Source organism: Mesoplodon mirus (genome assembly GCF_964341445.2).
Source record: "Mesoplodon mirus genome assembly, chromosome: X".
Lineage (NCBI taxonomy): Eukaryota > Metazoa > Chordata > Mammalia > Artiodactyla > Ziphiidae > Mesoplodon > Mesoplodon mirus.
Genome location: NC_138981.1, coordinates 47,693,660 through 47,968,069, shown reverse-complemented (window position 1 = coordinate 47,968,069; position 274,410 = coordinate 47,693,660). Strand labels below are relative to the sequence as shown.

The window sequence follows — 274,410 nt, the reverse complement described above, 5'->3', positions numbered from 1 at the left end:
AGCCTGGGCTCTGGGGACAGTTCTAGTCCCATTTTTTTATCGCTTACTAGTTTGACACTGGGCAAGTCATTTGACCTTTCTGTGCCTGTTTCCTCAACTGTAAAATGGGGCTAACAGTATTTACCTACCTCATAGGATTTAATGGTGTCAAACTCCTCACTGGAGGCCTTATCCCTGCTTGGAGCCCACTAGGTGCCAACCCCTCAGAATACAAGCCTTCTCATGCCTTACCCCTGAGGGCTTCTGACCCCAGTTGTTAGGGACAGAAGGAGCCTCCAAATCTGGGAGATGCTGAATGCTCTGGTTATTGGGAAAGTTCCAGGGCATTGATGGGGTTTACCTGGTAAGTGGAGGACCTAAGGAACCCTATCGCTTCAATCATGTATGATAACTGGGTGCCTAAGCCCCAACCTGGGTTGTGAGGAAGTAGCGGGGAGGTAGCCTGGGCCGCATCCTGGCTGAGTGCGTGTAATGTTCCTTCTGGGAACTAACCGCATTAGTTGCAGGCACTGTGCAGAGGCAGTGCAGCCTGCTGCCGTGAGGTCGGTCTTTGCTTGTTCATGTGTACTGTCAGACCATCACCTTGTCCGATCTGTATACTACATTTTTTCTTTTTAAAAGTTAAATCAGTTCTAATTACCCAAGTAATGCATGAATCCATTTTCTTTTTAAGAAATTAGATTGTTGCAAATAAAGCTAGCTTCATTCGACTACCGTTCCCCCTCCCCCTCTCAATTGCTATAATGTCTGTTGTACATCCATCTTGACTTTGTTTTAAGACTTTTACATATGAGTTCATTGAAAATACTGTGTTTCATGCAGATGGTATATTGAATCATTCCGCAGTTTTCTTTCTTAGCAATGTTTTTGAGATCTATGCATGTTGCTAAATCTAGATGCAGTTCATCCTTAGTAATTGTTATGTAGATTGCCATGATGTGACTCTGCCACATTTTATTTACCCATTTCTCATGTGATAGACAGTAAGACTCTTCTGTTTTTGCTGTTATAAGGATACTACGCAGGAGCATCATGTGTGCGTGTGTGAAAATGTACCTAGGGTTGATTCCTACAAGTTGAATTACAGAATCGTAGGTTATTTATATTTTTGTTTTTAATAGATACTTCCAAATTGCCTTTCTATACTGTTTACTCAGTATTTTTCTTGAGGTTGTCTTAGGTCTAATATCGTTCTCTACTTCATTTCATCCTGAGTAGTGATAACCGTGAAACCATGGGTTTGATGTGCTAATAAGTATGTATTTTCTAATGCATATTAAAAGGGATAGCTATCAAAACAAAATAAATGTGTGTTCAGCCACAGAAGTCACATACCGCTAGTGGTATGTGTGCTGTAATTTGGGAAATGCTGGCATATGTGGAAGAGCACAACTGGGGAGTCACCCTGGTTCAAATACTAGCTGTAGAAACTTGAACCTGTTAGTTCACCTCCTTGAGCCTCAGTTTCCTCATGTAGGAAAGGAGATAATATACACCTACCTTGCAGCAGTGTAAGGAAGATGAAATATATCTGAAGCAATTTGGCTGGCATGTAGATTATCACAGGACTTTAAAGGTAGCGATTGCTGGGCTTCCCTGGTGGCGCAGTGGTTGAGAGTCTGCCTGCCAATGCAGGGGACACGGGTTTGAGCCCTGGTCTGGGAAGATCCCACATGCCGCGGAGCAACTGGCCCTGTGAGCCACAACTACTGAGCCTGCGCGTCTGGAGCCTGTGCACCGCAACAAGAGAGGCCGCGATAGTGAGAGGCCCGCGCACTGCGATGAAGAGTGGCCCCCGCTCGCTGCAACTAGAGAAAGCCCTCGCACAGACACGAGGACCCGACACAGCCAAAAATAAATAAATTAATGAATTAATTTTTTAAAAAGGTAGCGATTGCTATTCTTCCCACTTTGCAGATGAGGAGACTGAGGCCCAGCAAGGTTAAATCACCCAGCTACCAGATAACAGTGAGGGTTTGAACCCACACCCTCCAATTCAGTCTTGAGCTTTCTCCCCTCTAAGGGTGGTTATCAACCTTACCTGCGAAGCTTTTTCCTTTTCTTTTTTTTTTTGGTTGCACCACGCAGCTAGCAGGATCTCAGTTCCCCGACCAGAGATTGAACCCAGGCCATGGTAGTGAAAGCCCGGAATCCTAACCACTAGGCCACCAGGGAACTCCCTCTTTTTCCTTTTTAAAAATCAAAGCAATATATACACCAGTTAGAAAATAAAATAGTACAGAAGGGCTTATAATGAAAAGCAGCAGTTCCCTGCTGCACCCCCATGTCCAAAGGATGTGGAGCTCCTTGCTCTGGTCCCACCCCTGGAAATCTTATTCAGTAGGTGTGGATGATAATCTGGGTAACTAATCCCTACCTCACGAGGTAGAAAGCATTACAGGAGATGCCTTAGGATAAGACCCTGACACATAGGAATACAAGTGCTACAAAAGGTTTAAATCCTGAGGATCAGAGAGGTGAGATGACTTGTCTGAGATTCCACTGGTTCACTGCCAGAGCCTAGACTTCCACTGGGATCTCCTCTGTGCTTGCCCAGTGCCTTCCCTTGTGCCACACCACCTCCTATCATCACAAGGCAACACGTGCTCGGTGCAGGCTGTGCCCAGATAAGAGCAGACGCCATGGTGTGTTTCCAAGAGCCAGCTGGATCTGAGTAGAATCCCTAGTGCTAGTTGGAGGACACTAGATGGACTCCCTTATGTTCTGGACCTGGTAGCCTCAGTCTCGGGACACAAACGTGAGTCAAATCTTTCTCTTTTGAGGAACTCACTGTCTAGTTGGGGAGGCAATTCATAAAGCAGTGTGATCAGTGCTCTGACAGGAGCATGGATAAAGGAGGGGCATCTAGCTTAGGTAGAGGTTCAGGGAAGACGTCCTCTAGTCTAGGAAGTGACACCTGAGCTGACTCTTGGGGGACTGGCAGGAATTAGCCAGTTGAGGAGGAAGTGGAAGGAGTTTCCAGGTAGTGGGAACAGTATGCACAAAGACCTGAAGGCAAGAAACATCCTAGCAATTCAGAAATACTGAAGCATAAGGTTTCCTGGGCTGGGGAAAAGCAGCAGGAAATGAAGCTAGAGAGGTAGTCAGGAACCAGATTTGAAGAGGGTCGTAAGAACCTGGCTACAGAGCAGATTTACCTTGTAGGACAGTGTGGTTCCCAAACTGTCTGCACCAGAAACACTTGGGGCATCCTGGGCCCCAACCTCTAAAAATTCAATTTCCATAACTAAAGTGGGGGCCTTAGGATCTGGAGTGCTTATAAAGGTCTGCACACTACTCGGGGGTGCAGCCAGGTTTGGGAATTGTGGGTTGGAGAAAGCAGGGGAGCCGTGGAATAGTTCTAAGCAGAGGAGACTCCAGATAAGATGTGATTTTAACAAACTCCTTTCTGGCCAGCCAGTGTGGAAATAGATTAGGTTAGATGCTCAAGCTGTATGCTCCCATGCCTGTAGTTTCCTTGTTGTTCAGTTCTCAGACTGTTTTATATTTGCTTGTTTTGTCTCTGAATAAGCTGTAAGCACTACAAGGATCAGCCTGGGGTTATCCTGCTACTGGTATACCCCCAGCAAAAAGCACAGTGCGTGACCCCAAACAGGCACCTAATAAACAGTTTTTGAATGAATGAATGCATGAATGAATGCATTTGTGAGGGAGAGAGGGGAGACAGATTAGTTAGGGAACAGTTGAAAATACTAGGCCCACTCAAGGGCAAGGGCAGTGGGAATGGATTGGAGATGCGCTGTTAAAGGAAGATGATGAAGCAGACTTGGTGACTGATTATTGGATGTGGAGGGTGACTGAGGGTAGCATGAATACTCGTTAACAGCCAAGATTCCTACCCTATCTCAGTCATTCTCCTTCCTTATCCATCTGACTCAGAATCTCCTTCCAGCCTCCTCAGCAACTGGAATTCCTCAAGTTAGGTAAACATTCTCTGTGTGCTGTGTGGTCTCCCCCTCCCCCCGGCCATTGATTCATTCATCAAGTTCAATAAATCTTGGCTAAGCACCTCCTGTGCTTTTCCAAGCCAGGACTCTGACTCCCTCTTTCCTACCTCAGGTGTTTTTGTGGGCTTCCCCAGATAAGACTTATATCCCTTATACAGTAACCTAAAGGGAGATACCCAGATGTCAGACCTGTAAGGGAACTTACGGATTTTGTCTAACCCCTTCCTGAGGCTCTCAGAGGGGAGGGAACTTGCCCAAGGCCCCTCTGCTAGGAAGCGTTGGAGCCAGAACTGGAACCTAAGTTCCCTTTCCACATTGCCCCTCGAGCCTTGATTTCTCCCATTGCAGATCAGGACAGGGAGAGGAGGCCATGGAGAAGGTGGGACTTAGGTTGGCCATGAAGGTCGATGTACTGGACAGCCCAAGAAGCAGCTTGCCAATTACACTGCCCCCTTCTGGAAGCCCTCAGCAGACCTGCCATGCCCACAGTCCCTTCTAAGGGGTTTCTTAAGCATGAGTTGCCATGTTCTGTACCATGTGACCTCACAGTCCTGACCACAGATGGTTAAGTTGGGGTAGTATCTTACTCAAGGACAGCCAGTCTCTAAGCTGGCCAGTGGCCTACTAGATGGACTGATGTAAGAACTTTGCCTCCTAGTGATGGGCTGTATCGGATGGCAAATATATGAAACAATCAGATGCTTTTTCAGGGAGGTTGAATGTGAGGCATTCAGAAGAAGTGAACAGTTCATTAGAATTTATCAAGGCAGGAGTGGTGGTGGATGAAGGGTGTCAGAAACCGAACAGTGAAAGCAAGGAGAAAGCTGCAGAAATAATGAGACGTGTCATTAGAATGTGGGGCCACAGGTAGCAGAAGCCATGAAGCAGCAAGACAATGGGTCAAAAGGACACAAGCCATGAAGCAATGGGAGCCACGATGTAACAGTAGCCATGAGGAACAGAAATCATGAGACAAAACCCTGAATCTGTGAGATTCACGAAGCAGCATACGGCTTGAACAGACAAGATCCATGAGGCAGCAGAAGCGATGAGACTGCAAGAGCCACAAGGTAGCTGCAACCGCGTGGCAGCAAGGCAACAGGAATCAAAGAGGCAGCGGGATAGACAAGGCAAGCATAAAGTACAGCACATAGAAGCCCTGGATTAATTGGAACTGAAGCCCCAGAAGCCAGGAGGCCCAGAAGCTCTGAGGCCCTGAAGGCCATGGGCTAGGGAGGAGGGGAGCGGAGAAAAGGTAGTCAGTAGCAGTAGGAGAAGTATAAATACTGCCAGAAAGAAGTTGAGTCACCATTTTGGGAAGCACTAGAGAAGGGAGCAACAGATGCCTGCAGCTGAGGGGGTGACAAGATAAGCCAGGCACTAGAGCTGCTTTGGATCATGAACCATTTTCAAGTTTCTGTTCTGTGAGGCTGCCTGTGTAGCTGTTTTTGTCTTCCTTATTTCCCTGTGAATGCTTCAATAAATCTCCATCACTAACCTGAGTGTGTCTGTTCCTTGTAATCTAAAAGAGGTTAACACCGTGGCGTGCACTTTAGATGGGTGAAGAGCAGGGCAGAAGGTCTTCCAGGTGGGTTTGAACCGAGACACAGAGGTGGGAATTTATTCATTCTTCTCTCATACCCTCACTGGCACAGGCACTTTTCAGTCATTTACTCATTGGCTTCTTTTTCTCATTCATTCGTCTGGTCATCATTCATTTATTCACTTATTCATGTATAACTCATTCATTCACTTATTAACTTATTCATTCATGCATTAATATAAGCTCACTTGTTCTTTCCAGTATTCACTCGGTCATAACTTTTCCATCCATTTGTTCAGCAAGCATACATTGAGTTCCTGCTGCATGTCAGGCCCTGTGTTTGGTTCTGGAGATGAGATATACTCCCTGAACTCCAGGAAGTCACAGTTTACCTGGAGACTCAGATAAGTAAGCAGATAAGTGCACCAACTGTGAGAAATGATCTAACAGAAGTCTAGATGAGGCAGAGTAGAGAATATAAGACCATCGGATTGTTCTTCCTGGGGTGGGGTGGGATGGAGGGAGTAATCAGGAAAGCCCTTATGGAGAAGGGGGTACTTGAACTGAGTCTTGAAGGAAGAGCTGCTGTTGACCATGTAGAAATGGGGGAAAGAACATTCCAAGCAGAAGAGCTGCCTGAGCAAAATTACATAGAGTGTGAAAGCACATGGATTTAGGGGGGAGCAGTGGAAGAAATGGTGGAAGCCAGGGAGTCAAGCTTAGCTTTGATTCTATGGGCAATGGGAAGCCATAGAAGGGTTTGAAGCAGGGAAGTGAGGGTCAGATTGGTATTTTAGGAAGATCACTCTGATAGCTGCTCTGAAGGATGGTGGGGGCATGAAACATTGACCAGAATAACGTACTTGAAGAAACAACATGTAAGTGTCATAACTAGAGGCATGAATGAAGACTCGGGAGTCACCGAGGAGGAAGGAAGTTCTGCCAAGGGACTAAGGAAGACTTTTTGGAGGAGGTGGAATTTGAGCTGAGCCTTGAAGAATAAGGAAGATTCCAACTAGTGGAGATAAGGAGTAAATTTTTTTCCAAGCAAGGAGATGAGCATAAGCATGGCAAGCTTGGGCTAACGAATATTCCAGTTTGACTGCAGTAGAGCTGCATTTAAGGGAGAGGCAGGAAGGGAGGCTGCAAGGTTTCTCAAAGATTTGTATATTCTGATGCCATTAGGTCTGCAGGGACAAGGGAATTTGTGGGGAGGGAGTAAGTGGTGGGGAGGAGTGTCCTTTTTCTGTTTTTAAAAATTAATTTTAAATAAACGTTCATTTTAAAATAGAAGTAATGCATGCACGTTGTTCAGAAAACAAATCAATAAACTCAAATTAGTACAAAAGGAAATGAAAAGGGTCTACTGACCCACACATCCCCACCACCGTTCTACCACCTTTAGTTATTAGCAGCCACTTTTAGTTATTTCTTCTGATTGTTATCTCCATATCTAAATACTATGCCATGTGATTTGTCTTTTATCAGTTTCAGGCATTACCCATTGATGTCCTGCTATGACAGATGAGGATTTAGATAATTTACACCAAGTTCAACTCTTGTCCTTCCTGCTCCTAATATAATTTAGTTTCTCTATTAGATACTTTTCTGAATTTAAGCAACATTGTGATTCCTTGTTCCATGAGACAATTTTTCTTGACCAGAATTTTGTTAGCTGAGAATATCTTTTTGCTTTCTTCCCCACAGTTCAACCTCTCAACTTCTGTCATCTGGTCTTTTATGTGTCAAAGTTGGTAACATTGAATTCTGTTCTGTAAACATGATAAAGGCTTTTTCTGTGCGTTTTGTCTACAGTTTAATAGTTTGATTCTAAAAGTTTAAAAGCAATATGCAGTTATTATATTAATATGACTAATTGTTCATTGCAGAGCCAATTATGTACTTTTTTAAAAATAAATCTATATTTTTTATTTTTGGTTGCACTGGGTCTTCGTTGCTGTGCACGGGCTTTCTCTAGCTGTGGCGAGCGGGGGCTACTCTTTGTCGTGGTGCGCGGGCTTCTCATTGCGGTGGCTTCTCTTATTGAGGAGCACGGGCTTTAGGTGCACAGGCTTCAGTAGTTGTGGCTTGCAGGCTCTAGAGCGCAGGCTCAGTAGTTGTGGTGCGTGGGCTTAGTTGCTCCGCGGCATGTGGGATCTTCCCGGACCAGGGCTCAAACACGTGTCCCCTGCATTGGCAGGTGGATTCTTAACCACTGCGCCACCAGGGAAGTCCCAATTATGTACTTTTATAATTTTTTCCTTGTAGCAGTTTTTCATTTTTCCTGAAGTTTCTAATTCTTTGTTTCTCTTTCACTATTTTACTTTTTCATATATTCCATTTTTTTCTTTCCCAAAATCTCTATCACATTAAGTACATCAAGTCCACCCTCCCACCAAAAAAGAAAAAGACCTTCTTCTTGGAACCCTCCATCTCCTTTCTCAAATCTGTACTAGTTGCTCTCTAGGCCTGATGCATGGCTGTCATTTTGAGACTTTCCTTCACAGCTTTCCTTGGTTATATCTACTATTTACTGGTTCTCAGGGTTTTTGTTTTGTTTATTTTTTCCATTGTTTTGATAGTATACATCCTCAAGTAACTTTCTCAAAAAGGTTGTGTAGGGGGTAGACTTCCTGGGTCTTTGCATATCTGAAAATATCCATATTCCATTCTTATACTTGGCAGAAGTTTGATTTGTTTTGGGTTTTTTTGTTTGGTTGGGTTTTTTTGGGGGTTTTTGGCCATGCAGCATGCAGGATCATAGTTCCCTGACCAGAGATCGAGCCCATGCCCCCTGCAGTGGAAGCGCAGAGTCTTAACCACTGGACCACCAGGGATGTCCCCTAAAGTTTGAGGTTCAACATCATTTTCCCATAGAACTTTGAAGGCGTTGCTCCACTTTCCTCTAACATCCAATTTTGAGGATAAGAAGCCTAATATTAGTGTGAGTCTAATTGCTTTTACATAAATCTACCCATCTCTATTTCTTCTCTCCTGGGATCTCAGTGACATGAATGTTATATTTTTTCTTATAGTGTCGCAGGCCCCTGAGTCTCTGTTCACTTTTTGCCCAGTCTGTTTTCTCTCTGTTTTCTAGATTGGGTAATTTCTATTGTTCTATATTCAAGTTAACTGATTCTTTCCTCTGTCCCCTACATTTTGCTGTTAGCCCATCCATTGAGGTTTTTGTTTGGGTTATTGTATTTTTCAGTTCTAAAATTTCCATTTGATTCTTCTTTATATCTTCTATTTTTTTTATTGACAGTTTCTGTTTTTCCACTTGTTTTAAGCATATTCCTAATTGTACATTGAGGCATTTTTATGATGGCTCCTTAAAAACCCTTGTCAGGTGATTTTTAACATCTCTGTCATCTTGGTGTTGGAGTCTATTGAGTGTCTTTTCTCATTCAAGTTGAGATTTTCTTGGTTCTTGGTAACATAAGTGATTTTCTATTGAAACCTGGGCACTTTGGGTATGGTGTTAAATACGAGGATTTTTTTTAAAAATTTATTTATTTATTTATTTATTTATTTATTTTTGGCTGCATTGGGTCTTCGTTGCTGCACTCAGGCTTTCTCTAGTTGTGGCGATCGGGGGCTACTCTTCATAGCGGGGCACAGGCTTCTCATTGCGGTGGCTTCTCTTGTTGCGGAGCACGGACTCTAGGCACACAGGCTTCAGTAGTTGCGGCGCGCGGGCTCAGTAGTTGTGGCTCGCGGGCTCTAGAGCCCAGGCTTAGTAGTTTGTGGCGCATGGGCTTAGTTGCTCCGCGGCATGTGGAATCTTCCTGGACCAGGGATCGAACCCATGTCCCCTGCATTGGCAGGCAGATTCTCAACCATTGTGCCACCAGGGAAGTCTAATACGAGGATTATTTAATTGTTTTAGCTTGTCTCCTTAGACACTGTTCCAGCAGTGAAAGAGGGGACGCTGCCTTGTTACTACCAGATGGGCATGGAAGTCCAGGATCCTCACTCAATCTCTGTTCACACCCCAGAAGGAGGGTTTCCTCATGATTCTTGGGTGAGGGTGGTAGTTCTGGCTCCCCACACAGCCTTCTCTGACAACACCCCAGTGAGAAGGGGGAGGAGCTACTCTTTATAGCCAGCAAAGGTAGAAGTCTACGCTCCCCACTTGGCCTTTGCTGGTGGGGCCACAGTTTTTTCTGTGGTGTTTGGCTGGAGTAGAGTGGTTATTATCTAATTGCCATCTTCTCCAGCACCAAGTCTTGGCTGTGTGAGGCAAAAAGCAAACCAAGGGAACTCACTGCCATGTCACTCCTCTGCTACTGAGGTCCCCGGGAGGTTTGCCTTCTCTCCACCTCTCAGTCTTCTTATGTTTATATGTAATATCCCAGGATTTTAGCTGTACTTGGGGAGAAGAATAGGGAAAAGTACTTTTACTCCATCCCCCCCCACACACCTTTAAATAGTTATTTTTTTTAAACTGTATTCTTGGTGTTCTAAAATTTCCTAATTATGTGTTTAAGTTTGGGAATTTGTCATTCATTCTGATGGTCATTGGTTAGGTCCCTTCATTTTGAAGTTCTTTAACTCTGGGAATTCTCTTATATTATTTCTTTGATACATTCCTCTTTTCTGTTTTTGTTTTTGTTATTGTTGTTCTCTCCTGGAACTCCTTAAAGTTGGATGTTAGACCTTCTGAATTGATCTTTTGTATTTTTATCTGTTCTCTCAACTGCTGCCACACTTCCCCTCTCCCTCCCTCTCCCTTCCATTCCTAGTTCTCTCCCTCTCTCTTTTGTTTACTTTTTGGAAGAAGATTTAACTTTATTTTCCAACTCTTCTATTAACATTCCTTTTCATTTTGCCAATCACATTTTAAAATTGCCAAATATCCATTCGTGTTATCTTTTCCTTTCTTATAGCATCCTGTTCTTGTTTAATGGATGCACTAATATCTTGAATCTTTCTGAGAATAATAGAGGTATTTTTAAATTTCATTGTGTTCTTCGAAATATTTATTTCCTTTGGGATTTGTTTTCCCCCATTTGCATATTTTGATCTTTTTCAATGTGTAGTCTTTTCTCAAATACCCGGTGATCTATAGTTGTTTACTCATATTTAAGAATGTAGCAATAAAATTTGATTGGAAGCTCTGTATATGGGGTACAGAGCTAGGTGACTGGTGGCTTACCTTTAGGATGATTAGAGAATAGCTGACTACTATGCTGCACCAAAATGCAAAGATCTTTTCTCCAAGGTTGTTCAGTTTCCTTAGATAAGAAACTTCTGGTTTTGCCTAATGGGTAGACACCTGGCTGCTGTGAATTGTACACAGGGTGGTGGGTTAACAGTTTGATATATACAGCCTTCCAATTAATCTCCCTGTTTTCAGCCCCACATCTCACTCCCACTCTATACCATACCTGGCATTGTTAAGACCCAAGACACTCCAGGCTTCTGCAGAGAAAGATCAACTCCTTCCTCGGTGGCATCACCTCCATGCATACTCCAGGCTGTGGCTTCCTCCACCATGCTTCATCAGTCACCATTTCTCCATTTACTTCCTATCTTCCAGACATTTGTTGGAATCTCTCTTTTGCTGATGGACCTGCTCCTGATGGACATTCTCTTCATCATTGTGTTTTTATACTTTGTTAAAATTCCTTTACTCTCATTTTAGCAAGGTTTCAGGTGGGAGTGGAGATAAACATGTGGTAAGTCTACTATCCTGTCCTGGAAATCGACTAGTCTACTTATAACTGCTTATTTTTTACTTTTCTGATAATAATCTTCATATCTCTAAATAATATACAATTTTTTCTATTGATCAACTTATCACTTTCAGACATTATCTGTTGACTTCCTGCTATTAATACCACCCAACTGCCTTCCTCCAATGCCCCAATATAAACATATCACTAGTTATATATCCTCTATTTCTTACCTTTGTACCTTTAAGTAATAGACTTATATTCCCTCTTTCAATCTCTCAACTTCTGTCATTTATACTTTTACCTTTATACTAACAAGATTAATAATATTTACATTCTGTTCTATAACCAAAATTAAGGCATCCATACTTTGCTGACAGGTCATTCTAAAAGCTTAAAGTCAATAAAGTGTTTATGTTATTACGATTATGTAAATGTTGTTCCTAATGCTCCAATCAGTGTACAAGGATTACATTTCTTTTCTTATACAATTTTTTTCCTGGAGTTTCTAATTGCCTTTCTCTTTTCCTTGCGTTGTCTGACTTTATCTCCTTCTTAAGTTGTTCCAAATTCTTAAGGAAAGTATAAAATCGTTTGAATCCCCTTTTTTCCCAGATACCTCCCTCCTGGAGCCCTCCGTCTTCCTGCTCCAATTTGGACTGATTGCTCTATAGGCCTGCAGCACAACTGTCATCCTGGGACGTCCCTTCATTACTCTTCTGGGTTGGACCCAATCTTTCCTGGACCCCATATCTTCCTCTTTCTTAGTTTACTCCTTTGTAGTGGACTTTGTAGTTGTTCTCCAACATCCATTCTTCTCCTCCCCCATTGTACAACAACTATGCAATTTGAGTGGGACTGACCCCATTGCCAGCTCTAGGTATAGAACTTTATGGATAATCTCTCTCTCCCCTTTGCCACAGTGATGATTGGTTCAGAGATGATCCAGTCACACTGAAGCTTTTGTTCAGTTTTTGAGGGGAGAGGTAGCCTGTCTTCCCTTGGACATGAACAAAGAAGCATGTAGCCTGGTCGCTGCTGTTAACCATCTTGTGAACATGTGGAAGGCCTACCTGAGGATGGAGCTGACAAATGGAGAAGGCACAGCCAAGAGAATTACAGGGAAATGGAACCATATTCCTGATCATACCAGGCCTGAAGTCTTCCCTGCCTATGGACTTGTCGGTTAAGCGAGCCAATAAATTGCTTGTGTTATTTAAACCAGTTTGAGTTGGGTTTTATATCACCTGCACCAGAAAGCATTATAACTTACACTTGTTGGTCTCAGCCTTCAGAGAAGGAATGAGTGCATTTTTTGGTTATATGAGGCACTACATTGTGAAAGCATTTTTTTAGAGTAAGTCTGGTAAGAAGGGTATATGTGGATGTTGGACAACCAAAGGAGTGAACTCTGTTGGCTTCCTAGTATCTAATCTCCACGATGGGGGGATTCCCCATCGTGTGAGTCTCGGTGGAAGGCAGGCCCCCACTTCCTCTATGGAAACTGAAGGTGGTCAGATTTCCTTTCCCTGCCCACCAGGCAGCAAGGGCTGAATACTCTGTTCATGGCTTTGAATCCAGAGTAAGCAACGCTAAGGAGACAGAAATATACAAGATTAACAGGTGGATGATAGATTAGGAGAATATATTTGCAATGAGCAAAACTGACAAAAGATTAATAACTAGAGAAAGAAGATAGTAAACTCAATAGGAAAATAGGCAAAGGATATGAAGAGTAACAGAAGGAGAAACTTGAATTTACACAAGAGGAAACTTGAATATATTACAAGATTTTCAACTCTGTGAATAATGAAAGAAATGAAAACTAAAATAACATTGAGAAATCAATAAAAGGATGGCAACATGTAGGAAGTCAGGTATTATCAAGTCCTGATGAGGATGTGAGGAAAAGGAAACGTGTGGGTGGGAGTGTAAACTGGTACAGGTATTCCAGAGACTAAGCTGGCAGTACCTCCTGAAATTCAGTAGGTGTATACCCTACGACCCAGCAGTGGCCCTCCTGGGTATATATTCCAGAGAATTCTTACACAGGTCATTAAGGAAATATAGTTGAGGTGGTTTGTTGCAGCACTGTTTGTGATAGTGAAGAATTGGAAGCAGCCCAGGTGACCATCACGTGGGACTGGATAAGCAAACTGATATATTCATAAGATGGAACATATAAAACAATAAAAAGAAAACAGCTAAATTTACATATGGTCACATAGGTAGGTCTCCAAAACCTAGTGTTGAATGGAAAAGGTGAAAAAGAGAATGAGATTTACAGCATAATACCATCTGTGTAAATGTAAAACAACACTGTATAATGTGATGGCTGTGCATACACCTAAGGAGATCTGTGGAAGATGGATTGGAAGTGTATATACATGTCATACACTGGAGTTGTTCACTGAGGTGGGCAGGAGAGTGGGAGTTGGGGTGGGGTGGGGACTGACAGGGAAAAATAATACTACAATGAAATCAAGCAAAAAGGGGCCTTGAATGGACTGATGAAAATAATGTGCCATGGACTGAAGAGCATGATTAACACAGTGCTGAAGGTGACCACAAATAAATGAGAACAGACAGAAAGAGGATTAGAGTTCATCTTCAGTGGCCTGTGATGCTGGGGTCGTGTCCAGGGGTCACAGCAGTGGGGCTAGCAGTGCCAGTAGCAGCATTCAAACCCAGCTGCCCCCCCAGCGTGGCCTTAGTTGTGGCTTCTCCTGCCCGATTCTCCAGACTTCTGTGAGCTACAATAATGACCTTGCAATAAATCCCTTCTCTGCTCTAGCTAACTGGAGTCAGCTTCTCTTACTTGCATCCAACAATCCTGACTGATACGTCACATATTTTGTTGGAGAACATCCTCAAGTAACTTCCTAAGAAGGTAAGTTTTAGGGTCTTTGCATGTCTGAAAATGTAGCATTATTTTACCTTTATATTTGAATGATAGTTTGTCTTTACAGTTCTACGTTAAAAATAATTTTCCTCTGAATGTTGCACATACTGCTTTTAGCATGTAGTGTTGCTGATTAGAAGTCGGGTTCTAATTTTTTGTTGGTGACCTGTTTTCCCTACCTCTGGAAGCTTACATTTTTTTTCCCTTCATACTTAAGTGTTTTGAAATATCACAATGATGAGCCCCAAAGTGTGTTTGTTCCCCATCTGTTTTACTGGGCACCTGGTGGTTGGGCCTTTTCAATCTGAAGACTCAGGTCCGCCTCCTCTAAGAAATCACTCTTTTATTTCTTTGAAAATTTTCTCTCCTCTATTTTCTCTGTTCCCTTTCTAGACCTCTTGTTAGTTGGATTTTGACCTCCTGGGTGATGGTCTTTTTATTTTCTCTCATATTTTCCATATCTTTGCTTTTTTGTTCTGCATTCTGGGACATTTTCTTGACTTTATCTTCTACTGAAGATTTTTATTTTTGGCAGTCATTTAAAATTTCTAAGCACTCTTTCTTATTCTCCAAAGATGCCTTTTTCATAGCATCGTTTTGTTTTGTTTTGTTTTGTTTTTTAATGGATGCAATATCTTCTCTGTATGTGTGCTTAATAGAACTTTACTGGAGTCTTGGGGATAACAGATGATAATTACCAGGCCAGAAAGGAAAACTGTAAATGGATACCAGATATTACCTCTCCACAAGAATGTCACCCACGCTCCTCTGAAAGGGACTGCTTATTGGCTGTCCCTCTCTTTAGACCCCTAGCCTGATATCATGTGTGGGAAAGATTATTATCCACCAACTGGATGGTTTTTAGCCATATGCTCCCTACCTGGAGGCCAGAACTCCAGCTCCCACCTTGACATCAGAGAGAGGAGGTCACTGTTCTGTTCCCCACTCCCAGGGCAACTGTATTTCCTGTGCCAGCACGATACTGCCCATATCCATTTTCTTTCTGGGATATTCTCACACTTACTTCCCACAGTGGTGACCTGGTCCCTGTGTCCTACACAAGGCCATCACAGTAGTCATCAGCACATTTCATAGGGTGGATTGTCTTTAATGTTAAATCGCAATATATGTTGTGGAAACAGTAATCCAGACTAGTTCCTTTTTACAGTCCGTCCTCCAATAGGAGCCGACAGCAATCCAAGCCTGCACATTTTTTGATGGTCCAAACTGCGTATCTTCTATGAGCAAAAGCCTGGGCAAAAATATGCACGCACATCTCTCAGGAACAAAAAATAATTTTCAGGGACAGTTCAGTCCAAGCCCATGAATAGGACAAAAAAAAAAAAAAAGAAAAGCAAAGAAAAACGACCTCAGTAGAAGCATAATACTGTTGTAGTACACCCAAATTATGTCACTGCTCAGAACGTTTAACATTTGTATCACAGTAGGTAACATTTGCTGAGTGCTTACTCTGAACCAGGCACTTGGATTACCTTCATTTCCTAAAGAAGGAAAGTGAGGCTCCCAGGTGTCAATTGCCCAGGGTCACAAGGCCAATAAAACGGCAGACAGGAAATTGCACCAGGACTAACCCCAGTCAACCCATGTAACTGCTACACAGTGCTGTACTGGTTTCCAGCAGCCACATTCAGGTTAATAGTGATGGCACAATTTTCTGTAAGATCAGTGGGTGGATACCTGAGATTCCTTAGTCCAATAAAGACCCAATTCTGGTTAGTTTGCTTCTAAGGTGAATGGATGTCCTTTTCTCTGGAAACAGAAAACTGCCACCAGTTTTTATTTTTAAAATGTTTTCCTTTCATAGAAACCATAGCACTTTATTTCTAAGTTTTTACTTTTCATCAAAGTAAGACTTGCACATAGTTGAAAAATAAAAAAGTTCTAAAGAGCTCATAATAAACCCCAGCAATATCCTGTCCCGCTCCTTCCCACTGCAAGTCCTGCTCCCTAGAGGCAAGAGCTTTATTTTGCGTCTTTGGCTTTTTCTTCCGTCACTTACTACTCCAAAACCCCCTTCTCCCTTGCCATCTCCCACTCAGAGGCTGAAGAGCCAGATACTTTCTTAGCCCCCCTTGCAGCTAGAGATGGCTATGGGTTCCAGTTATGGCCCTGAGATGTTTGCTGGGGCCCTCTGAAAGGCTTTTGTTTTCCTGAGACACACATATCTGACAACGTCCCCTTCCTTCTTCTTTCTGCCTTGAATATAGCTGTGCTGCCTGGAGCTGTGACAGAAATCTTGTGATCATGAGGGGATGAACATGAGGATGTAGACTCCACACATTAAGGAAGAAAAAGTTAGAAAGAGCCTGGATCCTTGATGGCATCATTGAGCAGCTGAACACACGCCACACTTTTGTAAATAATAAGTTAACTTCCTGAAAAATAAATAAATAAACTAATGAATAAATAATGCTATATGTGTTGAAGCCACTGTCGGTTGGGTTTTTTGTTACTTGTAGCTGAAAGGATTTTTCACTGAAGGACCACCATGTTTCTCTATTATGTGCTTATGCTACTATTTCTTAACTTAGCAATTGGAGACATTATCTCTTGACAGCTCTTATGGTAGAAGAAGACTTTATCCCCCTCCACACACACATTCCTCTTTTCCCTCCCTTCACTCTTCCAACATGTTTATATCCCAATTCCTAGCAAATCAGTAGTTGCAACCGAGCCAAGAAAGGTACTATAATTACCTGGATTTTGGGGGGGGGGGCGTTGGCCTTTTTTGAGGTGTGTTCCTGAATTTAATAATTGCTTGGGTTTTTTTTTTCCACTTGAAACGTGCCCAGCCTTAGCTTTTACCGTTTGTTTCATCAGTTCGTTCATAAACCTATCAGCATATTTCCCCACAAGTGTTCAAACCTCTCAGCCCATTGATTTAAGACGAAATCAATAAAAAGTTGATTGGTTGGGAGCCTGTGGAAGGCGTAGGGGTTTGTCAAGTCTGCTATTAAATTTCCCCTTAAGGTGACTGGGTGGGGACCATCTTCTGGAGGATCTCTATGTCCAGAAAGTGGAGGCTTTGCTCTGGGACTGTTTGATTTCTTTGGGGGAACTCTCTGTATTCTGCTTGAGTATAGATGTTTGGCTCTTGTGGTTTCTACCCACGAGCACAGGGAAGGTTAGAGGGAGGGTGGGGGAGTCAACTCTTCCAACACGTACTTTCAATTCTCCCCCTGCCTGGGGCTCTACACTTCACTCCCACTGTCGGATACCTTTTCTGCACCAGAGCCGCCTCGCCAGAATTTTGCAGGATAGACCAGTGCTCTTCTCATGGATCCCCTCCCATGTGTGGACTGTGCCTCACCTTCCCCTGCTGTGCTTTCTCAGTACCACCCCTCCAGTCCCTTTCTGCTTGCCAGAAACTTGCTAAAATCTCTCCCTGATTGATGGAAACTTCTCCAGTTTTCTTTGGAGATGTGGGTTTATACACGTGATTCCTTTACTCTTATTTTATGACGTCTCAGGAGTTAGAGGAGACAGACGTGTTCCACCTTCTTGAATGGAAGTTAGAATCTGAATTTTTAACTGCCCCAGATTGTCTGAATATGCCCCAAGTGTGTAGACCAACATTTGTGAACCACAGTGAAAAGAGCCTGGGTTTGGGAATCTGGTGGATTTGAGTTTGAATTCTGACTCTCTGATCTCCTTACTCAAGTCACATCCGTGAGCCTCAACTTTCTCCTCTACAAAATGGGAAGAATAATGTTTATCTGATAGAATTCTGGGAAGGTTTTCTTAGCTACAGTATGTAAAGCATCCAACACAGGGCTTGGCAGACAGTAGGTGCTCAAAAATGGGAGTGACTACTTTTTAATGGGAGCCAGTGGGAAATGTAATTGGAAGGATTTGAATCAGGTTCCAGGAGGGCCTCAGACACCAGAACTTAATCTTGTGACACCGAGGAGCCCTGGCAGGCTTGTGAGCAGGTGAGTGATTTGATCCCAAAGAACTCGTCAGATTGTTCCCTCAGTCTGATGTGGGGAGGGAGGAAGAAGCCATTGGCCCAGCAGCTCTTGGGTTAAAATCTTTGTCTGCATCTGAGTTATTTGTAACCCGTTGTCATAGCAACAAGTTTGGCAAGTGAGCTGGTGCTGCAAGCTCCTGACAGTAGGGAGAAGACGGAAGGTTTGGAAGGAGGGGGTCGTCTGTGACCAGCGCCTCGCTTTCCTCTGATTTGTCTGAAGCTTTCAGCTGGAGAAGAGGGTGAGCATCCTCCAGGGAGAATCACTGGATGTTGGAGACTCTCTTGCCCAATCTCCTGATATTCCAGATGTGAAAATAGGCCCAGAGAGGTCCAGCAGCTGGCTCAAGGCCACACAGTAAGTCAGGGACGGAGACAGGACTAGACTTTTTAAAAAAGGACTCAGGGTCATAGAACTGAAGCATAACAAACCTGGTGGGGACCTCTGAAAACATTTCATCCACCTCTCCACAAACACACATATGTTTTTATCGTCGTTGTTGTTCATATGGAAAACCTGGGACCCAATGGGTTAGAACTGACCCAGGCTCACACGGCAACTCGGGTGACGACTTGAGATCAGAACCCAGAGGCTTTGGTCTAGGTATTTCCTGAGGAAGTAGCAGTCTGGGGTTCACCGTTCAGAGAAGTCCCTTGCTCCTGACTGTCAAGATACGGCCTCCCAGGGTAAGAGTGATTTGACTGCCTTGGCCTTTGACGCTCTCAAATCCAACACACATGTCTTCAGGTCACATATCCCCTCCCCACACACCTCCTTCTTCTGTAAGTAGGTGCCTCCCACCACCAATGGCAATGCTGTCGCACAAATGGCAGCCCAGACCCACCTCACCGTGGATCAAACACACCTGCCCCACATCTCCCCCTCCAAATCACCCACAGGGCTCGGCACCTCCTGGACATTCTTTTATGTGATTCACTCCTCACAGTGATCATTCTCTGTCTCTCAATTTAGCAGGTGGGACCCTAAAGGAGCAGAGGAAGATAAAGCGACTGGCTCAAGGACACACGGTGAGCCTTAGTCTGAATCCTTCCTCCTCCAGAAAGGTGTTTCTGCCCCTGCTATCCCACGCTGAATTCTCAGCCCTCAGAGTTCCTCCCACCATGATCTCAATCACTCCCTGGCACATGTGCTATATGTTTCCTCTGTATTCTCTGCTTTACGTGCAGCCCAAACTCCCCTTCTCTCCTCAAAGCCAATCCCTCACCAAGTCCTGCTGATTCTCCTTTCTGTCTCCCAAATACTCCACCCTCTTTCCTCATCCTCTGCCACTGCCCTGCTCCAGACTCAGCACTTCTCACCTGAATGACCCCAAGTCTACTCCCCGGCCCCCTGCTTCCAGACTGGCTGCCTTTAACCTACTATTCTGGGCACCAGCAGAGAGACCACATTGGTTTAGAAGTCAACACGTCACTTCCTTCTGTGACACCCCAACCCCCCACAAGGATAAAATTCTAGATCCTTGTTGGGCAGTTAAGGCCACCCACAGTTCTGGCCCCTGCCAAGCCTCTCAAGCCTCATCTCTTGCCACCCTGGCCTCACACACTGTGCTCTGGCCACTGAACTGACTACATGTGGGCCCTTCAATGCACCAGGCTCTCCCTTCGGTGTCTGTGCAATGTCTCCCGCATGGAAGGCCCTTCACAATGACTCCCCAAACCTAATGAACTCACCTCAAGTGTCACTTCATCCAAGCCGCCTTCCTTGATTCCCAAGCAGGACTGGATCCTGTTCTCTGGGCTCCCACAGCCCCCAGAGCTCCACTCTGCCCTGCCCTTTGTGGAATTGATGTCTGGGGTTCTCTCTCCTACATATGGGAAGCTCCGAGAGGGCAGCTGACTCTGTCTCCAGCAAAGCCCAGCACCTGTCTGGTCCTAGAGGAAGGGTCAGTGAATATTCATCGCATGCATTCAGGTGCGTGAATGGTTGACTGACGAATGAAATTTGGGTTCAGCTCCGTGGTTGTGCACTCCTGCCCAAAAGTTTTGGGCTTGCATGAAGTCCCTCTTTTCTGGCAGGTTCCTCTCAGCTCCAGGGCGTGGTTGCTCCGGGAGGGGGCGTGGCTTGGTTCACCAGCTGACGCAGGGTGAGGCAAACCAGCCAAGTGAGCAGGGAGGTGAGGTGTAGTGGGAGAGAGGGGGTGCGGTGCGGATAGAAGGTGAGGGCGCCCACCGAGGTAGGCGCTATTATTTCCCCTCCCCATTATAGGTAAATAAAGTGAGGCACAGGGAGACTTCGATGACTTGCCAAAACCACACAGCTAAGTACAGCAATGGTGAGACTCCAATTCTGATCAACTCCAAGTCACTTCCACATTGTCCCCAACATCCCCTTTAGACAACAGATTTGCAGTAGTTAATGGTGGAGTCATGCCTCGAACCGGCGTCTTAGAGAAGCAATTGTCAAGGCAGGAGAGAGAGAAGAAATCATATCCTGAACACCTGCTTGTGACCTTGTGCTGCGGTGACAAGAAGATGTATCGAGGCAGGGTCGGGGGGTGGGTGTTGGAACGTGAACGTTTATTGAGCTTCTATTACTTGCTGGGTCTCGCTATACATAACCTCTTAACAGTCACAGCAGCCCCTTTATGTGAAAACTTAATATCCTGGTTCATCTCTGAAGAACTTGAGGCTCCTGGACAGGAAGTGACTTACAGAAGTTTAGACACCTAATCAGCAGCAAGGGCAGGACTTGCATAGGAGTGTCAGGCTTCACAATGAAAGGGGATGAGGAAAGTTCAGAAGCGAAGTGGATCATGGCTTCAGCAAGGGTCTGGGAAGAAGAGTGGCTGGGTTGAGAGAGGCCTGGCCGATAGGAGGGACTGGTGGGGGCTGTGCTTTGAAAGAAAGGGTGGAGTGTGGCCTTGGAGGGTCCGGAGCTAGAATGCCGGACCCAGACTGGGCACTTTCCATTAAAAAATATATATTTTTTATGCTTCTATTAAAAAAAAAAAAAAATATATATATATATATATATATATATATATGTATACATTCTCTCTCTTTCTCTCTCACCCTCTGCTCAGAAGTCCGCAAATAACAGAATAAACGCCCCTCCCTCCAACAGTAATACATGTTCATTGATGAAAATTTGGGGAAAAAAACACATCCTACTGCCCAAAGAAAACCAATGTTAGCATCTTGGTGCATTTAGGCTGTATTCTAGGCCTAAAAAACATATTTGAGATCAGGCTGTATAGTCAATTATATATTGCCATTTTTACATAAGCATTTCCCCATTAAAAGTCTTTATAAACATCATTCAAATGGCCGCAGGATATTCCATTGAGTGGGTATACTTATGGAACTCCTTTCTGCATGGCTTTTGGCATTCCTTTTATTACTTTTCTTTCCTCCTTTAGAACTGTTTAGCCAGGTTTTAGGTTTGATTTTCTGTGTCTTATTTTGAGAGATAGCATAAGAGAGATCGTTGTCTTGTTTTGTTTTGTTAACATGTTTATTGGAGTATAATTGCTTTACAATGGTGTGTTAATTTCTGCTTTATAACAAAGTGAATCAGCTATACATGTACATATATCCCCATATCCCCTCCCTCTTTCGTCTCCCTCCCACCCTCCCTAGCCCACCCCTCTAGGTGGTCACAAAGGACCGAGCTGAGAGAGATCGTTGTTTGAATGCAGTTAGGAAAAGCAAGGTAGGCTTGTTGGAAACAGTATTTGAGGGGAAGTTAGGATTATGTTAAACACGCACAGGATAAAACCTTCAAATGACACATGAAGGTACACGGTGAAAAATAAGTCTCTTTCTCACCCCACCCTCAGTTCCCCAGTTCTCTACTGAGGATCTCCACTGTTAGCACTTCCCTGTGTGTCCTTTGTGTGCATAGCCTTGTTTCTATTTTTTAACAGCTTTATTGAGATATCATTTACACACTAGACAATTCATCCATTTAGAGTGTATAATTCAATGACTTTTTTTTTTTTTTTTAATTATTTATTTATTTATTTATTTATTTTTGGCTGTGTTGGGTCTTTGTTGCTGTCCATGGGCTTCTCATTGCAGTGGCTTCTCTTGTTGCAGAGCATGGGCTCTAGGCACGCGGGCTTCAGTAGCTATGGCTCGAAGGCTCTAGAGCACAAGCTCAGTAGTTGTGGTGCACGGGCTTAGTTGCCCCGCAGCATGTGGGATCTTTCCCGACCAGGGCTTGAACCCGTGTCTCCTGCATTAGCAGGCGGATTCTTAACCACTGCGCCACTAGGGAAGCCCCCTTCAATGACTTTTAGTATATCCAGAGTTGTATAACCATCACCACAATCAATTTTAGAATATTTTCCTTACTCCCCCCAAAAAACCTGTACCCATTTGCTGTCACCCCCAAAGCCCCCATCTCCCCTTCCCTAGGAAACCACTGTCTGTCTCTGTAGACTTTCCTATTCTGAACGTTTCCTATAGATGGGATCATACAGTATATGACCTTCTGCAACTAACGTCTTTCACTTAGCATAATGTTTACCAGGTTCATCCGTGTTGTAGTATGTATCAATACTTCATTCCTTCTTTTATATATAGACTTTATTTTTTTGAACAGTTTTAGGTTTACACAAAAACTGGATGGAAAGTGCAGAGAGTTTCCATATACCTCCCTCACCCAACTCAGTCTCCCTTATTATTAACATCTTGCATTAGTGTGGTACATTTGTTACGACTGATGAACCAATAATGATACGTTGTTATTTTTTCTCTTTTTTCAGCTTTATTGAGATATAATTGACTGATACATTATTATTAACTAAGGTCCATAGTTTACATTAAGGCTCACCATTTGTGGGTTCTGACAAATACATAATGACATGTATCCACCACTACAGTGTCATACGGAGTAGTTTCCCTAAAAATCCCCTGTTCCACCCATTCACCCCTTCCTTCCTCTCCCTGAAGCCCTGGAAACCACTGATCTCTTTACTGTCTCCATCCTTTCGCCTCTTCCAGAGTGTCATATAGTTGGAACCATACAATGTGTAATCTTTTCACATTGGCTTTTTTCCCTCAGTAATATGTGTTTGAGGTTCCTCTGTGTCTATTCATGGCTTGATAGCCCACTTCTTTAGATCGCAGAATAATATTTCATTGTCTGGATGTACCACAATTTATTTATTCACTCACATACTAAAGGATATTTTGCTTGCTTCCAAGTTTTGGCAAATATGAATGAAGTTGCTATAAACATTCGTGTGCAAGTTTCTGTGTGGACATGTTTTCAACTCATTTGGGTAAATACCAAGAAGCATGATTGCTGGCTTGTACGGCAAGAGTATGTTTAGTTTTGTAAGAAACTGCCCAACTATCTTGCAAAGTGGCTGTACTGTATTGCATTCCCACCTGCAACGAATGAGAGTTCCTGTCGCTCCACCTCCTCACCAGCATTTGGTGGTGTCAGTGTTCTGGATTCTGGCCATTCTCATAGGTCTGTGGTGGTATCTTATTGTTGTTTTCATTTGCATTTCCCTAATGACATAGATGTTGAACATCTTCTCATGTGCTTATTTGCCATCTGTATATCTTCTTTGGTGAGGTGTCCGTTGAGACCTTGTACCCATTTTTAAATTGGATTTTTTTGGGGGGTGGTTTAAGAGTCTTTTATATATTCTGATTACCAGCCTTTCACCAGATATGTGTTTTGCAAATATTTTCACCTATTCTCTGGCTTTTCTTTTCATTCTTTTTAAGTGTCTTCCACTGATAATGAAGCCCAGTTTATCGATTTTTTCTTCCATGGGTTGTGCTTTGGGTATTGTTTTTAGTCATTGCCAAACTCAAGGTTACATAGATTTTCCCTCTATGTTCTCTTCTAGGAATTTTATAGTTTTGCATCTTACACATAGGCCTATGATCCATTTTGAGTTAATTTTTGTGAGGGGTGTAAGGTCTTTGTCTAGATTAATGTTTTTGCATGTGGATGTCCAGTTGTTTCAGCACCATTTGTTGAAAAGACTATCCTTTCTCCGTTGAATTGCCTTTACTCCTTGTCAAAGACTAGTTGACTATGTTTGTGTGGAACTATTTCTGAGGTCTCTATTCTGTTCCATTTATCTATTTGTCTATTATTTCAGCAATACCACATTTGTCTCGATTACTGGAGCTTTATAGTAAGTCTCAAAGTCAGGTAGTGTCAGTCCTCAGACTTTCTTTTTCTCCTTCAATATTGTGTTGGTTATTCTGGGTCTCTTGCACTTACAGATAAACTTTAGAATTAGTTTGTCGATATCCACAAAATAAGTTGGTGGGATTTTGCTTGGTATTGCACTGAATCTATAGATCCAGTCAGGAAGAACGGACATCTTGGCAATATGTCTTCCTATCCATGTACATGGAATATGTCTCCATTTATCTTCTTTGATTTCTTTTATCAGAGTTTTATAGTTTTCCTTATATAGATCTTGTACGTATTTTGTTAAATTTATACCTAAGTATTTAGCTTTTTGGTGCTAATATAACTGGTATTGGGTTTTTTATTTAAGATTCCAATTGTTCATTGCTGGTATATAGGAAAACAATTGACTTTTGTATATTAATCTTGTATCCTGCAACCTTGCTGTAATTGTTTATTAGTTCCAGCCATCTTTTTGTTGATTCTTTGTGATTTTCTACATAGACAATTATGTCATCTGTGAACAAAGACAGTTTTATTTCTTCCTTCCTAATCTGTATACCTTTTAATTTCTTGTCTTGCCTATTGCATTAGCAAGGACTTCCAGTGTGAGGTTGAAAAGGAGTAATGAGAGCAGACATCCTTGCCTTGTTCCTGATCTTAGTGGGAAAATATCTAGTTTCTCACCACTAAGTATGATACTAGCTCTAGGTTTTTTGTAAATGTTTTTTAACTGTGTTTTTTAAATTAGGATTTTTTCTACTAAATTTTTATTTAGATAATTTCAGACTTACAGAAGAGTTCCAAGAATAGTACAGAGAACTGCTGTATACTCTTAATCCAGATTCCTCAAATCGGGACTTCCTTGGTGGCTCAGTGGTTAAGAATCTGCTTGCCAATGCACGGGACAGGGGTTTGAACCCTGGTCCAGGAAGATCCCACATGCCACAGAGCAACTAAGCCCGTGCACAACTACTGAGCCTGCGCTCTAGAGCCCACAAGCCACAACTGCTGAGCCCATGTGCCACAGCTACTGAAGCCCTCGTGCCTAGACCCCATGCTCTGCAAAAAGAGAAGCCACTGCAGTGAGAAGCCCACGCACCTCAACGAAGAGCAGCCCCCGTTTGCCACAACTACAAAAAGCCCGCGCACAGCAACAAGGACCCAATGTAGCCATAAATAAATAAATTTATTTTTTAAAAAAAACAGATTCCTCAAGTGTTAACATTTTACTACACTTATCTTACTCTATTTCTCCCTCTGTCTCATATATATATATTTTTTCCTGTGAACTAATTCATAGTCAGTTGCAGACGTAATGCCCCTTTACTCCTAAATACTTCAATGTGTTTTTCCTAAAACAAGAAATTATCTTACATAAACACAGAGCAATCATCAAAATCAGGAAATTCACATTGATACAATACTATTATAATTATACTCTACACAACTTATTTGGAGCTCACCAGTTTCCTCAACAGTGTCCTTTATAGCAAAAAGAAAACCATGTGCATTCAGTTGTCATATCTCTTTAGTTCCCTTCGGTAGGGAAGAGTTCTTCAGTCTTTGTGTCTTCTGACACTGACATTTTTGAAGAGTGCAGGCTAGTTATTTTTAGACTATCCCTCAATTTGGTTTTTTCTGATGTTCCCTCATGATTAGATTTTACTTTGGTAGGAATATCACAGAAAGGATGCTGTGTCCTTTTCAGTGCATCATATCAGGAGGCACATGATGACTATTTGTGTTTTTCCACTGTAAAGCTACTGTTTTCCCCTTTGTTATTGGTGAATATTTTGTGGAGAGATACATTGAGATTATATATGTGTGTGTGTGTGTGTGTATATATATATATATATATATATACATATATATATATATATATATATATATATATATATATATATATATATATCTCCTCATCTCCTCAAACTTTCACCCACCAGTTTTAGCATTCACTGATGATTCCTGAGGTAGCCAAATGGTGACTGTCCAATGCCATCCTTCTTTGGACTTGTATTAGTTGGCTCTCGAGTGTAAGGGAGAGCTTTCCCTTCTCCTACATTTATTTATTTATATCCTCATGGACCTATGGTTGTCTATCATATTCAGTGGGTTATAATGCATTAAGATCATTCTTTATTTCGATGTTCAAAATGTCCCATATTTAGCCAGCAGAAAGATGACTCCTTGTCCTTTTGGCAGGTCTCCATCCTTCCTTGAGCATTTCCTTGTTTTCTGGCACCACAAGGTGCTCCAGGCTCATCTTGCTCTCTCCCTGCCCCAGCCCCAGAATCAACCATTTTTCCCTAGGAGACCTGGTCCTTTTCAGTTGAGAATGGCAGTTAGGAACCAAGATTTGGGCATTAGGTGTTATACCTATATTTTAAGAGTTTGGTTTTTTACTTAGGGGGAAAGAAAGCTGAAGCCACACCACTGACAACCAAATACTCCTTGTTGGAAGTGTTGGTAGATGGACAATGACTGCCTGTAAAAGTTGTTGACTATTAGTCAAAGAGCATACACTTGTGCATTCTGTCTCTGTGTCTCTTTGTCTCTGTCTCTCTCTGTCTCTGTCTCTGTCTCTCTCTCTCTGTCTCTCTCTCTCTCTCTCTCTCTCTCTCTCACACACACACACACACACACACCCTTATGGAAATATTAGATCAGAAAAAATATTTTTTAAAAAGCTATTGGGTATTGATGTCTTTTGAAAGCAAGTTTTACCTTGGGATATGGTACTACAGAGATTCATGTGAAGGAGCAGAACTGAAGGTGAGTGGCAATGAGGCTGGCCTGGAAGAGTTGAAAAAATAATAGCAGATAATAGCTTCCATTTAGTGAGAACTTACCGTGTGCCAGGCAGTGGGCTGGGAACTATACAACGTTACCTCTGATCCCCACAGTAATTCTGGAAGGTGCAGCAAGCTTGACAGACTGGCTAATAATAACTGAGCCACAATAAGAACCCAGAGAGGGAGGAAGATGATAGGAGAAGCCTTTGAAGAGGAAAAACAGCATACCTTTGTGTTTTTGGAGAAGACACTCTGGTGTAACAGGCTAGGAATTTGAAGACTGGGGCGCTAGTCTCAGCTCCGCCACCCATTGATTGTGAGATCTGAGGTGGCCATGTGGCCTCTTTGAACCTGGCTACCTCATAGGGTTGTTATGAGAATCAAGTTAAATAATGGCTCCAAAAGCAGACATGTAAACCGTGAAGTGCTACAAAAATGGAAATGGTTATTACCCAGCTGGCCTAATGCACCTGGAGTCTCCTCTTCCACCAGAGATCGCAATTCTCTTGGAAATGCAATTGATCTAGATTATAGGAGAACCCTGAAGACCCGTGTCCCTCTTTATCCCCATGTATCAGGGGGCTTCTAGGACATTCCTTTCACAAGTTTTGTTAGCTAATGCTACCAAACCTACCATACCTTACATTTCTTAGTAACTGTGGCAGGTAGCCTCTGAGATGACCTCCCAGTGATCCTTGACTCTTTGTATTCACACCCTGTGTAAAAATCTCCTCCCCTTAGGTTAGTGTGAGCTGACCTAAGGACTTACTTCTGAGCAATCAAATGTGACAACGGAGATAGGATGTCACTTAGGGATTGCTTACATAAGAATGTGACTTCCATCTTACTAGCAGACCCTCTCCCTTGCTGGCTTTGATGAAGCAAGTTGCCATACTGGGGAGGCTCATCTGCCTAGGAAGTGAAGGCCAACATCCAGCCAGGAACTGAGTCTCTCAGTCCGACAGTCCTTGAGGAACTGAAAATCTGCCAACAAACAGGTGATCTTGGAGGTGGATCCTTTCTCCATCAAGCCTTCAGATGAGAGAGACCCCAGCCCTGGCCAACTTGATTGCAGTCTTGTGAGAGACCCTGAAACAGAGGATCCAACAGAGGGCCTGGACCCAGCTAAGACCACAGAAACTATGAGATGAATAAAGGCTGCTGTGATTCCTTGTTACTCAACAATAGATAACTAATACAGTAGCCATCTTTTATAGATGCTCCTTAAATCATATATTCTCTCCTGTATACAACTCTGTGCTTTCCCTCCCTTGAATCAAACTTGAACTGCCTCTCTTCCTCTAAAACCTTTCTACCGTACCCTCTGGGAATCTCATCATATGGCTAACAAGCTCCACTGGAGGATATAAAATATTTGAACAGAGGGACATACCTAGTACCTGGATGGACAGACCATGTGAATTTTCCCCAAATTAATTTATAAATTTAATTCAATCCAAACAATTTTAATTGACGTTAAAGTTCTGAAGTGTATCTCTTTAGACATATAAACGTTTAGAAATAACTAGGGAAATTCTGAAAAAAAATTGAGTACCAACCAGTCTTATGAATTATTGAAACACATTATAAGGGCACAGGAATTAAAATTCGGTGGTGTTGGTTCAGAACTGACAGCTAGATTAATGGAATACAATAGGAAGTTAAGAAAAAAATAGTCTATGGAGAATTTAGTATGTTGAAAGATGATATTTTAAATCATCCGTGAAAAGCTGGATTATGCAATAAATGGTATTGGGATAATTGGCTTGTGATTTGGCAAAAACAGAGCTGGACCTCTATCTCATTCCTTACACTAAAATAAATTCCAGATGTATCAAAAATATAAATGTTCAAAAACTACCCATACTTTATTCATAATCAAAAAAAAAAAAACCTGGACCAAAGCCCATCTACAGGTGAATAGATAAACAAAATGCGGTACAGCCCAAGAATGGAGTATTACTCAGTATTAAAAAGGAATGAACTAAAAAGATCCTTGACATGGAGAGATGATCCTGGATTATTTAGATGGGATCAGTGTAATCACAAGGGAGGAAGGAGAGTCAGAGTCAGAGAAGGACATGTGACAATAGATGCAGAGATGAGAGAGAGAAGGAGGGAGATTTGAAGATGTTATAGTACTGGGTTTGAAGATGAAGGGGCCATGAGCCAAGGAATGCAGGTGGCCTTAAAAACTAGAAAAGTCAAGGAAATGATTTTCCCCTAGTCTCCAGAAGGATTGCAGTCTTTGATTTTAGCCTTGAAAGACTCATTTCAGACTTCTGACCTTCAGAACTGTAAGATAATAAATTTGTGTTATTTTAAGCCACTCAGTTTGTAGTAATTTGTTACAGCAGCAATAGGAAGTCTAATGCATATAGTTAAAAAAATAAAAACTGTATAAATAAGTGTACACTGGTATGCATTGCTTGCACCCTGTCCCCATTCACCTTTTCCCCCTTGAACCCTATAGGTAACCATTTCTCTTAACTTCTTGCTCATTCATTCAATCAATGTTTCTTTATGTCAGTATGAGCAAAGATGAATATTTGTTCCTATTCCCTCCTTTCTGACACAAATGGTAATATACTATATGTACTTTTCTGCCTCTCACTATTTTCCCAGATAACAATGTAAGGATAGATAAACTTAACCATAGAAAAATGTAAGCTTTAGTGAATGACATTATAAGTAAAGTTGAAGGATAAACTTGGAAAAATATTTGCATGTAACCCACAGTAAAAAGGAAAAGCTGATTGTCCACTGAAAGGGAATTGCAGAATTATGTTGCACTCATATAATGGAATACTATGCAGTCATTCAAACACTTGTAAAGGCAGGGAAGAAATTAGAATTGGGTGGTGGTCATAAAGAACTTTTGTTTCACCTTAAAGCTTTAAAAAATTTAAAAGGATAACCTACTCCCATATTATCAATACTTGTATAATTAAAATTTTTTAAAATTTAAACGGGGAGGAAGAACAAGAAAAGTTTAGATCTGTATGCCTTGGAACAAGGTCAAATATATAGAGTTAAGTGAAGAAGGCGCTTGCAAATAGTAACTATAGTACGATCTTAGTTTTGATATAACATTACTCTTAGCATAGAAAAATATATAGAGAAAGACTATATAACAAACTATTAATAACATTCATCTTGGGGATGTGAGATTATGAGGGACTTTTTACTTTTTACATTAAATGTTTATGTAATGTTCAAATTTTTAAAACATGTATGTATCACTTTTATAATCAGGAAAAATGAATATATATATATATATTTTAAATGCTCTAACCACCTATATCCTTTACTAGGCATGGGTATTTATTGCAAACAATATTAGTAATAACTTTGGTTAACTGTAGCAGAATATGAAACTACTGGAAGATGCGGTAGAGTCATTTACTGTTTGCTGAATATCCACAAGCTCCCCCATAATTCCAGTCCTTTTAGAGTTGGATGGGGCCATGTGACTAGTTCTGGCCAATGGGCTGTGCATTTAAGAACTGGTGCTCAGTCCTCCTGCTCCCTCTTCTTCTGCTATGGCAACCAGGGGGGCCTCAGGTGCTAGACGAGGCAGCCACAAGATGTCAGCCTGTATCCCTGAGTTACCGCTTGGAAAGGAGCTGTTTTGAAAAGCCACTAGACTTGCAATAGATTTTGCATGAGCAAGAAATAAACTCATATGTATTTAGTCATTGAGATTTGGGGTTTATTTATTATCAAAGCATAAGCTACCCTATCATGACTAACGGGAAAGGGAATCAAGTAATCCACAGGTTCCATGAGAGGCCTGGAGAACCAGGCAGGGTCAGGAACCAAGAGTGGCATGACATGACACAGCAAAGATTTCGCTGCAGGAATGGTTTGATAGGATGACACTCTTGCCCCTGTTGCCAACTAACACTTTTCACTACAGCTGGACCTTGCTATCCCTTGATACTATTGCTATACTATCAGATTTTTAACTCTCTAGCAGCTGGTTGAAAATATCATTAATTGACCCAGCATACCTTTATATGGCTCCTTCAACACTGAAAGTTCCAGGCAGGATCATGTAATTTGCCATGCTGAGGTCATGTGCCCATTCACTAGCCACCAGGGGATGGGGAGAAGAAATATGTGCCGCCTTCCCTGGTTTCAGTAGTGCATGGTAGGGCCCTGCCTCCAAACCTATCTTGGGTTTCCTCCCAAATAGGAAGAGTGTTTGAATGCTGAGCAGCCAAAATACAAATGTTCACTCCAGTCTTCAGATCCTTCACTGACCAACTTTCACCTCCTGACTTAACTGAAACTTACCTCTCTCCCCTGAAAAGTGGAAATCTACCCAAACTGCCATTCTCTAGCCAATAATGCCCTCAATTACATGCCTTGTTGTTTTTCCAGCACATCCTCACCCCCAGATCAATAAAAATTTCCTCCTTCTCTCTGTCAATCCTAGGCTCATACAATTGCTCAGATGGGAGCCACTTAAAAGTCATGGTCCCCAACTTCTACTGGGCCCTGGAAATCTTGTTTCCCTGATCTGCTCTCCAAGCCTCCACGGCAGATTTGCTAAATCCTCATTTCCTCAGCCTTCCTACATGTTCCGCTCTCTTCCTCCCTCACTTCACCTCCTACTGCACTTAAAATAGAAACCCCCAAACAGCAATGTTCTCAACTTCTTGCCACAAACTACCTGCAAACTCATAAGCATCCCCAACTGACCTATCCTTGCTCTTTCCCCCCTGTCACAGTGGAAGAGGTGCCCTTTCTCTTGATGACTAATCCTTCCATTGGTGCTCTGTGCCCCATTCCCCACTCAGGAAAACCTTGATATATCAGTTTCCCCTCTCCCTCCTGTATCTTCAGTATCTCCCTCTCTACTGACTCAGCCTTTAAACATGTTCATGTCTCTTGTATCATAAAAAATCCATTGACCTATTTATAATAGCATCAAAAAGAGTAAAAGACAGAGGAATAAACTTAACCAAGGAGATGCAAGACTTGCATGCTGAAAACTACAAAACATTACAGAAGGAAATTAAAGAAGACTTAAATAAATGGAAAGATATCCCATGTTCATGGATTGAAAGATTTAACGTTGTTAAGATGGCAATACTACCCAGAGCCATCTACAGATTGAATGCAATTCCTATCAGAATCCCATTGACATTTCTTTTCAGAAAAGGAAAAGTTGAACCTGATATTCATATGGAATTGCAAGGGACCTCACATAACCAAAACAGTCTTGAAAGAGGAAAGCAAAGTTGGAGGACTCACACTTCCCCGTTTCAAAACTTACTACAAAGATACAGTAATCAAAACAGTGTGGTGCTGGCATAAGGATAGACATATAGATCAATTGAATAGAACTTGGAGTCCAAAATAAACCCAAACATCTATAGTCAATTGATTTTCAACATGGATGCCAACACCATTCAATGGGGGAAAGAACAGCCTCACCACAATGGTTCTGGGTAACTGGTTAGCCACGTGCAAAATAAATGAAGTTGAACCCTTTACCTTACACCATATACAAAAATTAACTCAAATCAAATCAAATACCTAAATGTAAGCACAAAGACAATAAAACTTTTAGATGAAAACATGTGTATATCTTTGTGACCTTGGAGTTGGCCATGGATTCTTATATATGACTTCAAAAGCACAAGCAACAACAACAAAAAAGAAAAATTGGACTTTATAAAAAAAACTCTTGGGGCTTCCCTGGTGGCGCAGTGGTTGAGAGTCCGCCTGCCGATGCAGGGGACACGGGTTCGTGCCCCGGTCTGGGAAGATCCCACATGCCGCAGAGCAGCTGGGCCCGTGAGCCATGGCTGCTGAGCCTGCGCGTCCGGAGCCTGTGCTCCTCAATGGGAGAGGCCACAACAGTGAGAGGCCCGCGTACCGCAAAAAAAAAAAAAAAAAAAGAATCTGCCTGCCAATGCAGGGGACACGGGTTTCGAACCCTGGTCCAGGAGGATCCCACATGCTGCAGGATCCCGTGCGCCACAACTACTGAGCCTGCGTTCTAGAGCCCGCGAGCCACAGCTACTGAGCTCACGTGCCACAACTACTGAAGCCCGTGCGCCTAGAGCCCCTGCCCCGCAACAAGAGAAGTCACCGCTATGAGAAGCCCACGCACCCCAATGAAGAGTAGCCCCCTCTCGCCACAACTAGAGAAAGCCCGTGCACAGCAAAGAAGACCCAATGCAGCCAAAAATAAATAAAATAAATATTTTTAAAAATCTTTAAAAAAAAGTGAAAAGATAACCTACAGAATAGGAGAAAATATTTTCAAATCATACATCTGATAAGGGACTTGTATCTAGAATATATAAAGAATTTCTACAACTCAACAACAAAAAGATAAACAACACAATTGAAAAATGGGCAAAGGACTTGAGTAGAAATTTCTCCAAAGAAGATATACAAATGACCATGAAGCTCATGGGAAAAATTCACAATATCAATCATCAGTGAAATGCAAATCAAAACCACAATGAGATACCACTTCACACCCACTAGGATGGCTCTAATAAAATAAAGGAAAATAAGTGCTGGCAAGGATTTAGAGAAATTGGAACTTTTGTACATTGCTGATGGTAATGTAAAATGGTGTAGCCACTGTGGAAATCAGTTTGGCACTTTTTCTAAAAGATAAACATAGAATTTCCACATGACCCAGCATTTCCACTCTTAGGTATATACCCAGAAAAATTGAAAAAAGGTATTCAAACAAATATTTGTACATGAATGTTCATAACAGTACTATTCACAATAGCTGAAAGGTGGAAACAACCCAGATGTTCATCAACTGATGAATGGATAAACAAAATGGTGATATACCCATATGATGGAATACTATTTAGCCATAACAAGGAATGAAGTACTGATACATGCTACAATGTGGATGAACCTTGAAAAATTGTGCTAAGTGAAAGAAGCTAAACACAATAGACCACATATTGTATGATTCCACTTACATGAAATGTCCAGAAAAGGTAAATTCTTATAGACAGTGGGTTGTTTGTTTCCAGGGGCTGGGCACAAAGAGGGAATGGGGAGTGACTGGCTAATGGGTACACGGTTTCCATTTGGGGGTGATGAAAATATTGTGTAACTAGATAAAAGTGATAGTTGCACAACACTATCTATGTATTTTCACTGAACTGTACACTTTAAAATGGTTACTTTTCTGTTTGGTGCATTTTACCTTTATTCATTTATTTTATTATTATTGTTTTTAAAATAAATTTATTTATTTATTTGGCTATGTTGGGTCTTTGTTGCTGTACGTGGGCTTTCTCTAGTTGTGGTGAGCGTGGGCTACTCTTCGTTGCGGTGCATGGGTCTCTCGTTGTGGTGGCCTCTCCTGTTGCAGAGCACAGGCTCTAGGTGCGCAGACTTCAGTAGTTGTGACTCGTGGGCTCTAGAGTGCAGGCTCAGTAGTTGTGGTGCCTGGGCCCAGTTGCTCCGCTGCATGTGGAATCTTCCTGGACCAGGCCTCTAACATCTGTCCCCTGCATTGGCAGGCAGATTCCCAACAACTGCACCACCAGGGAAGTCCTTTACCTCTATTTAAAAAATACTTGCCTCCATTTCTTAAAAAGTTAAACATAAATTTACCATGTGACCCAGAAACTCTACTCCTAGGTATCTACCTAAGATAAATGAAAACATATATCTGCATTAAAAACTGTACTTGGATGTTCATAGCATTATTTATAATAACCAAAATGTGTAAACAACCCAAATGTTTACCAACTGGTGAATGCATGAATAAAATGTAATATATCCATACCATTTGGCAATAAAAAGCAATAGAGTATTGATACATGCTACTCCAGGTATGAATTTTAAAAACATTTTGCTTAATGAAAGAAGCCAGACACACCCCAAACCACACATATTATGAGTCAATTTATATGAAATTTCCAAAAGTTGCAAATCTATAGAGACAGAAAGTAGATTAGTGGTTGCCTGGGTCTGGGGGTGGGGATGGGGAGTGACTATAAAGGAGCACAAGGGATCTTTCTGGGGAGATAGAAATGTTCGAAAAGTGGACTGTGGTGATAGTAGTACAATTCTGTAAATATGCTAAAATTAATTGAATTGTATAATTAAAGCAGGTGAATTTTATGCTATGTAACTATACCCCAATAAAGCTGTTTTTTTTTTAAGAAGAAGAACAACAACACAGGAACATTCTATCCAACAGAATTGGAATACACATTCTTCTCAAGTGCACATAGAACATTTTCCAGGATAGGTCATATGTTAGGCCACAGAAAAGTCTTAATAAACTTAAGATGACTGAAATCATATCAAGCATCTTTTCCAACCACAAGAGTATGAAACTAGAAATCAATTACAGGAAGAAAACTGGAAAATTCACAAATATATGGAGATTAAACAACATGCTACTGAACAACCGATGACTCAAAGAAATAATTAAAAGAGAAATAAGACAAATTGAGACAAATAAAATGGAAATACAGCATACTATAACTTAAGGGATGCAGCCGTTCTAAGAAGGAAGTTCATAATTATAAACATTTACATTAAGAAAGAAGATCTTAGGGCCTCCCTGGTGGCGCAGTGGTTGAGAGTCCGCCTGCCGATGCAGGGGATACGGGTTCGTGCCCCGGTCTGGGAGGATCCCATATGCCGCGGAGCGGCTGGGCCCGTGAGCCATGGCCGCTGGGCCTGCGCATCCGGAGCCTGTGCTCTGCAACGGGAGAGGCCACAACAGTGAGAGGCCCGCATACCGCAAAAAGAAAAAACAAACAAAAAAAAAAAAAAAAAAAAAGAAAGAAGATCTTAAATTACATTACATTAAGAAGACCTTAAATTAAAAAGTCTAACTTTACACCTCAAGGAACTAGAAAAAGAAGAACAAACTAAGTCCGAAGTTAGTAGAAGGAAGGAAATAAAGATCAGAGTGGAAATAAATGAAATAGAAACAAAAAAAGAAAATAGAAAAGATCAATGAAACTAAGAGCCGTGTTTTAAAAGATAAACAAAATAGACAAAACTTTAGCTAGACTTACCAAGAAAAAGAGAGAGAAGACCCAAGTAAATAAAATTAGAAATGAAAGAGGAGTTATTACTACTAATACCACAGACACGCATAGGATCATAATAGACTACTATGAACAATTACATTCCAACAAGTTGGGCAACCTAGAAGAAATGGATAAATTCCTAGAAACATACAACTTACCAAGACTGAATCATGAAGAAATAGAAAAAATTACCAATAAGGGGGTTGAATCAGTAATCAAAAACCTTCCAACAAAGAAAAGCCCCAGGCCAGATGGCTTCACTGGTGAATTCTACCAAACATTTAAAGAAGAATAAATGCCAATCCTTCTCAAACTCTTCCAAAAAATAGGAGGAAACACTTCCAATCTCGTTTTATGAGGCCAGCATTACCCTGATACCAAAACCAGATAAAGGCACTAGAAGAAAAGAAAATTATAGGTCAATATCCTGAATTCAACACCACATTAAAAGGATAATCCAACATGATTGAGTGGGATTTATTCCAGGAATGCAAGCATGGTTAAACATCTAGAAACGAATCAATGTGATATACCACATTAACAAAATGAAGGATATAAATCATGTGATCATCCTAATAGATGCAGAAAAAGCATTTGACAAAATTCAACATCATTCATAAATAAAAACTTTCAACAAACTGGGTGTAGTGAGAATGTACTCAACATAATCAAGGTCATATATGGCAAGCTCACAGATAACATTATACTCAATGGTGAAAAGCTGAAAGCTTTTCCTCTAGGATCAGGAACAAGACAAGGATGCCCACTTTCACCACTTTTATTCAACATAGTACTAGAAGTTGTAGCCAGAGAAATTAGGCAGGAAAAAGAAATAAAAGGCATCTATATTGGAAAGGAAGAAGTAAAACTGCCTCTATTTGCAGATGAGAAGATATCATGTATAGAAAACCCTAAAGACTCCACAAAAACAAACAAACAAACAAACAAACTGTTAGAACTAGTCAACAAATTCAGTAAAGTCTCAGGATACAAAATCAATACACAAAAGTCGGCTGCATTTCTATACACCAACAACGAAGTATCAGAAAGAGAAATTAAGAAAACAATTCCATTTGCAATTGCATCAAAAAGAATAAAATACCTAGGAATAAATTTAACCAAGGAAATGAAAGACCTGTACCTTGAAAACTATAAGACATTGATGAAAGAAATAGAAGACACATAAAAAATGGAAAGATCCTCCATGCTCATAGATTGGAAGAATTAATATTATTAAAAAGGTCATACTACCCAAAGCAATGTACAGATTCAATGCAATCCTCATCAAAATTCCAATAAATCTTTTTTTCACAGAAACAAAACAAACCATCCTAAAGTTTGTTGGAACCACAAAAGACCCCAACTAGCGAAAGCAATCTTGAGAAAGAAGGACAAAGCTGGAAGCATCACACTTTCTAATTGCAAACTATATTACAAAGCTATAGTAATCAAAACAGCATGCTATTAGATCCTAAAAGTTCAGTCATTATGTTGTACACCTTTAACTTATACAGTGCTGTATGTCAATTATATCTCAATTAAACTGGAAGAAAAACAGTATGTTATTGGCATGAAAACAGAAACATTGATCAATGGAAGAGAACAGAGAACACAGAAATAAACCCATGCATATATTGGTCAAGTAATTTGTGACAAAGGAGCCAAGACTACACAATGGGGAAAGGGTAGTCTCTTCAGTATATGGTGCTGACAAAACAGGATAGACACATGCAAAAGAATGAAATTGGACCCCTGTCTTACAACATACACAAGAATCAACTAAAAATGGATTAACAACTTGAATATTAGACCTGAAACCATAAAACTCCTAGCAGAAAACATAGGGGGTAAGCTCCTTGATGTTGGTCTTGGCAATGATTTTTTTGGATTTGATACCAAAAGCAAAGGCAACAAAAGCAAAAATAAACAAGTGGAACTAAAAACTTCTGCACATCAAAGGAAACCATCAACAGAGTGAAAAGGCAACCTACAGAATGGGAGAAAATATTTGCAAATCATATATCTGATAAGGGTTAATATTTAAAATACATAAAGAACTCATGCAACTCAGTAGCAAAAAACCCAAGCAAAATGAGCAGAGGAACTGAATAGACATTTTCCCAAAGAAGACATACAAATGGTCCACTGGTACATGAAAGGTGCTCAACATCACTAATCATCAGGAAAAGCACATCAAAACCACAGTGAGATATAACTTCACACCTGTTAGAATGGCTCTCATCAAAAAGACAAGTGATAACAAATGTCAGCGAAGATATGGAGAAAAGGGAACCCTTTTGCACTGTTGGTGGGACTGTAAATTGGGCAGCCACTATGGAAAACAGTGTGTAGCTTCCTCAAAAAATTAAAACTAGAACTACTCTATGATTCAGCAATTCCACATCTGGGTATATATCCAAAGGAAATGAGAACAGGATCTCAAAGAGATATCCGCACTCCCATTTCACTGCAGCATTATTCATAATAGCCAGGATATGGAGACAACCTAAGTGTCCATCAATGAATGAAAAAAAATGTGATACACACACACACACACACACACACTGGAATATTATTCAGCCATGAGAAAGAAGGAAATCCTGGCATTTGCGACAACATGGATGGAACTTGAGGGCATTATGTTAAGTGAAATAAGCCATACAGAGAAAGACAAATATTGCTTGGTATCACTTACGTGTGGAATCTTAAAAAAAAAAAAGTTAAACTCATAGAAACAGACAGTAGAAAAGTGGTTGCCAAAGGCTGGGGGGTGGGGGGTGAATGGGGAGAGGTTGGTAAAAGGGTAGAAACTTTCAGCGATATGATGAAGGTCTGAGTATCTAATGTATAACATGATGACTAGAGTTGATAACACTGTATTTTATAATTGAAATTGGCTAAGAGAGTAGAACTTAAATGTTCTCACCACACACACACAAAATGATAACAACAACACTGCCTCAGCGCACCTCATCATTCTCTAGCTTCTGCAGTGTATCTCTATCATTGTCACAGGTGAACAGCTTGAGAACATTATTTGCACTCCTGTCCATACTTCCTGTTCACTGTTTTCATTTTTATCTTTTTTTCCTCTGATCACCTTTTAACCCATTGCATTTTGCCTTCCACTCCTTCCTTCTTAGCCTGTTGTAATTTTCCATCCACCCCCACCATTCCATGTTCTCTACAAGACTCCCAGTGATCTTGTTGCTAAATTAGTGGTTGGTTTTCAGACTTTGTTTTGTGTACTATTTGGCATGTTAACCATTCCTTCCATTTTGGAAGATGATTTGCCCTTGGTTTCTGTGACACCACACTCTCCTGGTTCTATTCTCTACTCTGTGTCAGTGAATTGCTCCATCATCCAGCCAGCCACCTCAGTCATAAATCCAGACTTCCTCTCTGACTCACTCTGTTAACTACCACATGAAATCCATTCACTAATCATGCTGATTTTTACCTCCTAAATATTCTATTGTTCAGAATTCTATCAAGGGTTCATGGACCCTGGAAGGTTTCAGAGGATCCACGAACATGCTGAATTGCAAGCAAATTTTGGTATGACTGTGTGTATTAGCATTTTTCTAGGGAGAGTGTACAAGCCATAGCTTTCATTATATTCTTACACAGGCCTGCGACTCAACAAAAAAGTTAAACACCATTGCTCTAAATCCTTCCATTTATTTTCATCCCCCCCCACCCCGCCCACTCTGACCACATGCAGACACTACAAAGACCTACTTCTCCATATAACAGTCTCTCTGCTCTCTTAGGGCCACAAATAAGAAGGGGCTATTGCGGAGGACATGGACTGAGGCTAGCAGGGCTGGGTGCATTCTGCCTCAGGGGCCTCCTGTGTGCCATAATGGCCTGCTCCTCTCTCCCCTTTCTGCCAACAGACCATTTATTCTTTCTCTTTTCCTTTCCCTCCAAACTCTTCTTCAACTTCTCCTTTTCTCTTTTCCTCATTCTCCTTTTCTTCCTCTTTCTCTTCCCCACCTTCTCCCTCATGCTTCGTTAACACATTAATTATAGGGTAATCGGACTTTGACCACAGAGCTTGAAGCCTCTTAGAATCAAGCCTAGATGCAGGACTTCCCTGGTGGCGCAGTGGTTAAGAATCCGCCTGCCAATGCAGGAGACATGGGTTCGAGCCCTGGTCCGGGAAGATCCCACATGCCACGGAGCAACTAAGCCTGTGCGCCACAACTACTGAGCCTGCGCTCTAGAGACCGTGAGCCACAACTACTGAAGCCTGCGTGCCTAAAACCCGTGCTCTGCAACAAAAGAAGCCACCGCAATGAAAAGCCCACCACCGCAACAAAGAGTAGCCCCCCCTCACCGCAACTAGAGAAAGCCCACACGTAGCAACAAGGCCCAATGCAGCCAAAAATAAATAAATAAATAAAAAGACTAGTTGCAGCATTCACTTTGCTCATTGGCTCTTACTTGCATAGTCCCCAGCATACCCTCCACAGAAGAGGAAAGGGGAGTGGGGGGAGGAGCTGAGCTTGGAGGTATGGGGTCAATAACTAGGGAGACCCCAGCCCCAAGTATAACTGTAGTGGGTTAGGAGAAATACGTGGGTCAGGTCAAGGAATCATAGACCTTACAGCTTTTTATTAAAACAAAGTTTGGAAGACATTTTTAAAGATATCTAACCCAATCTTCCTCCCATCTTGTCCTTCTTGATTCCTTTCTTTTCTTCACCCCATACCTCCATCAACAAGTTTTTTAGCTCTACCTTAAAATTTACTCCATTCCACTGTCTTGTGTACTGTAGCTTCTGGCACTGTAGCTATCTTGAAATTGGGTAGTGTCAATCCTCCAACTTTGTTCTTCTTCAGTATTGTTTTGGTTGCACTAGGTCTTTTGCTTTTCCATATGAACTTTAGAATCACTTTGTCTATATCTATGAAATAGTTTAGCAGGGTTTTGACCAAAATTATGTTGAATCTATAGATCAAGTTGGGAAGAACTGATATTTTAAAAATATTGAGACTTCTTATCCATGAACATGGAATATCTCTCCATTTATTTAGATCTTCTTTGATTCCTTTCATTAGTGTTTTGTAGTTTTCCACATTCAGATACTATACATATTTTATTATATTTATACCTATTTCATTGTTTTGCAGCTATTGTAAGTAGTACCGTTTTCTTAAAATTTCAAATTCTAATTTTTACTACTGACATATAGGAAAGAAATTAATGTTTGTGTATTGACCTTGTATTCTGTACCCTTGCTATCTATATACACCCTCATTAGCTCCAGAAGGGTTTTGTGTTTTTTTTTTGGTAGATTGTTTGGGATTTTCCACAATCCCCCAAATTTTCATAAATTGTATTTTTCATTTTCATTTAACTCAAAATATTTAAAAATTTCTCTTGAGACTTCTTCTTTGACTTATATGTTATTTGGAAATATATTGTTTAATTTCTAAACATTTGGGGATTTCCTGGAAATTTTCCTGTTACTGATTTCTAGTTTAATTCCATTGTGGTCTGAGAGCATACTTTGTATGATTTCTATTCTTTTAAATTTGTTAAGATGTGTTTTATGGCCCAGAATATGGACTATCTTGGTCAGCATTCATTGCAAGCTTGAGAAGAATGTATATTCTGCTGTTGTTGGAAAGAGTAGTCTATAAGTGCCCGTGAGATCCAGTTGATTGATAGTGCTGTTAAAAACAGATCCAAAATCTTTCCACTTATCTTTCTCCATCATCACTATCCTAGCCCAAGCTATCATGGTCTCTTGCTTAGACCTCCTAACTGGTCTCATCGTTAGCCTCCTAACTGGTCTACTTGTTTCCAGTTTTGCCCCCACTATAATCCATTCTCCACACATCAGACAGAATGATCATAGACATGTCAATCCCAGCCCAAAACCGTCTAATGGCTTGTCATGGTACTTGGAATAAACACCTTCCCATGGCTGACATGGTCCTACACAGGCTTGCTCCAGAATTTCTCTCCTGCCTCATTTAGTACCAGTCTCCCCTTTTGCTCTCTTTAGTCGGACTTCTTCCTGAAATCCCTTGAATCCACCAAGCTCATTCCCACTCTAGGGCTTTTGCCCTTGTGTTTCACCCTGTCTGGGATGTCATGCCTCTGGATCTTCCTGAAATGATTGCCTTCTTGTCATTCAATCTCACTTCAACTGTCACCTCCTCGGAGAGACCTCCCCTGACTACTCTATTTAATCTTGTAGTCTGTAAGTGACAATGTGATCAAGTTGATTGATAGTGCTGTTCAGGTAAAAATATATCCCACATCTGCCCAGAGACCTTTCCTGACTATTCTGTTTAATCTTGTTCTGCAGCCCTACCCAGTCACACTACCTTTGCACATTATTTTCATTTGTTTTCAAAGCACTTTTACTTTCTAAAATGATCCTGTTCCTGTATTTGCTGGTTGTTTGTATCTGTCATCCTTTCTCTAAAATGTAACCACCAGGAGAGCAGGGACCCTCTTCATCACCGAACTGTCAGCATCTAGAACAGAGTCTGGCACCTAAATATTTATTGAATGGCTGCACTTCTGTGTGAACATTTCCAGTGACTTGGAGCTGACTACTTTGATCCATAAGGCAGCTGATGGCTCTTTGGATGGTTTTCTGTGTTAGAAATTTCATCTTTCTCTTGAGCTAAGCACTGCATTCTTGACCATATAAACAGATTAGAAGAGAAAAAAAACCATATGATCATTATGAAAGATGCTGAGAAGGCTTTGATAAAATTTAACACCTGTTAGTGACAAAAAAAGTTCTAAGCATATTAGGTGTAAGAGGGAACTTCCTTAAACCGAAAAAAAGTATCCTCCAAAATCCTACAGCAAACATATATAATGGTTAAACATTGAAACTTTGCCCTTTAAGATAAGTAACAAGACAGGGACGCCCATTGTCACCCCTTTTGTTCAGCATTGAATTGGAGATCCTGCACAGTAAGGGAAGGAAATGAAATAACAGGAATAGGGATTTGGAAGGAAGAAACAAAACTGTCATTTAAACCTACGTGCTCATATCTTTCACCCACTGGTTCTCCTTCGGTTTCCTGGAGGCCCACAGACCAAAGTTGTCCCTTCTTCTTCATGACAGTTCAGGTCTTCTTCCATCTCTGGGCCTCAGTGACCTCACCTAGAAAATGAAGGGTCGGACAAGGTTATCCAAAAAGCTCCTTGTGGTTCCATCTTTCCAGAATTCTTTGAGCCCATATCACCTCTCCTGCAGGCTAAGCATCTTTGTTTCCCACAATAGTTCCTAATAGTGATGATTTCCAGAGCTCTCCTTTCCTATCGGCACATTCCATTTTTTAAAAATATATGGTTCCCAGAACTGAGGCAGAAGGTGAAGAAAGGGTGGGACATGAAAAGATTGGAGTAGAGGGAGTTGGTTAGACTGCAGACAGAGTGTAGAAATGAAATGGTAGAGAGAGGCAGAAGGAGGAACGGGTTGGCGGGGGGCAGGGGACAGCATCTGTGGAAAAAGTTGCCTAGTGAGGGAGAGCTCCTTGACTTCTTTCCCTGGGATGAGAAGAGGGTCCCCTGCATGGTTTGGGAGAACAGTGATGGGAACTGAGTTTGTAGTTGGCCACAAGCATTTGGTGGCTCTGTCAGTCCTTCCTTCCAGCTCTTCTACGCTGGGCTCCAAGACCCTCTCTCCCCATAGCTGGGGCGGAGGGAGGGGGATTGACAAAAGCCAGCTCAGGGTGGGAAGGGAGACTGCACAGAGCCAGGTCCCTGTCCAGGAGGCAGGAGCAGCCGCCACAGTGGGAGGGAGCAGCAAGCCAACAGCTGAGTGAGACAAGGCCTGGGTTATTTTTTTTCCAGTTTGTTGGCATGTGGGTGGATTTTTCTCCTTTTTTCTTCTCTCCTGCTCTCTGCCGTTTCCACAGAGATGTGGGAGTTTGCAAATTTGTCTCAGTGGAGGGGAGAGGCAAGAGCCGATTTGGGGGGTCCTTGTCAGGGACCAGGGGAACAGAGAAGGACACTGCAGTTCTGGTAACAAGAAAACTAGGGCCCATTCCCTGATAGTATCTCTAGGGCGAGGAAGGCTCTCACTTCTTTCCTCTTGAGGCTGCAGGGATGCCTTCTCACCTCTGTTCAACTCTTGGCTCTCAAATCCATCCCACCTGGTGACTGCAAAAGGTTTTCTCTGCCTCTTTCCTTGCTCTGCAATGCCAAATGCCCTTTCCGCAGGGCCCTGGACAAACTATGGGCACCCGTGAGACTCTTCTACCCAGAGGCTGCTCTCCTCTCCAGTATGGCCGGGGGTTGGGGGTGGGGAGCTGAGAAGCTTTCCTTTTTTCTAGTTATACATTTAAAGGATTCAAAAAAAAAGTACTTATAGCACATGCTAAGTGCCAAATGAGTGTTTCAGGCTTTCAGAGGGGGAAGCTTTCTGAAAGAATTAAGGGGTGAGTAATTTACAGAAGTCTTCCTGGAGGATGTGGGACAGAGACAAACTGATAAAGTAGGTGAGGGCATGCCAGGCAGAGGCCAAGAGCACGGAGTGGTGGGTCTGGACACCTAGATGCTGATCCCGGTTCTGCCATTTTGTAACGTGAGGTTGAAAAAGGAAGTGACTTCCTTTCTCTTGGGCTGTCTTTCCTCATCTGGAAAATAAGCAGAATCTCTAAAGCTCTACAGATTTGTGTGAGCCTGAATCCTGATTCCTGGCCTTGGGCGGCGGTTGGTGGGGGCGGTTATGAGCCATCTAATGAGATCATGTGTATCCAGAGTGTGTTGAACACCATCAAGGGATTAGATGACCAACTGTACCATTTTGCCTGGGACTCAGAGGTTCCCTGGGAAGCAGAACTTCGGCGCTGAAACGATCCTGGGCTAACTGGTATAGTTGGTCACCCTAGCAAGGCCCACATCCCCTACTTGTTATCATTACCATTATTATTACCACTAGAGGGCAACACTCTCTTATACCTGAGAGTAGGTCTAACCCCCCCCCCCAAAAAAAAGGTACGGAAGTGTCCCCTCATTCCAGAACCAACCAATCCTCTCAGTCTTTCTCTTGTAGAGAACACTGAGGAACAGAAAGATCTGTGGACCTTGAATTCCAGGAGCTTCCTTTTGGCCTTGCCAGCCCCACGTGGTCTGACTTTGCCAATTGTACCCAAACCCCAACCAGCAGTCATTTGCCTAGTCTGTCTCACTGTGGCAGAACTACCCTGCTTCTCAGGGGACTGGGGACATAGGAGATGCTGGCACATAGTGTTGGCTTGTCTGAACACAACAGGAACATTCACAAGGCTTTGCTGCTTGCATGCTTTTAAAAATATATATATCTTTATTGGAGTATAATTGCTTTACATTGTGTTAGTTTCTGCTGTACAACAAAGTGAATCAGCTATACGTATACATATATCACCATATCCCCTCCCTCTTGAGCCTCCCTATCCCACCCCTCTAGGTCTTCACAAAGCACTGAGCTGATCTCCCTGTGCTATGCTTGCATGCTTTGACTTCCTGGCAGTATATACATTCCACAAGGCCAGCTCCATTGATACAGGAGCTGGCTTTCTCCTTCCTAAAGAATTGATTTGTGGGACCTCCCTGGTGGTCCAGTGGTTAAGACTCTGTGCTCCCAATGCAGGGGGCCCAGGTTTGATCTCTGGTCAAGGAACTAGATCCCGCATGCTGCAACTAAAAATCCACATGCTGCAACTAAGACCCGGTGCAGCCAAATAATAAATATTTTAAAAATAAATAAATAAATAATTGATTACTGTATTACCTTATAGCTGTCATCACATCAAATTGTAGTTGTAATTTATCTATCTATATACCCCATTAGATTGTTGATTCATGCATTCAACAAACATGGATTGCTTACTGCTTACCTACCATGTCCCAGGCTTTTTGCCAGACTCGTGGTACAGTGGGGGGCAAAACAGACGGAATATCTGCCCTTGTAGAGCTAATAGTCTAGTGAGGGAGGTAGGAGGGAAGCAAACAAAGAACCACACAAATCAATGTGTAATTACACACTTGCTAAGTTCAAGGAAGGAGGACTCACCAAAAGCGTATATCAGAGGGATCTGCCTCATCTGGGAGTGAGAGAAGGCGCTGCTGATGAACTGACATTTGAACTGAGATCTGAAGAATGAATAAGCGGTAAGTAGGCAAAGGCAGCAGAAAAGAGCTTTCTATGCCAAAAGAACAGCAGGTGTGCAGGGCCTGAGAGGGGAAGAGCCCAGCTTCCAGGAGGAGCCGTTTGCTTCTTGAGGGCACAACCTGCCTCTTGTTCATCTTTTGCTATAGCTCCAGGCCTGGCATACAGAGATGCCAAATAAATGCCCGGGGAATTGAATTGGATGAAATTTGGTCATGGAAATCATCATAGGTTGGAGGCCAAAAGACCTAACTTCTGGTTCCAGCCCTTCTGGGTAATTCGATTTTCCAACTGCTTACTGTGCACACATCATGTGCAAGGACCTGGGGCCAGGCTGGGCTGGGGGATTGAAAGGTAAACAAAGCGGTCTCTGCCCTTCAGCAGCACAGGGTCGGATGAAGTGGCTGACAGGTAGACAGGCTCCTTCCACTCTCTGGCCCTCTTTCTCTTTGGTTCTAAAATGAAAGATTGGGGTTACAAAATCCCTAAGGCCCCTTCTAGCTCTAACTGTCTTGACCCGCTCTTCCTTGAATACCAGCTGGTTAGATGGCAGTGGGAACAGTGGAGCGATGCTTCCATTTCTCCTGCCTTATAGGCGTCACATAGAATAGGACTGGGGAAATGCAGACTTGAGTTCTGTTTATGGACCAATGGGGGGCATAAACAAGCGTCTCAGGAGCAGTTAGGGTTCACTGCTTTTGGGGAGAATGTTTCAGAATTCCATGAACCTTTGTTTCTTTCTTTCCTCTCTCCTCTCCCCACCTGCCCCCTCCCCCCAGTCTTCTTGTCTACATCTAGAACTGTGTTCATATATCAGGGCTGCAAAGGGCCTTTAACATCATCTTATCTAACCCCTCCATCCAGTGTTTACATTCCCTAGGCAATAGACCCTCCAAGTGAGCCGTCTGGCCACTATTTGAAGACCTCCTTTGATGGTGAACTCACCCTCTTCACTAGGCTTCGCCTATGAGGTGTTTCTTCCCTCTGGGTGTCTCCCTGTAATTTGCACCCATTGCTTCTGGCTATGCCCTTTGGAACTAAGCAGAATAATTCCACTGCATTGCTCCTACGGACAGCCTATTGGATATTCGGAGCCAGGAATCATGTCTTCATAAGCGTGCTCTCCTCTAGGCCTAATATCACCTGTTCCTTCAAATGTTCTTCACTGGTTCAAATCCCCTTAGCATCTGTAATAGCGTTTAGTTTATGTAAGATTTATATCCCACCTATTTTAAAGAGGATATTAGGCAACTCATCAGTTACAACATGAAAGAAAGACAATTAGGGATAAAAATGTGGAAGAAAACAGACCAGAGACCATGTAAAGGAAGCACAAATAGATGTTGCCAGGTACCTAAAATGAACTGGATTATAATTGGACTCTGAATTTGGCTCCAAGTTTTATGGCAGCTAGGACAAAATTGGAAATGCATTGGGTTATGTGGTTTTATGTTCTGACAGACTCGAGCTTACAAATCATCTTCAGAGAGAAAATTTTTCCTTAAACGAAACCCAGACTGGCCTATTAGTATTGCTTTCTGTGAGACTGTTCAAAGGCTGACAGGTACTTCACATACATCTTGCCCCTTCCCCCACTAGGGGGAAAGGGGCTGGAAGGATAATTAATTAATTAGCAAAATGCTGTCTCAGTTTTAAGCACCGCTATCTCTTTAGGGATCCCCACAGGGATAAGCCTTCCTTTTCCGTTCCATTTTCCTTCTATGTGCCGTACAGATGGTCACTTTCTTACAGTTCTTCTCTTTACAGTCTTCGATCTTAAGACTCTCTGGAATACCAGACCTCAGGAAACAGCCCAAGTAAGGAGTTATAGCCTAGTGGTCACACAGCAATTGTGTGCAAATCATTTCTCTCTGGTCCTCAGTGTTCTCGTCTGAAAAATGAGTTCATCTCTAAGCACTCTAAGCTACAGTTTGGATATTCTGGACTGTAAACTCTTTGAGGGAAAAGACTGATGATTTAAAAAAAAAATTTTTATTTTCCCGTCTTGCGTCTGGCAGCTAACAGCATAGGAGAAGATCTGCTTGTGGCAGAGCTGTGAGAATCCAATAGGAAAAACCAATTTGAACAGATGCCGCCTTCAAATCTGAGGAAAATATTTCATGGCTCTCATCATCATGATGAGTTCTTGTTGACTGGATACTGGCAGCAGTGAGATGTGGTTTTCAGGGTTCTTTCCTGCTTTAGCTCTGCATTCCTTGGCAAAGCTGGCCCTGGGGTAAGGGGAATTGCAGCAATCACACCAGGGACCGAGGCTTCTGGGAAACGACTCTGGGAGGCGGCAGGCAGGAAAAGAAGGTAGTGCCACAGTCTCTGGTGAACGACAACAATGAACCAATAAAAACCCACTTTGTAGTGTGTAATACTCAGTACACTTAATGTCCACGTCCAGGAACCCCTCCCCTCCTAGCATGTTCCTCTCCTGCTCAAAACACTTCCATGACTTTTCATTGCCTATAACAGAAGGTCCAGATGCTCTAGTTTGGCTTTGGAGCCTTCTCCAAGCGGAATCAAGCCATATCCTCCCATCTCCTTCTATCTCTTACAACTGCACGCACGCACGCGTGCACTTCTCCTTCTCTCTTCAAACTACGTGTGGTTCCCTAAACACACAGTTTTCCCGACTCTGTTTCTTTCCTGCCATGGCATGTGGCTCCCTTCAACAGGTGTTTCTCAGCTCTACCACTTCCACTTGTTGAAATCCTCAGCTCAGCTCAAATACCTTCATATCCATAAAGACCTCTCAGCACCCTAGTCCTGGCGCCTCCACTCTTGTTCTTTGCACATTCCATTTTGTTAGTCCTGTTTGTGACTTAGGATTGTAGTCTGACTAGACTGGGAGCCCCCTTAGGGCACAGGCCATGTCTGATTCACCCAGAGCTCTCCATCATCCTTTGCTGCTTTGTTTTTCTCCAGAACGTCTAGCACCATCTGGGTTCATTTCCTAGGGCTGCCGTAACAAAGTACCACAAACCGGGTGGCTTGAAACAGCAGACACTTATTCTCTCACAGTTCTGGGGGCTAGAAGTCCGAAATTGGGCCATGCTCTCTATGAAGGCTAGAAGGAAGAATCCTTCCTTGCCTTTTCCTAGCTTCTGGTGGTTGCCAGCAATCCTTTGTGTTCCCTAGCTTGGAGACTCCAAACTCTGCCTCCATTTCACATTGTATTCTCCCTCTCTCTCTCTCCCTGTGTGTGTGTGTGTGTGTGTGTGTGTGTGTCTATGTCCAAAATTAAGGACACCAGTCATTAGATTGGGACCCATGCCAATAGCATATGACTTCAACTTAACTTGAGTACATCTGCAAAGACCCTAATTTCCAAAAAAGATCACATTCACAGGGTGGACATCAAGTCTGGGGGGATACTATTCAACCCAGTACTCCATCCAACATGTTCTACCTATTCTATTTCTTTATTGTCTCTCTCCCCCAGTAGAATGTCAGCTCTATGAGGTTAGGAACTGTTGTCTATTTTGTTCGTTGGTATATCTTCGGTGTCTAGAATACTGCTGGACACATAGTAAACACTCAATAAATATTTTGTGACTGAAACTTTATACCCATCTGCCTCCTACCTCGCAGAGAATCTGAATGAGAGAAGCAGGGACAGGGATGGGAATGCAGGTTTGCCTAGAACATAATAAAAGTTTGCTGGATGAATAGAAGTATTTGATGGATATATTAATTTAACACTTATGGAGCACCTATTTTGTACAGAGTATAAGGAAAGATACAGAGAAATGAGGAGGAAACATCTGAGCATCCTGGCTATGCCTCTGTGTGACCCTGGGCAAGTCATTCAACCTCTGGGTTTCACTTTCCTCATCCGTAAGGTGGAGGTAATAACACTATCTACCTCATAGGATTGTCATGCAAAGTGAGTTTGTGCATGTAAAGTACTTAGCACCGTGCCTGACACATGGTAAGCACCCTAGCTGTGTTATTATTACTTTAGTTGCTGTTACATGCTAGACTCTGTGCAAAGTGTTTTTAAAAAGCAGCCTTGGGCTTCCCCGGTGGCGCAGTGGTTGAGAGTCCGCCTGCCGATGCAGGGGACACGGGTTCGTGCCCCGGTCCGGGAGGATCCCACGTGCCACGGAGCGGCTGGGCCCGTGAGCCATGGCCTCTGAGCCTGCGCGTCCGGAGCCTGTGCTCCGCAACGGGAGAAGCCACAGCAGTGAGAGGCCCGCGTACCGCAAAAAAAAAAAAAAAAAAAAAAAAAAAAGAAAAAGCAGCCTTATCGAGATACAATTCACATACCATGAAATTCTCCATTTTAAAATGTACGATTCAGTGGGTTTTAATTAACAGGGTTGTGCAACCATCACCAGCATCTAATTTTAGAAAATTTTCATTCTCCCTCCCCAAGACCCCATAGCAGTCACTCTTCTTTCCCCAACCCATGCCCTCGCCCCTGACAACCACTACGCTACTTTTTGTCTCTAGGGATTTGCCTATTCTGGAATTTTATATAAATGGAATCATGCAATATGTGGACTTTTGTGTCTCCTTTAGCATAATTTAGCATAATGTTCTCAAGGTTCATCCATGTTTTAGCATGTATCAGTACTTCACCCCTTTCTTAAGAATTGAGGTATAGTTGATTTACAATATTGTATGTTTCAGGTGTACAATACAGTGATTCACAATTTTTAAAGGTTATATTCCATTTATAGTTACTATAAAAATTGGCTATATTCCCTGTGCTGTACAATGTATCCTGTAGCTTATTTATTTTATAGATAGTAGTTTGTACCTCTTAATCCTCCACCCCTCCTTTGCCCCTCCCCGCTTCCCTCTCTTCACTGGTAACCACTAATTTGTTCTCTATAACTGTAAGTCTGTTTCTGTTTTGTTGTATTCATTACCTTGTTTTATTTTTTAGATTCCACATATAAATGATATCATCAGTATTTGTCTTTCACTGTCTGACTTATTTCACTAAGCATGATACCCTCCAAGTCCCTCCATATTGCTGCAAATGGCAAGATTTCACTCTTTTTTATGGCTGAGTAGTATTCCATCTTGTACATATACCACATCTTCTTTATCCATTCATCTGTTGAAGGACACTTAGGTTGCTTCCATATCTTAGCTATTGTAAGTAATACTGCTATGAACAATGGGGTGCATATATCTTTTCAAAATAATGCTTTCCTTTTCTTTGGATATATACCCAGGAGTTGAATTGCTGGATCATATGGCAGTTCTATTTTTAGTTTTTTGAGGAACCTCCATACTGTTTTCCACACTGGCTGCACCAATTTACATTCCCACCAACATTGTACTAGGGTTCCCTTTTCTTCACACCCTCATCAACACTTGTTATTTGTGGTCTTTTTGATGATAGCCATTCTGACAGGTGTGAGGTGACATCTCATTGGGGTTTTGATTTGCATTTCTCTGATGATTAGGGACGTTGAGCATCTTTTCATGTGCCTGTTGGACATCTGTACATCTTCTTTGGGAAAATGTCTATTCGGGTCTTCTGCCCATTAAAAATTTTTTTTTGCTTTTTTGACATTGAGTTGGATGGGCTGTTTATATGTTTTGGAACTTCATTCCTTTTTATGGCTGAACAATATTCCACTGTGTAGATATGCCACATTTTGTTTACCCATTCATCAACAGATGAACATTTAATTGTTTCCACTTTTTGGCTATTATGAATAATGCTGCTATGAACATTCATGTATAAGTTTTCGTGTAAACATTTTTCATTTCCCTTGGGTATATTCCTAGGAGTGGATTCCTGGGTCATATGGTAACCCTATGTTTAACATTTTGAGAAACTTCCAAACTGTTTTCCAAAGCAACTGAACCATTTTACATTCCCAACAGCAATCGCCCCACAGGTTCACCAATACTTCTCCTTGTCTGTCCTTTTTGTTCTAGCTATCATAGTGGGTGTGAAGTGGCATCTGTATGTGTGTGTTTTAAGAAACTGATGTTTATTTTTCAACAACTTTATCTCCATTTTCTGTTTAAGAGCCTATGGAAGAACAGCTTCAAACTACCCAGTGGTCGTTTCTACCCATTCAGTGGCCTGAGCATCGGGAGCAGTCTTCAGTGGTGGGCTGAGTGCTCCAATCTTCAGCAGAGAACTGCTGGATAGTCACAGAGGGCACCAACATACTATCAGACCAGCCTGTGACCTCAGGTTGAGTAGCAGTAAACTCAGGAGCTGGAGCGGTCCATTCACTCTGAAATTCTTCCGCGGTCACACCTTTCCAGCAGTGGCCTGTTTGTCCTTTTCGATCTCTTTAGGGTCTCTGTAGAAGCAGAGATCAGGCATGACCTCCAGTGGATGCTCATGGGAGATGGTGTCACATATGCATGGTACTTCCCAGGCCAGCATCCACATCAGACCCACTGAGTGGGCTCCTTTGTTGTTGCATGGGGTAGCAGTGTCCATGTGGCACAGAGGAGAATCTGTGTCACACAGAGCAATGGTGGGCAGGTTAACATAAGACACCTCTGTGAGAGGCTGGTGGTCAGCGGTGGGATCAGTGACCACTGGAAGTTGTGGCTCACGGAAGGCTGCCTGGATCTTGTTAACGAAGATTCCAGGAGCGAAGTGGCCAGCAATAGGAGTGGCCCTGGTGGCAGCAGCGAGCTTCAGCACAGCTAGCTGGCCAGTATTCCTGGAAGATATGACACTGACATCAGCTGGGTTTTCAGTGGCACGAGTCACCAGCAGAAGCTTCTCTTTAGATTTATGATGTAGATACCATCACTGTGCCTTTTGTAGACATACTGTTCCATTTGAAGTCAAGGTTGGTGCCACCTAAGTGGGTTCCTGCTGCAAGGAATTTAAGGACATCCTCCTCCTTCATCTCAGGATATCAAGGGCTCTGGACATTGTGAAAGTTTCCCTTTAAGTTACGATGGAAAGCTCATTGTGGTTTTGATCTGCATTCCCCTGATGGCTAATGATGTTGAGCATCTTTTCGTGTGGTTAATGGTCATTTGTATATCTTTGGAGAAATATCTATTCAAGTCCTTTGGCCATTAAAAAATGGGTTGTTTTTTTGATGTTGAGCTTTAAGAGTTCTTTACATATTCAGATATATCATTTGCAAATATTTTCTTCCATTTTCTATGTTGTCTTTTCTGTGACAAATGTTTTTGCGTGCTGTTTCCCAAGACCACTCCTGTGAGGTAGGTGTTATTGATAGGGAAATGGAAGCTCAGAGAGAAGATGAAATTTAAATCTAGTTCTGTCTGACTGTAAAACTCAAGCTTTCTCTTCTACCCCAACCTGCTCACAAAGATGAATGAAGACATGTTTCTGGCTCTAAGGAGCTTGGTCTGGCAGAGGACATGACACAAGAACAAAAACGAATGCGCTATAAAGCAGAGTTCCACTTGTCCCACAAGTGCCACAAAAGACGTGTGGAGGAAGCGAGCGATTCTGGCTGGGGAGGTCAGGGCTGGCTTCAGTAAGGTGGCATGTAAGTCTTGAAAGATGGGTACAGTTTCATTGGATGGAGGTGATGGAGTAAATGGAGGTGAGCATTTCCAAAGGAGAGCAGAAAATGGGGGTTGAATGAATGAATGGGGCTTTGATCCTAAAACTGGCTGTGATGGGGTGTCCCAGGGCTTGTTGGGGTGGGAGATCCTGGGACTGCCCACGCCGTGGGCTAAAGAGAGGTCACCTGAGGTAGGAGGTCCAGGGGTTGGATGGGATGGGGAATCTGACACTTGGGATTGGCAGACCCAGGGGATGGGGAGTCTGTGGGATGCCTAGACCTGGGAGCTGCCTGGGATGGAGTTTTCTGGGAGGTCTTAGACGAGGATCTTGGGCCTGGTGGACCCAAGGGACATTGGAACGGACGGGGATGGAGGGCTTCTTTAGGCTGCATTAAGTGAAGACTCTGGGACCGGTGGAATGTGATGGGGCTGGCCCGGGTGCCTTGGGGCGGGTCCGGCTTCGGGTGCGGGCGGCGGTGGCAGGTGGGACGCTCGGGGGCGGGCCGGGCGCGCGGGGTGGGGGCAGGGGCGGGGGGCGGGCCGGCGGCCGGGGCGGTCCCGCGCGGCCGCGCTGCGCAGTGACTCCGCAGCGGGCGGAGCGCCGTGGGCCGCGTCCTCGAGAGCCGTGGCGGTGGCGGCGGCAGCGGCAGCGGCAGCCTCAGCTCCTGCTCCCCGTGCCGCCTGCCCCAGCGCTGTCTCCCGGGCCCCCCCGGGCCCCCGGGCCCTCGAGCCCGGTGCGCGCCCTCGCGTCCCGCCGGCCCCCTCCCCCGGCTGGGCCCGGGGGAGGGTGGCGCCGTGAGCGAGCGGGGACCGGGCTCTCCTGCCCCTTCCCCTGCCCCTGGGCCGCCAGGATGGAGGCGGGGTCGGGTCCCCCGGGCGGCCCGGGATCCGAGAGCCCCAACCGGGCGGTGGAGTACCTGCTGGAGCTGAACAACATCATAGAGAGCCAGCAGCAGCTGCTGGAGACCCAGCGGCGGCGCATCGAAGAGCTGGAGGGCCAGCTGGACCAGCTCACCCAGGAGAACCGCGACCTGAGAGAGGAGAGCCAGCTGCACCGCGGGGAGCTGCACCGGGACCCCCACGGCGCGCGGGATAGCCCGAGCCGCGAGAGCCAGTACCAGAACCTGCGCGAGACCCAGTTCCACCACCGCGAGCTGCGGGAGAGCCAGTTCCACCAGGCGGCCCGGGACGTGGGCTACCCGAACCGGGACGGCGCCTATCAGAACCGGGAGGCTGTGTATCGGGACAAGGAGCGGGACGCCTCCTACCCACTCCAGGACACTGCTGGTTACTCTGCCCGCGAGCGCGACGTGGCCCAGTGCCACCTGCACCACGAGAACCCAGCCCTGGGTCGCGAGCGTAGCGGGCGGGAGGCCGGGCCAGCGCACCCGGGCCGCGAGAAGGAATCCGGCTATTCGGCGGCGGTGGGCGTGGGGCCCCGTCCACCGCGAGAGCGGGGCCAGCTGAGCCGTGGCGCATCCAGGAGCTCCAGCCCCGGGGCCGGCGGCGGCCACAGTACCAGTACCAGCACCAGCCCGGCCACAACCCTCCAGAGAAAGTAAGGAACGCGTGTTTGTCTTTCCTGGCTCTTCCCCGCTAGTTCCCTCTCCAACTTGTACGGCTGGTAAAGTAAGAAGCCAGTGCCTGATTCCATGTCCTTCTCTCCAGTCCCAACCTGCCGGGCGAAGCCGGGTCCCCCTCGCGCAGCCGACACCCCTTCTCTAGCTACCCCAGAGTGGGTTGGCCCGATGAGTGCAGGCGTCTCTTCCTTCTCAAAACCGTGGCCAGTGAGGGCCTGGAGCAGTCATCACCCCCTCCACTTCTTCACCCCCTCGCTATATCCTTGCCAGAGGATGGCTTTTCGTTTATTTATTTTATTTGGATGTGCCGGTTGGGATTTTTATTGTCTCCGACGGTGTCAGATCAGAGCCCCAAGGGAAAGAAAGCCCCCCCCCACCCCACCTCGGGTCTCCTCTGCGGGTCCTGAGCACAGGCCTGATCTGATCTCCTCTGGCGGCCTCAGCTCCATCCTTTCGCAGAGAGGCAGGTGGGGACCAGAATGGCTGCTGGAGGCTGATATCCCTCTGAGGGGAACTGCAGCACATCCTGGTCGGGGGAGCAAAGATGGAGGCCCGGCCCTTGGCTAGTTCCTCAAAGACCACCCCCTCTCCACCCTCAAGGAAAAACCACCCAATTAAAGAGCGTACCAGCAAGGGAAGTCTACAGATCTTCCCTCTTGTTGGATCAGTGCCAGTTTCTGTGCTGGGGTCTGTGTGTCTGCCTATTTGGGACACCTTGGCAACATCTATTGGGTTGGTGGGGCATGGGCTGGGTCCACTTCTTCCATGCAGATACCACGGTGAGCTGGTCGGGATAAATGTCAGGCCAAGAGTCAAGGGCGTGCAGGCTCACAGGGCTGCCCTAAAGGCTCCCCGATTTCTCTCCTGCTGGATTGGAAAGAATACTGACCTGGGAGTTAGGAAACCCAGGTTCCCCTTCCAGCTCTGCTGCAGATTGGCTTTGTGACCTTGACTGAGTCCCTTCCTCTCTCAGGCCATCAGTTCCCCCATATCTTTTTAAAAGGCAAGGTCTGCCTTGGATGCTCTTTAAGGGCCCCTCCAGCTTAGATTTGATGGTTCTGTGACTAATCCAGCCACCACTACAGAGCAAGTCTGAAGTCCTCTAGCGAATGGACAGCTTTCCCCCTCCTCTCACTGCTCAGCTGGTCCTACCATGTGCCACAACCAGTGGAGTGTCTCTTGGAGGCTGGGCTGGGGGTTGGGAAGCCTTCCGCCTCAGGAAATCTGCCGGGAGACAGCTCTCTGCAACTCCCCCGTGGTGAGGCAGCAAGCTGGGGTGCTGGGTTGAGATGGCTGGGCCCCAGGAGCAGCAGCTGCAGCTCAAGGGCTCGGCTGGGCTTCACTGCAGTGCACCCTCAGCTGAGGTTTGGTGTGGGCTGCCCCGGAGGGAGATGGGCTCTTCTGCCCAGCCAGGGCTGCTGGGAGCCCGTTCCAGGAGGACTGACTGTGTGCAGCTTGGGGCCCCACACTGGAGGGAGGGGCCAGGTCGACTGACCAAGCAAGGCCTTTTCAGGAGAGGGCCATGATGGGGTGGGGACAGAGGGAGACTGTATGGGCATTGTGGTCCTTTAGCCTGGCTGCGGAAGACTTTTCCAGACTGGTCAAACCTGTGACAGAGGAAGCAGCCTCATTATGTGTGGCTCCAGGGAGCAGAACCAGGAGCAATGGGAAATTTGGGGATAAATCAGGAAGAACTTTCCCACCTGGCTGTCTGGTGATGCAGTGGACTGCCTCAAGGGGGTCGGGGAGGGCTGGAGAAAGCATAATTCCTGAACTGGTGGAAAGCCCTATGAAATGACCTGGGTCTCCCCCAATTCTAGGGTTCCGTTCTTCTCAGATTCTCCATCCTGCAGATGTGGGTCTGAATCTCTTGGCTGGCTGGAAGCCTGTTTGCTCTTGAGCTCTGTGCTTCTGCCATCTGGACAGGCCTGCCTCTCGGTCTTTCCCTCTTTTTGTGCACCCTCCAGGCTGTTTGTTGGATTCCCTTGCTTCACATTTCCTACTGGATTAATACGGGGATTTAGACGGTACTTTGATTGCACACCCGTTAGTACCTCTTTTGGTCCTCACAGCAGGGCCTGTGCAGTGAGCACTAGCAACTCCATTTTAGAGATGGGGAAACTGAGGCTCCAAAAAAATGAAGGGAACGTGCTCAAGATTACACTGCCAGTTCCTAATAGATCTGGGGCTAGAACCCAAGTCCACCTGTCTCCGAGGCCTGTTATTTTTCCACTGGGGCTTTCCAGCCTGAAGGAGTCTCTTGGCCTCAGGACCTGGCCAGGTCACCAACTGGGAGAGGCCAGGAGAGCCTGAGGTATCTGGAGGATTTGAGCAGGGGGAGCTGGCTCTGGGATGAGTGATGAGAGGGGGAGTCGATGGGGGAGGGCAGAAGGCCTTGTCTCCCTTCTCTCCACTCTCCCTCCCTCTCTCTCGACCAGGCGTCAGGAGGGCGTATTGATGCACTAGCCATTGTTATTGCCACAGCTGCTGCAAGCTACTCCCCTGCCAGGCCTGTTCTGGGTTTGTAAGGAGTGGGTGAGAGGCTGCCGCTGGAAGCCAGGGCAGGCAGGGTGGGTGTTGAGCAGCAGAGGCTGCAGCATTGGGGGAGGCTAGGTAGAGCTGGTACATGCTGGGCGCTCCTGGTCCCCAGGCTCCCCCTGGTGGAGGAACAGGGGACAGAGGGGCCTGGGCCCAGCTGCTGCTTGTTGAAGGGCCCCTCTGCCCAGCGACCCTGTCCGTCTGTCACCACAACCCACGTTTTACAGCTGAAGAAACCGAGGGCTCAGAGAAGTGAAGTAACACACCAGAGGTCACACTATCTGTGAGACAGACTCCCGAGCCTGTGAACTTGCCCTCTACCGCAGTTGATAGCAGCTGTCATGTCCACCCCCACCTATGTCATCCCCCCAGGATTCCCACATCCACCCGCACTGTCTCTTCTGGACAGGTTCCCGGATGCCAGTCTGCCTTCTGCTGTGCTCTGGGTGTGGCCTTTCTAGTGCAGCATAGCGCACGATGAGGCCCGACCTCCTTCTGGCCACTGGGCCTCTGTACATGAGGTCTTTGCTTGCTTGTTTGTTTTTTTAGCAGCTGCTGGTCTCTGCAATGCTCAGGTCTTTTTCCCTGGAATTGTCACCCCCACTCGCCATGGTTAGAGAAGAGCTCTGTTTTCGTTGTTGATCTTGGCCTGCCCCCCCCCCTTGCAGTTCTGGCGCCTGGAATGATTTACAGGCGTGCGGGGGGCCACTGCTGAGTCCTCCACGCTGAAGAGAGCTGCATTTCCCACGATTTTTGCCTGGGCCCAGCTCCGGCTCTGCCGTAGGCGGTGGTGGGCTGAAACTGGTTTGGTGGTAACTCTTCATCCTCTGCACGCACCACCCCCCAGCAGGCTGGCTTGCGTTGGGGGACAGCAACCAGCAGGACCGGCCTGGTGTTCTCAGCAGCCAGGGCAGTGCGTGGTCTAGGCTCTAGGCACAGTTGCCGGGTTGTCTTGTGTGTGCGCTGGAGTGTCAATGCGCTCCCCACAGGGGCTGAGGGCACTGGGAGGGAGGGAGGGAGCCCAGGGAGGGGCCCTGGGGAAGTCTGTCTCCTTTGGGGTATTGGGCACTTTTCCTGGGCGGAGGGTGGGGGTCTTTCCTTCTTCCCAGGATGGAATACCATTTCTCTCCCTCCCCCCACTGTGTTGGGAGCATTATACTCATGTGGGAGGCAATGATAATGTCGAATTGAATGAGAATTAGAGGAATCTTGCTTCTCAGTCTAGATCTGGGGCGAGAATGGGGCTGTTGTCATCCACAAACATTTCTTGGCTGTGTGCACAGAGCAGGAGGGGCCCCCAGGCTGAGCAAACACCAGACTCTCTGCGCTTGAGAGCCCTCCCACCCCCTTCCCTGACCAAAGACACAGGGGACCAAGCCTGACCCACTGTAGGACAAAATGAGTAGGAGGGGCAGTGAGGAGTGGAGGCCAGGCCACTGGTCAAAGACCTGGGCAGGGGGCTTTGAAGAGAGTGGGTGTCGGACGGAGGGGGAGGTGGGAGGAAGACCGGACCCAGGCTTGCCCTCTGCTACTCTTTCATCTGTCTCACCTCTGCCTCCTGTGGCCTCTGAATTTGCCGGGAGCACAGGGGAGGCCTGGGGCATGGAGAAGGGGCCGCACATGTGCTGAGTGAGCCTCAGCCTTCTATGTGCCAGGCACCACCCTATGTGGCTTTATGTAACAATAGCTAACGTCTTTTTTTAACCTGCATTTACTGTGTGCCAAGCACTATTTGTTCTAAGTGCCTTCTGTGTATTAATTCATTCAATCGCCATATGAATCCTTTGATGTAAATACTGTTATTAAGTCCATTGCACAGATGAGGAAACCGAGGCCCAGAAAGGTTGGGTAGCTTCCCCAAGGTCACTCAGTGAATAAGTAGCAGAACTGAGAAGGAGTTAGAAGGAGCCCAGGTGGCCAGGCTCCAGAGTCCATCCACAACGTTCTCACCCACCATTCCATGCTGCTTCTTATCTCATTTGCACAGAGTCCATGCCAGGTGGATATTGGTATTATCCTCTTTTTTCAGACGGGGAAACGAGAGGTCAGAGAGGTGCGATGACCTGCCCAAGGTTACACAACTGCATGAGGCCCAGAACTATCTGGCTCCTGAGCCTTTGGTCCACCAATGCCTCCTGCAGGCGGGTGTGAAGACGGTAAAGATGCTCTGGGTGTGGCTCTGGGCTTCCCCCGGCAGAGCTCCTGGGACCACTGCTTGAGTCAAGCTCCCTCTCCTGATAGCCTCTTGTATTTTGACCACAGTCTCCTAATCGATGCCCTCCTGCTCTTGTTCCCTCAGGCCCCTGATGAGGTTCAGCTAGACCAAGCTTTCTGTGGGGCTCCAGCAGTTTCCCGCTGTCTCTGCCTGCAGGAGAAGGTTCAGACTGCTTTGCCTGCCATGCATGGGCCCTTTAGGATCTCACCTTTCTCCTCTCATCTTTTTACAGTCCCCCTCACACAGACCGAGTTCCAGCCAGACTGGCCTGTGTGCCCCATTGTCAGCCCACTCAGCCTCCTGAGAGCCTCTGGGTCTTTGCTCATGTTGTTCGCTTCTCCCGGGCTGTTCCATCCAGTGCCCAGGCTGCATTCCGCTGTTGTTGCCTCTCCCGTGTTTGTGCACAGGTCTATCCCTGACCCTTGAGCTGAGCACTTTGCCCCCTTTTATACCTTTATTTGTTTACATCTTGTGTCATCTCTTCTAGCTTGAGGGCTCCGTCAGATGAAGATTTCATACACATACATCGTGTGCACGTTGTGCCAGTCCCTCTGCTAGGTGCTGTGGGTGTAACTGAAGGAGCTAGAAGCTTGGAAAAACATAGCACGGCACATAGTAGCTGCTCAGTAAATGTTGAGTAGACAAATGATTGTCAGATTAAGTCCCGGTGCACTAATGGCCAGGGGTGCCTAAGGTGTTCTTCCTTTCAGGACTCCTGTAGAGAGAGATGACTCAACTTCAGGGTTCTCTTGGCTTCTCTGTGGCTTTTTCCTCATGCTCCCTGGAGCTGTTTGGCCTCTGCCCTCTGTGTTCCTCCCACTCACCAGTCTCCCAGTTCATAGGATGTCAGGGTAGCAGAGTCAGATGAGACTTCAGAGACATTTAGGCCAATCTGCTCATCATTACCTGTCCCTCCCATGCCATGGCCACGTCATACCATGTTCTTCTCCCTTAATGCGGGATCTTCTGTCCTGAAAGGAGCAAAGAGGCCTGCATAGGACCTGTGTGCCCTCTGCCTCATCCGGTGAGAAATTACTTATTTACCCATCAAATCTTTATTGGGCTCTGACCCTGGGCTAGGCACGGTGTCTTGGAGTCAGAATAAGACACAGCCCCTCTAGCTCGTTCTCTGCTATGTTCCCTGGCAGAAGAATCAACACTTGTCATGGGGAAGAATGATGCGTAAATGACTTATTCCTCTGTTGTGGTAAGTCATTTAGGGCAAGATCATTTGCTAGTTACCTTCACTTCCTTGTGGTGTCAGGTCTCTCTCCAGGCGTCCATGTTGAAAAGCACTCACGCAAGGATGCCTGTTTTTTGTTTTGGCTGCACAGTGTGGCATGCGGGATGTTAGTTCCCCGACCAGGGATTGAACCCACGCCCCCCTGCATTGGGAGTGTAGAGTCTTAACCACTGGGCCGCTGGGGAAGTCCTGGGACGCCTGTTCTTAAGCACTTAGGAGCTGAAGCTCTCTGGGACCTTCGCATTTGGAGAAAAATGGGGTGCCGTGGGAAGGAGGAATTTCTGTGACTCTAGGCAAATCACTTAACTTTCAGAACCTCCGTTTTCTCAAGTAGTCAATGGGGATAAAACTGTATTTTCTGATGGGTGCGATTCCTGTTGCCCACCTCCCCCCAGCCCCACAAAAATATATCAGAAAGTTTCCTGGCTGCCTAGCACACCCAGCAAGGTCCTGATCAGGATGAAAAAACCGAGGGAGAAGGATGGAAAACAATATGTGAGGCTGCCCTGCCCTCTAGAGGTGGAATGTAGCAGACAAAGCAACCCAGCCAAGATTGTCGCATCACATCCTTTTTAAAACAAACATGACAAGCCAGGGCTACACGACAGATCACGATGATTCCTCTAACATTTTAGAGGGAAATTTATCACAATTATCACCTGATATGTACCATTTCACTAATATCAAATGCATTTCTTTGTAGCTATGTGATATATATATATATATATATATATGTATATATATATATATATTTTTTTTTTTTAAGGGATAATAAGATTGCATATCTGGCTGGGCCTTTTGATTTCCTACTGGATTCCAGATGCAATATACTGCATTCACCTGAATAGAAGCAATATTTTCCTCTATAGAACCACTTTCGAATTATTGTCATTATATCTGTGATAAAAAGTACCTAATTTCTTCCTTCCCCCGAATTTCCTTACAAAACTGGGAGGCATGCCTCACAACTGTACATCTGATATGCTAGATAATTCATAAATGACCCATCTTGTCATGATTGTTGTGAGAATTCAGGGAGATGACAGAGAAGTGTTCAGCAGAGAGTGTGTGTTTACTTGGTGATAGGCATTTTTATTATCAATAATAATAATTTTGCAAACTTCCGTGCCATGGAAGGGCAGGAGCGAGAGGTCATGTGGGAGCTCATCACATTTCTGAGAGAGAGAGGGCCATCCAGTGAGTACTGTGCACCTGGGATGTGCCACAGCTTGTGGTATTGCAGGCGGGGAGTTCCATGATTAATAGTATACGCTTCTTGGCTTCAGGGAGCTCCCAGTTGGGTGGAGAAGACAAATGTAACGTGGTGTCTTGTGTGCTATGCCAGAGGGGAGCACGGGAGGCCACGGGTGCCCAAAGGAGGGACATCTACCCAGACTGACGTGATGCCTGATCTGAGGCTTGGAGGATGAGTAGGGGCTGGCTAGGTGAAGAAGGACGGCGTGTGGGTCGGTGGGAATTGGGAACCAAAGGGAGGTTAAGACGGAGGGGACAGCACAGGCAAATGTACAGAGGTATGAGACCAGCAGGGTATGTGGAGGTGGGGAGGGGCACACTTTTACCACGTCAGTACAAACTAGAGCACAAACAGGGAGGCAGGGAGGATCCAGAGAAGAGTCTGACGACTTGGCTGGGGCAGATCATGAGGACACTTGAGTAGCGGGATAAGGAGCTTTATTCTGTTGCAAATTGGGAACCAACATAGAGTTCCAAGCTGAGGGAAGAGGTGTGTATTGTAGAGTATGGGGTGACTGTTGAGAGCAGTGTATTGGAGAGATCCTATTACAGGGCAATTTGGAAGATAGACTGGAGGGCATTCAGTGATGAGACTGTGCGACAGTCTAGATGAGAGGTGATAAGGCCTGAACTTGGCTGGTGGGAGTAGAGATAATCTAGTGGGGGAGAAAGACAGTGACAACACACTGATAAGTGCTGTGACAGAAGGGAGTGCAGCCACTCATGACCAGTAGGGTTTTAATAATATCAGCATAAACGTGAAGAACCTTCCAGCCGGAGGGACCCTTAAAAATCAGGCTGTTCATTTTACAGATGAGAAGACTGAAGCCTAGAGAAAGGACTTGCAGGAGGCCACTCACGTGTGAGCAGAAGAGCTCTGATTAGAAAAGTCACTCTAGTGTTAATGCCAGTCTTTAAAGCATCATTCCTTAAATGTGCTATTTTATGCCTTGAAATCCTGTGAAGGTTGTAGGGATCATTATCTTTGTCCTACAGATGAGAAAACCAGGCCTCCAGGAGGCTGGCTGATTTGCTGGGGAGGAAGTGGTAAAGAGTAGGCATCACCTAAGTAAAGGATCTCTTGCTTCAGTGGCAGACAGACCCTCTGCTCTGGTTCAGCCCCTCAGAAATCAGATCGGTTAGATTCATAGCTGGGGTCTGTGGTTTCCTTTTCTCCACCCAGACCCAGCTTTCTTTCTGCTGCTTTCTGCCTTGCAGGTCCTCATTTAATGTAACTGAGGCAGCTCAGAGGCAGTTTCTGGCTTGACAGCAAGGCCTGTCATCCCCCTTTTTCTGTTTTCATGGAAGAGGGAGGGCCTGTGTCATCACTGTGTCCCCATTGCCTTAGGCAGGGTGTCTCTAACCTGGGTGGCTTTGTTTTGAGGCCCCCAGTATGATACCTAAAGAATGAGCTTTGGACACCGACAGACCTAAGTTTGAATCTCAGCTCTGCCCCAACCAACTGGATGACCTCAGCTAGGTCATTTTACCTTCTCTGAGCTTTAGTTTCCTCATCTGTAGAATGGGATGACAATGCCCATCTCTCAGGATTGACCAAGATCATTTGAATGGCATTCCCTGATATTTGTAGGTGCTCAATAAATAGTCATTTCCGGGGGAAGAAAAGCAATGACATAATTCATGATTGTGCCAAAACATATGCTCTTATACCTCATTTCATAATCATGATATTACCTAGGATTCTTCAGTTTTTATAGGAGATAAGTCATCCAGATCTGGATAGCACATCATTACAATAGGACAACTTGAAGTTTAACAAAACAGAAACAAAACAAATCAAAAACAGTCATTTCCTTCTCCTTCATGAAATCTCCCATGGACAATGGACAACGGACAACGACTTGAAGAATTCAGTGCTCGGCAAAGGTTTGCTTCCCCTGAGAACTGGTGTATTTCCTCCTTCCTAATATGAGGCTGTCATGGCTCATTGTATCTTGCTTTCTGCCTCAGCTACCAGTTAATTTGAAGTACAGCTCTAGCATCTTTGTTGATCTCTTTTTCTGAGCTCTTATTTTCTAGTTCAATTTTTATTCTTTCCTTATCTGTGTTATTAGAGTAAGCCACCTCAAATCCTTTGTGACTCAGGCAGGTATCAATAACTAATGGGTGTAAATAGTTGAATGAATGGAAGACTGGTGAGGCTGGACTGGGGATGGTGGGCTTTGAAGACGACCAGAGGGTGGTGCAGGCTGGGGCACCTGAGAAGGCATCTGTAACGGATGATTATGATACTGTGAGGAGTCGAGGGGTTAGTTAGGAAAGACTCGGTCCTTCACTGGCCTGTCTTGCTTCTGCTCTAGAAAGAAGCATGGATTTTGGAGAACAAGACTTCGCATCACCTAGAGTCATCAACCTCCCCATTTTATATGGACCGTGTGGGAGACTGAGGTCCAAAGAAAGAGGAGGGACTTGTTTTGAAAAATTAAATCAAAGCAGTACATATACATAATTTATTTATTTTCTAAAAAAAATACTTATTTATATAGGCTGCACCAGGTCTTAGTTGCACCACTCGGGATCTTAGTTGCGGCATGTGGACTTCTTAGTTGCGGCATGCGAACTCTTAGTTGTGGCACGCATGTGGGATCTAGTTCCCCGACCAGGGATCAAACCTGGGCCCCCTGCATTGGGAGCGCACAGAGTCTTACCCACCGGACCACCAGGGAAGTCCCCATATACATAATTTTAAAAGGGCAAATAGTACACAAGGACATACATAGTAATAAGCCAATGTCTCCCTGCCCCCCACTTCCCAGCCCCCAGAGGTGACCACTTTTACCATTGAGGCTTTCTGGTGGTGACTTCATATCTCCACATAAACATCCTTAGTTGGTTATTTCTTCATTTATCAACTTTAAACATCATCTATTGACTTCTTTCTACTATGACAAGTGAGAATTCAGCTTATTTACAACACTTGACTCTTTTTTCCCCCTTCCAAACTTTAATAATTGTATTACTATTTTGGTTTCTCTATTAGTTACCCTTGTAACTTTGCTAGATACTTCTTAGACTGTAATTTCTTATTCCATCAATTTTCCACAGTATCTCTTGACCACTCAGTTTGGAAGACATAGTTATTAGTGCCCCATCCTTCCCTCCATCTCTCCTCCACCTCTCCACCTCCCACTTTCTGTGTTCTGTACTTTTGCATCCAGCAAGGTTGACTACATTTGCATTCTGTTACGTAACAATAATTAGGTCTTCAGTGCTTTTCTGGACAGATTGACTTTAAAAGTTGACCGCCAATACACGGTGTTTATGTGATTATGACTATGTCATATTATTCATTGCAGGGCCAAACAGTGTACTATAATTACACCTCACTTCCCACAGGTCCACTGTCCCAACCTCTGTACTCCCAGGGAAATTTTCCTAGCATCAAGATCAAATGAATTTTCGTTTCTTATGCTCTATGAATTGCTCAAAGTCATGCCGCTTTTTACTTTGTTTCATATTTGGATCAGGACTTTCCACCTTATCGATCTATTTAGACTTTCCACCTTATCAATCTATTTATTTATTTATTTATTTATGTACTTACTTAAACTTACTGTTGTGTAGTTTTCCTTGAAACCACAGGATAATCATAGCACATCTTCTGGGGACATTTTATTTGAAGATTTTTTAGGAGGGGGATTTTTTAAAAAAAAACTTCACACTGAAATATGTATACAGAAAAGTGCTCATATCACATGGTCAAGTTTCTACAAGCCAAACATACCTATAAAACCAACACTCAGCTCAAGGTCTGTTTTTCATTCACCCTATCTGGTACTCAGTGAGCCCTTTCAACTTGATGCACCTTGTCTTTTCTTACATAATTTCTTTGGTAGTTTCCTGCCCTTCATTTTCTCTGTTTTCTCTTTCTGGAATGTCTGTTAGTTGGATCTTGAACTTCCTGGATTGATCCTTTAGGCTGCTCACCTTTTCTCTCATATTTTCTATTTTATAGTTTGTGAATGAGTTGATACAAAGTGAGATGTCTGTATATCCAGCTGACTTGTCCACTCACTGGCTTTATTTTAGGTGAGCCGCCGGGGAGCTGGCAGTGGTAGTGGGTGCCCCCCAAGTGCCAGAATGAAAAGCACTTTCTTCTGGGAGCACCAACATGCCACTAGGTGCCCTGAGTAATCCCAGATAGTTTAACTCCTTTGATATTTTGCCTAGGGATGAAAGCCAGGCAGCTTGTGTTTTGGATCTGGGAGTTGTCAGTGGGGCACAGGGAAGGATTTCATGTACTTACCTTCAGTTTATCCCCCCGTTTTCAGCCCCTGATTGCTCCTACCCTCCCCTGTACCTACCATCTTCAAGTCTGGACTCTTTCTGGGCCTCTGCTGGCCTGACTGGCTCCCTCTCCAGCTGCAACCCCCTGAGTGGCATTGCTGGCTCTCCGTCAACTGTGAACATTCTTCTCTTTGTTTTTTGCTCCGAGAAATTTGTTGAAATCTCTCACCCATTGATATCACCCTCTCCCATCCTCTTCACTGTTATGAGTTCTTACCTTATTTTATTCCTTCACATTCTTTTCGGCAGGGTCTTGACAGAAGAGAGAGGTAAAGATTTATGCTCTTGAGGTCCAAACTAAGGCTAAAGCTACTTTTAAAAAATGGTTGTTTTGCTTTCTCAATCCAGATTGAGAATGGAAATTATTAGTCAACCCCCAAAATACCCAACCCTGTATGGCCTCATTTTGGCATGTGTTGCCTCTGGCTCCAGCCCCGTCATGAGCCTTCCTGTGGCAGCCTCCTGAGCACCCCTTTTCCTCAACCTCTGCCATCTAGACCACGCAATCAAGAGAGCCCTCAGCTGAGGGACTGGAGACCTGGGTTCTGACCCCCACCCTGCCACTGCCTTCCTCTGAACCCCCGGGCTAGTCCCTCCACCTCTCAGGGTGCCCTCACTGTGACTTGAGAGGGTCTGGGTCTGCTGTGAGCTGTGCTTTGGCAGGATTGGGTGGGTGCTTGGAGAACAGCCTGGCCTCCTTTGCTTAGGCAGTGGGAGCAGGTGGGCCAGAGATGGGCCCCAAGCACACAGGAGGGGGCTTTGAGGCTGAGCTGAGGCTTCTGCAGTAGCAGCCTGCTCTTGCTGCTTCCCCTTCCGCCCACTCTCTCTGCCATCATGGCTGAACCTCCATCCTTCTGCCGCCAGCGGAGGGAAGCAAGAAGGGAGGGCTGGAGAGCCAGTTCCATTTTCCTTCTCTCTCTCTCTCTCTTTTTGTGATAATGCTGAGCTGCTTTGGGCTGCAGTACCTGTGCCTAACCCCACCTTCCCTTTTTGGTGCCCCGCCTTCCATCCTTGAATGATTGTCTCTTCCAGAAGCACCCCCTGAATGCTCATGGTGTGGAGGGGAGATTGGAGCCAGGTGAGGGAGAGAGGCCAAGCTGTGGGAGATGAAGTGCTGCCTAGCTCTGGCATGACAGAAGGCAGCCACAGCTGTAGCAGTGAAAAGCATTGGCTTTGGAATCATACAAACCTAGACTTGAGTCTCGGCTCCGCTACTTATTAGCCGTGTGACTCTAGGTAAATCACGTTGCTACTCTGAGCCCCGGTTCTCACATCTATACAATGAGAAGAGTAATAATGACCTTGCACAGCTGTTATGAAGATAACACAAGTCCTGGACCATTGTAGGTGCTTAATAATCACTTTATTCTTTTTGAATTATTAGAAGGCAGAAATGCTAAGGACCAAATAAAGCCCGCTTTAGTGATTGAAAGGGGCGGGAGGTTAGGAAGGCAGCATTTGACCTTGTCACTGCTTGGTTCGAGACCCCCGGGGGCTTCCTGGCAATTACACAGTGAGGTTCACACTCTTGCCTGGTGTGCAATGCTGTTTTTGTTGTAGTCTCTGCCTGTCTTTCTTTTCTTTAAAATAAAAATGTGAAGTGATACTTGCCTCTTTATTTTCTGAAAAAGAAATTTGAAACGTGATAGACAGATATTTCCTTTGATGCAGCAATCTCTATCATCATCATCATCATCATTGTCATCCCAGGACTTTTCAACGAGTAGTGGTAACAAAGGACTAGAGGAAGAGTAATCATCAACAGAAAGATAACTAGCAACTAAAACCACCATGGGCTTTCATTTTGTTTCCCCACCACGATCTTGGCCTGTGGATCATGTGGATCCATTCAATGTCATGTGAAAAATGCTGAAAATGGTTACATTATCCAACAAGGTTTCTGATTTGTCCTGTGGTTCATCTAGTTTTTCTTCTCTTTAATTAACCTTATAAGATTTTCTTGCATGTCACTATTACCTCATCCATATGACTTCTATACTTGCCTATTTGTCATTTCTAGGTCTGATTCTTGGCTCAGATGGCCCCTTAGAAAGGAGTCTTCCCTCCGCCTGAATTATCTTTCAAAAGGTTTTAACTTTGGCCTTTCACATCATCATGATTTAGGTGGCAGTTGAACTTGGCAGGCATCTTTGCCTCTCCCCTAGTGCTTTTCCACTTCCTGGCTGTCACAAGTTGGTTTTGACACCACCTGTGGTCTAGGGAAGCTCTCACATGCTCCTTTGGGTCAGGCCACAGCCCCACTCACCTTTCAATTAAATTTAGTTTTTATTTATTTGTTTATTTATTTATTTATTATTGGGGTATAGTTGTTTTACAATGTGTTAATTTCTACTGTACAGCGAAGTGGAGTTCCCTGTGCTATACAGCAGGTTCTTATTAGTTATGTATTTTATACATATTATTCATATTAGTCAATCCCAATCTCCCAATTCATCCCCCTGCTCCCCCGCCCTCCCCCCTCCCGCTTTCCCCACTCATCTTTCTAGCCACTCTGTTCCCTTCCTGACCTGCATTCAAGTTGTACTGAAGTATCTAGGATACCCTCAGCAAAGTGGACTTCTTTATGGGTCCATGCCTATATTCTGGCTGTTCTCTTGGCCAAGAATACCTTTTACCCCTGTCTACGTGGCAGATATCTACTCGACTGTTGAGGAACGTCTTCAGTCTCTCACTGATCCAGGCACTTGATAACAGTGAACAAAACAGACCTCTCTCCTGCTGAGCTGACATTCTAGTGTGTGAATGTAGGGGGTGGGGAAAGAAAAGAAACAAATAAGCAAGAAGATACAAAAATATGTCAAATAGTGGTGAGTGCTATGGAGAAAAATAAAGCTGGGCAGGAGGATGGGAGTGCAGAAGGCTGGTCAACCCTACCATAGCCAATATTTGCACGCCCATTAATAAGAGCAGCCTTTTCTCATTTAAGCATTTTCTAATGTTATTACATACTCATTACAACCATAATCCTTCCAACAAGTTTATCAGGTTAGTGCTATTATTTTCTTTATCATATTGGTGAGCAAACTGTGCCTTAGAGATGTAAATCACATAGTTAGGAGGGGGAGAGCTGGGATTCAAACCTCGGCCTGTCTGACCCAAAGCCTGTGCTCATAACCTCTAAGCCATTGTGCCCCCAGCAAGCCTCACAACAACTCTCTGAGATTGGAATTATTATACCTATTTTATAGTTGGGGAAGCTGAGGTTCAGAGAGGGGAATGGACTCATCCATGGTTGCACAGCAAATAAATGGATTTGAACCTAGATCTGTCTAATACTCAAGGTAGGCCCTTCTACCAACCTTGAGGCCTAGGGACCTATGGACCTGCCTGCCTCTATGTTTGTGCAGCCCATGCAAGGTACCAGTTGAGGCCATTGGCCCTTCCCCCTTCTCTTCCCACCTGTAGTTCATATGGAGCCTTGGGATGTGTATGGATACCCCAGCCCACATCCAAACCCTGTCTATTTTCCCTTCCCATTGACCACCCACTGGGCCTAGCAGATGGACCTGGATAATAAGACCACACAATTCCTGCAAGTAAGCTCAAGAAATATGGACAGGGAATTCTGGGTTCCAGGTACCTGAGTGCAGTCTAGAAGGGAGAGGGCCAGAGATCCTGATGGGCATATTCTCTTGGCCCCACAGACCCTTTACCTCACAGAGAGAGGTCTCTGAAGTGTGAGGTCCAGTGTAGGACCTTCTGTTTCCCAGTACAGCCTATGATATTGCAATTTGTAAAAAGCTGGGCTCCGTGATCCTCCTCCTTTGGCTTCCTGAACTAGGTCCTGCTTTGCAGTGGGGGTGGGGGCTGCAGTGGGGCTGGTGTTCCATGGGCCTGGGCCTTCCGGGTCTCTGGCCAGTGAAGAACGGAGCCTTCCCAGCAAATGCTGCTAGAAGTGTACACAGACCCTTGGGTCCCCTTCACAATATTTTGTTCATAAGTATCTCAGGATACTTCATTTCTTAGGAAATTTGGAAAAAGTATACACTTAATGCATTCTTCCATTCGAAAATTTATAAAAACGTAGAAAAGTAGAAGAGAAAAACATTACCCATAATTACAACACACAGAGGCAGCTACTCTGAACATTTGATGTATTTCCCTGTTCTCTGCATTCTTTTCATCTGATTGAAATAATACAGCCCATACAATTTTTTCTTGCTTTGTTCGTTTGAACATTTCCCCATGTAATTGCATATTCTTCAGAAGCATCATTTTTAATGGCAACTGATATACCATAACGTACTTAACCATCCTCTCAACACGCTGGGCCTATTTTTTTCACTGGTTTTTATTATTTGTTTGTTTGTTTGTTTGTTTGTTTATGGCTGCTCTGGGTCTTTGCTGCTGCGTGCGGGCTTTCTCTAGTTGCAGCGAGCGGGGCCACTGTTCGTTGCGGTGCACAGGCTTCTCACTGTGGCGGCTTCTCCTGTTGCTGAGCATGGGCTCTAGGTGCACGGGCTTCAGTAGTTGTGGCACGCGGGCTCAGTAGTTGTGGCTCGCGGGCTGTAGAGCGCAGGCTCAGTAGTTGTGGCGCACGGGCTTAGTTGCTCCACAGCATGTGGAATCTTCCCGGACCAGGGCTCAAACCTGTGTCCCCTGCATTGGCAGGTGGATTCTTAACCACTGTGCCACCAGGGAAGTCCTTCACAGGTTTAAATCATGCTGCAGTAGGCATCTTTGCACATACAGCTTTTAGGGAACTTAGAGCTTTTAGGGAACTGGCCTTGTATAAGAACAATTGTATTCAGCTTATTTCCCTTTCTAGATGGTCCCTCTGGCTGGGTCTGATTCATACGTATAGTCATTCATTTATTCATTCAATCCATCATCACTTTTTTTTTTTTTTTTTGCGGTACGCAGGCCTCTCACTGTTGCGGCCTCTCCCGTTGCGGAGCACAGGCTCCGGACGCGCAGGCTCAGCGGCCATGGCTCACGGGCCCAGCCGCTCCGCGGCATGTGGGATCTTCCCGGACCGGGGCACGAACCCGTGTCCCCTGCATCGGCAGGCGGACTCTCAACCACTGCGCCACCAGGGAAGCCCATCATCACATATTTACTCTGTACCCCTGTGGACCAGACCCTGGGAACTGGGGGCACAGGCATGACTAAGACATGGCCCCAGACTGCCAGGAGGCCTCAGTCTGCGGGGAGAATCAGGCATGGAAATGGACACTTGCAAAACAGTTTGATCAGAGCTGTGATGGAGGCAAGAAAAGGATCCTGTGGGAGAACAGAGGAGGGGCTCCTCATCCAACTTAGGGACATTAAGATAAGCTTCCTGGAGGAGGTCTTGCCTAAATGAGTCACGGAGGATGGAATAAGAGTTGGCTGGAATACGAAGGGGAACTTCCTGTTAAACGCAACTAATTGAGTAAGCTTATTTTTCTCTGCTGCTTCCCCAAATCCCGCTGAAATATGAGTAAAGGAATAAAAAAGGTAGAAACTCAAGGTCTGGGATGCTGACTAGAAGTAAACTATTCCACCCAGCAAGCCCCAGAAATGCTCAGGAATCAGAGGTACCGTGAAGCACAGAAGGCAGGATGAGGCATGGAACCGAAAGCAAGGAGAATATTGAAAGTCTGTGAACAGACAGACCCTCTTGGCCCCTCCCCGACCCCTTTCAGTCGGGACACCCCTCCCCAGCTCCATCTCTATAGATGGAGGGTGATTCTTTGGAGAAATTGAAGTTAGGAGCCTCCAGGCTTGGGGACACCAGGCACAGTGGAGGATGGGGGTGAAACAGGGCTGCAAGCAAAGGGATCTGTACCCTAAAGTAGTGGACCCCCAGCCTCCTTCCACTTGCCTACTTCCAGAACACCAAAGTCAGGAGCACATGAGACAGAAAAAGATTCTTCTCTGGGGAAACTGAAAGGCCCCAGACAGAGGCCTCCAAAAGATGACATGTGGGAGTCCTCCAACAAAAGAACAGGCTCTCAGCCCATAAACTCTGTAGTGAAGCCCATCACCTGGCCAGCTCCATCTACACGCAGAGCTTCCCGTCATGGGAACTGATCGCCAGGGCTCACCAGCCAAGGACCCTTAAGGTAGGTATATTTCATTTTATGTAAATCAAACCTCAATGTAACTGGCATTAAAAACAAAACAAGCCTTAGGTAGCCAGAGATGATCAGATAGTACAAGGCTATTTGAGGAAGCCCATCAACCTGCAAGAATGACCCAAAAAGCAAGCAAACAAACAAACCAAAAAACTTGGAAGGAACAGAGGGAATGAAGGGAGGGGAAGAAACCTGGGAAATTTAAGATAGTGAGAGCCAACATAAAGATTTCAGGAGAAGGATTAGAAAATAAAAGTTGAGGAAATATCCTAGGAAGCAGAATAACAAGGCAAAGAGATGGACAACAGTAGAGAAAAGATGAGAACACGGGAGGATCAGTTGAGGAACTGCAACATCCAACAATAGGAGTTCCAGAAATAGAGAATGGAGGAAACGGCAGAAAGGAAAGGATCAAAGACATGATACAAGAACAAGTCCCAGAGCTAAAGGAATGAATATCCCACCGAGTAACCAGCAACATAAATGATTAAAAAAAAACCCACCAAGGTATGCCACAGCGCAATTTCAGAATACCAGGGATAAAGAGAGGATCCTAAAAGCTTCCAGAAGAAAAACATATCATGTACAAAGGATCAGGAAAAAGAATGGCATTGGACTGCTCAACAGCAGCACTGGAAGCAAGGAGGCAATGGAGCAGTGTTCTCAAAATTCTGACAGACCATAATTTCCAACCTGGAAGCCTATACTCAGTTGAATTATCAATCAAGGGTGAGGGTGCAATAGAGACATCTTCAGACAAAGGAGAGCTAAAGATTTTATGTCCTAGGCCTCCTTTCTCAGGAAGCACTGGAGAATGTGCTCCAGCAAAATGCAGGCATAAACTCAGAAAAAAAGGCCAAGGAATCCAGGAAACAGGAAATTAACACGGAAGAGAGGTGGAGGGAATCCCAGAGTGATGGAGAAGGGAGCAGATCTACGGGCAACCTTGTGCAGGCCTGGAGAGCAACCAGTCTGGATTGCAGCGAGAATGATGTCTCAAAGGAAAAAAAAAGTCTGATGGATTACCTGATGTGTCAGAACACATTGAGAAGAGAAATGCACTACTTACAGAGTTTGGGGAGAATCGATCATATACGTGAAGAAAACTAAGCAAGCAAAAAAAAAAAAAAAAAAAGAATAGTCATCAACACCAGGGAAAAGAAAAAGTTGTATGGGAAGGAAAATGTAATTATAGCAAATGATGTGATTTACTCATTATTAGTATCAATGCAGTCATAATAACGTAAGCCACCAATATGGATTTAACCAAAACTTTGTGCTATAACTACAGTGGTAGAACGGGAAGGAATGACAGTGCACCCGCATAAGAACTGGGGGCTAGAGGCGGTTGTGTGTGTTAGGGAGCCCTACCCTCTCCCTGCACGGTGGGAATTCAGTACATGATATACAAAACTGAAAAAAAAATAAATCAACAAATAGAAGTACGCATGTGTTCCTTAGAAATGAGGAGGTAAATACCCGAAAAAGTAGTTAAAAGACTTGAAAACGGTTTGTCTCTGAGAGTGGGAGTTGGGGGTGAGGAGGGGTAGAGTGGGGAATTCGTGTGTTTTGTTTTGTTTTACTCCTTGCAGTACTGCGTGACTTGAAAATCTATATGCGTGTAGTACTTCGGTTAAAAAAATGTTTAAAGGGCACACACACACAAAAATGCCAAAAATGGATTAGCAATATAAGCGTATACTTTAGAAATATGAAAGTCAACTCAGAAAAAGGTAACTAAGAGAGTTAAAAAGGAAACTTTAATTTTTAAGATCCTTTCAGAATTTGACTTTTTAAACTAGTTTACATATCACTTTAATAAAATTTAAAATAATTTTTAAAAACATAAAGAGGAGCAAGAGTGTTCCAGGGAACAAATACCAGATGTTCTAAGAAAGTAGATGGGAGGGCGGAGTAAGATTTAGAGCTTTGGAGAGTTTGGGCTTGACTGGCACGGAAGTCTGTGGGAAAATCGTCTGTGGGAAAATTATCGGTGAGAAAATTATTGAATGTTTGAAGCAGCAGAACCACATCAACTGATTTGTGCTTGAGAGATGTTCCTTTAGCAGCCAGTGAGAGAAGGTGGTTGCCCATTGAAGAGACTTGCAGTTACACAAGTTGATGTTTGGGAGATCAGTTGCCTGGCTGCCCCGGGGATGATTCTCAGCTTTTAGAGAGACTTGTATGATCCCTGGGCCAGGGTACCCACCTCTTTCTCCTCAGGACACTTCTAGGAGGAGCCCTGTACACAGTAGCTCTTCAAGTGTCCTTTCAAAAATGTACTTCTGTTCGTGTCCAATCTCCTTTCTGTTGGACACCTGATTTTGTAGACATGTTGCTCAAATGCTGGCTTGAGAAACAGTCTCTCTTTCTCAGGTAACTTTGCATATCTCGTTTCTGATGCGTTTTTTGTTTATTAGTTTAGGTCTCAGAGGACAACCTTATTTATCTAATTCCAGGTTCTTGGGAGAGAGGCACCTTATTGTGTTCCCAGGTACTGTTTATAGATAGCTTGGAGGGTCAAAATGAGAGGCAGGGAATCCAGTCAGGAGGTGAGAGCAGAAACCCCAGTGTGGCAACTCAAAGGCTTATATTCTTTTGAGTTATTCTTCCCTGTTGTCCCCATAAGTCCCCCAAAGTTTCAAGAACTGTCGATATTTTACCATTTATTCTCCCATCTGCCAGATTGCCCCTTGTACCTGGAAGCAGCAACGTCAGAATCCTTGGTCTCATTACGTGCCTGAGTTTTTGGTTCAGAAAATATGGTCACTATACTCATAGGCTTCAATCAGTTACTGTTTATTGAGCATTACTCTTGAGGATGGGAATTGGCATAGACAAGCCTTTTGAGAACCCTGGGGTCTGAAGTGGCCTTCCATTGGGAGAAAGCCATAGGAGTAGCAGGAGAAATCCATCTCCTTTCCTGACATGGATTGATAAAGGGAGGTCTGGTACCCTGGGTCTTTGTTTCTACCCATAGGTAGCTGAACCCAATTGATAAAAGAGAGAAACTTTGGGATTCTGAAGAAACGAAGTATCTTAGGGCCTGAAGATTGGAACTCAACTAACACAGCCCCCTTGTTTTATAGATGACGAACCAAGGTCCAGAGAGCAGTGATCTCTCCAATTCTATGCTGCCAGTTAGGGAATGAGCCATAATAGAGCCGAGCATTCTTTCTACGTCTGTGCTACCTCGCAAAAGAATGGCGGTCCAACTTCATGGAGTAAGGGGTGGATTGACCATCGGGCTGGGCATTAGTCCTGAAGAGGTGTAGGACAGCACAGTGTTAATGATGATGGTTCTCTAGATGTAACTAACTATTTGTATACTAAATGCGTAAGAGCCTGTAAACCCCTGAGGTGGCATGCACCCCCGCATTGAGGGTCATAAGATGCCGTATACCCTCGAACTAGTAAGAATCAGTCCACAGTGAGGAGAGCTGGCTAATTCACTCTGCCTCATGCCGTGGAGCTCTTTTGCTCCCCGTAGCTGCCATCTTGAGGACTGTAACATCATACAGAAGTGCTTTGGGACCAGAGGTACATATCTGGTAATCTCTCCTAAGAAAGAGCCTGTCAGGAAGTGCCTGTCCTGACTTTGGGGGATGAGGATAAGGGAGCTCACCTTAACGATGCGTAAGTGCCCAGCACTGAGCTGCTGGTGCAGTGGAGCGTGGTGGTAAGAGCACGAGTTGTGGGGCCCAGGCCAAGCTCCCCTACTTGTGTGCCGTGGGGCAAATCATTTCAACTTCTCTGAGTCTCCGTTTCATCATCTTAAAATTGCATGAGTAATTCCCACTTTGCAGGATCAAAGGAGGTCATGTACCAAAAGAGCCTGCCACCCTGCCTGGTACATAGTAGGTGCCCGGTGATTGTTCACATGCCAGTGGAGACGATTATATATGGGGCTTATGCTCTGAAGTATAATAGATTGAGGCAAGGGGCCAGTCTGTGAGCAACTTGAGGGTTTATATTCCTGAGTCGGGGCCTGGTATATAGTAGATTGAATACGTGTGTGCTGGGGGTTTTGGGGTGGGGTGGCGAGGAGACCAGCCTGCCTGGAGCAGAGGGTTCGTGTTAGGGAGAAAGGCTGAGGGGCTTAACCTCCATTCTGTTGACAGTTGGGGAGTCATTGAATTAGGCCCATCTGATCTGGTACCTGCGAATAATTGAGCCAGGCCTGAGAAGAAATCTTGTTGCTGCAGAGTGAGATGGAAAGTTTTAATAAACGTGAAAAGGTGCTCTGTGGCCCTGGTCCTCTTCCTTTAGGGGGCTGCAAAGGCTAAGGATTGGACCCACTGCTGTCCACTGTGCCAGGCTGAACCTGACGGCCACCCCACCCTCCTGCCCCCCTCCCCTCCCCTGTCATGTCTGTTTACAAGTGAGAAAGCTGAGGCTGGACATCGGGGAGTGCCTTCCCTAGGAGTATATGGCTAGTAAGTAGCAGAACTGGAAGCACCGGCCTCACCGGCTGCCTGCGCTCCTGCACCCAGATGCTTGCCTGCCCCACCTGGCCGGTGGGCGCTCCATTCACTCTTCCAACAAATACTCACTCTCGCCTCCCCGCGTGTCCCTCTCACTTTGCACTCAGCATAGACGACTCTCCCCCCACTCAGGTCCCCTCACTAAGGTCGCTTCTTGGTTCTCTCACCTGAGGACAGAGCCTGTAATGTGTTCATCTCTGTCTCCTCCGAAGTCTGCAGTGGGAGTGGGGGTGGGGGAGGGAGGGGAGAAAAGGAGGAGGAAGAGGACAGAGGGGACAGGGAAGCCACTGTCCCTCCACACACACACACACACACACACACACACACACACACACACTCTTTTAGGGAGGAACAGCGGAGGGGGTGTGGGTCCGGTTTCACTCATTCTCTCGGTCCCCTCAAAGCTGTCCCCAGTGCCACCCTCTTCTCTTGCCCTTCCTTTGCCTCTGAGGGGGCCTCCCAATGAAGAAGGCAGACCAGTGCAGTAGAAAGGAGCCCAGCAGCCGACTCACTCACCCCTCTCAGCCTCATTCTTGTCATCCACAAAATAAGCAGGTTGGACCAGGCAATTGGCAAAGCCTTTTCTATGTTGTTAATAATACCTGGCATTTGTCTGCTGGGCTGCAAAGGGCTTAATCATCCCAACAGCCCTGCAAGGATTGGCCTCGTGTTACAAGTGAGGAGACTGAGGCTCAGATGCCAAGCAGGGAGGTGATGTGCCCAGGTCACAGGGCTGGTAGGTGGCAGAGCCGGTATCTGAGGCTTGGTCTCTCTGTGTTTAAACCTCGGGCTCTGACCCCCTGGCCACAGCTGCAGGCTGCCTCTCAGCCACTCCGAGGAAGGCTCCTCACCATGACCCACTAGGCTAGAACATGGTTGGTTCCTGGCACCTCCTTGCCCTCACCTCCAACCACTCTTGCCCTCACTCGTTCCACCCCGGCCACGCTGTCCTCCTCCGTGTCCCAACAACTGGCCAGGCCCTCCGCCACCTCATGGCCTATGCACTGGCCATTCTCTCTGCACGAAATGCCCTACCCTTCATTTTCATGATGCGTGCTAGGTGTCAGGGCCGCTGCATAGGGCAGAGGGAGGAGAGTAGAGGGCATGTGCTGACTGTCCGTTTTTTTCTCTGTTTCTCTTTCAGATCTGATGGTGAGAATTCCAGAACAGTCAGGTCAGTACCTCCTTTCTTTAGTAGTGCTTGGGAGTTGGGGCAGGGACTGGGGTGGGGGCCTCTGGCTTGTCACTTGGGGATCCATGGGAGGGGCGGGGGCCAACTCCAGGGGTTTTGTCCCACTGGTATTAGGGGTGGGGAGGGGGCAGGCGTAGGGAGGGGGTTGAAAACTCTTCCTTAGTCTTTCTGACCCTAGCTGATTTGGGGGCTCGGCTGAACACTGGAGGGGCTCATGGCAGCTACCTAGATGGGAAAGCTGACCTGCAGAGAGGTCAGCTCTGGACCCGGGACCTTCTCCCCCTCCCCTCCCGGGAGAAGGGGACACGATAGAAACGGGGCTTCCCTGGTCTGGCGTTTGTGCTCCACCCTGACCTGCACTAGCCCTGAATAGTGTGGTTTGGATGGACTTTTGATGTGACACATTCCAGTCATTAGAAATATACCTTATATTTAAGGTAATGTTACACTTAAATATACCCTATATTTAAGTGTAACAAGCGCCCTTTTTTTTTTTTTTTTTTTTTGCATGCTTGGTGAAAAAGGTTTACAAGCATCAATCAGTAAGTTTTCAGGGTGTGATCAATCTGCCATTTGGGGGCAAAACTGGGGTAGGGACAAGGACTATTAGTGCATTTCCCAGGCCTTAACCCATCAGAAGCTTCGTGAAAACACAAGTGTCAAGGATAGGGACTATGTGGGAATGATGGGGGGCTCAGCGTAGGACCCAGTCAGAGAGCATCCAGGCCAGGGGTGATGCAGTGGGCCTTTGAAATGAGATGGGTCCAGGCAGCAGAGGCATGAGATGGGCTCACTCAGTTCCAGCCAGGGCTGCAACTAACATATATAGCGCCTATGTGAAGAGTAGAACCCACTGCGTGGATCAGTTGGAGGAATGTTCCCTTTCCACAGGGCTCCTGCAGCCCCTCACCAGGGTTCCCGGCTCAGTGAGTAGAGCACAGGTTGAATTTCAGCCGCGACTCATGCCCTCTTGGCTGTGAACCCTTGTGCAAGGCACTGCTTGTCCAACCATATGCAGCAGCCCAGGTCCTGGCATCCAGGCAGTGGATATGGGAGGCGGGGCAGAGGATCCCAGCATCCAGACGGAGGTGCGTAATGAGACACGCTGTGTCCTAGCATCCCAGGCAGGGGGGATGGGATGAGCACACTGGTGCCCTGGGCCAAGGTAGGGGCTGTGGCATGGGAGCACACTTCGGCCAGCAGGAAAGCAGGGGAAGTGTGATAGATACAGTCAGGCCTAGTGTCCAGGCAAGGGGTATATGACGAGATGCAATTAGTCCTGGCATGCAGCCAAGGAGTATGGCCCGGGCACAGCCTGTCCTAGCATTTAGGAAGGCACTGGTCTAGCAAAGGACACTGATCCCAGTGCCCCGCTGTGGGTTTGGAGAAAGACAGCTTGGGCTGACTCCGAGCACAGGCCCCCAGGCATCCCTGTTGATATGCCCGCGACTTGTCAAGGAACGCGACTGAAGGCGTCTCTAGCTCTTCCCGGCAGGGGAGTTCCTAGGACCTATAGCTCAGGGTGTTTAGTAGTTATCATAATCATAAATCATATGATGATGTACGTTGGGCCTTTACAACTTACAGAAGTTGTCAGGGACTTGCTTTTGTTTGATCCTCCCAGTGACACTGTAGGTGGAACCTGGGCTGCCCTTATCATCATTATTTTACAGTTGAGGAAACTGAGGCTCAGGCTGGTTATGGGTTTTGCCCACAGCCATGCAACTTATTTATGGCTGAGCCAGGATTCAAACCCAGGTCTGCCTGGCACCAAGCCCAGAGCCCTGCCCATGCCATCCCTGCAGGAGCTCTTGACAGCCTTGCAGATAATAATAATCATCCTCATCCTCATCCTAATATTAGTAATCATAACAGTTACCATTTGCTCCTCACATACTAAGAACTCTGAATGTGATCTTATTTTTAACGCTCACAACAGCCCTATTAGGCATGGATTGGGATCCCTGATTTACACATGAGGAAAATGAGGTTCCACAGAGGGTCAGTGCCTTGCCCAAGGAAATAAGAGCAATGGGGCAGGGTGGCATCACTCTGACTCATACCCTGGGCTGTCTGCTTCCAAAGCTGGTATTTGTTTTACTGAGATGTACTTCCCGACATCCACCCTGGACCTACAGTCAAGGAGGCTACAGGGACCTCGAAGACTCAGCAACTGTGGAAGCAAGGGTCAAACTTGGACTGTGGAAGGGGCCTAAAATAGCACTTGTGGGGCAAAATCTTGCAAATATGGTGGGAAGATCCTTTAACTTGGAACCAGAGCTGGGTGGGGCCATCTGAGGATGCTCTCAGGACCCGCATGTAAATTCTTGAGCTCACTTCAGTTAGGGGTCAGGGAGAGCTTCCTGGAGAAGGTGGTGTCTGAGCTGGGTCCTGGAGGACTGACACGCAGACTTTGTGTAAGGAGAGCATCCCTGAAAATGAAACCAGCAGGCATCGGAGGTGAGGGGGGCTGGGTGGGGGCAGTCAGTCGGGCTAAAACAGATCTGGGCAGGAAAGGAGCAAGTGTTAAGGTTCAGAACTGGTCTGGTCGGGACTGGGTCACAGACACCTTCTGTCACCAGTGGGAGCCAGGGGAGGCTGGAGGAGAGAGAGAGGCAGGGCTCTGCAGCACAGAAAGGGCAGCAACTGGATCTGGGCAGAGGGTTCCATTTATGGCCAGGTCGCTTTCTAGTTATGTGACTTTGAACAGATCTGTCTCCCCCCTGGAGCCCCAGGGTTGTCATCTAATAAACATTGTGTGTGTGGAGGGGAAAGTTTAGGAGGGTAGAAGAAACACGAAGCAAAGGAGCTAGACTTCGGCTGTTGTGGAAGTGGAATGGGAAGGAATGAGCAGGGTCGGTGGATTGAAAACCCCCCGTGGGAGGGCCCAGGCACGAGGGCTTCCAGGTATGGGGTGCCAGAGGAAGTGTGGAGTCTAATTAGAGCTGAACAGCTGGTGTTGCTAAAGGGCTGTGGGCAGAGGAAGGTGCCTGGACTTCCTATAGATCCATGAGAAGTTGTCAGACCTACAGGCGCCTTAAATCCAGGTCCAGAAAGGGACTGGCGATGGCTCAAGGTCACAAACTAGCTCTCAGCCGAGCCTGCTTCCTAGCTGTGTGTTGTTTGCAAAGTCACTTGGCTTCTCTGATCCTTACTTTCCCATCTGTAAAATGAGGTCAGTAATTCTGACTTCTTTGGGCTGATGAGAGAACTTAAAGCAATGCTCAGCATAAAATGGTGGCTCAACATATTGTAGTGCCCTCCGCCATCCCCTAACCCGGTGCATTGTCACTTATGGGGTAGTCAAGCTTGAGATATGTGGAGAGGTGCAGAACTTGAAAACAGAGGGGCAGGAGGGGCTGATACCTCCGCCACCAGAAGAGGAGGGAGCCCAGGCCTAGAGGTGCTGCCGCTGCAGTGGGGGTCTGGCTGGAACTCGGGGGCCCTGGGGACCAGGCCGGGGTTGACAGGCACGCAAGGATGAGAGCCAGAGGAGGTGGCCTGTTGCTAGGGAAGGAGGGAGGAGGTGGGGGAGCTGCTGACACCCGCAGAGCCTGGGACGTCCCCATGGCAACAGGAGCCGCTGCTGTCGGGAGGAGAAGTGGGAGGAGGAGCCAACGCTGGCTCTGTTCCCAGAGGAGGCCTCCCACTCTGGGCCTCAGTGCCCCCATCTGTCCAACGGGAGTTTGGATTAGGTAATCTCTAAGATTCTTTCTTGTTTTGACCTCCTGGCAATCTGGGGTAGCTGAGACCTAACAGACCTTCCGTGGCTCCCCCATCCACATGTCCAAGACACCGCCAGTCCCCAGAGCTGCCCCAGCTGCTTCCAAATCTTCCCTCCCGTGCTGCCTCCTGTTCAGCGCAGCCTGGTTGCCTGCCCTGCCCAGCTCTCTGTTCCCACCACTTCCTTTCCCTGGAACCTTGTCACTTACCGCCTGCTGAATGCTCTCTGGCTCTGGTGGGTCCAACTCCAGCCCTGCGCACTCTAGGGTGCCTTCCCTGGCTGCCCGAGTCCACCCTGACCGCTTCCTCGCTCCTGGGCTTCTTTGGCCCCACAGGTCTGCGCTCCTCCTGCTATCCTTAGTAATCGCTGCTGCAATGCACGGAGCTGCTTCTGAGAGCTGGGATCCCCTTGACAGGCTCAAATCATTACAGTAAATTTATGGTGTCATATTGTGAATCCCCATTTTACATATGAGCCAGTGCTCTGAGAGCTTATGTGGCTTGTCTGAGCTCCCCCGGGTCCTATGTGGTGGAGCCAGGCTTGGAACTCAGCTCTGTATAATTGCTGCTACCCCAGGCCTGAGGCAGGGCATAGTTTATCAGCAGCAGCGGCACTTACTGTGTGATAGCTAAAGCCCATATATGCGGGCCACCATGCTGGGGACTTTACCTGTGTTTTCTCACTTCATCTTCACAATAATCCTATAGAGTATATATTCTAGTCACTTTACAGGTGAGGAAACTGAAGCTTTCAGAGTTAAAATAATTTACCCCCTCCCCCCCCCGCCATAGAACTCAGATCGGAATGCAGACCATCAGAGTTGCGGTCACCATGCTATACCGGGGTTAACCCAGTTATATTCCAGAAGCACGAACAGAGCATTCCCTATGTACCAGGCCTGTGTTGGGTGATCCACGGGGGAGATGGAAGCAGGCTACAGACACAGATGAGCCAACTCTGGCAAGCCCAAATGGGAGTGTGTTGACAAGGAGAAGCCAGTTGTAAGGACAAGAGGCTAGAGGGGGTAGAACTTGAATCTGACTGTGGGATGGAGGAGGAGGGAGGTGGGGGTGGGGGGAGATGGGTAATTTTCCCAAAGGAGGTACCTTTTTCCAGGAAGCTCATGAGGGGCAAGAAGGGGTAAGGGGGGTCCTCCTTCCCCTTCCTGTTAGTGTTCCCCTGCCCCCACCTGGCCCAGCCCCAGGAAGTGGGTGACCCCTAAGCTGGCTGCATGCCTGGTTGGCACCAAAATAAACTTGCCTTCTCTCTCTTTCCCTCCCCTCCTCTCTGTCCCCTCTGTCCTGGCTTTAATTAGCAGCCCTGGGGATGAGTCACTTGGCAGCTGGGGAGGGAGGCTGCTCAGAGCCCAGTCGAGCCTCGGTTCCTGGCCCGAGCCTCCCGGGCAGCGCCACTGTGTTCTTGGTGTGGCTCCGCATCTGTGCGGGTGTGAGGAACGCAGGGGCAACGCTGCGTTCTGGTGGGTGTCCATGCACGGCAGGGTGTCTGCATAGAAGCAGATCTGGTTGTTGCTGCATTTGTCTCGGTGTCCACTGAATGTCAGCGTATGTGAGTGTGCGACTGTAGCATGTATCTGTGGTCGCAACTGTCAGGAAATGAGGGAGCATTTGGGTGAACAAACACAAACGCTTTATAACTGCATTCACCCCTCCCTACCTAAGTGTTCTTTATACGTTTTTGCTTATGCAAGCCCTGCACTTACATCCCCAATTTTCCCTCGTCTTAGACTGGGTACACTTTGTTGCAGGGAACTGAAACCCACTCAAATGCGCTCAAGAATAAAGGATGGGTGGGGGGGAGACTATTGTGAGGCTACATCTCACAGAATCTAAGAGCAGTAAATGACGTATAGCCAGGCCTCACGCCAACTGGAAGTGGGACCAAGAAGTCAAGGAGGAAGATTGCTCTCTCTCTCTTTCTCTCTCTCTCTCTCTCTCTCTCTCTCTCTCTCTGCATCTCTGCATCTCCCTGGCTCATGCCTCTCTCCATCTTTCATGACTTGCCTGGTCCCTGTCATCTCTTTGTCCCTGACTCCTCTCTCTGGACTGGCTTCCTCTGCTCTCAGGTGGCCTGATGTGGCCTTCCAGCTTCAGGGCCCGCCCCCATGGGACAGCACCGTTTCTGTCCACCCTGTGGTAAACGAGGCGGCAAGGGGCTGTAGGTGGGAGTGGATTCTCCTAGAAGTGGGTGAGGGTAGAGGTCAAATACTCGGGACTTGGTGTTTCTTCTACAGTGCCCACAGCTTTTATGTGTTCACAAGCGATGTCAGAGCCTGGGGAGTAGTCTGCTCAGAGGCCCACGATTATAAGCTTGCTCGTCCATCAGGGTTTTGGTTCCTACTCTAATGCAAGTCGACCTTTGCTCACTATGCTTTCAAGTTCCATGCTCTTGCATCAGAATGCCCTGTTTTATCTAAAAATTTCCCCTTATTTTGTGCCCAAACAGCCTTTAAGTGCACAGTGAATATTACCATCGCCACCAGCGTGCGGTGATTTTCATAGCCTCAGAACAACTGGCATAATGCTACTCATGGTACAGCTGCTACCAAGTTCCTGGTTGTTTCAGGAATTTTCACATTTTATTAGTGCAGTGACTGAATTTATAGTTATCTGCAGTATAGAATTACAAGCACACATTATCAATATTATCAACTTGACGCTTGAGCTTACTTTTCCATTAATACAAACCCTGCAGTTTTTACATTAATTACAGAGGGGATTAATGACCCCTTAGACAGGTTTTTACCTATGAGTAAAGAGTTTGGAACCAGCTGTGCACGTAATGACTGCTCTCCAGATGCAGGGGCAATGCCCATGGCTCTGACCTCGGCCCGGGCCTTGCATCCTCTGGCTGAGACTGGAGACTGCCCACCTCCTTAGGGAGCTCCTACTTCTGGCCTGGCACATAGCAGGTGCTGTTGTTATTTTTTAATAAAAATGATAGTTTTCTTATTATTGTTAAGTCCATCTTCCACATATAGGTGGTAAGCCTGAGTGGGAGAGATCATCTCAGGCTCAGGGCAAAGCCTCCTTCAACTTAATACATGCTTTGATTCAGAAAATGTGTACTATGTATCAGGTACTGTTAAGGAGCATTCCATACACCTTATCTTTAATCCTCCTGGCAGCTCTGCCAAGTAAGGGTGATTGGATCCACTTTACAGAGGGGGAAACTGAAACCTTGAGAGGCAGAGTGACTTGCCCGAGGTCATCCATCCGTCTGTCCATCCATCCATCCACTTAGTCATGGGACAATTTCTTGAGTACCTACAACGTGCCAGGCACTGTGCTAAACTAAATGCGGTTGATACAATGATGAATAATAGAATCCTGCTCTGAGGAAGCTCACCGTCTGGTAGGAAAACAGATAAGGAAACAGACAATTACAGGCGAAGTGTAGGGTGCTGTGGGAGAACCTCAGAAGTGTACCCAACCCAGCCTGAGGGTCAGGGAGGCTTCTCCAAGCTGACATCTAAACTTCGACTTGGTGGATGAGTAGAAGTTAGCCTGGTGAGGGGTGGGGGTGGGGGTGGGGTGAGGTGAAGTGGAGAGTGTTGCAGGCAGAGCAAAAAAGTGTGCCAGGGCTGTGGAGCAGTGTTTGGTACTTGCATTCGTGAAGAACTGTAACTGTATCTGCAGTGGGATGGGGGCTGTCATGAGAGATAATCTGGAAAGGGGGCAGAAGGTAAATTGGGAAGCTGGGACTGGGACCCCGGTCAGTTAGACCCAGAGCCAAGGAGCTGCAGGACCCAGGAGCAGAGTTTCCACGCTTCCCCGCCTGCCTGGTCCCAGGGGCCAGCCTGGGTCAGCCTGGCTAGTGCCAGCGGCAGGCCAGGATTCCAGTGGCCACAGTGCCCTCTAGCGTCCAGCAGCCCATCTTGCAGCCTCCACCTCAGTGTGGATTGTCTGTCTCTCAATACCTGCTGACCTGTTTGACTAGGTGCCCTGTGCCGGATGCTGGGGACACTGGAATGAATAAGACATGGTCCCTGTCCCCACCGAGCTCCTGGACCAGAAGGGGCAACAGCATGTGAATAGACAGCGCTGGAGAAACACAGGGTGGGAAGAACACAGGGGAGGGATCCCAGAGTCAGGGTCCCAGAGGGCACCACCTCTGAGCACACTTGTGAGGAGCAAGGGGGAGGTAACGAGGTGGGGAGGTGGCACTGGGGGCAGGGTGGCGGGGAAGGGTCTTTTGAGCAGAGGCAAAGGTGAGGGCGGACAGCAGAGTGTGGCAGAGAATTGTAGGCACTTCTGTTTGGGTGGAGCACAGGTTGAAGATGGGGGGAGGCTGAGACCACCTGGAAGTGGGGGGGAGGGGCAGCTCACAGAAGGTCCTGGGATGCCTGACACTAGCTCATAGTCAGCACTTAGTGAATGGAATCATATAAGGAGTTTCCCTGCCCTTTTGGGATCACAAACCCATCTGAGGGTCTAATGAAAGCAATGTTCTCCCCGGAAATGCACTCATACTCACTCATATTTTTCATACAACTTTAGGGGTTTCAGAGACGCTCCCCGCCCCAGGCCTATCCATGAACCACAGCCTTCCAAATTCCTCTTAGCATAAATACTGAAACCTTATCAGGACCTCCAGGCTCTGCATGATTGGGCCCCCGCCTACATCTCCAGTCTCGCTCATCTCCCCTTTGCTTTTTCCACTCAGCCACGTTGGCCTCCTTGTAGTTCCTGGAAATACCACCTCAGGTCCTTTGCCCAAGTTGTTTCCTCTGCCTGGAACACTCTCCCCCACTACCTCCACTTTTTGCCCAGCTTAATTCCATTAGTGGTTGAATAATGTCTGTCTGCTCTCACTTGGATATGAGCCCCATGAGATCAGGACACTGACTGCCCTTAGTCACTGCTGTATCTGTCCCCCAGCTCAGTGCCTGGCTCACAGGATCTGTAGCGTAAGTGAACGAAGGCCCTGCCAGTGCCCTGCGGCTGGGTCAGGCTCCTCACCCTTAGCTCCTTCTTCCCTTCAGCCCCTAGAGGGTTATCACATGGATCGCCCCAACAGGCTCAGATACGCCTGAATTCCAAGAGTGGCCCAGATGAAGAGGTGTCTTCCTAGAAATCTTCCCCTGCCCGAAACAAACAGGTTTCCCAAGAGTCTCCCCTACCTCCCTGGGAGAAGGATCATACTCTCTCAGGCTCAGACTGAGACTTTTCAGCATGTGCATGTTTGTCTCACTGAAACCTCACAAGAACCTGTGAGATAGGAGTTGCCACTCACCTTTTACAGATGAACAAACCGTGCCTCAGAGGGGTTACCCAGCTGAAAAGTTGTAGAGCTGGGACTTGTACCCAGCTCTGCCAGGCACCAAAATGTAAGCTCTTTGCCTCACCAGAGAGGGGAAGGGGCTTGCCCAAGGTCACACAGCATCAGCCTTAGGGCCAGGACTAGAATTTCTGTCTCTCAACTTCTGCCAGGCCAAGATGAAGGTTTGGGCCACAGGTGCCACCCTTAGGACAATAACTGCAAATGGGCACAAGGTGCGGCTGCCACAAGAGCCAAGAGAGTTGCTGAGGGAGAGAGAAAGAAAAGCAGGGGCTGAGACCAGAGCCTTGAAGACCACGGGCCTTTAGGGGGTGGGCAGAGGGAGAAGAGGCCATGAAGGGCCCATAGATGCCAACTTTGCGGTGGTCCGTAGGGCCTATCTCTCTCAGCAGCTTTGGCTTTCTTGAGAGGAACCAGCTGCCCCGGCAGGGAGGCAGGAAGGCAGGAAGGCAGGAAGGCTGGCCTGTTGCCTGTCAGCTCCTATTCCTTCTAGATCACTGGCCCCCTGGCCCCTCCCAGGGCTGCCTTCTGCTCAGAACAGCCAGGGGCCTGGGCTCTGGGGCTGTGAAAGGACAGGAGCCCTCTGAGCTGGATCTGGGGTACTCTTCAGGAATCCCACACCCTTCAAATCCTCCAAATTGTCTCTTTTCTCCAGCCCCCCACATAAGGAGGAGAGAGAGATTACTGTGGTAGGTCGGTGGGGATTCTAGTTTGACTGGCTGTATGAACTTTAGTAAGACTCTTCCCCTCTCCAGGCCTCAATTTCCCCCCTCTGTAAAATCAGGTGGGGGCAATTTCCTTGGAAGAACAGCCTCTAGACTGTGAATGGCGTGTCTTCTGATTTTTGCTTTTCTCTTCAGGGAGCATTTCTCTTAGCCAGTTCAGAAAACAACGCAGAAGAAAGTGAGAGCTTATTGCAATGGTCAAGAATATCGGCTGGGCCCTCATCTTGATTTCCCCAGATGGGTGATTTGAATTTTACTTGAACTGGAGCATCCCAGCATAACCACCACACAGAGTCTCTTTAACTCTGTGGAAGATGAGAATGTTTGTGAAAAGCTTCTATGGAAGGGTTTCTGTATTCACAGGGCAGCAATATGGCCAAGGGGACGGAGTCCTGATCTTGGGGTTCTGCTACTTACTAGCTCTATTACCTGTGCCGAGTTACTTAATGTTTCTACATCTCAATTTTCTCTTCGGGAGAATAGGGCTAGTGACATGCACTTGACAGGGTACTTGGGGAGATTCCAACAGAGGTGCATATAGTGAGCCCAGCCTGAGGTTTGGCCCAGAGGAGTCACTTCAAGCTCTCAAAGCTGCTTCCTCGTACTAGGAGTTCCCAGCCCTCCTGGGGGAGCAGGGGAAGGAGCAAAGTTTCCAGTTGCAGTCTGGCCTATAGCCCAGCAGGCCTGGCCCCGCCTCCTGGGTTCCTCCTTCTAGGGAAGGGCTGGGGAGGAGGGGGTGGCGACGCGGTGGAGGCACCGCCCTGGCCAGGGGGCCTGCCCTCGGGACAGGTCCAGACCCATGGAGCCCCCCGGGAGGAGTAGCAGGTAGGAACCTGGCCCCCACCCCCAACCCTGCAGCCCGACCCCCCTCCCTTCCTGCCCAGGCCTGGACCTGGTCCCTGGGCTGCTGATTCAGCAGCCTCCTGGCTTCCTGGTTCCTGGCTCCCCTCTTGGACTCTTGGAGGCCTTTGGCTTGGGGGAGGGAGCCAGCTCAATTGGTTGAGCCCAGGGACATCTGGGTGCCCAGCTCTGTAAGGACCCTGGAGCCCTGAGCAGCGCAGTCGGTGGCATGTGAGGGGTGTGATTGGTGGCTGCCCTGGCACCTAGCCTGGCGCTGCAGGGCTGTCCACAACAGCTGAGACTCTCTGATACCAACATTCCAGCAGCCTAAGGGTCTCTGAGTCTCAGGTTTAATGAGTCAAGGACTTGGGCCAGTGACTGGCACTTAGATGGCACTGAGAAACAGTCGTTCTGCTGATGACAATTATTCCAGAGGCTCTGATAAGAAGAGTATCAGATTCCAGGATTCTCTGTTAAGGTTCTAAGATTTAGGCATCTTCTCCAATTCGCAGCAAGCGACATAGTGGGCAGCTGGCCTGGCCTGCAGCCGCATCTCCAGGCCTTTACTTCGGCTCTTGAAGGGCCAGGCCCTGACCACAGCCTGCCTTCAGGGGCTCGTTGGGGGCAGGGGCTGGCTGACCTGGCACTCACTCTCAGCATCTGCCCTGTGCTGGGTAGGGCAGGGACAGGGCCCTCGGCCTCACTACCCTGCTGTCTCTCCTCCCCCTTCCCCTTCTCTGGACTTTAATCGTGGGAAGCAGGAGGCAGAGGGGCCTTTGGACCCCACGCTAAGGGTGGGAGCACAGCGCTGGGGGGCGGAGCTTGGGCCCTGCCCCAGGCTGGGGGCGCAGCACGGGCCTTGGAAGCAAAGAACCACCCTGTCCTCTGGCTCGCTGGGCCCCACTCGCCCACTCAGCCCGAGTCCCATCCTGTCACCAAGACCACTGAGACCTTGTCAGCTCTCCTCCGCCCTCGCCTCTCCTGTCCTTTGCTCTGGCACTCTCTGCCTCTCCCCGTCTTCTCTCTGTGTCTTTTGTCTCGCCCTTTCACTGTCTTCCTCCTTCTCTGTCTTTCTCCTTTTCTGTCTTGTCTCTTTCGGTTTCTCTCTGTCTCTTTCCCTCTCCTCCTCCAGTGTCTCCTGCACCACCCCCACCCCCACCCCCACCCCCGCCCTGGCCTGGGTTCCTCCCCCTCTTTGGACCCAGAGCCTCTTTTCTCCCCATCCCTCCCTCCTTTCTTGTGAGGGGTCTTCTCTAAGGGGGACCCCCCCTCATACACCTTTTCCCTTTCTCTTTCATCCACCCTTCCCTCTCCCCTCTTCCCTACCCGTGTGGCGTCTGGTGTGAGGAGGGCTCCCTTCCCCCTTCCCTACTGTGGTGTCCCAGTGTCTCTGAGGCCGAGGTCCCCACGGAGTCACCTGGAACACAGGAGGCCCAGCCCAGCTCTTTCGTCTCTGCTGCCCCCTGTTGTCGTTGTGTTCTGTTTGTGGTTCGAGTGCCGTCCTCTCTTTCTTGACTTTGTGGTTTTTTTCTTTTTTTCTTCCTTCCTTCCTTCCTTCCTTCCTTCCTTCCTTCCTTCCTACCTTCCCCCTCTCCCTCCCTCCCCCCCACCCCTCCTCTCCCATTCCCTATCCTCCACCACCCATTCCTCCCAGTCTTCCCCTTTCCCCTACCCCACTCACTTTCGCCTCCTTGTCCCCATTCCCCACCCTACCTCTCCCCTCCCTCCCTGTCTCTCTCTCTGTCTCTCTTTCTCTCTCTGTCTCTTGCTGTCTCTCAGGTCCACAGCGTCTCATACTCTACACCAGTATTGCTGTCCTACTCAGGTCCTTGACTCCATGAAGCTTACCCCCTCAGGCAGGCTGGCAGAGAGCAGGTAAGAGCTAGACCCACCCCTCCCCCAATCCCTCACCCCTCCAGACAAATATCAATATCATTGCCAGCCCCTCCCGCATCTTCCTCTAGCCTCTGGAGTGACTGTGGAATGGGTGTCTGAGCGTGTGAGGAGAGTGACTGGGGGACCAGGCCAGGAGACCAAAGAGGACGTTCACAGCCTGTTTGTAGCTTGTCCTTCCTTAAAAATCCTTCTCTAGATACCTTCCCCCCGAAGTGGGAGTGGTTGGTCCTAGAATATGTAACATTTGAGCTGTTTTGTAGGATGAGTAAGAGTTTGTCAGTTGGATAGGATGGGGAAGGGTGTTTAGACAGAGAGAACAATCTGCTTATACTTTTGGGGAAGGAGATTATTTCCAAGTTAATTTGAAAACACATTTTATACTTTCTGATTATAATGCAATGAAATAAAATATTAATAGCAATGGCAAAAAGGCTAGGTCCATTTGAAAGTTTTAAAATACTTGTGTTAAAGAGGAAATAAGAATGGAATTTATGGACTATTTAGAATAAATGTCAATTGAGAATATCATAGATCAAAACCTATGGGATATGACCATGGGGTTTCCCAGAAGAAAGTTTGTAGTCTTAAATGCTTTTATTAGAGAACAAGACAGTTTAAATGAACGAATTATTCTGATCAAGAGTCTAGAAAATTCTAGAAAAAGAACAACCAAAAGAAAGCAGGATCAAGTAATTATTACATATAAAACCAGAAATTAATGAAATAGAAAACAAAAGGTTTGATAAGCTAAGAAGTTGTTTTTTGAAAAGACCAACAAACTAGACAGACCCTCCTCTGGCAGTTATGATTGAGAAAAAGGCAAGAAAACATAAATAAAATAAGGTATGACGAAGGAGATTTAACCACAGATTCAGAGGATGTGAAAAAGTCATAAGAAAATGCTTTGTGTAATTTTATACCAATAAATGTGAAAATCTAGATGAGATGGGTGGTTTTCTAGGAAAATATAAATTACCAAAATCACTTAAGGAGTGGCAGAGAACCTGAATAGAATGGAACAGTATAGAAGAAGTTTAAAAGATGGTCAAAGTTTTCTCCTCAGAAATGGTACCAGGCCCAGCTGGTATTATGGAAGTTCAGGTATCATGGAAGTTCTATCCAGTCTTGAAAGATCAGCTAATAGGAAAAGATGGACAGCTTCCTAGTTCATTCTAGAAGGCTGGTATCACTGGACAGGTTTAGACAAAAACAAGGAAAACTATAGCCTAACCTCACATATTAATAGAGCAACACATGTTTTAAATTACAGATTCTCCAACTGAATCCATCAGTGTATTAAAAGAAGACTGTATCGTGACAAGTGAAGGTTTGTCCCAGGAGTTCAGGGATTGTTCAACATTAGGAAAGCTGTTATTGTAATTGATTATACTAATAGTTATACAGTCTTTTTACTCCATCTCCATAAATGCTGAAAAAATAATCTGACAAAATCACACATCCATTCTTGATTTAAAAACCCTTAGTGCCTTAGTTATCTCTTGCTGCATTGGGGTAATTTGTTAAACAGCAATAGATAACTAGTACAGTAAGCTAGGAATGAATGAAAACCTCCTTAACTTGGAAAGAATTTTTATCAGAAACCAAAAACAATCATCAAATGTAACAGTGAAGTGCTAGATAAATTTCCATTCAGTTTGGGAACAAAATAAGGATGACTACTATCACTGTCACTAACCAGTGTTTTTTCTGGAAGTTTTAATCATTGGGATTAAAAAAAGAAATAAGTGGTATAAATATCAGAAATAAAGAGTCAGAATTAGCATTATTTGAAGATGATATGGTTATCTACTTAGATAATCAACGAGAATAAAAAGAAAAATTATTAGAACTAATAAGAAAATTCAGTGAGATGGGTAGGTACAAGATAAATATACATCCAAACCATCAGCTTCTCTGAATACCATCAATAACTAATTAGAAGACATAATAGAAAAAGATTCCCATTCACAATAGCAAAAAAAAAAAAGATAAAATTCCTACGAATTTATAAGAAATTTAAAATACTTCTCTGTAGAAAACTAAAATTTCATCAAAGACTATAAGACTTGAATAAGTCAAGAGTCATATCCTATTCTTGGATGGGAAGAATTCAATATGGTTTAAAATGACATTTTCCCCCCAATTTGATCAAAAGATTCAATGTATTTCTCATTAAAATTTCAGTGGTATTTTCTTTGGGAATTGTGCAATTGGATTTTAAAGTTCATTTGGAAGAGTAAATGCCCGTGAATTACTAAGAAAATTTTGAAAAAGAAGAACAATGAGGGGGGACTTGGCCCTGTTAGATATAAAAACTTACCATAAATCTACAGAAATTACAAATATTATATCATCACAGAAATAGAGGAATACATAAATGGAACAAAATAGAGGATTTAGAAACAAACCCATATATTCATTTGGGAGTGTAATTTGTGACAAAGAATGCATTTCAAATCAGTGGGAAGTCAGTAAATAGGATGGGACTATTAGCTACCATTTGGAAAAAATTTAAGCCAAATCCCTACCTTGTACAAAAACAAATGCAAAAAATAAAGCAATAAAAGTACCAGAGGAAAATCCAGAATATTTTTATAACAGGGTGGAGAAGCCTTTTTGATCAGGGTTTAAGAACTCAGGAGCCATAAAGTAAAGAGCAATAATTTCAACTACGTTAAAGTTAAGAACTTCTGTGTGGAGAAAGATACTATACACAAAGTTAAAACAGAAACAACAGGCTAGAAGAAAGCATTTGCTACATAGACATCAGGCAAAGGTTAATATCTCTGTCTATATCGTCTCCTGGAAATCAATAAGAAAAAGGTGCCCAACCCATTTAAAGTGGAGAAATAACGTGATTTGACAATTCAGAGAAGAAGTAGACAGCTAATGAATGAGAAAGGATGTTCAACCTTACAAATAGCTAAAGAAATGTAACTAAAACAACAGCGAAGTACTAATTTTAAAGTGCCAAAATTTAAGAGATTGAAAGGGTTGTGAGGAAACAGAATCTCTCATATTCCTTGATAAGAGTACGAATTGGTTTCATTTTATAATGGGACCAGTTTGTTAGCTGCCCCCAGAAACTTAAATGTGCATATACTTCCAAGCTGAGAACTATGTCTTAGAGTTAGGTTTCTCTAGAGTTTTACTACTAGGTAGACCCTAATTTGGCCAGCCAGAGGCCTTTTCTAAAATACCCCAACCCCAGCTGCAAACGTAAGCCATACTGTGCAACTCTATCACACGCCCTTTTGTAGGGTAGCATTCTCAACCAACTCTTAATGAAAAGGTTGCATGATATATGCTTCTTAAATAAAGACAGGATTATATGAGTAGGAATAATCTTTATTTTTAGCCAGTTTATAAAAATGTTAAAGCCACGGAAATACCTTTTATCTACATTTTAAACAAAATGTTCATTCCTTTGCCCAGCAATTCAACTTTTAGGAATCCTTCAAAACTACTTTCAGACATATGCAAAGATGTTCATTGCAGCATTGTTTATAATAGCAAGCAATTAAGACAACCTACATGTCCATCAGTAGGAAACAGCTTTTCCTTCATGATCCATCCATACTCTGTAGCAGATCAAAAGAAAAAGATATATCTCTAGATACTCACCTGGAAAGACCTCTGAGACTTACTGGTATATGAAAAAAGCAAATTGCAGAACAGGGCTTATAGTATGATCCCATTTTTGTAAGGAAAAGAAAACCCCCATAGTAACAATGAAAAAAATGTTATACATACCCTGTCACAATTTTAAAATTACTGGCCTTTTTTCTTGGTCCCATTTCCTTGCCTTTACTAACTTGTTTCCTTCCTCCTCTATACCTTTTTCCTGTATCCACCTGTTGTTTTTCCTTTTAATAACTTGCTCAAATACCACCTGATTCATTCAGCAAGCATTTGTTCTGCCTGCTCTCAGTTAGGCCTTGTGTTGAACCTTGGTGGTATATGGGAATGAGCTGTATCTGGTCCTACAGTCAGGGAGCTCAAGTCTAGAAGGGAGAGAGAGACACATAGACAATGACTGCATAGTGTGGTTTGGGATAGAACAGAAGTAGGCCCAGAGGGCTGCCAGAGGAGGGGCACCTAACCCCACCTGTCCCCTACAGGAGGGGACATGTGTACTAAGTCTTGAAAGAGTAATAGCTTTCCTTTATCCCCCAATCCTGCCGGAAATGGTTGCCTACTTTTTGGCTCTTCCAAGCAGGATGACCTAATGGGGGAAAACTGTTGGGTCAGTGTCTTTATTCAAGTCCAAATTCGGCTACTTACAAGCTTGACTTTCGGCAAGCCTCTGAGCTTCTATTTCCTCATCTGTGCAATGAGGACAATGCCTATTTACCTCTCAGGGCTGATTTTAGGATTGGAGAAGTTACATGTAAAACTCCTGGATGACTGTCAACTCTGGAAGGGCAGGGACTACCCATGTCTTGTTTTCCTCATAGCTAATATGTAGCCTTGGATTGGATTGGATCTAAAAGCTGTACGTGTCTAGGGATGGTTCTGGAGCGAAGGATGCACCTGACCATAGTGGGGCTTTGGGATGAGGAGGCTGAGAGTAGTACGTGGGATGGAGGGGATCGCACCATAAGAAGAGAGAGCCAGGGAATTTGCTGGCAGTCCAGTGTTTAGGACTCGGTGCTTTCACTGCTGGGGCCCGGGTTCAGTCCCTGGTCAGGGAACTAAGATCCCGCAAGCCTCACAGCATGGCCAAAAGAAAAAGAGAGAGCGAGAGAGAGAGAGAGAGAGAGAGAGAGAGAGAGAGCGCGCGAGAGAGAGCGAGCCAGGCCCATGGTGTTGACATGAGGGTGACACAGGAGGGAAAATAAGAGTAGGCGGCCCTGGGAAATGGAGCCCAGAGGGCATTCTGGCCCTGGTTCTTGGTCCTATTCTGCTACTGATACCATCTCCTAATCTCACAGTGCAGGGCAGGGAAGCATGGTGGACCAATACTTGCATTGGTGTCAACATGTCTCAGTTCAATCCCACCTCTGTCACTCACTAACTGGGTGACCTTAAACAACTCACTTCACATCTCTGAGCCTAGTTCCTTACCTGTTAAAAAGAACACCAACATCATGGGGTTTATTTATTGAGGAGTAGAAGAGATCATAAATAGTATTCACGTTGTTGAGTGCCTGGCACATAATGAGTACTCAAAACAGGGTAGCTGTTATTAGTGTTCGTTTCAGTAGACACTTAGGGAGTTCTGCTATGGCAGAGCCTATGCTGGGTAATGGTTCTTGCCTTCCACAAATTCCCAGTCAGCCGGGGAGACTGAGGAGGGCTATGACAGAGGAGAGCACGGGGTGGGGGGGCTGCTGTGGAAGTCCAGTGGAAGAGATCTGGCCCCACCTAGGGCTGGTGCAGGTCAACTCAGCCTAAGAGCTGAGTCTTAGAAGATGAGTCAGAGGCAGTCAGGGGCAGAAGGGTGAAGTGTGGCAGAATGTTCCAGGCAGAAGGAACAGCATATGCAAAAGAACCTGGATGTTGTTGGGAAGAGCTAGAGGTTTGTTATGAACCTGGGTTGCATGGGTCCCAAATGGCTTCAGGTGGCCCATGAACCTCCTGAAATTGAATGCAAAATGTTGTGTGTGTCTAGTTGTGTGCATTTTCTGTTGGGGAGGTGGTTTGTGGCTTTCATTAAATGTCTAAAGGGTTTTGGGTTCCTCCAAAACAGGTTAAGAACCAACGTTGCTGGTGATGAAGTATCATGTGAATGGATTCTAAATAGGAGAGAAATTTGGTAAAATTTGTGTTTTAGACATATCACATTAGCAGTCGGTATGAAAAATGGATCGTATGCATGGAGGCCAGCTGGAAGGCCTACACTGGGATATTGGCATAGAAGAAGTGGCTTGGAGCGGGGCTACTACGTTGCACTGCTCCCGTGGGCACCATTCGCAGAGAACCATTTTAATTTCAAATTATGGAATCTAAATTCTTTGAGAGATAGACCCAACAGTAGGTGAGAGAAAGGGAGGAGGCCAGGATGAGCCAGTGTTAGCAGAGGGCCAGAGGGACATGAGTCCAGGGTAATAGTGCAGGAGGAGAAGGGAACCTCTATTAATGCTCGCCCAGCACCCAAAGTCCGTGGTCTCAGATATAATTACTAACTTCCATCCTACTCCTTGTTCTTGGAGATTCTGAGTGACACTGGAGACACTTATTTCTCTATGTATTTTGGGGAGGAATTACTTCTGGTTTGTGAGTCAGGTATTTTCCTGAAGAAAGTCGTGTCTGAGCCGGTCATCCAAGGTCTGTAAAGATTTTGAGTGGTAGAGATGGGAGAGGATGCTCTGAGAGTGAACACAGAGGCCTGGAGGTGAGAAATGGTAAGGCTGAACACTGATGCGGAGGTCAGACACACCCCAAACAGCTGTCTGGGGAGCCCAGGGTCCTTTCTCGTGGTAGGCAGCTGGAGAGCCGTGAGCAGTTCTTGAGGAGGGAAAGTAACATGATCAAATTAGCATTTTAGAAGGAAGGGAGACTAGGGAGGAGGCTTTTGCAGTAATCCAAGAGAGGTAAGCTGAGGTAGTGGCTGTGGGGATGGAGCAGGGGAGGTGGATTTGAGAGGTGATGGGGGTAGAAGAGAGAACTGGAGTCAGAGAGACTGAATAGATAATGGGGGTGGGAGTGGGGGGTGGAGATGACTGAGGGTGGTCATGGTGAGTTGCCCGTGTTCAGGCCTGGCAATGGATTCATTCATTCAACAAATATTTATCGAGTGCTAGACACTGTGCTGGGCATTAGGGATATAGCACTGAGCAAAACAGATGCCTGTCCTGTTGGATCTTACGGTGGGTGAGACAGATACTAACTAAATAAGCAACTAAATATATAGAATGTGTCTGGTGCCACACCTATCTGGGGGATGATGTTCCAGCGAGTGCAAAGGCCCTGAGGCAAGAGTGTGCTTGTTATGTCTGAGGGACGGCAGGGAGACCAGTACGATTGGAGAAAGAGTGAGCGAGGGGCAAGGGGAGCAGATCATGTGTAGTCTTTTAGAGCTATTTAGGGGGTAGAATCAGCAGGATTCGGTGGCTGACTTGGTAAGGGAACAGGAAGAACCTAGGGTGACTTCCAGGTGTGTTTTGGGCTTGGGCCGCTGGATGGTGGTGCCTTTCACGAAGGTGGGAAATGCAGGAGGACAGGTTTGCAGCGGTAAGATGCTGTATTAGAGGTCCCTGGGAACTCTGAAGGCCCTAAGGGCCATCTTGGTGGAGCTTCCAGCAAGCATTAGGCTTGATGGGTCTGGGACCCAGGAGAGAGATCCATGCTAGAGAGAGAGATGTGGGGTTCTCAGCCATACCTGAAGTTATGGAATGGAATGAGATCACTGACAGAGAGTGTGGAATGAAAGAGAAGAGGACCAGAGCAGAACTGGGGAAGAGGTACTAACACATAAGGAATGGAGAGAGGAAGAGGAGCTGGGGGTGGTCCGAGAAGTAGGAGGGAAACCAGCAGGGAGTGGGCTCACGGAAGCAGAGGAAGGAAAGAGCCGTCTGCGCACGGGGGGGGGCTTGTTAAGAGTGGCAAATGTTACAGCTGGGGGAAGTAAGATGAGGGTGGGAGAGAGTCTATTGGCTTTAACCAGTGGGAGGTCCTGGGCGACCTTACTAGGAAGAGTTTCTGTGGCTTGGTGGGCGCACGAGGCAGATTGCAGTGGGTTGAAGAGCCCGTGGGAGGTACTGAAGTGGAGATGGCCAGTGTAGACGGATTTCTCAAGAAGCTTAGCTGTGAAGAGGAGAGAGGGACACTGATTGCTAGAGGGAGATGTGGGGGCAGATCGAGGGTTTTTATTCCCAGATGGGAGAGACTTGAGCTTCTATAAATGTTGGTAGGAAGGAGGCAACAGAGAGGGAGAGGTTGAAATACTGGAGGGAGAGGGGATGATTGTTATGGAGGTGGTAGCAGGGGTGGGCTCCAGAGCCTGGGTGTAGGGACTGGCCTTAAATAGTATAGGGGCCCTCTTTTTCTCACAGGGAAGGAAAGCAGAGATAGTGGTGGTTGGGGGAATACAAGGGCGTTGAGGGGATTAGTGAAAGAAATGCTTCAGAAAAGTTCAAAGCAACACATGGAGATCCCTGACAAAGAGCACGGATGTTGGAGCTAGGAGGAAGCAAAGAATACTTCTGGTTGGAAGTCAGGGAGGACTTCCTGCAGGAAGCAGCATTTGAGCTGGGTTGTGAAATTCAGACAGGATTTCAACAGGCAAAGCTCTGTGCAGAAGGAAGAAACAGAGTCAGCAAAGGCATAGAGGCGTGAAAAGGCTGGACGTGCTGATGTAATAACGAACAAGCTAGTTTGATGAAGGCTGGGCGGTATAACATTGATGCCACTGATGCTGACAGTAACAGTAATAGTTACCATGTATGAGGCACCAAACCTACCCTGTGGCAGGTGCCTTACATACTTGAATTCATTTAATCCCCACCACATCCTGCAGAATAGGTATTTCCTCATTTTGCAGATAAGGAAAATAAGTCCTAGAGAGGTGAAGAAATGGACTCAAGGTCATCCAGCTAGTAGGTGGTGGGGCTGTTATTTAAACCCAGGTCTGTCTGACTCTAAAGCCTGGGCTTCTTCCACCTGACAGGAAAGGCCAGGTGAGGCCATATGGTGGGGGAGCCTTGAATGCCAAGTAGAGGAATCGGAACTTTATCCAGGAAGCTAAGGGGAGCCTAGGTGGGTGTCTGAGCAGAAGAGATTCACACTCAAAGGTGGGCTTTAGGAAGGCTAATGTGGTCCAAGAGAGTAGGGAGAAGAAATCAGGAGGTGACTGCAGTGTCAGGGTGAAGGGGGTAGCAGGGGCCTGGCCTGGATAGGAGGGGAGTGAGCAGGGGGACTGGAAGATCATTTGTTCCTCATGACAGCCTTGAGAGGTGTGGAGTTTCCTTCTCCTTTTATAGATGAGGAATGGGCGACTCTGAAAGGAGGAGTTGCTTGCCCAGGACTTGAGCACTGGTTCATGTGGTTTTGCTGACTCAGTGACTCTGTGGAACAATGTGTCAGAGGGAGCTCTGAGTATGAGGAGGGTGTGTGTGTGTGTGTGTGTGTGTGTGTGTGTGTGTGTGTGTGTCCGCGCGTGCGCACCCCTGCACGCGCTTGTCTGTCAGATGGACAGCAGTGCCTTCCCTTGCCTTCTCTTTCCTTCCCATGTCTTCCCAATCCTCCAGTATCCTGGATTCCATATTTCCTGTATCTCCTGAGCCAAGGGGGTCTGGGAGTGGGCTGAGACTGTTTCTTTGGAAACCCCTAGAAGATCAGCCTTTTCACTCCCAAGACACCTGGTCCCGCCCCAGCCCTCCTGCCTGTCCATCCACCCCATGAAAATGTAGTCCAGCTCCAGTGACTGCCACATGCAGACTGGCCCCTGGTACTGCTCCGCAGGACCCGAGGAACAGGTGCTTGTTCCTGCAATGTTTCCTCCCCGCCGCTGTGGCGCTTCTGTGTGGGTGCAAACGGCCACCTTGGTAATTAGGTTCAGTTCATGAACAGTTAACAATAACCACCACCATGTTCCCATCACTCTTGTTTGCCAGGCACTTGACATGTATTCCAGTCCTTTCAACAACCCTGTGGGGTTGGCATCATAAGCCTCAGTTTTACAGATGAGGAAACTGAAGCTCCAAGAGGGGCATTAACATGCCTGGAGCCGCAGCCTAGAAGCACTTGTAGAGCTGGCCTTGGAACCCAGGTCTGTTTGCTTCCAAAGCTGTGGACTTTCCACGCTCCATTTCTAAGCATCTCCTACATTCCCGACCCTGAAGCCTTCAGGAAATACAAATCTTTGTCCTTCAAGGGCACAGTGGATTTCTAGAAATAGTACCAAGTTCACCCAAAGGACCTGCTGGGAAGAGTCTGAGACTTGGAGCTCCAAGAACTTCCAGGTTTAAATCCTGACTACCGCTCACCCAGCTGTGTGACCTTGGGCAGATATCTAACCTCTCTGAGCTTCAATTCCCTCATCTTTAAAATGTTGCACAGTTGTTGCAGGGGTTAACTGAGATGACGCATGCAAAATGCCAGCAGAAAGCTGGTTGCTACTATTTATGTTAAAATTAAGGTTGGGCACCTGTCAGGTCAGAAAGGGAGTTTACATACTCTGGGTGTAACCTTAAGCCTGAGCCCAGCCTGAGCGTGGGGGAGGGCCATTCCAGGAGGGGGACCAGCAACAGGCTCCTTGGAGACTGAGATGGATATGGCCCCATTGGTCACACTGACCTCCCCATTCCAACCCCCATCCGAGCCCCACCTCCCTGGTTCCAGCCCTTCTTGTGTCTCCCCTGCTCTGCAAACTAATGCCTCTGCCTCTCTCTGTCACCCGCCGCCTGTGGCCTCTACCCTGCCCTTCCTGGCCCCAGGGAAGAGGAGGAGGAGGAGGAGACTGAGGAAGAGGAAGAGGAAGACGCTCATCAGTTCTGCTGTCCGGCCTCCGAGTGCAGTAGTCCCTCCTCTCGGTAACTGAGAGGACAAGGGTCATTTTCTATGCAGAAGCAAAAGCCTTAACCAGCCCCCTGCGCCCTGCCCCCTCGATCCCCCATGGGACCCCGTCCCTGCTTCAGGAACCAGATGGGCAGGCATCGTGCCCCGTCCTCACCCACCCCCTTCTTGGAATTCCCACCCTCACTGCTGTCTCCCCTGGACTCCAGCCCCCAAATTATAAAGGCTGGAGCCCTAGGTCTGACTAAAATGTGGGAGCAGCAGAGCTTGGAGCTTGGAGCTTGAAACCTGGACCCTCCCATACCCGCACCCCACTTCCCAGGCACCCTGGAGCCTGCCACTCCTGGAGAGGTCTCCAAATGACATCCCAAGGACCTACCTCTGTTCTCTGTGAGCACAAACAGAGATGCAGGGTGCCTAGGGCTTAGAGGACCAGACGGGGTCGGGACCCAGCCTGCTCATTCCCTCGCTGTGGCCATTGCTGCCATCTCTTCTACTGCTTGGAGGCCTTGTCCCGTGCCCCCTGCCACTCCCATAGCGCTCTGTAAATACGATCAGGAGGAAAAGGCCTTTCAGAGTGCGTGTCGCTGTGTACAAAAGAATTTCCATCAATAAAAGCTGATCTCTTCTCTCTGTCTGATGTATGTTCCACCCCACCCCACTTCCCTCTCCCCATCCCCACCAGGGTCTTACCTTCTTTCCTATCCAGGGCTGGGAACGGGCTGGGAGAGAGAGTAGGGTTGGATTTTATTGTCAACACCCGGAAGGCACTCAATAAATGAATGAACGATGTGGCGCTCTCACCATGGGCAAGCCTAGCGCCTTCTTCCGCCTGAGGTGGTGCGAGCTGGCCAACTTGGACACGTTGCTTGGCCTCCCTGCTACCCAGTTTCCCCGTGTGTAAAAGGAGGAGGGAGGTTGGACCAGAGGATCTCCAAGGGCTCCTCCAGCTCTGACATTCTGTGAATCTGAGATGGTACAATTTTAAGAAACTATGATTACATGACTTTAAGAGAGGATAATTCAGTGACACATTCCATCCAATTCTGTGGCTTCTCTTTCTATGATGCTGTGATTTGGGGATTCTACAATACTGTGGTTTTAAGATTTCATGATTCTGCCATTTAGAAAAAATTCTGATGGTGTGATTTTAACATTCTGTGATGTTAATAGTCCTTGATTCTGTACTTTCAAGGTTCTGATTCTACAGCTTTAGGGATCTCTGAGTCTGAGGGAAAGCCACTGCCCCCAGATGCAATAACCCTATATTTCCTGCACCTGCCAAAAGCTAGTTCTAAGAATCCCCAGAGGCTGTTGGCAGGAAAGCAGAAGGTGTCCTCTATGCGCTGTAGAACCCACACCTTCCATGATGAGTCTGTGTTAGGAGCAAAGCCAGGAGACTCCCAGGTGGGCTCATACCCCTGCTTTCCCTTTCTGAGCCTTTTTTTTTTTTTTTTTTTTTTGGCATTAGACAAATCTGAGTTTACCTTATGGTCCTGCCACTTACTCTCTGTATAACCTTGAACAAGTATTTTCTTCTCCTTGAGCTTCATTTTCTTCCCGAGTACAGTGAGAATAGATCTACCTCTCTGCGTTGTCATGAAGATTAGCAAGAAAAAGCACAAAGAGCTCAGCATAGGGTCTAGTGCACAGTTGCCAAGTGTGCACTGATTGGCGGCTCTTGTTTTGATTAAGGCCCAGGTGAGAGTCCCTCCTCTCCTTTGTTTCCCCCCTCCCTTCAGCATCCCCATCACATGCCCTGGTAGTTTTCCAGAGGCTCGCCTCACTCTTCACTCGTTGCTTGACTCACTTAGGCACTCAACTCAGCTACTCACTCACTCATTCAAATTCTCATTTATTTCTCCCCTCCCTTCTTCCCTCCCTCTCTCTTCCTCTCTCCTTTATTTACTCTTCCAGAAGGCATTGCTCAAACACCTACTGTGTACAAGGTTTCAAGCTAAATACGGTGAGGGACCGAAAGTAAGACAGTGGCTATGTTCTCCATAAGTTCTCCGTCTCTCAGGGGAGATGAGAATTCCTTTGGGCAAGTAGGCAGGGTGTGAAAGGCAGAAGTGATTGAGCAGATATGGCTTCAGGAATGAGCAAAATATGTTCCTGGCCCAAAGAGTAGGGAGATGTCAAGATGGGCTGGGGGTGGAGGTGTCCAAGGATTGCTGGAGGAAGAGGGGCAAGAGTAGACGGCTGGGAAGCGTTTGAATAGATGGTTTGAGAGGTGAGGCATTAAGGAGTCAGAGATAGCATGGACCAAAACCTGGTGGAGAGCCCCAGGGGTTGTGTTGGGGAATGATACCTACATTGCTCTGTTCAAGCTGGGCGTGTGAGTCTAGGTGACCTGTGGCTGTGGAGGGGGAGACCATTCTACCCTTCATTTGATTGGAGATAGAAGGAAGTTAGGGGGCACAGGGGCTCAACTAAAGGTCAGATAGCCATTGCGGGAGCCATGGGGGTGTAGACTCCTGTGTAGGCAACTGAATTGGCTGAGGGCCTGTGCTATGGGAAAGGGGAAGGTTTCTATCTGTTGTGAGGGAAACGTGTGTGCCTGTGCACAGGTGTGCGTGAGGCTGGCAGGTGAGAGAAGAGTGAGAGGCTGTGCACTGTTGTGTATCTGAGGGAATGTGATTGTGTGAGGCTGGGCGTGAGGGATTCTGAGTGTGTGAGGTGGCAACTTTCTGTGCCTGGCAGTCTCTCTGCATGTGCCCCGGTGGAGATAATCACAAGAATGTGTGTCAGTGGCTTTTGAGCATGTGGTGCTGTGGCTTTTAGGGTGACAGTTGTCAGACAGGATGGTCACACAGACACACATGACTGCCACCTGTGGTCTTAGGGGACCAAGGTGGCTGCTGGGCCCTGGCCTGGGCATAGGGAGGGTCCACAGAGGTGAATTATACCAGGCCACTGTCCATGGGAAACGGGAGTAGTGTAGGGAATGGACACTTCAAGAGAGAATCTCAAGTTAGCCGGTGATAAGGACGGCCTGTGACATGAGTGTGCACAAAACATAGAGGGGGGATAACTGACCCTGTCAGGTTCTGTGGGGGGTGGGAGTGAGCCAGAACCAACTTCCCAGGAGGGCTGGCTGGCTCAGGGCGCCACAAGATTCAGAAAAGCTCAGCCAGACCGACAAAGGCTGCAGGTAGAGGAGAGAGGGAGGACATCCTGGGGAGAAGAAAGTAAGAGCCTGGGCACAGGCGTGGTGCTGTGGATCAGCTTGCCTTGCCTACAAAGTGCAAGGAGCCTGCTGCTACCAACATCTAGGAGCTTAAAGGTGCCGGGGGGCGGGGGTGGGGACTGGACGGATTCAGCTAAAAAGTTACGCTGGCCTGGAAGATAGAGGATTGGGGTTCTCGTCCTGTGTGACCCTGAGCAAGCAAGTCACTGAGACTTTTTGAGCCTTAATTTGAATCTGTGGAATTAGATGGTTCGAAAAGTCCATCCCAGTTCTGTGGACCGTCTACTCTTGGCCAGCCAAACCAGTGAGTCATTGCTGTCAAAGTCAGGCACTTCTTCCATCTAACCTCAGTCTTTCCTGCTTCCTCCTGGATCGCTTCCTCACTCACACACGCCACAAATATTTACTCAGCTTCTGGCCCTCTGTGTGCCACTGTGGGAAGGCACAGGGAGCTGGAGAATGCAAGGACTCGGCCTCAGAGGGGCTGCTCAGTGCTGGGCTGGTGGGTACAGGCATGAGCGATGATTCGACTCCTGGCACCACCACTGCTGAGCATTGAGACTTTGGGCAAATTACTTCATCTCTCTGTACCTCAGTTTCTTCATCTGTGTTATCCCCTTCAAGGGAAACAACCCAGACCTTGCGGAGTTGCTGAGCCTAGCTAAAAGTAGGTCCTCAGTAAATGACAACTATTATATTTAGGGCTGCAAAGGAAGCAGAGCCAGGATTCAAACCCTGACCTGTGTGCTCCCAAGCCTATGTTTGCCCGCTGGGTACCCAATCAGCCCCTCCGATGGCTTCCTCTTCCCCTGCCAGTCCCTGTGCCAAGCCGGGCTGGCCTCAGGTTTGGAGTCTCTGTGGCGCTGGGATTGGGCAGCAGAAACAGCTTGTTGAAAAGCTGTCGGGGGAGAGGGAGGTGACTGGAGCCCCTCTGCCCCTCTGCCCCCACCCCCCGCTGGGTCTGGTCTCCTTGCCCAGTCTTCCTCCAGAGCCCAATGCCCCTGGCCTCATCTAGGTGTGCTGACCTCCTTGTCTTGTTTTCTTATCTCTCACTTCCGGTCCCCCCCCCACCCCGGCCCCGCTTTCAGCCCAAGTTGTCATGGGGATAGTCCTCAGCATCCCTAGCTTCCTCTTGCCCTCATCTTATGGTATCCATAGCAACAGCCCCCATTCATTTCCATGGCAACTGCATCCTGATCCCATCCCCTGCTGGCTGCCTGGCTCCGGTCAGTGCCAATAAAGGGAAGGAGAGAGAGAGACCTCCCATTAATAGCAGCAGCCGGAGTGGGTCAGTGCCCCGGCCATGGGCAGGCCACCCCAAATCCCTACTGCCCGTTCTGCCCCGCTTCTTCCTGTCGTAATGCCTTGGCTCACAAGGTCCCTCACTCCTTCTCTCTACCAACTCCTCCTAGGCAAGGCCCTATTCAATAGCTCCCCCACACCCGCCCCCACTGCCCCATGAAGCCTTCGAGGCAGCAGGGGAACTAGCACAGGCTCTGGGCTTTGAATCCCTGTTCTGCCACTTGCTAGTCCTGAGGCCTTTGGCATCACTTTCCCCCTCAGAGCCTTCTCCTCACCTGCAGAATCGGAATCCTAATTCTTCTTCACCTTTGCCATGCAGCTAAAATAATGTGCAGAAAATGCCTGACACAGGGAAGGTGCGCTGTTAAGTGCGAGTTTATTTTTATTCCGCTCAGCACCCCTGCCCCCACCTCAGCAGGAGGAATCTCTCCTGAGCTCTCCTAGCACTTCCTCCGTTCCTCAGCCCTGAGAACTTTCAGCTTTATACTGTGGTTAGTTGTGTAACGTGATTTATTCCCCCCGCTGCAGAGGATGCTCCCCAGTTTCCCTCACAGAATAGCCCAGCAGACAGCACACGTGGGTGCACGTGTGCGCACGTGTGTGTTTTCTTTGCTCCTGCCCCCAGCTGGGAGGAGTCCCGGAGAGGTCGATCTCCCAGGACCTTTCTGAAATGCAGGAATCCAAAGAGGGAATTGCATTTTGAGCTCCACGAGGATGAGAAACTGAGGTGCATAGAGGTAAAGGGACACACCCAGGCTCACACAGCGGATAAATGGCTGTCAGGACCTGAACCTAGGTCTGCCCAGCTTCTTATTGCACAACATGTTCTGTGTGTGTGTGTGTGTGTGTGTGTGTGTGTGTGAGAGAGAGAGAGAGAGAGAGACAGAGAGACAGAGAGACAGAGAGAGACAGAGAGAGAATGAATATGAGTCTACGTGAGATGTAAGAAAGAGAAGAGAGATTTTTCCATGTGATCAGCATTTGCCACGCAGTTAAAATAATGTGCAGAAAAGCGCCTGATGCAGGGAAGGTGCACTGTAAGTGTGCTGAGGGTTTGGGAGCTCTGAGTTAAGGGATCCCACGTCCCCAGGTCCCATTTCTTTAGCAGTATGTATGACGCCCTCAAGCTCTGTCCTTTCTGGGGGGCTGTGTTGACAGCCTGACCTCCCTGCCACTATTACCTTTGCAACCAAAACAGAAGGGAGAGGAGAACTGCCAAAGGGTAGAGAGCCAGGGGCAGCATGGGGCTAGAAGTGGGGATAGGCAACAATATGTCATGAGAAGACAGCCTAGGCCCTGGGTTTGCATCCTGACACTCTCACTTAATAGCTGTGTGACCTTGAGCAAGTTTACATCACCTCTTGCCTCAGTGTCCTCATCTGTAAAATGGGGCTAATGGTGCCTGCCTCAGTAAATTGTAAGGCTTCAATGAGCCAACTAATGCCCTTGCCCTAGGGATAGAGGTGACTCTAGGGCCCTATGGCAGCACAGAGGAGGGGCCTGTAAGCAATCCTGTGTGAAGGGCTCAGGCAGGCATGGAAGGGAACACCCGAGCTAAACGTTGAAGGGTGAGCAGGAGGCAGCCAGGTTGGGGTAAAGGGGCAGAGGGTATATGAGGCAGAGGTCCGGTCAGGAGAACCATCCACAACTATGGTAAGGAAGCTGGAGGTTATCCTATGGATGATGATTCCTGTAAAACCTAAGTAGATCACGCCCCTCCTCTGCTCATCTCAATGAGAGCAAAAGCCAAAGTCTTTCTCGTGGGCTCAGTGCCCTTCACAATTTGGCCCCAATTACCTTTCTGATCTTATCTTCTATCACTCTCCCCTCGTTTACTCTGCTCCAGCTTCACTGGCCTCCTGGCTGTTCCTCAAACATGCCAAGCACAGTTCTATCTCAGGGCCTTTGCACTGGCTCTACCCTCTGTCTGGACTGCTCTTGTGTCAGATAACCACACAGCTCACTCCCTCACTTCCATCAGGGCTCTGATTATATGCCATTTATTCAAAAAGCCCTTCCCTGACCACCGCATCTAAAACAGCACCTTTAATCACCCTGCTGTATTTTCCTTCCTAGCACTTCTCTCTACCTAAAATGATAGTATATATTTATAGTCGTCTTCTCCCACTAGAATGTCACTTCCATGAGGGAACAAATCTTACACGTCTTGCTCACGATTGTATTTCCAGCACCTAGCACTGTGCCTGGCATGTAGAAAGGGCTCAGTTGTTTGTTGAATGAGTTATGAGAAGCCATGGAAGGGTTTTAGTGGGGGAGCAAAACGGTCAGATATCTACTTTGGAAAGCTCTCTCTGGCCACAGGATGGAGAACGGATTGGGAAGAGGAGACTGGAGGCTGAGGTCAAAGTTCAGGCGCAGCCGCCAGAGCTCATTCACTGACTTCCTCCCTCCAGAAGCTTTCATTGAGCACCTACTCTGTTCCAGGCCTTGTGCTCTGTGCTAGCGGAGAGATTACCAAATTCTCTTCCTGTGCTGGGATTCTGGGAGTCAGGAACACAAATAGCTGTCACGCTTTGCCAAAGCTAACCTGCTCCATAAAAAGAAGGACAGACATGTGCTGTGTGTGGGAGCCCTGAACAGGATCAGCAATCATTTCTGGCTAGAGGTGGGCTTCAGGAGGGCTTCTTAGTGGTGTCATATGACCTGAATCTTGATGGCAGTAGGGTGTGGGGGGTGGTTCTCAGATTGAAGATGGCAGAAGGTGATAGGTATGGCATTCCAGGTAGAAGGTACTGTATGAGCAGTTTGGGAGGTGGAAAGGAGAGGAGTATTGGGGAGAAACAGGATTTGGGCTGGCTGGAGGGAAGGGTTCACGGGGTGGGGGGCTGGCAGCCAACCCTGCTGTATGGCTTAATGTTTAAGACTGTGAGCTCTGGAGTCAGACTGCCTGGATTTGAATCCTGGCTCTATCATTAATAGCTGTGTGACCACAGATACGTTACTAACCTCTCTGGGCCTCAGTTTCTTTATGTGTAAAATGAAGACGAATAACAATACCTACCTCGTAGGGTTGTTTCGAAGAGTAAACAAGTTATTAAATGTGAAGTGGTAAGAACAGTGCCTTACTAAACATTAGCTACTGTATCTTGGAGAAGCCTCAAATGCCACAATAAGGAACTTGGGCTATCTCTTGTGGGCAGTGGGAACCATGGATGGTTCGTGAACAAAGGAGACAGTTGATCAAAGCTGGGAGCCATGTGCTGGGAGGGGAGAGGTTTGAGAGGTTGGTGGGCAGGATCCTGCAGTCCTGAAGGGGCGAAGAGGAGCATCTTAGATGCCTGGGGGGCGCTGGGCTGGGTCTGACCCCTGAAGGGGGACTTCACAGGCCCCAGAGGACCAGAAGGAGAGAGCATCTGGGCAGGGCAGCCTCTCAGTCTGTTTCCAACCTGCTCCTGACAGTGTAGCAGATTAACACTTGGGAGGGTAGAGGGTGAGCGGTGGGCGGGAGCCCCCACCAGGACAGAGCCAGCGCCAACGCTGTAACCCACCGCACCCAGCCCCCAGACCAAAATGCTCTTCTCTGCCAGGCTGGCAGGCCCGTTGTAGCTCAAGCTCCTGAAACGGTAGGGAACCCCCCTCCACCCACCACAGCTTGGCCCCGTTCTGGTTCTGCGCCCCGGGACTCCGCAAGTAGGGACTGGGGAATGGCCCCTTAACCCTTTCGCCAGCCAAGAGCCCCCTCACCCCCGTGCCTGCCGGCCTCAGCCACATCCATTCTCCCCACAACCCCCTCCACGCCTCCCCCCCCAACCGCCTGTCGCCCCCTCCCAACCCCCCTCCAGTGTTCCTGTCTCTGCGGCTGCTCACCGTGCCTGCCGGGCTCAGGGCGCCTGGGCTCTGTCGCCACCTGAGTTCCCTGGCAGCCTGGTTGCCATGGCACCGTGGGAGCAGGTGTGGCAGAACAACAGCTCCGGGTAACCAGGGCGGGCAAGACCCAGTGCCCAACTCCTACCATTCTTCAGCCTTGAGACCCTTGTCCCCCTCCCCCAGCTGAACAGAGGAGGCCATGAGGAGAACAAGGAAGTTGCCCCGCAGGGCAGCTCTTTACCTGTGAGGATGCTGGATGGGAGGTGCCTCCCACTGTCACTGAGCCCGTGTCCTGGCGGCCAGGGAACCCTGGGAACTGGCCAAGCCCGGAGTCCAGGCCTCTGAGGGCAGAGGCAGGGCTGTAGGGGGCAGGGCTGGGCGAGCAGGGGAGAGCCTAGATGTGCAGGATGTGGGAGTGGGCCTCAGGCTTGGGGACAGGGCTGGTCTGGGATGGTGCTGGGGATAGGGCTGGGAGGGATGCATGTCTCGTCTTGTCTCATCTCCTCTTGGGGACAAAGCTGTGAGGGGAAGAGGTCTGGGGGTGTGGAGATACAAGGGAATTGGTCCCTCGGGGGAGGAAGGGTTTGGGGATGGAGCTCTTAGGGGCTGAGATGATTAGAAAAAGGAACTTGAGGGGACAGGAGTGGGAGGAAACTGGTCTGAGGATAAGTCTGTGAGGGGACATGGCCACGAGGGGACCAGGCTGTGAGAGTAGAGTAGGACTGGGGCCAAGACTGTGAGAAGACCTGGCTGGAAGGAAAGGAGTCTAAGAGGATGGAGCTGTGAGGGGACAGGGCTGAAGGGGCGAGGACAGGACTGTGAGGGCAGTGAGGAGACAACTTGGGGGGTAGGACTCCCCTCTGGCCTTTAAGTATCGGGGTCCTTGTATCTGTGAGGACGCTGGGGAGGATGGGGTTGTGGGAAGGGATCTGGTCCACCCACTCTCAGTCTGGCCCAGCAGGCCTGTCTCCTGTTCCCACATCCTGGCTCATCTTATCTCATCCCCACAGTGTGGAGGGTGATGCCCCAGGCAGTGACCTGAGCACAGCGGTTGATAGTCCCGGGAGCCAACCCCCCTACCGGCTGAGCCAGCTGCCCCCCACCAGCAGCCACATGGGGGGCCCCCCTGCTGGGGTGGGCCTTCCCTGGGCTCAGCGGGCTCGCCTCCAGCCAGCCAGTGTTGCCCTGAGGAAGCAGGAAGAAGAGGAGATAAAGCGCTCCAAGGCCCTGTCCGACAGCTATGAACTCTCCACGGACCTGCAGGACAAGAAGGTGCCGACGAGATGGCTCTGGCCGGGAGTGGGAGTGGGAGTGGGGGTGGGGGTGGGGGTGTGAGAGGACCAAGGGAGGGATTGGAATGTGGCACTCGAAGGTGGTGTCCAGGGAGGGATAGTGAGACTAGAACAGGAGAAGACTGGCTCCAGAACCCTTCACCCTACTAGGGCCTCACTGACCCATTCACCATCCATCCACTGAGTCTTGTATTCACTCAGAAAACATTGAGTGAGCTCCATGCTGGGCACTGGAGATGTAAAGATGAAACACCTGGACGTAGTCCTCAGAAATCTCAGTGTAAGGGGAGAAGCACACACATAAGTTGACAAGTTCAGAACAGTGTGTTACAAAATATCACATGTATCACACAAGGTATTGTTTAGCTTAAAAGGGGACACAAAATACTATGTACAAAAGAAAAAAACTGGAAGGACATATCCCAAAATGTAATTGTGGTTATGCTCTGGTGTTGGGATTTAGGTGAACCAAACTTCCTCCCTCCCTTCCTTCCTCCCTTCCTTCCTCCCTCCCTCCCTTCCTCCCTCCCTCCCTTCCTCCCTCCCTCCCTCCCTCCCTTCCTCCCTCCCTTCCTTCCTCCCTCCCTTCCTCCCCTCCTCCCTCCCCTCCTCCCTCCCTTCCTCCCTCCCTTCCTTCCTCCCTTCCTCCCTTCATCCCTCCCTTCCTCCCTTCCTCCCTCCCTTCCTTCCTCCCTTCCTTCCTTCCTCGCTCCCTCCCTCTCCCCCTGTCCTCCCCCCTTTCTTCCTCTCTCTTTCAATTTTCCTTCCTTCCTTCCTCCTTTCCTTTTTTCCTTCCTTTCTTCCCTCCCTCTCTTCCTCTCTCTTTCTCCTTCTTGCTTTCAATTTATGTCTTCCTTTCTTTCCTTTTTTGGCTTCTCTGTGTTTTTTTTTCTTTTCTTATTTTAAAATGCTGAACATCTACTTCTTGTAAATAAAAAAAGAGGGGCTTCCCTGGTGGCGCAGTGGTTGAGGCCGCCTGCCGATGTAGGGGACACGGGTTCGTGCCCCGGTCCGGGAGGATCCCACATGCCGCGGAGCAGCTGGGCCCGTGAGCCATGGCCCCTGGGCCTGCGTGTCCGGAGCCTGTGCTCCGCAGCAGGAGAGGCCGCAGCAGTGAGAGGCCCGCGTACCGCAAAAAAAAAAAAAAAAAAAAAAAAAAAAAACACAGTTCAGTCCCGTGTGACATGTGCTATCTGAGATTAAAGTGAGAACACGACACTGAGAGCCCAGCCTGGCGCATCCAGGCAGCTGTAAGCAGTTAGCTGTGACTCGGGCGGTGGTGTGGTTGAGGCCCAGGGAGATGAGGAGGCTGTAGTGAGTTTCTGACCTTGTTCCCCTCCACCCTCCCCTGCCAGGTGGAAATGCTGGAGAGGAAGTATGGGGGCTCCTTCCTGAGCCGCAGGGCTGCCAGGACCATCCAGACGGCCTTCCGCCAGTACCGCATGAACAAGAACTTTGAGCGGCTCCGCAGCTCAGCTTCAGAGAGCCGCATGTCCCGCCGCATCATCCTTTCCAACATGCGGATGCAGTTCTCCTTTGAGGAATATGAGAAGGCACAGAACCCCGCGTACTTCGAGGGCAAGCCTGCCTCGCTGGACGAGGGTGCCATGGCTGGTGCCCGGAGCCACCGGCTTGAACGGGGGCTCCCATATGGAGGCTCCTGTGGAGGGGGCATCGATGGTGGGGGAAGCTCCGTCACCACATCTGGAGAGTTTTCTAATGACATCACAGAGCTTGAGGACTCCTTCTCCAAACAGGTCAGCATCCCTGAAAAGGGCCTTTCCTCCCCATCCCTGTGCTCTGGCTACTCCTACGACTTTTTACCTGTACTTCAAACCGAAAGAAGTTGCCCAACAAGCTTTTGATAACAACAAATAGCTACCATCTACGTAGGGACTGTGAGAATAATGAGAAAGGATTGGCAAGAGAAAAATTATATCGTTTAAACAAGCAAGTTAAAAATCTGGGTGTCTAGAACACGTAAGAAAATTAAAGTTCTCCCTCTTTGGAACGTGAGCCACTATCAGATAAAGGCCTAACAGGTGATGAGCTCCTACTCTTTACCAGGTGCTGTATATGCCTCATAATGACCTTCCAGACCGGTGTTGTTATCCTGGTTTTACACGGGAGGACACTGAGGCTCTGTGGCCCTGAGAGGTGAAGTGACTTCCAAACTGGATTGGAACTCAGCTCTGACTGGTTCCAAAGGTTTCCCTTATACCATGATCCCATGGACCAGGCTCTGTGCTGGGTGCCATGTGGGAGACAGATGAACCGGCCAGGGTTCTTTTTCTCAAGGATCTCCCCAAGCCAGTAGGAAATAGCAGACACATGTGCACAGGACTGTCTCCTGAAAGAATGTGCTCAGAGCCATGAGAAGGGATCACATATAGTACCATGGGAACCCAGAGAAGGGAGAGGAAACTTTCTTCTGGGAGAACCAGGCAGGCTTCTTTGAGGAAACAGCACTGGACCTGGGCCTTAGCAGACAGTTAAGAGTTAGCAAGTTAGAGATAGTCGGGAGGGTGTTGCTTGCATAGGCATTGCATCAGCAAAAGCAGGAAAGGGTGGGTATGTAACCGGCAGTGATAGTGGTAGGAGATCACTCTAGGCTTGTGGTGTGTCAGCATAACTGATCAGCTGCAAATCCCAGTTTTGCTATTTCCGAGCTATGTGACCTTGGGCAAACTCTTTAACCCCACTGAAACATGATCAATAAAATGGAGATAAGACCTTCTTTTTAGAGCTGTTTGGAAGGTTCAGTTCAGCTAGGTAGTATATCTGAAAGCACGTAGTACATGGCAGCTGCTAAGTACATGTTAGTTTCCTTCCTAAAACCAAAGAGGTATTTGGCAGAAATTGTTGAATGAATGAATGAATGAAAGAAAGCTTATAAGAGAAGAAATCGTTCTGCTCTAACCTCTGTGATCTGGCCCTGCCATAAACCTGGGCATGCTTCCCTGGAGGTGTGTTGGGGGCGGGGGGAGGGGGGCAGGGGCGGGTAGAGGGAAGGAAAGAAGTATTAGAGGGAAGATCTAAATCAGTCATTAATTCATTCATACAACACATTTAATTGAACATCTCTTCTGTGTCAAGCAATGTGTGTTGAGCTGAGCTAAAAAGAGAGAAACCTGGCCTGGACCCATCCCTCAAGGGGGTAATGGAGCATTGGGCTCACAGTCTGGCCTGGGCCCAACTCTCAGTGCTATTCAAGTCTGATGGGGAAGTGTATTCATTATCTATTGCTGCATAACAAATGAGCCCAAAATTTAGTAGCTTAAAACTGAATGTAAAGACAGCTTAAACAACAAATAGTTTTTGAGGGCCAGGAATCTCAGAGTGGCTTGACTGGTGGTTCTGGTTCAGGGTCTCTCATGAAGCTGTGATCAAGCTGTAGGGCAGGACTGTAGTCTCTGAAGACTTGACTGGGGCTGATGGGTCTGCTTCCAAGCTCACTTTCTTGGCTGTTGGCAGGAGGATTCAGGGCCTTACCACGTGGGCCTCTCTATAGGACTGCTCACGGTGTGGCTTTCCGCAGAGTGAGGGGTCTAAGAGAGGGAGCACAAGTGAGCGAGAGTGCTCAGGATGGAAGCTGCAGTCTTTCATAACCTAATCTCAGAAGTGACATCCCATCACTTCTGCCGGATGCTGTCAGTCCCATAGACCAACCCTGGGACACTATGGTACACGAGGGTGTGAATACCAGGAGGCAGGGATCATTGGGGGCCAGTTTGGAGGCTGAAAACCATAGTGAGGCAGAGTTACCAGCCATGGTCCAGATTCTCGAGGCTAAATATATGGATTTCCTAAGAAAGAACCAGACAGAGGGCTCTGGGAGCCCAGAGGCAGCTGGGATTTTGGTTTACCCTAAGGGAAGGCAGAGGCAGGAATGTGGCTTGCATCAGGGAGGAGGTGGCATTTGGCTTGGGTCTACATGGACATGAAGGAGGTATTGGGATATCTGAGAAGGGAACTTGTGGGCATTAGCTCCTGTGAGCTCACAGTGGCTCCCTGGGGGTTATTTTATATGCTGCAGAGAATCTGTGGAGGTCAGGGAGGGGAAGCCCTTTTTTTGGCTGCCCCACCAGGAAGATTCCCCCCTTTTTCTTTCCCTCCCTCCCTCATTCCCACCCTCCCACCATCCCACCATCCTTCATCTTTCCTCCCTTTCCCTCCTCCCCGTTTCTCCCATACAGGTAAAGTCTCTGGCTGAATCCATTGACGAGGCCTTGAACTGCCACCCATCGGGGCCCATGTCTGAGGAGCCAGGGTCAGCCCAGCTGGAGAAGCGAGAGTCGAAGGAACAGCAAGAGGACAGCTCGGCCACATCCTTCAGTGACCTTCCCCTCTACTTGGATGACCCAGTTCCCCCACCATCCCCTGAGCGACTGCCCAGCACAGAGCCCCCACCCCAGGGCCGGCCTGAGTTCTGGGCACCCGCCCCTCTCCCACCAGTTCCTCCACCAGTGCCACCAGGGACCCGGGAAGATGGTAGCCGTGAGGAAGGCACTCGCAGGGGTCCTGGGTGCTTGGAATGCCGGGATTTCCGGCTGCGAGCTGCCCACCTTCCCCTGCTTACTATTGAGCCTCCTAGTGACAGCTCCGTGGACCTGAGTGACCGCTCAGATCGCGGCTCTGTCCACCGTCAGCTCGTGTATGAGGCTGATGGCTGCAGCCCCCATGGGACCCTGAAGCACAAGGGGCCACCAGGCAGGGCCCCGATCCCACACCGCCACTACCCAGCCCCAGAGGGCCCAGCCCCAGCCCCGCCAGGGCCCCTGCCACCAGCCCCCAACAGTGGCACTGGGCCCAGTGGTGTGGCTGGGGGTCGGAGGTTGGGGAAGTGCGAGGCAGCAGGCGAGAACTCTGATGGTGGAGATAACGAGAGCCTTGAGAGCTCCAGCAATTCCAACGAGACCATCAACTGCAGCTCTGGCTCCTCTTCGCGGGACAGCCTGAGGGAGCCTCCAGCCACCGGCCTGTGCAAGCAGACTTACCAGCGGGAGACCAGGCACAGCTGGGACTCGCCAGCCTTCAACAATGACGTGGTGCAGAGGCGGCACTACCGAATCGGCCTCAACCTCTTCAATAAGTACGTGCTCCCGTTCCCACTCCCTCGCCCCTTCCTACCCTGCTGCGGACACTTTGACGCCTGGAGGCAGTGATCCTGCTGCCACCATCCTCTCATTTTGTGGGTGGTGTTTCTCTTCAGCTGTTCAGGGCAAAGAATTGGCAATAGGGTGACAATGGTAGAAAGCTGCCCCCACCCCCATGAGAGGCAGTTCTGGTCTTAGTTCTGCTTCTGACTGGCTGTGTCATCTTGGGTGAGATGCTTCCCTCTCTGGGCCCTAGTTCTCTGTCTATAGGATGGATTCTGAACTTTGGGTTGCCCACCTTCCCTTTCTGGTAGGGAGGCGACGTGGTGTATAAAGAACCCTGTTCTCAGAAACGGGAGACTTGGGCCAGACTCACTGGGTAGCCCTGGGCAAGGCGTGTCCCTTCCTTGGGCTTCAGTGTTTCTATCTATTAACTAGCAGGGTGTGGATATTTGAGGTGTTGGGGGCAGGGTGCTGTGTTGGACTAGTCAGTGACCAGGACCGAGCTCTTTCTAGGTACCTGGTCTTGTGCCAGGTGCTTAGCAGTGGAATGGGAGTGTGACGTTTGATTAGAAAATAATTAGAAAACAAATGCCTTACATCTTCATAGCCTATGAGACACGGCCATCTATATTTAGTTCTCAGGATAACTCAGGAAGGTTGGTAGTCGTGTCCCTATTTTATAGAGAAGGAACCGAGGCTTGGAGAAGTAAAGGGAATTGTCCCAAGTCACGCGTAGTAAGTGATGGATCTGAGACTCCTGTGGCACCAAAGTCTTCCAAATTCTAGCCTCGTAGGGCCCTAAGGCTCTGGAGTTCTGAATATGGGATAGCTCAGACCCAGATATGGCCTAGTGGAAAATAAGGAGCAGCTTGTCTATAGAAACACTCACAGAGGCTGGGTGATACCTGTCTGAGTGGGATGTGGGATGCGGACAAAGTAATCTTTTCACTTCTCTCCTACTCTGAGGGTCTGTGACTCAGGGAGAAGGACTTAGCCTGGAACTCAGGCTTTCTCCCAGGACTCCTCAGTGCCTGTGAGGAATATCAAAGGTCCTGGCACACAGCAGGCTCTCATTAGATCTTAATTTTCTTTCACTTGTAGTGTGGCTCCAGTGCAGGAGGAAGTTGGGTTGAGGATACCTTGGAATTTTGAAGCACTGTGAAATGGGAAACTGTCTTCTTCTTCTTGGTCCTCAGTTTTCTCACCTGTACCATGAAGGGAGTGGACCAAGTTATATATTCGACTTCCTTAGTTCTCTGAGGACACGGTTGGGCCCAAAATTAGTTCAAGAAATGGGACAGGGGCAGAGTTCCAGGAGGACAGTCATCTCATCTACCTCCCCTCTTTCTGCAGGAAGCCAGAGAAGGGTATCCAGTATCTAATCGAGCGGGGCTTCCTGTCAGACACGCCGGTGGGAGTGGCTCACTTCATCCTGGAACGGAAAGGCCTGAGCCGGCAGATGATAGGGGAATTCCTAGGGAACCGGCAGAAGCAGTTCAACAGAGACGTGTTGGAGTGAGGACCCCAGGCTGGGGCAGACTGGGCCAGGGGTTCCTGGAAAAGGAGGGCAGGAGGGAGATAAACTTTGCAAAACAGGATGAATAGACCTTCCTGCTCCCATACCTCTCTGCCGCAAAGAGATCTGATCTCTCTTGGAACCAGTCCTAAAGTCTTCTGGGTGGCCCCAGGCGAGGCATGCTTGTCCTTTGGCCTGCTTTGAGCCTCAGTTTTCCCATCCCTGATATGAGTGGGTTGACGGAACAGACCGTTAGTAACCATGTGTCTGGCCTGGACTTTTTGGGATGGATTCCATTTCAGACGTCCTGTCCTCATAAGTACTTGCTTAGGCCACAGGTCCAGATTTTGGAAGTCTATCAGTGGGGGTGTTGGTTCATTGGAGCAGGTGAGGGTGGGTCAGAGGTTTTCTGCAGGGAAATTGAGAGTGCCACACACCCTTCTCTGCTCCTCAGCTGTGTGGTGGATGAGATGGATTTCTCCTCCATGGATTTGGATGACGCACTCCGGAAGTTCCAATCCCATATCCGGGTTCAGGGTGAGGCCCAGAAAGTGGAACGACTCATCGAAGCCTTCAGGTGTGCCCACTTCCCACTCCTGAAGCTGCCCTCCCCTACTTTTGGGGGCAGTGTAGGATGCGTCTACAAGTCACCTCTCTGAGCCTTATACTTTCTTAACCAGAAAATGGAAGTTATAAATCTTACCTTGCAAGGCAGTTGTGAGGATCAGAGGTAATGTGCCTAAAGTATCCAGCTCAGCATCTGGGACATGGGCATCCAACAAGTGACAAAAACATCAGCAACGGGGCTTCCCTGGTGGCGCAGTGGTTGGGAGTCCGCCTGCCGATGCAGGGGACACGGGTTCGTGCCCCGGTCTGGGAGGATCCCGCATGCCGCGGAGCGGCTGGGCCCGTGAGCCATGGCCGCTGGGCCTGCGCGTCCGGGGCCTGTGCTCCGCAACGGGAGAGGCCACAACAGTGAGAGGCCCGCGTACAGCAAAAAAAAAAAAAAAAAAAAAAAAAAAACATCAGCAACAACAGCTCATATTCATTGAGCTGATACTGTGCTCGCCAGATATTGGGTACTGAGCTGGACACTTTATATGATTATTTCAGTGAATACTCACAACAACCTGGTGAGGTAGGTGCTTCTCTTATTATTCCCACTTTGCAGATGAGAAATAGGAAGTTTAGAGAAGGTAAGTAACTAGCCCAGAGTCATGTGGTGAATAAGCAGTGGAACCAGGATTTGAACTCGTGTGTCTGACTCCATGACCCATGCCCTTAACTATTATCTTCCTCTGTGAATGCTTCGGGGATCAGGCATCAGACCTGGGTATAAATCCTGGCTCCACCACTTTGAGGTATTTAGAGGAGAAACAGAGGAGTTACTGAGAGCTTGTTTCCCAACATGGGAGAAGGATTTGCTTTGTAGTCAGAAAGATCTGCATTTTCATCCTGGTTTCACCATTTATCAGCTCTGTTGCCTTGGACAAGTTACCTTACCACTTTGGACCTCAGTCACTTCATCTGTAAAATGGGGCTGCTACCTTGCAGGACTGTGATAGGATTACATGAGATAATGTACATAAATCCCCTGGCAAAGCTCCATGAAAGGTAGCGGTTGTCATTTTTACGTGCTAGTCTTGAGGAAACTCTGAAGAAAGACGAGAGACCCAAAGCGTTTGGGAGTATGCCTTGGAGGAAGGAGTTGGTGGTGCCAGATGGGAGGATAGTGGGTAGGTGGAGATTACTGGTGCCTGACCCTGGCCCTGACCCCTCCTGTCCTGCAGCCAGCGGTACTGTGTGTGTAACCCAGCTCTCGTGCGCCAGTTCCGGAATCCAGACACCATTTTCATCCTTGCTTTTGCCATCATCCTCCTCAATACCGACATGTACAGTCCCAGCGTCAAGGCTGAACGCAAGATGAAACTAGATGACTTCATCAAGAACCTGAGAGGTGACCCCAGACCTCCCCATCAGCTTTCCCTGTCTTTTACCTGGGAAGGGAAAGTGGGCTGGGTGGCAGGGGTGGGGAAGGAAGAGGGAGATCACATCTGCTCCCTGGAAATTAACTTGAATTTCTGCCAAGGCTGGATGTGCCCACAGCATTTACTTGTTAATTCATTCAAATAGTCATTTGTCCATCCATTCATTCCCACACTGAATACTGACTGATTAGGAGGTCCTGAACAGGAGGTGCGAGCCCCTGGCTCTTACGGAACTTACACTGATTCACTCACACGTCTGTTTACTCATCACTCCCTCTTTCCCTCCCTTGTTTATTTATGCCCATAAAGACTCGTTTATTTTAGGTACCCTTTCCTCCACTTATGCATTCATGTATTCACTCCACCAACCAGCCAGGCAGTTGACACTGGGTGCCTCATGTGTCCCAGTCCCTGTGGTGGGCACTAAGGACCGGGGAGGGGCATCTGCCACAGTCCCTGCCCTAAGAGGGCTCCCCGTTTGTGGGAGAGATACCCAGCACAAGACAGGAAGTGAACTGTGATGTCAGACAGGCCAAAAGTACAGTCAGAGCTCAGGGGAGAGAGAGCCTACCTCCAATATACTTCCTGGAGGAAGCAGTATTTTCATTTTCAGGTGGTTCTTGAAGGCACAGATAATGTGATGGAACAGTGATAGAGGAGGCTTACCTAGCAGTAAGAATAACAAAGGCACAGAGGTAGGAAAACGTAAAGTTGTTTGGAGAACAATCAAGAGCGGGTGGACGATCCAGTTGGTAAGGTCAGTTGGAACGAGTATCCAGCAGCCTTGAGTGCCAGATGAAAGGTGTCACCTTGGCCTTTTTTCTCAGTTTATTGTATCGACGTCAAGCCCTGCCTCTCACCAAAGAGCAGCCTACTAAAAATTGCACAGATGTTAGGATTATTTAAACAGAAATGAAAGAGGGAAGTATAATTGAGGAAAAACAAACAGACAAGACAAATTTGCTGACTGTCGCGGTTTGCACGATTGGGCTCTAAGCTCTCTGGCAGCTGAGGTAAAAAGGCGATGTGATGAAGGCTGTTCCTTTAGCACCTGGTGTCCAAGGAGGAGGTGTGACATTTCTAAAGGAGAAAACATGTTCTTTAGCAGAAGGTTTAGAGAGAAGAGTGAGTGGGTTTTGCTCAGCAGACAATCAGAAGGATGGTAGACTTGAGAGGAGGGAATTAGACAGATCAGAGGCCATCCGGAGCTGTCTCCCAGAATCCTGCCATTAGTTGTTCGTTCGCTCCTTCATTCATTTCATCCATTCTCCCTTCCCCCCCTCTGTCTCTCTCTCTATCTCTCTTTCTCTCTTTCTCTTTGTGTGTGTGTGTGTGTGTGTGTGTATGTATATGTGTGTATATGTATGTGTGTATACATATATACATATACATATTTTATATATGTATGTATATGTGTATATATTTCCCCCTCCAATTATTAATTAAATAAGCAAACAAATGAAATAAATACCTGCTCATTCTGGAAATTTTAGAAATATAGAAAGTTATTAAAAATTTTAACCATCCAAAATTCTGCCCCCTAGAGGCAACCATGGTTGATATTCTGGTGTATTCTAGTCTTTTTTTCCTGTGCATATGTAACTTTTTATACAGTTAAGATCAGGCTGTACATGCAATTTATTATCTTGCTCTTTTCACTTAACTTGCTACAGGAATTTTCTCATGCTTTTTTGATAAACATCAAATTTTTAATAGCTGTAGGTTATTTTATGAAACAGGTATACTCAACTTTACTTAAGTATTCTTCTGCTGTTAGAACTTAGGTTGTTTCAAATTTTTCCCATAAGTTGTACTTATACATATATCTTTGCACATATTTCTGAGTAATTCCTTAGAGTAGGTTCCTAGAAGAGGAATCACTGAATACTTAGGCTTGCCAAATTACCTTCCAAAATAGTTAACGTTAGTATATCTGCCTGCCTCCCTGAACTCTTACTAACACTGGATATTATCATTTAACATTATTTTTGCTAGTTAGAAAAGCCAAAAATAGTGTCTGATTGTTTTAGTCACACTGTACTCTTTGAGTTGTTTAGATAAAATCCCCACCCTGGGGAAGAAAGCAACTGACAATCTTGAAGGTCGCCTTTCTTGGCTCGATCCTGACCAAGGGACCGAGGGTGCCCACTCCCTCCAGTCCTGGCCATTGTTATGGCCCACGCTTGGGTGTGGGGTGTTGTGGAGAATCCCTGCCACCCACTCCCCACGTGTATACTATATATTCCTGTGTATTCCCTCCACCCAGGGGTTGACAACGGTGAAGACATCCCCCGAGACCTCCTGGTGGGTATTTACCAGCGCATCCAGGGGCGTGAGCTGCGGACCAACGACGACCACGTGTCCCAGGTGCAGGCCGTGGAGCGCATGATTGTGGGCAAGAAACCGGTAAGCGCCTTGGGAGACTGCAGAAGGGACAGGGTTTGGGAGGTGAGTCCATGCCCCTTTCTGAGCCCCAGGCTCCCCTCAACTGCTGAATGGAGTGGGTGGTGATGCATTCCTCAGGGGTGGTGGGGCAGGTTGAGTGAGATGCTCTGTGGGAATGCATCTGGCATATGGCAAGGCACATCATGGGTGCTGTATAAACATTAGCATCCTTCACACCTCTGGTTTTGCCTGTCCATCCCGAGTGCGCAGCCAAGATAATAATTAGCTGATGACCAAAGCCAAGAACACAGTCTAGTCTTTTAGTCAACAAACATTTACAGATGCCTTTCCACTGAGCCCAGCATTTCGATTGGCACTGGGGACACAGATATGAATAAGATGTGATCTCTGTCCTTGGAAGCACTCCCAGACCGGGTGGGAAGGTGTCAGACAAAGACACAATACCTTCACCTTATAGTTAGGTTAATTTTGGGGAGTACACGGGAGGGAGAGGTCATTTTCAGCCCAGGGAGATCAGGAATGGCTTCTTGTAAAAGAGAACCCTGGAACTGGGGTTTGGAGGAGGGGTGGAACGTGGCCATAGGGAGCTGGGCAAGAAAGGCATTCCAGACACAGGGAGCTGCAGGGACAAAGGTAAGCCGAGGCTTAGTTGCTTAGACTCGTGTGTCAGAGTGACGGTGGTATGTACCAGAGGTGAACTTCCTCTTGCAGTTAATGTTAAGATGCCTGAAGCTGGTGGGCTGGCCTTGCGGACACCTATTTCTTCATGCCTGTCTAGGTCCTGTCTCTTCCTCACCGTCGACTGGTTTGCTGCTGCCAGCTCTATGAGGTGCCAGATCCAAACCGCCCACAGAGGCTAGGGTTGCATCAGCGAGAGGTCTTCCTCTTCAACGATCTCCTTGTGGTATGAGCACTGAGGGGAGAAGGAGGGAAGGTGGTGAGCTTGGACCCCGGGTCTGGTGTGAACCGTATTAACATTGGTGGGTGGAGGCGTGGCAGGTAAGGAGCTCTGCCATGTGACCTGAGTGCCTCTGCCCCTCCTTTACTTCACCATTTGGAGGTAGTGACAGCCACACGGGAGCAGAAAATGTGAGGACCAGGGCAGATGACAGGCTTACAATCTGGGAAGTGGTAGAAAAAGTCCCTGCCCACCTCAATAGCCCAGTGGGTTGGCTGGAGGAAGTGAACCTGTGACCCTGGGGTCAGTCTGAAACCTTCCGGTGGTCGGGCTGCTTGAAGTGCTTCTTAAAACCAAGCTCATCACCAGTGTAGACGTGTGTCTTTTAGAACTAGGACTCTGAGGACTCTGCAGGTGGGAAGGGAAGTTCAGGGTCTCCTGTCCAACCTCTTACCCCACGCAGGAGCCAGCTTCCTGCATGGCCTTCTGTTTGCATGAGTGCAGGCACAGAAGGCTGCCTTCCTCCAAGGCAGCTGGTTTCCCGTTCAGACAGCTGTGACTGCTAGAATCTGTCTCCCAGTGGGAGACAATAATCTTCACTCAACCCTTGGGATCACAGAGAACAAGTGTTCTCCCTCTGCTCTGAGACAGCTCCTCAGGGGCTTGAGGACAGTGACCTGCCCTCCCTTGGTCTTCTCTCCTTTAGAGCAGGTCTCCCAACCTCGGCACTATTGACATTTGGGGCAGATGTGGGATACTCTGTTGTGAGAGCTGTCCTGTGCATTGTAGCATGTTTAACGGCATCCCTGGTCTCTACCTACTAGATAGCAGTAGTACTCCTCAACTAACAATGTCTCCAGACATTGATAAATGTCCTCTGGAAGGCAAGGTCACCTCTAGTTGAGAACTGCTGCTTTAGATGAAGCTCCTCCAGTGCCCTCTCTGAGCCTTTATTTCCTCCTCTGTGAAGTAGAGCTAATCCCTATCTCAGGGTTGTCATGGGGATGAAATAAGAGTTTAGATGCGGACTAGCCTAACCCAGAGGAGGGCCTGGCCCACGCAGGTACTGAGTAAATGTTTCACCATCCATCATGTGCTGACAACTGCGGGTGCCCAGCCCCATGCTAGGCACTGTGGATGCCCAGCCCCATGCTAGGCACTGGGTTCCTAGAGATGAGGGAGACTTGGTCCTCATTCTCGGGGAGCTCACAGTCTGAAGGGCTAAAAAGATGCTTCGCATAACTGTGCACTGTAACCATCCTGAAATCAAATCATGTGCTTTTAAACGCCATTTGCAGGTGGTCTGAGGTGTTTACAACCTATGTTAGCTCAGTCCAGGTGCCCAAGTACTTGATAAAGACCTTGGGTTGTTGAGAAGAAGACTCGTTAACTCTATACATTGCTTTATTGAAGATTGCTAATGTGCCCCGGGTCTGGTCCAGGAGGACAAGATACATGAAAACCAGACTCCTCTTGGCGCTCCCAGTCCAGCAATCACACATTCAGAGCACTCTCCTAAAGCCTAGCGGTGAAAGGCACTGAACCAGCACTCTGGAAGCTCAGAAAATGGCGGGAAATCTATGTGAGGTGTTAGAACAGGCTTCCTGGAGGGAGCAGCATTCAGTTAGTTCCTGTAAAAATCGAAAGTGCCTGTTGCGCATCATCATTACATCAGGAACTTGCATTTTTCTCCCGTCTTTCCTGTTCTGCTCCACAAGCTTCAGTTCTCCCCAGCTTGTGGGTCTGTGTGTTTGTGTCTATATGTCTGTTAGTGGCGGTGGGGTAGAGGGGAGGGCAGCTGCAAGCAATAGGTGCCATGTGGAAATTCCCCACCCCAAACCCTGCCTCTTGTCTTTTTCCCCACCCCTGCCGAAGGTCACCAAAATTTTCCAGAAGAAGAAGATCTTGGTGACATACAGCTTCCGTCAGTCCTTTCCCCTCGTGGAAATGCACATGCAGCTCTTCCAGAATTCATGTGAGTCCCTTCTTGGATCCCAGCATCCCAAGAGTCTCTGCCATGGCCCTCATGCTCATCCTTTCTCCACACCAACCTCCAGTTTTTGGACTCCTTTACAACTGGGCTAAGGTCTCCAAAGCACCTACGTGGTCCCAGGATGTAAGACAGGCCAGGGTGTAGTATGACTTGTGCCCTGGGGAGCTCATGGTCTGGCAGAGAACTGCAGCATGTATGTTTTTTGCTGGGCCAGAGAGATGGTGATCATGGTATGCATTGAAGGACTAAGCCAGAGGAGCTTTGATGGGTGGCCTTCTGGGCAGCAGAAGCAATGTGAGTAGAGGTAGAGGCATGAGAAAAGGGGTCTAGAGAGCAGCCAGAGTTCAGTCTGCCTTTACAACCCAGGGCCATGACTACCAGGAGTTTGGGGGCTTTGGAGCAAAGGGGATCTGCTGCTGCTGCTCACGCAGAGAAGAGGCTGGGTCAGAGTTGGACATTAGAAAATATTGTTTCACATATGGGCCACCTTGCTTCAGGCCTGACAGAGGTGCCTGACCTCCCCCCTCCCCACAGATTACCAGTTTGGGATCAAGTTGCTGTCTGCAGTACCTGGCGGGGAGCGCAAAGTCCTCATCATCTTCAACGCCCCCAGCCTCCAGGACCGGCTGCGCTTCACATCCGACCTGCGAGAATCCATCGCTGAGGTGCAGGAGATGGAGAAATACCGCGTGGAGTGTGAGTAGCCCAGCCACGTCTCCTTTCCCGTCTCCTGATACAGTGCCTTGGCAAACACTAAGAATCCTGTCCTCTGAGAAGCTCAGAGTTGAGGGTTAGCTTGTCCAACCTTCCTACCCTCATTCCAGGAACGCTTCATCCTCTGCTTGAATAGCTTCAGTGACAAGGGGCTCATTAACCTCTCAGCCTCAGATTATTACTCCAAGCCCTAATTATGAGCCAACTCTTCCTTCTATTGAAAGGCAGCAGGGAAAAGAATCAGGGTATTGGAGGTAGGACTCTAGGTTCAGATGCCAGGTATGCTACTTATTATCTGGGTAAACTGGGGCAAGGTCCTCACTCTCTGAGCCCCAATTTCTTCATACATGGAATTGGGGTGGTGAAATCTCCTTCGCAGAGTTGTGGAGATTCAATGACATAAGGTGGAATGTGTGTCCTACATGTTCGTAGGACATGAGTGTTGAACATTCTAGGTGTCCGACAAATGTTAGCCCCCTTCCCAGCCTCTCCTTTCCTCTCCCCACATTCTAGTTCCTGAGCTGAGTCCTGGTGACCCATCCTCCCCGCCTCCAGGGGCCATATCAAGTCATTTTGATCATATATGATGGAAAATAGTGATTACATCTCATTCCTCCCAATGCCCTCTAAGTTTTCTCTTCTCCAGGCTAAGCAGTCACAGTTAAGTAACATGGTGTTAAGGAGAAAGAGGCAGGCAGAGAAAGACAGAGACAGAGACAGAGACAGAGACAGAGACAGAGGCAGCGGACAGCTCCTCGGTGAGGCCCTCACAGTTCCAGGGTCTGCTGTGCTCCTCAGCAAGGCGGGGTCACTCATTCAGCTCACCAGATCCTTGAGACCCTGGGGACATTCAGAGAGAGGGTGAGCATGCCAGGCTGAGGGGAGGGTGATAGACAGAAGTCTCCGTGACCTCCGCAAGGAGGCAGGAGTGTAAGGCTGAGAGTATGGGCTCTGTACTCAGGCAGACCTGCTTCCAGAATGTCGGCTCCCCCACTTCCAGCTGTATGACCCTGGGCAAGCTCTGTGACTTCTCGGATTCTCAGTTTCTTCCTCTGAAAACTGGCTACTAATACTTACCTCTGAACTGGTGTAAGGATTGAGAGAGATCGAGTATGCATAGCACCCAGCATCCTGCTGGCACGTGATAGATGATTTGATTCCCTTTGGTTTCCTGCTCCTGCCCTTCCAGGAGCCCTCTGCTCGGGAGCAAGGTATCTGAGAATGGAGAGGGCTCTGGAGTGAGTGCCCTTCGCCATAGGCTCGAAGGGCCTTCCTGCCCCTCCTGGGAACAAAGCAGCCAATGTAAAGCTCAGTTTTGAAAGGTAGGGGTGGTCTGGGAGAGCAGGCAGGGAAGGGGAGAGGAGCCGGAGCAGCAGACACTGAGCGGGACGAGGAGAGACTGAGCCGGAGGAGATGGCGCAAGACGGGCTGGGCGCCACAGTGCTTAGGAGATGTAGCTGAGGTTTGGCTGTCCAGGGGGTGAAGCAGGAGGCCTGAGGACAGAGCAGGTGAGGAGGGGGAAGGCCCACGGAGGGCTGGGGTCAGTCAGGTGGCCTCTCACTCCTGTCCCTGACCTTCGCTCCCTGTCCCCCCACCTGCCACCCAGCGGAGCTGGAGAAGCAGAAAGGTATGATGCGGCCTAACGCCTCACAGCCCGGAGGGGCCAAGGACTCGGTGAACGGCACGCTGGCCCGAAGCAGCCTGGAGGACACGTATGGGGCAGGCGATGGGCTCAAACGGGGAGCGCTCAGCAGTTCCCTGCGAGACCTCTCTGATGCAGGCAAGTCTCCCGGGGCCCCTGCCCAGGCTGGGGAGCCGTGGGACCGGGTGTCCTCTTCGCCTCCTATCACTGACCGCCAGCCTTCCTTGCACCCGCCACATGTGCACGCACCCTGCCTTCATCCAGAGCCCTGGGTGCCACGCCGCAGGGGGCCTGGGAGCCGGGTCAGAACAGGCGGAGCCCAGGGTTTGGGCCAGGGAGCGTGAATGGGGCCACAGTCTTAGCCCCGCTCTCTCACCGCTCCACCTCTCCTCTCTTTCCTCTTCTGTCTGTCCAGCACCACCTCTCCTCCTCCTCCATCTTTTCCTCCTCTCGCTCCTCCTCCTCCACCTCTCCTCCTCCCCACCTCCCCCTCTTCAGCGGGGGAAAGGGAATAGGGGTGTCTGTCCCCGGGAGGGGCCCAGACCTGGTGCCCAGCTCTGGAGCCCAGCAGGGTGGGGAGGGGGGGTTGCTGCTCTGACGCTGGGCTCCTTGCTTGTGGGTGCAGGGAAGCGGGGGCGGCGTAACAGCGTGGGATCGCTGGACAGCACCATCGAAGTAAGTGCCAGCTCCTGCCCCACTTGTCCTCTGCATGAGCCCTGCCCCGCCGCCCGTGGAGCCCCAGAAGAGGAGGGGACCTCTTCCCTGCCGGGAACCCTGCGGCTACCTCTCCCAGCCAACCACTCTCTCAATCTGTCCTCAACTCTGTCTGTCCTCACTCTGCCTGTCTCTCCGTCTGTCTTCCACTCTCCCAAGCCCCCTCTCAACCCCAGGGCCGACTCCAAGTAGTGGTGCCCTTGGAGTTGGGCCCAGAGAAGCTCTTACCTCCAAGTCCTGCTCTTTGACCCTGAGCAAGTCACTCTGTCTCTCTGGGCCTAACATGCTCCCTGTCTGCAAAATGGGGATGAGGAGGAGGTACTGCTAACTCTTCCTCTCCCAGCTGAGGCTCAGATGAGATAGTGGATGTGACAGCAAAGCTCTGCAAGCTGGGGGCGCTCCATGTACAAGTACAGGACTGTGACTTGGTTTTCATTATGCCGTGGGGTGGTCCTGTCTCCCCAGCTCCAGCCCTCAGGGACCGGGTGGAGTTTAGGGTTGGGGGTTTAGGACATCTAGACCGGCCTGACTTCCACCCCTCCCCCCTTCCAGGGGTCTGTTATTAGCAGTCCACGCCCTCACCAGAGGATGCCACCTCCGCCCCCACCCCCGCCGCCAGAGGAGTACAAGAGCCAGAGGCCCGTCTCCAACTCCTCATCCTTCCTGGGCTCCCTATTTGGAAGCAAGCGGGGCAAGGGGCCCTTCCAGATGCCACCACCGCCAACAGGCCAGGCCTCTGCCTCCTCTTCATCTGCTTCTTCCACCCACCACCACCACCACCACCACCACCACGGTCACAGCCACGGCGGCCTGGGGGTGCTGCCTGATGGGCAGTCCAAGCTCCAGGCCCTGCATGCCCAGTATTGCCAAGGACCGGGACCGGCCCCGCCCCCCTACCTCCCACCCCAGCAGCCCCCTCTCCCCCCACCTCCTCAGCAGCCCCCGCCCCTGCCGCAGCTGGGCTCCATTCCACCGCCTCCTGCCTCAGCTCCTCCCGTGGGGCCGCATCGCCACTTCCATGCCCATGGCCCAGTCCCAGGCCCCCAGCACTATACCTTGGGCCGGCCAGGCAGAGCTCCCAGACGGGGGGCCGGAGGACACCCTCAGTTTGCTCCACATGGCCGCCACCCCCTGCACCAGCCCACCTCCCCCTTGCCCCTGTACAGTCCTGCCCCCCAGCACCCTCCAGCCCACAAACAGGGCCCCAAGCACTTCATCTTCAGCCACCACCCACAGATGATGCCAGCAGCGGGGGCTGCTGGGGGCCCTGGATCCCGGCCACCAGGGGGTTCCTACTCCCACCCCCACCACCCCCAGTCACCATTGTCACCGCACTCACCCATCCCACCCCACCCCTCCTACCCGCCCCTGCCCCCACCCTCACCCCACACCCCACACTCGCCCCTGCCGCCCACCTCCCCCCACGGCCCACTGCACGCCTCTGGGCCCCCTGGCACGGCCAACCCACCCACTGCAAACCCCAAGGCCAAGCCAAGCCGGATCAGCACCGTGGTCTGATGAACGGAGAGTGTGAGCTGGGGACTAGGGAGGTCTGGGGAATCTGCAGGAGAGGGGCCTCACACCCTCTCTGCTTCCTCAGTTTTTCCAAAACATATATACACATAGACATGTCCTCCCCGCCACTGCCTCCCTGCCTTGGGACCCCTCCTCTAACCCCCAACAGTCTCTATGGGATTTCCTTCCAGATTCGAGACTCCTTGCCACTTGAAGCCTATACGCAAGGCTCTCAAGCTCTGGGGAGTGGTGAGGACCTTTCAGAGAACCTCGTCCTCTTTCCTCTCTTCACCCTCCCCCCTCCCTTTCCCTGGAGGTCTAGTTGGGTGGCCTCAGACCTCCGGGCCAGTGTGAGCTCCCTGTCAGCTCTGGCTGGTAGGGAAGGGCAGGTGTTGGGAACAACGAGGGTGAAGGCTTCCCCAGGGCACCTCTGGCCACGTAGGTCCAGGAGGGAGCTCTGTAGAGTTGTGGCCAAACCTCAGCTGGCTCGGCCCTCTCTCTGACCTCAGGGCCTGGCCACGCACCTCCATGTGTCTCTCCACCTGCTGGAGGACATGGAGTGTCAGTGCACGCGGTGGGTGGGCCCCCACTTATGCTGGTCCCCAGGTGGGGCAGTGCTTCCTCTTTGGAGCCAATCTCTGCCCTCTCTCCAGTGGGCCCCAGCCCAGACCTCTTCAGCTTCAGGACCTTGCCTCTCCTTGCAACGTTCATATCCTGATCAAAGTCCAGACAGGTTTGGGGCGGGGGGGCTCAGGTCTGGGATGAGAAGGGCGCTGCCCTCCCTCACCCATATTGCATGCCCCCCATTCCCTCACACCTACCCCACCTACAGCTGAAGACAATGCACTTTATAGATATTGCCCACACACACCTTGCTGGGGCAGGGCGCCCAGCATCAGCCCTGGGGAGAGGGGCTCCCAGAGGGCCACCGTGAGCCTGAGATGTCCTTCCTGAGGCAGAGATTGGAGCCATCAAAGTGGGGGCTGGGAGCCAGGATGCCTGAGTCCTTCTGTCCGCCAAACTCTCCGCTGCCTCTCCAGCCCTTTTACAGCCCTGTTTATTTATTATAAATATATTTTTTACAAGCCCCAGCTCCTCTCCTTGCCCCGCATATCCAGCTCCTTTCTCAGCTCCTGCCTCCCTCTCCCCTCTCCACCATGGGCTGCAGTACAGACAGACAGCTAGACCCTGGCTGTATGGAGGGCCAGGGACCCCAGGGCTTGGGGGTGGGGAAGAGCAGCAGTGGGAGGGGCTGTATGGAGAGGAGCTGGGGTTTAGGCATTGTCTTTTTTCCTCCTTGTATATAAGAATGTATATTTGATGCCTCATAAAAGACCTTGTGCTCACCTCCCGCCTCTGCCTCCTACTTGTGCCCCCTCCCCCACAGTGGAGCCCCGGGAGAGAGGCCTTAGCCCAGGGAGGTGAGGCGCTGATGGTAGAAGCTCAGGCAACTGGGTGGGTGAGATGCTTTGGTTGGGTGGGAGGTGGGGGTGAGGGAGGTTTTCCTGTCTCGTTTCATTAACGATCTGCATGACAGATCAGAGCGGCAAGGGTCTGGGCTTTGGAGCTGATCCAGTTCAGGTCCTGGGGTTTTCCCTTCCTAGTGCCCTCGGGAAACCGAGTCTCTGTTTCCTCAGTTGAAAACTTGGGGTGATAAGCCATTGCCACGTGGGATTGTGATGAAGGGATGAGGTAACGAATGTCCAGCAGCCAACATGGAGTAGGTGCTCAGCAAGTTAGTTCCCTTCTCTTCCTTTCACAGGTTGGATACTTCCTCTACTCTTGTGGCATCTATTCTCACCCTTCCTGTGACTGGCCAGGCTTTGCCCTGGAGCCCTCTCTCCTTCCCCACAGCTGGGCCACATTTGTGTCCTTAAGGGTGTGTGTGTGTGTGGGGGGGGATGGTGACCTGGGCCAGGAAGTGGGGTCTAGATACATCCGTTTTAAGAGCTCCGTGTATGTACTTGGGATGTTAGATAACAAATAGTTGAGCTCCATTTAGTTTACAGAGGAGGGGTCGGGCCCAGAGAATGGAAGGGTCTTTCCCAAGGTCACACAACAAGTCAGGATGGGGTGTTCCTGACTTCTAGTCCAGGCCCTTTTCCAGTGCCCAAAACTGCCTCCCTATAAAATGGACATGTTTCCAGCACCACTAATCATGTCCTGGGTCTCGGCAGAGCCTAGGAGGAATGGGGGACACTGGCTCTTGGTTAGGGTCAGCAGGGTCCCCAGAAGCAGCAGTCAGTAAATATTTGGAGGGCCTTGTTAGAGTGTGGAATGGCCTCTAAGAGGGAGCAGTTTGGATGGCCCCACTCTTAAGCAGCTGGGATCAGTGTCTTTGTTTTCTTCCTCATACGCACATTTAAGCAAAAGCAGCAGTTGGGGCCATCTAAGCATTTGGTCCAGAATCAAGTCCAGTCAGCAGTTTTTTTGTTTCTTCCCTGGTGGACCAAGCTGGACTGCCTTTGGTTGTTCCCACTTCTCCCACCTTCAGCTTGATGCTCGTTTTGTCTTCCCAAAGCTCAGCTTTTAGTACTCAGTCAGACTTGACTGTTGCCTTTGGCAAGTCACCTTGTCCCTCAGAGCCTGGTCTTTCACCTGTAGCATAGGGATAATAGTCTTGCAGGGCAGTTGTTAACAGATGCATGAGAAATGCCTACCTCCTGCCAGACACACAGTCAGCTGTTCTCGGCCGCCTACAGAAACAAGTACAAACTCCTTTGCCTTGACGTTGGAAGTCCTCCACCACGTGGCCCCGGCCGATCTCCGTAATCCTCTCATTTCTTGCCTACACATTGGCCATCCACTCACCACTCCCTGAAAAGATCTGTGTGTAATTTCCAAACTCAGTATTTTACCTGTGCCTTCCCCGCTGCCAGATGTACTCCCCTAACATCCTTGATGAAGGTTTTCTCTCAAAGTGCCCTTGATCACATTCTCTGGGGTCCCTCACATCATTATCTATCTTCCCCACTAGGCCATAGCTGGCACAGGCATGACACTGGTCTGAATCACCTCTGTCCAGAGTATTGCCCAGCACAGTGCTTGGCACAGCACAGATGACACTAAAATGTTTGTTGATTTGAATGAATGAATAGTTCTTTCTAAGCTAAATCTTAAAGTAGCTTGGCATTGGTTGATTTACTGATTGATGCAAGCTTTCAGGCCCCTCTGGAACCCCCTCATGCTTCTCTCAGCTCTCTCCTCCCTTCTCCTCCTCCTCCCTTCCTCACTGCAGTCCCAGCACTGGGCCATCCCTGCTCGACCCTCCCCCTCTCCCTGGAGGCTCACCATCCAGACTGTGGCGGGGTGTTGGGCTCCTCACCTCCCCATTTCCCTGAGGACCTGAAGACAAGGAGTTCACTGGCTGTCCTCAAACGTTCTACTGCCAATCTCTTTGGCAATGTGGATGAGGAGGGATGACACACAACACAGGACAAAGGTCCTAGAATCTCACGGAGTTCTTATCTTTATCTAGACCAGTGCTGTCCTGTTATAAGTCTTTCTGTGATGATGGGAATGTCCTGTACCTGTGCTGTCCAATATGGTAACCCCTAGCCACATGTGGCTATTGAGCACTTGAAATGTGGCTGGTTGCAACTGAACTGAGGAACTGAATTTTAAAATTTAAATTTAAGTAGCCACATGTGGGTACTGGCTACCACATTGGGCAATGCAGGACAAGACTTTCAGAAGTAGACAGCCTGGGGGGATGATGTCAATACAATAGTAGTAAGTGCAGGCCCAGAAGGAAGCACAGCATGCGTGGGAGCACAAAGAAAGGGAAAACCCAACTTGGGGCAGGGGTCAGGTAAGCGTTTCTGGAACCGCTCCTTTAGCTGAGTCTTGAAGGGTGAGTAGGAATTAGCCCAGTGAAGGAGGGCATTTGTCAGAGGGAGCAGCACGTGCAAAAGCCTGGAGGTGTGCGAGTATGTAATGTTAGCGGAATAATGAGAAAGGAATGCGAGAGGGCAGCCCAGGTGGTGGGCATGGCACATCCCAAAGCAGAGGTGAGCAGTCCCCATACCCTTATTCCTCTGTTGCCAACGGGTTTTCTCACCCAGGCCTCAGGCCTCCGGGGTCTCCGTAGAAGCTAAAGAAAGACCAGGTGACACATTGGGCTACGTAGTGTCTCTGTTGTAAAGCTATTATTTTTCCCTCTGTAATTAATGAGTATCTTGAGGGGAGATGCATTGGCATTATGTAACTGTCTTGTTACTCCTCAAACTTTCACTCACCAGTTTTAGCATTTGCTGATGGTTCTTGAGGTTGCCAAATGGTGACTGTCCAATGCCATCATTTTTTTGATATGGATTAGTTGGCTCTCTAGTGTAAAGGAGAGCTTTCCCTTCTCCTATGTTTATGTATTTATATTCTCATGGACCATGCTTGTCTATCATTTTCAGTGAGTTATAACACATTAATGTCATTCTTTATTTTGATGTTCAAAATGTCCCAGATTTGGCCAGCAAGAGGCTTCCAAGCTGGCTCCTGTGTCCTTTTGGCAGGTCTCCATCTTTCCTTGAGCGCTTCCTTGTTTTCTGGCACCACAAGATGCTCCAGGCTCATCTTGTACTTTCCCTGCCCCAGCCCTGGAGTCAACCATTTTTTCCAAGGAGACCTGGAAATGCCTGGTTGACGATGGCATCTAGGAACCAAGATTTGGGCATTAAGTGTTATAGCTACGTTTTCAGGCTTTGCTTTTTTATTTGGAAAAGGTTTGAGCATCTATTGATGATTTTCTAACTCCATCATTCTTTGAAGGAAGAGCTTTCCCTTTTCCCTCATTTTATTTATTTCTATCAGTGTGGAGTCACGGATTTTTATTTTACTCAATGAGTTATAATCCACTACTATCATAATTCATTTGGAATTATCATTATTTTGAATATATCATTTTATTGTTATGCATATGTATTAAGCACATAATATGCATCTATATTTCTCCTTCTCCCTCTCTCTCTCTCTATATATATATATATATATGTATATATATATATATATACATATATATATATCTCCATAAATTCACATAGAGACCTTGATATCTTGAGGAGGCTCTTTTAATCATCTAGGCTAGAGATAGTAAATGGCTCTCATGGGGAGGAGAAGATTAGAAAAAGGCATGGGGAGGAGGGGGTAAATTTCACAGCTATTTAGGAGTTAGAACTCACAGCTCATACCTACTTCAGAACTGGAAGGGACCCTATTTTACAAATCAAGAAAATGAGGCACAAAGTCACTATACAGTTCATCCAGAAAACGTGGATGGAGTGAGTGTGGTCGAAAGCACAGCTGAGCGTTCCAATCACTGCTCCGTTCCAGTTCCATGCCAGACCCTCTCTTCCAGGTGGGTGGGTGAGGCCAACCGAACCCCCAGTCCAGGGTGAGCTTGCTGCTGCTTCCCAGTTTTTAACCCTGCAGTGCCCAGACTCAGGCAGGTCTCCAGCAAGATCCAAGGATTGAGAAAGGATTCCATTTCCTGAGCACCTGTGGTTTGGAGGGGGGAGGGGGCACCATCTGAGATTTTTACAGGCAGAATTGTACAGCAGTCAGACAGACTTGGGTACTCTGCCACTTACTAGCCATGTGACTTGGTTAAGTTTATACTTCTCTGAAATTCAGTCTCCTCATCTGTAAAACAGGGATAACAATACCTATTTCATAGCACCTGGCCTTTGATGAATGGTAGTTATCATGATCTCTAATCTTCATAACTACCCTGTGAGGAAGGGTTTACATAGTCTCATTGGATAAATGAGAAAATCAAGGTTCATGGAGGTGAGGTACTTGGCAGATCTCAGTAGGTGAATGTCAGCTGCAAGAAAGCAGGGACCATGTCTGTCTTGGTCACCATTATATTCCCAGGGCCCAGAAGAGTGCTTGGTGCATAGTAGGAATTTGATAAATGTTTATGAATGAATGAATTGGATCTGACTGGCTTCAAAGACTCTATGCAATTTCCATTTGCCCTTCCAGGATGGTGCGGGTGGTGTCCCAGCTAAGGACCTCAGAGAAGGCTTTGGGAATGCTAGGCTGAGCTGAGACCCCAAACCTGGTCTCCTGACTCCTAATTCATGCTCTTTGCCCTTCACTGAGCTGCCTCAAGATGGAAAGGCCAAACTTCCTTCAACCTAGGATTTGGCATATTCTTTTCTTTGTTCTCCTCACCCTTCTCCTGCCTAGTTCTATCACTGGTAGGAGCAAATGACAGGAAGAGCATTTGACCCCGAGGCAGCAACTTCCCGTGTAACAGTGGGCAAGTTGTTTAATCTGTCTGGAACTTGGTTCCTCATCTACAGAATGGGTAAATTGACCTACATCTTTCCCAAGACTGTTGCAAAGATTAAGGGAAATAATTGGTATGAAAGAGCTATGTGGGCTGTTAAATGCTTACACATGTGAGAGACTAGTGATTTTTTTTTTTTTTAAACTGTTATTAGCATCACCTCACCTAGCTTTCTGTTTCCTGTCCAGACAGTTGTTCAGTTGGGTCATTCACCTGTGTTTCAGGTGGAGAAGGGTTGAAGTTTCCCCTGACACCTAGAAAACTAGAAAGGAGTTGTCACTTACTATATGTATTACTTGGGACAAGTTTCCTCACAAGACAAGTAGGGATAAAGGTTCCAAACATTCAAGGCAATCTAAGGGTTCAGGTGATAAAAAAAGAAATCTGAAATCACTAGGCACAATGCCTGACACAAAGGAGATTCTTAATGAGTTCTGACACATTGTTTGTTGACTCTCAGAAGTAAAAATAACAGTTAACAGATACTGAGGGCCTTCTATATGCCGGGTACTGTACAACAATCCTGCAAGGTAGGGATTATCATCTCCGTACAACATCATTCAGTTTCATAAGCTGGGACTTACCCAAGGGCACATAATTAGAAAACGGAAGAGCTGGTAGGACTAGAAATCAGGCCTCTCTGACTCCAGGGTGTGAGCTCCTACCAGTGTTCCCCACTCCCTCAGAGCGGATGCCCTTAGCTCAGTCCGGAAGTAGGCAGAATGATATACCTAACTGGGACATAGTATGTGATTAGAAACAGTTAACTGAATGAAGGAATGACCCTCTCCATCACCTTCAAACATATTCATGCTTACAGCAAATGCTTAATATATCCAGGAAATGTTTGCAAAGAGTATATATTATTTTTAGTCGATATATACTAAGGCTGCTCAAAAATATTCATTTTTCTTTTGTTTACTCAACATTAATTTACTGTTTACATGCCAAGTGCTAAGGATGTATAAGGTCACAAGGTCCATGCCCTTAAGGAATTCAGTCTGATGGGGGAACATAAAATAAGCACTTTATCAGCATGTGTGTAACTAATATGTGCACAGTAGGTGTTCGAACTACATGTGGTAGGCCCACAACTGATGAATAACTTAGAGCTCCTCAAATGCAGTAGATGTCTGACATACGGGCAAAGTACTGGTTTGATACTCAAAGTAGATGCAATAAACCTATTCAGAAACTGCTCACAAACATGCACACAATAGGAGCAGATGTACACATAGTAGGTACTCAAATGCAGGACAGAGGCTATACACAATAAATACAATCCATGTACCCAAATATTTGATAAGTACACTGTAGGCTCACAAATGGGCAAACAGTAGGTGCTTCAAACAGTGGGCACTGGTAGGATACACTCAGGCTTAGTTTGTAGGTGTACATGCCACAAATGTGGACACGATAAAAGTGCACACATAACAGTTGAAAGTGTTCATTAAAATGCTGACTGACAATGACTCTTTGGGGTTAAGAATGGAAGCCCCACCTCTGAGAGGCCTCTACACGCAAACTTGGACAAAATAAATATTTTCTTCCTCTCCTCGGGACCCAGGATTCAAAAAATCCGCAATCCCCGGGGAGGGAGCAGCATCCCGACTTCCTTCGTTCAAAGCCCCAGAGGTATCAGCGCCTAGAGCTGGGAGCTGTGTACGCCTCTCCTAATCTGCGGGCCTGCAGAAGGGTCCCTTGCAATCAGGCACCCGAAGCCGCCTTCTGTGGCTCACGCCGGAAAGACCCGGGAGAAAGAGAGCGTCTTGGGGCGGGGCTCGCACCAGGGCTGAGGTCATCGAGGGGGTGCCAGTTCGGACCCACCACCCACCAACGCCAACTCCTCTTCCGGTCTGTCTCCATAACGCGCATGCGCAGCACTGGCCTTTAAACGTGCACCGCCGGTCCACCGGAAAGAGGATCCGGTGGTTAATTACAACTTTGTTCCTCCGCCGCTGAGGTGGACTATTTGCTCTCAGTCTGGGAAGCACTTTTGAGTTCCTGCTTCCTGATAGGGAACCCACGCCTGCCGATTCAGCTCAGTCTCCACGGGATGAAGGGTCCCTAGGGCTTGGCCTCACGCACGTTATACGAGGCTCGGAGGGACACCCTGCGGAGGGATCTGGTTTGTTGTGGTGAAGGGAGGGGGGAGACGCTGACAAACCAAGATGGCGGCGGCGGCGATGAAGGCCGCGGTGGTTGGGAGGTAACTGTGGTGTTGAAGGCTGCGGTAGTTGCGAGGCAGCGGCAGAGTTCGGAAGGAACGGAGCAGGACGAAGAGGTGGTAGCAGTAACGTCAGCCTGAGCCTCTCAGAGCGCGGCAGCTACACGCCCCCTGGGCCCTCGGCGGGCGGCGGCCGCCCCGCTTAGGGCCTAGTCCCCGAGCAGTGTCTCGGCTTCGTACAGCGGCGTCCGCCATGAGTCCTTAAGGGCCGTCCGAGCCCTCCAGTCCTAGGGCCCACCATGGAGCCGGGGTCTGACGACTTCCTACCGCCGCCGGAGTGCCCGGTGTTCGAGCCTAGCTGGGCAGAGTTCCGAGACCCTCTCGGCTACATTGCGAAAATCAGGCCCATCGCCGAGAAGTCGGGCATTTGCAAGATCCGCCCACCTGCGGTAAGGCCCTGGGCTGGTGGTCGCCGGCCACCAGGCCGGGGATGATGAACTAGGGTAGCGGGCGGAGAAGTCTGGAGCGGAGGGCAGCTCGAGGTGTGGGGAGATGGGGTGGCTGGGACCGTTGTGGATGCGAGCGGGTCGGAGAAAGGGTGCTGGGGCCAGGGGTCCTTTCGTGGTGTGAGGGCCCTAAGTCGGAGACCCACCCCCACCCCCCAACTCCCACCCCGCCCTTCAGAACTACTCCTAGTAAGGTTCAAGACAGGGATGCCTAGTGGCCCCGGGGAGAGTTCCCAGAGAGGCACCCCGCACATTTCTTGTTTACCCCAAGCCACCTAGGTCAAGGGTGCTCCAAATAAGGCTTTTCTCCAATTTACTGGCATCACTTCTCTTCAGGCAGGCAGTGTGGTGTAATGGAAAGATCACAGCTCTGAAGGGAGATAGACCTTAGTTCAAAACTCCACTCTGCAGCTTACCAGCTGTGTGACCTTGGACAAGTAACGTAATCTCTCTGAGCCTGTGAAATGGGTCCCATGAATGGTTATTTCGAGAATTGGATTAAACTAGGTAGCGTCTGTGTGTAGTAGGCACTAGATAAGTGGTAATTATTGTGACTGGAAAGGTGTTTGATGTGGTCATTGGTTTGCTCCTATGTGGGTTGACTCATATTTATTCACACCCTGCCAGGTCAGTCCATTTATGATAATATTCTGGGCTGGTAAACCAGTCAGGAAATCAGTCTCACAGGCTCTATCTGGCTCCCCTGAGATGGGTTCAGGGAATTGTTCCCTTCTTTTCCTAGTGGAAGGCAATATCTGGGCCTTTCCTGCACATCACCGCCCAGGCTTGACTTCTGTGGAGAGTCTTGGACCAGTCAGTTTGGGGTGGGGTATATGAGTCCTTCCCAGAAGATTTCTACTCTGACCTGTCCCAGGATGTAGGAGGTCCCAGAGGATAGGATATTCTTGGACTCCCAGAAACAGAATGGACGGATGGAAGTCTGCCTCCTTTGGAACCCTTGATTCCCAGATGTCAGTGACAAAGGGCATATCTTTGCTCCTAGGCCTGGCTTCAGGCCAGGAGAAGTCCCCCAAGGGCTAGGATAGGCTGCCACCTTGCTAGCATGGAGGGGAAATGATGATATGCGTTGTTCAGTCACCACTTGGGATTCCAAGGGCAGGAATTGAGTTTGTCTGGAACAGGGTATTTTTGAGTAGGTGTCTCCTGGCTGAAACCAAATGGGAAACCCTGCTGCCACCTGAGGAGGGCACCATAGGCCTCCTTATTCAACTTGGTGCTTTCTGGTGTTCAGCCATACATCTAGGCTGGTTTCAGATGGATCCTCTGGGAGGTGTTGGGTAAGCTAATTTCTTCCTTGTTGGAGCTTGGCCACAGATCTCTGAGGTTTCCTTGTCCATGTTGAGGAAGTGGCAGTGGGTAGTGAGAGGCCGGGAAGGCCAGCAGAAAGGAGAGGCTGGTGTCCTGGACGGCATCAGGGAGGCACTCCCTGAAGTGGCCCGGCAGGCCTGTGGGAAAGAGGCATATCTGACATAAGGGGTAGTTGAGGCTTGAATTCTCTATCCCATTTTTCTATCTTGGACTTCTTGGGGCAGCCTGGCCTTGTGCAGGTATTGTTACCCTTCTTTGGGGGACCAGGGGTGGGATAGGTGACATGTCCCTGGGGTGTGTGTGTGTGTGTGTGTGTGTGTGTGTCCGTGTCCGTGTCCGTGTCCGTGTCCTGCAGGGGGCCGTCCTTTGTTATGCTTCTCTTCTCTACCCCAACACTGTACTTCCCTCTAATCCAGGAGACCTGGCTCTCTCTGGTTTTTGTTCTGTTTTCCCCTCCGGTAGGGCTGCTCCTAGGCCTCCTTTAGGCAGCCGGGACTTCTGGCTGGAATTTAAAGCACTCACCCAAGTGGTGCTTGGGCCCAGAGTGAGAACCTTTTTATGGGTGGGTGCTTGGAAATTGAAGGTTTGCCTGAAGGGCCATTTGGATTCTGAATTGCTAGGCAGGTGACTGCTACTCTTGGGGAAGATGGGTGAGAGGAGAGTGTTGGTATACTGGAGTAGACGCAGGGGAGCTTGGAAGGGCCTTGCTTCCTGCATCAGGTAGCCAACCTTTTTATCACCATCATGACGTAATGAGTATTTGGCACATGGGAGTATGGGACTGAAGGCAGGATCAGGGAGCTTGTAGGTCCCAGGGAAAGCCAGGCAGGAAGATTTGCTGAACCTTTCCCAGCTATCTGTTGCATGCACAGCTCCTGTTCTAGGATTTCAGTTCTGCCATTTCCTGTCAGGTTGCTTGATGTTGCACTTATTCTTATCTAGAACTTGATTCAGCAGGAAAGAAAGGTGCCTGGAGTTTGGGGTTTGAGCACCTTTCTGCCTGAGTTACCTGTGCTGAGGGGAGTGCCCTACTGATGGGAGGCAAGAGGGCATGGGGAGCTTGTCTGGGCTTGAGCCATATCGTTTTAGTTTGAGGTTCTTTTGTCGTTGGGTTTGTTTGTTTGTTTGTTTTTGCCCCTGCTTCACTGAGTCCCATGTGTTTCCTACCTGCTTTGCGGGGTCGGGGGGGGGGGCGGAATATGTGTGCATGCAAGTATGAGTCCTCTGGCCCCTTTCTGTTTTTTTCTTTTTTAAAAAAAATTAATTGTTTTATTTTTGGCTGCATTGGGTCTTCGTTGCTACTCACAGGCTTTCTCTAGTTGTGGCAGCAGGGGCTACTCTTCATTGCAGTGCGTGGACTTCTCATTGCAGTGGCTTCTCTTGTTGCGGAGCATGGGCTCTAGGGCACGCGGGCTTCAGTAGTTGTGGCACGCGGGCTCAGTAGTTGTGGCTCGTGGGCTGTAGAGCACAGGCTCAGTAGTTGTGGTGCACGGGCTTAGTTGTGCCGCGGCATGTGGGATTTTCCCGGACCAGGGCTCGAACCCATTCCCCTGCATTGACAGGTGGATTCTTAACCACTGCGCCATCAGGAAAGTCCCTGGCCCCTTTTCTCAAAGTGTGTGTACAGAAGAGGCCAACAGCTTTTTCTTCTCTTTTACTGTCCTCCTCCCCCGCTTCCATATGTATGCACATGTGTGTGAACAGTCGTAGCCTGGTGTAGTGCAAAGAGCCTTGGACTGGAGGTCAGAAGACAGGGGTTCTAGTCTTGGCTCTACCACTAACTCAGCATGTGATTCTGGAGAAATCATACTTCTTCTCTGGGCCTCACTTTCTCCATTCATTAAGTGAGGGCACTGGTCTAGGTTACTCGAGCTTCTTTTTACCACCCAAGCGGGAGCCAGGGTTCTGAGGAGGAAAGGACTGCATGGGGGGCGGGGGGGGGCAGGCGGGCATTGAGGAGGAGGCTCTTCACAGCTGCCCTTTGGGCAGGACACAACAAGCTCTGACTTGGCAGGACAGAGTCTCCCCCACTTTCATTATCTTTCCCTGACTTCCCTCCTTCTCCCCAAATCCTCCCAATCTTTGCTGCCACAGTCAGTGGTGCACCCCAGCACTTAGGACAGCCCTCCCCGCTTCCTCCCCTGCCTCTTCCTGTACTGGGCAGGTGTTTGAGAGAGGACCCACAGGAAGCCTTTCTGACCAGGTGAGTATTGCAGATTCTTGCTCCTTGTTCCTTGCTCTTCCCTGCAGTGTCTATCTCAGGCCTTTTAAACTCAGAGAACAGACACTAAAGGCCCAAACCTTTAAATCCTGCCCAAATTGGAGATGAGCTACCCTGCGTATGTATTGGGTAGTGAGGTCAGCCTTAGATGTCAAGTCTTAATGATGATTCCTTTGAATAACATTTTTATTTGAAAACCAGTTTAATTTTCATATCAGTCTTATGAGGAAGCCAGGGCAGGAGTTCATATTCCCACCTTACAGTTGAGAAAACAGGTTCAGAAAGGTAAAATCCCTTAGCTAGTAAGTAGTGGAGCTAAAACATGAACCCAGGTTTTCTGACTCCAGATCCTGTGTGCTTTCCAGTACTTCCAGACTGTGTGTCCTATGCCTAGGGGTTGAGGAGTTAATATGGGCATAGGGAGAGTTTGAAGTCAGCTGTTTTGGGCCCCATCTCTCTATTTCTTAAAATCCTAGCACTGTACTGTTGCAGGGACTCTGAAGACATTTCCCAGGGTATGTGCATGGAGTGTTGGGTGTGGACTTGAGGGGCTTCTAAAGCCCTGTAGTGAGTTGTGTGTGTATGGGTTGGGTGTTTGCCAGGTTAAAAGGTCTGACGTGGCTAGAGGTCTGGGAAGGCATGAATGGGGTGCTGAGCTCCTTTTGGTGCACCTCTGGTCTTGCACTATGCTGGAATAACCCAACTCCCTTTTCTCCTCTGTACCCACTCAGGACTGGCAGCCACCCTTTGCTGTAGAAGTGGACAACTTCAGGTTTACTCCCCGAATCCAGAGGCTGAATGAACTAGAGGTAAGATGACTAGCAACTGGTGGTGGGGTTGGGAGAATGGATACCTGAGCTCTGATCCCACTTCCCTCCTACCTTCTCTGTCTAAGGTACTTTACCTAACTAGGCCTTTATTCTCTCTTCTGTGAAACTGCCTGGAGGGCATGGAGGAAGCTTTAGAGCTCTGAATATAACCAAGAGAAGGAGCATGTAGCATCCCAAATCTCATAGCCCCAAGGCTGGGGGTGGCCCTTTTCCACAAAGGTTTGCTACTTCTGAAGCTCCCCTGTCAACTAACCTACCCTGCTTGGATCAACAAAAGAGAAATATGGGTCTGGTTGAGACCCTTTCTTGCTTGGCCAGCTGAATGTGTCCTCATCTATCCAATTCATCTACAGCCCTGTGCTTCCTACCTTTCTTCCATGGTGCTTGGTAAGGTGGGAGAGGTGAGGTGGATAGGCAGGAACAACACAAGAACTGGTCTGTGAGGAAGCTGGAATGGTTACAAACTTGGACAGAGGGTCAGGCAGGTAGGCTTTTCCCTCTCCTTTATGTTCCATACAGGAAATCTAGGCCCTTTGCATGGGTAAGATGAGGTTCTCCACTAAGGACTTGAGAATGCCCCAGGGCAATGAGAGTAGATGCCCTCGAGCCAGTTCCAGGTAAAGTTCTGGAGTTTACCATGGAAGGTGTAGGGTAGAGGTATGCTACCACTCCTCTCCCTCATTATTATGTATCCTCAAGCCTTGCTAGATGTCTGGGGGTGTGGGAGTGACTATTAGGCCCAACCGAATACCCGTTACCTAAAAGCGTACTTGTCTTCTAGACCACAGTTCCTCAACCTTGGCACTATTGACATTTTGGGCCAGGTAATTTTTTGTCGTGTAGGGCTGTCCTGTGCATTGTAGGATGTCTGTCAGCATCCCTGGCCTCTACCCACATAGTACCCTCTCCCGGTTATGGCAACCAAAAATGTCTCTAGGCATTACTTAAATGTCCCTTGGAGGGCAAAATTGCCCCTCATTGAGAATCACTGTTCTAGAGTCGGTCTAGGTGCTGTTCTGGTCAGGGCAAAAATCATCTCTTGTATGGGGTACAAGGTCCTTAGAGAAATGGATCTGACCAGGTCTGCTGGGGTATAGCTAGGACAAGGTGTAGCCTACCATGGGACAGGGGCAGGTTTTCTAGAGAGATAGTGCTGGCTAATGAGGGGGAGGGGCAGGGATGGGCCAAGGTTGGAAAGCTAAGGGGTTGAGGTGGAGGGAGTAGGGTTCCTGGCCCCTTAGGGATTCTCATAGCAAAGGAGCCATAGCATGTTCCTTTCCACAAATAGAACTTACTTTTCCTCATCTGTGAAAGAACTGTCCCTGTTTCCCCCTAATGGGATCAGAGCAAAGTAATGAATGGTAATGACTTACCCAGTTCTCCCTAGAACTAGGCCTTCTGATTAGGGTGAGGTGGTTATAGACTTGGGGCCTTGGGGAGCCCTTCTTGGGTCACTGAGATTTCGGGAAAGCATGGTACATGCCCTGTTCCTAGAATCTTTGGCCCACATTGGTTCCTGGGTAGGCCAGGTGCCAGTGCTGCTTTGGTACACCATCTCAGTTCTTTAGGCCATTCCATCTTTAGCATGCACTCTCACCCTTCAGCTACCATGGAACAAATTTCATGGTGCATGTGAAGAGGTGAATGTTTTCTTTTAGAGCCTTCATTCTCTGAAACATGCCTAGAGCTTAGATTTAATTCCAGAGTTCCAGAGGGCATTCACTGTTCCTCTCATAAGTCTACCCTTCTGGGGTGAGTGGACTGGGCAGTTTTTTATTTCCCTCATAATCAGAAAATGGGTCCAGAGAGTAGAACTGATTTACTCAAGACTATACAGCAGATTATTAGCAGAGGAAAAGCAAAAACTTACGTTATTTGACACTCAAATCTCTTGGTACCTGCTGTGTGACTTGAGGAAGCAGGGACTCTCTGTAAAAGAGATGACAATACTTCTACAGCCCTGTCAGGGAGATTGAGAAAGAGTATATGTAAAGCTTTGGCTGTTATGACTCTACCTGCTCTGTTTTGGGACCTTGGGCTTCTCCTGTTGCCTGGAAGGTGGCAAAGATAAGAGAGGTGGGCGAGGTGCTACCTAGAGTTGGGGATCCAGTTCACTGGGAGAGGCCCTGGGTAGTGGGCTGCTCTGCACCCCTTCTCCTCCCCTAAGATTAGGCCAGAAGATAGGGGTCAGGTAGAGGGGGAGGCCAGCCTCTCTGAGCCATTTTTTCTCCAGGCCCAGACGAGAGTGAAACTGAACTACTTGGATCAGATTGCCAAATTCTGGGAAATCCAGGGCTCCTCCTTAAAGATTCCCAATGTAGAACGGCGGATCTTGGACCTCTACAGCCTCAGCAAAGTAAGAACAGGTTTTTCTCAAACCCCTCCCCACCCCACACCTTAATATCCTTGGTACTCTGGGGGCCACCTTGGTTTGGATATTGGATCTCTAGGCTACAGTGGAAGGGGCACAGCCTGGTAGCACACAAGCTGTCATCAGAACTTCTTGGCATCTCTTGGCTGCAATTTGAGTCTGAGTGGTGGAGGTAGGAGGGGGTAGCCTCCAGTGAAGTGAGGGGCTGGAGTTGTCCTCGTTGTCCTTTCTGTACATACACACAGCACATCCACGTCCCTTCCTGCTTGTCCTTACAGATCGTGGTGGAGGAAGGTGGCTATGAAGCCATCTGCAAGGACCGTCGATGGGCTCGGGTGGCCCAGCGCCTCAACTACCCACCAGGCAAAAACATTGGCTCCCTGCTACGCTCCCACTATGAACGCATCGTTTACCCCTATGAGATGTACCAGTCTGGAGCCAACCTGGTGGTAAGGATGCCGAGCCAGGGTGGGGATAGGCTTTCCCCTGCCAGATGCAGATTTCCACACTTGCGCTTAATGGAACTGGTTCAGTGGAGTGGACTGGAGACCTGGAGAGGTCTGGGAAGAGATGGAGTTTGGTTTAGTTGGGGAGCTGGTTGCGGGGAGGTGGTTGGAAGGAGGGATGGCATAAGCAGAGGCGTGAGAAGAATTCCCAAAGTGTGTGCTGGTGTCAGTGGCCAGTTGAGCAGGGCCTATTGGGTGGGTGGCGGGGGGCGTGGTGCATGAAACTACGGCTTTGGTTGCCATTGGGTGAGGGTAAAGGGAAGTCCTTGCTGTTGGGAGCTGGGGCCCCATGCCCTGACCCTTACCCCTCACCTGTCCCCAGCAGTGCAACACACGTCCATTTGATAATGAGGAGAAGGACAAGGAATACAAACCCCACAGTATCCCCCTTCGACAGTCTGTGCAGCCCTCCAAGTTCAACAGCTATGGCCGGCGAGCCAAGAGACTACAGCCTGATGTGAGTACTTCCCTTCTTCTAACTTGGAGCTTTGGTGGTGAAGAGAGTCCTCTCCCTTCCCTCTGACCAAGGTTCTCTCCCTGTTCCACTGTCCCTTCTCTTGGTTCTCTGAGTTCTGAGCAGTAGTGTGCCTCTTTCTGGCTTCACTCTTGCTCTTCCTCTACTCTCAGCTGAGCTTCTGAGCTGGGTTTTGATCTGTTTGTATAATATCTTTCCTTTGTCTGGTGTTCTTGCCTGCCTTGTTCCTTTCCTGACTCACTCTGCTCATAGGGGAAGAACTCTTCTTTTTCTCCTTATAACTGTATCTTAGCTTCAGGAAGAAGCTTATGTGCCGGCATTCTTCTGGGCATTGGGGATACAACAGAGAACAAGATACACACTGTCCCTGGGCTCACCGAAGCATGTAATTTACCAGATCATATTAGTCACTGCCATTTATTGGTAGATTCAAATACTTAGATTTCTTTATATATGTTTTCCTCAAACCCCTTGTAACTGTGAGATAGGAGTTAATATTCTCATTTTACAGTTGGAAAAACTGAGATCCCTTCTTAATTCCATTCCAAGAGAGGAATGAGGAGGGAGTTCACTTACCCTCAGTCTCCAAAAAGCAATCTGAATTCTTGCCTGGGCCCACCTATGCCTCCACCCTGGCATGAACTCACGTGATAGAGTCCAAGCTGTTGTTCTTTTAGGATGGGGCAGTCTGCCCAAGATAGTCTTGATTCATTTCCTTCTTTCCTCCCAGCCGGAACCCACAGAGGAAGACATTGAAAAGAATCCTGAGCTGAAGAAGCTTCAGATCTATGGGGCAGGCCCCAAGATGATGGGCCTGGGCCTCATGGCCAAGGATAAGACTCTGCGGAAAAAAGGTGAGGCCTGACAGGCTGGGGCAGTGTGAAGAATGGCCTCACCGGGGGAGAGGAGCCTGGGCCACGACTGTTCAGACTTGTGCTTGAGAGCCATTCTTCTCTCTCTCAGATAAGGAAGGGCCCGAGTGCCCCCCCACCATAGTGGTGAAGGAGGAGTCAGGCGGGGACGTGAAGGTGGAGTCACCCTCACCCAAGACCTTCCTGGAGAGCAAGGAGGAGCTGAGTCACAGCCCAGAGCCCTGCACCAAGATGACCATGAGGCTGCGGAGGAACCACAGCAATGCCCAGTTTGTAAGGACCTAGCCCTGGCTTCCTAATGCTCTGCTTCTCATCCCTTCAACGAGCATTTCCCCAGCATGGCACTGGACCAGGTGGCATTAAGCAGAAAAGTGGGCCTGGTGGGCCCTGCCCTCACGTAGCTCACTTAATTGGGGAAACAAGGCCAACTCACATGGAACAAAGAACAAGAAAGGGTGATCAAGTGCTGTCAACATGAAGTGCTGGAAGGGTGCAGAGGAGGAGACTCCCTTTCCATTGCTTCAGGATAAAGGCTAAGCTCATTACCATGCATGATCCAGTCCCTGCAGACCTCTAGCCTCATTCCCCATCACTGCCTACCTTACTCCTTCTGCTATAGCCACACTGAACTACTTGTAGGTATGTTTGTTTTTTTCCCGAGATGTGCCATGCTTTCTTTCCCCATCCTTTGTACATGCGGTTTCTTCTGCCTGGAAGAGTTTTCCCCTGTGCTCTGCCCCATTGCCAAATTCCAGTTTGCTTTCAGGTCTCAGTCAGTTTCAAGTGTCACCGTTTCAGTGAAGTTCTTCTCAAGGCTGTTCCTCCTTATCTCCAGCTGATTCGAGTGCTTCCTTCTTTAGGTTTCCATAGTACCCTTTTATGGGCTGCTATTGGCAGTTTCCACACTGCCTTTGAATTTTTATGAACTTGTGCCTCTGGAGTACTGTATGCCTTTAGAAAGCAGATGCCATGTCTTATTTATTGCTGTACTGAAGAGTCCAGCATAATGTTGAACACATAAGTGTTCAGTAAGTATTTACTGAACGACTAAAAATGGGGGATTCAGGACTGAATGATAAAGACTCTGCTGTCACAGCTCTACAGTTTATTTGAGGAGGTGGTACGTGCACGCAGTTAAATTTCAGGCCTAGCATGACTAACCTGTACAGGGCCGTGAATGATCCAGCCAGCAAGCAAGGTGGGTTTCTAATGGAGATCTTTGTGGACTAGGGTGCTGTCTGGAGGAGTCTGATGTTTGAAAGGCAGGCTGGACAGGGCTTAGGTTGATGAACTGTTGCCTCCCTCCCCTGGCAGATTGAGTCATATGTATGCCGAATGTGTTCCCGAGGGGATGAGGACGACAAGCTCCTGCTGTGTGATGGCTGTGATGACAACTACCACATCTTCTGCTTGCTGCCTCCTTTGCCTGAGATTCCCAAGGGTGTCTGGCGGTGCCCAAAGTGTGTCATGGCGGTAAGGACTTCCCAGCCCCAGTCTGTGTCTGCCTCGTAGGCTATCCTTGCCTTCCTTCATCTGGTCTTACTGAAAGCAGCCTCCTAGCTCAGCCACAGTCTTATGTTTTGGGTCCCTGGGGTGGGGCTAGGTTGAGCAGAACTTTGGGAGACAGAAAAGGAGGACACTCAGCCTGTGTTCTCTGGGAGCTCTCAGACCACCCCGGGAGGTGAGAGTCATGATGAGACAGATCATATGTGATGACATATAATCAAATGTTAAATTGTGTATTAGAAATTCAGATGTAGAAGTTCAGAGGACAGGAAAGTGACTAAGGGTAGTAATCAGGGAAGGTGTCAGCAATGAGATTTGGAGGACAGGAATATGAAAAAAAAATGTTCTTTTGATTTCCAAGTTTTTTATTCTTTGTTTCTTTTAGAAAGCTTGGAAAATAGACAAATTACCTATCATCTCACCACCTAGAGACAACCATTGTTAATAGTCTGGTATATTTTCTTCTCATCTTTTCGTTGTTGCATATATATAACTATCTTTAACAAGTTTGGGATCTTACTGTATATTTTCATTTGTTACTTTATAATCATTTTTCTATATTATTAAATTTATTCATGGGTATGATTTTTTTTTTCCTTGTAGGGGGTCCATCATGTGGGTATAATATTTATTTAGGTATTTTCCTTCTGTTGTGATAATTAGATTGGTTTGCAGTGTTGTAGATTTTAACTACAAGAGGTGGGCAGGCTTTCTAGACTGGGGGATGGAGGAGTGCAGGAGTAAGGATACATGGGGATAGTGTACCTAGTGCAAGAGAGGCAGTGAGGAGAGCAGCTGAAGCAGCAGTGAGGACTAAGAGGTCTGGGAGGTCTTCCAGTTCCATTTCATGAGCCTCCTACTGTGATCCAAATTCTGGGTGCTAGTCTACATCTCTCCCTGGGTTTCTGGAGAGTAGATGCTGACAGTTTCTTGCCCTGTCAACTGTGGTCATAGAGACCAGGTGTGCACGTGCACACACACTAGACACACACAAATGAGGAAAGAGACCAGGGCAGTGCATAATGTTCTTGGTAGTGGTGGGGATTCCTTTAGGGAGGAGTTTGGATACCAAAAGTATCATAGACAACAGACTGTCAGGTGTACTTGGCTCTCTTCTCTAAGTGGTTGTGGGCCAGTGGACCAGATTGACATTTAGTTTTCAGACATGAGCAGAAGGTGTGTCTGACTGGGGTACACACATCTCATCTAAAACCACGAACATAGATACAAAATGAGTTAGACACACGTCCTGTCTTCTGAGACAGTGTAAAGAACAGGAATAGTGTGGGGTTTGACACTAGGAGTTGGTGCCTTCGTTTCCCATCCTCCAAGCTACTAGAATATTCAGTGTCATTTTCCCAGGTCTGTAGTTCCAGTCTGGGCATAAAACTTCTCTAAGCATCCTGTATAAAGTCACATTTTATCTTGAGAGAAAAAATAGTGGCAGAAGAGCATGGGGTAGCATATTTAAGTCAGAGCCCATGGTTTAGATAGTAAAGTCCTAAAGGAAGAGACGAGCAAGAGCATGGTAGAAGTGCATGTGGGGAATGAAGAGACTAACTGTGCTCAAGTGCTAGGAGGAAAAGGTAGAGCTATGACGTGAGACCTGCCTCAGGGGCCTTCAGTACAGACCTAGGGCTGTTCTCCTCCTGACTCCTACCCCATATTCCAGCTCCGCTTTTGAGGATTCTCCACCTCTTTGCCTCTGCCTTGGTGACGTGTTCTCCTTTGGGTTTCAGGAGTGTAAGCGCCCCCCCGAAGCCTTTGGCTTTGAGCAGGCTACCCGGGAATACACTCTGCAGAGCTTTGGCGAGATGGCTGACTCCTTTAAAGCCGATTACTTCAACATGCCCGTACACGTAGGTGATGGAGGGCTGGGGTAGTGTCAGGGCTAGGGTCATAGGTGCCTGATGGTCAATAGCTTTCCTGGGTCAGTGGGGCCAGGATATGATGGGCCACGGTCATCTGCTACCCCTGTTCCTTAGATGGTGCCCACAGAACTCGTGGAGAAGGAATTCTGGCGGCTGGTGAATAGCATTGAGGAAGATGTGACTGTTGAGTATGGGGCTGACATCCATTCCAAAGAATTTGGTAGCGGTTTCCCCGTCAGTGACAGTAAGCGGCACCTAACCCCTGAGGAGGAGGTGAGTAGGTGATTGATTCATGGTTATGTCAGCTGTGTGACTTAAGCAAGTCGTTTAGTATCTGAAAGACTCAGTATCTCTATAGGATGGGGACTATTATGCCCACCTTATATGGTTGTTGTGAGATGTAGATGGGATGATATGTGTAAAGAACACAGCCCAATATCTGGCATGGCATCTCCAGTCATGAGATTGGCTGGTTTTTTGTCTGTAGAATTTTACAAATTTTATAAGAATTAAATGAGAAGGTATATGAAGTACCTGACAGGGTGCCTGGCTCATTCATAAGAAGTGTTCAGGGACTGGGATTGGAAGTGCAGGAAATAATGAGGCCCTAGGCCTGTATCAAGGGAAGGGTGCATTTTGGTCCAGAGCAGGGGCTTTCAACTTGCAGATATTTTGGTGGGTGGGCACATCTATAAACCTCCCTAAAATTGAAGTAAAGTGAAGTGAATTGAAATTTTGTGTGTATGCATTTGACGGAGGCAGGGGGAAGAACACCTATATTATTTCTTAGATGTTTCAAAAAGGTCTGTGACCTCAAAATTAAGGTTCCCTGGGCCAAAGATCTCCACTCCTTAGCAAAACTCTCATCCCTTTTCCACAAATACCTGACCTGACAGGAGTATGCTACTAGTGGCTGGAACCTGAATGTGATGCCGGTGTTGGAGCAGTCCGTACTGTGCCACATCAATGCAGATATCTCCGGCATGAAGGTGCCCTGGCTCTACGTGGGCATGGTCTTCTCAGCCTTTTGCTGGCATATTGAGGATCACTGGAGTTACTCCATTAACTACCTCCACTGGTGAGTGGGTTCCTGGAGAGCCAGGGAAGCAGTCAGGGTGGGCTCCTTCAGTACCATAGGTGTGTCCACTCTACATGTCTCCTTTCTGCTTGGCCAGGGGTGAGCCGAAGACCTGGTATGGGGTACCCTCACTTGCAGCAGAACATTTGGAAGAGGTGATGAAGAAGCTGACACCTGAGCTCTTTGATAGCCAGCCTGACCTTCTGCACCAACTTGTCACCCTCATGAATCCCAACACCCTCATGTCCCATGGTGTGCCGGTGAGTGTCCAGGAAATAGGAGCAAGGTGTAGGAATGAGTTAGTGGTGTCCTTTGTGGTGGTGGTGGTGGTGGTGGTGGTGGTGGTGGTCGTTGTCTGGAATCTACCCCTGCCCCTTTCTCATTCCTATTCTATCTTAATCAGGCTATAGGTTTGACAGAAATAATAGTGGTTAGAGATACAATGTGATGGTGAGCCCTCTGGGCCTGATGTTTGAGGGCAACACCTTAGGGATGGCTTCCACCAGTGGGAAAGGGAAATAGAGGAAGGACTGGGCAAGACAAGTCTCCTTACTCTTAAGGGCACACATCATTTCCATTCACCTCCGGTTAGTCACAGCTTAGTCACATGGCCACATCTAGCTGTGAGGAAAACTGGAAAATCTGATTTTTATTAAGGATGGTCATGTACCAGCTACAAATTGGAGGTCATGTTATTAAGAAAGAGGGTGAGAATGAATATAGGGGGACAACTAGCAGTCCCTGCTATCCTTTCCACATTGTGACCCTTGGAGCAGTGGGTAGGTCTGTTGACTTATTTAACAGGTCAGAGTTCTATGGTGGTAGTTAGTTTGCAATATATAAGTACCAAATCCACATGTTGTACACCAACATGTTATATGTCAACTATATCTCAATAAAGCTGGGACGGGGTGGGGGGAAGTAACCTAAAAAAAAAAAAGTGCCAATATCTTTCAGCATTAAAAAAAAAAAAAAAAAAGCTGAACCCAGAGTCCTGACTTGTCCTATTCTCCTTCTCTGTGGACTTCTCTCCCACCCTGGGTATACATCCTGGCTTACCTATAAGGGCGTTTATATTCCTGGGAATTTCTAACGTTGATTAGTATCGGCCAGTTTTCTGGTGTGGATCTTAAAATAACCTGATCAACAGTCCTGTAGAAACAGGAATGAGTACATCTTCCACCTCTGCTTTCAGTCTTATTCATTCTGTGCTGCTGCTCCTCCCCACTCCCTTCAACCCCGTCCCCCCAAAACCATCCTTGGCTACCTTGCCGCTTAGTCTAGTGCGTGGGACATGGTAGGCAGTCAGTATATGTTGAATTAATATCTCCTTGAAATCCCTGGTCATCTGTACAGTAGGTCAATGGTTCTCACCTGAATTTCTTCTTGCCTTCAGCTTGTTTTGCTATACTATATAACCTATGAGTAATACTTTTTATTATGCATTTTAGTGATACTTAACCAAGGTTTGAGATATCTAGGGAATTAGAGGAAATGCATTCCTTTTCCCTCTCTGCATCACTCCATTTAAGAATTACTGGAAAAAAAAAAAAAAGAATTACTGGGCTCAAGATGTAGAAATGACCAAGGACCCTTCAAGTTATGCTCTTCTTCACAAGTAGACATTGGGTCTGACCTTTCCTCAGACTCCTTTCTTCCTGACCCACAGCATCAGTTCTTTCCCACAGTGTCAAGGAGAATTATAAGAGTAGAAGAAGATTCTCCTTAAGGATTCAGACAGCTAAGATTCACACACACACACACACACACACACACACACACACACACTCAATTCTAATCTCTTTTTAAAAAAACTTTTATCACAGACTTTTTTGCTTCCACCTCCACAGCATTTCTCCTGCTCATAGCTCCCCAGCTTCTCTGGCCAGCTGCTGCTTCACCACCCCACCCTCTGTCTGCCAGGCCCTTCCTATAGGTAGTTCCCAGCGTCTCCAGGCTCTTTGGACTTGGCAGTATCCCCTCAATCCAGGACATCTGATTTTCATATTCGCATGTTGACAGGCTGCAGTTTAGCCAGCTGGAGGTCCCTCAGAGCTATCTTTGGCCGCGCCCCCCCCCCACCTCACCCATCTTCCCCTTTGGTGAGAGAGGGCCATTTCTTTTTATAGATAGAGATATATAATATAAGTATTTTCATTATAAAAGAAACATCCCCCCTTTCCAAAAAATGGCAGTAGAGAGGTCATCTCTATTTCCTCCACATTTTGTTACGTTTCCATCTGTTTTTTATGTAAGTTTTGACATGACAGTAATCAGTGTATGGATTTTATAATCTCTTGTTAAGTTTGATCATCTAGAATGGCATTGTCCAATTTGGTAGCCACTAGCCACATGTGGCTATTGAGCACTTGAAACATGGCTAGTCCCAACTGAAATGTACTGAAAGTATAAAACGTATGTTGGATTTCAAGACATCGTATGAAACAGAGAATGTGAAATATCTCACTAATACTTTTGTATACCAATTACACATTAAAATGATAATATTGTGGGTATATTAAATAAAATACATTGAAGTTAATTTCACCTGTTTCTTTTTACTTTTTTAATGTGGCTACTAGAGAATTTAAAAAGTACATATGTGGCTGGCATTATATTACTATTGGACAGTGCTGGTCTAGAATGATTTTTTACTTCCTCACCATGAACTATTTATAACCATCTTTTTTGAAAAACGGCTTTATTGCAGTATAATTTACATACCATAAAAATCACGCATTTTAAATGCACCATTCAGTGAATCTACAGAGTTGTGCTACCATCACCACAATCCAGTTTTAGAACATTTCCATCACCCCAAAAGGATCCCTTGTGCCCTTTTGTAGTCACTCTCCATTCCAATCCCTAGTCCCAGGCAACCACTGATCTGCTAACTCTAAAAATTTGCTTTTTCTAGACAGTTCATATAAATGGAATAATATGTGGTCTTTTGTGTCTGGCTTTTCACTTAGCATAACATTTTTGAGGTTCATCTATGTTATAGCTTGCTTCAGAACTTCATTCCTTTTTGTGGTGGAACAATATTATATTGTATGGATACACTGTATTTTGTTTGTCCATTCACCAGTTGATGGACTTTTGGGTCATTTTTTAATAGCTGCAGAATGTGAGGAGAGCTTTCTAAAAAAAACTGCATAGGAAATAGTAAAGTGACATTGCCAAAATGAGGGGGCATTAGGTTCTATTTCTGGCTCTGCTACTTGAGGCTTCTGTGGGACACAGTTTTCACATCTGTAAAATTAAGGCTGGGACTAGATCATTCAGCAAATACTGCTAGAACTCCCTCTGTGTGCAAGGCCTCTGGTCAGCACCCTGAAAGCAAATAAACTAATCCCTGCCTTTAGTCATGTGCAGTTGAGTAGAGGACAAAGGTGAGTAAACAACTGGAATAAAATATTAGAGGTGCTACAAAAGAACAACAGACTGGGTCATTAGGAAGTGGGTGCGGGGGGGAGGTCAGGAAAGCATTTGTAGAAGTGGTGACACTTGAAGGAAGAGTAAGTTTGCCTGTTGGGGCCGTGGCTTTATCATGTAGATAATGGGGATTCAAGTGAGGGGTTCTCAACATGGACATTACATAATCAGGTTTGCATTTTGGTTGGGGAAGACAGTTCTAGTGTTTGGTAATGGGGGCCAGTGCAGTAGTACAAGCAGTAAATACTGATGTTGCCTCTAAGTAGGGATAGATTTGAGAAGAAAATGTACTGGAGGTGGGAACTGATACATGGCCTGAATAAATGTGGAGATTCAGTATTGTTAGGATGCTAATTCTCTCCTCATTAGTCTAGAACCCTAGCAGATGAATTGTTGGGTTGAAGGCTATAAACATTTTAGGTTCTTGGTTATGTGTCAGCGATTTTGCTTTCCAGAGAGAAGTTATTGGTCCCCATTACCAGCACTGTACTTATTTCACTGTGTCTTCATCAGCATGGAATGTTCATTTTAAAAAACTTTGCAAGACTTCTTGGTAAAGACAGCTAATTAAACATACACATGGCTACTTCCATTCCTTACTGAAATTTCACAAAATGACACAAAGTGATTTTTTTTTTTAAGGTAAAAAAAAAAAATCACAGAGATGGGGAAAACAAGAAAAGAGACAATGATAAACAAAATTCTTGAAACTAGGAAACAAATAAGAAAACTGAATCTTAAGCCAGTTCTGGAACATCTGAGAACCAATCTGATTTATACCTCAGTACCCGCCAAAGGTTCAGTAATTGGTTGCAGCAGACATTCCGGGAGTAAAGACAAATGGGGTAAAAATAAAGATTGGTTCATATTTATATAAGAAGCTATGGGAGGGACTTCCCTGGTGGCACAGTGGTTAAGAATCCACCTGCCAGTGCAGGGGACATGGGTTCGAGCCCTGGTCCGGGAAGATCCCACATGCTGCGGAGCAACTAAGCCCGTGTGCCACTACTGCTGAGCCCGCATGCCACAACTACTGAAGCCCACGCGCCTAGAGCTTGTGCTCCGCAACGAGAAGCCACTGCAATAAGAAGTCCAAGCACCGCAACAAAGAGTAGCCCCGCTTGCCGCGACTAGAGAAAGCCCACGTGCAGCAACGAAGACCCAAAGTAAATAAATAAATAAATTAAAAAAAAAAAAAAAAAAGCAGCAGCAGTTATGGGATCCCCACCCACACTGGGCAGCTGGAAATGTGACCCTCCCTCACTCTAGCAAAAGACTGTGAGATTTACTTTCAAAGAGGTTGAAATAGATCTCTGGATTGAGGTCTTCTAGGTACAGTTGAGAGTAGAAGTGTAGTGAAACTAGTAGTATTCATTGTATACCTACTGAATGCTGAGGTTCCCAGCCATCTTCCTCCACTTGGCTCTTAGAACAATAGCAGCCAGACCTTTTTCCTTCAGGCAAAAAAATAGGAGAGTTTTCTCTGGGGAATCTGACTGGCCCAAAAGGAAAGACCTAGAGTTTCCCAAACTAAGTGGCTTCACTCTACAGTGACTCACAGTTGACACACTTCACCTCTGTACTCAGAACTTTCATTCAGCCTTTTCATTTCTTACTCTTGAATATAACTAGATAGCCACAGATTAACAGACAACTGAGAAAATTCTAGAATAAACAAAGTAGAACCAAATGGTAAAAAAGCAGCTTGGACAAACGGAGGCTAGGCAGGGAGAAGTAAACTTCAAAAAGAAAAGGGAAAGAAACCTTATTAATACCTTCAGAAATGAGCATATATTGCAAACATAAAATAAGAACAGGATGCTATTTTAAAAGAACATGCTGAGAACGAAAATTAAAATTAAGATAGCAAAAATGGAAGACAAAAAAATAAAAGCTTAGAAGATAAACAGTTAAGGAAATAATAGAAAGATAAAGATGGAAAAAGGCAGAGAAAGAGAATTTGTTCTGGGGGTTCAATATTCAAATAATTCTCTCTGAAAAGAATAAATGAAAACTGAAAGGATCAAATTGTTAAGAAATTGTTCAAGAAAATTTCCCTGAACTGAATGACAGTTTCCAGAATCAGAGGGCCTACCCAGTACATGAATGCAAATAGATCCACACCAAGGTATATCTGGTGAATTTTCATATCAAACAATGGGACCAGAAAACTCCTACAAGCTTTCCGAGAGAGAAAACAGGTTTCATTCAAAACATTAGGAGTCAGAACAGCTTTAGATTTTTCAAAAGCAACACTGGAATCTAGAAGATTAGAGCTGTGCCTTCAAAATTATTTTCTTTCTTTTTTTTTTCCAAAATGATTTTCAACTTAGAATTTTATGTGCAGATTATCAAGGTTGAGAGTAGAATAGAGGCATTTTTTTAAAAAGTTCTTCCTACGGTTTCTCAGGAAGCTGTTGGATGATGTGCTTAAGCACAGCAAAGGAACAAACCAAGAAAGAGGAAGACATGGGATCTAGGAAACAGGAGATCTATCATGGGAGAGTGACAATCCAGGGAGGGCAGCTGGTCCCAATTGAAACAGATCATAAGGCTCCATGAGAGACTGCTACAGAGAGGTGAAAAGTGATAGGAGAGAGGAGAGTTGGACACTTGTGCAAAAGGTTGGGATTAAATTACTAATACATGCACAGAAAACTAAGCAAATTGAGACATAGGAGGCTATTTTTAATATAGTCTAGAGGCATGTTATTTAGGACGGTTAAGGTGAATGCCAAAATAATCAGAAGAGGTGAAAATGAATGGCTCTGGGGAATAGAGAATGGCAGGGTTTGCTGATTTTTTTTTTTTTTTTTTTTTCTATACGTGGGCCTCTCACTGTTGTGGCCTCTCCCATTGCGGAGCACAGGCTCCGGACGCGCAGCCTCAGCGGCCATGGCTCACGGGCCTAGCCGCTCCACGGCATGTGGGATCTTCCCGGACCGGGGCACGAACCCGTGTCCCCTGCATCAGCAGGCGAACTCTCAACCACTGCGCCACCAGGGAAGCCCCGGGTCTGCTGATTTTATAACAGATCTTATAGAACCACTTGGCTCTTGAAACTGCTTACATGACTGGTAACAAAAATTAATGAAAAAACATGTCCAGCTTAATGAAAAGTGATATTTTGAATTTTAAAAAAATTATTAGGGAAGTTGAAATATTTTGGTATATGTACATTTCCCGCTTTTGACTCATATTTTCCTGTCATCACAAATCAAAACCTTGAGAGCAGAGACCAATGGTCCTTTCTTTCGGAGTCGAGGGTCTGGGAATCTGTTGCCAGACTGTGTTCCCTGAGACTTTCCTTCCTCTCCTTAAGGACCCTGCACTTAGATCTCTGTCTCAATGACCTTGGCTCTTCTTCCTCAGGTTGTCCGCACAAACCAGTGTGCAGGAGAATTTGTCATTACCTTCCCTCGTGCTTACCACAGTGGCTTTAACCAAGGCTACAACTTTGCTGAGGCTGTCAACTTTTGCACTGCTGACTGGGTGAGTCTGGAGTGTGATGGGATGGCAGGGAGAAGCAGGACGGTTGTGGGGAGGCTGAGGCACCATCGCCTCCAGACTTGGCCATACTCAACCTTGAACCTGTCCACAGCTGCCAGCTGGGCGCCAGTGCATTGAGCACTACCGCCGGCTCCGAAGATACTGTGTCTTCTCCCATGAGGAACTCATCTGCAAGATGGCTGCCTGTCCAGAGAAGCTGGACCTGAACCTGGCAGCAGCTGTGCATAAGGAGATGTTCATCATGGTGCAGGAGGAGCGGCGTCTACGAAAGGCCCTGCTAGAGAAGGTGGGTGGTGGGGAGAGTGCCCTGGATTGGGTACCCTAGTCTGGCAGAGGTGGGGGGGTAGGAAGAAGTAGAAGATGTAGCCTCTCCTCTTAGGGAGTAGTGAAAAGAACTGGACACATCTGGATTGGAAACTACAATTCCATTCTCTGCCATTTACTGATAACTGTTAGTAAGTTAATTTACTTCACTGAGCATCAGTATCCCCATCTGAAAAAAAATGGGGATGATAATAGTGCTTATCTTTTGGGATAGTTGAGTGCATTTAAGATGTTTAAGTAAGTGACCCATAGCAGGTGCTGTTATTGCTAATGATGTTATTGCATCATTATTTAAATAACCCAAGACCAACTGACATATGAAACCCCCACTTGCTGGTAAGCTGGATAACCTTTTCAAGTTAGTTAACCTCTCAAAGTCTCACTTTCCCACTCTAAAATGGGGATAAATACCTAACTTGCAGGGTGGTTGTAAAGCTCGAGTAGGTGACTTATGTCAAAGCATCTGTTGCTGCACTTGCAGTGTAGCAGATGCTGTTATTGGTAATATTAGTACATGAAGAAAATGATAGAAATACGGAACATTTCTTAAGAAATGCCATTTTATTACACTCATATAGTTTAGTAGCTCAAACTAGGTTAATATTACTGAGTAGAAGGCGGTCTTTAATAGATTTCTCATAACATGTCAGTTTTGTTTGTAGATGAGTGGGACTGCTCTTCATGTAGTTCAGCTGCCTTCTTTTTTTTTTATGCGTACGCGGGCCTCTCACTGTTGTGGCCTCTCCCGTTGCGGAGCACAGGCTCCGGACGCGCAGGCTCAGTGGCCATGGCTCACGGGTCTAGCTGCTCTGCGGCACGTGGGATCCTCCCGGACCGGGGCACGAACCCATGTCCCCTGCATCGGCAGGTGGACTCTCAACCACTGTGCCACCAGGGAAGCCCCAGCTGCCTTCTTAAGCTCCAAACCTGCCCAGTTAGGGAGTTGACTTAGTGAGAGTCCTCCATAGGATTACAAAGGAATGCTGGTCCTGAGGAATCCCTTGCTGGATCCCTTTTCTTAAAATAAGAAAGTTTAGGGTAATACTTTCTTATTTTCAAGCTCATTTATAACTTTCCTATGAGCATGGGTTGTAAGGAGAATTGCAGCTGTGGTAAGTGTTGGAAGTCTGGGGCCTGTCAGTCTGTGGTGTTAGTTGGTGAGCCCCTGGGCTTTTCTAGGCATCATTTGCTCTCTCTGTTCAGTGCTGTTATTGAATGATCCCTCTGGGGCTGTGCTACACTACAGAAGGAGTCAAAGCAAGGTGGGAAAAGATGTTTCCATCCTAACACTCAGAATTCTCTACACTTGGCCCTTACCTAAGGAGAAGGGTTCTGGACCCCGTAACTTCTGTCAAAGATTCTGTGTGTGTGTTTGAGTCTTTTTCTGGGGAGAGGGCTCATAGCTTGCATCCAGTTCTCAAAGGAGTCCATGATCCAAGAATACCTAGGGGCTTCATCCTTTCAGCAGCATTCTCTGGCTTCAGAATCAAAGTAGGCTGCAGTTAGATTCTCACTTTGGGCAAGTTACTCTCTCTGAGACTTAGTTTCCTCCTTAGCAAAATGAGACAGGCCTGTGAAATAGGTATCCTTATCTGAAGATTAGAGCCAATATCAGTAAATATTTTTTGAGCGCCTATTCTTTTTTTCCCCTCCTATAGTCATCATGTTGTACATTGGATCCCCCAAACTTACTTATCTTCTAACTGGAAGTTTGTATCCTTTGAGCAGCGTCTCCATATTTTCCCTACCTCCCTAGCCCTTGGCCACCACCATGCTACTGTTTCTTTCTTTTTTTTTTCTCTCTCTGGCTGCATTGCAAGCCGGTTTGCAGGATCTCAGTTCCCTGACCAGGGATTGAACCCAGGCCTCGGCAGTGAAAGCCCGGAATCCTAACCACTAGGCCACCAGGGAACTCCCACTACTCTGTTTCTATGAGTTTGGCTTTTTTAGATTCCATATATAAGTGATATCCTATAATACTTGTCTTTTTTGTCTGATTTGTTTGACTTAGTATAATGTCCTCAAGGTCTATCCATGTTGTCACAAATGGCAGGATTTATGTCTTATGGCTGAATAATATTCCATTTTATATGTGTATGTATGTATACACACCCCCCCCACACATATTTATCCATTCATCCACTAATGGACTCCTAAGTTATTTCCATATTTTGGCTATTGTGAATAATGCTGCAGTCAACATGGGAGTGCAGATATCTCCTTGAGATCCTGGTTTCATTTCCTTTGGATATATACCCAGAAGAGGGATTTCCGGATCATATGGTAGTTCTATTTTTAATTTTTTCAGGAACCCTTCATACTGTTTTCCAAAGTGACTGCACCAGTTCGCATTCCCATCTCAGTGCACAAAGGTTCCTTTGTCTCCACATTCTCTCCAACACTTGGTATCTCTTGTCTTTTTGATAATAAGCCATTCTGACAGGTGTGAGGTGATAATTATGGTTTTGATTTGCATTCCCTGATGATTAGTGATGTTGCGCATCTTTTCATGTACCTGTTGGCCATTTGTATGTCTTCTTTGGAAAAACGTCTATTCAGGTCCTTTGCCCAATTTTTATTCGGGTTGTTTGGTTTTTTGCTGTTGAGTTGTATGATTCCTTTATATATTTTGGATATTAACCCTTTAGCAGATAGACGGTTTGAGGATATTCTCTCCCATTCCATGGGTTGCCTTTTCATTTTGTTGATAGTTTCTTTTGCTGTGCAGATGCTTTTTAGTTTGATGTCGTCCCACTTATTTATTTTTGCTTTTGTTGCTTGTGCTTTTTAGGTATCATGTACAAGAAATCATTGCTAAGACCAATGTCCAGGAGCATTTTCCCTATATTTTCTTCTAGGAGTTTTATGGTTTCAGGTCTTATTTTTAAGTCTTTAATCCATTTCAAGTTAATTTTTGTGAGTGATATAAGATAAAGGTCCAGTTTCATTCTTCTGCATATGATTATCCAGTTTTCCCAGGACCAGTTATCAAAGAGACCATCCTTTCCCCATTGAGTATTCTTGGCTTCCTTGTCAAATATTAGTTAACTATATATACGAGAGTTTATTTTTGGGCTTAATTCTGTTCCATTGGTCTGTTTTTATGCCATAACCATACTGTTTTGACTACTACAGCTTTGTAATATAGTTTGAAATCAGGAAACTTCATACCTCCATCTTTGTTTTTCTTTCTCAAGATTACTTTGGCTATTCAGGGCCTTTTGTAGTTCCACTATGCTAAGTGCTAAGATACTTTCCTAAGTCCTTAGTCACTTTACCTTTGTTAATCCTCATAACAACCCAATGAGGATAGTACTATTGTCTCCATTTTACAAAGTAGGGAAACTGAAACCCAGAGATGTTTAAATAATTTACTCAATATCAACGCAGCTAGGTTTGTAATGTGCAGTGGACTCATCTTATGAGCAGGATTTGTAATGTGCAGAGCGCATCTGTGGCAGAGCGGGATTTGTAATGTACAATGGACTTATGCAGAAGTTAGGTTGGTATAGAAGACAAAAACGTTAGAATCAAAATTTCCCTCTAAAATCCCTAAAATTGCCCATTATGTATAGCATTATATTGTCTTTCAATTACTCCAAGATAGCTGGCTTTTCCTCCATTTTTGGAAGGGATTGCTTTTTCTTCATCTAATCAACAGATAAAGTCATTGGCTTAGGTTTGGAGGCCATGTTTTTTGGGGGGGAAAAATTGTATCTTTAAACACTGAGCACAAGCACGTAGAGTTTATTTCTCTAAGTTATAGATGTGTGTGCAGTGTGCTGATAAAGCAGCCAAGCACAGTGCCTGAAACACAGTGGGCGCTGAGTGCCGGGGAGCTAGCATTATTCCCCAGTACATGGCACTTCTCTTGGCCACTTCCACATATTGCCATCTCTCTGGTGCCTTGGTCCACCACTTTCCTCACCTTCTCTCACCCCAAAGGTCCTTTCTGCTGATCTGAATCTTACCTGATTTTTCTCCCTCTCAGCCCACACTGATCTTACCCTGCTTCACGTGATTCCCCCAGCTTTGAGAGTTTGGACTTCACAAAGGCAGTGTGCTCTGTGGAGTTTTGTCTCCCCCACAGCTCTTAGCACAGATTTGAGTCTAATGTGGGGCTCAGTGATTCTACTGTGGGGCTCAGTGGTGGCTGAGTTAGGGGTTTCTGCAGCCCTCTTCTTGTTCTATATAATGATCACCCCCAGGGCATCACGGAAGCTGAGCGAGAGGCTTTTGAGCTGCTCCCGGATGATGAGCGCCAGTGCATCAAGTGCAAGACGACATGCTTTCTATCAGCCCTAGCCTGCTACGACTGCCCAGACGGCCTTGTCTGCCTTTCCCACATCAATGACCTCTGCAAGTGCTCCAGTAGCCGGCAGTACCTGCGGTGAGCAGGGGGCCTACCTGGAGGAAGTGGGCTGAGGAGGGGGATGCAGAACTGGGCCAGATGTGCTCTTCCCTGCCCTCTTCCTCCAGATATCGGTACACCTTGGATGAGCTCCCTGCTATGCTCCATAAGCTGAAGGTCCGGGCTGAGTCCTTTGACACCTGGGCCAACAAAGTGCGAGTGGCCCTGGAGGTGGAGGATGGGCGGAAGCGCAGTGAGTGATGGGGGGACGGAGGGACTCCACAGGCAAGTTCTATTCCCTTTTCTTCTGTACTCCCCCACCCCCTTCCTCTGCCCTTACTCAATACTGCCTACTCCTTGCTGCTCTCATTCTCTCTCCAGGCCTTGAAGAGCTGAGGGCACTAGAGTCTGAGGCCCGTGAGCGGAGATTTCCTAACAGTGAGCTGCTGCAGCGACTAAAGAACTGCCTGAGCGAGGCAGAGGCTTGCGTGTCCCGGGCTCTGGGGCTGGTCAGCGGCCAGGAAGCTGGGTATGGCAGCATGAGGTGTTGGGCACAGGTAGCCTGCTGAGGAGCCAGCACCTAGGAGAAGGACTATGGCAGGGGGAGGGGTGGACTCTGAGTACCATTAGGCAGATGACATCAGCAGGAAGCTGACAAGCACTGCAGTTGGAGGCGTTGGGGAGGGCAGGGAGGCCAGGCAACTAGAATGGAGGGGAGCGCCTCAGTGCTAAGAAAGCTAGGAATGTTTCTTTTTATCAGTACCTGAAGGTACTGATTTCAGACAGGCCGAGGGATTTTGTGGGCAGGGAGGTGTTGTGGGAGGTTTAGGGACAAGAAAAGGACACAGAAGCATAAACTGATCATAGAGTTCACAGTAGAAGATGGATTAAAATTATCCAGCTTCTGTTACCATCAATTTCTCAGCTTCCCCCACCAAATATATACTATATTCCTCTCTTCTAATTCTTTCCCCCCATCATATGAACTTGCATGTATCTTAAAACCCTCCCCCTAACCTGGGCATTTGTGGGGAACTGTGAAGTATGAGAGGTCAAGTGGGCAGGGATGAGGAAAGGTGTTGGGCCTTAGCACAGAGATGGAGGGAGGGGACTGGGTTTGGACTTGAAACCCTACATGTGAAACTCCATAGCCCCTACAGGGTGGCTGGTCTACAGATGACCCTGGCTGAGCTCCGGGCCTTTCTGGACCAGATGAACAACCTGCCTTGTGCCATGCACCAGATTGGGGATGTCAAGGTGAGGAAGGGTGGGCTTGAAGTGCTGCTGAGGGATCGGGGAGGGGATTGGGGGACCTGAGCAGCAGGCCATTCTTGGCTTCTTTCAAAAGTTGCAAGTATTTGGGCAAGACAGGATGCACGTGTGAGAATAACGGGAGGTAGGAGGCAACGGGTTTTTAGCAAATTGCCTCTTAGAAATGGGATTTGAGGGGCAGGTGACAAGGGTACAGGTACAGGATGCATAGTCAAGGGAAGGTTTCCTGGTGGAGGTGGAAGAGGAGAAAGGAAGTAACAAGGATGTTTGTGGGCCTGGAAAGCTGAGTCAAGTTCAGGAAGGTAGAGGAGTGGGATGGAGAGGGCAGTGGACACCAGTATGAGTGTAGAGATTGTGAGAAGGCCAAGCATAGCACAGCATTTTTAGGACAGAGGGTCTCTTGATACTATACATCAAAGTCCTCTGGGGACTTAAATAAAGCACAGGCTCCTGACCAACCCCTATTAAGAATCTCAAGGAGTGGACCCAGATATCTGCATTTTAACAGATGCCACAGGGTATTCTATCGGGCAGTGAGTGTTGGGAACCACTGCTTAGGGCCTGGCAAAGGAAGAGAGCCCAGCCCGTGCTAGGCTCTCCTCGCAATTACTGGAGGGTAAGAAGGTAGGTAGGGCAGGGGTATGTGGTGGTGGGATTTCTGTGTGAGCCCTGCTGAGGAGTTTGTTCTTTATCTGTGTTCTGGTAGGGTATTCTGGAACAGGTGGAAGCCTACCAGGTTGAAGCCCGTGAGGCCCTGGCCTCATTGCCCTCCAGTCCGGGGCTCCTGCAGTCCCTGCTGGAGAGAGGGCGGCAGCTGGGGGTGGAGGTACCTGAGGCCCAGCAGCTCCAGCGGCAGGTGGAACAGGCGCGATGGCTGGATGAGATGAAACGCACACTGGCCCCCTCAGCCCGAAGGGGCACCCTGGCTGTCATGCGGGGACTGTTGGTCGCGGGTGCCAGTGTAGCCCCTAGCCCTGCTGTGGACAAGGCCCGAGCTGAACTGCAGGAGCTACTGACCATTGCTGAACGCTGGGAGGAGAAGGCCCATCTCTGCCTGGAGGCCAGGTGGGTCTAGCTTCTTCCCCTCCCTGTTCTACCGCAACCTTCAAAGTTCAGCAGAGAAGCTGAAGATGATTCCCATGGGTGGCCTTGGGCACCAGACTCCTGTGTTGGTGTATTGACTATCCTCGCCTTTTTTGTTTCCTATCTTTTTTTTTTAAACTCCATAGTACACGTAGAGGCAGAGATAGTCTTACGGAGAAGCAGAGATGGACAGATACAGAGCTATATAGAGGACTAGCTCCACGGGCTGACGTGTGCACACACTCACAAGCACGAGTACCAAAAGGCAGATGGACAGGTGTCAGTAGAAAGACACCATGCAGGGGACAATCTGACAAACTGCAGCACCAGGTTAATACTGCAGGTTGTGTGTGTAGGCACTGCCAGCAGGCTGACAGACTGGTGGACAAGCAGAGGCATGAAGGTATGGCAGAAGTTGGGTGCGTGCAATCTGGAGCAGGCAGGGACTGACAGCCGTGCGTAGGCAAAATACAAGCAAATAGGCCCAAGCAGCAGCCCCAGGGGCTCATACCGCTGTATCTGGAAGTCAGGCTGGGCTTCTGGTCAGGCAGACCACCCCACACTGAGGCCTCTCTTTTCCCTACCTTTAGGCAGAAGCATCCACCAGCCACGCTTGAGGCCATAATTCATGAGGCAGAAAACATCCCTGTTCACCTGCCCAACATCCAGGCTCTCAAGGAGGCTCTTGCTAAGGCCCGGGCCTGGATTGCTGATGTGGACGAGATCCAAGTGAGGACCCTGTTGCCCCCCGCCCTCCACCGCCCCGTTCACCCGACAGCTTCAGTCCAGCTGGGAGAGATGGCATACATTGCGTTGTGCTGGGTTGAGTTGGGTTGGCTAGAGAGAGGAAGGGGTCACAGCACATCGTGAGGAGGCAAAACGTGCTTGGTGAGCATTGTGAAGAAAGGTTGCAAGGCTGGCCTGAGGGAAGATAGGATGCTGGTTAGGATGAGAATGGTGGGGGGCAGGGAGGATAGAAGAGGCAAACCACAACAAAATAACTAGTCTGGTGGTCCTGGGGACTGACTGGATATCCAGAGGCTGAGCCAATGGATATAGGAGTTGTAAGAGAGAGCCAGGTGGGTGTGCCTTCCTTAGGATGATCCCTGTTTTTTCTGCCTCAAGACTGTGATTCCAGTCTGTCTTCCCAGCTCAGGGCCAGGCACAGAGTAGCATCATAGATGTTGGCAAGTTGAAATGAGCTTTCTCTTGCCCCTGTGCCAGAATGGTGATCACTACCCCTGCCTGGATGACTTGGAGGGCCTGGTGGCTGTTGGCCGGGACCTACCTGTGGGGTTGGAGGAGCTGAGACAGCTAGAGCTGCAGGTACTGACGGCGCACTCCTGGCGGGAGAAGGCCTCCAAGACCTTTCTCAAGAAGAATTCTTGCTACACTCTGCTGGAGGTGAGGCCTAGGACCCTGACCCACGGCCTCTCCTGCCTCTGGCCCAGCTGTCGTGAAGACAGCTCATATGAGTGGGGCTTTGGGGGTGCTGGGCAGGGGAGGGAGCGGGTGGGAGTGAGGGGAAGCCTGGACATTCCTCCTTTGTCTCCTTGCCTCAGGTGCTCTGCCCGTGTGCAGATGCCGGCTCAGACAGCACCAAGCGCAGCCGGTGGATGGAGAAGGAGCTGGGGTTGTACAAATCTGACACAGAGTTGCTGGGGCTGTCTGCGCAGGACCTCAGGGACCCAGGCTCTGTGGTAAGGAGCTTGGGCCCAGATGGGGAGAAGAGCCTGGTGACAATAGTGTCTGAGCCAGGTGGCCATGAGCAGACCACTTGCTCCCTGGGCCCCAGTTCTCTTGGTTTGGGAGTGGGGTATTCATGGTGCCAGAGAAGGAGGGTTGGGGTGCTGACCTCTCCTCCCCTGTCCTGGGCACGGCAGATCGTGGCCTTCAAGGAGGGGGAACAGAAGGAGAAGGAGGGAATTCTGCAGCTGCGTCGCACCAACTCCGCCAAGCCCAGTCCACTGGCATCATCGACCACAGCTTCCTCTGCAACCTCCATCTGTGTGTGTGGGCAGGTGCCAGCCGGGGTGGGAGCTCTGCAGTGTGACCTGTGTCAGGACTGGTTCCATGGGCGATGTGTGTCGGTACCCCGCCTCCTCAGTTCCCCAAGGCCCAGTCCCACCTCATCCCCACTGCTGGCCTGGTGGGAGTGGGACACCAAATTCTTGTGTCCGCTGTGCATGCGCTCACGGCGCCCACGCCTGGAGACCATCCTGGCACTGCTGGTAGCGCTGCAGAGACTGCCTGTGCGGCTGCCTGAGGGTGAGGCCCTGCAGTGCCTCACAGAGAGGGCCATCAGCTGGCAAGGCCGTGCCAGGCAGGCTCTGGCCTCTGAGGATGTGACTGCTGTGTTGGGACGGCTGGCCGAGCTTCGCCAGCGGCTGCAGGCTGAACCCAGGCCCGAGGAGCCCCCTACCTACCCTTCGGCCCCTGCCTCTGACCCTCTCAGAGAAGGCAGTGGCAAGGATATGCCTAAGGTGAGCTGCACAGCCCAGCTCTTTCGCCCTCAAATTCCTGTCTCCTAGCCCTCACCCTTACTTAGGCTCCAGCCCTGTCCCTGCTCTCTGATTTTTGGTCTCCTTTGGCCTGGCCTCCCTGCCCCATTCTGCCTCCTCTCCAGATCCCTGCAATGCTCCATGCCGGCAGCCTGTGTCTGCCCTCCTCCCGGAGGTGGAGGGTCCCAAGTCTGAGGTTGTGGGGAAGCAATCGGGCCTGGTTCTTCAGTTACCGCTACCTGTCCTTGCTCTCTTCGGCAGGTGCAGGGGTTGCTGGAGAATGGAGACAGCATGACCAGTCCTGAGAAGGTAGCCCCGGGGGAGGGCTCAGGTAAGAGAGGTAGGTTTAGGTGTGGGTAGGCTGTTTATTGGATCTCACCAGAGTGACCCACGTGGTCCTCGGCTCTGTCGTGGTGGGGGGTACGACCGGGAGCAGCCTCTAACCCAGCTTGTCCCTGCAACCCCCCAGACCTGGAGCTGCTGTCCTCGCTGTTGCCACAGTTGACTGGCCCTGTGTTGGAGCTGCCTGAGGCAACCCGGGCCCCCCTGGAGGAGCTCATGTTGGAGGGGGATCTGCTTGAGGTGACCCTGGATGAGAACCACAGCATCTGGCAGCTGCTGCAGGCTGGGCAGCCTCCAAACCTGGAGCGGATCCGCACACTTCTGGAGGTGAGGAGAGGAGGGATCATGGGCAGGGATGGGAGGTCAGGCCAAGCAGGCAGGGAGCCCAGGCCTGACCACTGTCCCACACCTCTCTTTGCCCATTGGTGTTCACAGCTGGAGAAGGCAGAGCGCCATGGGAGCCGAGCACGGGGCCGGGCGCTGGAGAGGCGGCGGCGGCGGAAGGTGGATCGGGGTGGGGAGGGCGATGACCCAGCCCGAGAGGAGCTAGAGCCAAAGAGGGTACGGAGCTCAGGGCCAGAGGCCGAGGAGGCCCAGGAGGAGGAGGAGCTGGAGGAGGAGACTGGGGGTGAGGGCCCACCCCTGCCCACCACTGACAGCCCCGGCACCCAGGAGAACCAGAATGGCTTGGAGCCGGCACTAGGGGCCAGTTCAGGCTCCTCGGCCCCTTTCTCCACTTTGACTCCCCGGCTGCACGTGCCCTGCCCGCAGCAGTCGCCTCAGCAACAATTGTGACAGTGGCTGAGCCTAGCACAGACCCCAACAGAGACCCCTTGGCCTCAAGGATCCTCTTTCTGACCATCAGGCCTGCTTCTTGGGAGGTGGGCGAGTAGGGGGGATGGCCACCCCCCCACCCCAGCCCATCCCCGAGTCCCTTGACTTTTATATTCTGACTCCAAGGTATTGTTCAGACCTCAGCTCCTGGGGGCCGGCCCCTGGAGTCCCCCTCCCTGGTAGCCTCTAACCAGCATTCCCAGACACCTGAGGCAGATAGACAGATGGGCAGGTGGGCAGGGAGGTGGCTGGGGCTGGGCCGGCACCATTCCAGAGACACGGCCAGTGCATATGCAAACTGGGGGAATCTCCTCTCCCTTGTCTCCCCAGTTGTGGCCCTCGCCAGGCCATGCTACACTAACCTCACCTCCCCCCTCACTCTTTCTCCTCCTTCCCCCCCCTTCTCCTGCCTCCCTCCTCCCTTTGCCTCCTTCTCCTCCCTTCCCCTGACTGTTCCACCCAGGAGGAGGAAACTTCACATAGCTGTGCTCACAGTTTTTTATTTTAAGTGAATTCGGTTGGGGGGCTGAGCAGGGCTCCCTGTGATCTGAAGAAAGCTTTTGGTGCTTGTCCTCACTACCACCTTGATCTTCCCTCCATGTCCTGCCCTGTCTCCTTTCCTCCTCCTGGGTTCATGTTGTAATAAAAGAAGATTGTTGGTGTGTAATTAGTTTGTTCAAAAGAAAAAAAAAAGCAAAACAAGAAACTTGGTTCCAACTGAAGCCTATTTTAATTTTATTTTATTATTTTCCTCTTGTTAGAAATAAAACCCTTAGCAACATTTTTTGGAAACATGTTTCTGAAGTGCATTTCTCTTTGGTGGGGGAGAACAGTGTCTCCATTACCTGTCAGTGGAGGAGCTGCAGTGCTGGTGGGAGCATGAGGGCTGAAGCCAAGGAGCTCTGGGTTCTGAAACTGCCTTCTACCAGGTTTTCCTTAACCATGGGCAAGACATCCCATGTCTCCTCCCACTCTACCCCTGAGCCAGTTTTCCCCATCTCCCAACAGATAGGCCCTGGCACCTCTCACTAAACTCCTGCCGCAGCCGCCTCCAACTTTATGCCTTCCAGTCTATTCTCTTCAAGCCTCCAGAGGGGTGTTTTGTTTTGCTTCTCGGCTTGATGGAGGTATAATTTATACACCGTAAAATTTACCTGTTTTAAATGTACAATTCAGTGATTCAGAGGGATGTTTCCATCCTGCTTGAAACTATCCATGATGCTTCACTTCCCTTAAGATACACGCGCGCGCGCGCACACACACACACAGCTGACCCTTAAACAACGGGTTTGAACTGTGCAGGTCCACTTAAACGCAGATTCCTTCCAGTAAATATATACTACTGTACTATCCTGGTGGGTCAAATCCGAGGATGATATGGAGGACCGGCTTTAAAGTTACATGCAGATCTTCGACTGCACAGGGGGTCGGTGCCCCTAACACCACGACCACCACTCCCCCACCCCCCACGCAATCTCATTCTGGAATGCTTTCCTGTCGACCCGTATGCTGGGTCTTCCAGGAACCCTTCCCTGGTTTTTCTCTACCGTAAAGGGGTTCTTCCTGCCTCTGTGAATGAGGACTAAAGCTAGGTGTATGGCAATTTACAGCCCCCGAGTTCACTTTCTAAAAGCAGCTTTATTGTAATACAGTTTACATACTACACAGTTCACTCCCTAAAAGTATACAATTCAGTGGCTTTGAGTATATTCTAGTTGTGTGATCATCACTGCAAAACGTTTCAGAACATTTTCGTCATTCCAAAAGGAAACTCCACACTCCTTAGGCATCACCCTTCTCCCCTGGTCCCCCACTCCTAGGCTACCACCTAATCTATATAGATTTGCCTGTTTTGGACATTTTATATAAATGGAGTCATACAATATGTGATCCTTTGTGACTGTGCTCTTTCACTTAGCATAATGGTTTCAAGGCGAGTTCACTTTTAAATACAGAATTTTTTTCCCCCTCCTGGGACCCAACGTCTTTAAAATGAGGGTGGCTAGGGTTTCTAAGATCAGAGACCATAACCAGAATTTATGTGTTTTTATGGGGGTTTGCATGCATCTGTTTTACTGGCAAGAAGACATTGCATCAGATTCATAAAGGGATCCTTGTCCCTCCAAAGGCTAAGAACCACTCTGTAGTCCTTAATGTTGTGTGTTCAGAGTCTGCTCATGATAGGATACAGGGGAGGAAGCAAAAGCACTGATGCCCTGCTAAGCCAGCCCACCAGCTTCCCGTCATGCCGGGCTCTGCAAGGGCTTTCCTTTCTCTCAAGGTGCTGCACAGAGGCCTTAAAGGCTGATAGCCAGGCCCTGATGCCCCAGTACACTGTCACTCCCCTTTCTCATCTGAATGCTCAGTGGGTTCATTTTGCTGCTCTTCTTCCCCTTCTCAAGGTTTCCAGTTAATGGGAGCCTAGTGGTGAGTGAGAAAGCTCACCCACTTCTAGCAGCTTTGATTGCTGGGGCATTTGATGGGCTCTGATTTAATTTCTGGCTCAGCCCTGCCTCCTTCAGTCGTCCGGCCAGGAGCCACTGGGCTGTGCAAGTAAGGGGAGGCAGGGGCCAGTGGATACCCCTGTCCACGGGGAAAGGCTTGTCTTTTGTTTGTCCACCTGTATGGAATTGAGCATGAAAAGAAGGTTGGAGACCACCTCAGAGGAGACTGGGATATGAGAGCTGGGACAGGGACAGGAAGGGGCTCAGTCTTGGCGCTGCATTACCACTCCCACCCCGAGGCAGTCCCCAGAAGACGTGGCCTCACAGGAGAGGAAGAGGGTGCCTACGACCTACAGCAGCTCCCAGGCTCAAGAACTAGGCCCAGGCTAAGGTCCTCCAGAGTAAGGGGCTCACTGGTTTCCAGACAGCATTTCCCATCTTTGCACCGTCCTGCCCCATCTCTCACAGTGATGTGCATCCCAGGAGCTCTGCAGGAGTGGTGCTGGCCACCATCCTGTAAGACCCAGATGAAATGTGACATCTTCCAGAGAGCCTGCTCTGGGTGCAGATCTGTCCCCCTTCCCCAGATACTCACCTAGAAAGGGAGGAGTGACTGCCTTGGGAGGGCCCAGATGAGTGGGAGATGGGGGGAGAGAGGATTGGGGGAGCACAGTATCTTCACCTCATTTCCTACTGTAGAGACACTGCCTTGCTGCTGCATTCTCCCAGAGGCTGCCATATCCCTCAGAATGGCTCCTGAGTCTGCAGGTGACACAGGGATGAGAAGACACATCATTTCCTCTAAGGATTTGCCCCAAACCCTTCCCCCTCCCTAGTGCCCCCACTGTGCCTTAGGTGGTGCCTGAAACACTCTCCCACCCCCAGGTTTCCCGTACTGGGAGTTCCTAGAGGGAAGGCAAGGCCCAGGCCTGAGTCCTCTGCCTCCACTTCCAGTCAGGGGCCTGCAGTCTGGGCTCAGAAGGAGGGAGACAGAAACAGCAGTTGGAGTCTCACTCTGTTCCCTTTGCAGTGCATAAAGTTCATTGGTAAGGGCGCTAGCTACCCCAGGGGAGTGGGGCCTGGGGTCTGAGGTCCATGGTCACTAGGGCCCTGAAGGGGTAGACACTGACCATGCTTCCCAGAAGCCCTGAAATTGTAATGATGGAAGAAAAGGGATTTGGGGACAGACAGATGGATTCCCTGCCCCTGGGGCGCACACATTCCAGGAAAAGGAGGGGAAAAGCCTCTTGTGAACTCCTTTCTGGGTGCCAAGCTCCACGTGAGATATTTCACAAAGTCCTTGTCAGGTAACACAGGAAACAGACTCTACGAAGAACACGTCTAGCTCAGGCAATATCAGCCTGGCAGAGCTGGGATTCCCGTTAAATCTCTGTGAACCTACAGCCTGTGCTGCATGACAGAAGGGGTCCAAAGTAATCAGTCTGCCCCCAGGACATAATTCATAGCAGGGGTTCAGTGTTGCTCTCTGCTACTGGCAGATGGGACCTCAGCAGTGCTATAGCCAGATTGGCCTTGGTAGGTAGAAGTCCGTATGCTGAACTTGTATATAACCTCCATGCCTGCCTGTATTAGTTATGTATTACTGCATAACAAATTACTTCAAAACAATGGCTTAAAACAATGACATTTATCTCACAGTTCCTGTAGGTCAGGAATCTGGGTACATCTTAGCTGGGTTTCTGTTTCAGGCTCTCTCACAGGCTGCAATCAAGGTGTCAGCTGGGGCTGCATTTGTCCCAAGGCTCGACTGGGGAAGGATCTGCTTCCAAGCTCAGCGCGTGGCTGTTGACAGGACTTAGTTCCTTGTGGGTTGTTGGACTGAGGGCCTCAGTTTCTTGCCAACTGTTGGCTGGAGGCCATCCTCAGTTTCCTTGCCACGTGGACTTTTCCACAGGCCAACTCACAACATGGCTACTTGTTTCAACAGAGTTGATCAAGTGAGACGAAATGGGGGTGTGTGTGTGGGGGGGGACATGGGGAGAAAATTGTGCACATGCAAGATGGAAGTCACGGTCTTTATAACCTAGTCTCAGAAGTGACATCCCACCACTTTTGCAATATTCCACTCACCAGAAGTAAGTAAGTCACCAGATCCAGACCACACTCGGGAGGGGATTACACAAGGATGTGAATACCAGGAGGTGGGGATCATTGGGGGCCATATTGGAGACTACTATAGTTTGTCCTCTGGCCCCCAATGATTCACGTCCCTTCCACATGCAAAATACATTCACCCCTTTCCAAGGTCTGAAAAAGTCTCACTCCATTACAGCATTGCCTCAAAGTCCAGAATCTCATCTAAATCAGGTCCACGTGTGAATGAGACTCCTTCAGTGTATTCCTTAAGTATGGGTCCTTAAGTTCTATTTGTTTTCCACCAGTAGATCTGTGAAACTCAAGGGACAAGTTATCTGTCCCCGACACACCCAACATACGATGGTGCAACAGACACTGGATACTGCTACGGACATTCCATTTCTTTTTTTTTTCTTAATTTTATTTATTTTTGGCTGTGTTGGGTTTTTGCTGTGCACAGGCTTTCTCTAGTTGTGGAGAGCGGGGGCTACTCTTCGTTGCGGTGTGCGGGCTTCTCATTGCAGTGGCTTCTCTTGTTGCAGAGCACGGGCTCTAGGCGCTCAGGCTTCAGTAGTTGCAGCACAGTCTCAGTAGTTGCGGCGCGCGGTCCCTAGAGCGTGCAGGCTTCAGTAGCTGCGGCACATGGGCTCAGTAGTTGCAGTGCATACGCTCAGTAGTTGTGGTGCACGGGCTTAGTTGCTCTGTGGCACGTGGGATCTTCCCAGACCAGGGATCGAACCTATGTCCCCTGCATTGGCAGGCAGATTCTTAACCACTGCACCACCAGGGAAGTCCCATTCCATTTAAAAAACGGGAAACGGGAGACATAAAGGAGTCACTGGTCTATAGCAATTGTGAAATCCCTCTGGGCACGTGGAAGTTCCTGGATTAGGTTTCAAGGCCTGGGAATAATTCTCCATGGCTCTTGGCTCTGCTTTCTGGGCTCTTGGTCCCATCCTCTGTGCCTTTCTTCCTTTTTCATGAAAGGTATCACATATTTGCGGCTGAATAGTTTCCCCAGTCTGCTTCCTGCCAGTAAAATGTTGGGGGTCCAATGCTTTCATTTTGTACTGTCTCTGTAATCAGTTGCCACTGACAAATGGTTCCAATAGTGGGGCTTGGTGTGCCTCTGCTGTCGGTAGGTTGGGCACTCAGCAGTTGTTATAGCCAGACTGGCCTTGGTGAAAGTCTATATTATAGAGCCCGTGCCTAAACTCCACGCATGCTGCCATGGCCATTTTGTTCAGGAGTCCATTGGGTAAGGGACTGAGGTTGGCTGACATCCATAGGACAGGACATCTTGTCCAACTCATTGAGATCTTTCTCCATAGTGGATGCTCTCTAGTGCTCATTTATGTGCGACGTGACTATCTTCACACTCTGTGCCCATTCCAAAAGGGACATCCATATGCCTCTCCCCAAGACCTCCTCCTTGAACAATATTTCAATCCTATTCTTTCCAAGTCCTTGACCACCTAGCCAAATCATTACTAACTACTCACGAATCAGCGGTATCTACACCTCTAACCATCTATGCAATCAGGCAGTGAGAATTTCCCTTCCCATTGTCCCCAGGATCAACCCTAAGTGGGGCTATCACACTGCAGCTAGACATGTCCAGCTGGTGCCAGCATATTATGCAAAGCCATCTGTGAGCCAAGCTTCGATATTGTGCCTCTGAGTCACCTGGTCACAGGGAACGCCCCATGAGACTCAGGCGTGAGAAAGGGACGGCAGTGCAGCCAGTGGGAGTATGAGCCACGTGCTCAGGCAGCTTACTCTATTTGGTGGCAGAGTGCTGCTGCACATAGACAACCACATGGCTTGATGGGACCATTAACACATGTTGCCATGGCAGCTCAGCTTGCACAGGTCACATGGTGTCCTGTGTCCAGGCATTCATTCACAAAATAGATCCGTTTTTCCATTTTTATCTCTCTCTGTGTCTGGGATTCCTATTATCACAATGTGGCCGCTTCTAATATTACACCCCCCCATTTCTTTAGTTTTTTAAAAAATATTTTATATCTCTTTATTCTTATCTGTTGATTTCTAGAAGAGATCCTCAGTCTGATCTTTCCACTCACTACTTTGTTCTTCATACGTAGCTCTCCTACCCTTTATGCCATCTATACCATGTGTATTCCCATAATGTGTCCAGGAACCAGCAAACCACAGGATGGGATTTGCGATCCCGTGAGCCCAATATGAGAAGGACTCAGGCTGACTCTTCACGCATGCTTTATCCCTCTCTGACTGGTGGACCATGGTGATGTCTAGGTCACAGGGGATTAACTCAGAACCAGTATCCAGTCTATTTCAAAAGGTCTGGGTATTTCCCTGTCCCCAAGGCACAGTTACATTGGCTGCAGGTTCCTGTGGGAAAAGCAAGGAGGGAGAGTTCACCATACACCCTTGTGAAAGGTGTAGTAAGTAGACCCTCCCCTTCATTCAAGGGGCTCCAGTCCGTGAACTGGGGGAGAGGCTGGGACTCCTCTACATTTTGGGGACTAGATCGAGCCTCAATTTGCTAGACTAGATTTTTTTGGTTACATAAATCAAGTAGGACCTTATTAGGCTGTCCATCTATTTGGCCCTAGAGTAACCACGTTTAATTAGCCACCACTATAGATCCCCACAGGTCAAATCACCATTCTGATTACTGCTATGGCTCTGCTATGCATTATAGGAATCAGACGCAACTTGTCTCTGAAGGTGATCCTATCATCCCCATCTCTCACCATGACCCCAAATTACAGGGAAAAAAAAAAACCCCACTGCAATGTTTTTTAAGGAGGCAACATTTATGTATTAGTTAAGGTAAAGTTAGCTTCTGGGACAGAAAAAAAATCTGTGAAATTTAAGACAATAAAATTTACTTCTTACTCCTGCAGTCTTCCAAAACAGTTGTTAATAGCTGGGCTGCCCTCTTCTAAGTGGTGATTCAGGGTCCTAGGCACCTTCTGTGTAGATGGTCTGCCATCTTCAAAACGTGGTCGCCATTGTACTATTGTCATCTCCATCCCAGCCAACTAGAAGAAGAAAAGACCACGTGGGAGGTTTTAATGAGCTAGGCTTAGTTGTAGTGTACATCACTTCTGCTCACATTCCATTAGCTAGAACTCAGACAGTGGTCATATTCAACCACAAGGGGTGCTGGAAAATGTAATCTCAATTTGTCCCAAACAGGAAGAGGAAACAGGCTTAGTGACCACCTAGCTAGTCTCTGCCACACCTCATAATGCATTTCTCAAAGCCTTTGTGAAAGGAGTGTCCACATAGTTAGAGGGTGAGTTAAATGGGTTACACATGATGAATTGATTCCAACACTCTTACCACTCTAAACGTTTGGAAGGCAGCTATGCTCACCACTATACCACCAGTGCCACTAGCATTTGGATTCCTCCCTCTACATTGTACATCATCTGGCATCTTAACTTCAATTAACATAGGCTACTGTTGAGCCCAGGTTTCAATCAATCAATAGGACAAATCTTAGAAATACTCCTAGCTGCTTCAGCTAACACAGTACATTCAGGAATGCTGATAAGTGAACCCATACTGAAAAGTTTGGCCCTACCAAAACCAGATTAAGACATCACAAGAAAATTATAGACCAATATCCCGTATGAATACAGATGCAAAAATCCTCAACAAAATACTAGCAAACAGAATCCAACAGCATATTAAACAGATTATACACCATGATCCAGTGGGATTTATTCCAGGAATGCAAGAGTGGTTCAACATCAGAAAATCAATCAAGGTTACACATCACATTAATAGAACAAAGGAAAAAAACCTATGTGATCATCTCAATTGATGCAGAAAAGGCATTTCAGATGCAGAAAAGGCTTAGAGCTAATAAATTCAGCAAAGCTGCAAGGAACAAGACCAACACATAAAAATCAGCTGGGTTTTAAAATGAAATTGAGAGCAATTCCATTTACAATAGCATCTAAAAGAAATACCTAGGAATAAATTTAACCAAGGAGGCAAAAGACTTGTGTATTGAAAACTATAAACTATGGCTGAAAGAAATTAAAGGAGACCTAAATAAATGGAAAGACGTCCTGTGTTCATGGATTGGAAGATTTTTTATTAAGATGTCAATACAACCCAAAGCAACCTACAGATTCAGCAAAATCTCTATCAAAATTCCAACAGCATTTTTGCAGAAATGTGGAAATGCCAATCCTCAAATTCATATGGAATTTCAAGGGGCCCTCAATAGTCAAAACAATCTTGAAAAAAAAAAGTCAAATGGCCAAGTGGTTTTTGATTAAGGTGCCAAGTCCATTCAGTGGGATAAGGACAGTCTCTTCAACAGATGGCGCTGGTGCAACGGGATTTTTACATGCAAAACAATGAAGTTGGACGCCTACTTCATACCATATACTATTAATTCAAAATGGATCGACAACCTAAATACAAGAGCTAAGACCATAAAACTCTTAGAAGAAAACATAGGGGTAAATTTTCATGACCTTGGACTTGGCAACAGGTTCTTAAATGTGATACCAAAAGCACAAGCAGCAAGAGGACAAATAGGTAAATTGGACTTCATAAAAATAAAAACTTTTGTGCATCAAAGGACAATATCAAGAGGATAATATCAAGAAAATGAAAAGGCAATCTATAGAATGGAAGAAAATATTTGCAAATCTTATCTGATAAGGGTTTAATATCCATAATATATAAAGAATTCCTACAACTCAACAACAAAAAGACTAACAACCCAATTTAAAAATGGGCAAAGGACTTGAATAGACATTTCTCCAAAGGAGATATATAAATAACCGACAAGCACATGAAAAGTTGCCCAACATCATTAGTTATTATGGATAGGGAAATCAAAACACAATGAGATAATATTTCACAGCCACTAGGATGGCCATAATCATCATCATCATCAGAAAATAACATCGGAGAGGATGTGGAGAAATTGGAACCTTTGTACATTGCTGGTGGGAATGTAAAATGATGCAGCCATTGTGTAAAAGCAGCCTGGCAGTTCCTCAAAAAGCTAAAGACAATTACCATATGACCCAGCAATTCCACTCCTAGGTATATACTCAAGAGAATCGAAAACAGGGACTCAAAAAGATATCTGTACACCAATATTCATTCACTGTAATTCACAATAGCCAAAAGGTGGAAATGACCCAAGTGTTCATCAACAGGTGAACAGATAAACAAAATGTAGTACATACAAATACTGAAATATTGTTCAGCCATAAAAAGGAATGAAGTTCAGACTTGCTATCACATGGATGAACCCTGAAAATATTATTCTAGGGGAAATAATCCAAACAAAAAAGGACAAATATTTTAAGGTTCCACTTATATGAAATATCTAGAATAGGCAAATTTATACAGACAGAAAGTAGGTTAAATGTTACCAGGAGCTAGGGGCAGGAGTTACTGCTTAATGGGTGCCTGCTTGGGGTGATAAAAAAAAGTTTTGGAATCGGATAATGGTGATGGTCGCACAACATTGTGAATATAATTAATGCCACCTAATTGTACACTTGAAAAGGGTTAAAATGGCAAATTTTGTTATATATATATTACCACAATAAAAAACGTTTGGCCCAATCTATAATTACATTTATTTCTCTCTGATCTATCATGCATAGAATCAGTTCCCACATATATCACTGAGGGTTCTGTCAACATAAATTAGGCTTTCTCCTCACAGGTCTGACTCTATTTTCCCTGGGACATGCAGGAATCTGAATCCAGTAATGGGTATGGAGGCACCAAGGGGTGATATGAATGGATCCTGAGAAAGATTAGCAAAATCCTTAGAGGGTCCCCAAGTCATGCAGGTCCAGCCCCATTAGACTGGGGAGGAAGGGCTGCCTCTGCCACCAAGGGAGACTCAGTGGGGGCTGGTGTTTAGGGAACTCAGGTCGATCCAAATCAACCTTGATGTTCCAATTCCAATTCCCAAGGTCCCAATCTTCCAGCAACCAGCAGACTTTTATTTCACATAAGAGACCTGGAGATCTTGTGAATTCAACTGGCACTGTAATTCAGCAACCTACAGGATTTGGCTTTATGTCTGATTTCAGGCTACATCAGTCTGGTGACTAGAAGAAATACAGATATTTCTTGTTTTTGTAATATAGACTTTATTGTTTAGAGCAACTTTAGGTTCAGCAGAGTATAAGAGGCCCTGTTGTTCCACATCCTTACCAGTCCTTGGTACTGTCGATTTTTAACTTTTGCCAATCTGAGGAGCATAGTACCTCATGTAGTTTAAATTGGCATTTCCCTGATAACTAACGAAATTGAGCACCTTTTCATATACCTACTGGCCATTTGGATATTCTCTTGTGATGTGCTCCTTCAACTCTTTCGAATATTTTTCTTTCTTTTTCTTTTTTTTTAAAAAATTTTATTTATTTATTTATGGCTGTGTTGGGTCTTCGTTTCTGTGCGAGGGCTTTCTCTAGTTGCGGCAAGTGGGGTCCACTCCTCATCGCGGTGCGCGGGCCTCTCACTATCGCGGCCTCTCCTGTCGCGGAGCACAGGCTCCAGACGCGCAGGCTCAGTAATTGTGGCTCACGGGGCTAGTTCCTCCGCGGCATGCGGGATCCTCCCAGACCAGGGCTCGAACCCGTGTCCCTCGCAATGGTAGGCAGACTCTCAACCACTGCACCACCAGGGAAGCCCTCTTTTTCTTTTTTTTAATTAAAATTTTTTTCTGGCAGCTTGTGGGATCTTAGTTCCCTGACCAGGGATTGAATCCAGGCCCTCTGCAGTGAAAGCACGGAGTCCTAACCTCTGGACCACCAGGGAATTCCCCGTCAAATATTTTTCTATTGATTATCGATCTTTTGTTGAATTGTAGGATTTCATTTTATAATCTGGGTATGAAATTTTTGACTGTTTTACGGGATGCAAATATATCTTTTCCCATTCTGTAGTTTACCTTTGCACCGTTTATAGTGTTTCTAGGTGAAAATACGTTATTATTTTTAATGTAGTCCATTTTATCAATCCCTTCCTTTTATCATTAGTAATTTTGGTGTCTTGTTTAAAAAATCTTTTACTATCCCAAAGTCAAAAATATATTCTCCTATGTTATCTTCTTTGCTTTTCACATTTAGGTTTATAATCTGTCTGTGAATTATTTGATTTTTTAGATATATGAGGTGAGGTAAACATCCGATTTAGGTGTGTTTGTTTGCTTGTCTTCCTATTTGGACACCCAATTGTCCCAACATCATTTATTGAAAAAACTGCCCCGGTACCACCGCTCTCCAGTGCCACATTTTTGTTAAATCAACTATGCAACTATGCATGGGTCTTCTTCTGAGCTGTTTGTTCCACTGGACTAGTTTTCTATCCTTGTGCCAATACTACGGTCCTAATTTTTATAACTTTATTTTAAAAATCTGATCATCTGATAGAGCAAAACCTCTCATATTGTTCTTCTTCAGGAGTCATGGCTATTTTTGGCCTTTTTCATTTCTATATAAATTTTGGAGTCAAGTTCCACAAAACAATGAGTACCCGTTAGGCTTTTTTTTTTTTTTTTAATTTGTTTATTTTCCTTATTTTTTTGGCTGCGTTGGGTCTTAGTTGCGGCACACGGGATTTTCGTTTTGGCATGCGGCTTCTCTCTAGTTGTGGCGTGTAGGTTTTCTCTCTCTAGTTGTGGCACGAGGGCTCCAGAACGCATGGGCTCTGCAGTTTGCTGCACGTGGGCTCTCTCATTGAGGCACGCGAGCTCAACAGTTGTGGCGCACGGGCTTAGTGGCCCCGCGGCATGTGGGATCTTAGTTCCCTGACCAGGGATCGAACCTGCGTCCCCTGCACTGGAAGGCGGATTCTTTACCACCGGACCATCAAGGAAGTTAGGCTTTAATTGGATTTATATTGAATCTGTAGATCAATTTGAGGAGGACTGACATCTTTGTAATATTGAGTCCACCAGCCTGTGAATATGGTATATCACTCCATTTATTTACATCTTCTTTAATCTCTTTAAAAAGTTATATAGTCTTCTCCATAATGGACTTACACGTCCTCTGTTAGATATATTTCTAAGATTTCTAAATAATTGATCTTTAAATGCCATTTATTTTTTATTTTTTTTATTTTTTTGCGGTATGCGGGCCTCTCACTGTTGTGGCCTCTCCCGTTGCGGAGCACAGGCTCCGGATGCGCAGGCCCAGCGGCCATGGCTCACGGGCCCAGCCGCTCCGCGGCATATGGGATCCTCCCAGACCGGGGCACGAACCCGCATCCCCTGCATCGGCAGGCGGACTCTCAACCACTGCGCCACCAGGGAGGCCCTTTAAATGCCATTTAAATGTTAATTAAAACATTTTATGTTCTAACTCCATCTGTTTATATGCAGAAATACAATTGATGTTTGTAATTTGATTTTATATCCAGTAAAGTTTAATCCTGGCATATTTACCTCCATTCTTCAAATATTTTCTCCTCTCATTTGTTTATTCTTACTCTTTTTCTGAGACTACTATCAAGTTGCTGGCCTTCTATTTTCCATTTCTCTTTGTTTTCTTAACTTAATATTTTCTATATTTTTATTCTTCTGCTTTCTGGGAGAATTCTTCAATCTGATCTTCCAATTCTTATTCATTCTTCATCTGTATTCAACCTACTATTTTCCTCCTCTATTGTGTTCTCTATTTCAACTCTATATATTCTTCATAGCTTAATATTTCCACTTTTCTGTGCCTGAGGGAAGGGGTAAAGGAAGATCCCACAGAGAAGGTGGTGATGAGCTGTCTGGAGTGATGAGCCAGAGGGTGCCCAATTATAAGGAGAGAGAGGAGAATCAACCTGAGGGTTCGGCAGTAGCTAAGGACTGGAGACCAGACAGCAGGGCCCAGCTTGTCCTGCAGGGAATGGCCGAAGCACTGGAAGTAGGGTGGGAGGGAGATGAAGTGGGAAACTGCAGGGCTTTATACTTTATAGGGCCATGGTCACTGAGAGCCTTGACTTGTGAGCTCTGCAGACCACGGTGACCTCCAGAAAGACGGCAGCTTCAAGGCAGTGTTGGAGGACACCCAGCCCTTTAAGGTGAAGAGACTCCCTTCCACTTCATGCTCCAGTTCCAGCCCCCTTCCCTTGGGCACCTGCCAGAAGGTCCCTCCTTTTTTCCTGAGGAGGAAGGTAAGTGGAGACAAAGAAGGAGACTTGGACCCAGAAAAGGCACCCTAGAAAACCTGTGATTAGATCTGGATTTTGTGGGATGCTGGGGTGGGCAGCAGAGGGAGGGAAGTGGTTCAAATAAGGACAGGAGTAGAGGAAGGCAGCCACGATAAAGGCAGGAGTCTGTGTGTGAGAAAAAGATGGCGGGGAGGTGCCAAGAGTCTACTTTTGAACAGAAGGGCGTAATCTGGAAGGGTTTAGGTGCTAAGGCTGGTGAGGGAGGGGCCTGGCCGTGGAGGTGCCCCAGGGCCATGGCCATCATTTCTCAAAAACCACTGCAGGTCGTAGGTATCTCTCTCCCTGTCCTGGCTGCTCCACTGCCTCCTTCCTGTGGTTTCCTGGCACTCAGGCCCCAAGCTCTTCTGAAGTTCTTCCATCTTTCCCATACACCCTTGCCTCTTTGAGGAGAGGGTGCCCCATGTTTTATCCTCATGCTGTGCTCCAGATAGGTAGCCCAAGGCCTTGACAAGAGTGAAACCTCCTGGATGCCTTGTTCTGCTGGTAGCTTCTACAGTGCCTCCTTCCCCTGAGAGGACCCCACACAGCAACCTTTCAGGGGATTTTGGACAGTGGGGTGTCTCTGGAGTTTTCTGATAAAAGGTTAGCTTTGGGGAGGGAAAGACAGCTTGTGGACACATACAGGGCTGAGTGGAGGGGTGTGGAGGGCACAGGAGTTGCATTCTAAGGGTCAGTAGGGAGGCATGAATATGACTCTACCATGGCCTTGATCCAAAGGGAGGCTTGGAAAAGAAGGGGGTGCCGAGGACCAGAGTCAGGGAAGTTTGTTCAAACAGGTCAAGAAATCAGAGACAGAGAGGCATCTGTGAGTCCCCCACAGTATAGTGTGTAGAATCCCTGGCTGACATCCAGGCTTCCCGCAGGTTTGGGACCAGCAGTGTAGCCCCCACGGAAGGTAAAACTTTGGAGAGGCCTTCAGATGCAAAAAGGTCTACAAAGGATATGAAAAGGAAAGCAAGCCATAAAGCTAACAGGCACATGAACAAATGCTCAAACTAAGTAGTCATCAGACAAATAGAAATTAAAGGAAAACTAGAGAGACTTCCCTGGTGGTCCAGTGGTTAAGACTCCGTGCTCCACTGCAGGGGGCACAGGTTGGATCCCTGGTCAGGGAACTAATAAGATGCTGCATGCCGCACAACCAAAAAACAACAACAAATTAGATATATTGTTATACCTATTAGACTGGTGAAAAAAATGTTAAAGCTGAATACGGCCAAGTGTTTGTGTGTGTGTGTGTGTGTGTAAGGCTATGCATAGCACAGGGAGATCAGCTCAGTGCTTTGTGACCAGCTACAGGGGTGGGACAGGGAGGGTGGGAGGGAGACACAAGAGGGAGGCGATATGGGGATATATGCATATGTATAACTGATTCACTTTGTTATAAAGCAGAAACTAACATACCATTGTAAAGCTATTATACTCCAATAAAAATGTTTAAAAAAAAGTCATCAGTAGATATACATATATAAAACCGTTATGTGGTACACCTAAAACTAACATAATGTTATGTGACAATTAGATCAAAAATCCTAAAATATAAAATAGGAGTTGAATTTTAGAAATGTATTCTTTCCTTGATCTAAAAAAAAAAAAAAAAAAGAATGTACCCTATGACCCAGCAATTCCACACCTTGACATATATCTCAAAGAAATTCTTGCAAAGGTGCAAAGGAAACATATTGGAGGGTGTTGATCACATCAAAATTTGTGATGGCAAAGAATCAGAAGCAATCTGGGTGTCCATCCTTGGTGAGTAGACAGGAAAAATAAGGAGTTTTCACACCATAGTGCTGTAAGGCAGTTGAGGTTGCTGAATATATCTCACAGTATATTGCTGCCACTATTTATTACAGACCAAAAGTGGAACAAACCCAAATGCCTATAACAGATGAATGGATAAATAAAATGTGGTATATCCATACAATGGAATATTGTTTGGCAATAAAAATAGGTGATGTACGGACCCATGCTAAAACATGCATGAACCTTGAAAACATTATGCTAAATGAGAGAAGCCAGAAAGAAAAGATACATATTGTATGATTCCATTTATATAAAATGTCCAGACTAGGAAGTCTATAGAAACAGAAAGTAGATTAGCGGTTGCGTAGGGAGGTGGTAGATGGAGGTTGAAGGGAAATGGGAAGTGATTGCTAACAGGTATAGGTTTTCCTTGTTGGGGTGATGAAAATATTTTAAACTTGTGATTGTGATGATGGTCTAACCACTCTGTGAATATGCTAAAAGACACTGACTTGTACACTTTGAACAGGTGAATATATATATATATATATATATATATATATATATATATACACATATACATATTGTTGATATATAAAGCATCTATCTATTTATCTGTTTATAATCTATCTAAACATATTGGAGACATGGATGATGCCAGGGCTGGGGCCAGAGAATTAAGAAGGGATTAAAAATGAAAAGAACATGGAACTTCCCTGGTGGTCCAGTGGTTAAGAATCCACCTGCCAATGCCGGGAACATGGGTTCGATCCCTGATCCAGGAAGATCCCACATGCCATGGAGCAACTAAGCCCGTGAGCCACAACTACTGAGCCTGCACTCTAGAGCCCGCAAGCCAAACTACTGAGCCCGCGTGCCACAACTACTGAGCCCACGTGCCACAACTACTGAGGCCACGTGCCACAACTACTGAAGCCCGCATGCCTAGAGACTGTGCTCTGCAACAAGAGAGGACACCACAATGAGAAGCCCATGCACCGCAATGCAGATAGCCCCTGCTCACAGCAACTAGAGAAAGCCCGCGTGCAGCAACGAAGACCCAATGCAGCCAGAAATAAACAAGTAAATAAAAAAATTTTTTAAATGTAGAAGGAATGATTGAAATAGAAAATCACTATTTGGCAAACACCACAGTAACAACTGTATCAGGCATGAATCATCAGTGGATGCTAAAATTAGTGGGTGAAAGCTTGGTGAAAAACAGGATACTTGTGTAGATACTTTCAGTGTCTCGTCACAAGTTAGTTACTAATTACAAAGGTGAAAATAGCAACCTTACAGTGGAAGACACCACCTTGACCAAGTGATGAAGGTTAATATCACCAATAATATGACATATGAACATCTTATACCCCCTGTTATGATGGACTGGGAAGGGTGCATCACTTCTGTGGTCTTCTGACCAAAAATACATAGCCTAACTCTAATCATGAAAGAACATCAGAAAAACCCAACTGAGGGACATTCTACAAAATAACTGACCAGTACTCTTCAAAAGTGTCAAGGTTATGAAAGACAAGGAAAGACAGAGGAAATATTGTAGTTTAAAAGATACTAGGGAAAAAAATAAATAAAAATAAATAAATAAAAGAGACTAGGGAGACATGATAACTAAATATATCAAGGGATCCTAGGACAGAAAAAAGACATTAGGAGAAAAACTGATAAAATCTGAATAAAGTTCAAGGTGAAATGTGAATAGATTAATTAATAGTATTATACAATGTTAATTTCCTGGTTTTGATAACTGTACTGTGATTCTGTAAAATGGTAACATTTGGGGAAGCTGGGTGAAGAGTATGTGAGAATTCTTTCTATTAGTTTTTTTCTTTTTTTTTTTTTTTTTTGCGGTACGCGGGCCTCTCACTGTTGTGGCCTCTCCCGTTGCAGAGCACAGGCTCCAGATGCGCAGGCCCAGCAGCCATGGTTCACGGGTCCAGCCGCTCCATGGCATGTGGGATGCTCCCGGACCGGGGCACGAACCCGTGTCCCCTGCATCAGCAGGCAGACTCTCAACCACTGCGCCACCAGGGAAGCCCCTCTATTATTTTTGTAACTTCTTCTAAGTCTGAAGTTATTACAAAACAAAAACGTTTAAAAAATTAAAAGCATATACTGCTGTGTAAACAAGTAGGAAACAGAATGAAATATACAACGTAACACCCTTAGAGGGACTTCCCTGGCGGTCCACTGGTAAAGAATCCGCCTTCCAATGCGGGGGACGCAGGTTCGATCCCTGGTCAGGGACTAAGAGCCCACATGCTGCGGGGCAACTAAGCCCGCGTGCAACAACTACTGAGCTCATGCGCCTCAATGAGAGAGCCTGCGTGTGGCAAACTACAGAGCCCACAAGCTCTGGAGTCCACGCGCCACAACTAAAGAGGAGCCTGAGAACCGCAACAAAGAGCCCATGTGCCACAACGAAAGAGCCCACACGCCTCAGTGAAGATCCCGCGTGCCACAACTAAGACCCGATGCAGCCAAAACAATAAAATAAATAAATAAACACCCTTAGATACATTACAAATACATGCAGACACAACAATATATTTTAAAGGAACTTCTCTAGGCAGGAAACACAAGAGAAGGAAAAGACCTACAATAAAAAACACAAAACAATTAAGAAAATGGTAATAGGAACATACATATCTATAATTACCTTAAATGTAAATGGATTAAATGCTCCAACCAAAAGACATAGACTGGCTGAATGGATACAAAAACAAGACCCATATATATGCTGTCTACAAGAGACCCACTTCAGACCTAGGGACACGTACAGACAGAAAGAGAGGGGATGGAAAAAGATATTCCATGCAAATGGAAATCAAAAGAAAGCTGGAGTAGCAATTCTCATATCAGACAAAATAGACTTTAAATTAAAGACTAGGGCTTCCCTGGTGGCGCAGTGGTTGAGAGTCCGCAGGGGACACGGGTTCGTGCCCCAGTCCGGGAAGATCCCACATGCCACGGAGCGTCTGGGCCCGTGAGCCATGGCTGCTGAGCCTGCGCGTCTAGAGCCTGTGCTCCGCAACGGCAGAGGCCACAACAGTGAGAGGCCCGTGTACCACAAAAAAAAAAAAGAAAGAAAATATGAACAGACCAATCACAAGCACTGAAATTGAAACTGTGATTAAAAATCTTCCAACAAACAAAAGCCCAGGACCAGATGGCTTCACAGGCGAATTCTATCAAACATTTAGAGAAGAGCTAACACCTATCCTTCTCAAACTCTTCCAACATATAGCAGAGGGAGGAACACTCCCAAACTCATTCTATGAGGCCACCATCACTCTGATACCAAAACCAGACAAAGATGTCACAAAGAAAGAAAATTACAGGCCAATATCACTGATGAACATAGATGCAAAAATCCTCAACAAAATACTAGCAAACAGAATCCAACAGCACATTAAAAGGATCATACACCGTGATCAAGTGGGGTTTATCCCAGGAATTCAAGGATTCTTCAATATATGCAAATCAATCAACTTGATACACCATATAAACAGATTGAAGGAGAAAAACCACATGATCATCTCAATAGATGCAGAGAAAGCTTTCGACAAAATTCAACACCCATTTATGGTAAAAACCCTCCAGAAAGTAACCATAGAGGGAACTTTCCTCAACATAATAAAGCCCATGTATGACAAACCCACAGCCAACATCGTCCTCAATGGTGAAAAACTGAAACCATGTCCACTAAGATCAGGAAAAAGACAAGGTTGCCCACTCTCATCACTATTATTCAACATAGTTTTGGAAGTTTTAGCCACAGCAATCACAGAAGAAAAAGAAATAGAAGGAATACAAATTGGAAAAGAAGAAGTAAAGCTGTCACTGTTTGCAGATGACATGATACTATACATAGAGAATCCTAAAGATGCTACCAGAAAACTACTAGAGCTAATCAATGAATTTGGTAAAGTAGCAGGATACAAAATTAATGCACAGAAATCTCTGGCATTCCTATACACTAATGATGAAAAATCTGAAAGTGAAATTAAGGAAACACTCCCATTTACCATTGCAATGAAAAGAATAAAATATCTAGGAATAAATCTACCTAAGGAGACAAAAGACCTGTATGCAGAAAATTATAAGACACTGATGAAAGAAATTAAAGATGATACAAATAGTTGGAGAGATATACCATGTTCTTGGATTGCAAGAATCAACATTGTGAAAATGACTCTACTACCCAAAGCAATCTACAGATTCAATGCAATCCCTATCAAACTACCTCAAGCATTTTTCACAGAACTAGAACAAAAAATTTCACAATTTGTATGGAAACACAAAAGACCCAGAATAGCCAAAGCAATCTTGAGAAAGAAAAACAGAGCTAGAGGAATCAGGCTCCCAGACTTCAGACTATACTACAAAGCCACAGTTATCAAGACAGTATGGTACTGGCACAAAAACAGAAATATAGATTAATGGAACAGGATAGAAAGCCCAGAGATAAACCCACGCACATATGGTCACCTTATCTTTGATAAAGGAGGCAAGAATATACACTGGAGAAAAGCCAGCCTCTTCAATAAGTGGTGCTGGGAAAACTGGAAAGCTACTTGTAAGAGAAGGAAATTAGAACACTCTCTAACACCATACACAAAAAATAAACTCAAAATGGATTAAGAACCTAAATGTAAGGCCAGACACTATTAAACTCTTAGAGGAAAACATAGCGAGAACACTCTATGACATAAATCACAGTAAGATCCTTTTTGACCCACCTCCCAGAGAAATGGAAATAAAAACAAAAATAAACAAGTAGGACCTATGAAACTTAAAAGCTTTTGTACAGCAAAGGAAACCATAAACAAGACGAAAAGACAACCCTCAGAATGGGAGAAAATATTTGCAAATGAAGCAACTGACAAAGGATTAATCTCCAAAACGTACAAGCAACTCATGTAGCTCAATATCAAAAAAACAAACAACCCAATCCAAAAATGGGCAGAAGACCTAAACAGACATTTCTCCAAAGAAGATATACAGATCACCAACAAACACATGAAAGAATGCTCAACATCATTAATCATTAGAGAAGTGCAAATCAAAACTACAATGAGATATCATCTCACACCAGTCAGAATGGCCATCATCAAAAAAATCTACAAACAGTAAATGCTGGAGAGGGTGTGGAGAAAAGGGAACCCTCTTGCACTGTTGGTGGGAATGTAAATAGATACAGCCACTATGGAGAACAGTATGGAGGTTCCTTAAAAAACTGAAAATAGAACTACCATACGACCCAGCAATCCCACTACTGGGCATATACCCGTAGAAAACCATAATTCAAAAAGAGTCATGTACCAAAATGTTCCTTGCAGCTCTATAGCCAGGACACGGAAGCAACCTAAGTGTCCATCAACAGATGAATGGATAAAGAAGATGTGACACATATATACAATGGAATCTTACTCAGCCATAAAAAGGAACGAAACTGAGTTGTTTTTAGTGAGGTGGATGGACTTAGAGACTGTCATACAGAGTGAAGTAAGTCAGAAAGAGAAAAACAAATACTGTATGCTAACACATATATATGGAATCTTAAAAAAAAATGATCAGAAGAACCTAGGGGCAAGACGGGAATAAAGATGCAGACCTACTAGAGAATGGACTTGAGGATATGGGGAGGGGGAAGGGTAAGATGGGACAAAGTGAGAGAGTGGCATGGACATATATACACTACCAAATGTAAAATAGATAGCTAGTGGGAAGCAGCCGCATAGCACAGGGAGATCAGCTCGGTGCTTTGTGACCACCTAGAGGGGTGGGATAGGGAGAGTGGGAGGGAGACGCAAGAGGGAAGAGATACGGGCATATATGTATATGTATAGCTGATTCCCTCTGTTATACAGCAGAAACTAACACAACATTGTAAAGCAATTATACTTTAATAAAGATGTTAAAAAAATAAAAATAAAAAAATAAACCCGAAGTTAGCAGGGGAAAGAAAAAATACAAGTTAGAGTGGAGATAAATGATATAGAGAATAGAACAATAGAGAAAATCAATGAAACCAAAAGTTGGTTATTTGAAAGGTTAATAAAATTGATAAACCTTTAGCTAGGTTGACTAAGGAAAAAAGAGAGAAGACTTAATAAGATCAGAAATGAAAAAATAATAAATAAATAAATAAATAAATAAATAAATAAATAAATGCTTTAAGAAAAATAAATAAATAAAGCTAAAAAAAACCCCCACCAATATATTTTGCCAGGACACATATAAACAAAAGGCTATATAACATTTAAAAATTAGCTTGATTCCCTGAGAATGGCAAATAGGAAAAGAAAAGGAAATCAATAAATCAATTAATTCATCAGGAAAGGAAACTTAACTTGGACCTAGAAGTTTTTCTGCAGGGGGTGCGATTGGATGTGGACCTTGCAGGATGGGTAGAGACACTTGGGAGAGCTAATGGGTGATCTGAAGCCATGATAGTGGCAAAATGTGGGAGACAGAACTAGATGGGGCTTAGAAGGTGGTACCAAGAGTCTGCCTTGGTCTGAGCAAAAGGACATAGTCCAGAGGGGTTGGGAGTTGCTGCTGGCTATAGAGGGACTCAAGCTCTGGAGACGCCCTGAGGGTCAGCCTCCTCTCTGGCCATTTCATCCCCTCAACTACTGCCAGGACGTGCTGCAGGGATTGAGCCCTTTCCTGCCCTTTACCTGGTATTCAGGCCTCCTTCTCTTCTAAAGATCTCCCTTCTAGCATATCCCTGTCCCCTGGATGACGGCATCTGCTGTATTGCCCTGTGATCAGCTCCAGACAGGAGTGTAGGTGAAAGTCCAGGCCTTTTCCCTAGACTGGGGCTTAGCGTCAGGCTAGACCAGGGGCTGGTACATTCATTACTTCCCGCTTCCCCTAACTGTAGACCTCAGCAGCCCCAGCTGGGCCTGTCCTGCTGTGTGGTCACATGTTCAGCCTGTAGCTTGACCTGGGACAGCCCTGACATCGACCCCTCTACACAGCCAACCACTGCAGATGAAAAGCTGAGGCCCAAGGGGAGCAGAAAGGGGCCCAGAAGGAGCAGGTACATTGAGGGGTACTCAGAGGGGAGAAGCCACGTACCCAGGGCTGCTGAACTACCTGGGTGCAAATCCTGACTCCATCAATTACTGGCCGTGTGAGTCTTGGCAAATGACTTAATCTCTTATAGTCTTAGTTCCACATCTTTATAATGAAGGAGAATAGTAGAATAATAATACCTACCACAGAGGGTTACTCTGAGAATTAAATAAGATTATGTATTTAGTGTCTGGCATAAATTAAGTCCTCAATAAATGTTAGCTGCCACTATTATTAGATGTTCTCAGTCCTGGTCCTTGGGCTCCCAGAGCTGGAGCAAGACTACCTACAGCTCAGAAGAAACATCACCCTGGCTGTGGCTCTGGCTCCATTTTGGAGGAGGTATGGGAGTGTGGAGAAAAGGATGGGAAAGGGGAAACCCTTTCACCAAGGGTTTGGTGAAAACATGTACTACTTTGTTTTTTTGTGGTTTTTTGGCCACACTGCGTGGCATGTGGGATCTTAGTTCCCAGACCAGGGATGGAACCAGTGCCTCCTGCAGTGGAAGCTAGGAGTCTTTACCACTGGACTGCCAGGGAGGTCCCTGTATTTATTTTATATAGCTATGACAAAAATAAAATATACAGTATTAGAGGAGATAGTCTTTCATTGTATAATATCGAAATAAACTTTTCACATTTTTAATGACATACTCGAGCATATTTTTTGAATATGCACTTTACATAAGGTTTTATGCCAGAAATGGCTACACACAATTCCTGAGCAGGACTTTTTACTCACGATTTCTTCAAAATCTTGATTGTGGTTATTAATGAGAAATGCTTTTTTTTCTCAAGTAGGTGGTGGTAAATGGAAAAGGAGAATTTATGGGGTTTTCCTGCCATTAGCCAGAATTTCTATTTCATTCTTGAAATCATTTAAATCCAGTTGAACATTTTAATAGTTTATAAATGATGATTCTTTCCCTGAAGTTATTCACAAATGTTACTCTACTCCATTAAAATGTTTGTCTTTATGATTCAAAGTATAACAGCAACACTACCAGGGAATGATCTTTAACCTCACTTTTCCAAAGTTGAATTTTTGCTTTGAACCCCCCCAAACTCTGTCAGTTCACAGAATCTCTTTTCACATGGTCCTTCCAAACTTCTATAAACTATATTCAGGGACCCAAAAAATCAGCTAATCTCTCCACAAATCTGTCAGGGAAGAATCGTTCATGGAAAAAAACTTTCAATTTTTATTTTTGCTCACAAACTTTTGAAAATTCTTCCTTTGGATCAGCTCACACACTTATGAAACAGCAGAGAGGGATGTTCTGAGGCCTTGTCTTCTACAAAGCTGAAAACAGGTGGGAGGTTAGTACCTTGTATTTTATTAGATTCATCATACTGATAGTACAATTTCCCATGGAAACCAGATCAAAAGGCAAGCTCTTACAGATGAAGACTCCTCTGTATAAAACAATAAATAAAACAATGTATCATTTGAATCTCAGGTTTTTCAGAACAAACTCTAGATGCAAAGCCTTTACATCTTCCTACCACTGTGGCCTCACTACACAGACTTGCTTCAAAATATTCATAAAAATGAAATGCATGATCCTGGATTGATTCCTTTTGCTATAAATTATAGGATATTATTAGGATAACTGGTGAAATTTGAATGGGATCTGAGGATTAGCTGGTAGTGATGGATCAACATTAATTTCATGACATTGATGGGTGAATTGTGGTTATGTAGGAAAATGTCCTTGTTTGCAGAAAAGCACACTAAAATATTCAGAAGTGATGGGGCACTAGGTCTGCAACTTGCTCTCGGATGGTTCAGGAAAAAAATTCTCTGTACTGTTCTTGCAACTTCTCTTTGTGATTGTTCCAAAATAAAAAGTAATTCATGAAATATTTGCTGGAATATTTTAACCTAGAATCATCTGTTTGGCACTGTTGCTTCTCTCAACCATTTTGCATGCAAATCAGACATTTAGGCTGAGGAGTGAGGCTTGTGGGGCACCCAAATCCAAATTTGAGATGGTTCTCATGACATAAACACCATTTATGGACATGGAGTTGGTCCTGGAAATACGATGACGTTGCAGCTTTACGCCAAAAGTTGTCCATTATGATACTGTGATGGTTAATTTTTTAAATTATTTGTTTATTTATTTATTTTGGCCACACTGCGCGGCTTGCAGGATCTTAGTTCCTCGACCGGGGATTGAACCCAGGCCCTCAGCAGTGAAAGTGCCGAGTCCTAACCACTGGACCACCAGGGAATTCCCTTGTGATGGTTAATTTTATGCATCAACCTTCCTGGGCCATAGGGTGCCCAGATATTTGGTCAAACATTATTCTGGGTGTGTCTGTGAGGGTGTTTTTGGATGAGATTAACATTTAAATCAGTACACTGACTAAAGCAGATTGCTCTCTCTGATGTGAGTGGGCCTCATCCAATCCGTTGAAGGCCTGAATAGAACAAAAAGGCTGACCCTCCCAACAGGTAAAGAAGAATTCCTCCTGCCTGACTGCCTTTGAACTGGGACAGTAGCTTTTTCCTGCCTTCAGACTCAAATGAAACAATGGCTCTTCATGGGTGGGTTGGCCTTTGGGCTGTAACTACACCATCGATTCTCTTGGGTCTCCCACTTGCCAACTCACCCTGCAGATCTTGGGGCTCGTTAGCCTCCATAATTGTATGAGCCAATTCCTTATAATAAATCTCTTTATCTATCTATCTACATTCTATTACTTCTGCTTCTCTGGAGAGCCCTAATACTGATTTTGATACTGAAAGTGGTTCTAGAGGAACAGAATTTTTTTTTTTTTTTTTTTGCGGTACACGGGCCTCTCACTGTTGTGGCCTCTCCCGTTGCGGAGCACAGGCTCCAGATGCGCAGGCTCAGCGGCCATGGCTCATGGGCCCAGCCGCTCCGCGGCATGTGGGGTCCTCCCGGACCGGGGCACGAACCCGTGTCCCCTGCATCGGCAGGCAGACTCTCAACCACTGCGCCACCAGGGAAGCCCCTAGAGGAACAGAATTTTAAGGATGAGTTTCTGAATTGGTTCTGGGGTTTCTGGAATTGGCTTTCTAATCTGATTAGATTTTAGAGACACTAATGACTATCCCAGTAGTAAAGAGAGCACGGATATTCCATGGCATGAACTGCTCATAGAGATACACAAAATATTACCAGTGGATACTCCTAATCAACCACTCATAAGAAGCAAGGATCTGGGTGACTGTGTATTTATTTTTGAACATGTTGCTTAAATTAATGACTATAATGAGCTTGGCTGGTTGCTCCTAATGTTGCTCTACAAAGTGGGGAAAGTAAAGACCAGCTCAAGGATTTGAATTCCCAGCACAAGAGCCACATAAATGACCTGAAAGCTTCTAGGTGTGCCCTGTAGACCCTTATCTCCTGTAGTTGCAGGGCTGAGGTTGCTGAAAATCAAACCCAGAATCTCATCCTGCAACTGGCTGAATTTCAACACAAGTTGAATTCCTGGCCTTACAGGGTGTCCCCTGTTAAAGTGAGAGAGCGTGGATGGGGAACGAATAGGATTCTGAAAGTTGGAATGGTGAGCCCAGGTCTCCTTGAGGAACACTGCCAAAAGTTCATACCGTTAATCTTTCTCTTGGCCTTCCCCAAAGGGACCTACAGCCTTTTACCAGGGTAACCGTGCATTGAGTAAAAGGAAATAATCAGATCTTTGGGGGACTACTGGACACTGGCTCTGAACTGACAAGTTTCCAGGAGACCACTCTGGTCCACCAGTCAGAGTAGGAGCTTATGGAGGTCAGGGGATCAATGGAGTTTTAGCTCACCTCTGTCCCACAGTGGGCCTCGTGGGTTCCCAAACCCATCTTATGGTTCTTTCCCCAGTCACAGAATGCATACTTGGAGTAGATCTACTCAGCAGCTGGCAGAATCCTTACATCGTTTCCCTGACCTGTGGAGTGAGGGCTACTATGGTGGGAAATTGCAAATGGAAGCCACTAGAACTGCCTCTACCTAGGAAAATAGTAAACTAAATGCAGTACTGCATTCCTGAGGGATTGCAGAGATTAGTGTCACCTTCAAGGACTTGAAAGATGCAGGGGTGGTGATTCCCATCATATCCCCATTCAACTCTCCTATTTAGCCTGTGTGGAAGACAGGTGGATCTTGGAGAATGACAGTGGATTATTGCAAGCTTAACCAGGTGGTGACTCCGACTGCAGCTGCTGTACCAGATGTGGTTTCACTGAGCAAATTAACACATCCCTTGGTACCTGGTATGCAGTTATTCACCTAGCAAATGCTTCTTCTCCATCCCTGTCCATAAGGCCCACCAGAGGCACTTTGCTTTCAGCCAGCAAAGCCAGAAATACACCTTCACTGTCCTACAGCTGTATAACAACTCTCCAGCCCTATGTCATAATTTAGTTCGCATGTAGCTTTATCACCTTTCCTTTCCACATGATATCACACTGGTCCATCACACTGATGACATTACTCTGACTGGATCTAGTGAGCAAGAAGTAGCAACTACTCTAGACTTATTGGTAAGGCATTTACACATCAGAAGGTAGGATATAAATCTGACAAAATTTAGCAGCCTTCTACGTCAGTGAAATTTCTAGGGGTCCAGTGGTGTGGGGCGTGTTGAGATAACCCTTCTAAGGTGAAGAGTAAATTGTTGTAGCCGGACGTCCTACAACTAAAAATGAGGCACAGTGCCTAGTGGGCCGCTTTGGATTTGGGAGGCAACATATTCACTTCGGTGTGTTACTCTGGCCCATTTACCAAGTGACCCAAAAATCTTCTAGTGTTGAGTGGGGCCCAGAACAAGAGAAGGCTCTGCAACATAGCTAGGCTTCTGTGCAAGCTGCTCTGTCACTTGGGCCATGTCATCCAGCAGGTCCAATTGTGCTTGAAGTGTCAGTGACAGATAGGGATACTGTTTGGAGCCCTTGGCAGGCTCCTATAAGTGAAGCGCAGCCCAGGCCTTTAGGATTTTGGAGCAAGATCCTACCATCATCCACAGATAACTACTTTCTTTTTGAGAAACAGCTCTTGGCCTGCTACTGGGCCTTAGTAGAGAATGAACACTTGACTATGGGCCACCAAGTTACCATGTGACCTGAGCTTCCCATCATGAACTAGGCATATGTGACCCACCAGTCATAAAGTTGGGCGTGCAGAGCAACACTCCATCATCAAATGGAATTAGTATATACAATACATGATCGGGCCCGGGCAGGTCCTGAAGGCACAAATAAGTTACATGAAGAAGTGGCCCAAATGTCCACGGCCCCTACTCCTCCTACACTGCCTTCTCTCCCCCAGACTGCACCTATGGCCTCATGGGGAGTTCCCTACGATCAGTCGACAGAGGAAGAAAAGTCTAGGGCCTGTTTATAGATGGCTCTGCACAACATGCAGACACCACCCTAAAGAGGACAGTTACAGCACTACAGCCCCTCTCTGGGACGTCCGTGAAGGACAGTGGTGAAGGAGATTCCTCCCAGTGGGCAGAACTTTGGGCAGTGTTCCTGGTTGTTCCCTTTGCTTGGAAGAAGAAATGGCCACACATGTGACTACATATTGATTCATGGGCTGTGGCCAATGGTTTGGCTGCATGGTCAGGCGCTTAGAAGGAACATGACTGGAAAATTGGTGACAAGGAAATTTTGGTAAGAGGTATGTGGATAGACCTCTCTAGATGGGCAAAAACCATGAAGATATTTGTATCCCATGTGAATGCTCCCTAAAGCGTGACCTTAACAGAGGAGGATTTTAATCATCAAGTGGATAGGATGACCCACTCTGTGGACACCAGTCAGCCTCTTTCCCCAGCTACCCCTGTCTCATCGCCCAATGGGCTCATGAACAAAGTGGCCAAGGTGGCAGCAATGGGGGTTGTGCACAGGCTCTGCAACATGAACTTCCATTCATTAAAGCTGACCTGGCTACGGCCACCACCGAATAACCCATCTGCCAGCAGCAGAGACCAACACTGAGTCCCCTCTACAGCACCATTCCCCGGGGTGATCAGCCTGGTGGCAGGTCGGTTGCATTGGACCACTCCCATCATGGAAGGGGAAGCATTTTGTCCTTACTGGAATAGACACTTACTCTGGATAAGGGTTTGCCTTCCTTACACTTAATGCTTCTCCTAAAACCACTACCCATGGACTTACAGAATGCTTTCTTTATGTACCATGATGGTGTTCCACATAGGACTGATTCTGATAAAGGAACTCACCAAAAGTGCAGCAATGGGCCCATGCTTATGGAATTCACTGGTGTTACCATGTTCCTTACCATCCCAAAGCCGCTGGCTTGATGAATAGTTGAATGGCCTTTAGAAGAGTCAGTTACAGGGTCAGTTAGGTGGCAATGCCTTGCAGGGCTAGAGCAATATGTGGTGGTGTTTCTCCCATAGTCAGGATTCATGGGTCCAGGAATCACGGGTAGAAACAGGAGTGGCACCACTCAAATTATCCCTGGTGACTCACTAGCAAAATGTTTGCTTCCTGTTCCCATGACCTTATGCTCTGTTGGCCTAGAGGGCTTAGTCCCAAAGGGAGGAATGCTTCCACAAGGACACACAACAATGATTCCATTGAACTGGGAGTTAAGATCAGCTGCCCCACCACTTTGGGCTCCTCATGCCTCTGAATCAATAGGCAAAGAAGGGAGTTACTCTGCTGGTTGGGGTGACTCATCTCGACTACCAAGGGAAAACTGGGCTGCTACTCCATAACAGAGGTAAGAAAGAGCATGTCTGCAACACAGGAGATGCCCCAGGTATCTCTTAGTATTATATATCCTGTGATTAAACTAAATGAAAAACTACAACAACCCAATCCAGGCAGGATTAGTAATGGTCCAGATCCTTCAGGAATGAAGGACTGCGTCACTCCATTGGGTAAAGAACCATGGCCAGCTGAGGTGCTTGCTAAAGGCAAAGGAAATACGGAATGGGTAGTGGAAGAAGGTGGTTATAAATACCAGCCATGACAATATGGTCATTTACAGAAATGAGGATCATAACTTTCATGACTTAGTGTCTCTTTATTTTGATATATATATATATATATATATATATATATATATATATATATATATATCTTTGTTTTCTTCCCTTTCTTATCCCCTTATCATGTAAAATAAGATGTATTCACTTTATATCATAATATTTAAGTGTCGTTAACTTTACATCATAGTATTTAAGTTATGGGATGTCAAAGAGAAGAGTAAGCATCACACAAGGACTTTACCTCCTCTTCTGGGGAAGGGGTTAGTGCATTTTTGGTTGTATGCAGGATAGTTGTATCATGTTAGGTGGAAGGATAACCTTTTTTATTATCTTCATTTGGAGATTAAGTGTGATTTAAGGAGATGCCTATGAGTGTCAAGTTGACAGGGGGTGAACCTGTGATGGTTAATTCTATGTATCAACTTGACTGGGCCACACACTGCCAGCTATTTGGCCAAACATTATCCTGGGTGTTCCTGTGAGGGTGCTCTGGGATGAGATTAACATTTGAATTGGTAGACTGAGTAAAGCAGATTGCCCTCCCCAGTGTGTATGGGCCTCATCCAATCTGTTGAAGGTCTGAATAGAACAAAAAGCTAGACTTTCCCCAGATTAAGGGAGAATTCTTTCTGCCTGACTGCCTTTGAACTGGGACATCAAGATTTTTCTTGCCTTTGGATTCGAAATGAAACATTGGCTCTTCCTGGGCCTTTGGATGGGAACTACACCATCAGTTCTCCTAGGGCTCCTGCTTGCCCACTCACCCTACGGATATTGGGGCTTGTCAGCCTCCATAATTGTGTGACCCGATTCCTTATAATAAATACCTCTCTCTCTCTCTCTCTGTCTCTCTGTCTCTCCCCACACCCCACCCCCCCACATTCTATTGGTTTTGTTTCTCTGGAGAACCCTAATACAGATTTGGAAACAAATATTTTTATAAATTAAATCTATTTATATGTTAGGTTCTCAAAAATGATATTTAATATTAGGATGCATGAAGAGTACTTAAAATGAACTTCACTGACATTTAAAAAATCCACATGTGTTAAATGAAGTATTAATTTTTGGTTAACTTCATAATGAAAATTCTAAAAATTTTAAATATTCAAAATAAATATTACTTATACTCACATATGAACATATTTTGAATAACAGTGTTTTTGAAGTGATAAGGGCCTATAACAGCCCATTCTGACTTAAATAAATAATCCCATTATTATGTTTTCATATTTTTTTCTAAAAGTAAATGATAACCCAGAATGAAATTCCATCAAAAATCAGCATTTGGTTCATTGTTAACATCAAAATCCAGTAATACAAAGAGGTGGGGAAAAAGAGAAATTGGGGAGAGAGAGTGACAGAGAGAAAGTAGAGAGAGAGAAATAAAGAATAAGAGAAGGGATGGAGGAAGGAAGAAAGGAAGGAAAGAAGGTAGGGAGAGAGGGGAAAGAGAGAATGGGAGATAACAACAGAGAAAATAAACAAAATTAATCATGTTCCTTATAGAAGCACCTACTAATAGATGCTGGTGATTCTGATAAGATATAACTTCCATAACTACTGTATTACTAGAAAAAAATGTAAAAAAATTAAAACCCCAGATTGAATCTAATAAAAATTTAAATATTACACTTATGCACACAAAACAAATTATCTTGATGAGCAGGAGCAAAGTAAAAATCATATTAAGTGGAATGATTCCCAGAGAAGGTCAGAGGAGTGTTGCATAGTGCAGCCTGCACAGAGCTGCTCTCTGATGGCAGAAGCTACGCATGGAGTCTTTCCTGGCAGCATAATAATCATGGGATCTAGAAGTTCACAGAGAAAACCATGCAAGTACTGTACTGTTCAAATATAGTTTCAAAATATTTTAAAACCGGTTTAAAAAACCAGTTGTAAATGTTAGAGACATTTTTTAAACATTTGTCATTATTTTTAAAGTTACAGCTATCAATGACTCCCACCCGTGGAACTGATTTGCAGCACTGTAGGGTTCCTGGACACATGTGCTGGGAAAATCCACTTTACAGAGTGAAGGCTTGTATTTTTGCCCTTGGAAGCTTCTCATTTGAAGAGACATACGTTTAGTTTTTTGCCTTTTCTTTTTGGGCTTAACGCTGTGATGAACACCCTCACATATGTCCCCTTATATATGTGTGTATTTCCCTAAGATTTATTATACTCAGGGGCAGAACTGTTGGGTCATACAGTATATGCATATTTCATTTGGCAAGGTAATGCCAGACAGCCTTCAGAATGGCTGCCCAAGTCCACACTCCCACCAGCCACACAGGTGGGTTTATAGGTCCTTACAGCCTCATCAGCACTTGGCATTTTCCTGCTTTCTAAGTTTGTCAGTCTCATAAATGTAAAGTTATATCTCACGGTTATTTTAACTTCTCAGATTTCCGATGATCTTGAATACCTCATCATATATGCTGTTGGTTTTTCAAATTTCTTCTTCTGCAAACTGTCTATTCTATGCTTTGCCCAACTGGTGGTGGTGTTCTCTTTTTTGTTGATCCACAGGAAGCCTTTGGATATTCTAGGTATTAAATCCCTTGTTGATTTAGACATTGCAAATATCTTCTCCCAATTTGTAGGCTATCTCTTACCTTTGTCCATAGTGTCTTTCATCAAGCACAAATCCTTAATTTTGATGTAATCGAATCAATCAACTCTTTACCATATGCATTATAGTCTTGCAGTTTTATCTAATAAGTCATTCCAAGCCCCTAGGTTACAAAGGTATCCTCCTACAATTTCTCTTATTAACATTAGAGTTTTATCTTTCACATTTAGGTCCTCTATCTAGAGTCCATTTTTTTACATGGTGGGAGGTAGGGGTCTGGTTTTATTTTTCTCTAAGTCAAGAGTCAGTTTTTTCAACACCATCAACTAAGCAACTGTCCTTTCTCCATTGATCTGTTATACACTAGGTTCCTTTATATCCGCAGGTCTGTATCTATGCTGTTCTATTGGTCTACTTTTCTATTTTTGTGCCAATGCCACACTGTTTATATTACTAAATTCAAAGAAATAAGAAAGAAATGATAATGATAAGGCAGAAATAAATGACATAGAGAACAACAGACAATAGTGAAAATTGACCAAACCAAAACGGGTCTTTGAAAAGACTCATAAGGGAGACAGACCTCTGACAAGAGTGATCAAGAAAAAGAGGGGGAAGGGGGAGAAAATTACAAAAGCAAAATGCAGAATTAAGTTCTTTTAAAAGATGAATTATGAATGATATGCCAATGAATTTGGAAATCTGGGTGAAAAGGATACATTCTTAGAAAAATATAACATGCTAAAATAGGCACAAAAGAAGGGTCTTGAATAGTCCAGTGAGTATTAAGGAAACTGAAATGGTAGTCAAGGAACTCTCCTCCTTCAAAACCCTAGTTGATTTTATAGGTGAGCTGTAGCAAACTTTCAAGTTTCCAATCTTATGCATAATAACAAAAGAGTGAAACCTATCCATTTAATTTTTTGAGCTTAGTGCAACCTAGATTGCAAAACCAGATAAGGAGAACCCAAGAAAAGAAAATTCTAGGGCTGTTTCATTTATGAAATGAAAATCCCCAATAAAATGTTAGCCAACAGACATTAACAGTATATTCAAAAGTATAGATTATAACCAGGTAGAGTTTACCCCAGGAATATAAGGATGTTATGGTTCAATATCAAAAGTCACTATATAAATGGTCTAAAGGAAAAAAGTCATAAGATTAGTTCAATTGATGCAGAAAAATCATTTGATATATTCCTTTTACGTTGAAATTAGTGCATTATCTTGATTTTTGAGAACTGTGTAGGTGGGTTCCATTAGTAGTGAATTCCATTTCAGGAGAGTAAAAGGTACATTGGGTCTGATGAGTTGAGACTTACTGCTCTCAGGTGACACTGAGGCATATCGAGGACCAACAGGACAGTCTAGTTTCCCTACGGATGGTACAGCCTGGGAAGGGACAGTTCAAGTTATTTGTTGTCAATGATGATGGGTGAAGACAGAGTTTTGGGGAATTGGAGTGTCCTGAAACAGAGAAACAAAGAGATGCTCAGATCAATCTCAGAGGAGTCTGAGCTGGATTCATGGAGAAGATGATGGTGGGTTCAGAACTCTGAAATGAAAGGGGTGACATATTCATTAATGTGGTGTGGGTCCTGAACGTGGTGGCAGACCTGTTGGCTCTTAGGAATAAATTGCCTTTCTTACCAGGAGGACAGGGCTATTGCATAGACTCTGAGTTGGTATTAAGATGCCATGTTTGAGTGGATAAAAACAAGGTCCTACTGTATAGCACAGGGAAGTATATTCAATATCCTGTGATAAACCATAATGGAAAAGAATATTAAAAGAATATATATATATATACACACACACATATACACATACACACACACATAACTGAATTACTTTGCTGTACAGCAGAAATTAAAACACTGTAAGTCAACTATAATTTTTTTTAAAAGACGCCATGTTTGAAGGACGTTGATGACAGGCTCTTTGGGACAGGAAGGTGGTAGCATATGCCATGTAATTTTGATTTTAATGGGAATGTCCTAATCAGCTGCTCCCCTTTGTTAAGGTCAGCCGTCCACAAGTTGACTGGGACATCTGTAAGAGCCCAACGCAGAAAGTTGGCTACTGTGGATCAGATCAGGTTGTTACAGAGGGCATTATACTCCAACTGGCCTACAGCACATTACTATGCTTCATTTGTAAGTAGTATTTCTACCTGATATGTTAGTAGACACACAGGGGTTAGGCAGGAAGGTATATTGTATATAACACAGTAATAGGGAGCCATTTCCTAAGATTAGGGATAATTGGCTTTATCTCAATTTCAATCCCAGCAAACAACAGACCTAACGAGGCAAACTGAGCATGGGGAGACTAGGTAGAGCAGGTGGCCTTAGTATTGAGGGGGAAATGCCCACTTGCCAGTCAATGGAGACGGGGATGCTAGGATTGGGGGACAAAACAAGACAGTGTGGCTAGGAGTGATGTGAGTAGACTCATTGTAACCCCCATGATTCTTTTCCAGGCTGAGGATGGCTGAGGTTTACTCAAGCACTCATTTTCCCAACTGCCAGCTTTTTGTTTCTTGTTTTTAAAACTAGAGGAAATTTCTTTTGCTTCTTCTGCTCTTCTAGGGACATGACTTTAGTCTCCTGTTTTCTCTGCTGGTTTTTGAGTTTTATTGTGAAATGGGCTGGTGTGCCAAGGGCTGTATTGGAATCCTCCAGGAACGCTGGGTAGGAGTCTACAGATAAAACTTTGGAGAGACGACCACTCAGTGGGGCCCTCAAAATCCTCCACCTTGGGAAATTTTCTGTAGCAACCTTTTATTATAATAATCTTCATGTGATTTGACTTTGCACCTATTGGTTTTGGACAGATTTATAAGGCCCAGCTGCTTTATTCAATATTCAATTCATTCAATATTCATATTCAATATTCAGGTGCAGAAGGTAGAGGAAACTGTACTCCACACTATCTTTGACCACTAGAATGGATGTCTTTTTATTTATTTATCCATGCATTCCATGTTCTCTTCATTCTCCACTCCCATTTCCAACCCTCTGCCTCCATAGGTAGATATTCTAATGTGTTCACTGTGATTCTCTTTGATTCTATGTGTTCTGTCAGGTGTAAATATTATTGGGTTTGAAAACTGTGTTTCTTCGAAAATTTGAACCGCATTCAACATATAGAAAAGTTTCTAAAACTTACTTGTACAGTTTAAGGAAGAATAATAGAACATCCATACACCCACCAACCAGGTTCAGAACTAGAACTTTACAGTATTTTAGAAGCCGCCTGTGTATCCCTTCACATACCTCCTTCCCCTGCCCCAGAGGAAACCATTATCCTGACTTTTGTGTTACTCATTCCTTTGCTTTTCATTATAGTTTACCTAAATAATATATATTATTTGTTTTGAAAACCAGAGTGGCAAACACACACCTAGCTGGTTACTGAAGTTACTGTTAGGTGAAAATGCCCAGGAGGGGATAAGCTGAACAGTCTCTCGGTCATAGTCCGGCTCCAGCTTCCCTAAGAGTTTATGAGAGCCGAGTCTAGGGAGGTCATCGGGGTGAGGTCACATGTGAGTCCAGGGAAACACACATGGCTCACCACAGTCAGGGCACCAGAGGGCTGTTGTGCAGACCAGAAAAATTCGTTGTCTGGTAACAATATGGTTTGACGGGGAGTGGGCCCTTCTGACTTCTCTACTTCTCATCTCCCCATGACCCGCTCCCCCCGCAAGAGTAGAAGACAGCAGATAACTTCTGTTGGGTGGAATGTATGTCCATGCCCGATCCAGGCTGTGCAGTACTTGGAGGGAGGGGGTGCAGGAGCTTCGGCAGCATGTGGTCAAATTAGCAAAGTCCAGATACTCTGAGCCAGGCTCACCTGGGCATTCTGACCTCAGGTTGACAGAGGACAGATGCGGCTATTTCCTCCTTAGTGAAGAGCAGATGCTAAAGGATGAATGCCATACAGAGTAGGTGACCTAAGACAAAGGAATACATGCTGTTTATTTTTTCTTTCTCCCTTGCTTGTTTTGTTTACTCCCTATTATCCACACTCCCGTTCCACCCCAAATCCTACCTCATAGGCATCCCCCCCCCTTTTTTTTTTTTTTGTGGTACGTGGGCCTCTCAATGTTGTGGCCTCTCCTGTTGCGGAGCACAGGCTCTGGATGCGCAGGCTCAGCGGCCATGGCTCACGGGCCCAGCCGCTCCGCGGCATGTGGGATCTTCCCAGACCGGGACACGAACCCGTGTCTCCTGCAGCGGCAGGCAGACTCTCAACCACTGCGCCACCAGGGAAGCCCATAGGCATCTCTCTGAATGTGTTTAACTTATATCCTTTTGTTCAAGTTCTTTTAAGATGTACATTTGGTGTATATGTGCATGTATTTGTAACTTATGTGAATAGTGTTTCGTTTTATGGCTTATTACTTTTCGCCCAGTGCTATGTGTTGAAGATCACCAGTGATGCTCTGTGTACATCTAACTCACTGATCTAACTGCTGAAAGGCCAACTATGGAGTGCATCCCTCACTATTTCCCTGTGCATCCCCTGGTGATGGACACCCAGAATGCCCCCAACTCCCCTCTGTTGCAAACCCCACCAGAACAAACATTCTCCTATATGACCTGTTATGGATCTGTGTGAGAATTTCTTTAGAGGGCACATGGGGGTATTGAATTGGACTACGTACTGCCACATTCATCTCTGGATGGCTGCCCAAGTCTCTTCTACCACTAGAAGTGCGTGAGGCTCCTTATGCCTCACATTCCCATTATAGGACTTGGCATGATTGAGTTTTCTAAAATTTTGCCCATCTATGAGATCTAAAGTGAAATCTCATTGTAACTTTATTTTGTACTTTTCTGATAACTAATGCATTTGAGCATCTTTTCCTTTTTTAAAATAAATTTATTTATTTTATTTATTTATGTTTGGCTGTGTTGGGTCTTCGTTGCTGCACGCAGGCTTTCTCTAGTTGCAGCAAGTGGGGGCTCTCTTCGTTGCGGCACATGGGCTTCTCACTGCGGTGGCTTCTCTTGTTGCAGAGCACCGGCTCTAGGAGCACGGGCTTCAGTAGTTGTGGCTCGAGGGCTCTAGAATGCAGGTTCAATAGTTGTGGTGCATGGGCTTAGTTGCTCCGCGGCATGTGGGATCTTGCTGGACCAGGGCTCAAATCCATGTCCCCTGCGTTGGCAGGTGGATTCTTAACCACTGCGCCACCAGGGAAGCCCGAGCATCTTTTCTTATGCCCGTTAGTTTCTTCAGTTTTCTACTTCAGGAAATCGCTTGTTCATATCCTTTGTAGGCCTGTTTGTGGAGGCCCCTCTACTGTTTTTCCAGTGTGGGCTCTACTGACAGCACTGATCCTGTGGGAAGGCTGGACCCTAACCAAGGCTTCTGTACTCTGTATCACATTCTGTAGTGCCTCTGTATTTCCATATGAATTTAAAAAAATTTTTAATTAAAAAAAATTTTTGGCCACCCCACGTGGCATGTGGGATCTTAGTTCCCCAACCAGGGACTGAACCTGTGCCCCCTCCACTGGAAGTGCAGAGTCTTAACCACTGGACTGCCAGGGAAGTCCCTCCATATGTATTTTAAGATTACCTTGTCAAGTTCTGCAAAAAAGCCTGCTGAGACTTTTAAAGGGATTATGAGGAATGTATAGGTTGGTTTGGGGAGAATTGACATCTTAACAACACTGAGTTTTCTAACTCATGAACAAGGTGTATCTTTCCATTTATTTTGTTCTTCTTTCGGCAATACAGGTGTACAGGTCTTTCTGTCAGATATATTCCTAATTCATATTTTTAGATGTTATTATAGCTGGAATTTAAAAAATTTCTATGTCCAATTGTTCATTGCTATATACAGTTGGCATATACAATTGTTTTGTGTATATTGATCTTGTATCTTGCAACTTGGGGAATTACTTATTAGTTCTAGTAGTTTGCTGTTGTTTGGTAGAGTCAGTTGGATTTTCTACACAGTCATGTCATCTTCTATAAAAATATAGTTTTATATAACTATAAAAATATAGTTTTTTATAACTATAAAAAATATAGTTTTACTTCCTCCTTTCCCATCTGGATGGCTTGCCTTTTCTTTTCTTTTCTTTTCTTGATGTCTTGCCTTTTCTTTTCTTGTCTGACTGCACCGGCAAGAACCTCCAGAACAATGCTGAACGTAAGTGGTGAAAGCAGACATCCCTGTGTTGTCTCTGATGTTGGGGGGGTGGTGAAACTTTCAGTCTTTCACCACTAAATATAGTGTTAGCTGTGGGTTTTTTGTAAATGCCCTATACCAGGTCGAGAGGTTCCCTTACATTCCTAGTTTACCAAGAGGTTTTCTTTTTAAATCAGGAATGGATATTGGATTTTGTCAAATGTTTTTCTGCATTTATTGCAATAATCATATGGGGTTTGGAGGGGGATTGTTAACATGGTGAACTGCATTGACTTATTTTCTAATGTTACGCCAATGCTGCATTCCTGAGATAAACTCCACTTGGTTGTGATATCTTTTTAAATACATTGTTGGATTTGATTTGATAAAATCTTGTTTAAAATTTTTGCATCTCTTGAACTTTCACTTTTGACACTTTCCTCAAATATGCCTCCCCACCAAGCACTTAATTTCAGTATGACTCACTCCTCCTGTTCATATCCTCCAGATTGTGTCTGAGATAGTTACTGAGGCTGGGAATTTTCCCAAACTCAGAGAAGGCCCAGGAGAATTTAGAACAAAGACTGGAAGCATTTCTGATGTGGTCAGTCCTACCTCTGAGAGTGTGAATCAACTCCTGGGAGCAGACTTGCCCCTTAACAGAGTCATGTCCCCAGCCTGAAGAGCCATCACACCCTTTAAAGCCTCTCAGTACCTGACAGGTTAGCTCCAAAGAGAAAAGCATTATTAAATGCTTAGGAAATCCCTTACCCTAGATTACCCCTCACTGTCACTGCTCCCCCATTTGGTATTGTTCTGCTCCAATGAGGAAGTAGCCAATGTGGGTCACCTCTCAAGAGGGGCCTACCCTTAAACCCTGCTTCCCATTTTCCCACTGAAGAATCCTAACCCATTCTGACTACCTAATGAACTTGATATCCCACAGCCTAAAGTACCCAAATAACTCCTCTAAATTCCCGACTTTGTGTTTTTCGTTAATGGCTTTTATTCCTAAGATATTAGGAGAACACACAGGGCAAGATATACTCTGTGCTTTCCTCATTGCACCATAGAAGCTCTTCTTCTCCCTTCAATTCCCTCAGCACAAAAGTAATAATGGTAATAATAGCAAGTGCATATATAGTGCTTACTATCTGCCAGACACTATTCTAAACACGTTAGATATATTTACTCATTTAATACCCTCAATAACTCTGTGAAGTAAGTACTATTATTATCCCCATTTTTACAGAAGATGAAACTAAAGAATATAGAGGTGAAATGACTTGCCCAGGTATGAAATGGCAGATCTAGGATTTGAACCCAGGCAGTCTGGCTCTAGAGTACACTGCACTACCATGCTATCAAGTGACAACTGTGGCACTGACTCACGCTTGCACACTAATGGAGCCCCCCTCAATATCATACAAACTCTCTCTAGGGCTTCAGAATAGGTTATGTCTTTGGTATCTGTGATGCCTTTGGCCAAATCTGGTAGCCAGTGAGTGTTTCTCACTGCCACTGACACCCAAATACACATATTTGGAAACAAAAACTATGCAAGGAAAAGAACACTTTTTTGAAAGACACTATTATTTAATATCCTCAGAGTGACAAGAAAAAATATTGTATTCATGAAGCAAGATCAGGAAGCTATACAAAGGGACATTCAGAGAACAACAATAATAAAAAGCCCTTAGAATCAAGCAACAATCAAAGAATGATCTTCAAAGCAGCCAGAGAAAAAGAACACCTGAAAAAAAAAAAACAATTAGACTGACAGCAGACTTTTCAACAGTAACAGTGGAAACCAGAAGACAGTGCCATAATATTTTATAAGTGTTAAGAGGGAAAAAAAGGTAATTCAGAACTGAGTACCTAGCAAACCTATCTTTGAAGAAGAATAAAGTGAAATAAAGGCATTTACAGATAAATACAGATTCAGACAGTTTCCTGTTAAGAGATCTGCCCTAAAGGATCTTCTAAAGTATGTATTTCAAGAAAGAAAATTATCCCCAAAAAGGAGGTCTGAGGTTTAAGAAGGAAGGTGAACAAATAAAATAGTAAACAAGCATTTAAACACTGCACAAAATAATAATACTGTTAATGTCCATCTAGTGTATATGTTAATATCTTCCTTAGAAAATTATAAAATCCTTGTATTGTTTGGGTGGGGGATTATGATAATGTTTAACTTTAGACTTTAAGTTGAATATGTATGGTAAATTTTCTAAACTAACCGCTAAAAAAATCTCTGGAGGGACTAATCAAGAAAAAAAGAGAAAGGGCACAAATAAATAATATGAACAATAAAAAAGATATAGCAGAAATTACAAAATAAGAGGATACGATTAATTTGAAAACTTAGATGAACTGGACCAACTAATTTATTTACTGGATGAGCCCACTAATAACCTTGACCAGACAAACATGGTAGATGACCAAAGGTGCAAAACTCCTAAACAATTTATTAGCAAACCAAATGAACAATAAAAGATTTAACAGGGCTTCCCTGGTGGCGCAGTGGTTGAGAGTCTGCCTGCCGATGCAGAGGACGTGGGTTCGTGCCCCGGTCCGGGAAGATCCCACATGCCGCAGAGCAGCTGGGCCCGTGAGCCATGGCCACTGAGCCTGCGCATCCGGAGCCTGTGCTCCGCAACGGGAGAGGCCACAAGAGTAAAAGGCCCGCATACCGCAAAAAAAAAAAAAAAAAAGATTTAACATAAGATGAAAATGTTGGGTTTACTCCAGAAATGCGAGAGCCAATTAACATTAGAAAGCTCCCATAACAAGGTAGCCCTATGACACTGAGGGGCCAGCTCAGTCCTCTTTGTTAGCCTTAGAGAGAGGGGGAAGCTAAAGGTAGGTCCCCTGGGGATGGGGGGGTCTCTTGAGAGGGCAGGCGGCGGAGGGGTCTGGGGCCTGTGAAGGCTCCCACCTCACATATATACCCTGCTACAAGAACACACATGATAACTGAGGTAGGTACAGTAACTTCATTTTACAAATGTTCTAAGGCTAAAAAAGGTTAGGAAACTTGACCAAGGTCCCAATGCTAGTAAGTAGTTGAACTATAATCCAAAATCAGGTTGGTCTGGATCTTCAGCTCATGTTCTTAACCACTAGGCAGGCCACTGTCCCTTTAATATTGATAGTAGTAGGTGTTCAATAAATGGTAGCCAGGTGCCAGGTAACTCACATATGCTCTAACACCCACAACAACTGTCCAAGGTGGGTATTCAACTCATTTTACTGATGAGGAAACTGACACTTAGAGAGGACAGGTGACATGGCTAAGGTCGCACAACCAAGACATGAGGGCTCCATACCTTGAAACTGGGCTTACCAGACTCCACAACCAACTTGTCCTAGATTATTACAGGTATGAATGAATCCCAGAGGAGGTGAACCCTAATGTCTGAGGACAAGACAGACAGGCCCTACCCATTCCCTGAAAGATGAATAGTCTTTATGTCACAGCTGGTATCAGGAGTCAGAAAAACTCCTCTCCACAATGAGATCTCCACACAAGGAGCTGAGACTCCATAACCTCCAGGACAGCGGGAATGACCCCAACCCCAGGGGAGGTACAAAGGAAGCAGGTAACATAAACACCATCATCTAGATAAGGAAGCCAGGAACACTGGAAGCTGGTATGAAAAAGTTTGTGGACAGTTGTGTCCAACCAACTTTTTATTACCTTTCTGAAGAGTTAACAGATTAGCATGTCAAGGGAGGTCACAAACTCCTCATGTCAGAATTTTGGTATGTGCCAGAGTCTCCTAGAATGATCTCGTAGAAAGAAAGGTGAACAGTGAATGCAGTTAGGTTGGTGTACACCATGCTGCTTCCCATCTTTGGGCCTTTGCCCATGCTGTACCCTTTGCCTGGACTGCCCTCCTCTCCCTTGTTAGTCACCTAGAAGATTCCTACTCATCTTTTTAGAGTCAGTTCATATACCATCTCTTCCAAGAAACCTTCCTCGGTCCCCTGAGCTGGGTCATGTGTTCCATAGGGGCTCTCACAATCTCTCGTACCCATCACTATTACTGCACTGACCACACTGCCCTGAAATGATGGTTCTGTGTCTGAGAACACACTTTGTTCATCTCTGTGTCCTCAGTGCGGAACCGGAGGCCTGATACATAGTAGGTGTTCAGTCAACTTTGCTCAAGTGAACTTATAACTAGCTGGCTGGTTAAACCCAGTGTGATAATGAGTAATGAACTGATGTTGGCCCGGGGGGGGGGGGTGTCTCTAGGGGTGTGCCACAGGGACCTGTGTGTATTGATGGCATTGTGATGAAATTAGTGGGTTACACAAAAACCAGGGGAGTAGGCCACACATTAAACAGAATTAGTATCCAAACAGTCATGGACAAACAGAAACACTGGAGCCATGCTGGCTCCCCAAGGGGTTAGGGAGAAAGTCAGGACTAAAACCTCACAATCTGTTGTAGCCTTTACAATAGAAAAAAGTTTTTCTGAGCTGAAACTTACTTCCGTGAAGTGTCCACCATTATGACAGCACTTACTATGTACCAGGCTTTATACCAGCTCCTGTACAATCCCCCCCCAACCCAAATACCACAGAAAAAGTCTAATGGGGGTGATCTGCTTGGCCTGGGGGACAAGAAACAGTTTCTCACAGGCAGAAGAAAAGAGGATCCTAGCTGGGACCAAAAGGCCTAATGAGAGCTGGGGCTTTGGTTTTCACTAAGTAACAGGCAGGCAGGACAACACAGCAGTTTGAGGGCTGTTTGAAAAAGAGGCAGGTCTACCTTTAGGAGCCCAGGATACAGAGCGAGTCATACATGGGGCTTTGTTACCACCCTACCAACTCTGAACTTGCTTCTCAAAAGAACCCAGGAGCTACCCTCACTGCTTCTTTACAGCCCTCACCCTTCTGAACAATGACACCCAAGCTCCTTGCATGCCATGAAAGGCATTCATGCCTAGCCTAGTGCTCAATGCATTTCTCCCTCTATCCTCCACATTCATTCATTCATTAATTCATTCAGTTTATTCCACAAATATTTATTGAGTGTCTACTAAATATTACTATGCACTGTTCTTGGCGCTAGAGATACAACAATGAACAAAACAAGAGTCCTTGCTTTGTGGAGCTTACAGTCTATTGTGGAGAGATAAACACTAATCAAAATAAATAAATATAGTATATCAAGTGGTGATCAGTGCTTTGTAGGAAAACACAACACATAAAGTAAGATAAGGGGATAGAAAGTGCTGGTGAATGGGGCTATCTTAGATATGTTTGTCAGGGAATGCTTCTCTAGGAAGGTGACATTTGAGCCTACTGGAAGTGGGTGGGCAAGTCATCAGATTATCTGGGAAGAAGAGCATTCTAGACAGTGAGACTAGCAAGTACAAAGGCTCTGAAGAGGGGGGATACATGACATGTTTAAGGAACAGCAAGGAGGCCAGTGTGGCTGGAGAACACTGAGTGATGGGGAAAGTGATAGGAGGCAAGGTCAGAGAGATGATGAGGACAAGATTGTGTAAAGACTTTTGGGCCACAGTGAGGGCTTTGGCTTTTATTCTGAGAGAGCCGGGAGCCATGGGAGAATTTTGAGCAAAGGAGGGACATGATCTGATATGGATTTTAAAAAGAATTTCAGAGACTTCCCTGTGGTTAAGACTCCACACTTCCAATGCAGGAGGCACATGTTCGATCCCTGGTTGGGGAACTAAGATCCCACATGCCATGTGGCACAGCCAAATAAATTAAAAAGTTAAAAAAAAAAAGAATTTCAGAGAAGAACTAGTAATGGTATTAGAACACCAGGCAAAAGAAAAAAAACCAGACAATTACCAGGAAAACAAAAAGGTATACAACAGAGGATATGTAATCAGACTGTACTATGTTGTTTGGATGTGAACAATATTTACAATGCCATACTTAGACAAACCGTGATTACTGGCTGAACAAAAATTGTATAACATGTTTGAAGAAATAATAAATGCAACCACAAAGATGAGCAAGCAACAAGAGACTATTAGGGATGACTAGGAAGATTAGAAAGTGAAATGTATGAAGTTTGTACAAATGAAAAATACAATTCTTGAAATAAAAAACTCGGTGGACAGATTAAACAGCAGATCAGACAGAGCTGAAGAGAGAATCAATAAGCTGAAAGATATATCTGAAGAAATTGCCTAGAATGAAGTGCAGGAAGACAAGAAGGTAGAAAATATCAATGAAATGTTACAAGATATGGAAGATAGAATGAGGAGGTCCAAAATATGACCAACTGAATTCTGAGAAAGAAAATACAGAAAGAATGGAAGAAAGGCAATATTTGAAGAGATAATGGCTGAGAATTTTCCAGAAATTATGAAAAACATGAATCCGGAGGCATGAAGCACATTTCCAAAGTAGAATAATAAAAAAGAAATACATACCTAAACATTGATAGAATGGAACTGCAGAACCCCCTGAAGATACCCCTCCCCTCCAAAAAAAAAGAGAGAGAGACAAGTAGTCAGAATATAAGAAAACAAAAACACCTACAAAAACCAGCAATTAGACTGATAGTGGACTTCTAATATTACCTATAACAATCTACCTTTTAAGAATGAGAATAAATACATTTATGTATAACAAAGACTAGGAGAATTTAACACCAACGGATATGTACTAAAAGAGTATCTAAACATCGTAATCATAACAAAGGAAAATGATCCCAGAATGATGTTCTGAGATGCAAGAATGTATGCATGTAAATCCAAACACATACCACCTACATAAAGTAATACTAATGATGATATATTAGTGAGGTCAGGGGAAAAAGGAACAGACTAACACACTCAAAAAAATAACATGTGGTCAAGATAGGAATGACTAGAGTTGAAGGTTTCTAAGGTTCCTGCATTCTTCAAGAGGGAGGTTAAAATACTGTTTAACTTTAAACCTTGTAAGTTAAATATGCATGGTAAAATTTCAAGGATAATCACAGAAAGAAAGGAAAAAGAATAGGTAAATTCCAAACAGTAGGGAGGAAAAAAATGATTAAGAAAGCAAACAAACAAATTTCAAAACTAAAAAGCAGGCCAAAAAAAAAAGAGAGAAAAATGAAGCATCGAAAAGGTCGTGGTAGGAAATAGAAATAAAAAAGTATGATGGGGGCTTCCCTGGTGGCGCAGTGGTTGAGAGTCCGCTTGCCGATGCAAGGGACACGGGTTCGTGCCCCAGTCTGGGAAGATCCCACATTCCGTGGAGCAGCTGGGCCCGTGAGCCATGGCCGCTGAGCCTGCGCATCCGGAGCCTGTGCTCCGCAATGGGAGAGGCCACAACAGTGAGAGGCCCGCGTATAGCAAAAAAAAAAAAAAAAAAAAAATAAGTATGATGGTAGAAACAAGTCCAAATATATCACAATAAGTGTAGACAGACTAAACTTGACCATTAAAAGACAGAGATTATTATACTACATGTTTTTAAAGATCCAGCTATATGACATTTCCAAGAGATGATTAAAGCATAAAGGCATGAAGACGTTGAAAAGTAAAAGGATGGAAAATTATATACCACACAAATCCTAAGAAGAAGAAAAGTTTGTGTTGCTATATTAATGTAAGATAAAATAGACTTCAAGGAAAAAATGCATTATCAAGAATAGAGAGGGTCATTACATGTTTACCAGGAATATATAACAATTCTCGTTTTGAATATTCCTAATAAAATACCCTCAAAATAAGTAAAAGAAAAAAAAAAGAACTACAAGGAGAAATAGACAAATCCACCATCATAACTGCATATTAACATACCTTATAATTATTGGTATATTACAACCAAAAAATCAGTTTAGATATAGAAAATGTGAACAATACGATTAACAAATTTGATAACAGACTTATGTGGAACTCTGTATTCAACAGTTAGGGAACATACATTCTTATAAATCACATAGGAAACATTAAAAAATATTGATCACCTATTAAGCCATAAAACAAGTCTCAATAAATTTCAGAATTTTTATCACACAGATCACATCCACTGACCATAATGCAATTAAAGATAGAGTTCAATAACATAAAGATAAACTTTAAAACCTCTAAACATTTAGAAACACACTTCTATATAACTTGCAGGTCAAAGAAGTAACCATGATGGAAATGCTGAAATACTTGGAACTGAACAGTAACGAAATATGACATGTCTGAACTTGTAGAAAAGCAGTAGTTAGAGGGAAAGTTACGTCCTTAAATGTGCAAAGCAGAAAACAAGAAAGACTGAAAATTAATAAGGTTGGTGTCCAATTTAAGAAATTAGAAAAATAACAACAAAATAAATCCAAAAAATGTGGAAGGAAGGAGATCAAAAAAGATAAGAGCAGAAATTAAAGAAATAGAAAACAAAGACAAAATAGAGAGGAGCAACAAAGCCAAAAGTTGGTTCTTTGAAAAGACTAGTAAAATAGACAAACCTCTGGTGAGATTGATCAAGAAAAAAAGTGAGAAGGCACAAATAACCAATATCAGCAATGAAAAAGGAGACATAACTACAGATTGTATACAGCAGAGGATAAAAAAATAAGGAAACTTTATGCCAATAAACTTGAGAAGGCAGACAAAATGGACCAATTCCTAGAAAACTATAACTTACCAAAACTGACTCAAGAAGAAAAAGAAATGCTGACTAGTCCTCTAACTATTAAAGGAATTGAAGCAGTAGTTAAAACTCTTCCTACCAAAAAACAAACAAAAGAACAAAAAACAACAGGAGGGAGAATTTTCCAGTTGATATGTGGATGACAGGTAGGTGAAGAAATATTAATCCCCTTAGGCCTGGAAGTGTCCACGTAGGCCTTAAGGCAGTGGAGACCCTAGGCAGGCCACTTCTCTCTATGGGCAGCCTCCTGTGGAGATCCTTAGAGGGTGGCCCTTAGTGACATGGGGTCTGACAAATCCCTCTGCAGTCCCTGCAGGTGGTGAGCACGAATGAGTAACATCCAGCACTCAGTTACTGCTCTGTGGTAAATGTGCTAAGCAGGGCCGAAGAGGAGCTCTAAGACTTGGACAGCCTCTTCAGTAGCCAGCTTCTGTAGTCTTCTGCTCACTGAGGACAAGGGGCCTGCAGAGCTGCTGGAGGAGTCTGTGTTCCAGTTGCCAAGAAACACCACACGACCCAAGTTGTGACTGGATGGGGTGGGGTTGGGTGCAGGGAGGCCAAGCAGGGGCTTTTGGAGAGTGTAGCTCCAGGTAGAAGCCCTGAAACTCTGTCTTCGCGAATATCAGATACTTCTATCCATTTGCAGCTGATGAGCCCTTTTAATGGTGTCCAAGCTAGCTGCAGGGTGATGGTTCTAACAATGATGCATGTTCTGCAAATAAGAGCTTTATCATTATTTTGAAATAGTTAATATGAAAGAGTTCAATTGGATTTGAAATCTAATCATATTATCACAAAATATTTTTAACAATATATTTGTCAGTGAAACAAAAAGAAAAGCTGTTAGATATAATTTCACTTTTTAAACATTTTTGAACAATTTAAAAGTTTGTTTTAAGTACTTTATCACCTAATTGTACAAATAAAGATTTGTATTGATGGTGACTGTTAAGAATTTGAAGAATACATCATTAAAAAGTCTTGATCAGGATTTGTCTGTAGCCATTTTAAGCATAAAACCTGATATAAAATAAACATGTTATGGAAGCAGATTTCAAGTTTCTCATTCAAAATTTTGAAAATATTTTATTTAGAAGTTTAATATTCACTTAATATTAAAAAGAAAAGACCAAGGTGGTTTTATAGGAGACTTCTACCAAACAGATCATTCCAAAGTCATATAGCATCTTCCGGAATATTGTAAATGAGGAAACACTGACTCATTCTATGATACCAGCAGAACTTGATGCCAAAAGCAAATAAGGGTAGCATGAGAAAGGAAAATTAAAGACCAATTTATGGACACAGATACAGAAATCCTAAACAAAATATTAGCAAACTGAATCTAGTATTGTAGAAAAAGGAAAAGATCATGACCAAGTTATGTTTATACCAGAAATGCAAAGGTAGTCTAACATAATGAAAATCTATAAATGTCATTTACCACATCATCAGATTATTGGAGGGAAAAAAACCATAATCATCCTAAGAAACAGAAAATGTATCTGATAAAAAATTCAACACCCTTTCATGATTTAAAAGCAATAACAAAAACTTCTTAGCATGGAGGAACAGGATGGAACTTGCTTAATCTGATAAAACCTGTAGAAATCTACAGCAAATATCGTTCTTACTAGAGAAAAGTTAGTGGTGTTTCCTCTAAAATATCCAACAAGACAAGGATGCCCACTGCATCTTTTATATTCATCACTGTACTGGAGGTCCTGGCCATCTCAGTAAGACAAGAAAAATAAATTAAAAGCATAAAGATTGGAAAGGAAAAAACAAAACTGTCATTATTAATAGCTGATATGGTTGTCAACATAGAAAACACAAAAGAATATATAGACAACTTAAAAGGAAGCAGGGTTCCTTGAGAAATGGTCAGTTCTGGGGTTGGGACTGGGGCAGGAAGATAAAAGATGAGTAGGGAGTATCTTGTAGTGCTGACAAGTAAGGAAGTACTTAAAAACAAAAGGATGGGGCCATGTCAACGGGACACAAAAGCCAACCTAAAAGAGCCCCCGGTGGCCAAAGCTGGAACAATTTGAGCCACAAGACAAATAACAGTATTGGATTTATATCTCAAATTATTAAACAAATATGGCATGAGTTCATACTGATATAAACAAGTAACTGAATAAATAAGTAAGTAAATAAAGGAGAAGAAACAAATCTTTTCTACAGAAGAGTTCCAAATAATATATGTAATTACGTCCCCTTCCAGAGGTGAAGCTTAATTCCTTCCCTTCTTGAGGGTGGGCTAGATTCTTTCAAAGAACAGAAAATGAAAAGGGAAGGGCTTCCCTGGTGGCGCAGTGGTTGAGCGTCCGCCTCCCGATGCAGGGGACATGGGTTCGTGTCCCGGTTTGGGAAGATCCCACATGCCATGGAGCAGCTGGGCCCGTGAGCCATGGCTGCTGAGCCTGTGTGTCCGGAGCCTGTGCTCCGCAACAGGAGAGGCCGCAACAGTGAAAGGTCCACATACAGCAAAAAAAAAAAAAAAAAAAAAAAAAAAAGAAAATGAAAAGGGAAAAAAAATACCAACTTTACAGTGGAGAAACCTGGCAAACACTACCTTAACTAAGTGGTGAAGGTCAACATCACCAGGGATGTCATAGGGATTTCACATACCCCTGATATGATGTGATGAAAAGGGCACTTCAACTCTGTGGTATTCTTTCCAAGAACAACCCCAGTCTAATTATGAGGAAAACTTCAGACAAATCCAAATTGAGGGACATTCTATAGTACATCTCAAAACTGTTAAGCTTATAAAAAACAAGGAGACTAAAAAAATGTCATGGACCAGAAGACACTAAAGAGACATGACAACTTAAATGCAATGTGGTATTTGGAATTGGCTCCTAGAACAGAAAAAGGACATTAGTGGGAAAATTGATACATCTATATAAAGTCTGAAGTTTAGTTAATAGTAATATACTAATGTTGTTTTCTTAGTTTTGACAAAAATATCACAGTGAAGAGTATACAGGAACTCTCCATACTGTCTCTATTTACTTTTCTATGACTAAAATTATTCTAAAATTAAAAGTTTGCTTAAAGGTAATGAAAGTTTAGCAAGGTGAATGGCTATAATAACAATATAAAAAATCAACTTCATTTCTATATACCTGCAAAAGAAATAAAACACATTAAATAACAAGATCTCATTCATAATAGCAGTAAAAGCCATAAATACCAAGGAAAAAAATCTAACACAAGATATGCAAGACCTTATACAGAAAATTATAAAGTTCTACCAAAAGACATTCAATAATTTATTTAAAATGAAAGGATACATCATGTTTATAGCTAGGAAGACTCAACATCATAAACATATCAATTCTCTTCAAACTGATCTACAGATTTATTCCAATTCCAATATTTTTGTAGAACACGACAAGCTTATTCTGAAATGTGTTTGAAATAACAAAGGGCCAAGAATATATGATACTCCTGAAGAAAAATAGGATGGGAAGATTTTGCTCTATCAAATATCAAGATTCTTTACGAAGCTAAAGTAATTAAAGGTAGTGTGGTACTGATTCAGGGGCAAAAAGTTGGCCAGTAGCAGAGATCCCAGAAACAGACCTACACAGATGTGAAACTTTGATGTATGATAGAAGTGGCACTTCAGATCATTAGGCTATCTGTGGGGAAAATAACACAACTGGGCTCCTATCTCATAATTTACACTACACAAAAATCAATTCCAATTAGATTAAGGACTTAAAAGTTAAACCTTTAAACTTTTATTAGAAGAAAATAAAGAATATCTTCATGACCATAGGTTAGGGAAGACAACACACAAAAAGTGCTGGCTACAGAGGAAAAACTGAATTGTTCAACTCATTTAAAATTAGGAATTTCTGCTCATGCAAAGACACCATAAAGAAAAAAAAAAAGGCCACAAACCGAGAGAAGATATTCACATATAACTGACAAATGATGAGTATCCAAATAATTAAATAACTTCTGTAAATCAATAAAAATTATAAAAATATCAATTTTTAAAATGGGCAAAAGATATTAAGTCATTGCACAGAAGAAGAAACATGTGTGGCCAATAAACATGAAAAGATGCTCAATTATATTAGTAATTTGAAAAATGCTAATTAAGTCCACAAAGACTCACTATAATGACAAAAAATTAAAAGTGGCACAATATCAAGTATTAATAAGGTGTATGTGAATCAGTGGGACCTCTTACAAATTGCTGAAAGGTGTGTAAATTGGTACCAAGAGATTAAAATACATTTTGGCATAATCCCGTCAAGCTGAATGTTTACATGTCTTATTAACCAGCAATTCCATACATAGGTATATACCTTAGAAAAATGGGTGTCTGTGTGTACAAGGAGACATGTACAAGAATGTTCATAATAGCACTTTTTATAAGAGCAAAAAGCTAGAAATGACCCAAATGTCCCTCAACAGGTAGATGGATGAATAATTTAAGGTCACCCAATGAAATATCATATGGCTTTGAGAATGAACAAGCCACAGCTACATGCAAAACAGGTGAATCTTGGAAACACGATAACGAATGAAAAAAGTAAGTCACAGAAGACCACATACAGTATGATACTATTTTTTACAGAGCTCACAACCAAGCCAAAACCACAATGTATTGGTTAAGCATCTCCACAAATATGAAAAAAAATCAAAAAGAGCAAGGGAATGTTAAACACAAGACTTAGGAGAGTGGTAATTCTGGCAGGAGGGGTGGGAAATGGGACTGAAAATGACACAGGGATAGATGCTATCATTAATGCTCTTCTTGGGCGGGGTTGGAGTTCCTGGGTTTTCATTTTTATTATCTCTGTAACTTATGTATATAATGTATGTATTCTTTTATTATATGTGTAAGATATTTTATATGAACAAACAGGGAATGGGAGAAGAGTAGGAAGAAGTGAAGAATGATAACTCTTTTGAAGAGTTTTGTTGTTAGAGGAATAGAGAAATAAAGTCATATTTGCAAGGGGATGTGGGATAAAGAGAGTTTTACATTTTTTAAAGATGGGAGCAACAGGAGATCAATGGAATGGCAGAGTGAGGACTTTGGTGAGCCAGTTATCCCTCTAAGACAATGAAAATAAGGGCAAACAAACTAAAATCAATCAGTTCAAAACTCTGGCAATTAACAAAGGCATAGAATGAAGTGAAAATCATTGATCCAGGAGAAATGACTGAATCTTGGCAAGACAGCAGGTTCTGTGCCTTTTTTGTGTGTGACATTTTAACTTATGGCTATTCGCATCCTCCCTCCCTCTCCAGCTTAGTGGTTCAGTAGCCAAAAGCTAAATAAATTCCAGAAAACAGAGAGATGCCTTGGTCAGGAATTTAAAAGGAAATCCTGGAGAATGAGACAACTAAAGAGAACTCTGAAAAGTTCTGACATATTCCTGGGACTCTAAAGGGCTGTGCACAAGGAAGAGCTGGAAAAGGAGAGGGCCCAAGTCATTACTTTTGGCTGACTGTGAGGCCCTGTGCAAGGAGAAAGTGAGAACTCAGGCTGGCCTATAATCCGGCTGACGTTTGAAGGCATGCCTTCTCACACAGATCCCCTTGGCAGAGGGCAGAAGACATATAGACAAGGTATTTAAGGACATCTGACTAATCACTGGTCAGATAATCACCAAATTATACTTACCAGGTGTGACCCCTAGGAATCCAGGCTTAAAAATAAAAACAAGATCTTTAAAAAAAAAAAAGTTAGCACAGAACTCAGAGGCCACATAATGCAGGGAATATAGAATCCACAGAATTAGTCAAGAAAAGTTGCCAAACAAATAAATGACAACAAGAACAATAACAACAACCACACAACATACACACATACACACACACACACACACACACACCAGAACAACAAACCTTGAGGGTGGAAGAGTCTGATACTAGAGTTGTTAGAGTAGAATATCTAAAATGTCCAATTTTTTTTTTTTTTTTTTGCGGTATGCGGGCCTCTCACTGTTGTGGCCTCTCCTGTTGTGGAGCACAGGCTCCGGATGCGCAGTCTCAGCGGCCATGGCTCACGGGCCTAGCTGCTCCGTGGCATGTGGGATCTTCCCGGACCGGGGCACGAACCCATGTCCCCTGCATCGGCAGGCGGACTCTCAACCACTGCACCACCAGGGAAGCCCTAAAATGTCCAATTTTTAACAAGAAATTATGAGACATACAAAGAAACAGTAAAGTATGTTACATATACAGGGGAAAAAGCAGCCAAAAGAACATGTCCCTGAAGGGGTCAATGTTTGGGACTTAGTAGACAAAGACTTTATACTAGCTATTATAAATATTTTTGAAGAACTAAAGGAAACAATATCTAAAGAATTGAAGGAAAGTGTGAGAACAATGTCTCACCAAATAGAGAATATCAATAAAGAGATAGAAATCATTTAAAAAATCAAATAGAAAATCTGGAGTTGAAAGTTATAATAACTGAAATAAAAATTTCACTTAGAGGGGCTCACCAACATATTTTAGCTGGCAGAAGAGAGAAAAGGTAAATTTGATGATAGGTCAAATAGAGATTATCCATTTCTTAAAAGCAGAAAGAAGAAAGAATGAAAAAAAAAGAAACAGCCTCACACACCTGTGGGACACCATCAAGTGTACCAACATACACATAATGGGAATCCTGGAAGGACAAGAGGATGAGAAAGGGGACAAAACATCACAAATTTGATGAAAGATATTAATCTATACATTCAAGAAGCTCAAGTAGAATAAACTGATGAAAGTCAAAGACAAGACAATCTTGAATGTAGCAAGAGAAAGATGACTTATTGAATATAAGGGATCCTCAATAAGATTAACAGCTGATTTATCATCAGAAACCATAGGGGCCAGAAGACAGTGTAATGATATCTTCAAAATGTTGAAAGAAAGAGATGGAGACTTCTTTATCCAGCTAAACTGTCCTTCAAACATAAAAGAAAAGTTAAGATAAACAAAAACTGAAAGAATTTGTTGTTAGTAGACCTATCCTACAAGAAATACTAATTTCAGGCCGAAATTAAAGGACGCTAAATGGTAACTTGAAGATAACTACACAGGTATTATAAAAGAAAGTACTTTTGTTTGTAACACTTTTATTCTCCTATGTGTTTTAAAAGATAACTACATAAAGCAATAATAACAAAACTGCGTTGGCAGGCTTATAATGTATAAAGAGGTAATTTGTATGATAATAATACTATGAAGGAAGGGAGAGGGAACAGAGCTATATTAGAGCAAAGTTTTTATATACCATTGAAATTAAGTTAGAATTAACCCAAAGTAGATTTTCTCAAGTTAAGATGTTAGTTGTAATCCCCAGGGCAACCACTAAGAACTTAACTCAAAAATATATAGTTAACAAGGAAATTAAAAAATTATACTAGAAAATATCTACTTGATACATAAGAGAGGAATCGAAGAACAAAGAAACAGAAAAGACATACACAAAGCAAGTATCAATCCTTCACAAACTCTTCCAAAAAATATAGGAGGAAACACTTCCCAATTCATTTTATACAACCTGTATTATCCTGATACCAAAATCAAAAACATCACAAGAAAACTACAGACCAATATCCCTTATGAATATAGATGTAAAAATCCTCAACAAAATACTATTAAACCAAGTCCAGCAACATATAAAAAGTATTATATAACATGACCAATTAGGATATATTTCAGGCATGCAAAGTTAGTTTACTACCTGAAAATTCATCAATGTAATATACCATATTAATAGAACAAACATAAACTCCACATGATCACCTCAGTAGATGCAGACAAAGCATTTGACAAAATCCAACACCCATTCATAGCAAAAACACTCAGAGAACTAGGAGTAGAAGGGAACTTCCTCAATTTGATAAAGGGTATCTATGTAAAACCCACAGCTAACAACATGCTTAATGGAGAAAGACTCAATACTTTCCCCCTACGATCAGGAACAAGACAACGATGTCTGCGCTCGTTACTTCTAGTCAATACTGTAGGTCTAGCCAGGGTAACTGGTCAAGAAAAATAAATACAAGGCATCCAAATTGGAAAATAAAAGTAAAACTATCTCTATTTGTAGATGACACGATTTTATACATAGAAAATCCTAAGGAATCCACTAAAAACTATTTGAACTAATAAACAAGTTCAGAAATGTGACAGGACAGAAATCAATAAACAGAAATCAACTGTATTTCTACACACTAGCACTTAACAATCAGCAAGTGAAAGTAAGAAAAGAACTCCATTTATAATAGTAGCAAAAAGAATAAAATACCTAGGAATAAATTTAACAAAATAAGTGCAAGACTTGTACGCTGAAAACTACAAAACACTTCTGAAAGAAAGAAGATCTAAATAGAAAGATTTCCCATGATCATGGATCAGATGACTTAATATTGTTAAATGGCAATACTTCCCAAATTGATATATAGATTCCACGCAATCCCTATAAAAATTTCAGCTGATTTTCTGCAGAAATTGACAAGATGATCCTAAAACTCACATGGAAATGAAAAGGACTTAGAACAGTCAAAAAAATCTTGAAAAAGAATTACAAAGTTGGAGGAATCCCATTTCCTGATTTCAAAATTTACTACACAGTTAATTTAATCAAGACAGTGTGGTCTGGCATAGTGACAAACATATCGATTAGTGGAATAGAATTGAGAGTCCAAAAATTAACTGTTACATTTATGATTTATGGTCAACTGATTTTTCACAAGGTTGTCAAGACAATTCAATGAGGGAAAGAATACTCTTTTCAACAAAAGGTGCCGGGACAACTAGATATCCACAAGTAGAAGAATGAAATTTGGACTCCCCACCTCACAGCATGTACAAAAATTAACTCAAAATGGATCACTGGCCTAAATTTAAGAGCTAAAACCATGCAATTCCTGGAAGAAAAAAGAATAAATCTTTGTGACCTTGGTTTATGGAGTGGTTTCTTGGATACGACACAAAAAGCTCAAATGATAAAAGAAAAAAACAGATAAATTGAACTTCATCAAAATTAAAAACATTTGTGCATCAAAGGACACCACGAGGAAAGTGAAAAAACAGGGACTTCCCTTGTGGTCCAGTGGTTAAAACTTCGTCTTCCAATGCAGAGGATGTGGGTTAGATCCCTGGTCGGGGAGCTAAGATCCCACATGCCTCGTGGCCAATAAACCAAACAAATAAATAAATAAATGAAACAGAAGCAATATTGTAACAAATTCAATAAAGACTTTAGAAATGGTTCACATCAAAAAAAAAAAAAACAACTTAAAAAAAAGTGAAAAAATAACCCACAGAATGGAAGGAAAGATGTGCAATTCATATATCTGCTAAGAGACTTGTATCTAAAATATATAAAGAATTCTTACAGTCTAACAATAAAAAGACAAATAATCTAATTTTAAAAGGGCTAAGGATTTTAATAGACATTTCTCCAAAAAAGATATACAAATAGCCAATAAACACATGAAAAGATGTTCAACATCATTAATTATTAGGGAAATGCAAATAAAATCCACAATGAGACACCACTTCATACCCATTAGGATGGCTGTATTAAAAAAGACAGACAATAAGAAGTGTTGGTGAGGATATGGAGAAATTGAAACCCTCAAACATTGCTGGTGTGAATGTAAAATGGTGCAGCCACTTTTGCAAACAGTTTGGTAGTTCCTCAAAAAGTTAAACATAGAGTTGCCATATGACCAAGCAATCCCACTCCTAGGTATCTACCCAAGAGAAAAGAAAACATACATTCACACAAAAACTTGTACACAAATGTCCTGAGCAACATTATTTAAAATAGCCAAACGTGAAAACAACTGAAATATCTATCAACTGACTAATGAATAAACAAAATGTAGTATATTCACACAATGGAATATTATTTGGCAATAAAAGCAAATGTCACATGCAACAACATGGATGGACCTCAAAACCAGTATGCTAAGTGGAAGAAGCCACTCATAAAGGCCAATATATTGTATGATCCAATTTATATGAGATGTCTAGACTAGACAAATCAATAGAGACAGAAAGTGCGTTAGTGGCTGCCTACGGTTGGGGGGAGGGGAGTCGTGGGGAGTAACTGCTAATAAGTATGAAGCTTCTTTTAGGGGGGAATAAAAATGTTCTAAAATTGATTGTGGTGATGGCTGCACAACACTGTGAATATACTAAAGACCACTGAATAAGTACCCTTTTAAAGGGTGAATTTTATGGTGTGTGAAATATATCTCAATAAAGCTGTAACAAAAAGATGGAAGCAATAACAGGATGTCTGTGTGCTAATGGGAATGAACTTGTAGAGGGGGAAATTGAGGTAGGAGAGAGAGGGGGATATTGCTGAAGCAAGGTACTCAAGTAGGTAAGAGGATGGGATCTAGTGCCAAAGTGGAAGGACAGGATTTTGATGACAGCAGGGACAGTTTTTCCATAATAACAGAAAAGAAGGCAGAGTATATGAGTACAGATGCTGCTTCATGGTTGGATGTGGTAGTGGGAATCAGTAGAGGTTTTCTTTGGATGGTTTAAAATTTTCAGTCAAGTATGCAGCCTGAGCCTAGGATGGGAGAGGAGGTGCTGGAGATCTGAGAAGAGAGAAGGTATGAAATAGTTATCTAGAAGGGTAGGACAGTGAATGGCCTAAGGAAGTACAGTGGAGCTGGCAGAGGTGGATTTAAGCAGGGCTGGGGTTTTGCCTGGTAAGTATGCTAAAGTGACAGAGGGCAAGGGAAGTGAGGATGTATGCAAGGGAATGATTATGATGGACCACGGAATCTAAGCTGATTAAAGGAAGGACACGGGAACATGGAGGAAGTAAAGGGTAGTGAAAACGTTCAGTTCCAGTGGCACTGAAGGATTGTTGGAATTGGGGTGCTAGAGGGAGTGAGCTAGAAGGATAAGTACTGGTTGGAGAGAAGGATGCTTGAAACTGAGATTATGGAGGAGATGCAGTCACAGGTACTGCTAAGAAGGGTAAGACTATCGGGGTGCGTGGCTGAGGTGGGGCTGAAAGGCAAGAGCACTGTAGAAGAGCAGACAGAACTGAGAGACAAGACCACTGGAAGGGTCATCTACGAGGATATTAAAATCACCAAGAAGTAGGACTGGAGTAGTGTTATAGAGTGACAGTGAGCTAGGAGCAAATCCTTCTAGGAATGAGGCGTGACCGGGGCAGGTATGTGTGTATGTCTGTACCTGACTATAACACACAGGTACGTGATGGTATAGTCTGATGAGTTGAGATTTAAAACAAAGTGGTTGATATTTATATAATCTTAATGTATCTCTCTACAAATTACTTATTAATTACAAAGGAAAAAGAGTAACTACAATGGAGAAACCTGGAGACACTAACTTAAACAAATAGTCAATGTGAACAAAACCAGTATTGGGATAAACTGACATCATGTGCCTCCTGATATAAAGCACTGAAGACACATCTCTTCTGTGGTATTCTTGCCAAAATTACATAACTTAACTGTAATCACGAGGGCACATCAGACAAACCCAAGTTCTATAAAATAGCTGGCCAGGACTCTTCAAAAGTATCAAAGTCATGAAAGACAAAGAAAGACTAAAGAACTGTACCAGATTAAAAGTGCCTAAGGAGATATGACTACTAAACACAGTGTGGGATTCTGAATTAGATCCTAGAATAGAAAAATTATATTAGTGGAAAAACTGATGAAATTCAAATAGGTTCTGTACTTTCATTAAGAGTATTGTACCAATGCTAATTTCCTAATTTTGATCATTGAACTGTAGTTGTATAATTTCTTCACATTTGGGGAATGTAAGTGAAGGATATACAGGAATTCTTTGTACTATTTTTATAATTTTTTAAAAGTCTGAAATTATTAAAAATTAAAAATTTTAATTCTGAAAAACCAGAGTGTTTAAGGAGGAGGGAGAGAAAATGTCTGGGAAGGACATATAGAGTGAGGACACCTACCCCCATGTCCTGGCCTCCTGGCAGGAGGGGTATGAGGAGGCTGCTGGGGGAGCCGAGTGCTCAGGGGAAAGCCAGATTTCTATTCAAGCAGTGGTTCTCAGTGGGGGATTGAATAGACAGTCAAGGGGTGTTTCAGAGACATTTTTGACTGTCACAATAATTGGAGATTATAGTGACATTTAGTGGGCATTAACCAGGGATGCTCAGCATTCTGCAGTGCACAAGACAGCTCCACACAGCAAAGAATCATACTGCATCCCACAGGACTTTAGAATGTTCCACCAGACAATCATGTAGGTGAAAAACGTGTTCATTCATTCATTCAACAAACATTTATTGAGAGAGCCTACTGTGTCCAAGCACTGTTTTAGGTAATAGGGATACATCAAGGCACAAAAAAGACAATGATCTCTGCCCTTCTGGAGTTTACAGTCCAGTGGGAGAGTCAAACAATAAACAACAAACATAATAAAGATGTAAGATATATTATGTAAGAGAGTGAGGAGCACTATTGAAAAAACAGATCAGGGTGTGTGCTGGGGAGAGTTGCAATTTTAAACAGGATGGTCAGGGTAGGCCTCACTGAGACAGTGACATCTGAGTAGAGGCCTGAAGGAGGTGAGGGCATGAGCTCTGTGGATATTGGTGGGGGGGAAGCGTTCTAGGTACAAGGGATGGCCTAGTACAAGCCCCTGAGGTGGATGTGTGCCTCATATGTTCAAGTAGTCTAGAGGAGGTCAGGATGGGTGAAAGAGAGGGAGAAAATGGTGAGAGTGGTAGGAGATAAGGTCAGAGAGGTTATGGGAGCCAGATCATGGATTTTAATATATAATGACTTTTACAGTAATTCAACAACCATATAAATTGAGGGAAGATTGCATTTTGTTTTGTTTAGAACCTTATGAAGAATTGTTCATCATCTAGGAAAATCGCATCACCCTATCCATGGTTTCTGAGTCACAGAGTAGCTGTCACACTCCCAGGTACAAGCATCGTATGTGCAAGACCATTTCATTATGTCTTCTAGTGGAATTATATCCCAGCCTTTACATATTGAAATACATATTGTTTTATTATAAATTACTTTTCCTTTACTTCTCCCTTATATTGAATCAGACATTATATCGGTTTGGGGGGGAATTATGTGTGTAGACAGATTCTATTATCTATGCACTTCAATTCAGAACAGTGAAAGAGATGTTGCAAAACATACATCATAAAAATGGAGTGCTGTGTTCAAAAGGTATGAGAACCACTAAGGCATGGCAAGAAAACAACAGGACTATTCAGAAACCAGGGAGAGAATGAAGGGGATTTTGCTGATGACTGAAGGTGAGTTCCAGAGGCCTGGTCAATTCCAGGGCTATATGGGAATGTAATTAGGAGACCCCTGGTCTCTGATCTTCTTGTGGAGACTAACATGATACAGGATAAGGGCCTGATCCACTTTTTCATCTAAGCTGCTCCCCACCCTGGTGGGGGGGGGTTCTCACCTGTTTAACACAGTAGGGTGGGGAACAAAGAGGGTTGTCTCCTCAATGAGGCCAGAAGCAGCCTAAGGCCAGCTCCATTTTTTTACCCCCAGAACAGACAAGAACCCCAGACTAAGCTCATAGGAACTCTCAGGCCAAGCTCATTGCTATAAACAATGCACCTCTAACCTGTTTAGGGATGGGAAAGAGGCAGAAAGAGGAAAAGCAATAACAGAGAAAGACAGAAGCATTCAGAAAGAAGAACCAATTGGGGTGGGGGGAGGGTCAGAGACAGACAGGGAGAAAATAAAGCCAAAAGCCAAGAGAGACTATATTCTTTTCAATCATAACTGTCATTATTTATTGAAACTTTTCAAGGGGCCAGGCGCTGGGCAAAGTGATGCACTGTATTGTCTCAGGAGGAGATTATTAGACTCTCATTTAACAGATGGGGAAACTGAGGCCCAGCTGGGTGAGGCTCAAGGTCTTACAGCTAGTTTTAACTGGTTGGGTCAGAATTCAGCCTTATAGGTCTGGGCGGTCTACTATGTCTCAGAGAGGGAGCCAGACAGAAAGATAGAGACAAACAGACAGAAAGATGGAGATAGAGACAGAGGAAGGGGGAGTGGGGTGGGCAGAGAGGGAGAGACAGACGAAGACTTACAGACACGCAAGCAGACGATCACGTGAGCTGCAGACCTGCACAGTACACCGTTTCCCAAGAGACAGGAATGGGGGGAGCGCGGAGGGTGGGCATGGGCGGTGGGCTCCGCAGGGTACTCACCTGGTTGCCGTCTGGGGGCCGCAGGAGCACTCGCCCTCCCCTTGCTACCCGCACGATACTCCGCAACCCGCTGACCTAGGGTTGAGAGGCCGCCCAGGTAAAAGCTCGCTCAGGTCCCACCCCTCACGCGCTCCGGCCCGGCGTCTTTCCCACCGCGTCCTCCACCCCCCGTTCTTTACAGCGTCTTACCGGGAACCTCGGGCCGTTGGTGCAGCCGCTGCCTCGCGCGAGTAGATTCCAGGGACCGGCAGCTGGATCTCGCGAATGCACCGGACGCGTGCCTCCCGCTTGCTGGAGCACTAGCGGGGTCGCAGGCCGCCACCGCTACCGACGGCTCCAGACTCCCATTAGAGGAGTGCTCTCCTGTCTTCCCTGGGATTGGCTGGAGATGGACACACTTTATTTTTACCCCCCAAGCCAGGATCCAGGCCGAGGAAAACCCGCCCCTTTGGGGGTCTTTGATTGGCTTATAAGCCAAGCCCGCCCTTTAATAAGATTGGCCAGGAGGAGGTTCTTCATCGCTTTTTGCCAGTCCATTCGACAGGTCTTCGGGCGGTTAGTTGGGAGCACGCAGGCGCGAACCCCAAAGTGAGGCCTGGCGCGAGTCACAGGACAATCGGAGGCGCGCGGCATTTTGGCGTCTTATTCTCCGTAAGCCACCTTGCGTAAGCCACCGCTCCGCTAAGAGACACGACTCTGCCCCCAGTTTTCCATAGCTTACCCCCACCTGCAGGGATTTCTGAGCCAGGTTTCTCTCGCTCAAAGTGAAGGTAGTTCCTAGTTTTATCCCTGGAGGATGAGGTGGTTATAGGGGTCTGTCCAGTCACCCACCAGCCCCTGCTACTTACTGATTAAGACATTGGTCGAGTGACAGCCTCGCTTGGAACCTCAGTTTAACCATCTTTGAAATGGGAAGATAATTTAAAAAAATCTTTCCTGAAAATGCCATTCATTCAATGGAGGATTCAATGAGAGAACATAAATTAATTGCCTGGAGCATAAATAATTAAGGTCTCCCCTCCCAATTCTTGCCTTTGCCGTTGTGTCAGACTTAGGGAACTACGGCCCAGAGAGGCAAACTGTTTGGCTTGAGGTCACACAGCAATAAGACCCAGCAGAAAACCCAGGCTTCTGTCCTCCAAACGAAAGGGGTTTAAGAAGAAAGAAGATACAGGAAGGCCCTTCCTATTACCAGGGTTTCTTAATTTGGGTTCACAGATCTCCCTCCAATCCAGTCCAGGGACAGGGTTTAGAGGGGTTCATGAATTTGGATGGGAAAAAAGTTACATCTTTGTTTTCACTCTCCTCTAATTGAAATTTAGCATCTTTTCAGTAAAGAATGTAACTCACCATAGTATAATAGTGATAGTACCTGTGACTGTCACTAATAGAAATCACAGAGATTTTTATATCATATTATAGATGTTATACATTTCTTGAAATATCATGTAATCTCATCTCTATCTCAAAATCATGATTGTCATTAGACTCTCCATTAGATCTCACAAGGATCATATAACATATTTGCTTTTCCATATTTTAGTAACTATTTTTCAATATAGTCAATATTTTGTGGCTCTAGGTAATTTTATTTTATGCATTCAAAAGATATTGTTTTCTGAGAAAAGATGCATAGGCTTCACCAGATCACCAAACAGGTCCATGGCACACAAAAAATGTTAAGAACACTCGTCTTCAACTCTGGGCTCCAGGGGGACAAAGACTTGGTCTATTCATGTTTCCTTGTTGTAGTCCTATCACCGAGTTTCTATCAGGCACACAGCAGGTGCTCAGTAATGTTTACTGAATGAAAAATAGGGTGCTTCCTAATGAAAAACAGGATCCTCCACACCCCCAACTGAGGGAGCCACTGATGGCCTTTTTGATCACCAAAGAAAGAGGGATCTAGTTTCCTGAATCTAGTTTTGTCCCTGCCAATCTGCTTTTATTCACAGAAGTGGGTGGTACTTTTAAGGTCTGGCCCCAGGAAGTCCTTGGAACCTTACCCTCAGGAGCAGGGCCCTCTGCTCCGGGGGAGTTGGGTGAGTTGTGAAGGATACAAAGACAAGTAGCTTCAGCATGGGAAAGGCCCCGGGGCACATTGGGCCGATGACTCCTCATTCTCCTCCTGGTTTCTGTTTGGGGTCCCAGCAAAAGGGCCTGTCTTCACTGGTCTTCAGCAAAGACTGTATTTTGGAGTTGGATGTGACCTTAAAGACCTTCTAGGAGAGTCTTCCCTTTTGGAGGACCAGACTAGGCAGGACCTGAAGCCACACCACACACTGAGGAGTGAGGGCACAGGGAAAAGATGTCACCCTAGGCAAAGAACATCTTCTCCTCCCATGCCTCAGTCCAGGACATGAGCATCCTGGCCAGCTATATTAGAATCCCATACTCGGGTCCTAACAGTGTCCCTGAAGTCAGAGGCCCTCTCTAACAGGGTGGGTGAAGAGGGGCCTCAAATGCCAGGATGAGGGGCTAGGGATTTGATTAGAGAAACAGAGAGGAATCAGGTAAGAGCATGATGAAGGCCAGGCTTCAGAGGTCTGCTTCAAGGCTAGACTCCATCTTGGGATCTTAGGCTGGTTGCTTCTCCTGGGCTGATCCCCCAGCATGATTAGCCTATTTGCAGATGGGAAAACTGAGACCCTCTATAGAGGGTGAGGAAGTCACGTTGTGAGCCAGAGTATATTGAGGCAAGGATACCCAGGCCGTCTGTCTCTTGAACTGACTGGGATCCTCTTGCCAAGCTGACCTCTTCCTGGCCCACTCCAGGTCCTTTGCCCCTCCTGCTTCCCCTGCCCCTCCACTTCATCACATGCTCATTGGGACTGGCTCCAGATACTGCACATAGGTGTCTCTTCCCTCTGCACAAGATGCCTTGACTCAGCATCCTGCACTCTCAGCTCTGGCCCTGGGGCAAGATGTTCTCCTTTCTGAGCCAGAGTCTCCTCTATCCACTTCTGACAGTGTGGTCCCAGGTCAGAACCAGAGGCATCCAAGCTTCCATGCTCTCCCCAAAACATTCATCAGAATCTGGAGTATGTCCAAGATCTGGTATTCCAACCATTTCACAGAGGAGGTCCCACAGCAACCTGGCAGTCATCCCTGACTTCTCTCAATCCCTCTCTTCCTATATCTAAAGCCTGTTGATTCCATCATCTTAAAATCACAGAATACACACATTTCTCGTACAGGAGAATTCCAATTAATTTATGTAGATACTTCCCCCTCGAGGAGTTGGAAGATAGCTCCCCACTCCCTAAGCACGGGCTACACTTAGTGGCTTCCTTCCAAAGAGTACAGTATGGAAGGTGGGGGAATGGGGTAATTTTACAGTGGAGAAACCTGACATATACTACCTAAGCCAGGTGATCAAGTTAATATCAACAGTGATAAGGCATATCGATAGCATGTACCCTTGATAGGATACGAAGAGAATGGTACTTTATTTCTGTGGTCTTCCTTTCCCAAACCCATAACCCCAGTCTAATCATGAGGAAAACATCAGACAAATCCCAGTTGAGGGACATTCTGCAAAATACCTGACTAGTAGTCCTCAAATGTTGATGACTCCAGGTCATCAAAAACAAGAAAAGTGTGAGAAACTGTCACAGCCAAGAGAAGTCTATGGCAACATGATGATTAAATGTAATGTTGTGTCCTGGATGGCATCCTGGAACAGAAAAAGGAAATTTGGTAAAAACTAAGGAAATCTGAACAGAATATGGAATTTAGTTAATAATAATCTATTGATATTTCTTCATCAGTTGTGACACATGTATCATACTAATGTAAGATGTTAACAATAGGGGAAACTAGCTGTAGGGTATATGGACACTCTCTGTATTACCTTTGCGATAAGTCTGTAAATCTAAAACTTCTAAAAGAAAAAATTTATTTGAAAAACCTTCCATATTGCCCCCATCACGCCACTCTCACCTTAGGTATAGCGTCAGCTTCCTCACTGCTCTCCCTCCCTCCAATCCATGCTCCGGGCAGCCAGCAGAGGGCATTCTGTAAAACGCAAATCTGACCGAGCCTGAAGACTTCCAGCAAAGTAAGGGCGTTGGATGGAAAGTTCGGGAGGTATATTACAGAAGACATACCCGGATGTCTGTGTAAATTATCGTTATGATCCAGAAAGAATCTGGGAGGTTTTTCTGGTGTCCGTGGAAATAAAGTTACTGTACCCAAAATTTAAAGCCACTGGGCCTTTCAGATGCTCAACTCCCGACCACCCCCCCACCCCCGGTCACACAGCTACATAGTAATTTTCCTTTGCTTTTCTTTTATCTCTATGCAAGCTCCCCAGCCTGGGCTGCCTTTTCTTGCCTTCTCTCCCAGGTCCAGCTCCAGGGATCCTGCACCCGCTTCCTAAGACGAGAGAGCACTCCGGCATTACTGGATTGTGAAGTCCCGACCGATATCATTTTTATTTAACTACATGCGAACAAGAAAAATGGATTCCTCTGGCTCCCCCACACTTAGCTCATACTAGGCCCGAGGAAAGGTTTGACGCACGATAAATAAAAAGATGAATCACTGAATAAATGGATGTTCTAGGGCCCAGGGCGTTCCTGTGCGCGTGCGCGGAGAGGAAGGCGTGGGATGCTGTTCGCTACCTGCCTGGGTCTGCTGCGGCCGCCTAGAGAGGGAGGGGCTTCCTCGGCCTCGCCCTGCCATTGGCCAGGATGGTCCGCATTGGCCTGACGCAACATTTCTGCGGTCCCGCGGAGCTCGCCCCCAGCCAGCCACCCCCACCCCCAGCAACTACCATCTTGCTGGCCACTGCGTAGACGAGGCGGCTACTTGCGGGCCTGTGGGAAGGGAGACTGGCTGCTGGGGACCGCGCACCGGGTGGGACAAAAGACTCGAAGCAGCACTCTGAATTTGCTCAGAATTTTATTAGGATTACCAGGGTTCACAGGGAACGAGGCGGGACTTCTGGGGGAGGGGGACCAGAATACCGCAATGGCGAAGCGGCCTTGCATAGACACCGAGGCGGGCTAGCGGGCACAGCGGGGAGGGGCGAGGGATGGAGGGAAAGAGAGAGACGGGAGAACAGGGTGGCGGCAGAGACCCCCAAGGCCACAGCGGCCCTCCCCGCTTTGGGATCAAGGGTGTCCACTCCACACAGCACGAGGAGGGGGATAGAGGGGCCCTGACCAAGGCATCACAATAAATACGTTTAGCAGCACACAGAAGCCTGCGGGAGAAGAGGGCCAAAAGGAAGGGGGAATCCCCCTTTCCCTCCCCCCAAAATAAGAACTCTGCAATTACTAAACCATAAAAATAAACTTTAAACCCGTGTACGAAGTCAGTCATCCCCCAGAAGTGCAATATGGGGCCGCTCGGCCCTAGCTGATAGGGAGGGCAAATGGGGCAGGGGAAATAGGGAAATAAAGTAAACAGGGAAATGGGCAAACAGGGAAATACAGAGGCAGCCCTCGCAAGGGTAAGACATTTATCCCGTTTTGCCCCTCTTCCCCGGGTTGGCCCAAGGGTTTGGGACCTGAAGCACCTCCTCCATGTCGGAGTCTTCTGAGTCTTCCCCTCCTTCTGAGTCTTCTTCAATTCCTTCCTCCTCCTCGCTTCCTTCCTCATCATCACTGTCCTCACCTTCTTGCTCACTGCCTGTACAGGGGAGAGAGAAGTAAGGAGGGGAAAACGGAGGAGGATGGTTAGGTGGACAGGTAGATGTCACTCTTAACAGGGAACAGAGCCCATAGTCAGGGCTTTTGAGGGGCGGGACCATTCACCAAAAGCCTCTGCTTGGAACAAGCAACCAAGCCTGTGTGAACTCAAGTCCAGAAAGTAAGGGCGAGTGGGAGGGAAGCAGGAAGGCAGAGTGGGATGCCTCTGTCCTATCAAAATTGACACATCTCTGAAAGTAGCTTTTTCACCCCCTGTATGCAATGTGTGTCTCTTCCTGAGCTCTGACCTCAGCTGAATAAAACTTCTGTTCATCCAGAGGCAGCTCCCTCCCTCTCTCTCCCCAGTCTGATCCAAATAGGCCTCAGTCTGTCTTCTGCAGCCCAATTCCCCACCCCGGCTCCCACCCTAGGGTTGTACAGATAATTCTGCCTCCCCTTCTCTGAAAGAAGAGATGCCACCGAGTAGGAGGGGATGGGGCCAGCAATTCCCTCCGTTTCCCTACCTAGAAATATGTCTAGATTGTGTCTACTCGCTCCATCAATTCCTCCTTCCTCAGTGCCCTCAATGGAAGTTTGCCAGGGATCCCATGGCCAAAACCCCCAAGAGTGGTTGGCCTTCCTGCACCTTCCACCTACCCCAGGGGCCTGCCTCTCCTCCATCTGCCTGCCTACAGCCAGGCTCAAACACATCCCCTGTCTGCCTTCTGCCATCCCCTTCCTAGCCAAGGTTTGACTCTACTGCCTTAACCCCTGTTCATTCCCTCCCCATTCCTACTGTGGTCTGGCTCTACCCCCACCAATCCATTGAAACTACTCTTGCCAAGGTCACAGATGATCTATTCAGCCCCCAATCCAATGGACACATCCAAGTCCTCATTTTACTTGACCTTTCAGGAGCACTGGACACCGGTGACAATCCCCTCCTTCTTAGAATGTTCCACGACCTAGTGCTCCTCCTAACTCTACCCTCTCAGAGCCTCAGTTTCCCCATCTATAAAAGGAGGATTAGTAGTACCTACCTCGTAAGAGTTGCTGTGAGGATTAAATTAGTCAAAGCAAGAAAACAATTTAGAATAGTGCCTGGCACATAGTAAATACTTCATTAATGTTAATTGGACCCAATTAATGTTAACTGGCCCCAGAATCCAGAGGTAGGATTCTGCTCTGGCTCATCTCCTTTCTTTACAATTTCTGACTTCCCAGGCATATCACCAACCACCTGCCTCTAAGCCACCCAATACCTTATGTCCAACAAGCCCTTCCAACTCCATGTTCCTCCCTGCATCCCATCAATCCCACCACCACGCCCTTCCCCATCCCAGGAAATGGTGCTTCCTTTGGCCAGTCATCCAGGCCAGAACCAAACCTAGCAGTCACCTTAAATACCGCCTTCTCTCTCAACCCCCCATATCCAACCCTTCTTCAGCATTTCCCAAAATGTATTCTTTCGTGGGCAGTGAACAATGGCCTTTGTGATCAAGATGTTTGGGAAATGCTGACTTCCACAATGTTTAAATAGGTTTCTTAGAGCAGGACTTATCAGAGCCTTTAAGGTGCCAATGTACATGTGACTCTACATAAGGATATTATTGTATGCAGTATTTCCCCAACATATTTGACCACTGAACCTTTTTGTGAGCAGCTTTTGGAACCAGTGAAGGGTCCTCAGATGACAATTTGGGAAACCCTGCCCAACATACCATGCATTTTCACCCTTCCAGGTTCTTTTTCATGTGATCCCTTCCACCAAGAATGCCCCATAATGCTCCTTAATGTGAAGGCAGCCTCCAATTCAAATGTCACTTCTTTTCTCTAGTTCTCTCCTTCTTGATTCTGGAGATAGAATTAGCTCCTCCCTCCTCTGGACTCACTGAGCACACTGTTCACTTCACCCCCAGCCCCCCAGACAAGCATGGGAGTTCCCAGAAGGCCAGGGCTGGGTACAGAGTGTGCTGTATTGCAACATGTTTGCCATTTTTTCCCCTCTCTCTGTGTGAGAACCTGTCTTACTTAGTATATCACCCACTGCCTCCTATCTCTTCTCTCTGCTTCATTTGTCTTGTGCTCTGTTACAACCTATCTACCCATCACCAAGAATTGAAATTTGTTTTGCTGTTGTTACATTTGTGAGCTAAATGTTCCCTGACTTTGCTCTGTTTAAAAACTTACTCAGAATGCTTTTTTCTTTTCTCTACAAGAGCAGATTGTGCTCATGCCTTGATACTCTGACCATGGGCAGATTTTCTCTGAGAGAAGAGAAAGGAGGTAAGACAAGAGGTGAGGGTCTAGCTCACCTTCCTCACTGCCCTCCTCTTCTTCCTCCACTGATGATTCTTCTACGGAGATGTTCTCTACCTCGTCCTCATAGTCATCCTGGTTGGCGCTGTTATGGTGATCCTTGTCAGAGTCTTCAAGGTCATTCTCATAGTCTTCAATGTCTCTGTCGTCATCATCGCTGCCTTCATTGTCACCTTCATTGCCATCATCATCGCTACCTTCATTGTCACCTTCGTTGCCATCATTATCTTCAATATCACTGCCGTCGTTGTCTCCATTGTCACTGTCGCTGCTGTCCTGGTTGCTGCCGTTGCTGCTGTGGTTGCCACCTTTGGGGTTCTCGTCATCACCATTGGGGTTCTCCTCACCATCAGCGTTCTCATCATTATCATCAGTGTTCTCTTCGTTGTCATCAGGGTTCTCTTCACTGTCATCAGTGTTGTTGTCTTCAGGGTTCTCACTGTTGTCATTGGGGTTCTCATTGTTGTCATCAGGATTCTCATTGTTGTCATCGGTACTCTCATTGTTGTCAGTGGTCTCGTTGTCATCAGCACTCTCATTGTTATCAGTGGTTTCGTTGTCATCGGGGCTCTCGTTGTCAGTGGTCTCACTGCCAATGCTCTCATTGTGGTCAGGGCACTCGCTGTCACAGAGGCTCTCGCTGATGTCAGTTATCTCGTTGTCAGTGGTCTCGAAGCAGTCAGTGGTCTCCATGAAGTCAGAGATCTTGATGTCATGAATGGTCTCATTGTCGGTGATACCATCACTGTCTGAGGTCTCTCCAGTAATGTCTTCCATGATGTGATAGTCATCGGAGTCTTCCATGATCACCACCTCATATTCATCCCTGTTTTTACTGTGGGGAAGCCTGGGGTTGAGTATAGGGCTGGTGGGAGGTGGTGTACCCAGAGCAGACACTGAAAGGCGGTAAGTAACTGGGGAGGCAGTAGGCTACAGGGGTTCCCAGGGACGAGGCTAGGTGGGGAGAGTCCCATTTCTGCCCCTGACTACATAACCTCAGGCCGATCACACCCCATTTCTGGGCATCACTCCCCACTTGTAAAACATAGTGGACTGGATTATCTCAAAGGTCCCTTTTGGCTCTACAAATACTGTGTGACACTAGCCTAGTCTTTGCCCCACCCCTAACAAACCACCTCTCAGCCACCAACCCCCACCATCACCTTTCTTCCTTTTCTTGCTTCTTTCTGCTTGCCCTGTAGCCCCCTTCTCCCATCATGTAGTAACGCACGGGGTTAACCCACAGGTCATTCTTGATAATCTGTTGAAAGAGATGGGGGAAGGGAGAACAGAGCTATGAGTACAAGTCACAGAGCCTACTCCCAATACCCCACGCACTCAGGGGCAAGCTAGCAAGGCCTTCCCTGGCAATGCCAGGAGGGGCCCCACCTCAGCAATCCTGTCAGCCTCTGGGAGGCTATGGTTTGAGAACCAGCTGAAGAAGCTGTGGCTGGCATCCTGGTTCCTGTGCCTGTGGGCCTGAGGTTCCTGGCCCCGGTGCCAACGAATTGGGGTGGAGTGAGACACCAGCCGGCCTGCGGGGAAAGGAGGCTATAGAGAGAGCGCTGGACAAGGACAGATGGGGCGGGGGGCATGAATTTGCTCTGGGACTGCCTCTTACCCGAGCGGCTGCGCTGGAACTCCTTGACGATCACCGTATTTGTGAAGTAGGGATTTGTCTGGAAGTACAGCTTCATTTTGTAGCCCATGGAGATATGTCTGAGATCCTGTACCTGCTCAGAATGGGGGTAATGGTGGAATTCCCACCACACCGTGACCCCTCCCACCCAACCTCCCCTCACCTCCAAGGACCAGATTCCTTGCCCGGTCCTGGTAGAAAAGATATCTCTTTGGCCTGACCTGCAGATTGGTCAAGTAGCGGAAAATGTCTTCATCGCGTTGGTTGATCAAGATTGAAATTTTGGGGTGGTTGAGGAACTGATGGAGGGAGCAGTTTAGGTCAAGGAGTGACTGTTCAATGAGAAGGAGGGAAGGAAGGCCAGTCAGGGCTAGGCAGGGCAGAACAAAAGAGAGGCTGGAGCAGGAGAATTCCTTCTGTGGTCAATGGGACATGACCCATACTTTTATTCCCATGATACTGTCTGTGTGGTAAGAGCCTATGTTTATAAAATGTCAAACCTCTGTATTAAGTGGCTTTGCCATGGTTCATATTTGCCGTGTGTTTGGGTGCTGGGAGTCTATGTCCAAGTGATGTTGTGTCTCTGGGTGCTGAGGGCTTGTGTTCACAAGACATTGTGTGTCGGGGGGCTGAAGGCCCATGTGCAAATGGTGCTATATCTGGTTGCTGAGGGCCTGTCATCACATGATGTTATATATATTTGGGTGTTATGGGTCTGTGTCCACATGTTGTGTATCTGAGTCTGAGGGTTTGTGTCCAGGTGATGCTATGGTCTGTGTACTGAGGACCTGTGGCCACATAATACTGTGCCTGGGTACTGAGGGCCTGTGATCATGTGATACTTTGTATGAGAGTGCCAAGGGTCTGTGTCCATATAATTCTATTAGGATGTTAAATCCATGTGTTCCTAACATGTTGCATGGTCCCCTGGAGATAAGCTTATCACCAATAGTGAATTCTTGTTATTTTTCCCTTTCCTTCATTTAACTCCTTTCTCTCCATTCCTAGGTACTCCTTCTCCTGTTCCTTCAGGGCTCCAGCCCCTTTCTAGCCCCCTCCTCTCCAGCCAGGATTGGGCTCTGCCTAGTATCTAACCAGAGACCTAGGCTTGCACAGCCATGTGTGACTTGGGCACCCTTTCTGGGCCATTTCTCTGCTGTGTGCCCTTCTCCTCCCTCTTCACTGTCTCTGAGTCAGTTTATCTTCTGTGTGACCCTCCCCTCCTCCTTTCACCATCTCTGGTCCAATTTTTCTGCTGTGTGCCCCTCTACTATCCTCCCCCTTTCACCGTCTGTGATCCATTTTCTTTTATGCTATGCTCCTCCTCTCTCCCTTTCCCATCTGTGGTCCGATTTTTATGCTGTGTGCCCCCCTCCCCCCTTCACCATCTCCAGTCCAGCTTCTCTGATGTTTTGCCACACTCCTTCCATCCCTCCTCCACCAGACCTCGTCATTCTTCCAATAGGGGCCCGCCCCCACACCCTTTCACCCAGCCTGTCCCTCCCCCCCCCACCGCCCCCCATTTCTGGTCATGGGCTCCTGGCCCATGAATATAGATGACAAGGATACTGCTTTGACCCAGAAGCCTGGGATATGCTGGATGATGAGATCTCTGCGCTCCAGGAAGGGTCTTCGCATCTGGATGAACTTGCGCTTGAGACGGAGGAAGGCCTTGCCCGCCTTGATATTCACCGCCTCCAGGTCCAGCTGAATGTTTTCCAGCGCCTGCAGGATGCACTCTATCTTCTCGGCATTCTTCTCTCGGCTTTCCCTCTTCACCTTCCTGGGCTTCCTCTTCCTCCTCCTCCTCCTCTTCCTCACACTTTCCTTTTCATCCTCGTCGTCGTCTTCCACGATGATGACGGTCTCTTCCCTCCCCCTTGGACCGGCTAACCTCTGGTACCCCCGCCCCCCTGCGCTACAGGTTTCTAGGGCCTTCTCTCCTGCAAAGCTGCTGGGCTCCGTCACCTGGAAGTCAATCTCCAGGCTTTCCCCAGAAACCTCCGAGGGAGAAAGCGTTTCCAGGCCCTCTGTGGGAGGGGGCGCCTCCCCGTACCCTGACTCGATCGCGGGCTCCCAGCCGGGACCCCCAGCCCCCAGGGTGAAGTACGCGCGGATCCCCCCCTCCTCCAGAATGACATAGGGCGGCGGCGGGGGCAGAGCGGGGCCCAGTCCCACCCCCCTCATGTCAGCCAGCACCTGTGCCGCCTCGGTTTCTTCCCGGAGCCTCGGGCGCTGCTGAGGTGGAGGCAGGGGCAGGCGCAAGAGAGGTGGCGGCGGCGGCGGCGGCGGCGGCAGCAGCTCGCTCTGAGGGGTCTCGGAGCTACTGAGGCGGCGGGCCTTGGCCGGAGGCCCCTCATCCGGGCCGTCCATGGTGACCGCGTTCGCACAGCTCAGGGGCTCGCGCTCGCCCCTTCGCTCTCAGCCAGGCCGCCGATGTCTGTCACACCTGAGGCAGAGCCGCGCCTCACGAGACGAGCTCTGCTCTCAGCCTCGCTCTGGCGCTCCCTCCCACAGCGCCTGCCCTACTCCCTCCGCGCCAAGCGCCAGACCCCGCCCCCTAGCTGACGCCAGGGCCATCCCGCCTCTCCATTGGCTGCCAACCGCCGCGGCGGCTCTCGCGGCCCCCCCGCCCCTGCCCGCTCGCACGCAATCTGCTTGCCAACACCGCACCTCATCACTTTCCCATTGGCTACCCTCGGGCCCACCAATCACCGGGCCACCTCCCTTAGCGACCTTATAGACGGTGCCGGACGATTGGCCTCGGGGAGAGCTGAAGGGAAGAAGACCCTTTACCTCAGCCTGCCGATGTCTTATCCAATGGGAGAAGTACCAGTGGTTCTGAAGACCCAAACGCAAAACAAAAAACAAGCGCAATCAGTGAGCAGGATGTGCTCAGATAGACTCGAGAGCCTCGCTGTCGTTCTCCCCCTCCTCTCCCCTCCCCGTCAGCAACTACGCACTTCTTAAATCTGCCCCTGCCCCAGCCCTTGCTTTCGCCCCTGCGGCGGCGAACTCGGAGGCGGCTCCTCGCGGCTCAGGGGGCACTCAAGGAGCCTGGGGTTTAGAAATCGAGGGTCTTTGGTTTGGGGCCAGGTTTTGACGTGGCGTTCCCCATTTCTGCAAAATAGCTCTAGCAATAATAATCGCACCAAAAAACGTAACTTCCTCTGCGTCATGAAAATGATAGTGATTCAGTTCATCTGCTAGATCTTTCTAGGACTTTCTATGTGTTCATCGACTCCATACTTCTCCTTCCCATCCTTTCCTTTCCATTTCCTCAGTGTACGCTGTTTTTAATTCTATTTTAGATTTTGGGGAGCCAGCTGGATGGTCTCTCGTGAGGCACGGTGGTGGGGTTCTGGCTTAGGTGTGGGATTCGTGTCAAGGATCTGCTCCTCACTTAAACCCTAACCAAATCAGTGCCTCTCTCTGAGCTTGTTTCCTCTCCTCTAAATAAGGAGTCCCCTAAAAGACATGTAGGAAACTGCCCATTGCAGGCTTGTTGTGGTAGCAGAGGATTGGAGGCAACCTAGAGACCCATCACCCAGGGGAATGAATAAGAAAAATGTGATACATGTATAAGATGGACCACTAGAATGAATTAGGTCTACATAACGGCAACATGGCTGGATCTCTCAAAAACAGAATGTTGAGTGAAGAAAGAAACAGAACAAGATTTATAGTACAATACTGTTTATGTAAATTAAAACACGTAACAATACCATACATTTTCCACAGATACACATATATGTAAATAAACACATGAACGGTGGATTGGAAGGACGTACGTTAAATACACGAGAGTGGGTGCCTATGTGGAAGGGGACATGGGATCAGGGATGGGTGATGAAGGGGACAAAACAAAACAATAAAAAATATAAGGGCCTCATATGAACCAATGATGATATAGTGTGCCAAGAACTGAGGAGTATGGTCAACTCAATTCTGTGCATCTGAGAGTAAAGTAATTGAGTGCCCAGGGAACAGGCTGGCTGGGGAGACTCCCAGGCTTTTGTTCCCCCCGCCCCGTGACATCCCTCCCTCTGAATTTAATCAAAGCTTACCAAAATCCGAGCTGTATACAGTGGACCCTTCCGAAGGGCTCCTATCCCAGACTGAGCAGTCCCTCCAGAAGCCATTATTTTGTGTGTGGGGGGGGGCGGACATTACCTAACCCCAATAGTTCCCCCCAAGTTTGATCCCCAATTCCCAGTCTCCATACTCCATGGTGGTCCACTTTCAGGAACACCTTATCTGGCTTTTTGAGAGGAGACTGATACGGGAGTTGGGAGTGGTACCTGGGGGCTCCAGGCTTTGCAAAGAGATGGGGTACTCAAGTATCCTGTCCCCTATGTTCAGAGCCTGGGCCAAGGGAGGAAGATCTTATGAGATGGGAGTCTACCCTCTTGCTACATACATACATACCGTTTTCAAGTTCCATCTCTCTGACCACTCTACTTCTTGCTGCAGGCACATACTCTATTTTGTCCCCTCTCAATTAGGTGCGTATGTGTACATGTGTGCACACGTACACGGTATATGTCTCCACATACAGGCATTTGCTCACATGTGTGCCCCAGGCAGGAGTGCCCCCAACAAAGTCACACAGACACACTGTCTCACTTGACCATACCTCCCCACATGTAGTCACACAGGACACACACATACACACACACACACACACACACACAGAAAGAGAAAACATCCAATATAGCATTGTTCATTTCAGTTTTCCATTTACAAAATCCAATGGTGAATCCACACAGTTAGAAAAAGGAAATGGAGGCAAATCCTCCTGAATGTACCCTATCTACCCCCACCCCACCCCCTGAAAGGCACCCCCATCACTATCACTGAGAGAACAGGTACCCCCCACCCCCAGCCTCTCAGCCACTCTGGCCTGCCTTTCCAGGGCCACTCCATAGCCAGGCTCATTAATGTCTCTCCTGCCTAGAGTGCCTTCTCCATCCCTCTTGGGTCAAGGCTTGCCCAGTTCTGGAGCTGTCTTGGAGTAGGGAGGGAGTGTAGTACAAGGGCTTCTGTAGGGAAGGGAAAGGGGGTGGATAAATACAGATCTCCCTCTCTCCCAGGAGATGAGAGGGGGACAGAGAACTTGGGCAAGACCAGGCAAAGAATGCCAGTTTGGCTCACCAGTCCATAAGACTCGATGGGAGCCCAGAGTGGACTCTGCCCTGGGAAGGAGGCTTGGGATCTCCCACCTGGGGATTCTGGCTGCAGTCTGCTCCACTTGGGGTGGAAGTAATGGTGGAGGGAGGAAGAGGGGAAGGGCTGTTCAGCGCAAGGAAGTTGGAGGCTGAGGGCCCAGAAGGCCAAGGGTTACCACAGAGGGGCTTGAGGCTCCTGAGGCTTGAGGGGGACAACAAGAGGTCAGAGAGGAATGGACTCAAGTCCACAGTGCCTTGGAGTTTATACCACTATGACTTACCAAGGCCCTCAAAGAATTTTCATCTTCAGGAGAGTATCATGAACTCAGGAGACAATTCTGGGGTTGAATTCCACTCTGACCCCAGCCTTTGGGATCCAGCCATTCTGGAGAGTTTGACTTTCTCCCTACACTTCCATGGGGTGGGGGGCTGCTCCTGCCTGTATGGCACCCAAATCAACCCCGGTGGGGCTGGAGTAGATTTCCATCCTCAAGAAGAAGAGTTGGGGCACGGGGATCCAGGAGGCAGCTTGAGAGAATGCAGCCAAGCTGGGGTCTCTTCAGCTCAAGGCGTGTACTCACATCCTGCTCTTCACCTAACCTGGGCCCATCCCAGAAGCCCTTCTCCCTCCCCTCCTGGCTTCTCAAACAGATGCTCAAGAAACACTTGGGAGGTCTGGACATGGTGGGGACGGAGAAAAGACCGGGCTTGGGACCAGGGTTAGCCTGAAACAACATTGCACACATCATAGCAATTAAACATTCCTTGCTCCCTGGGAACCCAGCACCCCCTTCGGTCCCTCTTGTCAGCAGATCAATTTCTCCCTAAACACCCAGGCCTTGCTAAAGGTCTTGGAAGGAGAGGGTACGTGGGAGCAGAGGGGACAATAAGGACTCTGGAAGTCTATTTTACAGGACAAATTTCCCCCTTCTGGACAATGTCAGAGGAGAGACATTAAAGCAAGAAAGCCTGTCTCCTCAGCTGTGAGTAGAAAAACCTGCATTTTCAGTTTTTTTTTTCTGAATTGTCACTTCTGTGTGTGTGTGTGTGTGTGTGTGAGAGAGAGAGAGAGAGAGAGAGAGAGAGAGAGAGAGAGAGAGAGATTGTAGAAGTGGAGAAGGAGGTGGCGGAGACGGGCCCCACAGAACTAGAAATGCCTCTTTCCCAGTCCCTCACCCAGTCCCCAACCCTGGAGAGGTGCTGGCAAAGGTGCCTAGATTCCAGGTGGTTCGAGGGGCTGGGGCCAGAGCTCAGAAAGAAAGGCTCCTATTATGGAGCCCCACCTCTCCCCTTCTGTTGGCCCCATCATGGTGGCCCTGACTTTCTCCCTGCCTGTCTGCCTACCAGCCTGCTTCACATGACACAGTAGGGTTCTCTAGGAGCCGGGGCACCTCCTGTGCCCCAGCAGGGGGCGTGAGTCCTCAGGCACTTCTTGAGGTCCTTGTTGAGCAGGAAGCAGACGATCGGGTTGACGGCAGCCTGGGCGAAGCTCATCCAAACAGCGGTGGCCAGGTAACGGTGGGGCACGGCACAGGCTTTCACAAACACTCGCCAGTAGCAGGCCACAATGTAGGGTGACCAGAGTAGCAGGAAGAGCAGTGTGATCGCGTAGAACATACGGCCCAGCTGCTTTTCACCCTTGACCTCGTCCATGCCCAGCAGCCGCCGGCTGGCTGCATGCCCATTCTGCCGGATACCCAGCAGGGTTGGTGGCATGGGCCCACGGCCAAAGCCAGCGATCCAGTTGGCAGCAGCCTGGCCGGTGGCCCCAGGGCCATGGAATGTCCAGTTCTGGCTTATGGCTGGCACCATCTGCACGGGTTTCATCTTGCGGTGACGATACTCGAAGAGGAGCAGCTTGCCATAGACAGCATGTGTGGCTGCCATGAGCACAGCCAACATAAGCATGAAGCCCAGCGTGTCATTGGCCTTGAAGTAGCGATGCTCAAAGATGCACTGGTCCTCCTCACGGATGAACTTGTAGGTGCCCACGTCGAAGACAGGTGGGAAGGCCATGGCCACAGACAGGGTCCAGGCCATGCAGATGACAGCTGCGCATGTCCAGAGTGTCATGCGCTTGGCGTAGAAGCGGTGGTGGGCGATGGCCATGTAGCGTGTGACGCTGATGCAGAACAGCATGAAGGCCGCATGGAAGCAAAAGAGCACAGCCATAAAGGCCACAATCTTGCAGCTGAGCGCACTGAAGGTCCATGAGGAGCCGTGGCGCACAGAAGCCAGCACAAAGGGGAAGCAGACGGCAGAGCGTATGCCATCAGCCAGGCACAGGTCCAGCAGAAAGTAGTAAGGAGCCTTGTGCAGGGCACGCTCCTTGAGCACCAGCAGGGACAAGATGGCATTGCCTGCCAGGCTCACGCACATGATCAGTCCCAGCAGCACCAGCTTCACGTAAGCCGATGCTGATGGTGGAGACAGTGCGCCGCTCACCTCCTCGGGCTCTCCAGTGGTGTTGGCCATACTGAGGGGCAGGGGCTGCTCCCAACCCTATGGGGTCAGCCAGTCCGGTACTCGATGGGCCCCGGGGGACTCCATCAGTTTTCCTGCTGGGCTGCACCTGCAAATGAGGACACAGACACAGAGAGACAGAGATATGAGGGCAGGAAAGAGAGAGAGAGAAAACACACACACAGGGGCACAGAGACAGAGTGAGAAAAAACAGAACAGAGATAGAAAATGGACATAAATTGAGACAGAAATGGAGGGGATGAGAAAGAGTGAGAAGAGACAGGGAGAGAGACAGAACCAGAGAGACAGGAAGTGGGGGAAAGAAGGAGGGCGTAGGCAGGGAGGGAGAGAAACACAAGAAAAAGAGACAGTGAGAAACAGGTGGAAAGGAAAGGTGAGGAAGAAACAGAAAGGGCAGTGTTAGTATGTCTAGGTGGCCTCCCCACTTATTCCCCGGCTGGTGTCAGGCCCTGGCCCACTGCTGCTCCTCCTCCCTCCTTGCTGGGTGAGGAGGTGCTTCGTCTCTCTGGATGTCGTCGGTTACCCGTTTCCTCCATTGGTGGGTCTGTGGGATGGGGATGTTGGTGCGGCTCTTTTCTCCCTTTGCAAAGCCCAAAGTTTGTGTTCTTCAAACTTTTTAAACTGCCACCCATAGTAAGAAATACATTTTACATCACAGCCTGGTACACCTACAAGCATGTGTACATAGAGCTGAACCAAAAGTTTCACAAAACAGTACAGATCCTATGTATAATGTACCTAGTTTCTATTCTGTTTCACAGATGTTTTGGTTAATGCTGGTAGCCACTCATTAAATAGGTTTCTTTATTCATAACCAAGCATGTGCTTAGCATGCTCGTGGAACAATGGGAAGACCAGTGTGGTTGGAACAGGGTGGCAAGAGAGACAGTGGAAGGTGAATTCACAGAGGGGTCTGGGGCCAGATCGTGCAGGGCTGTGGGCCATGACAAGGACTTGGGTTTTTACTTTAAGTGAGGTGGAGAGTATATGTGAATATAAAGACGTAGGTATGCTTGTGTGTATTCATTTGTTGAAAAACTATTTATTGAGCATCTACTGCATGCCAGGCACTGGTGATACAGCTGTGAAATAAACCGACAAAGATCCCTGCCCTTGTGAAGCTGATATTCTAGATAATAAAGAAGATACATAGGTGAAGTATACTAGGTCAAATGATGATAGGTTCCTAAAAATAAAAATAAAGGAGGGAAGGGGGATAGGAAGTGCTAAGGGTGGGAGAAGTGCAGTTTTAGATGAGGTGGACAGGGAAGGCTTCACGGAGGAGGTGTCATCTGAGCAAAGACATGAAGGAGGTGAGAGAGTGAGCCATGTGGACATCTGCGGGAAGAGAAGTCCAGGCAGAGGGAACAGCCAGAGCAAAGGCCCTGAGGTGAGACTGCGTGTGGTGCATTTGAGGAAGAGCAAGGAAGAGGGTGGAACACAGTGAGGGAAGGGGAAAGTGGTAAGAGGTGAGGTCAGAAAGGTGGTGAGGCCAGATCACATAGGCCATGGTGAGGACTGTGACTTTTACTCTGAGTGAGATGGGGGCTGTGGGACGGTTTTGAACAGAGGCGAGATGTGACATGACTCAGTATTGAATGGGATCCTGCTTGCTGCGGTGAGGAGCACAGATCATGGGAGGCAAAGGTGGAAGTAGGGAGACTACTTAGGAGGCTCTTGCAGTAATCCGGGTGAGGAATAACAGCACCCCTGTGCCTCTTGACCTGCTTTGCTTCTCTTCCTAGAATTTCTCTCTTCTAATGTACTATATAATTTACTTTTTAAATAGTTGTTTTAATTAATTAATTAATTAATATTGATATATAGTTCGTGTACGGTATTATATAAGTTACAGATGGACAACACAGTGATTCACAACTTTAAAGGTTATACTCCATTTATAGTTATTATAAAATATTTACTTTAAAATTTTGGTTTATTGCCTGCCTCTCCCTATTAGAAGGAAAGCTCCACAAGGGTAGGGATTATCGACTCACACACTCTCCTCTAGAAGAGCAGTGCACAGCCCATGGTAGGCCCTCAGTCAAAAGCTGTCAAATCAATTGGCTGAGGGACTAGAGGGGCTGGTGGCTCAGGGAGGGCTGCCTGGAGGCGTCCAGGTGGGATTTGCTGAGAGAGCTGTCTGGGCAGTGAGTGAATGGGACAGCACAGGCGAAACTTGGGGGGGAAGCAGGAGAGCTCCTAGTGTGTGTGTGGGCTGGGTGTGGGGTGTGACAAGGTAGCAGGGCAGTTCCCTGAGGAGAGGCAGCAAGGCAGAAGCTGGAGAAGCTCAGAACTCCTGCTGGGACTGGGATGGGCTTGAAGTTGGGGGAGGTGGGGCTTGAGTGGATGTCTTTCTACCTCGTCCCTCCCAGGAAAACAGCTCCCCTCTGCACTGTTTCCCAGCTCAATCCAACCTGGCCTGCCACAGCCATCTGGGGCCAGACTTTGATGGCACCCCAAAGTCTCAGAGCTGGTGCCAGTGGGCCAAGAGAAGGTGCTAGGGCAGGGGCTTGAGAGAAGCGGAGTTGGTGGGCCCCTTCGGCCCCTCAAGGCCTCATAGCTCCCACACAACTGTGGACCAGCCGATAGCTGGGTGTGTGTAAATATGCACACACACACATACACACACATACACACATACTCCTTAGCCTTGAGGAGAGGCAGGGAGGAAGTGATAGAGACAGAGACTGAATGTAAGAGAGTCAGAGAGACACACGAGTGACAAAGAAGGAGAGAGGAGCAGAGAGAGAGAGAGAGAGAGAGAGAGAGAGAGATGGAGACATAGGAGGGAGGGAGGGAAGGGGTGGGAGAAATACACAGAGAAAGGAGAGAGCCTTACACAGAGAAGAGGAGATAGAAATAGAGACAGAAAGAGAAAGAAGAGATAAAGTGAGAAAAAAGAGAGAGAGAGACACACACACACACAGAAACAGAGAAAGTACAAGAGACAGACAAGGGAGAGAAATAGAGACAGAAAGGGGAAAAATAGAGAGACAGAGAGAAAAAATAGAGACAGAGGGAGAGAGGGAAGGACGGAGGGAGACAGATAGAAGGAGGGGGATAATGTCAGGAAATAAAGAGAGAAAGATATAGAGAAATAGACAGGGATGGGGAGTGAGAGACAGATAAAGAGGGGACGGAGACAGAGGCAAAGACAGAGACAGAGAGAGGCAAAAATAAAGATGGAGACAGACAGAGGGAGACACAGAGAGACACACTAAGACCGAGAAGGTGGATAATGTGTAGCCGAGTCCCAGTGGAAACAAAAACAAACACTAAAACAAAACAAACAAAACAAAAAACCATAAAACAATAGAAGCAAACAAACAAAACTCTGGTGTTGCCTGGAAAGCTGGGATGATTATATAAAAAGTGAGGAGAGTGTTCTTCTAAGCATAGACTGGCAGCCACAGCCTGAAACCATCCAAGACTAAGGATGCATGTGCATACACATAACATGTACACACCTGCTCATGCTCAGATGCCCTTAGAGATACACAGACACCTACACACACACTCACAAACACATAGGCTACTCCTATAGAGACCCATGGACAGCAACCAGGTCATTCACAGGGGCACTGGTATGCACACATGGCACTCATACACACACACACACACACACACACACACACACACGGTATATCGTGTATGCCACCTCATTCACACAGGCACAGTGTACCCTGCTTAAACACCAGTGCTTTGTCCTCAACAAGACATTACTGCCCCCTAGGGGACATTTTGGAAATTTATAGGAGCATTTTTGGTTGCCACAGTGCTGGGTGTGTCCTTCTAACATTTGGGGTCCTGGGCGAGGACGCTGGCCATCCAGTGACCTGTGGGGCAGTCCCACACAGCCAACATATGTCCCCCATCCCATAGGATTTTGGACTTGGAATGAACTGAACCTAGAATCTAACTCTATTTCACAGTTAAACACAGTTGTTCCTTTGATTTAATATACCCTGAATTATCCAGGAATGTGGCTGCCATGTAAGTCTAGAGACTGTACTTTGTTTTGTGGAGCACTTTCCTTGAGTTGTTCAGTATTTCGGAAACTCTCACCCCTAGGCCTTTGCCTGTCATTGGCCTGCACTTCGTACAAGGGGCAGCTTCTGATTTTTCCCCTTCTCCTAAATCCACGTTGACTCATTATAAGATGTTACAAGCTTCTAATTCACTGAATCTCCCGGAGAGTGTCATGCCCAAGCATTTCCATATTGAAATGCAAATTATTTTCTTATAAGTCACTTTTATTTCTTATTTATTTATATTAGAGTTAATATAATGTGGCTATTGTATAAAATACTATATGAATTTTCTTTTGAAATTATATATGCAGAGAGACTGTATTATCTAAGAACTTCATGTCCAGATAGTAAAGGGGTGTTACAAAATATGTTACATAAAAGAGGGTGTTGGGTATGAGAGGGCTGAGAATTGCTCATATGCACAGACACACTCAGACACACATACACGTGCAGTGGCCCACAAACCCACAATTATAACTCCAACATACACACAAACTTTCAAATTGTGACAGATACACACAAACAAACCTACTCATTGTCACTCACCCGTAGACTCATATATACCCTTTGTCTCAGTGTACCTGATCATTCAAATCCTCTCACGTATTTAAACTTTTGCAACACAGGCGCAAGAAAACAGTGGCATACCTATATCATCACATATACAAACATGGTTACACACGTTAACACTCAGTCACTTACATACGCCAGCATGCTCACATGCACTTGAACCCTGCCACACATATGTATATACAGACTGCCCCTCAGATACCCACAGAAAAAACAGACAAGTAAAAAACTGTATGTACACACATGTACATACTCTAACACATTCTAACATACAGAGACCAACTGATCCAAAACCTCTCACATAGATTAGGCACACTCAACAATACAGATGTGTACACCCTAGCACAGGTATACACAGATGCCCATTCATGTACACGCTCACTCATGCAGAGAAGTAGACCAGCTCCAACACAGACACAGACACACACACAGACACACACACACACACACCCCTTAACAATATGCAAGCACAAGCAAACACAAAGAAAAAAGCCAGATATAGTGTATACAGATACACTCTCACACACAGATGTCTATACACACACAAACTTGCTCACAAACCAGATACCTACTTGACATATACAGCCTGCAACAGGTATACACCCAGAGACAAACCCGTGCAAGTGCACAGAGCAGCCAACTCCAGAACGCACAGGTGGAAACATTAGCAGAGCTGTCTGGGGCTGGAGCAAGAGGGGGCTTGAGGGGACCATGTGAGAAGGGAGGTTGTAAATGTCTGAACTGCTTCCTGTCGAAACATCCCAGATAGTCAGATTATTACTTTGGTTGCCACTGGTTGTTCATCATCAGTGAGGTTTTTTGGCTTTGCCCATACATGTACAATGTTTGTTTTTCTTTTAATTTGATCTCATTCTTATTTTTCCACAATTTTTTCTACGAAAATAGAAGGGCTGTATGATTGTAGCTGTTATTACTATTATATAGAATTAGGTGTTCCTAAAGAGAATATAACAATTTTGTTAATTTCCTTGATTGTTGCTTCTTTACTAAAAAAAAGTTTTCTTCTAGAACATTTCAAACAAAAATGTAGAAAGAATCCTGTAATGAACCTCAGGGAATCCATCACCCAGACTCACTACTCATAGGGTCTTGTTTCACCTATAACCTCACCCACTTCCCCCACTTCCAGAGTATTCTGAAGCATATCTATTATGCCATTTCATCCATAAGAATTTCAGTAAGTATTTCTAACAGATAAGAACTCTTGGGCTTCCCTGGTGGCGCAGTGGTTAAGAATCCACCTGCCAATGCAGGGGACACGGATTCGATCCCTGGTCCGGGAAGATCCCACATGCCGCAGAGCAGCTAAGCCCGTGCACCACAACTACTGAGCCTGCACTCTAGAGCCCGCGAGCCACAACTACTGAGCCCGCGCACCACAACAACTAAAGCCCGCGTGCCTAGAGCCCATGCTCCGTAACAAGAGAAGCCACGACAGTAAGCCCACGCACCAAAACAAAGAGTAGCCCCCGCGCACCGCAACGAAGAGTAGCCCCCGCTCACCACAACTAGAGAAAGCTCACGCGCAGCAACAAAGACCCAACGCAGCCAAAAATAAATAAATCAAATAAATAATTTTTTAATTAAAAAAAAAGATAAGAACTCTTTTTAAAACATTACAACATTTTTATTATTTCTTTGTTTATTTATTGATTTACTTGCTACTGGCTTTTAATATTTAAAATTTGGCAAATCTGATTCTTGGTGGGATTTCATAATTAATTTCATAATTAATTATTATCTTTTGTTCTTAGGTAAAACATTTGTCAGTAAATGAGTGCAGCCTGACTATAGTTGAATTGAATTGATTCATTAAAGGGAACTCTAGGCCTTTCTGGGTTTATCTCAGAGTGCTGCTTAAAAATGCAGAAGACCTAAAACTTGATTTTTGGAAAAAGTCAGTTTTCAGAAGTCACAAAGGGTCACACAAAGGGTCAGTCTGCTGACCCCTTCAATACTTTATATTCACGTAGATTTAATTTTAAGATATTTCTTTCCCCATCAAATTGGACTTTTTGATTAAAGCTGGAAAATCAAGAGACTCATAAGACAAACACAGTAATCTCCCCTCCAAAATAATCCAGGATGTTCCTAATTTAAGCAATTTAATGAGGATTGTCTCAAATTTGAGCTCCGCTGCCCAGTTAGCCCTCTTTTCCTCAGCCTAAATGTCCAATTTGTGTGGAAAAGTTATCAACAGAAATCTTCGCAGTAGGCTATGTTGGTCAACTGACCACAAAACACTCTATCACACAGAGAACGATTTGGACTTTTTGAAGCATCTGGAAGAGGAAATTAAGAAACTGGGCTCTTTTTTGAGATGAGTTAGAACATTCTTAGATGGAGTTCAACCAGCTAGTAACAGGGTTATACAATTAACAAGTAGAGCTAAGATGCCAGCCCAGTAGAATCTCATATGTTAGCAGTCTGCTGGGAAATTGTCCACACTATATTTGAGACCAACAAGGTAGAAGAAATAGGACAGGGGCCACTTTTAATTATTTCTGTTAGGAGATACACTGGTGACAGGTCAAAGGACATCGAGATAACACTAACCCAGAAGATTGCTGAATCAAAGGGGTTTTCATTTTATACTGATGTTTCTCAGGATGTTGATTAACTGTGCTTGGTTTATAGTACTAGTCAGAAAGCCTGAAGAGAAATGCCAGAAGCACCAAAATAAATTAAGGTTGAAATATTTAAAGTGATACATAAATATTTTGAAATACTGTGGAAACTCTGCATAAATCTGTGGACTAATGCTGCTGTTGTGATGGCAGGAAGTTTACAGCTGGAATTTGTTCTGAAAATGCTGAGAGTCATCCACGGAGGAGCCTTATCCTATAAAAGTTTGCCGGAAGGTCTAACTTCCACAGCAAATGATGCCAGGTGAATTTAATTAGATCCAAGGCACTACCCACCCACTCGTCAGCTTTCTGTGAAGCACTGGAATCAGTACACCCTTCTTATTGTTTTAAGCCTAAGTGTGTAAAGATTTTATAATGGATTTATGAGCTAAAAGAAAAATTTCAGCATTTCTCTGTGAATGATTCTCACTTTGCAGATTTGATGCTTACTGGCTTCAACACATGGCTCTTTGAGCACATGAATAAAATTACATCAAAAATTTTCTACACTCAAAGATACATGAAAGTGTACCGACAAGATTTATGGATTTGAAGCCAAACTTCAACTTAGAAGAAATCAGGTCAAGTATGGTTCCTTGGGTGATGTTTAGTTATAAGTTAAATACTAAAGAAGACTTACTAGGATGAATAGAACAAGGTCTACTTAGGGGAAAACTTCATCATTATTTTTAAATACTCAAAATGAAAATTTTCTGTTGGACCCAAAATTCATGAGCATTTGTTACAAGAAATTTCAACATCACATTTGACTGAAAGAAAAGAAAGAGGTGTTAGATTTAAAGAAGGATCTCACCTTTGAAGTACAAAATTCAAAGACTAAGAATTATAGATTATTGATGAGAAAAGTTTTAATTAAATTAAAAAATACCCTTTGACCATTTGCTGCCACTTAGGCAAACGGTTTCCTGTTGATGGTGACTACCAAGAGACAGAAGAGATTATGTAGCTATTCTGAGCATAAAACCTGGTCTCTGCCTGGGCATAGCAAGAACAAGTGAGTTATAAAAGGGAGGTGAAAAAGGGAGGCACGAACAAGCAGTTGTTCCATTTGTTAAGAAAGGTTGGTATGATGTGAAAGCACCAGCCATATTCAACACAAGAAACTGCACCTGATGCTTCAGAGAAACCAAAATGGTACCTGATGACCCCAAAGCTCATGCTTTTGAGGTGAGTTTTGCTGACCTGCACAACCATGCTGCTACATTTCATACATTCAAGCTAATTAAGAGGACATTAGGGCAAACTATGCCTAAACAACCTCCATGGAATGGGTCTTACCTTCAACAACATGCCTTCCAAGATCAAGAAGAGGCAGGCCACAATGGAAGTTTATATCCGTGTCAAAAGTACCAATGGCTATTTGCTTCATTTGTTTTGTTTGGGTTTTTACCAAGAAACACAACAACTTGGCATAAGGGATCTATGCTCAGCACCAAGTGATTTACCAAATCATGATGAAAATGACCATAAAATAAATCAAGACAGTCATGACCAAAGATGCAGAAGTGGGCACGAATGTTGACCACTACACATTTGCATGAGTGAATTAAAAAGTTATGTTTACAGAAGTGAGCTCAAGTGTACTATGAAAAAATTTGGAACAGATTTCATTTGAAAGTTGCATACAAATTCAATATTAAATAACTCTCCTAAAACTTGGCATTTTAATTTTTCTTACCACAATTTTCATAATATAAAGAAAATGTAAGGAATTTCTTTTCACCAAACCCCAGTACCCCTATATCCTCTTAAGTTTACTACAGTGTGCCATACAAATATTTCACCTTCTCTGTGTGCCTGACACATTCACAGCTAGTCGTATTGTGTGGACACTTGCACACATGAACAGATACACAGCACACAGGCATAGGTGTACATGGAGATTCAAATTTACACACACATTCAGACTTACCCCCGCTGATAGGTGCAGTCAGATGCTCACACACACACCTCCTCTTCTACACAGAAAGAGGCATGTGTGTAGGTGCCCACTTACCAGCAAATCAATGCAAAGATTTCTATAACACACACACACACATATATAACCACCCTTCTATAGAAATACAGGCCTAGGCACCGATACATTTGCCATTCACATGGGCACGTGCACACACATACACCTACAGACCAAATCGTATGGACCTATATGCTTTCAGACACAGTCATGTATGCACAGATGTAAGAACTTGACATTCAGTCGCAGGGCAACTGCTGCTCACATCCTACAGATCCGGGCCCTTCCCCACCCCAGGTTCTTACACTAAGAGATTAAAACCTACCATCTTATACGAACTCTGCCCTGGCACACATACATATACACACAGTACAGACTTGCTCGCCCATACAAACACATGGCTCAGGCTCACTGCTACACACAGAGGCAGGCAGGCAGGTGAAGCAATGCAGGCTCACACATACACACCCACAAAGCCACTGCTGCTTATAAACACAGACAGACACACTCATTCACACCTACACATACATTCACATGACACAGATACACACATCCTAGTACATGGCCATATAGGCATAAATCTTCCACACACACACACACATCCACCTACATCATCACATATAAACCTGAATACCAACCTTCTTACATTTACAGACACTCACAACATGCACACATTTACATCCTGACCACTATAAACCCATTTACATATTCAGATAAAATCGCACTGCGCACTACCACAGATACAGGTATATGCACTCATACACTCAGGTGTGTGTATGCTGGGAAGCATACACACAGGGCCAAACCTCTTCCATCAACCTCCTAGACCCACACTTCCATCCTCATACACCCATGGTTTTATATACACACTGGGACACATATAAGTACAAACCCACTTTTATGTATAAACACACCCTCACATACACCCACGATCTGCTCATTCTCTCACACATACATGTGGATACTGATAATGTGGCAAATACACACATAGAAACTACCCCATTCACACTTGCAGATAGACACATACTGTCACCTACACATAGGCGCATGTGACAATTATAGTACTGGATAACACCTTACGTGGCACAGAGGACTCATTATGTACCAGGCACAGTCCAAAGCACTTTTTGAATATTAACTCATCCAATTCTCACTCTATGAGATAGGTAGTATTATTACCCCTACTTTACAAATAAGAAACTAGGGCTTAATTGAGGTTAGGTGACTTGTCCAAAGCCACACAGCTAATAAAGGCAGAATTAGGATGTAAACCCAGAGCCTGGCTCAAGACCTTACAGATCCAACTTATTCACATGTAGAAACACGCTCACCTCATACACATATACAGATACACACTACTTTAGCACAAGCACATGCACACACAAGCCATGAACTGACAGGCTCAGGTACAAACAGTTACACACATACACATACACAAATATGGACATGCTCACATTTACAGACACTCCAGCAGAGGTATATCTTGCCCCAGGAAAGATATACACATTCATACACACGCCCACAATCATGCACCCCACCAAAACACACCCACACTACTAAACACAAAAAACACCCACATATACCACCTACACACCATCTAAATAAATCCACACTCACATACAGATGCACCCACATTCTCAGATACTCTCCCCAACCAGATATACCCAAACACTCTCACACACACTACCCACCTATATTCACATGCACACACATCACCCAGATATACCCTATCTCCTCCCATACACCATCCAGAGAGAACCGCACACATCCTACTTAGATATACCCACTCCCACATGCCATAGCCCAGGTGGGTACACATTCTCTTTCTCACACACACTATTCAGATGCACCCACTCTCACACACACACCCAATACTGATACACACTCTCTCACACACATCCCATCTAGACACACCCATCCTCATACACACATACCTCAAATATACCTACACTACACACATACCTCAAATACACCTACACTCACAGGCACTCCACCCAGATACAGCCACACTTTAAGCAAACTTCCAACTCAGTACACCCACACTCTCACATACAACATTCAGATACACCCAAACTCACACACACTCCCAACCCAGAGCCCTCATACCCAACCCAGGCAAACCTACAGTCTTTTTCACATGTGGTATCAAGATACGCCTACAATGACACACACACCATTCAAACACACTACACTTACACCCCACCCAGATACTCACACTCACCCAATTCAAATACATCCACACGCACAGATACCCACATACACATAATCCAGAGACACCCACTCACAAACAAATCCTATCCATATATGCCCACACTTCTCATGTTCTTTCTTTGTCTCTCTGTCTCTGCCTCTCTCACACATACACACACAAACAGAGCCCACTCAAACAGCCCCAGCCAGATACATCCACACTCTCATACATACACACAACATCCAGATTCATCCCATGTGGACCACTGAGATACATTCACACCCATATGCATCATCTGGATACACTCCACTACCATCTAGATACACTTGCAAATTCACACACACACATCCCATCCAGCTAATCCAACTGTCATATATGCCATCCAGGTGCACTTCCCCAGACACTCCACTGCCCAAATACATCCAATGTTCTCATCCTCTCCACACCACCCAGATGCCCCCACATTCCAAATTCACACTTCCCACCCCGTAATGTCCCCCAAACTCTCTTTCTCACACCTCATCCAGTTATACACACACTCACACACATACCCAAGTACAAATATACCCAGATATCCAACCAAAGCTCTAACAACACACCATCCAGATATACCTTCATACATACTCCACCACCTAAATACACCTGTGCTCTCACCCACCCACCATCCAGATGCACTCACATTCAAACACACTCCACCCAAAATACACCCACACACTGTCTCACAAACAGCCCAGATGTACCACACTCTCTCACACATCATCCAGATACACCCAGCCACACACCAAAACACTCACATTCACTCCCTGACCCAATCAAACCCAAACACTTCTACCTCATCCAGATACACCTACACACTTCTCCCACTGGATACATTCATGCTCTCACACTCCCACCACACTCAGAAACACCTAGGCACTCTCTTATACCTACACACAATCCAGCTCCCCCCTCTCTCTTAATCACTATCATCCAGAATACCCACACTCCACACACACCATGCAGGTATATCCATGGTCTCTCACACACCATACACACCTCACTCACATATACCCCCCACAGCATCTACAGATACTCCCAATTATATACACACTCACATACACCCCACCCTCACCCAGATGTGCCCCAATTCTCTCTCTTACACACACACACACACACACACACACCATCTAGATAAACTCCATCACACACTTACATTGCCTAGATACACTTGTGCTCTCACCCACCTACACACCATCCAGATATACCCACACTTGAGTGCCCCCACCCCAATACACCATACTCCTTCATACACTCACTCTACCCAGAAATACCCACACTCCCTCTTACACACGTAACATAGATAGGTCCACGCTGTAAAATATACATCATCTTGATAACCCCCCACTCTCTCTTGCGCCATCCAGATACACGCATACCTACATACCCCTCAAATATATATATCCTCACACATATTCCCACACAGCCATACCCAAAGTGTTACTTATACCATCCTCCACCGAAATAGGCCAATGGTCTCATAGTGTCTCACAAATGCACCATTCACACACACCCACATCCACACTCATCCCTCTCAAATACACCCAAATGTCTCACACTCAAACCCTACCCAGAAATGCCCAGGCACTCTCTTACATACACACAACCCAGAACCCTTCTCTCTCTCTCTCTCTCTCTCTCTCTCTCATCAAATATAGCACCCACTCCACACACACACCCCACTCTACCTGGATATACCTTCACTTTTCACTTATACATACACATTTAGATCTAGATTTCTCCCTGGATAGCACAACTTGGGTGCTGTATGGGAAAACCATTTGCCAACCCTTGATACCATACAATGCCATTTTGTCCTGGGCCTTTGATGGTGGGGGGAGGATGGGAAATGAGGTCTTTGTGTTTCAAGAAATCCTTTTCTAAAGAGGTCACAGGCCCCCTTCCCTAGTAGGATATCAGTCATTTTTGGTTCTTACTTCTTGAGTGTGAATGATGACAGGAATTCTACTGAGACCCTCACAGAAGCCCAGCACATGGTCAAGGCCAGAGAAACCCCAGAAGGGGGTCATGGATTGCTCAAGTGTTTTGGCTTCCATCTTCTCGGATGTCTACACTATTAGAGCCAGGCATAGTCTAGCAGGGTACCTGACTTTCAGACAGGCACATAAATACACGCTGGGGTACACACAGCATCACGCAGACTCATAAGTACCCTCCCTTATCACCCTCTCAATGATAAGGCCTATCTGCACAAGCCCAAGGCCAAATCTTTCTCCCTCTCTCACATACATACCATGAGACAGGCACATGCACAAATACCTACACTCATCCCTACAATAGGCACACCCACAGCAGTGCACACTCACACTGCACTTGGTCCCACATATGCACATCCATTTATTCTCAAACACAGCCATATATGCATAGCATACACTCACATGACATAATGCCCACGAAGCACATACTTTCACTCACAAACACAGGTGTACACACAGGCATATTTACATATGTCCACAGACAGGCAGACTCTGTATCACACCCAGTGAGACAATGAACAAACATGACACACAGAGGTGAGCTCCCAAATGTATACACATACAGCCCCAGACATGACCACATAAGCATATTCACACATACTCACACCAGGATGTACTCACACACACGAACACCCAGATGTGCACATACTTGTCACTTAGATGGTGTACTCATACATGGACATTCTAACACACATAGACTTATACACACAACTGGGCATGTACACCTATAAGCGTATTCACATGAACTTAGGTTTGTACATCATTCATTTCTGCATGCACAGAATCAGACATGGAGACACAAATGTACTTACAAAACACACTCACACAATTACGCACACCATTTATGTTGACACACGTTCATACACCCATATAAGAAAATATGCAAACAAAAGAAGACTCATGCACACATGGAAGAATAGTCACATATTCTCACACACTTGTACATCTGCACAAGAAGAATTGCTAACACTCATTACAGACACACACATGTAAAGACAGCCTCACACACACACACACACACTCAAATGCACTATAGGCCAAGAGTGGTGTGTATGTACACTCACTTACACTGTTCTACAACATGTGCTCCAGAACAAACAATGGTAGATAAACACAAATACACATATGCAAATAATTAGAACTATACAAACTGGTGCAGTTCAGACACCACCTGTACATTCAGACAGACACACACCCAGGCATATTTACACACACATACACTTAGATGTGTGTGAATACACAGGCAAATATACAGACATGTTCACTCAAGTGCACACACAGCTAGATGTTCACACGTACTAGCATATACACACACATTCACTCAGTCACTCACAGGCATTTCCACACACACATTCACACTCACTCAGAAATTCAAACAAAATACATAATGAGACAGGTGCATCCAAGTATTATGAGTTGTAGTTACTCATGCACACACCACACTGAGTGTGAGTGCACACTCACGCTAAGAGATGCACTCACACCACGCTCAGAGATGTACGCTCAGAGGTACAACAGTGTACCCAGAAACACAACTAGACATATACATGAATGCGGCCATTTACCTATGCACACAGCCTTTTGTGCATATATTTAAAGGTGTACAGCCCCCCAGCCATACCCATATATACAATCAAATGTGCACACATAGGCAAACCCACAAGGCATACTTTCATGCACAAAACATGTGCATTCACACACTCTCCCCTACCCACACAATTAGTTCTCCTTATACTAGTGTGACCACCTACACTAACATTTCCCTAATCAGATGTAGACCCATGGGTCTGTCTACAGACGATATGTATTCAAACATGCACACACAGACGGAGACATAATTCAAAATGCTGGAGAATCCACAAAGACATTCACACACAGGCCTACTCATACATATACATGACAGGCACACCCACGCAGAAGCATGTGTACCCACACTTACTCTCCCATACATGCATGGACACACACACATACACATGCCCTTACACTTACAAACACACCATTTAGATGCACTTGTATTCATATGCACACAGGGGCATACACAAATATACACAATCAGATATATCTGGGCAATCACCTAATAGGACATGTACACCCAGGCATTCTGAAACCCTCACACTCATACACATACAATCAGACATGTACACTCAAAGACAAATGTATACCTCATACATATATTTAGCCAGACATTCAACAGGCCTATTGGCTCAGAGAAACACACCCTCACTCAGGCTCAGGATCCAACATGCCCATTTGCTCACCCAGACAGACATGCAAAGTCATACCCACTCCCTTGTACACACACCATCCTACCCAGACACCCACACACTTTCACACCATCATGTGACCTGCTAACACACACAGACTCATACACATTCATAGTGCCCATGAACAGACAGACACACACAGCCATATGTTTTCAGTTGCACATATACACCCACGCTCAGGCCTAGATGCCTCTAGACCACAGGCGGGGTTCTCTCCCTTCTGCACCTAATGCTTCTTCAGAAAAGTCTACTCTATAAGCCTACTCTATATATCCCACCCCTCCCTGCCCCCACAGAGGAGGTCTTCTGGGCCTCAGTGTTTCCCCTCTTCCTAATGCTCCCCTGGCCTTGAGGACTCTCCTCCAGCCACTGACCCCTCACTCAGTGTTCCACCACATCTCCACACCCAGAAACCAGCCAGCAGACCCAACTGTCCCTCCAGCCCAGGCTCTATGTTAGTAACTCCCTGGGACCCGTCCCCCACAGCTCTGGCTGCTGCATGGGCCACACCCGAAGCCCTGTGATCTCAGAAGCTTCAGCCCTGTCCCCACGCCCTGCCAACCACTGACCACAGGCCAAACTCTTGCCAAGTCTCCCCTCAACAGGGAGATGCATACATCACCAGAGTCAGCAATGCTGCAGGCTGCAAGCCAGGCCTCTGCTAGCTCACGGGGGCTAGAGCCTCTGTGTGTGTGTGTGTGCACAGACAGGGGAAAGTGCAGGAAAGGAGCCTGGAGGAGGGTGGGGGCAGGAGGCTCTGCCCACAACCACCACTTATTCCTCCTTACAAATGAGGAGTAACACAGAGCTGCTCCTGCCTCCCCCTCCCCTCCCCTCCCCCATTTACCTACCTGCTGCCCTCCCCAGATCTCAGCCAAGACCCTGGAGAAGAGGGGCCAGTCCTTCCCCCAAACAATTAACGACAATATTAATCATGAACAATCAGCAACAATATTGACCATGAGCTTTGCTGACATTGCTTCAGGGCCACTTCTATACACATCCTTTACTTACACGCACCAACTCATTTAGTCACTACACACAGCCATGAAGGAAGGGTTACCAGCCTCTTTGACAGATGAGAAAACCAAGGTTCAATAAGTAGCACACTTTCACTAAAGTTGCAGAGCCAGTAGTTGAGGGAGGTGTCCCTGGAGAATCCATATACCTATACCAGGTTCTCCCTATACCAGGCTTTCCTGCTTCTTCAGACAGAGGGACCACAAGGCCATAATATCTGGGGAATCCCAGACACAACATGGGAGTCCGAAACAGACTGAGAGCCTTGGATGAAGGCTGGGGCCCACACTGTGGGGACAACGATGTTGTGTCTGGCGCCTGCAGGGTGTTGTGTGGCATGGTCCTTGCCTCCACCAAGGCATCAAGCAGACTAGGGCCTGGAAGTGCTCCCCACCCCCACCTCACCTTCCTTTTCACCCTACAGTGGCTTCCTCCCCCTAGCTGGAAATCACAGCAGCATCTTCCCTGGTGAGTGAGCAAAAGCCTGTGCTCCTTGTGGGGAGAGACAGGGGAAGGAAGGAAGGAAACAAGGAAACAAGGAGTGGGGGGTGGTCTGGGCTGGGAGCAGCTTCTCTGTCACGTCTACTCACCTGCCAGCTCACACACTCAGGCAGACACACACACACCCTGCATGCTGGCCAAGGAAGCTGGCGGAGAGTGGAGGAGGAGAGAGAGGGAGAGGAGGCAGCTGCAGGAGGCTGAGCCTGCCCAGGGTGCAGGCATCGTGAGGGGAGCACAGCCGGGCTCCAGGCATGCCTTCCACAGACAGCACACAAGGAAATATTAACACAGCCTCGTGTTCAAATGCGACCATAATGATAAAAACAGACCTTGTACGGGGAAACAGGTGGTGGTTCCCTTCCTCACGGGACATTTGGGATTGAGGAAGATGGGGATGGCTAGAGGACTCTCCAGGCTTGAGTGCCCAAGTAGCCCTGGTGATGGAGCAGAAAGAGAGAGAGACTAACAGAATCAGAGAGAGACAGAGAGCATGGCAGTGATGGAGACTCTGGAATATGTGTGGGGAGACAGAAGTCCCAGCCCCCCATCCTCGGTGGAGGGATGCTGACTACTTACCTAGGCTCTCTCAGCAGGGCTGTCTTGGAATCGAGGGAGGGGGCTCAAGCTGTCTCACTCAGGATAAATCACAGCCCGGGCCACATTGTGGGACCCTCCGTGAGCTGGCAGCCAGTGACATTCCTGCTTCTGTTGCCGTGGATACAGCCGGGCTGGTCTAAATCGCAGACATCAGGGGAAGCAGGCACTGGAGGAGTGCACTGGGCAGGGCTGGGGGTGTTGGGGAACACCAGGTGGGCAGCACACAGCCTTGGGGTGCCCAGCTAGCTGGCAGGTGGGGGTCCAGGCAGGTGCTTCCCCAACTACACACTCCCACCCCCATCTTCACGCCACCGCCAAGCTGGGAGGGGGGCCAGCACTGGCCCCTGCTACCCGTCTGCCCACCTGGCTGCCGGTCCCCCCTTCCCCCTCCCTGTCTGCCCGCTGGCCGCCGCCTTTTGTCCTCAGAAGACACGGTCCCCGCGGGGCCTCTGCCAAGCCTCCAGCAGATGCTCAGGGTCTGGGGCTCCTCCCTGGGAGCACTCGGGCCATGGCCTGGGAGAGCCCCAGGTTGTGGGAGCTCTCATCCAGGCTCACCTCGCTCCCCAGGCCTGTCGGGGATGGGGAAGAGGTGCAGGTCCACAGCCAGAGGCAGCAGCAGAGGTGGAGTTGGGGAGGGGATGGACGCCAGAAAGAGGGGGTGGGGTGGAGAGAGAGGCTGGCCTGATAGCTGTGTCCCGGGTTTTAGATCCGGGTTGAGGAGGGTGGCTCAGAGCATCCGAGGGGGGGTCCTGATGCAAAACGGGGGCACCGTGGGCCTGCCGGAGGGACCCTCCAGGCCTGGGAAGCGCCCCAGGTTACACAAATTTAGGTCCCAAGATGCTGGGGACACCCAGCCTGGGTAAGGCATCGGCGGGGAGCCCAGGGCACTAAGCCGGACCCCATCTGGGCTGTCCGTCCCCCCTCTCCTCGATTTGCACGGTCCCTGCCTCAGGGGCGGGCGGAGGAGGGAGGGAGGCAGGGAGGGAGAGGGAGGGAAGGAGGGAGGCTGAGCAGGCAGGGAGACTCCCAGCCGCCAGCCTGGTCCTCCCTGGGGCGGAGCGGGGCGGGGCGGGGCGGGGCGGGGCGGGGAAGGGGGGCTGGTGAGGCCGGGGAGGACCCAGCTGGCCGGCTGGGTGGGGATGCTGGCGTGGCGGCTGTGCTGCCAGGACAATAGCTGCCGGGGGAATTCAGACTCCGGCCTTTCTGAGATGCTGGAGAGAGGCATGCGTGGAGGTGGGGAGAAGTGCATGGGCTACAAGTGCAGAGGAGGCAGGGGTGGGGGGATCTGCGGTTGGGGTCAGAGCAGAAAGGTCCTGTGGAAGTTTCTCAAAAGCTTTCGCTTGGGAGGGATCCTTAAAGCTCTGAGAGGTAGGATAGACAACCTTATTTAGAATGGGTTCTATGGGCATTTTCCCAGCAAGGCCTGTAGGTGGGAGGGGGTGGGGGTGGGGGCGGGGGCGTGGTAGGGAGTTCTGCCCATCCCTGAGCAGCTCTTCTCAGGACGTCATCTCCCGTGCCACCCCTACTTTCTCTGGGCCAGTAGACAGATACGCACCCATAGTTATGGCCACGTTCCAGGACAGCAGAATGGGCCAGGGGAGGAGGGAGCCTTGTAGGCAGAGGTTCGAAGGCAAGGAAGAAATACTTCTGTCCTGAATAGATTAAATTGGGACCAAATGATGCCATAGCGGTTCCCCTAATTTATAGCATTTAAGAATTCCATTTCTCTTGATATAAGCAATTTTCTTCTATTTTCTTTCTTCCCTCATTCATTAGTTCACTCATTTATTAAGCATGGCTGTATGCTAGGTCCAGTGGTGGGCACTGACAATGTAGGTGAATCAGACTTGCTCTCTGCCCTTAGGAAACCGTTGCTCCATTACCAAGCTGTGGTCCTGCAATCCACCTGCATCTGAACCCCCATAGAGTTTGTGAAACCCAGGCCTACCTCCCAGAAATACTAATTTAGGAGGTTTGAGATGAAGCTCCAAAACCTGTATTTTGACAAGGCCCTCAGGTGGTTATTGTTATGTTTGGGCATCATGCTTTGGAGAGGGAGGAAAACCCATGAGTCAAATATAAATTCACAATGGAAATTAGAAAATATTTTGAACTGAGTGATAATAAAAATACTATATCTGAAATTCTGTTGGATGCTGCTAAGGCTATGCTTAGAGAGAAATTATAGCCTTAAACATATATTATTCTTTAAAAAGGCTGAAAATCCATCTCAAGAAGTTAGACAAAGCAAATTAAAGAAAGTAGAAGGAGAGAAATAACAGAGATAAGAGAGAAATCAGTGAAATAGAAAACAGAACCACAACAGAGGATTGACAAAGCTAAAAGTTGGTTCTTTGAAAAAAAAACTAGAAAAATGATAAATCCCTGAGACTGATCCAGAAGAAAAAAATAGAGGGCACATAACTAGTATCAGGAACAAAAGGGGGCCCTACAATATGGGTCGGATATACATTAAAAAATATAATAAGGCAGTATTATGAAGAACTTTATACTAATAAATTTGAAAATTTGGATAAGATGGGGACATTCCTAGAAAAATACAATTTACTAAAATTTGCACAAAAAATTTTATCTGAATAATCCTATAACTATTAAATCATTGAATTTATAATTTAAAAAACTTTCCACAAAGAAACCTCCAGATCCAGAAACTGCCAATGGTGAATTTTACAAAATAAGGAAAGAAACCCCACCACTTTTCTAATTTTACACAGAATTCTCTGGGGAATTGAAGAAAAATCATATGATCATTTCAATAGATGAAAAAAAAAAGCATCATGACAAAAAACTTAGCAAACTTAAGTTTGCTAAGAATATAAGAGAAGTTCCTTAATTTAATGTACGTTATCTACAAAAAATCTATAGCAAATATCATACCTAATGTGGAAATGTTGAATGCTTTCCCTCTAACATAGGGAATGAGGCAAAGATGCCCGCTATAACCACTTCTATTCAAATTGTACTGGAGGTTCTGGCCAGTGCACTAAAGCAAGAAAATAAATAAAAGACATAAAGATTAGAAAGGAAGATATAAACATACAATGTCATTTAGTAGTCAAGAAAATATGAAATAAAACCACACTCACTAGAATGACTAAAAAGAAAAAGATAATACTGAATGTGAGAATGTGGAGCGACTGAAATTCTCATACAATCCTGATGAGATATAACTGATATAATCACTTTGGAACCTGTTAGCAATATTTACTAAGGGTGACCATATACACACCCCATAACCCAGTGATCCTACTCCTAGGTATATGCCCAACACAAATGCTAATATATATTTACGAAAAGGCATATACAGTAACGTTCATTTCATAAAAGCTATTTGTAATAGCTTTTTGTAATAAATAGCTACAACTATTTGTACTGGTTCAAACTGGAAACAACCTAAATGTCATTAACAGAAGAATCATAAATAAATTGTAGTATATTCACAGGATTCAATACTACACATCGATGAGAAGAAATGCCTCACAACCGCATACAACAATATGGATTGATTCTGCAAACATTATGCTGAGGAGAATAAACCAGACACAAAAGAGCACATACTCTTTTGGTTCCATTTGTATAAAGGTCTAAAACAGGTGAAACTAATCTATGGTGATAGAAGTCAGAATCTTGATTGCCTTTGGGCCCTGAGTAGGAGGCCCAAGAAGACTTTCTCAGGTGCTGGGAATGTTCTGTTTCTTGATTTCCGTGCTGATTACATGGGTGGTTACTTAGTAACAATTCATTGAGAGCTGTACATTTATGCCTATTGTACTTTTCTTTATATGTGTTATGCTTCAATTTTTAAAAGTTTTTAAAAATGAAAAAGTAAAACAAGCAGTCGGAATGTTTCATCATAATGAGAGGCAAAAGTGGGATTTGGGAGCTGTGGGAGCTGGAAGATGTCAAGGCCAGTGTGGGGAGGGGTGGTGATACCCAGGATAAGTGTGGAAGGAGTGGAAGTGAGTTGGAAGAAGTTTAAGAGGCAACATAGTATGGTGGCTAAGAGCACTGACTTTGGCTCCAGGCTGCTGGGGTTTGAATCTGTGTCTCTTACCTTCCTTGCACCACAAGTTCCTTATCTGTTAAATGAGGTAGTAATAGTGCTTACACCATAGGGTTGTGAAGATAAATGAGGTAATATTTGTAAAGTGTTCATAATAAAGTCAAGACATAAAATTAATACCATGAGCATCTTGATTAAATAAAAAATGGTGCCTAGGTAAGTGAAACAGCCTGTACAAAGGCTTGAAGGTCCCAGAAGGCAAGATGCATTTGAAGCATGGCAGAAGCAATTTGTTGTGGCCTGGGTGAAGGATACTCCTCCGACGTGGGCCAGGCCCTGAATGCCAGGCTAAGGCTCTCAGACTTTCTCTTGAACACAGAGATATTGACCTGGGCTCCTGCTATCTTGATTTGCCCTTAGTTGGCCTCCAACTCATGTCCTTCTAAGGCCCTCGGGAGAAAGAATTGTTCTGTTGAGGTCGTTGGAGATGGCAGGGAACCACGATGAGGAAAGAAGGGCTTGCAAAAGAGGGTGGGAGACGCCAGCTGGACTCAAGCCCCCCACCCTACCCTCCACCCTGAAGTAACCTTCCTCCCTTAGCAGGGGAAAGAAACAGTTCTCCAAAAAAGGCATGTCTCTATGAGATAAGCACATAGCATCCAACAGGCAGAGCTGTAGGGGGAGAAGACGGGGGAAGCTGCGTAATACACTTCTAGCCACAGTCCCCCATTTTTAATCAACTCCAACATTCCAGGAATGGGAGAACCCTGGTTCCCTTCTGCCTGTACCATTCTGTTTACATCCTCTGAGCAGGTGAGGAGATAAGCACATTTTAGAGGATTTTAAAAGTTCCTTATTTCCTCCCATTTCTTTCTCTGAAATTACAGTACTCCACCACCAGGTGGGCAAAAGCACCTTAGTGGGTTCCTGTGGTCTGCTTAACAAGTCCAGGCTGCATTGGATTGGGAGAAAGAGTGCCATGTTTTACCATTCAATTATGATTTGAAAAATTTAGCATTTTAAAGTGTGAAATGTAATATACAGATAGAAATGTGCATGAGATGTATACATACAGACTAACAAATAGTTATAAAGTGAACACCCATGTAACTAACCACTGCTCAGCTCAAGAAAAAGAATATTAACAGTATCCAGAAGACCCTAGCATTAATGAGTCTTTTGTTTTAAAAAACAAAAAACACATACTTATCATAAGGAATGTTCTACTTGGTGTCTAAACAGTTGGGAGTGGTTTGGTACATTTCTCACCCATGTTTAACTGTCCTAGTTACTGAATATAAACAAGGCTTTTACCCCAGGCTTGAATAAAAATGCTTCTTTCCAACTTATTCTGGAATTTTTCTTAGTTGGGGCCCCCTTTCTCTCGACAAGCTTTAACTTTTTTATTATGAACATTTCAAACATACAAACAGGGAGTAGTATCATAAATACAGACACACACAACCACGATTGGATAATGAATAAGATTCTGCCATATTTGTTTAATCTATTCCATTTTTTCTTTCATTGAAGTACTTAAAAGCAAATTTCAGACACTGAATCATACCCATATATACCTCAGTATGCATTTCTAAAAAAGGACTTAATTTAATAAAACCACTATTCCATTATTACACTTAATTCCTTGGTAATGTCTAATAATAAATAAGCAAGTCCATAATTACCCAATTGTTTTCATAATCAAATGACTTTTTACAGTGGGTTTGTTCTAATCAGAACACACTGCATTATTTGATATGTCTCTTGATGGTCCCTTAATCTAGAGCAGGTGCTCTCTTCATGCTTTTTGTGTCATGCCCTTGACTTATTGCAGTTGTGCTGTAGAAGGACTCATCTTCTGAGTTTGTCTGTTTGCTCCCTTGTAGTGTCATTTAACATGTTCTCTACTCCCCATTTTTCCTGGAGATAGAAGTTAGCTCTGAGAACTCTATTGCATCCGGGTTATTATTATTATTATTACTAAGAACACTTCAAAGGCGGTGCTGTGAGATTCCTATTTCATCATACCAGGAGTCATATGATATCTGGTGGTCCTGCTTTTAATGATGTTAAGATTCATCAGTGGGTTAAGGTGGTAATAGCCTGATACCCCCATGGAAAATTTCCCCATCAGCCTTTCATTTAATGATTTCGTCTATTGATGATAGTTGCCTGGATCAGTTATTTTATTAGGACTTGCAGAGTGGTCATTTTACTAAAATTCTATCACTTTTCTACATTTATTAACTGGCGTTTTTATATAAGTAAAAACTTTCCTTCATCAACTCAGGCTATTGGGTTACCCAAAATACAGTTAACACAGGAAAAACAAGATATAGATGTAATTCTGTCACTATAAATGCCAATTTTAGAGCAAGGAATTGATGCCCCATTGTTCTAGTGGTTCAAATGAGGTTTTTGTTTAAACTTCTTTTGTGCTTCTTCTTATTTTTAGTGTCATCATGAACTCATGGGTTTGTTGTTGCTGTTGTTATTTTATTTTGGCTGCTCCAGGTCTTAGTTGCGGCACGTGGGATCTTTGTTGCGGGATCTTTAGTTGTGGCATGCGGACTTCTTAGTTGCGGCATGCGAACTCTTAGTTGTGGCATACATGTGCGATCTAGTTCCCCAACCAGGGATCGAACCCGGGCCCCCTGCATTGGGAGCGCATAGTCTTACCCACTGGACCACCAGGGAAGTCCCAAACACATGGTTTTTGTTTTTTAAAAGTATATTTAGTGTTTCGATCCATTGCAATTATTATTCTATTTGATGTTCAAATTGTCCCTCATTTGGCCAGTGGGAACCCCTTCAAGTTTGCTCCTGTACCTTTTTGACATGAGACTAGTAAAACTTTGATAGTTTTCATGGTTTCTAGTATGAAAAGATGTTCCAGGCTCATAGTAGACATTTACTGCTCCAGATCTAAAATCAGCCATTTCTCCAAGGAGTCCTGGTTCTTTTTAGTTGGGATGTATTTGGACAAGATAAAGGTGCTAGGTGTGTGCATTGATAGTGGGTGTCACTGCTTCTTGGTATTTTCAATGAACAGAGCAAGACAATTTTTCCTTTGAGAGAAACAAAAAAGTCATTGGATCATATTGATATTTCCAATTCGAAATGAATATTCCAAGTTGTTTATGCAATTTTAAAATTTTATACTTCAAAAGTGGCACTTTTATATGGAAAATCTTGGTTCCTAACAGCATTTATTATAATGGCTTCTTTGCAGTAAAGTAACAAAACCAATATTTCTACCAGCAATTAGACTCCTGAAAGAAGTCTAAGATTTCTTAGCAGCTCTATTTGTCCTTGGAATATATTCCATTAAGGGCATGCATTCAAAACACGGTGCTCTAAAGTTGCTGGAAATAATATTTTATCTTTGGAAGCTATCTCATGAATGTGATATAATTAGGTTTTTTCAGTCCCGTTTGTTTTCAATTTTTAGGGATTGTTTTTAAATTTTTTAATCGAATTTTTGAATATGTAAAACATTTTAATGTTTTCAGTATATAGGCTAAACTATATAACTTCCATCCTGTCCTTACATCCTGTTATGCTCTCTCCCTCATAGGTCACTTTTTAAAAATGAGTTTTTGGTTTATCCTTCCAGTGTTGCTCTTTGAAACTATAAGTATCTACCTATATGCTTATATATGTATATCTATATATACTTATATATCATACTTATACTTTGCATTCCCCCCTTTCTTATGCAAAGGTAGAGACTGGATATACTGTTCTACACCTTATGCAAGTTTCTATTGAGTGTTTATTATGTTCCCAGCACTGTGCTGAGGTACTTAGGCAAGAGTGATCCCACTTATCACCATGTTCTAGTGTATTTTTTCAGTATTACAGTTAATTAGAGCTGCTGCTCTTATCTCTGTCTCTCAGGAGCCAGTGCTCCTGGGTACCACCTCAGTGCGACTTATTTATCTCCCACTATCTTGCAGCAAGCACTGACAGTGACAAACACTTGTCCCTCAGCATGTCAAAAGAATAAACATATTTTTAATTACACAAGTGATGCAACATGCACACTGTGATATGCTCAAATTACACAGAAGTGTATGGAATAACAAGCCATGGTTTGCCCTCACTCTCGCCCCATCCCACTGCACTTGGCTGAAACAATTATTCCTACGGTGGTTGCCAAATGGTGATTTTCTAATCCTATTATTCCTTCTACATTTATTAGTTCACATTCTACAATAAGGAAGAGTTCTCTCTCTTTTCCTTCGTTCCTTCCTTCATTTATTCATTCATTTAGTTTTGTCATATGGATTTGTGGATTCTTACTTTATCCAATGAGTTATAAACTGCTACATTCATTACTTATTTTGTTGCCCAAATTGTCCCAGAATTTGACAAGGGGAGTCCTTTCAAGCTTGCTTTTTTGTCCTTTTGATATGTCCATTGTCCTTTGAGCATTCCCTTACTTTCTGGAACATCAAGGTGTTCCAGGCTCATCTTGTACTTTTCCTGCCCCAGCTCTGGAATCAACCATTTCTCCAAGAATCCAGCCTTAGTTCCTTTTGGTAGAGATACCAAAATAGGGGCACGAAGTGTGCTCATTGCTGCAATTAGGAGTCATTGAATTATAGTCCATCTCAGTGGACAGAGCTGGTGTGTATGTATATATTCCTAAGCACATACACACACATTATCTATCTATCTATCTATCTATCATCTATCATCTATTAACCATCTATCTATATCTATCTATCTATGAAATCTCTGTATCACCTTAAAATCATGAATTCATACTGGTACTCCAACTCTAATCTCAAACCACAAGATTCATTCTAGCTTTCCCCCCTTTCCATATTTCTAACTCCCTTCTCTGAGAGTAAGAAAT

At 46.1% G+C, this 274,410-nt stretch overlaps 5 protein-coding genes and 1 pseudogene across 27 annotated transcripts; 2 read left to right on the top strand and 4 right to left on the bottom strand.

Moving 5' to 3' along the window:
- Window positions 1–52,214: 52,214 nt before the first annotated feature.
- Window positions 52,215–53,063, bottom strand: LOC309796960 (small ribosomal subunit protein uS2-like; annotated as a pseudogene). The gene has a single exon. The product of its transcript is annotated as a small ribosomal subunit protein uS2-like (transcript).
- Window positions 53,064–54,414: 1,351 nt separating this feature from the next.
- On the top strand, window positions 54,415–130,953 carry IQSEC2 (IQ motif and Sec7 domain ArfGEF 2). 8 transcript variants are annotated; one of them, XM_082610781.1, is made up of 16 exons: window positions 54,417–55,232; window positions 78,521–78,550; window positions 90,935–91,030; window positions 110,840–111,101; window positions 112,477–112,878; window positions 115,318–116,213; window positions 117,574–117,735; window positions 118,191–118,313; window positions 119,527–119,693; window positions 121,991–122,130; window positions 122,909–123,034; window positions 124,904–125,003; window positions 125,556–125,717; window positions 127,342–127,515; window positions 128,003–128,052; window positions 128,644–130,953. In XM_082610781.1, the coding sequence occupies exons 1-16, from the start codon at window positions 54,526–54,528 to the stop codon at window positions 129,607–129,609; spliced, it is 4,563 nt and encodes a 1,520-aa protein (XP_082466907.1). In that variant the 5' UTR covers window positions 54,417–54,525; the 3' UTR covers window positions 129,610–130,953. The 8 variants fall into 8 exon arrangements, with proteins under 8 accessions (XP_082466910.1, XP_082466907.1, XP_082466908.1 ...); XM_082610782.1 differs by lacking the exon at window positions 90,935–91,030; XM_082610777.1 differs by lacking the exons at window positions 90,935–91,030; window positions 128,003–128,052 and having other exon boundaries at window positions 128,644–128,752.
- Window positions 130,954–137,887: 6,934 nt separating this feature from the next.
- On the top strand, window positions 137,888–170,060 carry KDM5C (lysine demethylase 5C). Of its 12 annotated transcripts, none has more exons than XM_082609457.1 (26): window positions 137,888–138,511; window positions 142,850–142,927; window positions 145,182–145,304; window positions 145,598–145,768; window positions 146,151–146,282; window positions 147,031–147,154; window positions 147,264–147,445; window positions 148,487–148,645; window positions 150,418–150,537; window positions 150,664–150,822; window positions 151,446–151,627; window positions 151,725–151,887; window positions 158,435–158,554; window positions 158,664–158,858; window positions 163,105–163,286; window positions 163,376–163,500; window positions 163,629–163,776; window positions 164,399–164,504; window positions 165,226–165,584; window positions 166,193–166,331; window positions 166,827–167,006; window positions 167,165–167,302; window positions 167,486–168,085; window positions 168,365–168,434; window positions 168,573–168,772; window positions 168,881–170,060. In XM_082609457.1, exons 1-26 carry the CDS (start codon window positions 138,362–138,364, stop codon window positions 169,238–169,240), a joined length of 4,665 nt encoding a protein of 1,554 aa, XP_082465583.1. In that variant the 5' UTR covers window positions 137,888–138,361; the 3' UTR covers window positions 169,241–170,060. The 12 variants fall into 12 exon arrangements, with proteins under 12 accessions (XP_082465583.1, XP_082465579.1, XP_082465578.1 ...); XM_082609453.1 differs by having other exon boundaries at window positions 168,365–168,443; XM_082609452.1 differs by having other exon boundaries at window positions 168,362–168,443.
- A 13-nt stretch (window positions 170,061–170,073) lies between these two features.
- On the bottom strand, window positions 170,074–230,849 carry KANTR (KANTR integral membrane protein). Of its 4 annotated transcripts, XR_014292445.1 has the most exons (5): window positions 230,633–230,849; window positions 230,444–230,518; window positions 176,707–176,852; window positions 171,028–172,485; window positions 170,074–170,139 (listed from the first exon to the last, which is right to left on the bottom strand). XR_014292445.1 is itself a non-coding variant. In XM_082609460.1 (3 exons), exon 3 carries the CDS (start codon window positions 216,108–216,110, stop codon window positions 215,880–215,882), a length of 231 nt encoding a protein of 76 aa, XP_082465586.1. In that variant the 5' UTR covers window positions 216,111–216,934; window positions 230,444–230,518; window positions 230,633–230,849; the 3' UTR covers window positions 215,733–215,879. The 4 variants fall into 4 exon arrangements, 1 of the variants encoding a protein (XP_082465586.1); XR_014292446.1 differs by lacking the exons at window positions 170,074–170,139; window positions 171,028–172,485 and adding an exon at window positions 175,855–176,196; XR_014292447.1 differs by lacking the exons at window positions 170,074–170,139; window positions 171,028–172,485 and having other exon boundaries at window positions 176,623–176,852.
- A 4,495-nt stretch (window positions 230,850–235,344) lies between these two features.
- On the bottom strand, window positions 235,345–242,544 carry TSPYL2 (TSPY like 2). The gene is made up of 7 exons (XM_082610775.1): window positions 241,607–242,544; window positions 240,259–240,336; window positions 240,020–240,131; window positions 239,788–239,933; window positions 239,562–239,659; window positions 238,395–239,233; window positions 235,345–236,080 (listed from the first exon to the last, which is right to left on the bottom strand). Exons 1-7 carry the CDS (start codon window positions 242,408–242,410, stop codon window positions 235,911–235,913), a joined length of 2,247 nt encoding a protein of 748 aa, XP_082466901.1. The 5' UTR covers window positions 242,411–242,544; the 3' UTR covers window positions 235,345–235,910.
- Window positions 242,545–246,236: 3,692 nt separating this feature from the next.
- GPR173 (G protein-coupled receptor 173) lies at window positions 246,237–266,430 on the bottom strand. Its single transcript, XM_082610776.1, has 2 exons — window positions 265,502–266,430; window positions 246,237–247,777 (listed from the first exon to the last, which is right to left on the bottom strand). The coding sequence occupies exon 2, from the start codon at window positions 247,678–247,680 to the stop codon at window positions 246,559–246,561; it is 1,122 nt and encodes a 373-aa protein (XP_082466902.1). The 5' UTR covers window positions 247,681–247,777; window positions 265,502–266,430; the 3' UTR covers window positions 246,237–246,558.
- Window positions 266,431–274,410: the final 7,980 nt, after the last annotated feature.

Bases quoted from the DNA above. Each gene is read 5' to 3' on its own strand.
- GPR173 (XM_082610776.1), bottom strand. From the start codon at position 247,680: ATGGCCAACACCACTGGAGAGCCCGAGGAGGTGAGCGGCGCACTGTCT.
- KDM5C (XM_082609447.1), top strand. From the start codon at position 138,362: ATGGAGCCGGGGTCTGACGACTTCCTACCGCCGCCGGAGTGCCCGGTG. The intron at 151,888-158,434 runs GTGAGTGTCCAG...CTTCTTCCTCAG, and splicing joins TCATGTCCCATGGTGTGCCG to GTTGTCCGCACAAACCAGTG. The intron at 158,555-158,663 runs GTGAGTCTGGAG...ACCTGTCCACAG, and splicing joins ACTTTTGCACTGCTGACTGG to CTGCCAGCTGGGCGCCAGTG.
- IQSEC2 (XM_082610781.1), top strand. From the start codon at position 54,526: ATGGAGGCGGGGTCGGGTCCCCCGGGCGGCCCGGGATCCGAGAGCCCC. The intron at 117,736-118,190 runs GTGAGGACCCCA...TCTGCTCCTCAG, and splicing joins TTCAACAGAGACGTGTTGGA to CTGTGTGGTGGATGAGATGG. The intron at 125,004-125,555 runs GTGAGTCCCTTC...CCCTCCCCACAG, and splicing joins GCAGCTCTTCCAGAATTCAT to ATTACCAGTTTGGGATCAAG.
- KANTR (XM_082609460.1), bottom strand. From the start codon at position 216,110: ATGTCTCCTTTTTCATTGCTGATATTGGTTATTTGTGCCTTCTCACTT.
- TSPYL2 (XM_082610775.1), bottom strand. From the start codon at position 242,410: ATGGACGGCCCGGATGAGGGGCCTCCGGCCAAGGCCCGCCGCCTCAGT. The intron at 239,234-239,561 runs GTGATGGTGGGG...GCTTCCCCACAG, and splicing joins AAGCAAGAAAAGGAAGAAAG to TAAAAACAGGGATGAATATG. The intron at 236,081-238,394 runs GTGAGCTAGACC...TCCCCTGTACAG, and splicing joins AGAGGAGGGCAGTGAGGAAG to GCAGTGAGCAAGAAGGTGAG.